We start from the raw sequence: 248480 nt of genomic DNA on the forward strand, positions 1-248480 counted from the left end.
TTAGAAGCATGCTATCGAAAAACAATGTATGGATGAATTTAACCTTGTAGTTTTATCTGAAAGTTTGCCGAACAACGTTGGGGTCGCAAACGTATACCAAAGTCGTGAGCGAGCTGTGAAGGCAACTCTCCACGCGGTGAATATAAATTTCATTCACGCTGTGGAAAGTTGCCTTCACTGCTCGCTCACGACTTTGGAATGCGTGTGCGACCCCAATGTTATGCGGCAAACTTTCAGATAAAACAACAAGGTTAAATTCATCCATACATTGTTTTTCAATAGCATGCTTCTGAACTGAGATAATAGCAAATGAATGTAAATTTTTGCAAATGAATGGTTGCAACCTTGCTGGAATTCTTTCAGGAACCCCTTCAGGGATATTCCTTCAGGAACTGATACAAAGATTCCTCCAAGAGTTCCCCTGAGTAATCTTTTAAGGATTCAAGAATTTCAACGATTTCTTCAATACTTTCTCCTGGAATGTCTTCTGAAACTCCTTCTGGAATTCCCTCAGAAATTGATCGCTGGATTTCTTCCTGGGATTCCTCCAGGAATTTCTTCAGAAATTGTTCCAGGATTCCTCTGTGAATTTCTTCAGGAATTTGTATAAAAAAATCCTACAGGAATTCGTCCAGGAATTCCTCAAAAAACTCCGCTAGAAGTTCCTCTAGGAATTTCTCCAGAGATTCCTCCATGTATTCTTCTGGAGATAGAGCAAGGGATTCTACTAGAGATTCAGCCATGGATCCCTCCAGGAGTTCCTCCAGGGATTCAACCTGAAAGTTCTCTAGTGATTCTTCAAGCACATCCTCTGGAAATTCTTCCAGGGATTTCTCTCCAGGAATTCTAACAGGCATATCTCCAGGAGTTCCTCCAGGTGTTTCTCCAGCCGTTTCTTCAGGAGTTCTTCAAGGGAATCCTCTAGGGATTGCTCTAAGAATTCCTCCAGGAACTATTTTAGGAATATCTCTAAACATTCCTCCAGGACTTATTCCAGGGAATTCTATAGGAATTCCTCCAGGAATTCATCCAGGCATTTCTACAGGATTTAAATCAGGGACTCCTCCAAGAAGATTTTTATTACCCCAGGAATTCCTGCAGAAATTCTTCTTGGAATTGATCCTGGAATTCCTCCAGGGATTCCTGCAGGAATTCCTTCAGGAATTACTACGGCAATTTCTCTAGGAATTCCTCCTTCCTTAGTGTATACAGGCATTACTCCAAGGATTCCTCCAGGGGTTCCTGCATGAATTCCTCCTGAGATTTTTTTTTTTTTTTTTATCTGTATTAACGAGATTTTTAGCCCTAGGCTAGTTCATCTCGGGACCCACGCTTTACTTCCCTTCCGAAGGAAGAACTCACAATTTGCGAGTTTGTCGGGAGTGGGATTCGATCCCAGGTCCTCGGCGTGATAGTCAAGTGTTCTAACCATCACACCAGGTCCGCTCCTCCTCCTGAGATTCTTCTAGGCATTCCTTCAAGAATTTCTTCAGAAATCCTCCAGAAAGCTCTCCAGGGATTTCGGAAAACTCTTCAGAAATTCCCCCAGGAATTTCTCCCGGATGTTATCCAGGTATTATTTCAGGTATTCCTTTAGGCATTTCTCCAGGATTTCATTCAGGTATTTCCCCAGAGACTCCTCCAGGAATTCCACCAAGAATATCTCCAAGAATCACCCCAAAAATTTCTCAAGGAATTGATCCAGGAACTCCTCCAAGGATGTCTTCGGAAATTCCAACAGAAATTTCTCCCGGAATTTCCCCAGGAAATCCTCCATGGATTCCATTCAGAAATTCTTTGAAGAATTTCTTTAGTGATTCTTCCAGGAATTTTTCCAGAGATTCCTCCGGGAATTCTCAGGATTCCTTCAGGAGTTCCTCTAGGGGAACCTCTAGGGATTGCTACATTTTCATGGAACCTCCATGAACTGGGATTCCTCCAGGAACTATTTTAAGAATACCTCTAGGCATTCCTCCAGGACCTATTCCAGGGATTTCTATAGGGATTCCTCCAGGGATGCATCCAGGCATTCCTCCAGGATTTAAATCAGGGACTCCTCCAAAAATATTGTTAGGAAATCCACAACGAATTACCCCAGGAATCCCTGCAGAAATTCCTCGTGGAATTGATCCAGGAATTCCTCCAGAAATTGATCCAGGGATTCCTGCAGGAAATCCTTCAGGAATTACTACGGGATTTTCTCTAGGAATTCCTCTTTCCTTAGTGTGTCTCTTAAATAAATACAAATCAATCAATCAATCCTTCCTTAGTGTATACAGGTATTATTCCAAGGATTCCTCCAGGGGTTCCTGCATGAATTCTTCATGAGATTCCTCTAAGCATTCCTTCAAAAATTTCTTCAGTAATCCTCCAGAAAACTCTCCAGGGATTCGAAAAAACTCTTCAGAAATTCCCCCAGGAATTTCTCCCGGAAATTATCCAGATATTATTCCAGGTATTCCTCCAGGAATTGATCCAGGGATTCCTGCAGGAATTCTTTCAGGAATTACTACGGCAATTTCCCTAGGAATTCCTCCTTCCTTAGTGTACACAGGCATTATTCCAAGAATTCCTCCAGGGATTCCTTAATGAATTCTTCCTGAGATTCCTCTAGGCATTCCTTAAAAAATTTCTTCAGAAATCCTCCAGAAAACTCTCCAGGAATTCCAGAAAACTCTTCAGAAATTCCCCCAGGATTTTCTCCCGAAAATTATTCAGATATTATTCCAGGTATTCCTCTAGGCATTCCTCCAGGATTTTATCCAGGTATTTCCCCAGGGTCTCCTCCAGGAATTCCACCAAGAATATCTCCAAGAATCATTCCAAGAATTTCTCAAGGAATTGATCCAGGAACTCCTCCAAGAATTCCTTCGGGAATTCCAACAGAAATTTCTCCCAGAATTTCCCCAGAAAATCCTACACGGATTCCATTCCGAAATTCCTTCAAGAATTTCTTTAGTAATTCCTGCAGGATTTTTTCCAGAGATTCCTCCGGAAATTCTTCCAGGGTTTCTTCCAATAATTTATCCAGGAATTTCTTTTCCAGAGATTTCTCCGAAGATTTCTCCAGAGCTTCCTCCATTTAACGAATTCCTCCAGAAATTCCTGCAGGATTTCGTCCGATGGTTCCTCCCGTAATTCATCCAGATATTTCTTCAAGAATTCCTCCTGAAGTTGCTCTGGGAATCCCTCCAGGATTTTCTCTAGGAATATCTTCATAAATTTCTTCTGGAACCCTCTTAGAACTCCTCTAGATGTTTATTCCGAATTTCATTCAGAGATTCCTCCAGGAATTCTTCCAGGGAAAATACGTTGGAAATACCCCAACAATTCCTCTAGGGATTTCTCCAGGAACTCCTCCTGGAATTTCGCCAGGAGTTTGTGCAGAAGTTCATCCAGGCATTTCTCCTGATGTTCCTCCAGAAATTCCTCCAGGGATTATTCCAATAATTCCCCAGGGATTCTTCCAAGAATTTCTCCAGAAGTTTCTCTAAGGATTCCTCCCGGAATTTCTCAAGAGGTTTCTTCAGAAATTTCTCCCAGAATTACTCTAGGTTATAGGTTCCCAATCTTTTAGGTCGCGCGACCCCCTTTTGCCAGCAGCCAGATGGAATGGCATTTGTACACACAATCAAACGATCCGGGCGCCCAATGAATAGAAGCTAAACATTTAATGTCATTAGACCGTATATCCCCCCTCCCTCCGACAGCAGCGCCCTCTAGACCGATTCTGCTCCGGTGGAGATTGGATTGTGGTGGAGGTCGGTTGGCACCATCATCGCGAAGGAGAAAGTTGTTTTCATCCAAGCTGCGCCTGCGTCTGCGTTTCGGTCTAGGTGAGGAGGGTGTGTGTGTATCTCTCTCTTCCAAGGGGAATCCAAACATGGTCAAAGAAAGCAGTCCCCCTATTCCCCCCATTTGATGGTGGGTCTCTAACGTCTACCCGGTCCGACTGAACCGGGCAAGGCAAGGTGACGAGGACCACGAGTGACGACGACTTTGCGTTTCTACAATATCATCAGAATCATTAGACTGAGTGATGATGATGTTTATTGCTGTTGATATGTTTGGTTTTAACCAGTTTTCCGTGCTCATCAAGTGGTGTCATCAAGATTTAGCTTCTGTGAGCACACTGAGTCTATTTAGAATACATGAGAAATTATGTGATTAATATACAAGACATTGCATTGGATTGTAAAACATTTACCCGAAAACCGATTCCCCGAAAAAAAAATGAAAAGTTCGGAAATGCAATGTTTTAAAATGTAAGTAGTTTCTCAAAATTTTCTCTGAATCAACAATAAGGCTTCAAGGACATTTTCGGGGGGTTTCGAAGGCACTTCAGGAAGCTTCAGATGTTTTTTGTGTGTTTCAGAGGCGTTACACAGGCGTTACGTAGGCGTATACGAGGGATTATGACAGGTGCGTTACATGGGTCCAATGAGGTTTTAGGGGGATTTCAAAAGCATTTTAGGAAGCTTCAGAGGATTTTTGACGGGTTTCAGAGGCGTTACGTAGGCGTTTTCGAGGGTTTCAGAGGTTCTTAGGTGTGTTACATGGGGTCTGAAGGAGTGTTAGGGGGATTTCGAAGGCATTTCAGGAAGCTTCCGAGGATTTTTATCAGATTTCAGAGGCGTTACTCAGGCGTTACGTAGGCGTTTTCTGGTTTCTGAGGGTCTCAGGTGCGTAAGTTACATGGGGGCTTCAGGGGCGTTTTCGGGGGGTTTCGAAGGTATTTCAGGAAGCTTCAGAGGATTTTGACGGGTTTCAGAGGCGTTACGCAGGTGTTTTCGGGGGTTTCGGATGATTTCAGGTGCGCCCTTCATCATCGCTCCCCACTGAGCAAGCCCTAAATTCCCCTTAACTCCACTCGCTACTTATTTCCGGTAAACCAACCTTATCTCTGATCTAAAACACTCCAACTGCTCTGAATACAATCAGATTCCATTTATAGGTAACGTTACCCGAATGGAGGTAACGTTACCGTAATGGATTCTACCTAAATGCAGGTTTGGGTGTATCATACTTTTATAATGAATCCATGTCCAATTGTTTGGCATAATGCAAACTGTTAGCATGACTGCCCGGTTTTTTTTTCACTTAACCTAATCGTGCATTTCAAGGGGTTTCAGGGACGTACCTTAGATGTTCTAGGGGTATTTCAGAGGGCTTCAGGTGCGTTTTAGGCGTTTTCAAGGGGCTTCAAGGGCATTCCTGGGATGTTCCAGAGGGTTTCAGAGGGCTAAGGACAGACCTATTAGAGTCCCAAAATGACCGCCACCAGAGATGGCATTTCACCGTAGCGATTCAGTGCGGCGTCAGTTTATCGACCACACTGGGGATAGGAACATTTTTCACCACACCAAGAAGCCAGTTTCTCTTGTTTTGGGTGGTGGGTAGACCAAGCGCTAGTGCGTGCTCTTGCTCGTTCGCCTTGGATCGAGTGTGGCTCACTCTTTCGCGCGCATCGCTCTCCGGCGCTCTCCCGTGTTTTCACCCAGCAGTCACCGAATCATCACACGCTAAGGTCAGTTTACCTATAAATAGGTAATCGATTTACCCATATTTGGGTTTTGCATTCAAAACCCATAATTTGGGTAAAGTATACCAAGAAAAAACGGTAAAATTTACTTATAATAGCAGTAAAGCTAATTTACCCAAATATGGGTAACCGAGCTTTACCCATATTTGGCTGAAAAATGAAAGTGTTCGTCAAATCGATGTCAAATCAGAATGATCATCTATTCGGCGAGCATTTCGGAGCATAAACTTCACAAAAAATTGGAATTCGTTTAATATTGAAAGGTAAGCAAATTAAATAAATAATAATGAATTACTGTTCAATTAATTCCTCTAACTGATTTATCATTTCAGGTGACAATGATGTAAAAGACTCCGCCGAGGCCGATTCCGGCGCCAGATCTCCTGACTAGCGCACACAGTCAAAAGCTCGGGTTCGCTATGCTGGATTTCCGGGGCAGCCTTCCCTGTCCCCCGTGTGTGATCCACGAAGAACGAGAAATCCATCTGGTCAATTGATTCATTGTGGTTGCCATCCGGTGCTGAGGAGCGTGAAAAGTAAAAGTGTTAATCAAAACCCGAGTGATCAGCTAACTGAATCACTTAATCAGAAAGGGTTTGAGTGAAATTCGATTCCAGTTGATTTGCAAAGGTAAATAAGGCCGATGCAAATATTTAATTTGTTTTATGTCACCCCCCCCTTCAAAAATCTCAAAATATTGAAGGGGCGAAAAAAAAACATGGCGTCTCATGACTCCATTTTCAATAGACAATTTTTTTACAAGCAACTATTTTTCAATAGTTGAAAAATATTTTTTCAATAGTTGGTAAAAATTCCAATTTTTCAATAGTTTTTTTTCCCTTTGTTCCTTATTTATTTTTGTCCCCCCCCTCGTACCTGATGAGAGGTCTCGGACATAAAAGAAAAATAATATTTGCATCGGCCTAATACAAAGAAAAAATAATGAATTGCTCGATGGATAAATTCCTTATTTACAATTTCAGGTCCCAATCATCATGGAAAACGTTGTACGAGGTCGTAATTCGCCTATGGAATTGCCACATCGAAGGTGCCCCTTAATAGTTCTTCCAGTCATCCAAGGATCCGCTGAGTCAATGGCCCAGGTTTACCTCGATGCAACCTCCTCTTCAAAGCACCACTTGTGTTTTCGACTTCTCCCCCAGATTGAGGATCTCTCACCGGAACCAACCTCAGACCGCCTGGGAAGCACCCAAGGGAGCACCCAAGGGAGCACCGATGTGCAAACAACTTCCGGGAGTAAATAGATTCTAAGTAAACTAGATGTAGCTATCAAATAAAGTTTTTTCATGAAATATACATTATTAAAATCAATTAACTTTCATCCTGGGTTCCATCTATTTTTGCGATTAAGTTTTTTGAAAAATAAAACAAAATTTCATTACGCAAATGTGGGTAAAATTTACCCATATTTTTACCCTGCACAAGTACCCATATTTGGGTACTGCCCGTTTATCCATAAATGGGTAAAGCCACTTTACCCATAAAATGAGGTTGTGCACTTTTCGGCGATTATGAGTATACTTTACTCACATTTAGGTAAACTGACCTTAGCGTGCACCATATGGTGTCGCCTGGGCGAGAACTCTCCGGTGTTTCACCGCAGCGCGCACTCTGGCGCAAAAACCTCACTCACGCTAAAACTGCTCAGCACTAAAATGTGTAAGACATACTCATAAGTGCATAATTTCCAGACCACACAAAAATGTGTAGCAGTTACACATTCTCAAAAAACAGCTCGTGCACTCTTCTAGATGCGAAATGTTGATTTTTTTTGTTTTCCAAGGTCACTAGTAATCCTACCTAGAATGGCGTACACAAATATTTGTGATTGTAAATGTGCAAGGGTTACACATTTTTGGTGTAGTCTGGAAATTATGCACTTTAGTGCTGAGCGGCGTTAGCGTGGCTGGAGCGCGCGCCCGGGTGATTTTTTACACTTTCACCGGAGAGAATTTTTAATCGCTCTCGCCGCACTGTTGTGTGGCCTAGTGCTCAGGGAGCTAAGAGATTTATTTCTACCCACCAAGCTTGCGCGCATCCGAATCGCAGTGGTGGATCCACATATAAGAGACGGGCTGCTGTTGAGATACACAGCGTGAGTGGTGTATTTTCTATTTCTCTTGGACATCTCTGGCCGCCACAATGGCCGACTTTGACACCTACTCACGATTTCGAGAGCACAAATCTCTTCGTAAACAGAACCAGCGCACAAGATATTTTTATGTTAAGCTTATTACAAGTGAGCAAGAACAGAATAATAAAATGCACTGTTGTTTGAAACTTGCTTCTTGAGATTTGTGCGTCTGAAGTTCTGATGCAATGTTGAAGCGGGATTTCATGACGTTTGTCCTTAAGGGGGCTTCAGGGGTATTTCAGGGCGTTCCAGGGATTTTCATAGGATTTGAGAGGCATTCCAGGGGTGTTCCAGGGGGTTAAGAGGGTCCCATTTTTGTTCACGAGTGCAGCAGGAGCCTTCAAAAGCATTCCAAGATGTTTCAGGGGTTCCAAAGGCATTCCATGATGTTTTAGAAGCGTTGCAAGGGGATCCGAAGGGGTTTTAGGGGCGTTCCCGGGAGTTTTAGGTGGTTTTCGGGGGTTCAAGTGTATTTATCCCTGATATCATATGTTTTAATAGAATGAGAAATGTGCTGATCAGATACACAAGAGGTGGCTTCTCGGATGGGTTTCAACCCACTAAAAACTCATTCTCTCGCTTCCTTACCTTCTCGGTACGCCCGTTTGGGATGATTACAAGATGGGGGGAGGGGTCCTTATATGAGTACTCTCTATTGGTTAGCGTTCCACCAGCTACCGCCTTAAGTTATCCTCTCTCCCCTAGAAGATTTGGTCCTGGCTAGCACTATAGACCACCCGTTGGACTGCAGCTCCCGGATGGGATGAGGAACCAACTCATCTTCCTGTTGATCGGCCGTCATTTTCTCTGTAGTTCAAGTACGATTTAGGAGACCCCACAGTAACAGAATCCCACTTGGCCGCTTCCGTACACATTCTTTCAACATTGTTGTCTGGAGTGATACCACATATCTCCTGCATACTCAACCATTGCACAGTGTACAAATTCGAGCAAAAAAACGGACGCAATTCAGTTCCGGCCGCTAAGCAAACGACAGATACCCATTCCTAAGCAAAAAAATCCAGGGAATCAAATGGTGCCAACCCCGTTCCTGAAAAACATCGCCAAGTGTAAATTTGTTAGAAATATTTGAATATATCAAACTTAAATCCAAAAAAGTTGGGAGGAACCCTGAATATTTCAAAAAACTTCATGTAGCAATGTTAGAAAACTTGGTTTAGTAAATGTTTTTCACTTATGATCACAATAAGTGTCTCATTTTGGCCAATATCCCCTATTAAATGAGAATAGGATGAATTTGAACAAAAAAACATGCAAAGTCGTTAAAAAATCATGCTACTGCATGGAGAAACGCCAAACGGATTGTGTCTTGTCCATCACATTCAGAGATGGTGTCCCATTATGTCCAATATCCCCTATAAATAAGGAATATTTGAGAATTTCGTATGAATTTCAACAAAAAACATGCAAAGCCATTCAAAAGTCGTGATACTGAATGGAGAAACCCTAAAGGGCCTAAACAGATCATCTCTTGACCATCGCATTCAGTGATGTTGCCTCATTTTGTCCAATATCCCCTAATAATTGAGAATTCTCAAGAATGTCAGATGAATTTCGATGAAAAACCATGCAAAGTCGTTCAAAAGTCTGATATTTTTTGTCTTTGAATATTTTTATGTATTTTTTATTTTGTGGGGGAAAAAGGACAGAATGAGACATCATTTCTGAATATAATAAGCAAGAGATGATCTGTTTGGGGTTTTTCCATTAAGTAGCACGACTTTTGAACGACTTTGCACAGCTTAATGATGAAATTCATCTGAAATTCTCAACTATTCTAAATTTATAGGGGATATTAGATAAAATGAGACAACATCATTGAATGTGATGGACAAGAGACGATCTGTTTGGGGTTTCTCCATTCAGTATCACGACTTTTGAACGACTTTGCATGCTTTTTTTTATTGTAATTCATCTGAAATTCTTAAGTGCTCTTTATTTATAGGGGATATTGGACCAAATGGGACATCATCTCTGAATGTGATGGACAAGACACGATTCGTTTGGAGTTTTACCATGACTTTTGAACGACTTTGCATGGTTTTTATTGAAATTCATCCGAAATTCTCAAATATTCTTAATTTATAGGGGATATTAGATAAAATGAGACAACATCATTAAATGTGATGAACAAGAGACGATCTGTTTGGGGTTTCTCCATTCAGTATCACGACTTTTGAACGACTTTGCATGGTTTTTTTATTGTAATTAATGTGAAATTCTCAAATATTCTTTATTTATAGGGGATATTGGACAAAATGAGACATCATCTCTGAATGTGATGGACAAAACACGATTCGTTTGGGATTTTACCATTAAGTAGCATGACTTTTGAACGAGTTTGCATGGTTTTTATTGAAATTCATCCGAAATTCTCAAATATACTTTAATTATAGGGGATATTGGACAAAATGGAACACCATCTCTGAATGTGATTGACAAGACACTACCCGTTTGGCGTTTCCTAATGCAGTAGCATGACTTTTGAACGATTTTTCGTGATTTTTTGTTCAAAATCAACCGAACTTTTCAAATATTCTCATTTTAAAGGGGATATTGGACAAAATGAGACACTTATTGTGTTTAAAAGTAAAAAACATTTGCTAACCCAAGTTGTCTGTCATTGGTACATGAAGTTTTTTGAAATATCAAGGTTTTCGCCCACCTTTTTTGGATTTCAGTTTGATATGTTCAAGTATTTTTGACAAATTTAGGGGAAAACTACCAAAATGAGACACTTGGCGACGTTTTTCTGGAAAGGGGTTGGCACCATTCGACTCACCGGAGTTTTTTACTTAGGAATGGGTATCTGTCGATTGCTTAGCGACGGGAACTGAATTGCGTCCGTTTTTTTGCTCGAATTTGTACACTGTGCATTGCTCCACGAACCGTGGGTATTCAAAGAGCACATGATCCGAGGTCTCGTCGTAGTCTGCGCATTCCAGACATGCGGGGGAGCCTGCTTGTCCAAGTTCACCTCGCTATGGGGCCTGCTCATCCATTTAGACACGCTCGGTATGAGCCATGGTGTGTCCATCTACCGTTACTGAAGAAATTCCGTTCCCTATGCTACATCAACATAGACGATGTTCTTGCGATCAGTCTAGTTCCTCTTATGCCGCGTCGCTTGAAGCACTCTTCGTGCTCCGCCACAACTAGTGCTGTGGGCATCATGCTCACTAGCATGCATACCGCATACTTTGAGATTGTGCGGTATGCGCTAAGGCACATCAGCCTGTGGGTACTGTAGAGTCGCTTCACGTTTCGGTTGACCACTAGCGACATACCTTAGTATGGAGACCGCTACTGTCGTGAACAGCTTACGCTTACTGGAGACTATTGCCAAGCTATTTGACATTATCTTTGACAATACCATTATCGCCGTGCTTGCCATTTTGTAGGTATTTTCCACGTGGCCATTCCAAACGTCAGCTTATCGTCGATCATGACCAGTGAGCTCTTAGAGTTGATCGTCTATTCGCCTGTGATGACCACTGCCTGTTGTTCAGACTTCCATAGTACCGAGCCCCTGAAGTACCCTTGCGGTGATGTTGTAGCTCCTCTCGCCTTTCTCGGTGTCATTGATTAGCACCCTATTCTGGAAATAGCTCTCCAGTATCCAGCATAGGCTAACCGGGACTCCTAGATGGTGTACACCACACTCGATGGTGTCCCAGCTTTCTTTTGCAGTATGACGACTGCGCAATACCGGATTCCCGTTCCCCTCTTTTGGGGCCCTAATAGCATCCACCCTTCCGGAAGCCAAACTTTTTATCCGAGAGGCCAGAATCAACGGGTTTCTTGGTATAGACCATCGACAGGATGATCTTTTCCAACAGTTTTCCGGCGGTTTCTAGAAGGCAGAAAGGTCTGTATGCTGACGGGTCGCCAGGTGGCTTCCCGGATTTGGGCAGTAGAATCAGTCTTTACCATCTGGCACATCTGCATAGTCATTCTGAACATGTCAGGGCTAGGCTCTGTGGCCGTCTTGGTGGCTACTGTCGGGATACCGACCGGACTCGGCGCCTTGTTTACCTTAAGCGACTATGCTATTGCGATGAGTTTGTCGTACGTTACCGGGGCGAACTCCCTTTGGCCGGTTTGGCCATAGGGGACGGGAGCCCATGGTCGTGTATCGTAGCGTAGAAACAACGTTTCCACGATCTCTTTTGCAGCATCTCGGGGGAGCATTCTGGGGGTGCTGACGCGTCCTTCGTTTTGGTCATGACTACTCTGTAGGCATCACCCCACGGGGTCGTGTTGGCTGCCTGACAGAGATTTTCGAAACATGCCCGCTTACGCGTCTTAATCTCTTTGTTCAGTGCCAATTTAGTCGCCATGTAGGCCTCACTTCGCTCCATTCTACCCTCGTCGGTGCAGGCTCTTTGCATCTTCCTTCTAACACTAACTCTTAGTCAGGGCAGGATGCGCGGAATTCTGGATCCCCGATGACAGTCAATGGCCATCGTCTGTGACAGTCTTCCTTCGTGTTCCACCCTTATTGAATGGCCAGATGGTCACTATGCGTGTATCCATCGTCGACCCTCCAGTCTGAGCCAGGGTTTAGACCCGGACTCCAGAAGGTCACATCAATGATGGACTCTGCACCTACTGTACGTTCGCGACATCGAAGTTTAGTCTAACCATAGCTTCGAGTAGACAGCAGCCTTTCACGTTAGTAGAGCGGCTACTCAACTCAATCGTCCAGGCGTTGAAGTCTCCACCGATGACCACGGAAGTCAATCCTGTATATGCACTAGTGCGCCTGATAGCGATACCAGCAAACTTAGCATGGACCGGAAAACGACCGATTGTACAGATCGCTACTAGCTTGGCCTTATCCGCTACCTAGTTTCCGTTATCGGGAGGGATGCGTTATGGGTCCGATAGTAGGGCGATGTCTGTACTTGGGTCCGAGACTTACTGCCACAGCAACTGTTTTTTTTTTATTCTTAATCTTAATCACTTAACCTAATTTACAGCTCTATTGTCCACTGGGGCACTACGTGAGCAATTTCAATTGACAGCTGCACTTACATTTTGTACAGCGCCTAGATTCTATTCTGCTTTATCGAATTGGTTGCCTTTCTGCTGCTTTCACTTTTTCTACTTTATACCTAGTAGAATGATGAGCACAAGGATGATGATGGGTGACCGTTGTTCCTTTCCAGTCCGATTGGGGGTCCATTATAAGTAGCAGTCCGCCGATGTCCAGGTATCCAGGTCCGTTTGAGCCAAGGGGCTCAGAAGAGGGTCAGTGTCAGTTGCTCTCGGGGAAAAGCAACTGACGAAAAATTGCAAGTGCCGGGGCTGGGAATCAAACCCATGACCATCCGCATATGAAGCGAACGTGTGACCAACTACGCCACGGGCCCCGGCCACAGCAATTGTTGTGCGGCTTCACAGTGGTTCATGCTTAGCTGTGTAACCTGCGTTAGCGTCGGTTGGTTCGACCTCCTTGCGTGCCTGGACATTTAGGCCCGCCTGTCGTGTGACCCTTGTTAGCCGTGAAAATCAGGCATTTTGGTGCCGAGTTGCTCTCCCTGGCGATGTGGTTTTCCACTTCGCATTTCTTGTAGAGTTTGTACATGCTGCACTTATCGAACGTCTACTATATATTTGGTATGGAAAAATGCACATCATAATTGGTATACAACGAAGAGCGGTTACACTTTTCGAGGAAATCCTCATTCGGGTAAATAATCTTCGAAAAATTGGGTGCAACCCAAATTTCCCCAAGAACATTTTGTAAGCAAATTAATTAATTTTCAGCGCCTCTTTTCTTCTCTTCCATTTCCAAGAAAGTTCAAAAACCCGAAACAAAATGAAAAGTGATCCTCAATTTGCTCTTGTTTTGCTCCATCATCGTGCCTCCCATCCACACGAAGAAGATTCCCGCAACCGCGCGCGCCCTTCCCCCAACTCCCCCCGGTTTGCCCCCTTTATGTAAATTCAGATTACGTTGTAATTGCTTTTCTTCCCGGGTAGTTTCTCTAAGCATCGCGCATTCTCCCTTTCAGCAGCTTTTCGCCTAATTTCCCTGAAATTGAAATCCGGTGCTCCCCCGGCCCAATCCAACTCTCGCCCGCTGGTTGCTTGAATGGATCGTTGGGGAGGGGAGCATAGAATTTTATGGGCTGGACGGCGACGACCTTGGGTGAGTGGTCCGGCCCGTTCTGAGCTTGAACAGCAGCGCGGTGAAATCGAGAGTGTGTTGAACCTGGTCAGGGTTTTTTTTTTCTGCTGCGCGTTTCCGATGCGCGGCAAAGTCGATGAAAGCGAGTTTGCTTGCGCCACTGAACTAGTCACAGAAGAGGTGATGGTGGCTGGTCATCGACTGACTCTGGCTGGTCAGAGATTGAACGATTGCTGATTGCGCGGTTTGCAGTAATATCAGTTGACGATAATGAGTTTACTACTAGCCTTGGAAATTAGTGAATAAGGGGATCGGTGGAAGAGTAATTAGTTTGTCACATCTCAACACCTACTTAAGAAAATATGAGCATTGTGCACGCCAGTTGATGTTTACGGCAACTAATCATGAACGAAAGCGTTAGTACCTTAATTGATGTGACACTACCAGTCATGCATACAGGCAGGGATGGAAAACATCACAAAAATGATGATGATTAACCTGGGCTTGTTAGGGGAATATCTGTAAATAAAAAGAAAATCGCGTTAAGTACTGTTCCTTTGAATTCCACTAAGAGTCGAGTCAAGTACAAGACACTGAAGACGACCTTACAGTTGAGGTCGAAATACGTATCTGTCAAAGGATGCAAATTCTTAGTAAAATTCAAAGGAACAGTACTTAACGCGATTTTCTTTTTATTTATAATCACAAAAATGTCATTTCGTTATTTTCTAATTTAACTGCATCTAGTAGAAAAAGTAAATCGACGACATTATTTATTATGCATATCTAGTCAGCATTATACAGGGGGTGGCCAAAATGTTTGGGATAGGCAACTTTTTTTTCTCTCTTAAAACAGTTCAACATGCTATAACTTTTCATAGAATGCATAAAAAAATCTCAAATTTTAACTCTTTGTCAACCTATTATATGTGCATCATTGGTACAAATTTGGGCTCAATTGATTAATGTTTCGCAAAGTTGGAACCGTTAGGGTAAAACACTATTTTTTAGACAACTCATTTTTGAGCTGACATATCTCGGAAACCAGTGAACCGAATTGAATGAAATTTTGAACGTACACTAACAATATACAAATGCTTCACAAACTATTAAAACATAGGTACTTTTTAAACGTTGAAAAAAGTTATCATGGATTGACAATTTTTGGATTTTTCTAGAAAAAATTTAATTTTTCTACATAAATATCAATAAATTTTAGTGTTGATATCCAAAGATTTTCCGCTTCTGTTCTCAAGTTATCTTTAATCAGATATATTAAAGCCTATTTAGTTTGAAGGAAGAACACATTTAGTAATTTTTGTGTGGTATTGTAAATTTGACTTATTTTCCTCTATATGGGTAAAAATTTCAACCCTGTTTAACTTAATTCGCCTTGAGAAAATATTACATTTTATAACGTCGTATTAAGTATCAATATGTTATTGATAAACGTTAAAAGCATCATTCAATTCGGTTCACTGGTCTCCGAGATATGACAGCTCAAAAATGAGTTGTCCAAAAAATAGTGTTTTACCCGAACGGTACTTTGCGAAACATTAATCAATTGAGCCCAAATATGTGCCAATAATGCTTGTTGCCAATAAGGTTGATAACAGTCAAAATTTGAGATTTTTTGATGCACTCTATGAAAAGTTACAGCATGTTGTATTTTTTTGTGGCAGAAAAAAAAGTTGCCTATCCCAAACATTTTGGCCATCCCCTGTAGATCGTTGATGCTTACGAACGGAAATTTACACCGAAAGTGAACTAAATAGAAAAATGTCATGACATTTTTTGTTTCATGAAATTCCGCGTTATTTTCCATCCCTGCATGCAGGGCTGTTAAATATCACGACCCCCAAAAATGACAATGTGAAAAAATATATTTCACTATCACAAAACGTATAACTTTAATATTTGTAGAGTAATTCGCTAATTGTTGAACACTACCCAAATGTTGAACAGTTTCTGAATATTTTATTATAAATCTTACTTAAGTAATTTTCATCCAACGCAAACCTATGATGTAGATGCATATACATGTGGGTCACGATATTGCTCTAATAAAGTTACAAAATTATACATTTTTTTTTATCAAAAAAATTGATTGAAAATTTTGTACCGCTGATGACACAAAAACTGCACAATTCTTAAGATTAATTTTAAGAAATTGCTGTTACGAACTAAGCTTTGCGGGCAAATCGACCACAAATATCAAAGGCACACCATAGTTACAAGAACTGGAGGGATGTCATTAACAGTTTAACATTGTTTAAAATAACATTTTCATTGTAATTTAATTTGAAAAAATATTTTTTTTTTATCACACCATAATTATGCATCCATGATCCAATTGTTGAACACTGGCCTAACCTACGATGTTAGCATGACTGCTAGATTTTTTTTTCAGTTTACCTAACCGTACATTTCGTTAGGTTTCAATGGCGTTCCAGGGATATTCTAGGGGTGTTGCAGTGGGCTTCAGAAAGATTCCAGTGGTTTTCAATGGGTTTCAAGGGCGTTTCAGAGGTGTTCAAGAGGAATTCAGAGTGTTAGGGGGTCCCAGGAGTATTTCAAGGCGGTCCAGGAGGCTCAGGAGCAATCCAAGGGGTTTTAAGGGATTTCAGGGTCGTTCCATGAGTGTTCTTGGGGGTTGAGTGGGTCCCATGGGTTTCCAGAAGAGTTTCAGAGGCTTTAAAAGGCGTACTTTTCTTCTGTCGTTTTTGCTTGTAATCATATCTTTTCAGCCATTTTTGCATCTAGTCATCTTTAAACCGATTTCAGTCCACTAGAGCTCTCTTCAAATGTGCGATTCTTTGTCATTTAAATGAATTGTCACTAGCTCGGACTAGCTGGGCACAAAACACAAAAAACCCGGAAAAAATCCGCCAGGGTGAAAAAATATCGGATGTCGGGTCAATTTTTATCAAATGTTGGACCACTGTTGGACCCACATCGGGTAACTGTCGTGTCTATGTTGGGTTTGGTGGCCAAAATAAAAACAAGTGAATGATAGGTTGATGTCGGGTTTTACGTCATCAATTACGAACAAAGCTTCAACCGTTCAACAATTGGCGAGAACCGTCCAACATTAGGATGAGCCAGCTTAAGGAAGCGTTCAACATTTGGGTTACAGACTTCCCATACAAATGTTCTATTTTCTCTTAGAAAATGGAATTTAAAGGAATACAAATTCAATGGGCAGTATAAAGGATAAGTAGATCTAGACGTTCACTGGATATTTTTCAACTAAAGTGGAATTATACACGGAAAAACAAACGAAAACCAAAATGCCGGTACTAACCGTTCAACAATTGGCGAATTACCCTAATCATTTCCTTTTTATTTATTTTTCACATCTGAATGCCAAGTAGTTCACATAATAATATACTCGATGATCATTACCTGTGTGCTTAATAAGTACTGCTTTGCTTATATTCCTGTACTGGTAATTTCATATATTTTTGAGGAACACTAATCTCTTTATTATCAAACATGAGCCACCAAGCATCTTATCTTTACTGACGAACTCGGTAGCTCAAATTTCACGCGTTCTTCCAGAGTGCCTTCGATGTTAACCCCAGGGGTTCTTATGCTTCGGGTCAGGGTTAATCTTGACCAGCCCATAACCATTTTAGTTGATTTATTGACCTTCCAAAAGGGCATTAATTACACTCCCTATCAGTAACCACTCATAAACTTCTCTCGTGCCTCATAATGACCGGTTGGAGTTTTTATTGAGTACCAATATACGCCATGTAGGATCACTATCTATCATCGCTAAATCGAATCTCAAACGTCGCCCATCCGAGAGGGGAGACCCACTAATGACCTACACGTTTACGTTTCCCATCGGATTAGGCTCTGGGGCGCCCATTACACGATCCTAATTGAAAACATTCCAAAGTGTCGAAGAAAGAGAAAGTGAAGTATCGAAAAAAGAGAACTGTCTCGTTTCTCAATTATTCATTCAAGAGTTTGACGAGGTTAGGAGCAGTGTGAAACCCTCTCATAACGACGACCCTAGAGGACCGTCAATGGGGGGCGGTTTGGTGCCCTTAGTCCATGACAGGGAGATCGTCACCGTTGATAAACAGCAGCCGACGGCGTGCCGATTCAGGGTTACTTTTTCCGCTCTGCCATCAGGGTGCCACTTGAACCTTTCCGCTTGTGATTTGAAAAATGAAGGGCTTCTTATGCAGTTTGGGCCCTCCGGTCGGCAGACAACAATAAATAAATGATCTGCTGCCAACTACATAGGTATGTATGTGAAGGCGAGCGTATGACAAACGGCTCCAATCGGTGGCCCCCTATCAAGTATGCATCGCAGATATTGAACTTCGACGCACTGGCAAGGCACGAACCCGGTTTGAGTAGAGGACCTTTGGGTGTTCCTTCCATGCCCGGCGGGCCATTTTTCAGATGCGTGAGATTATTCCATGTTTTCCATGCCAAAGCGGAATTATAGAAAAAGTAAAAGTGATCAACATGCGAGAGCAGTGCAAGGTGTAGCATGGTGTGGCTCCAGCTGTGAATCTGTCGGATGACTGTCGGAGTTTGTTAAAACTAATTGGAAATATTTATTAGTTTTCTAAACGAAAATTCAGGTCGGAATTGTCATTTCAATGAAGCGTGAGTAGAAATATTCACTCTCTATATTTCGTTTTCCATCAAACTAAGGTTACAAAGGCCTTGAAATTTGTGAAACAGGTTCTAAATTGTCACCCCAAGTTAATCGAACTGCTAGGTTTATGAATTTTACTGCGGAGAATAAAACACCTATTGCTCTTAAAGATTCTTCATCAACCATAACAAAAATGCCAAGAAAGGAAACCCCAATCAATCAAGCAATAAAAAACAAATTTCCCAAAACTCAATTTAAGAGAGATTAGAATAGCCACACTACATCGTTCGACCATAGACCATCTTCGGCCAGAACTACACACCCAGTAAAGCCAATCTAAACATAGAGAATCGAAACTTTCGCTTTTATTTCCACCCAATGTTTACGACCCAATGTTTACCCACCCGGAAACGACCTTACATTCGTTCTTAGCTTTTCAATCGTATGAAAAGGAAGATTTTTAGAAGAAAGATCAGAGCCAAGTTTTATTGCCTTGAGTCTTATTTGGTTTTATTTTTATCACACAGATTTGTTATTTATCAAATGCTGTAGCCTTGCGTACTGTTAGAAAACAAGGCACATTTTATGTGACCCGCAAAATGATTTCTTTGACTTATTCTACTTGTGTCGATTGAATGTATTCTCCTTATAGGGTTCACTGCGGATTTCTTCAAGAGTTTCATCATAAATCCCTCTAGGAATGCCGACTGGGATATCTGCAGAGGCGTCTAATGTGATTTCTACAGGCATTTTTCAAAAGAATGCTGCACAAAATCCGCTTGGAAACTACCCAAGAATGCCTTCTGAGTTTCTTCCAAACAATCCTCATGTGGTACTTCCAGAGATTTTCCCAATGATTATTCCAGAAATTTCTCTTGGAGTATATCCAAAAATTTCTCTAGAATTACCTCGCTAGAAATTCTTGCTTGGGTTCATCCAATTATTTTTGATGAGATTCATGCAGCAGTTCTTGCTGTCACTTCTCTATGAATTCTACTAGAAATAAACCTTAAGTTTTTTTTAGAGATTCCTTCTGAATTTCTCAAAAGATTCTCTTGGAAATTGAAATGCTTTGAAAATACTGCTAAAATTTTTCAAGGCATTCGTGGTGGGAATCCTCCAAGAAGTCTTGCTGTGATTCTTCAAGCAATTCCTCCTGGATAGGTTAGAGGATTTGGCTTATCAGTCCTTGATTCTCTAAAACGAAAACGATTAAGACTCATCCCTCCGGATGGTAACAACCGTTTCCGAAACGTAAGGACAAATCTTAACGGTTTCATTGTAGAGAATCAAGGACTGATAAGCCGAATTGCCTAACCTAGAACATAGATCCAACAGTCAACCCAAGTAACACACTTTTTTTTTTATTCTTAATCACTTAACCTAATTTTACAGCTCTTTTGTCCACTTGGGCACTACGTGAGCGATTCCAATTGGACGCTGCACTTACACTTTTTGTACAGCGCCTACATGTATTCTATTCTAATTCAACTGTATCGAACTGGTGCCTTGTGCTGCTTCAACTTTTCTACCCTGTCCACGGTAGAATGATGAGCACGATGATGCTGGTGGTTGGCTGCTGTTCCTTTTCCAGTCCAATTGGGGGTCGTCCATTATGAGTTGCGGTTCGCCGATATCCAAATTCCGGGTCCGTTAGAGCTATATGCTCCGAAGAGGGTCAGGTGCCAGCTGCTCTCGGGGGGAAGAGCAACTGACGAAAAATCGCAAGTGCCGGGGCTGGGTTCGAACCCATGACCATCCGCTTATGAAGCGAACGTGTGGACCACTGCGCCACGGGCCCCGACAAGTAACACACTTGTCACCGAGGAGTCACGGCGGCGCAGATTTTTGTTGCGCAGAAGTCACTGTGACTTACTTCTAACAAATAAATACTTACTTGCTAGAAGTAAGTCACAGCGACTTTTGCGCAGCAAAAACCTGCGCCGCCGTGACTCTTCGGTGACAAGTTTGTTACTTGGGAAGTTCATCCAGGGTCATCTGCTATGATTCCTCCAGTTTTTTTCACGGATTCCTTCTGCTCTTAGTAATCCAATAATTACTGCAAGGATTCCTTCAGGAAACCCTACTTTGGGGTGTGAACAAATATTAATGGCATTCCCCTGGCGTGTCCTTCCCCTAGAAAGTATCGGTGACAGCAAGCATCATGACGTGGCGGTCAGTGTGATGCTTCCTCATTGAGGAATGCAACTTTGGCGGAGGAAGTCACCTGCTTCGTGAGATCCCGTATCATGCCAAGTTTGCTAACATGGCTGGGGACAGATTGTTCCAGTGAGCTACGCAATATTCACACCTACTAGAATTTCTTCGCAATTTCATGCTGTTATTTCTCAAAGATTCTCAGCAGGAACATCTTACTGGAGGATTCCCTGCATGTATTGTATGGGTAACCCCTTGAAAATCATGGAGAATTCCTGCAAAATAACTCAAGAGAATTCCCAGCTGGAATACTACATTTCTAGAGAATCCATGAATGAATTACAGCAGGAATTGCTGGAGGAAACTCAGCAAGAGTTTATAATGGTAATGCCATAAGAATCCAGGGCCCATATAGCCGAGGCGGTAAACGCACGGGTATTCAGCATGACCATGCTGAGGGTGACGGGTTCGATTCCCGGTCGGTTCAGGATCTTTTCGTAAAGGAAATTTCCTTGACTTCCTTGGGCATAGAGTATCTTCGTGCCTGCCACACGATATACACATGCAAAATGGTCATTGGCAGAGGAAGCTCTCAGTTAATAACTGTGGAAGTGCTCATAGAACACTAAGCTGAGAAGCAGGCTTTGTCCCAGTGAGGACGTTACGCCAAGAAGAGGAGAGAGAGAGGAGAGAGGAGCCATAAGAATCCTTGCAGAAATTAGGCAAAACATAGGCAAACAGTTTCAAATAATAAACTTAATATTCTCGTTGGGATTGCTTCACAGATTTCTGTAAGGATTCCTTTCCATATCCTTCCTGTGATTCCTCCAAGGATTCTTGCAGAGACTTCTCTTAGGATTCCTAGAATTTCCTGTTGCAATTCATTCAGAGTATTTTTTTTTTTTCAAGTGTTCCTTTAGGAATTTCTTTTAGGGTATCAGCAGGTATTCCTACTAAGGACTGTTCATTAAAGAAAGTGGACATCTGTTTACCAATAGTTTAGAGTTAAAACTAAACAAAACATTGTGAATTTTTGCTCAGTGTGTAAAAACATTGTTCACTTCGGCAACACACTCAAAGAAAACGGAAAAAGTAAGAAATTTCGAGCGATAGGTCGTATTAGCTTTGCGACTAGCAGATTAATTCTGCACAAATGGTGTTCCAAAAAGTTGTCGTTTCGAGAATTGGCTTACTAATACACTTCCGGGACCGCAATTTTTTAGCGCTAAGCAGGGGACAGTTGTGCCGGATGATGTAGGGTACATCAGAACTGAAAAATTTGGGAAAAAGTTTTTGGTGTGGCAAGCCAATTGCTCATGTGGCTTAAAGAGTTCTTCGTATTTCACAACGGGAACAATCAACGGTGAAAATAACAGAAAGGAATGCATCAAAAAACGACTTCTACTTATCTACCGAAAACATACGGATCCTCTTTTGTTTTAGGTGGATCTGGCATCCGCTTATTACGCTTCTTCTATACAAGAGATGCTCAATACGGAAAAGTCGATTTTGTCGAAAAATTGCAAAATCCACAAAACTTCTCTGAACAGCGTCCTATGGAAATATACTGGACAATAATAAAGCGGCATCTTAAGAAAGATGGAAGAGAAGCAAGCTCTGTTGATTGGTTCAAAAAATTTGGCCTGCGGCACAACGAAAAGTTACGGAGAAAGTTGTGCAGAATCTAATGGGAGGTGTCAAGAAGAAAGTCCGAGCGTTCTTCCGAAAAGCGAAGTAAATGTTCAAACTCACGTGAATTTGGCCACATGTATGTTGATTGTCATTTATAAAAAATAAAATTATGAATTTGTTCGAAAATACACATTTTCTATTGAAAAACAGGTGTCCACTTTCTTTAATGAACAGGCCAGAACACAGGGTTTCTCTAGAAATTCTTGCTAGAGCTTCTCAACCATTTTCAGCTAAGATTTCTTCAGTAATTACTGTTGGGAGTCCTCCAGGAAGATTCCCAGCACAAAATTGCCAGAGGTATCCCAGCAAAACTTCCTGGTACAGTCTGTCAGGAAATATCTAAAAAAAAAATCCCAGCAGTATTCCTAGAGTAACACTAGCAAGAATTACTAAAGGTAGCTCAAGACAATTTCCAACAGGAATTACTGGGAAGGTTCTAAGAAAATTTCTGTACTAATCCTCGTAGAAACCCCTGAAAGAATCATAGCAGATTTTTTTTGGAAAAATTTCAGCTGTAATTACTAGCATTGTGAGAATTTCAGAGCGATCAGTATTTTGAATGCTGCCTGCTATCCCAGATCATCTTCCATCGTCTGTCCTGTCCGTCCGTCCTGAAACGAATTAGTTTGTGGGAAGTTATCGGCTTCATCGACGGTCGGTCGACAACTGACCAGATCTTCACCGCACGACAAATCCTCCAGAAATACCAGGTGAATATCAGGTCCCAACGCGTCACGTGTTCATCGACTTCAAAGTGGTATACGACCGCGCAGAGCTATGGAAAATCATGGACAAAAACAGCTTTCCTGGGAAGCTGGCTAGACTGATCAAAGCAACGATGGACGGTGTGCAAAACTGCGTAAGTGTTTCGAGAAAAGGGAAGGAGCGCAGAGAGCGCGATGGGCGGACCAGGTGGAGCGTGGCCTGGCAAGCATTGGGTGTGACCGAGGATGGAGAGCAGCAGCCACAAACCGAGTATTGTGGCGTACTATAGTTGATTATGTCTTGTCTTAAATGTGATGTTGAGCAAATACATGAATGTAATGTATGTTAACATCCCTTACAAATGGTTTGGAGATCCAGGGCCGCAATTGAAAACCCCATGAACGCACTCAAATGAATCTATGACATTTGGTGGAATGACATTAGGACGAATGACATTTGCAAATAGTCATGGTCAAAAGTACATTTGGTCGAACAGTCATTTGGTTGAACCAATATTTCGCCGTGAACCATTATATGTAAAACGATATATAACATTAGGACGATAGAACATTTGGTCGAAAGGCATTCGCTAATAAAAGAGCATTCGAAAGTATTGTTATGGATTTTGGTATTACATGGAGGAAAGAAGGAAAATCTGACGAAAAGTCCATATGTCCTTTCGACTTAATGTACGTTCGACCAAATGACTTAGCCAAACATTATTCGATCAAATGTCCTAGAGCCCACTCAAATGCATCTAAAAACTTTTTTGAAACGCCCTGAAGCCTTCATAGAACCCATGAACCCATTCTAAAGAGCCGTTGGAAACCCTACTCCCTCTGTAGCCTTCAAGGACCAACTTAAACCTTTTGAGAACTCATGAGACTACCTGAGACTCTCTGAGATCCACTAAGCCTCCTGAGTCCTCCTGAAACTCAAGATGAACAAGCCTTGGCCTAAAGATCTCGCAAATAAGAATTAGTTAAAATCCCCCTGAAACGCCTTTGGATAGCTCCAGAAACCCCGTGAGACCTTCCTCAACCCAGAGTCCCAGCACCCAGAGTCCCCCTTGAACGCCCTGATGCCCTTTGAAAACTCCCTTAATTCCCACTAAACTTTCCACTAAACTCCTGAAATGACCCCAATACCTTTTGACAACCAACCCACCCCCCCCCCCCCCCTAATACTCCTCTGGGGCATCCCTGGGATCCTCTGTTACCTCCTGAAATCCCCCCGAAACACAGCCCCCCCTCCCCCTCCCCCGGACTTACGAAACGTACCTGAGATTCTCTGATACCCCCTGAGACCTTCTGGAATCCCCTGAGGCTCCCTGAAAAGCCCATGAAACAACCTTGAAACTCTCTGAAACCTCCTGTTGACTCCTGAAACTCGTTTTGAGAATTCATGCAATTCCCCTTTTGAAACGCCCCTGAAATGCCTATAAAACCCTCTGAAGTACTCTGACAATCCCTGAGTCCCCTGAAACACTCCTGAAATATCTAAAGAGCCCCTGAATCGCCTCTAAAACCTTCTTGGAATTGTTGGAACCCCTGAAGCTTCTTCAAACTTGTTTGAAGCCTTTTGAAACCCACAAAAAAAACCCTATGAACCCATTTAAAATCATCCCTCAGACCCCCTGTTACCCCATCGTTAAGGTACCATAGTTCTTCTATTCGTACCTCCCTCCCTTATAGCTTCTTCAGGTATACAACTTTGTAGGGTAACTTTCAGAGAATATATTTCAGTGTATGAACACTATGATCAACTTAACATAGTGTTAATAATGAATATATCGCCCGTCCCTCGAGACGCCCTTTCTTCAGAAGATCTTTTCGGTGAACACGATCGATGGCTCGTGAACAGTTAAACTAAACTAAAAAATCAGTATAACTATTGTAGCAAAAAGCATTTTACTAGTACTGAATGATTAATTTTCCAATGGAAAGAATTATTAGAAGTATTAATTGACGAATTATCATATATGTAGTATAGACACATGTTTTCCCACTTACTATATGTACAAAAATTCAGGCAAGAAATATGTTCTCCTGTTTGTTTTTTTCTTCTTGAGATAATAAATAGAGTTCACGCGAATCTCCATAGCACTCATCGTTAAAACCTGGTTAAATCCAAATATGCGACATTGTGTCGTCCGTCATCGCCTGACTACTATGAGTACCTACAACAACTTCTATGTGATGGATGGAGGAGACGCTTCCCTCATTTTCACTTTCTTCGTATTCTCACCTTTCACGATTGTGAACGCAAAATGCTCCACGGGCTTTACCGAGCCACTACGCCGGCCGTCGTCACTTGATTGGATGACATCCGCTAATTATAGGGTGAATTTTAAGGCGAAAGCCACAATGACTTTGTTTGCGGTGCCTAAAACGCAAAGCTGGCAGATTCAGTTCAATGAGAAACTGGAAGTCGAAACAGAGTGGATAATGTTGGGTAATCTGTTTGCTCTGGGTTAGTTGAAATGACTCTTTGTTGTACAGTGTTTGAAGAATGTTTTTGGAGAATGGTTTGTTTGAGTTTCAAACTAGAACATTTTTATGTGATGATTTGAGACTAGGAATTTTATCAACGAGTTCATCTCAAAACCCACGCTTTACTTCCCTTCGGAAGGAAGAACTCACATTTTGTGAGTTTGTCGCTAGTGGGATTCGATCCCGGGTCGTCGGCGAGATAGTTACATATCACATTAAGTCCGCTTCACGATTAAGATTCTAGTTTGATTAGCAATTGTTAGTCATGAGATAATGAAAAAAAAAACGGAATAAAACCTTTCTTTATTTTTAGAAAACTCTCAGTTAGACAAATTCACATGTTTGCATTTCGTAGCCCGCAAAATAAAATACATAATTATGGAGTACAGAAGAAGGATTTGTGCCATAAAATAAACTAATGCTAATAAAACCGAATGCACTGTACGAAGCCACGAGCCAAATTGAAAGCCCTTTGAGATTCAGCTGCACATCTGGGAAATTTCATTGATATTTTCCACTGCATGCACCACTGCCACTGTGTCCATTGATCAGCCCTCGCATAAGTTCCTTCACCAGTTATCGATCAAAAAAGGTTCATTTCTGTTTCTTTTCTCTTTGATTACACCGTATGTTCACCGCCGTCACTCCTGACAGACCACCACCCGCTCCATCATTGCATTCGCGTACATTTCCCCTAAACGTATAGAGAGCAATGCAAGCGCATCTCAACTCAACTCAACGACCACAGACGACGACGACGACGACGGATGTGAGGGAAAAACCTAATCCATCGGGTAATTAATACAAATAGTCGTCGCGGTCTGAAAATCAATCAGCGTAAATGTGAGAAAGTGGAAAATTGCTCTGACGCGAGTTAATGAAGGTGGGCGTTTAATGTTTCGATATGGAGCTTTTGGTTCTGTTTTTCTTTTTTTATTTTGTTCGGGAAATGGATATCGACTGTCATGCACTGGGGAGTCTAAGAGCATACATTATCTTTGAAAAACGTGCAGAAGGAAAGTCTTATTTTATCATTTCGATCCCTTCATTTGTTTCCTGATATTGCATTCATCTGTTCAATTTGGCAGAAGATTTAAACACAACTCAATGCAAACACTATCCACAGCAGCGAAACAATAATGTATGAATTTGAAACAAATATAAGTAAAATTATACATTGTAATTGGTTTTGGCGGACAACATCCACGTTTGGTCACGCCCAACGCTGACCATTTAACGTTTCACTGTGCATCACGTTTTCTTGTACAAACCGAATCTGATTAAATTACTAGCTTTGCAGATTTGTTGTCTGGCATTCTCACAGCATGACTTACCCTATCTAAGTTAAAAATGTTACTGTTTTCTCAAAGCATACAAACCAATTGTTAAAAGTAATTTTACAGTGTGATAATCTGCATCTTCTTCTTATTCTTCTTTGTGGCTCAACGTTCCCACTGGAACTTGGCCTGCCTCACTTCAACTTAGTGTTCTTTGCAGTTATTAATTATTTATTTATTTATTTATTTATTTATTTCTACGTCTTCGGCTAAACTGCCGTACAGACTGATAAAACAGAAAAACAAAAATTAACTTATATTTCTAATACACGTTTTGAATTGTGTTCTACTAATATTAAAATCAAACCAAGGCAAATCGTTGACGAGGGCGAGGCATCTTTCCAGGGGATGATTATGGCCAAATACTGTCGTGTGCCTAGTAGCGTGGAACAGTTGACGCTGGCGGAGACGGCGAGCAGGAACATAAAAATTGACGCATTGCAGGAGCGGTGCACAGTCTAGATGTCCACTCACTATGTCGAAAGCAAACATTCTTTGATGGTACTCACGACGCTGGCGTAGAGATTCTAATCTAATTAGCTGGCGGCGGTGGTCGTATGGTGGCAATCTGTGCGGATCATTCCATGGCAGTCTCCTCAACGCAAAACGAACAAAACTACGCTGAACTCTTTCGATCCGCGCCATATGAAGTTCTTGGTACGGAGCCCAGACTGGAACGGCGTATTCTAATATGCTTCGCACAAGACTACTGTATAACGTTTTCAAGACGTAGACGTCGTCAAAGTCCGCAGCGTTGCGGCGTATGAATCCTAGAACCGCAAAGGCTTTAGCAGTTGTCGTCGAGATATGCTCACTGAAGTTCAGTTTACAGTCTATCGTAACACCTAGGTCTTTGATAGAGGACACACGATCTACACTGTTGCCATTTATGCTGTAGTCGAAACTCGTAAGTGGCGTCGTTCTACAAAAACTGATCGTTTTGCACTTTTTGATATTCAACTCCATGCCATTTGAGGAACACCAATCTGCTACGGCGTCGAGATCCAGTTGTAGCGCAGCACAGTCGATTAAGGATGAGATTATTCTGTATATTTTAAGGTCGTCGGCATACATAAGGCAGTGAGAACGGATTCGGTGGCATAGGTCGTTAGCAAAAAGGATAAAAATTAACGGACCAAGGTGGCTACCCTGCGGCACGCCGGTTGGCGTTGTGTAGATGTCGGATTTTACGTTTTTCAACTTTACAAAGGCAGATCTACCAACCAAATAGGAACGTAACCAGCTGATGATCCAATCCGGAAATCCTAAGCGCTCCAACTTGGTCAGGGTAAGGCCGTGCGGGACTTTATCGAAGGCTTTCGAGAAGTCAAAATAGATGCTGTCCACTTGGCATCGCTTTTCCAGGCAGGCATGAAGTGTGCTAGTGTAGCACATCAGATTTGTTACGGTGGATCTGTTTTTAACAAACCCATGCTGGTACTCCGATATTATAGGCTTAGCAGCAGAATACATCCTATCATGAATCAAAAGCTCCAGTACTTTTGCGAGACAGCACAATATTGATATAGGGCGGTAATTCTCCACATTGTGAATGCTACCAGTCTTATGTACGGGAGTGACTGCTGATAGTTTCCATACGTCTGGAAATACGCCTTGCCCAAGCGACATATTGAAAAGTAGGCATACAGGTGGCCCTAGCGCACTGGCACATTTTTTAATGAATGCAGGAGGCAACTTATCAGGTCCTGGACCCTTTGATGGATCGAGTGAGCTGAGAGCACCGGAAACTTCTTCTATTGAAAAAGTAGGGCGTGGAAAATTGATATTGTACGATGGCAGGGAGTTCACAACCTCCGGCGAAACAGGAGGAGTATTGGCGCTGTATACAGATTTGAAAAAAATGGCAAACATTTCAGCAGCAGCAGCATCATCTTGTGATGTTTCGTTTCCAAGTTGCATTTCTGATGGAATCGAATTTGAGTTTTTCCTGCTTTTGATAAAGCGCCAGAAAGAGGAAGGGTTTGTTCTAACTTCGTCCTGCATTCGGAAAACGTATTCACGAAAAGTGGAGGTTACGCTTTCAGCATACTCTGCCTCGACATTTTGAAGAAGAGTACGGTTTTGAGCAGATCGAACTCGGAAAAATCTACGCCGAACTTTACGAAGGGTGTTGCGTCGATGTTGCAACTCTGCATTCCACCAAGGTAGCTTGTACGATCGTCTGACGAACGTTCTACGCAGAGGAGTATGCCTACTCACCGAGTCAAAAACTGTATTGTAGAAATTCGCTAGCGTTGAGTTGATGTCAGGTGCAGCAAGAGTCTGGTGCCAATCGAGAGAATTGAGCTCGTTTATAACTGCATCGTAGTCACAACGGCCAAAGTCGAAATCTTGTTCTACGTTTGTGTGATGATGCTGATCCAGTACGGGGCGTATATCTAAACGTACAACGAACGGTGTGTGGTGGCGGTCTGGGCTTAAAATTGTCGATGGTGCTTCAATAAGCTCAGCTTCACTACTGTTACTCACGAAGGCCAAGTCAAGTAGACGACGGTTAAAATTTGATACATCACAGATTTGTTGTAGTCCGCTCGAAATCATGTTTTCGGTGAGGATCAACTCTTGTTCTGAAGAAGCATTCGACGGCAGATAACCTTCAACGTCATCGTCATACGACCATGAGAGGCGAGAAAGGTTGTAGTCACCGAGAATAACGATCGAGTCGTTGCTAGCAGCATTTTGCACAATCTGGTGTACACAATCGGAGTGCGCAACAAATTTTCCCGTGTCGCTATTGGGCCTCAAGTAGATGCTACATACATATACAGATTTATGCGCTAGCGAGATTTTCACTACAACCTGTTCTAGTGATTCACTGCCTGCAAGGTGGACAGGTGCACTAAACAGTGAGCTTTTGACTGCAATGAGAGTTCCACCACCACGCTGCAGATCTGAGGTGGCACTGCTACGGTCACAGCGATAGATAGTATAATTTGTAGCCAGTTCAGAGTTCGCCACGTCACTCTTAAGCCAGGTTTCGGTTATTACAATGACGTCGTAATCGCAGGATGCAGTGGAGAGATGAAAGCTGTTGGTCTTCGTACGCATCCCACCCACATTTTGATAATAAACTGTGAGAGGGACGTACTCACCTACCGATGATGCTAACGCATGTTGTTGTAGCGGTATTGACGAAGGAAACGGAAGTGATGGATACTCATGAGCGGATACAGTACGGTTGAGATTTATTGGGTGGAGGTTGTCCTCGGTGTCTCTGTTACTTGCGACGGGATGATTACTACTGGTGTTGACGGCTTCCAAAAAACCTGGTTCCTGCTGCTCATATTTTCGAACTCTCGAAACCTGATCCCTCGAGGCCATGTATCGGTTGCCAGTGCTAACGACTTTAAATCGTGGGCCATTCCAATTTTGTATGAAACGAACGACAGTGTGCTAGTATCTCTTCCGCGCGCTACGAGTTTCACAACGCGCAAGTCCGTGGTTCCTAGCTTGGACTGCACCAATTCAGTAACCATTTCCTCTGGAACATCCGGTAAGATGCCAGACAGATACAGCCAGAATTTGTCGTGATCGTTGGCTGTCGGTGCGGTAGCAACAAGGTTTGTATCAGTGCTTCCAGTTCCGATACCACACATAGCTTTAGCTGGACGACGAGCACCTATGTCCTCATCACCATCGTTTTCACGGAGCCGCTTGTTCCTGACGAAACCTGAGGGTCTATTACGACCGATGGGTAGACTAGGCGTGACAGAGGTTGGAGTTTTAGGAACAATTTCGATAAGCTTTTTGAAATGAGTGCGAATTTCATGTCTAATCTCGTCCAACACGCTGCAACGAATCTCGTTCTTCAAGGCTTCGAAGTTTTGGTCGGCTACGGCGTTTGTGGATACCATTGCGTTTTTGAAACGAGCATTTTCCATGATAATGCCGCAAGCATCGCACATCCAATACAAATTCGAAATTCCGGCGACACTTTCGCTAATAGTGTTGTCCATCTTAGAGCATTTCAGACAAACACAAGCCGAGCAAAAACCGCGGCATTTAACTACGGCATGCTCAACCAGTTCGTTAGCACAGGTATCACACGTTCCAAGCATGATGAGATGTTTTTAGCGTTGTGTGAAATGCGGCAGTACCAATAGTGAGAACTAGATGGCGCTTGACGGATGATTGTTGTGACGTGAAAAGCGATGATGAATGATTTCGATGATCGAGATACGATGTGGTCGAGCTGTTTGTGGTTTTTCGGTGTTTCGGATTGCGAAATAAGAAGACCAGCAGAGAAACGATGCTTGTATTGGCTTTCAATCAACTTTACAGGTTCGCACAGCAGATATTTCGGTGATATTTTGATAACGGAAGTCTGACTTGATTGGATGGCAGGCGGTGGCGGAGCGGTGAAAATGGTTCAGCGGGGAGGTGAAGTGTTTGTTTACTGTCCAGCAGGACAGGAGCTGTCGAGCACACAGGCGGAGAGTGGCGAGGTGGAAACGGGCGGGCAATGGCGGCACAGAATTCTTGTTTCGACACACTCGAGCCAACTCAGAATTAATGTATAATTCGACTATCCTACCTGTGGCGACGGATCTGGAAAACAGCAGATATGATGCAGCGGGCGGAAAGCAAGCGAAAAATGTGGCAAGCGACGATTGTAGGCGGTATTGCAGCAGGAAATTTTGTTGTTGAAATTAGCACGACGAAAACACGACACACAACAGGAGCAGTGATGCCAGTTTGTTAATTGAAGGGCTTTCTTTGACTGCCATTGCATGGATTTGTATATTGTAAGCATTGGCGTGAATACGAGGGGTCTAGGAAGGGCTTAGACCTCCCTAGAATTCGAATAGCCCACCCTAGAAAATCTTTAAATTACATTCACGCAGAAAAATGGCGTTCGTTTAAAACAATAAAACGCATGGTTAATTTGCAAACAGAGAATTTACTTACTCCAAAGTTATATTTAATTGTTTGCATTTAGAGTTTATCGATAAAAACAACCGATTACCATCATTTCATATAATGTCAAAAATTTCATTTGTTTTAAAAAAATAAAAACCATAAATATAGTCCGAAAGCACTCACACATCTATGAAATGCTTACCCCAACATCGCCACAACGAAGAAGGTGTAGCAAATCCATCACGCCAACTTCCAAAATACGAAATGTGTTCTTCCTTCAATCTAAATAGGCTCCAATATATCTGGTTAGAGATAGCTTGAGAACAGTAGTGGAAAATGTTTGGATATCAACAATAAAATTTATTGACATTGATGTAAAAAAAATACATTTTTTCGAGGAAAATCCAAAAATTGTCAATCCATGATAACTTTTTTCAACGTTTAAAAAGTATTTATGTTTGAATAGTTTGTGAAGCATTTGCATATCGTTAGTATACGTTCAAAATTTCATTCAATTCGGTTCACTGGTTTCCGAGATATGACAGCTCAAAAATAAGTTGTCTAAAAAATAGTGTTTTACCCGAACGGTTCTAACTTTGCGAAACATTAATCAATCGAGCCCAAATTTGTACCAATGATGCACATATAATAGGTTGACAAGCAGTCAAATTTTGAGATTGTTTGATGCACTCTATGAAAAGTTATAGCATGTTGAACTTTTTTGTGAGAGAAAAATAAGTTGCCTATCCCAAACATTTTGGCCAGATTGAAACGCTTACCAAAGTGAATCCTGATTTATGTAACTATTAATCCCTCCCAGCTAACAAAAACTCCTTCCCGTGACAACTGTGGAGGGAACAGTAGTATATACAACCTCTAGTAGCAACGGTTGTCCAACTAACATTCCTTCCCTTCCCCGGTTGACCGTAAGGACGTGGCCGGCGCCGTTATTGAGCTATTAAAATTCGAGTTCTCGGAACGTACACATTGAAGAAGGTGTGCTAATCCCAAGCCCCATCTATTGGTTCTCTGTGCAATTCCGCTAGCTCTAGTCAATCACGGAGTAGCAAATACGAAGTGTAAGGTCAAAAATGAATATGCACATGCTCTCCTCCCCATCCGCTTACCGACGCTCTAAAAATAGATTTCTGAAGTGCTGCAGTTGCTGCCGTCACCAACACAATCACATTCCGGGTTTGTTAGTGGCAAAACTGCAGTCGTTTGAATCAATCCATTATTTCATGTCGAAAAACCCATATCTCTGTTTGTTTTGACAAACTGTCAAAAATTTCGCGTAGGGTTTTCCTCCGATTCCCATCCGGGATTGAACCTTGAGACTCCTAGGTCCAAAATAGGTCTTAGAAAATATGTCTTGTTTTGTACATAAAACAATGCCTAAAATATAAAATAAAAAATTAAAAATGAAAATTAAAAAAAAAACAATATTGCGGTGGTATTTTTGATCACTTGACAGCTAATTCCTCTTTTTTGGCTTCAAAGATTGCTGAGATTTTGTTTCATAATTTCAGTTCAGGCTGGGCACAACTGTCAGCATTTTTCATAGCACCTCAGCGCCCCAGCACACTAGGGCGCACGCACGGGCACACCAGGGCACATTGGTAGACAAATTTAAAAAAAAGTTGGAACAAATGAAGTGTGTAGAGTGACTACCCCTTGATCTCTGTTTGTTTTAACAAATTGTCAAAAATTTCGACAATTTAAAATATTTGTATTATCAAACAATAGAACAGTTCAGTTTAAACTAGAAATCAGTTTGTCGCTATAGTAAACTAAAAAATCGGTTGATTTGAACTAGAATTTAATTGTGTTTACAATCTATTTTTCTGTGTGCGACAGCATCCACAAAAAGTTTATCGGTTTCGCCTTTTTTGTCTTTTTCTTAGTCGTTCTTCTCCCCATTCGCTTACCGACGGTCTAAAAATAGATTTGCGAGCTGCCGCAGTTGCTGCCGTCACCAAAAAAATAACATTAAGGGTTTGTTAGTGGCAAAAGTGCAGTCGTTTAAATCAATCCATTATTTCATGTTGAAAATACCATATCTCTGTTTGTTTTGACAAACTGTCAAAAATTTCGACAATCAAACAATCGCTATAGCAAACTGAAAAATCGGTTGATTTGAACTAGAATTTAATTGTGTTTACAATTTATTTTTCTGCGTGTTGCGAAGCCTCCCTAGATATTGAAATTGGCTCTTAAGCCCCCCTAGGCATTTCAACTAATAATGCCAATGATTGTAAGGCAAAGACAATGATACACTCTGCCCAGGGAAGTCGAGAAAAGTTCCCGACCGGAACAGGAATCGAACCCGCCGTCTCCGGATTGGCGATCCATAGCCTCAACTACCTGGCTAACTGGAGACCCCTAGTGTTATAATCTTAACAGCTTTAACACTGCTTATACCGAAAGGGTTTTTGTAACGTAAAGTACCGACAGGCAAAAAAACGTGGAACTATTTTTTTGCACATCCATATCTCAACAGTTAGTCAACCAAATTTCAATCTTTTTGCGTTAAGGCTTTACGGGGCGTCATCAGAATCATCAATCAGTGTCCTCAAACTTTGACAATGCAAATCTCGAGCTCTGCTACATGAAATGGGCTGAAAATTTGATCGTTTGTATTCTTACATGTGATGAACAATCGATTAATTTTTCAGTTAGATCAGTCCACTGGAACTGGAGATTTGCATCGTCGAAGTTTCCAGAGTAATGATGATGAAAGAGATGGAAAATAGCAAAACCGTTTTAGTCCAGTATCAACTTAACGGAATCCTACACTATCTTAGAGAGGTGTAGTGAAAACCGATTGGAATTTCATGCAGCTTCCGGTGAGAAACAGGCGAAAACATTAGTTCCACATTTTTACATTCTTCCGGCTCCGTTTTGTTCCCAGATTGGTTATGAGTATGTACCATGTACCATGTCTTTGTAGCGAGTTCACCCGGCACCTCGACAAGATAGCAACATTCTGTCTTCGGCAAAGTTGTTCAGTACAACAACCACTTTCTGGTGATGGATTTAATAGTACCGAATTTCCCCACCACGTTGCGTTAGTGTGCATAGTTACTTCCGGTACAACTTTGGTGGGATATAGTACGAGATTGAAGCCAGATAGGAAGGTACGATCTTCGGCAAAGTTGTTCAGGACTACTAGTACATCTAGCCATGACGAGCATAGTTCAAAATTTCACCACAACGTGGCGCTAGTGTATATAGTTACTTCCGGTACGACTTTAGTGTGATATATCACACGATTGAAGCCAGATAGGAATGTACGATCTTCGGCAAAGTTGTTCAGGACTACGAGTACTTCTAGACCATGAAGAGCATAGTTCAAAATTTCACCACCATCCCGAGCAGGAATGAATAACTGACACATAACTGGGGCATACCAAAGTTAGGTATCATACCAAGACAAGGTATTGGTCGGTTATCCAGGTATGGCAAATAACTTATATTGGTATTTTGCAAGCATTGTTTTTACCTCAACGAGTTATTGGTTTGGTGTTTAGGACTGCTTGAGGTATTATTCAATTATGGAAAAATTACTACACTGGAACCTCTTTTTATGCACATGGCTTGGACTGCATAAATTAAAAATGTGCATAAATTAAAAAAAGGCATAAAAAGAGGAAAAATTATTCATAAATTAAGTTTGGGCTTTAATTAGAAAATCTAGTTTGCGAGAACAGCCCTTGCTCCTGGGCAGATGAGGTGGGGTTAAGGGGGTTTCCAGAATGTTCCTAGCGAGCCCAAAAAGGGGGTTCCAAGGGGCTTCAGGGGCGTTTTAAGGGGTTGTTTCGGGGGGTTTGAGGAGCCTTACAAGGGTGTTCAGCCAAGATTTTTTTGGTGTTTTCATGGGTTTACGGAGAATTCTGGGGTATTTCAATAGTATTAAGGGGGTGTCAGGGGCGTTCCAAGGGGCTTTAGGAGCAATTCAAGGGATCTCAGGAGACTTTAACCTTTTGGAGCCGATGTTTTTCGCCGTGGTCGACGCAACCTCGCTGGTGTCGAACACGTTCGTTATGCTCGGTTTCATCGCCGGGGTCATATATGACCCCTCCGGCTCCAAAGGGTTAAAGGGCGTTGCATGAGGTTTGAGGGGCGATTTAAGGTATTTCAGAGTCTGCTCTGAAACTTCCTGAAATGCCTCAAAAATCCCCCCTTGAACCCCCCGGGAACCCCATGTAACGCACCTGAGAGGCTTCGAAACCCCTGAGAACTTCTCCATAACGCTACTGTAACGCCTCTGAATCCCCGAAAATGCTCTGAAACGTCTAGAAATGCCTCCAAAACCCCTTTTAAATCCCCTCGGACCCCATGTAACGTACATGAGAGGCTCCGAACCCCACGAAAACTCCTCGTAACGCTTAAGTCACGCCTCTGCATTCCGTCGAAAATGTTCTGCAAAGTCTTGAAATGCCTCCAAAATCCCCCTTAAACCCCCTCGGACCCCATGTAACGCACCTGAGAGGCTCCGAACACCCCGAAAACTCCTCCGTAACGCATAAGTAACGCCTCTGCATCTCGCCGAAAATGCTCTGAAACGTCTTGAAATGCCTCCAAAATCCCCCTTAAACCCCCTCGGACCCCATGTAACGCACCTGAGAAGCTCCGAACACCCCGAAAACTCCTCCGTAACGCATAAGTAACGCCTCTGCATCCCGCCGAAAATGCTCTGAAACGTCTTGAAATGCCTCCAAAATCCCCCTTAAACCCCCTCGGACCCCATGTAACGCACCTGAGAGGCTCCGAATACCCCGAAAACTCCTCCGTAACGCTTCCGCAACGCCTCTGAATCACGCCGAAAATGATCTGAAACATCTTGAAATGTCTAAAAAAACTTCCTAAACCAAAACCCCTTAAAACGCATCCGTAACGGCTTTGAAACCAGCCTTTATACCCTCTGAGACTCTTGAAATGACTCCGAAATCCTCTTAAGACCCACTCGGAGCCCATGTAACTCACATGAGACCTTCGGAAACACCCAAAAACGAACCTGTAACCTTCCTTTGTTCTCATCTGTAAACACCCCCCCGGTCGTCGTTGCAATAGTTCCTGTCATTATTAAATATTCTTATGCACAATATTGGTTCTGAGTAGCTTTCCCTCTTTTTATGCAGGGCATAAAAAAAGGTGCATAAATTAAAAGTGCATAAAAAAACATGAATTAAAAGAGGTTTTAGTGTATTTGTATGGAAAAATCGTCGATTATTATTGAGGTATTGCAATACCTGATGTCATTATTCACGCGTTATGCACAGAATACACACCAGTTATTATTTTAGTTATTTTACCTTTTATGTAGGGCTTCTTAATACCGCATTCAGGTTGTAGGTATTCGGTTTTTCATACCTGTGTTAGGTATTCTTCAGCTATTTTCTCCTGCTCGGGATGTGGCGCTAGTGCGCATAGTGACTTCCGGTACGACTTTGGTGAAATATAGCACGAGATTGAAGCCAGATAGGAAAGTACGATCTTCGGCAAAGTTGTTCAGGACTACGATGACTTCTAAATTAGTTCACATTTCAAAATTGCACCACCACGTGGCGCTAGTGTACATATTTACTTCCGGTACGACTTTGGTGGGATATAGCATGAGATTGAAGCCAGATAGGAAGGTACGATCTTCGGAAAAGTTGTTCAGGACAACGAGAACTTCCAGGTCATGAAGAGCATAGTTCAGAATTTCACTATAACGAGGCGCTAGTGTACATAGTTACTTCCGGTAGTGAGATATATCACAAGATTGAAGCCAGATAGGAAGGTACCATCTTCGGCAAAGTTGTTCAGGACTACGAGTACTTCCAGGTCATCAAGGTAATAGTTCCAAATATCACCACCGCGTTGCGCTACTATACATAGGGACTTCCGGTACGACTTTGGTGAGATATGGCACGAGATTGAAGCCAGATAGGAAGATACGATCTTCGGCAATGTTGTTCAAAACTACGAGTACTGTTAGGCTATGACGAGCATTGTTCAAAGTTTCACCACCACGTGGCGCTAGTGTCCATAGTTACTTCCGGTACGGCTTTGGTGGGATATAGCATGAAAATTTGATCAACTCAAACAAGATGTTTAAGCATTAATTTCTTTTTGGACAAATATTTGACCCTGTGTACTCACGGCGATGTTTACTTTTGATATCTAGATTTTTAGATTTCTATTTATTATTTCGATATCTCTTAACTTTGTTTATGTCATTGTCAGTTACCCAGTTCAATGTATCTACACTTTATATGTATACATTGGAAAGACCCGCATGGTCAAGTCCATTGACGCTTTTCTATGGGCGATGGTGGTGGTGGTGGTTAATGGTCATCGTGCGGTACCACGCCTCGGGCAGCTCCAAATTAAATTTAAATATCAACCGTCGAAAAAAGCTATGCTCGCAAATGCATTAAACTTTACCCACTCCGTATCTCTCGTGAGGATTGCCCCCGCGGCGATAAGTTTCACTTTCCTCTCGTTTGGTAACGGTACGGTGCGGTGCTTCGCCGCACGAATTACTTAACGAGCTAAAACTAATGATATTTGCTAGTTGTCTCTTATTAATGGCCTTTGTGCGGTGGCCGCTGTTGGTGGGCATCGTTGGCCATCCATTGCTGTCTCCCCGGTGTCCTCCCCGGTAAGTAGGTATAGTCAAGAAGTGTGAACGGTTTTATTGACTGAACTCGTGGGTTCACGTACCACCGCGTGCGTACGATTGCTGAGGGGTATCGGGGGATCGATAACCTGAGGCGGGGCCATCGGTGCGGAGAAGAAAGTGAACTCATCGCACAGGAACTGAATCTTTTGGCTATCGTCTGTTGGGGCCGCCGCCATCTCTCTTTATCAGGCTCGATGACTTGTTGAAATCGTTTTGTTCAAGATAATGGATCAATTAAATGCGCTGATACAGTGAATTTCGATCACGGCAAGTCAGGTGTTTTATGGGGGTATGTAAGGCCATCAAATGAGGTCTAGACAAATTTGAAGAATAGCAACGTCTTGTTCGACGTGATGTTACAATTGGTGTAAGCCTGCTACATATTAGCGTAGTTTGAAGGGGGAGGAGGCTAGAATGCCAAACCATCCCCCCAGAATCCACCAGCCTTTTCCCCTGATTTTTTTCATAATTTAATATGATCCACGGTTACTATTTGATTTATTATTATCGTTTTGTCCCTCGTGGCATGTACGCTAATTGAAATCATTCTTTTCAATACTAGAGTAACACCTTCCGACAAAATCCAGCAACGAAAGGGAAATTTTCAGTTTCGCTTTCATTTCTCGCACCCGTATGCTAATGAGTTACTCAGTACCGTAGTCCTATATAGAGCACGAAGTGCGGCTCTCCAGTGCCAGTGGTATGTAGGTACGTTAGTAGCGCCTCACACAACAACAACGGTTGCAAATATCCATAAGACCATAGGTAGGTGTTTATGCAACCGGCCTCATTTTCGTTCGATGGTCGGTGGTTTCCTTCGAAGATTGTCACCGTGTCGCGTTCGTTGCCCCAGAGAGAAGTACTTCACTATCATCGTAACCCGCATTGTCGTGCCCGCTGACAATAGAACAATGGCCCCTGCCTGCCTGCGCGACGACGATGCGATGTTACCGTCAATATCTGCGAGGGTCTGGTTATTGAAATTTGGCCCAGCTGAGTGTAACGACGGAACAAGGAACGAATTTGTTGACGAAAGCTAACTTTGCCAGTGAACACGCCAAATACGCAACCAAATAATGGGCCACAATCATAAACGGCAAACTGTGTCTTGTGCAGCGATTAGATTTAATGAGTTAGCGGACACGATTCGTGGTATACTTTCGTACTGTTCAAGGGACACGTTTGTTTGGTTTACGTCACAGCAAATTGTGCCATGCTATTGTCTTTTGCAAAACGCATCCATAAGTTGGTGCCAATTTTGTGTTACGTAACTCTTTGTATTTGGTGATTTCGATAAAAGCTGTTACACAAAGTCTTCGGCTTAAACCACGTTTATGCAATGAAAGTTTCCGTGATAAAACAATTGCTCCGTAATTGATATTATTCTTTCTTTAAACGTTTGCAAATGCCTTTACAGCTCAGCCCAGTTAAAGCTTGATTATGAATTTCAGAGATTGCTTGACGAATGAATGAGCTGAAGATTAGGTACACTCAGCGTTGATGTTAGATCTTTATCGCCAATCAGCGAACGATTAGTTGCGCTTGCACCTCGCTTGCGCAGTTACGATATTCAGTGAAATCAAAATGGTCTGAGTGCTTCGGCAAAGGTTACACATAATGAATCAAAAAAAAAATAGTAATCGTGTATTACGCAGCCGTCGAAAGATTGTGAAATAAAATTGCAAAACGATGAGTCGATAAGGAGAGCGTTCAACAAAGATCTGGTCCTCAAAAGTTCCTCTTACACTAGGTCATTACTAAGATTTGGGAGGACCAAAGGAATGAATGGAAGGTATCGTGTGTCCCATCTACAAAAAAGGTGACAAGTGGTATTTCGGAAACTATCGCGCGATCGCACTACTGAGCGCTGCCAATAAGATACTCTCCCAAATTTTATGTCGCCGTTTATCACCGATTTCAAGAGAGAAGAGAGTTCGTGGGGCAATATCAGGCTGGATTTATGGGTGAACGCGCTACAACGCACCAGATGTTCGCCATCCGCCAGGTGTTGCAGAAATGCCGTGAATACAACGTGCCCACACATCACTTGTTCATAGATTTCAAATCGGCGTATTATACAATCGATCTAGACCAGCTATGGCAGATTATGCACGAATACGGATTCCCGGATAAATTGACACGATTGATCAGGACGACGATGGATCGAGTGATGTGCGTAGTTCAAGTATTAGGAGCACTCTCGAGTCCCTTCGAATCTCGCAGAGGGTTACGGCAAGGTGATGATCTTTCGTGCTTGCTGTTCAAAATTGCGTTAGAGGGTGTAATAAGGAGAGCGGGGATAAACACGAGTGGTACGATTTTCACAAAGTTCGTTCAGCTGCTTGGTTTCGCTGATGATATTGATATTATAGCTCGCGAAATTGAGACGATGGCGCAAACGTACATCCGACTAAGGAATGAAGCCAGGCGAATCGGATTAGGCAGGAAATCGAGCTTACTTTGGACTCCGCAGAACTCTACGATCAAATTAAGTTCGCCGTCACACGAAGTTAACTATCTACAAAACGCTGATTGGACCTGTAGCCCTCTATGGGCACGAAGCATGGACTCTTCGTGCAGAGGACCAACGCGCCCTTGGAGTTTCCAAACGGAAGGTGCTGCGTACCGTTTACGGCGGAGTGCAGATGGAAGATGGGACTTGGAGAAGGCGAATGAACCACGAACTGCATCAGCAGCTGAGAGAACCAACCATCGTCCATACCACGAAAATCAAGAGGCTACGGTGGGCGCGTCACGCCATCAGAATGTGGGCAGCAACCCGATTAAATTGGTTCGCGAGAGCAATCTCGCCGATACAAGACACGTGGTGCGCAGCGAGCTAGGTGGGTCGACCAAGTTTCTACATTGTCCCTCAGCCTGGAATGCCACCAAGGTGTTCCTCTTGTGGTCTTCACAGAACACAGAGGCAAAAATTCCATGATGAAAGACGTGCCTCAGTCAGAACCAAGTGCACCACAATTAAACGTGATAAATTTTACACTTCTTCTCTAGCAGATACCATTGAAACAATGCATTGTTGTTCAGTAATCCAAAATCTGTAGTTTTCCATCAGCTATACTAACGCTTTGCACCCTCTCTCCTTTTGCTAGTAGCCGAAAATGCGTGGCTTTTTTATAAATTCTATATGTTTTTGTTCAGATTTCATCGTTTTACCTAGCACATGGCTTATCATCAATATTTTTGAATGATCCTTGACATGCAATGTATCAATACGCATCATAGTCTGTTGAAGTTCTCCTCCCAGAACTATTCTAAGGCCTCTAAAGTACTCCGAAGTTTGTGTCACAAATCCAACATTGTGGAGCGGACCTGGTGTGATGGTTAGAACACTTGACTATTACGCCGAGGACCTGGGATCGAATCCCACTCCCGACAAACTCGCAAAATGTGAGTTCTTCCTTCGGAAGGGAAGTAAAGCGTGGGTCCCGAGATGAACTAGCCTAGGGCTAAAAATCTCGTTAATACAGATAAAAAAAAAAAAAAATCCAACATTCTAACCCAAATTTGATACACGATGAATGATTACAGAACATATTCTACGGTACTCAAAAAGTCTAAAAGCACCCCTAGAAAAAGCATGGTACAATAATTGGGTAGTCTAGGCCATCCGAACTACTCTGGAATTTATTTTCTTAAGATATAGGATCATTTATGTTAACTCTGTTCAAGAAATTTAGTCACGTTGATGTCCATTAGACATCGTAATGCTACGAGCAACTCGATATTGTGGTAGTTGGGAATTCCGTGAAATACAAATGGCCTCCAACATCAAAGTGTGTTTGGGATACGTGTTTTATTTGTAAAAAAATAAAATATACGTGGAATGTAGTCTATACTGCTGATGGAGCCTCAGTGCACAAGTATAATGCTTTCAATACATTCATGAGATATTCCAGGCTTTTCAAACTATTCTGGAATTATGACCTTCAAGGTCTACAGGCTCTACCATTATTTCTCTTCACTCTATCGGCATAATTCTTTCACGATTGTGTCTGTTGCACTTCATAATATTACGAGTACCTCTATCTATGTGCTCTATGTGTTGCTGGCATATAAATGGACCCCAATGTATTTTGAAGTATGGGTCGCAATATGTGTAAATCTTTGGATAACTTTATTGAAGCTGATAGTGGAAACGACCGACGGATTGACAGAGTTATCTTTCTATGGTTGGCTTTTCGGTACGGTTAAATTATAAGCGGGGTGATACTATTTCATCCGGCGTTTCGACCCTTGGTTTGGGTCTACTTCAGGGAGATTATAGGGATACCGCTATGTTTGTATCGCTCCGGTTGCTTGGCGTAGGGCATAGGCTTAAATTCACCAAACTCCCCTACGCCAAGTAACCGGCGCGGCGATACAAACGTAGCGGTATTCCTATAACCTCCCTGAAGAAGACCCAAACCAAGGGTCGAAACGTCGGATGAAATAATACCACCCCGCATATAGTTTAACCTCACCGAAAAGCCAACCATAGAAAGATAACTCTTTATAGTAGAGAAAGCTCGAGGAATATAATCTACGCTACTCTTAGAACCTTAGAGTGCAATTCTGATAACTTGGCAACATTCACTTAGTGATCCAAACTATTCTGGAATTAAGACCTCCAAGCTCTGCATGTTCTACTCCTGTATCTCTTAACTTTATCGATGTATCTTTCACGATTATTTCTGTTGTATCTCATAATATTACGAGAATCTTTTTGTGTTGTTAATTATACGTCCACTGGCATACAAATGATCTTCATAGTATTTTGAAGAATGAATCGTAGAATCTGTACATTACATTGCAAACATCCGTAAATAAAATTATATAAGATAATGATAAAACCAAGGCTAAATGGCATGTTTAGGACATTTTTGTGTTTTACAATTTGTTTGGAGCTTAAATATGACTAAACCTGTAACTAGATTGCATTTATACTTCTCATGGTTCACTTGGCAACATACAACATGGTAAAATATGTGCAACAATGTTGTACTAATTCACAAAAAACAGTAAACTTTGAACGCTATTTAAAAAAAAATCATCAAATATCATGTCGGTGAAAAAAATTTACATGAAAGCTTATGTATTTTTTAGGTGATCGCCGATGAAAAACTTGCCCGAACTTGCCCGAACTTGCCCGACTGCAAGAACGTCCTATATACATTTTGCGTGATTTTCAGGAACTTTCTATGAAAAATCAATGCATATTTTGTTTTTTCCAACTAATTTATTTTACATATGTTTTATTTTAGTATTTTTCATTATTATAACTCGAAAACGGACATTAAATTTGTTTACAAAACTAATTTAATTAAAAAACTCGATTTTAGGTAGGTATTTTATAAAACGACTAATATCTCAAGAACAGTAGGCTTTGGAAATTTGACGTCTTCGGCAAACTTTTTTAGCATAAATAGCCGAACAACTTTGCCGAAGACACCATACCGCTAAAATGAAAGATGGCGGCTGTTCGAGTCCGTATGAAGTTGATCATCAATATTAACTTCTTTTCTCGATCAGCCTAGATAGCTGTGAAGTGTCGGTAGCGATTGTCTCAATTGGCTAAGAATAACACTACGGACCGCCTGTTCCGGTGGTAAGAATCCACCAACAGGTGACCCCTAATTCATGGTGTTATGCGGCTTTACGCTTACCGTGCCTAGGAATGAATGGCTAGGGGGGTCTAATAAAAACCTAACCGCAAACGGAGCCTGTGGAGTACCAGGGCACCCTCCACAGTATTTGCCCTTACTGTGCTAACCGGAGCAATAGCGCGGTGGACCTTGTGTTTCTCCGAGACAATCAGCTGCCCTTCTTCAATCTCATACTTGAGGCTGAATAAGGGCGGGATTATGAAGATGTTATTAATTAGTTTAAATTTTCACCTATATGGTTTCGCATTATGCGTTTTACACAGTGTATTCTGTGCATCCTCGCCTTTGGCGCACTCAAATCGATACCGATCTGGCTTTATTGTTGCTGTTCTTTTTTGTGCTGTGATTGTTAAGAGTTTAATCTTGCCTAGTTTGGGTAGTGGCTACGGTTAGGATAGCTCAGATCAATCTTCAGCACAAAAGAACAGCAACGATCAACCTTTGTAGACTTATGCAAAATGGTACAGCCCAAGTGGCGTTAGTCCAAGAACCTTACTTTCGTAAGGGGAATTTCTATTTAGGAAACCTTGTGAATCCGGTGTTTACTACTTTCAGTAAAAATGAAATGGCAAACTCACGTGTCATGCCTCGAGCATGTGTGCTTGTCAACAACGCAATCGTTGCTACACTCATCTCTGAACTAACTACCAGAGATGTATGTGCTATCACAATAGATGTATCTGTTGGAAACCTCAACAGGAAATACGTTTATTGTTCGGTTTATTTACCGCATGATGAACCATCCCCTACGGATGCTTTCAAGCAAGTCATTGCATACTGCACTTCAAAAGGCCTTCCGCTAATTGTTGGTAGTGATGCTAATGCTCACCATATAATCTGGGGCAGCTCAGACATCAATTTGAGAGGCTCCAGTTTGATGGAATACTTGAGTAGTACAGATCTTGGATTACTTAACATAGGCAACCGCCCAACCTTTATGGTATCTGGTAGAGAGGAAGTGTTAGACATAACGCTTTGCTCTAGCAGAATTAGTCATGAGCTGACCAATTGGCATGTGTCAGATGAAGAATCTTTATCTGACCATCGTTACATCTTGTTTGAACATGTGAATGTTACTTCGCAAACTTTGCGTTTCAGGAATCCCCGGTCAACCAACTGGGATCTCTTTACCGATTTGGTTGCAGCCAAATTTCATGGATACTCACCATCAATTGACACTCCAAGTGATTTAGATGATGCCGTTGATACTACAACGGCCTTCATCATGGAAGCTTTTGAAGAAGCCTGCCCTCTGCGGTCTGTGAAGACTACAAGAGGAACCCCTTGGTGGAACTCCGATCTGGCGAAGCTCAGGAAACAATGTAGAAAGAGTTGGAACAGACGACGTTCGGCTGGATCGGAGGCTTTCAGGTCGGCTCGCAAGGCCTACCAGAAAGCTCTTCGGTCTGCTGAACGATCCGGCTGGAAAAACCTTTGTACAAATGTTTCCAGTCTGAGTGAAGCCAGTCGATTGAACAAAATCCTTGCAAAATCTAAGGATTTTCAAGTGAACGAACTTCGTTTGCCAAATGGTGATTTCACTTCCTCTGATGAGGAAGTTTTAGAATGTTTATTCAGTACACACTTCCCCGGATGTGTGGAAATTACATCTTCGGATGAACCTGATGTCTTTTCTTGTAGTTATGATTCTTTAGCTTCGGCTCGGAGTATCATAACTTTAGAATCGATTGAATGGGCACTTAATAGCTTTGCTCCTTTCAAATCTCCGGGGGCAGATGGGATTTATCCTATTTTGCTTCAGAAGGGATTTGATCATTTCAAACATGTTTTGAAACAACTACTTGTTTGCAGTTTTGCTACAGGGTATATTCCCAAATCCTGGCGGGATATTACTGTGAAGTTTATTCCGAAAGTGGGTCGCGCGTCGTATGAAGAAGCAAAGAGCTTCAGACCTATCAGTTTGACCTCTTTTCTTCTGAAATGCTTAGAACGCATAGTCGATCATCACATCCGTGATGTTCATCTGGCCAATGTGCCTCTTCATGTGAACCAACATGCTTACCAATCTGGAAAGTCCACTGTGACTCTTTTACACAAAGTTGTTTACGATATCGAGAAGGCATTCGCTCAAAAGCAATCTTGTTTGGGTGTTTTCTTAGATATCGAGGGTGCCTTTGACAACGTGCCTTTCGATGCCATATTGGAAGCCGCACGGGGTCAAGGTATATCTCCAATGATTTCCAATTGGATTCACCAAATGCTCAAAAACCGACATCTCTTCTCGACATTGCGTCAAGCGGCGATTAGGAAATTGAGTGTTTGTGGATGCCCCCAAGGGGGAGTCTTATCACCACTTTTATGGAATCTCGTAGCAGATACGCTATTGAGGCAACTCAATAATAGCGGTTTTCCTACTTATGGTTTTGCCGACGACTACCTAACATTGTTAGTCGGTATGTGCATCAGCACCCTTTTCGACCTGATGCAAAACGCTCTTCAGGTAGTTGAGGGTTGGTGTCGCCAATATGGTCTTTCGGTAAATCCGAGTAAAACATCTATTGTTCTTTTCACGGAAAAGCGAAACCGTAATGTTAATAGGTTTCGACTGGATGGTTGTTGATTTTCATGGAAAATTTCGGCTTGCAGTCTAACAATTTGCGTTGATTAATTACTGATCATCGCCTCCGTAATGGTGTTCGAACTTTACGTCTCTTTGATTCTGAAATCAATGTGACTGAACAGGTAAAGTACGTTGGAGTCATTCTTGATTCCAAGCTTCCCTGGACACCTCATGTTGAGTTCAGAATCAAGAAAGCTTGTATGGCCTTCGGGCAATGCCGGCGAACCTTTGGTACAACTTGGGGTCTAAAACCCAAGTATATCAAATGGATCTACACAACTGTTGTTCGGCCAATATTGGCCTATGGATGTCTTGTGTGGTGGCAAAAGGGCGAAGTGGGAACGGTCCAATCAAAGTTAGGCCATCTCCAAAGGATGTGCTTAATGGCGATGTCTGGAGCGTTCTCTTCAACTCCCACGGCAGCGCTCGAAGTTCTCTTTGACGTTGCCCCACTACACATTCATCTCAAACAAGAAGCATTTTCTTGCACTTACCGCCTATGGGTACTCGGTTTACTAGAGGAAACTCCTGTGAACCGCAGTTCAACACACACCTCGTTGTTTCCACTTTTGGTGAATTGGGACAAAGTTGTCCTTGCTCCAAGTGATCTTACAATTGCTTGTAATTTTCCATATAGGACATTTTCCACGAAATTCCCTTTCCGGGAAGAGTGGACATCTGGTTATCTGGAGAGAAGTATTTCAGACGGCATCGTATGTTACACTGATGGCTCCCTTCTCGAAGGTCGAGCAGGTGCTGGTGTTTATTCTCGTGAGCTAAGGCTGTATCAGTCTTATTCACTTGGCAGACACTGCACCGTTTTTCAGGCCGAAATCTTTGCTCTTATGTGCGGAGTGCAATCAGCACCTCAGCAGCACGTAATGGGCAAAGTAATATACTTCTGTTCAGATAGCCAGGCTGCTATTAAAGCACTTTCTTCGGCCAACTCCAGGTCGAAGATAGTTATCGCTTGTCGAACTCAAATTGAGGAGCTGAATTCAGCAAACGCTGTTCACCTTGTATGGGTACCTGGCCATTCTTCCATCGCTGGAAATGAATTGGCTGATGAGTTAGCTCGCACTGGAGCATCACATGACTTCATTGGCCCTGAGCCAGCTATTCCGGTATCCAAAAGTTGAGTGAAGCTTCAGATTGACACCTGGGCTGCCACTCAGCACAAACAATACTGGAATAGTTTGGAGTCATGTCGTCAAACAAAATTGTATTGTACTGAGCCATCTCTAGGGGTGGCAAAGTATCTAACAAATCTGTCAAAGCAGAATTGCAGCATGCTGGTCAAAGCATTGACTGGCCACTGCCGACTCAGTTATCACATGGCGAATATTCAGCAAGCTGATTCATTTGCATGTGATAGCTGTGAATCCGATTATGGAACTTCGAATCATTTAATATGTAACTGTCCAGCTTTTGCGCAATTGCGTTTCCGAGTACTCGGGAAACACTTATTAAGTAAAACTGACTTCAGAAACCTGAATCTTCAGGATGTTCTGTTGTTCTTGACCCGCTGTGGTAAAGAGCTATAGGCTCTCTTTACGCTTTATGCATTATCACAGTGCCCTTCTCAGGGCGCTGTTCGAACCCATTGTGGCACGCTTATGCGTTATTACAGTGTCCTTTTCAGGACGCTATGTGAACCCATTGTGGTACGCTTTTGCGAGTATGACGATCCTATTCCCTTACCTGTCCTTTCCCATGTCCTATCCTTTTTCCTTCCCTTCTCCGTCAGGTAAATGATGAATAGGCTCGTGTTCATGGCGATGGCACAAATTTCCCGAATGGAGGAGAACGTGCCTCTAGAGCCGACCTACTGATACCTGATACCTGATACCGCTAAAATGAAAGATGGCCAAAATGGCTTATAGGACTTTTATGCGAATAACGTAAGAAAAATATGCTACCGTTCAGAATATCGACCTTGTTCATAGAAATATTTTCTCTGAAGACACCAAGTGCGTATCTCGACATCTCGACGAGCTAGAGGTTTTTTCCGAGTATTTTCAATCCTGCCCCAGTGTGTGGCGGCCAGAATATCCAAGATGGTGCACACTTAAAACAGAATGCCGAGATCGGCTGTGCGGATCTCGGTTAAAGCTCATTTGCTGAAATCTCGGCTAAACGCTTGACGTTTAATGTTTGATGGTAGCGGTACCCATGGGTGCTGCTATGAATAAACTTGATTTTTTGCTGATATCTCAGTTAAATTTCGACTGCCGAGCGCTCGGCTGTGCGAATCTCGGCAAAAGAATGGAAATTAGCCGAGCTCGACTGAGTGTGTGGTACAAAATCCAAGATGGCAGTTCCAAATTCAAAATGGCGTCTGTTTAATGGAGCTTTAGACTCTAAAACCATACAATATGGGTATTTTTGGAATGAGGAAGATGGCCGGAGTCCAAAAATGGCGACCAGGATATCCAAGATGGCGGTCTAAAATCTAAGATGGCGGCTTCAAATTCAAAATGGCGTCTGTTTAATGGAGCTTTAGGCTCTTAAACCATGCAATATGGGTATATTTGATATGGGGAAGATATCCGGAGTCCAAAAATGGCGACCATAAAATCCAATATAGCGGTCTAAGAACCAATATGGTGGCTTCAAATTCAAAATGGAATCTGTTTAATGGGGCTTCAAGCTCTAAAACCATGCAATATGGGTATGTTTGATACGGAAAAGATATCCGGAGTCCTAAAATGGGGACCATAAAATCCAAGATGGCGGCTCTTAATTCAAGATGGCGGCTTTATAATAGTTTTAGGCTAGTTTGGTGACCAGAATATACAAGATGGTAGTCTTAAATCCAAAATGGCAGCTCAAAATTCAAGCTGGTGTCTGGTTAATAGAATTTTAGGCTCTAAAACCATGCAATGTGAGGCATATTTGGTACGTGAAAGAAGTCTGAACTTAAAAATGGCGACCGGAATATCCAATATGGCGGACTTAAAACCAAATGGCAGCTCAAAATTTGAAATTGCGGCTTTTTTAAGAGTTCAAGGCCCAAACATTAAAAGCCAGATAAACTATATGTTTTCTGGTCCTATGAAATGGGTTTATGTTGAACGTATAAAAGTGCAATATTCATCAACATGTCACTTGAGTTTTGTTGAAATGGGTATTCGAAGGCACGAGAAAGGTGCCATCACCGCTAGGTGGGTTGATTAAAGTTTTTAATTTATGCCATGTGTATAAAAAGATGTTCCAGTGTGTAATGCTCTGGCAGTTTTTAAGCACCTCGATCAACGTATTTTCTGTTAAATATCTACATTTGAAACCTTGTTCTTTCGCAGTTTCGAAGGAAAAGAAGAAATAGAAACAGGTTAATTTACCTAAAGACAACAATTTGACAAATCGATTATTGATTTTTCCTACTCTCTCTCGATCTATCATAATTACACTTGTTTCAGTTGTATCTAATTCGTTACCATTATTTTCGACAGTTGTTCGATTCTAAAATTGTAGATTCATGGCTAACCTACCCAACCCATGCTTACTGACTAGAAGCCTTATTCCAGGCATATTTCCCAATCCGTGCGTTGTGCGTGGCGGCGGCGTCGGCGGTGGATGATGTCGAACTGTGCCGCGCTCAGTCGGTGATTAAATGCTCCTCGCTCCAGGAAAGTAAATAAATGATTCCATAAAACTGGTTCGTGGGCCATCTCTCGGCAGGCTCGGGACTGTAAAATAAAAGGAGAACAGGTTCACATATTCTAGATAAAAAGCCGTCCGGGATGGGGGAATTTCGGCTCGGACCAACTGTTGGTTGGTATCTGGGCCTGATTGCGCCATAAGCCGATCATAAAAACGAGTCAGCCAGTGCGTGTGTCGGCCGGTTCGGAAGAATTCAAATTTATTACACACGATTTAAAGGTCAGTGGAGCCTTTAACCTAGGGCATGGTCAGAGGTGATTCTGTGTTGTTTCGTTGCCGTTGTTCAGTTCTGGGGAATTCATTCCGAAAGTAGGTAATTGCTGCACGAGAAGCTTCATCATAATAACGGAAGCATCAAAATTGACATGTCTTCTCTCTACCGAGGAATGATGATTGCTCAAAGCTAATGTTTCTTTCTTTTTTTCAGAAGTTGAAGCATAATTTCACCTGTATCCCACGTCGTCATCGCAGAGGACCTTTCCTGCGTCAGGATGTGGTAATCGAGAGTCATCGTCCCATCAGCATTGCCACATCAGTGAGAATTCATCTTAATAACGCTTCTTCGATAGACCATCAAATGGGGAAAAGAATGTTAATTCTGAACAATCAAACATCATCAGGCATAGGCTTAGGTGCATTCGTGCCCAAACAAAAAAAAAACTCGAAATTTGGTCCTCTCTCCTTGATTGGTGTGCAGTGATGGCACCACTCCTGCTGGCATGTCTGGTCTGTGCGCAGGATTACCTTCACATCTAGCTATCATTAGTTTTATCATTCTCTTCTGTCCGGATCTCCGTACCTTCCCGTCCCTTGCTCGCTTTTGACTGCGCGTTGCTCCATCCACCAGCAACCTGACCTTTTAATAAGTTCGGTCGGCCGGCTTCTTTACATCATTTGACGGTGGATGCATCGGAGCCCACGAAACAAATCCATTTCTAATTGCATTTTCGGGGGACCCATGAACTGGCCCATGCCGCACGTAACTGCCAAAGAGGTAAGCTTACGGAACGAGAAAAAAGTCGAAATTGATTCTAATGAACTTTGGTGCTGTGCATGATTATTGATTACTGAAGCAAGAGACTTACGTTTAAGGAAACAGGCATCAACCACACTGACTGGCAGTAGGTATGTTGAATTGATTTAGCTGTAGATATCCTTTCGTGGGATGGTTGAGTTCAGTGTACCTACAACACCAGACGAAATCGATCAATCACACATTTGGGTGGGTTGGTTCTAGTAGCGTGCCCCTTGGTATCTGGTTCACTTTCGTGGGAGAACGACAGTGGATAAAAGGTTGATGAGTGATGTTGAGTTATGGATTTTTGATTGGACCGCAATGGGTGGTATGCAGTAGTTAGGAAATATTTTGTTAGAATTGTGAGTGAAAAAGTCATTTACTTTTGCTTGTTAGTGCCATATCTCCATTCAGTAGAGTGATGCTTTCCCCTGAATATATAGAAATAAATGTTGACATCATAGAATTTTACCAAATTGTAAGCTTTGTTGGATGACTTAATTTTGTGATGTTTATTAACGGAATACAAAAACAACATGCCAAATTTTCCAAATATGCCGGAACCGGATCCGTTAGTCTTCCGTAACTCGCGCGGTTGGCCGCCACCGTCAGCACCAGGCTAATAATGAGTACAAAAAAAGAGATTTTTTCAACTCGTTATCGAGCTCGAGGGTTAGAGAAAAAGTAGGACTTTGTAGAATCATATGCATGCCGCTGTAGAGTGTAGTAGCACATAATTCACAAATTATCACTAATATTCAATTCAAACAAACGATATGCTAAGAGAAAAATACCATAGATTTCTTTAGGAATTCTTTTAAGGATACCTTCAGAAATTCCTTCAGGTATTTCTGCAGGAACTCTCTAGGGATACTTTCAGAAATTCCTTGGCGACTTGCAAGGTTCCGATAGTGATTGTTTTAGGGTTTGTTCCAAGAAATGCTTCAGGAATTCCTCCCACGATTCCTCCTTCAGACATTTTTACAGACACTTCTACAAGGATGCATCGACGAATTCCTCCTGGAATTTTTCCAAAGCTTCCTTCAGTGATTTCACCATGAATTGCTCGAGAGATTTTTTCAAGAATTCCTCTAGGGATTTCACCAAACCTCCGGGAATTTATCCTGGGATATCTTTGGAGGTTTCTACAGTGATTGCTCCAGTGATTTTTTTGAGGATTCCTCCAGGAATTCCCAAAGGAATGTCAACAGAAATCCTTTTAGGTATTTCTGCAAGTGTTCCTTCAGAGATTTCTTCAGGGATTTCTCCACATATTCCTTCAAGAATTCCACTTCAGATTGCTCCAAAAATTAAATCTGGAATAATTCGAGTATTCCAGCAGGAATATCTTCCAGTCCAGGAATCCTTTCAGAAAATTTGCCCAGAGATTACTAAAAACTAATCCAGGAATTCCTCGAAAAAATTGTACAAAAAAAATCTTCTGGCAGTCCATCCAAAGATTCCTACAATAATTCGTCCAAAAATTATTGCTGACATGGATTCAGATTTTTTTCTAGTAATTCCTATAGAAATTCTTCCAGGGATTAGTTAAGTAAGCTTCCTGGGATTTCCTAAATCCGTTTCTTCAGGAATTCCCCCAGGTTTTCCTCCAAGAATTCCCTTAGGAATGCTTCTTGGAATTGCTTCCGGGATTCCTCCTGGAATTTCTTCAGGAACTGCTACAGGGATTCCTCAAAGAGTTCCTCTACGAACTTTCTTAGGATTCCTTCAGGATTTCTCGAAGAATTCCATCAGCAATTTCTTCAAGAATTCTTCCTGGGATTCCTTCAGGGATTTTCATAGGGATTCCTCCATGAATCCTTGCAGGGATTCCTCTGGGAATAGCTGCAGGGCTTCCTCTGAAAATTCTTCCAGAAATGCTTCTAGAGATTCCTCCAGAAATCTTCTAGATATTTCTCCAGGAGTTTCTCTAGAGATTCCTGCGGAAATCCTTACAGGCATTCCTCTGGGATATCCTCTAGGGATTTCTCCGGGGATTTCTCCCAAAATTTTCTCCAGAACTTTACTCGGGAATTCCTTCTTTGATTCTTTCAGTAACAACTTATTTTAAAAATTCCTCCAAAGATTCAGGCGCTCTTCTTAGGATTTCTTCAGGAATTTCTTCTTGTATTCTTTAGGAACTCCTCCAGGAATAACTTCCTCCAGGAACTGTTTAGGAATTCCCTTAGGAATTTATTTTGGAATTGATTCCAGAATTCCTTCAGGGGTTTCTTCAGGAATTCCTCTAGGAATTCTCTCTGTTTCTTCAGGAGCTGACAACAGGGATTCCTCCAACATCTCTTATAGAGGTTCCTTTAGAATTTCTCCAAGAATTTCATCTACGATATCTTGAGCAATTATTCCTGGTATTCCTTCACGAATTCTTTAAGATATTCCTCCAGAAGTTTCTGCAGGCCCAGGGATTCCTTAGAAAACTCCTCCAGGATTTTATCCAGAGGTTCCTCTAGAAATTCCGCCAGAAATTCCTCTAGGAAATCCTCTGAAGATTTCTCCAATAGTTCCTCTAGAGATTCCTTCAGGAATTCCTACAAGCATTCTTGTAGGATATCCTCTAGGGATTCTTCCAAGAATTCCTCCAGGGTTTCCTCCATGCATTCTTTCAGAACTACCTCCAGGAATTCCTCCAGAAATTCCACCAGGAAAATCTTCAGGTACTCCTCCAAGAATTACACCAGGAATACCCCTAGGATTCCTTCAAGGAATTTCCAGGGACTTCTACAGGAATATCTTCAGGGATACCTTTGGAAATTCTTCCATGAATCGCTCAAAAGATTTCTTCAGGAATTACTTCAGGGATTCCACCAGGTATTCTGCTAGGCATTCTTCCAGGAACTTATCCAGGCATACTTCCAGGGATTCCTCCTTGTATTCTTCCAGCGATTTCTCCTACAGAAATTGCTTCACGGACTTCTCCAGAAATTCCCCAGGAGTACTTCTAGAGGAGTTTTTCCTGGAATTCTTTCAGGGATTAATTCTGTCAGCAATTCACCCAGGAATTTCTCCAGGAAATCCTTCGGGGATTCCTTCAGAAATTTTTCCAGGATTTTCACTAGGAATACATTCTGGATTTTTCCAGGGATTCCTCCAGGAATTCTTCCAGATTTTCCTCAAAGAATTCCTCTAGGAACTACTTCAGGAACTTTTCCAGGGATTTCTCCAATGAATTCCCCAGGAATTCCGTCAAGGATTTCTCCAGTTATTTCTTCAGAAATTCCTCTAGAAATTCCTCCAAGAATTTCTAAATGGATTTTTTTTTCAGAAATTTCTCCCAGAACTCCTCTAGAGATTCCTCCAGATATTCATCCAGTAATTCTATCAAAAATACCGCTACAGATTCCTCCAGAAATTCCTTCAGGGACTCCTCCAGAAATTCGCACAGGAATACCTCCAGGTATCCCTGCAGGGTTTAATCCAGAAAATCCTCTTGGAGACCTCTTAGGATTTCTTCTGAAATAGTTCTTTGGGAAACCCTCCAGGAATATCTTCAGGATTTATCTGGGATTCCTCCGATCATTCCTCCAAAGATTCTTCCACGAATTGCTTCAGGGATGCCTTCAGGGACTTTTTTCGAATTTCTTCAGGGATTTTCCCAGGGATTCCTTCAGGGAATCCATCGAAGATTCTTCCAAAACGTCCTCCAGAAATTCTCCTTCCAGGAATTTCTCAAGGGTTTTTTTAAAGAAATTTCTCCAGAAATTCCTCCCAGAATTCCTCTGGAGATTTCTCCAGAAATTTCTCCAAGTATTCTTCCAGGGGTTTCTCCAAGAATTCATCCAGAAATTTCTCCAGGAACTCCTGGTCTTATTCAAGAGTTGCTCCAGGGATTACGCCAGGAACTTGTCCAGAAGATTCCTCCAGGAATTTCTCAAAAATTCCTTCCAAAATTCCTCTAAGAATTTTTCTAGGATTTCTTCTAGCAATTCCTCAAGAGATTTCTTCAAAAAATATTAGGGAGTTCCTCCCAGAATTCATCCAGGAATTCCTCCAGGTAAACTTTCAGATATTCCTCCAGCCACTTTTGTAGGAATCCCTCCAGGGTTTAGTCAGGTATTTCTTCAGGGATTTATCTATGAAGTCTTCCAGGGATTGCTAAGGACTGTTCAATTTATAAAACGGACAACTGGCTTGTGCGATATCTTTTTTATTTTTCAATAAAATCATTATCAGTTTTTTGCATAACTTTCTATAGCTATTTTCAAATGTAGGAAAAATATGACATTGAGTAAAATGTTCCTTATTGTGGAACTGAAGCGGTTTTCGTAAAACATCAATAAAAACCCATTTCTCAAAATTCGACATAACTTTCCACATATTTAACATGCACATTTTCATGAAGTTTTCAATGTACTGTAATCTCATACTATTCTACTGAAGGTAACGCTCAATAGTTGGTCAGTAATAATGCACAAGGCAGCCTCCAGCTTGATATAGTGAGTTGTCTTGTTTTCATGGTAATTATAAAAAAAATATTTATTTAAGTCCTGTGTTGCTAAAGCACAACGGATTCGGCTGAAAATTTATGCAGAGTAGAAGAATATTGCTTTCTGAATGATACAGAAGAAAAATTTTCTTCAAATTGCATTCTTCATCAAAAATTTAATTCATAAAGATGGTCATAGTAAAAAACTGCATACTTTTTGCTCCATTGATGCAGCTTTTCGATTCTAGCGAATCTTGTTATTATTTATTTTCAACAAAGTTGGTCCTATGCTATTGTACACCTTATTTAATAATAATTAGATGTAGAGTTTTCATTTCCAACATCATTGTTATGCTAAATTTTGCATAAGGTTGCATTGTTATTTGGAAGAACCTTCAAAGAACGAAACTGTTCTGATTACTGTACCTGCAATGGCGCACAGTATCCAAACCAGCAATGCTATCAAAAAGCGGTTTTCTGCATTTGAAACCACATTATTCCTACTTTCGACTGAATGCATAAAATAATTGTTTATTTAATATTTTCATGCCCTTTTTGCTTAACAATTGAATTTTATTCAAAAAATTGAATCTGACTTGAGACTTTGATATCTCAACAACTAATTTTCGAATTGAGTTTAAATTTCGCCAGAATGTTTATTACTTATGCTGCTGCAGCATGGCACTAAGTTTTCTGATATTAAAAACGATATACCACATGTGAACAGTATTTTTATTTATGTTTCAAATTATCAGCAATCAAAAATTTCACCTCATTTTACATCTGGCCGATTTTCTATAAAATAAAACTATTTTTATTCGATTCAAAAATGATTTCCATAATGATAGATGATGTACTGAAAAAAGAAGCAAGGGTGGTTAAATTTGAACTAGGCGTCTTATTTTTATAGCCTTGAAAAGTTGTCCGTTTTATAAATTGAACAGTCCTTAGTGATTTCATCAGAAATTTCTCTCAGATTCTCTTTAAAAAAAAAACATTCAAGAGTTCGTTCAGAATAAGAAATCTTTCAATGATGTTTTCTAGAACTGCAGTGTGCAACATAGTTGTCCCATGTTATTTTTTGACGATTTCGACATTTTTGCGTATACTTTCAGAAACCAGTGTCGGCTAACTGCCCATAATCGCATAGTTGACGTAACCACCATTGATCAACAATTGTCGACAATGACAGCACTCACAAGCTAATATCTATCAAATGTACATAATTGTGACTAGTTTTATTTAATAAAGCACAAGATCTAATTACTAGCTAGATATCAACGTGAAAAAAATCATAAACTTTTCATTATTCATTGTTAAAATTTCAAAAGTGTGTTGAAAACTACAGTGGCGCTTACGTAAACTATGCGATTATGGGCAGTAGTAGACTTTGTTCAGAAACTCTATGAAAACAATATTCAAGCCAATTTGACCAATGTTATTTTTTTTTAACCTAAGCTGTCCCATGTTGGATGTTTTTCCTCAAAGGCTAAATCAATCCAAAAACGGATCTTTTTACGCCGCTGGTTTCGGTACGTGAAGTTGACCATTTCTGACGTAAAAAAGTACGAGGAACCGATTGGTGCTAAATTCATTCACCGCACGGCACGGGAAGTGGTCCATTTTGCCCTTTTTTTATACAAGAAGAGAATCAAAATGTACTTTCAAACAACAAACAAGTCTGTAGATCGTTGAAAATAGCTGCAGGTGTAATTCGAGGTTAATAGCAATCATAAAAATGCATGAAATATCATTTAAATTGCTTATTTTGCCCCATATGCCCCAACAACTGCTGGAAATTCACACTTTTACCTAATTATGAACGGATTTTTAAAGTTACTGATTTGAAGTTGATTTTTTGGCATAAACAAAAAACGCTAAATCTATTATCACCAGAAGCTTCTTCGGCAGTTGTCCAATTTATCCAACTTTGTCCTATTTTTTACAGAAAATGAGATGTAAAATCTATTTACAAGAAACAGATACTGCTGAGGAACAGTTAAATTAGCTTTAAGTGCAATTGGAAGCTTAAGGTAATCATGCGCATATATGAAAGATCTTTTCTCTATTTTACCCTACATGCCACAAAAACTGCTGGATGATAATATTTTTATATTGTTTTGTAATATCACTGGTTGCAAAACATGAAGTCATAATTTTTTTATATATACCAATACGGTTTATCGATAAGCTTTAAAATCATTCACGAGAGAGTACAAACAGCTGTTTATTTACCTCAATTTGGCCTGATTTTTTGTCGTCTCATGTATAATTTGATTTCCAGTAGTTGCTTATGTCCGAATCTATCAACTTCTGGTACTGAAACCAATGTAATCGAAAGGATAGTTAAAACCTATGACTTTTTTCTAATTCCAGCTTTTGGTGGGGAATTAGGGGCATATAAGCATTAATTTTAATCTTATTATGTGTCAAATATGCACAAAACTGATTAAATGAGGCATCATATATTTGATTGTCTTTTCGATCACATTGGTTTCAGTACCAATGAAAATAAGGAAATTTATATTCTTAACATGGCAAAAAAATCAGGGCAAGTTGGGGTAAAATTGACAGTTATTTGTTCCATTTCGAGAATGATTCTAGTATTAATCGATAAACCGCATTTGAGTATGTAAAAAATGATCAAACTTCATGTTTTGCAACCAGTGATATTACAAAACCATACATAATATGTTATTACCCAGCAGTTTTTGGTAATCGTAGGTTAAAATATGAATTAGATCTTTCATGTATGCGCATGATTACTGTTAGCTTCCAATTGCACCTAAAGCTAATTTAACTGTTCCTCAGCAGTATCTGTTTCTTGTAAATATATTTTACATCTCATTTTCTATAAAAAAAAAAATAGGGCAAAATTGGGTAAATTGGACAATTGCCGAAGAAGATAATCCAAACATGTCTAAAGGTCCTATCTTCAGAAGAGAGGCTCTCTTTGGTTTCCCTCTCTTTCATTAATATCGCAGCTGTTTATTTGTGTTATTATTGTCTCATTGCATTGAACGATGGTCAAAACAATCGTCTTTTGATTTGAACTGCAAAAAGAGTTGAAAAGTGTATCATTACATTGCAATAATTGAAAGAGAAAGTGAACAAAGAGAGCCTCTCAAATGCAGATAGGACCTATTGAAATGTTTGACCTGGATTCTGGTGATAATAGATTTAGCGTTTTTTGTTTATGCCAAAAAATCAACTTCAAATCAGTAACTTTAGAAATCCATTGATAATTGGGTAAAAATGTGAATTTCCAGCAGTTGTTGGGGCATATGGGGCAAAATAAGCAATTTAAAGGATCTTTCATGTATTCTTATGATTACTATTAACCTCCAATTACACCTGCAACTATTTTCAACGATCTACAGACGTGTTTGTTGTTTGAAAGTACATTTTGATTCTCTTCTTGTATGAAAAAAGGGCAAAATGAACCACTTCCCGTGACGTGCGGTGAATGAATTTAGCACCAATCAATTTCTCGTGCTTTTTACGTCAGAAATGGTCAACTTCACGTACCGAAACCAGCGGCGTAAAAAGATTCGTTTTTTGGGTTGATTTTTCCCACTGTGCGTTGGTTTGCGTACAACAGGCGTGCTTTTTTCAACGAATTGTATTGTACTAAATACAACAGCGTGACTGCTGAAGGGTTAAATAATGCTTTTCGAATATAATGTTATTTTATTCAATTTCATTGTGTTTCGTTTAGTTATAAAAGCAAGTAGGTATAAATTTACTATGGCTGCTTACCAGAAGAAGTACAATTGCTCTTGGAAATTTGATTAAAATAAAAATGCAAAAAATATCGAGAAAAACGCAGAGTGGCTCCAAACAATACTTTGAATATATTCGGCACAAGTATTGAAGTTTTTTTATGATAATGTATCCATTGGCATGCCTTAAACTTATAGAAAACTGCGTCATGTAATCCCAAATTTATTTGTTATGCAAAATATCTGTGTCAAAGAAAGTGCCAACAACGTGGGAGCAAACAATATCCGTTTGGCAGTCAAAACAAGATTTTGCACAGTTTTCTCTTTTTATTACATTAATAAATACCGTCATCATCTTTTACACAAATATCGGATCCTGCTTTTTTCGGATAAAAGCAAACAAAACAGTCTGACTCATTCAATCGGTTTCACTTTCATATGACGGCATCATCATCGGCGGCGCGACTCGATTGAATAATCATCACACGGATCAACATCGTGCCATTGCCACCGCGTTTGACCCATAATTCTGTCGCGACGCGACTACGCTATGATGCGAACAGCAAAAATTCCGCTTTCGCAACCACCCACTAAGTGGCAGAGGCTGTCACCACCATCTTTTCTGCGGTGGTGGCACATGACAGCCGCGGCTGAAGCAAAGGCGTGTTCCAATTATTGTCACCATCATCATCGGCGCGGCGGCCCACTTCATCAGTCGTAAGTAATAGTCAACATTCCCCGCGTTTTGTCATAAGGTAATGCGCCGTTTGGTCACGGATGTACGGTAGGGACCGTAAACTGGATGAATTGTGAATTCACAAATATTAAAGGATCTGTTAATACACCATGTAGACCAAATTTTGGGAAACTCACAGATTTGTTTGCTTTTGAGACAATGTATACGAATATTATATAATGATAAGTAATACATATTTAAAAAAACATAAAATATTACAAAGACCTCAATGAAATATTTATTAGCAAGAAATTAAATTGATTTATTCACTAAATTCAGTACCTCAGAATATAAATTACTCACATGTTAAACGTCTTCGACGAACATTTCTGAGCTATCTATGAAATCACATTAAAAAATTAAAAATCATATTTTAAAAATATGCAAAAAGGAATATTGATAACATAATGAAACATTCCCAAAATAACTGGGCTTCCGAGTTCCAGTTAAACAGTTCACTTTACTGTTCAACTTATCCCCATTTAACAGTAAGTTTATAGTAACAATTTATGCTCACTTACCAAGGGCCAAGCCCGAACGAGGACTCATATATCTCATACGTCATTGGGATTGCGATTTGTACAGCTGGTCCGAAAGCAGCACGCATTACTCATGCGAGCGCGCGCGTAAGCTGCTGGACAGCAAATTATGCAAGAGCCCTCGTTTCACTAAGCCAGCCAACAGTCTGTGGTGCGGTGTGGTGTGGTGGCTGAACGTCGAAGATCCGCAATGAACGATTCAAGGGCGCAAACGCATGGAAGCATCCGGTTTCAAGATGAGCCATATTCATCTCGTGTATGTTCAGTTGATGGCCAGAGGTGTAACCAGGATGTGGGATTTACAGCTTCTGCTGAGGGATGGACCATCCTGCAGAGGGGGACTGTTTCGAAATGCTAAGTCTTAAAAGTTCGTCAGGAAATTTCCAAATTTTTTTCTTAACTCTAGAAGACATGCAAAGTTTTGGATGAATCAAACTCCGGCCTTTTACAACTAGTAGTAGATCGTTTCCAGTATGCATTCTTAATATTGGGTTTCTGTCACGAATTCTCCCGGAGTTTGTTCTCATCTCTGACCAGGGCGCAAAATTTTCGAGCAGACGAGTTGAAGTTCACCGTGCGGCAATTTTCATTCACTTGCCTGCATATTCATATTCAGCTGCTCGATACTCGTTTGTCAACTGAATGAAAGTCAATGAATATTTGTAAACATCTTAAAAAGTGTTAAATTGCTGATAAAATATTAACGTTTCGATGCTTTACACAGATCTTTTCCCATTTGATTGTTGTGGAGTGTTTTTGGATGGAATCGTAACCATAAACGTAGGTAATTATGAAGATGTTTTTCGATCGGCTTCATATTCAATGACTACGAATTGACTGACTGTGTGAAGAGGGAGAGTGAAAATGAATTTGTTTGTTTTGAATATTCAGTGCAGAATCATTCAAATTCGTGCGGTTTTCAGTCAATGATTATGAACATTTTGCACCCTGCCTCTGACCTTCACTGGACCATGGTTTTCATCGGCACCTCTGGAAAATCTCTACATATAGGGAAACAGTAGTGAACTTCGATCCTGCTCACGGGATCATAATCTGCAGGAATATTTCTTTTATGTCTGCTGATATTGTAACATTGCGCACCCGATAATGGAATGCCATGGACAGTAACGGAGTTAGTAGTTCCGGACCCTTGTGCAGCATGGAATTGAAATATACGCCGTCAAATATCGACGTTGTAACCCAAATTGATTGCACCTTTCATTTCTTGTGATGAACAACGACTCCATTAGTGGTACCAGAGATATTCAGCAGGTACCAGGAGGTCTAAGGGGCGATTAGGGGGGTTACAGAGAGTTCTAGGGCTTCAAGGTTTCTTAGGGAGTTCCAATTGTGCTCCAGTTAGTCTCAGGGGCGCTTCAGGGGGTTTCAGGGGATTTAGGAGGTACCAGGAGATCGAAGGAGTCTTAGTGGGTCTCAGGGACGTTTCAGGGACATCCGGAGGCTCAAGGACGATTCCAGGGAATTCCTGGAAGTCATAGGGACGTCCCAGAGAGTCTCAGGGGATTTTAAGAGAGCCTTAAAGGGTTTCAGGGGATACCTGAAGGTCTCACGAGTGGTTCAGGGGATATCAGGGGGTACCTGGAGGTCTCAAGGGCGTTTCAAGGGTCTCGAGGAGCTTCAGGGTGTTTCAGGAAATTTCAAGGGCTTCCAGGGGATCTCTTCTGGGGAGCTACAAAGGGTCTGAAGCCATTTTAGAGGGTTTCAGGTAGTACCATGATCTCAGGGGCGTCTTGGGGAGTCTCAGGAGGTTTCAGAGGATACCAGGAGCATTTCAGAAGGGTGCATGGAGGTCTCAGAAGCAGCTTAGGGGGTCGGTACAGTCACTATATATACAGTATGGTGGATAGAGCTATCGGATCCAATTAAACATATCAGTTCGAGATAGCTCGAATATGATGAGTATTGTAACCGTAAAGATAATATTTTTTTTTCAGATTTTCGTCATGGACTTCATATTGCATGGTTGAGATTATAAATATTAATTGATCTTATTTATTAATTACACTAGTTTACAGCATTTTTGAACTCGGTAAGCTGATGATCATTTTTGGTGTAGAATCATGCCCTGAGTTCGAAAACGGGAAGGAAAAAAAATACAGTAGAGCGGAAATATTTTCGACTTTCCATACAAGGTTGATGATTTGAAATCGATTTTTGTTCTACAGTAAAACCTCCATGAGTCGATATTGAAGGGACCATCGACTCATGGAAATATCGAGTAGTGGAACAGAAATCCTTTTGGAGGCATTTTGAAGGGACCATCATAGTAACCCAGAAATTATTTTTCAGTATTCAAAAATTTACCTCCATAAGTCGATATCGAATCAAGGAACATCGACTCATGGAGGTTCGACTATTTTTAAACAATGTCGCTCACTTCACACATCTCATACTTCGTAATCAATGCTCCGATTGAGCTGATTTTTTTACTGTAACTCGCCTACATATGATATGTCAAATAAACGTAGAGAACGTATTTTTAAATTGTTTTTTTTTTCTTGTTGATAAAAATACATTTCATCATATAATTTTTGAAATTTAGCTAAAATTTAAGGAGATCGTCCCTAAAACTTGACAATATCTTGAATTTCATCAATCTGACGCAAAACCTGCATTCAGATGATTAAATGGTATTATATTCAGCTTTTAATTTATGGAAAAAGTTTTAAAATTGGTTGAACTAAACGCAAAATATTTAAATTTCAGTAAAATCCATATTTTAAAAAGTTGTTAAACTCGATATTGAACTTAAACTCAAAAACTGTTCTACTTAAAAAATTTTGAAGCACGGTCTCGGAATCAGCGCAAAATTGTGCTTCAAAAATTTTGGTCGTTGACAGAAGTTCACGACTTCGATTTATTTTGTAAACTAGTGTTATTCACTATCAAATTTTCGTGATTTGTGCCAACGTAAGAACAGTAACGACATTCACAATACGTTATTATTGTTATTATTGTTGATTTATTACTACAAACATATAAGAAAAATTATCATATTTGATGATGCGAAAAAAATGTTCATCTACGTTGTGAAAACACTTCCGAAAGCTTGAACTTCTTCTAGACTTTCCAGTATATTTGATTACATATTCCAGTTGTCGATTTTCAGGATTTTTCATTCACCAGGTTGTATATATAACGACTGTATTTTAATAGAGTCTACCATTATGAGTTGCTTGGAGATGTCTCGTTTCAGAAGTTTCTCAAATATTTTTTCTGGGATTGCATCATAAACATCTCTTGGAATTCATTGAGATTCTTTCAGAAATTTTTCCAGGTACCCATCAGAGATTTCTTTTGAAATCACTTCCGGGTGCCTTCCGGTTTCAGAAATCATTGCGTTTCTCCAGGAATATATCAACAACTTCTTCATGGAATAACTGTAGAGCGATCTTCATGTATCCAGGCATTCCTTTAGATAGTTTGGCATAGTTTAGTGATTTCTTCAAGAATTCTTCCAGATTTGTTTCAAATTTCTGTTGGGATTCCTCTGAAAATTTATAGCTAGAGAATTTTTTTAAGAGATGTTCATCCACTTATACATTCAGACATTTTGCATGCAATTCTTTTAAGAACTCCTCCAGACATATCTCCAGGAGATCTTACTGGGTTTGCTTTAGAAAATCCTCCAAGAATCCCTTCAGAAATTCATATGTGGCTTTATTCAAGGACTCCTCCAAACCTTTGTATGCAGTTTCTACTCGGATTTCTGCTCAGATTATTTTAAGGAATCTCTTCAGGGAATTTTCAAAAACAAAATCTCGGAATCTCCAAGAAATTCACCAGAAATTCCTTCGGGGAATCATTGAAATATTTCTCCAGTAGTTTATGTAATATCACGAAGTACTTCTGTAAACAGTTCCGCTGGCATTTCCGAGGAAGAGGATGCAGGAGACCGCCGCTGCTGCATTAGAGTGAATGTTTTCGTTTCGCCGGATCGTGTTTCCGCGTGTGTTGGAGTTTAGTTTCGCTTACATTTCCGAGGAAGAGGATGGAGGAGACCGCCGCTTCTGCATCCGAGTGATTGTTTTCGTTTATTCGGATCGTGTTTTCGCGTGTGTTGGAGATCAGTACCGCTGACATTTTCGGGGAAAAAGATTCATCCGAGCTAATGCATCCGAGTTGTTTTTCGATTCGTTTTTACGGTGTATTCGTCTTTAGACGACCAGAGACGCAGTGAGTGGTGTGAACGAGTGAACATGCAATATGGTTTGGTGGGCATTCTAAACCAATACTGACACCGAAAACAAACACAGAAAACCAGCTGAATAGGATTATCCGGTGAGTTCATTCCTTGTTATTCCCTTTTATATTTGAATATGACATATACATGGGGATTTCGGGGGGGTAGCCTAAGAAAGCTAAATGATCTGGTTTCCGGACAAATGTTCGTGGGGTGGCCAGACTTTGTCACGAGAAAACAACCATTATGTTGTATTCCGAAGGTCTCCAGTGAATTTAGCTTACCCTGCTACAACAAACCATCAGGTAGATCATTCCGTTCCGTTATGACTCTGCAGCCATAGGTAATCCTTGCGCTGATGGTGGGTCATCATCATCATCACGAAGTACTTCTGTAAAATCTGTGAAGGAATATCTGAAAGAGTATCAAAAAGAATCCTTCTAGAAATTTCTAGAAACTCCTGGCAAATTTTTACAAGGAATTCCTGGCCCTTGAAAAAATTTCAGAAAGAATCGCTGATTTTTTTTTTTTGGAAAAACTCTTGATGAATTTGTAAAAAAAATCGATGGAAGAATTTCTTATGAAATGCCTTGCTGGCATTCACGGAAAAAAATCTAAAACTACTGAAGTCTCTGGAAATATTTCTGGAAGGAATCCTGAAGAAGTTTCAGAAAAAAAATCGTGGAATAACTTCTGAAAGAATCCTTGAATCTTCTGTCTTATATCTGTAGAAATCTTTGAAAAATTCCTGGAGTATAATAAAGTAATTCTCGAAGAAATCCTAGAAGGTGTAGCTGAAGAAATTCCTGGAAAAACTGCTTAAGGAACCCTTGGTGGAATTCTTTTACGATTTTTTAAAGAAATAGTCAGAAGAATTCTTGAAGAAATATCTTTGATTCCTGGAGAAATAATTTTGATACATGAATTTTCTAAAAGAATACCCGGTGGAGGTCGTGAAATTTTTTTCAATGATTTACTCGAAGAATGTTTAGAGAACCACTTTAACTTCTGTAAAGTATAATAGAAAAATCTCATCAGATATTTCCCAAGGAATTTCTGCAGTATTTTCAAGGGAACATTTCTGGAGAAATTTCTAAAGTCAGCTTTGTAACAAATTCATGAAAAAAAATCCAAGAAAATACATGGAGGAATACCTGGACGAACTCCAAAAGAAATCTCCGTATGAGTTCTTGAAAGAATCCTACTCCATACTTTATATAAAGCTTTGAGGAGAGAAGGAAGATCGGCTAAGTGTGACGACCCATATATGGAAGATTTCGTGGAGGAATCCCTAGAGAAATTTTTGTAAGAATTCTGACTCTTAATATTCTAAAAAATGCAAATGTCAGGAACCCGTGAATAGTTTTCTGAAAGAATTCCCAGAGAAATTTCTGAAATAATCCATGGAGGAACTTCTTAACACTAGTAAGATTTTAAGGTCAATATGACCCACACAGGAACGCTGAACGTGTTGTACGCCAGCGTGGTGCGCCAATCCTAACATCCTAGGAGGGTTAAGTATAGAAGATTCTCCAGAAAAATTCTTGGTGAAATTCCCGGAAGTTTCACTAGAGGAAAGATTTTCTTTAGAAATTCATGTTAAAGTTTCTAAAGGAATCCAGAGAAATTTTCAAAAAGGAATCTATGGTGGAATCTCTTAAAGAATTCTTGAAAAAATCCCCGGCGGCGTGGAAAAATATGAACAGCGGCGCGCCGGATCAACTGAACTGGCGGCGGCGGCGTGGAAAAAACACGAAAAGCGCGGCGTGGCGGCGCACACGTCTACTTGAAACGCCCCTGAAGCTCCATGTAATGCCCTTTAAAGGCTCCTACCTGAAACTCCCTCTGAATCGCCCTTAAACCCCCTTGAATCGTCTCCGAAGCCCCCATAATGCTATTGAAACTCCCCTGAAATTCACGTAATCCTATTAAAACGCCAACGACATCTGTCGGAACGCCTTGAAAATCCTTCTGAAATCTCCTAAAACAACCCTCTGAAGCCTCATTGAGGCCAAGGATCCCCTTGGAATCTTTTTTGTTGGGCTCTCTGGGAACTTCCTTGAAACTACCTCGGCCTAATCTCAAATGCTCTGCATGGAGTAAGACTTGTTCTCGCGAACTAAGTTTCCTCATTAATGCCCTGACATAATTTATGCACAAAATTCCCTCTTCTTGGGCGTATTTTATTTCATTCACATTTTTTATTTTTGCATCTCCTGCTCATGAAAAGAGGTTCCAGTGCATAATTTTACAAAAAAAAATCAGGTCAAATAGAAACGCCAATATTTTGTTTTCCATCAAACTATGCACAACCCGACTAGAAAATTGTAACATAAATATAACGTAATCCTTACAAACTATGATATTTATAACTTATTGTGATATAATCATGTTCAACATCCTAGGTGTTTTCAAAATACTTAAACTAAATTATATCACATTATGTTACAAATGTTGTTTTATAATTCATTATATTATAATTAAGTTTTGAGTCTACGACATTTGAAAAGTACTGTTACAAAATTGTATCAACTTTTGATAGAAACTAGTAATTCTGAGGCTTAAATTCATATCACATTTTGTTATAATTTTGATATGGTTATAACAAAATAGGTCGTAATCTTAGTTAGACTGGTGTACTTTTTGTTACAAATTTAGTTATTTTAACATCATCCTTCATCTAGATTGTAACACAATAAGTTATAGAAAAATAATATCACATCATAACACAATAAGATATAAACTTGATATAGTTTTCTAGTCACGTTCTGATTGATGGACGGCACTTCTCCGACATTATCGACGTCAGGACCTATCGTGGCGCTAATATCGACTCTGATAACTACCTGGTGATGGTTAAACTGCGCCCAAAACTCTCCGTTATTAGGCTGAGTGTACCAGTTATCGCCATAGTGGTTCCCTATTTGGCCATAGTGGTTATTTGAGATAATTGCATATTTTGCTTCATTTCAAGAGTTTCAATGGCAAGATACATTCGAGTTCTTGCTATTGATACTTTCATAATAGATCAAAGCTTGAAAACTTTCTAAATTTCCAGTATGGCCAAATAGGGAACCACTATAGCCATAACTGGTACACTTACCCTAACAATGTACAGTACCGGCGGCCGCCCCGGTACGATCTAGAGCGACTGAAGCAACCGGATGTCGCCACCGCATACGGGCAGAATCTCGAGGCAGCGTTGCCGGACGAAGGTGTGTTCGATATGGCCCCTCTAGAGGACTGCTGGAGTACAGTCAAAGCAGCCATCAACAACGCAGCCGAGAGCACTATCGGGTACGTAGAACGGTTCGACGAGGAGTGCAGAGCGGTTCTGGAGGAGAAGGATGCAGCGCGGGCGGTAATGCTGCAGCATGGAACCCGACAGAATGTGGAGCGATACAGACGGAAGCGGAAGCAGCAGACCCGTCTCTTCCGGGAGAAAAAGCGCCGCCTGGAAGAAGCGGAGTTCGAGGATATGGAACTGCTGTACCGTTCACAGGAAACACGCAAGTTCTACCAGAAGCTCAACGCATCCCGCAAAGGCTACGTGCCGCAAGCCGAAATCTGCAGGGATAAGGACGGGAGCCTCCTGACGGACAAACGTAAAGTGATCGAAAGGTGGAAGCAGCACTTCGACGAGCACCTGAATGGCGAAGAGAATGTAGGCACGGAGGACCAAGGCAGCGGAGGAAATGACTATATTGGTGCAACAGAGGACGGGAACGAATCAACTCCCACGCTGAGGGAAGTTAAGGATGCCATCCACCAGCTCAAAAACAACAAAGCGGCTTTTAAGGACGGTATCGCAGCAGAACTCATCAAGATGGGCCCGGAAAAGTTGGCCACCTGTCTGCATCAGTTAGTAGTCAAGATCTGGGAAACCGAACAGCTACCGGAGGAGTGGAAGGAAGGGATAATCTGTCCCATCCACAAGAAAGGCGACAAGTTAATGTGTGAGAACTTTCGAGCGATCACCATTTTGAATGCCGCCTACAAAGTGCTATCCCAGATCATCTTCCGTCGTCTTTCACCTAAAGTAAATGAGTTCGTGGGAAGTTACCAAGCCGGTTTCATCGACGGCCGGTCGACAACGGACCAGATCTTCACCGTACGGCAAATCCTCCAGAAATGCCGTGAATTCCAGGTCCCAACGCATCACCTGTTCATCGACTTCAAAGTGGCATACGACAGTATCGACCGCACAGAGCTATGGAAAATTATGGACGAGAACGGGAAGCTGACTAGACTGATAAGAGCAACGATGGACGGTATGCAGAACAGCGTAAGGATTTTGGGTCAACTATCCAGTTCATTTGAATCTCGACGGGGACTACGACAAGGTGATGGACTTTCCTGCGTACTATTCAACATCGCCCTGGAAGGTGTTATGCGACGAGCCGGGCTCAACAGCCGGGGTACGATCTTCACGAAATCCAGCCAATTTGTCTGTTTTGCGGATGACATGGATATTATTGCTAGAACATTTGGAACGGTGGCAGAACAGTATACCTGCCTGAAACGTGAAGCAGCAAAGGTCGGACTAGTGGTGAATGCGGCTAAGACAAAGTACATGCTGGTAGGTGGGACTGAGCGAGACAGGACAAGCCTTGGCAGCAATGTTACGATAGACGGGGATACTTTCGAGGTGGTAGAAGAAATTGTCTAACTCGGTTCCTTGCTAACGGCTGACAATAACGTGAGCCGTGAAATACGAAGGCGCATCATCAGTGGAAGTCGTGCCTACTATGGGCCCCAGAAGAAGCTGCGGTCAAAAAAGATTCACCCCCGCACCAAATGTACCATGTACAAGACGTTAATAAGACCGGTGGTTCTCTACGGACTCGAGACATGGACGATGCTCGTGGAGGACCTGCAAGCACTCGGAGTTTTCGAGCGACGGGTGCTAAGGACGATCTTCGGCGGCGTGCAGGAGTACGGTGTGTGGCGGAGAAGGATGAACCACGAGCTCGCTGCACTCTACGGCGAACCCAGCATCCAGAAAGTGGCCGAAGCCGGAAGGATACGATGGGCAAGGCATGTTGCAAGAATGCCGGACAACAACCCTGCAAAGTTGGTGTTTGCTAACCATCCGGTTGGTACAAGAAGGCGTGGAGCGCAGAGAGCACAATGGGCGGACCAGGTGGAGCGTGATCTGGCGAGTGTTGGGCGTGACCGACGTTGGAGAGCTGCAGCTGCAAATCGAGTACTATGGCGGCAAATTGTTGTTTCAGTATTATCATGAATTTGATGTTAACTAAATAAATGAAATAGTTTTCTAGTCGGCTAGCCTTTCAAATCTGAAGGCTGAAGAAAGTCAAGTACTCTAACTCTTCCCTAATTACGCCTCTCGACTCCACGGTTATAAGGGAAATTCGTACCTAAACCTTGACATGGTTGGTAGACGACGATGTGAAAGCATCCGGTTGCGTCTCGCTACTACGCAATCCAATTAACACCCACGAGTACCTTGCACTGCACTCCCTTCATAGTGGTGTATTGACGAATGGAAAAGTGCAATCGGAACAGTTTGCACACCTTCTATGTACATTCAATTTGAACATCCTTAAACAGTTGATGATCGATCGAAATTCATCATCTAATTGAAAAGTGTGCGGTCCTTGTGCCATGGTTGTGTCGTGGTACGCGGTAGCGTTCGAAAAAAAAATACTTTTCGCGATGTGCGATGGATGTTTTGCTCATCTTATGAGCCCGCGGGAATTCAAATGGAATCACACCGGGGGAAATTGCTACTCGCTTTGTAATGAGCAAAATTAACCGTGCATAGGACATAATAGCCAAAACGCACAACAGGAGGCGGTTCGTTGCTTTTTGGAGGGAAAGGTCGTTGAAATCACTCGTTTTTTTTTCTTCGCGGTTCGGTTGGGCTGGCTGTGTGTGGCGAATGAATTTCGGTAGATGTAATGATTCAACAGCGCTAAAAGTAATTATGCAATCGATGATGGGTTGGTTCGATGCAGTGGAAATTTTGGATTGCGCAATAGTAAATTGAACGTTTAGGGGTTTCAATTAGGTAAGATGAATAAATTGTGGTTAATTTGTGCATGACCGACCCTATATGTATGAATTTATGGGCACTATAAGCGAAATGCATTTATACTTGCAATGAGATAAGAGCTTTATTGAATATTGAAGCGAGATGTATTTTCTTTAAAATTAAGCGATCATAATAAACTGTAGCGGACCAACTTACCTCTATTTTATTTTCTATCAAATCATACATTTCTTTTCTTTTTAAGGGATTATATATGTTCAGATCGTGAGAAAAAAAAATCGTTTTGTTTTTTATTTTTAAGTATGAGTTCTTAATAATGCTCTATCAAGTTTACACAGAGATCAAAGCAGAAGTAGCATAGATAAAGCGTTTTGCGTCTCGCTTTCTTATGAGCGCGTAGTGTATGTTTCAAACTTTAAACGCTATTATCTCGGAATCGCGATTTCCCGAAAACGTCGATGTGGTGACTAAGTTTGCGGAATCAGTTCTCAACCGTTTTTTGGTCACTATTTTTTGTAAAAAAAAAATGTTATAATTTTAATAATCTTTTTTTTTTTGGCTAATAAAAGTGATTTTTTTTTAGAAAAATCGTTCCCGTTTACAATATAAAACCTTTTTTTGTTATTCCGATCGTTCAAGGACGCCACAAGGTCCTACAAAGCCGTTGGACTGTAATCATAGTTACGGCAAGCCTCTTTAAAGAAAAACACGTTTTACAGAAATTGTTATAACTTTGGTAATTAGTACCATTTTTTATGTTCTCAAGCTAATTTTACACATTGAATATCGTTATATGCATGATGTAGAAAGAAAATTTTTAGAACTATGTCTACATAGTTCAAGAAAAAATCAATTAAATTTTCCTTATTTTGACGCACTTTAACATATCTTAATCTAAACACAGAGATACATGTTTTCCTCCATTAAACCGCTCTTTTTTTCGGCGTTATATTCTAATTATGACAAATTATTTAAATTTACAGCAATAGTGCGCGTAGGCTGCACTGATTTTGCCGAATTTCGTCAAATTACGAAAAGTTACGAAACTTTCGTTACGTTACACAAGTTTAGTAACTTTTACTATTGGCCTCCATCATTCATTATGAATACACCTATTTTAGGTGGTATTTCATATTCAAATTCTGTTCTGTTGATAAAATGCGTTAAGTTCTGAGCACCACTACGCATTACACTACTATTTCAGCGGAGGACATATTGACTATTATTCTGTAAATGAAGCTGCTTCTCCCCTACTTCATTTACGTTGATACAAAGAGCAAGATGCTGTTGTTACTTATCAGTTAATCCGAAGTCCATTTGGTATTACCGCCGGTCATTAGCCATCCATTTTGTTAGAGGAGCTGCTCAGAGAAAGTATTTTTAGTAGATAGAAGAGTTTTAGAATGCTTTCCAGACAAATTGCTGGAGATTCTAAAGAAATTTCTTGATGAATTTTTGAAGGAATTTTTGAAAGAATTGATCGATAACCGAGTGTCAATAGGATCTTTTGATGGAATTACTTGAATATCAGAAGAAAATTTGGGAACAGTTCCCTATGGAATTACTGGATAAATTATTGGAGAAGTACTTGTGGACATTTCTCAAGAAGAATTATTGGAATCAAAAGTAGACATAACTATGAGTGAAATGCTGAAGGAATTAGTAAAGAAATAACTGATAAACGGTAATGAGTTTTTGAAAAAAGCCCCATAGGAGTTCATGGACACATTCCTATGGATTTTTCTAAATTAATCGTTGGAGGAATTATGGAAACAATGGGTCGTTAGATGTATTCAGGATTTTTTGAAAGAATTACTACCTGAAGAAATTATTGAAACAGATCTCAATAGAATCACTGGATGAACTCTTGGAGTAATTCCTGACAAAAAAACATAGAAGACCATTTGGATTATAAACTGAAGGAACCCTTGCAAAAACGGTAGTACGAATAAATCTGTTGCAGAAATACCTGGTGGATTTTAAAAAACACTTTTTGAGGAAGTTTCTTGCTGAAGGGTTCAGCAAAGAAGCATATGATTCATTTGCATGACTAACATAGTAACATTTTAAATTTATGACGGTCATAAAGATGGAAATCTGGATTTTGAGCTGATTAAGATTCGGAGTAATCCAAGATTGTTACCTGGTTATACCCTTCTTATCAAACAATAACGACATTTATTGGAATAATTTCTTAAACAATTTTTCTTACAATATTTCTTAAGTAAACCCCTGAAGTGTTCCTGTAATATTGAAACAAACTATTAAAAAATAAAATCTAAAAAAAATACTGATGGAAAACCGGGAAGAAATATTTCAGCATCTTTCTGAAATTCTCAGCTTGGTGTCAGAATTTTCCTCTATTTCGGCTCATGTTTGTCAAAAACCATTAACTTCTTTCCAAAGTCTCTAATGCCAAAATCATAGATTTGTTTTACATGAATCACCTGTTTAGTTCAAACATCGGTCCCAGCATTCTCAGATTGTCCAATAATGGCGCTTGTATTTGGAATCAACAAAATTCTGACATACCTGGATACTAATTCAGTTTTCTTCTATAATCTCCAGAACTATTCCGTGTTCTGTAAACCGGGGTCAAATTGATCTTTGGGTAGAAATTGATCTTTGGGTAGAAATTGATCAACCGTTTTTTCGTTAAATTAACCTTCGAGGACGCGAGCCTGTTTGATCCTAAAACTACAACACGCTCGCGCTGTATACGACGAGCGAAGTGTTTAAGTAGTGTTTAGGGGCTGTCCATTTATTACGTAAGTGAATTTTTACGATGTTTCGACACCCCCACCCCCCCTTGTAAGATTTTTTATATGAGAACCCAAATATTTTTGTATGACGCGTAAGATTTCTCAAACCCCCTCTCCCCCCATAAAACCTTACGTAATTAATGGACTGCCCATGTAGTTGCCGGCTTAGAATAGCACTACGGACCCCCTGTTCCGGGGGTAAAAGTCCACCAAACAGGGAACCCCAATCCAAGGTGTCAGGCGACCCGTGCTGAGGGATGAATGGTTGAGGGGGTTTAAAACATGCTCGATCTTTAACGGAGCCCGTAACGTAGGTAGATCTCCCTTTTGGGTTGCGTTACGGAGCAAGATCTACCAAACTGAACCCTGGTGACATCCAGTTTGTTAAGCTAGGGTAATGCGTTTTGGTAATAAGGATTCATGGTACAAAGCCCTTGTTACTAGTGACAGTTTCTAAAATTGCATTTATTCTGCCTTACGGATAGTTAACGACTCGGTTTGTCCTCGCCGAGACTACACTTGATGTAAGGAAAACAAACATGCTTTGCGTATCTAATTGCGTAATAACCTGCTAAGGACTGATAAATACTGGTGATACAAGGACTCACGTGAATTCTTATTACCGAACACATTCTCAAATTTGACAGCGTTTTGCAACTAGCCTAAAGCCCCGGGTTTTTTAATGTTGTCCTGGGACTAAACTAGGAGCAAGACACGGATGAAGCCAGAGTTCCGATGCATGGACAAATATCAGTTCTACCGTTTTGTTTTTCTCACAAATAGAATCGATTATGTGTGATTAAGGGCGCACTTTCGCTGGTTTTTTTTTCCTGTGAAAACGGTACTCCTTCATCACATTCGATTTCGCGAACCTCCGAGGAAAAAAAACAAGATCTGTACAGAAATCGATGCTTCATTGCCTCTCAATGACAATGGAGTAGTACGACATGCACTAAATACTAAGGATACGGGTATTGCCACAAAAGATCTAAATACTGGTCGCAGTGGCTCATCCAAACAGAAAAAAAAATTAATGGACAGCCCCTTAGTAGCGTATTGTATTTTTAAGGGAATTATTATGCTCATTTATTTAGTTAACATCAAATTCATGATAATACTGAATCAACAATTTGCCGCCATAATACTCGATTTGCAGCTGCAGCTCTCCAACGTCGGTCACGCCCAACACTCGCCAGATCACGCTCCACCTGGTCCGTCCATCGTGCTCTCTGCGCTCCACGCCTTCTTGTACCAACCGGATGGTTAGCAAACACCAGCTTTGCAGGGTTGTTATCCGGCATTCTTGCAACATGCCCTGCCCATCGTATCCTTCCGGCTTTGGCCACTTTCTGGATGCTGGGTTCGCCGTAAAGTGCAGCGAGCTCGTGGTTCATCCTTCTCCGCCACACACCGTTCTCCTGTACGCCGCCGAAGATCGTCCTTAGCACCCGTCGCTCGAAAACTCCGAGTGCTTGCAGGTCCTCCTCGAGCATCGTCCATGTCTCGTGTCCGTAGAGAACCACCGGTCTTATTAACGTCTTGTACATGGTACATTTGGTGCGGGGGTGAATCTTTTTTGACCGCAGTTTCTTCTGGAGCCCATAGTAGGCACGACTTCCACTGATGATGCGCCTTCGTATTTCACGGCTTACGTTATTGTCAGCCGTTAGCAAGGAACCGAGGTAGACGAATTCTTCTACCACCTCGAAAGTATCCCCGTCTATCGTAACATTGCTGCCAAGGCTTGTCCTGTCTCGCTCAGTCCCACCTACCAGCATGTACTTTGTCTTAGCCTCATTCACCACCAGTCCGACCTTTGCTGCTTCGCGTTTCAGGCGGGTGTACAGTTCTGCCACCGTTCCAAATGTTCTGGCAATTATATCCATGTCATCCGCAAAACAGACAAATTGGCCGGATTTCGTGAAGATCGTTCCCCGGCTGTTGAGCCCGGCTCGTCGCATAACACCTTCCAGGGCGATGTTGAATAATAGGCAGGAAAGTCCATCACCTTGTCGTAGTCCCCGTCGAGATTCAAATGAACTGGATAGTTCACCCGAAATCCTTACGCTGTTCTGCACACCGTCCATCGTTGCTCTTATCAGTCTGGTAAGCTTCCCGGGAAAGCTGTTCTCGTCCATAATTTTCCATAGCTCTGTGCGGTCGATACTGTCGTAAGCCGCTTTGAAGTCGATGAACAGGTGGTGCGTTGGGACCTGGTATTCACGGCATTTCTGGAGGATTTGCCGTACGGTGAAGATCTGGTCTGTTGTCGACCGGCCGTCGATGAAACCGGCTTGGTAACTTCCCACGAACTCATTTACTTTAGGTGAAAGACGACGGAAGATGATCTGGGATAGCACTTTGTAGGCGGCGTTCAAAATGGTGATCGCTCGAAAGTTCTCACACATTAATTTGTCGCCTTTCTTGTGGATGGGACAGATTATCCCTTCCTTCCACTCCTCCGGTAGCTGTTCGATTTCCCAGATCTTGACTACTAACTGGTGCAGACAGGTGGCCAACTTTTCCGGGCCCATCTTGATGAGTTCTGCTGCGATACCGTCCTTACCAGCCGCTTTGTTGTTTTTGAGCTGATGGATGGCATCCTTAACTTCCCTCAGCGTGGGAGTTGGTTCGTTCCCGTCCTCTGCTGCACCAACATAGTCATTTCCTCCGCTGCCTTGGTCCTCCGTGGCTACATTCTCTTCGCCATTCAGGTGCTCGTCGAAGTGCTGCTTCCACCTTTCGATCACCTCACGTTTGTCCGTCAGGAGGCTCCCGTCCTTATCCCTGCAGATTTCGGCTTGCGGCACGTAGCCTTTGCGGGATGCGTTGAGCTTCTGGTAGAACTTACGTGTTTCTTGTGAACGGCACAGCAGTTCCATTTCCTCGCACTCCGCTTCTTCCAGGCGGCGCTTTTTCTTCCGGAAGAGACGGGTCTGCTGCTTCCGCTTCTGTCTGTATCGCTCCACATTCTGTCGGGTTCCATGCTGCAACTTTACCGCCCGCGCTGCATCCTTCTCCTCCAGAACCGCTCTGCACTCCTCATCGAACCAATCGTTTCGTCGACTCCGTTCTACGTACCCGATAGTGCTCTCGGCTGCGTTGTTAATGGCTGCTTTGACAGTACTCCAGCAGTCCTCTAGAGGGGCCACATCGAGCACACCCTCGTCCGGCAACGCTGCCTCGAGATTCTGCGCGTATGCGGTGGCGACTTCCGGTTGCTTCAGTCGCTCTAGATCGTACCGGGGCGGCCGCCGGTACTGTACATTGTTAATAACGAGAGTTTTGGGCGCAGTTTAACCATCACCAGGTAGTGATCAGAGTCGATATTAGCGCCACGATAGGTCCTGACGTCGATAATGTCGGAGAAGTGCCGTCCATCAATCAGAACGTGGTCGATTTGCGATTCCGTTTGTTGTGGTGATCTCCAGGTGTAACGATATGGGAGGCTGTGCTGTAAAAAGGTGCTACGAATGGCCATGTTCTTGGAGGCGGCGAAATCGATGAGGCGTAGGCCGTTTTCGTTCGTCAGCTGGTGGGCTGACGTCGGTCTGAATTCCTCCTCCTGGCCTACCTGAGCGTTTAGATCCCCTATGATGATTTTGACGTCGTGGTTTGGGCAGCGGTCGAACTCGCGTTCGAGCTGCGCGTAAAATGCGTCTTTGTCATCATCAGTGCTTCCGGAGTGAGGGCTGTGCACGTTTATTATGCTGATGTTGAAGAATCGGCCCTTGATCCTCAACCTGCACATTCTTTCGTCGATCGGCCACCAACCCATCACGCGCCTCTGCATGTCGTCCATCACTATAAAAGCTGTTCCCAGCTCACGTGTGTTGCCGCAACTCTGGTAGATGGTATGATTACCTCTAAACGTTCGCACCATAGATCCTGTCCAACACACCTCCTGCAGCGCTACGATTCCGAACCCGCGGTCCTTCAGTATATCGGCGAGTATGCGGGTGCTCCCGATGAAGTTTATTTTACCTGAGCTTCCACCCCCGGAATTATTATGCTCTATCTAGTGAAAAAATATCTGATCAATATCGACCCGAAGATCAATTTGTCGCCGGTTTACGGTTCTTAAGTTTCTTCTTTAGCTTTTCCTTAAATCATCAGATTCAAATTTACGGATTTTTACAGCTCTCAAGGTTAATACAGAAGAGAGCTGCATTGCCCATTTAGATAAAGATAATAAGCACTCTGATTAGCGGATGTTTCCGTCAAAATTTGATTTAACCCTTCAGGACGCGCGCTGTTGTAAAAAGTACAACACTCCCAAAATACTTCGCTCGTCGTGTACAGCGCGAGCGCGGTGCAGTTTCGGTTGCTTGATGACGCGCGTCCTGGAAGGTTAAAGATGCTGATTCCAGATGGATATAGAAGATCATGATGAACCCAAGAAAATTTCTGAGATTCAGCGATGTAATTCTAAATTCCAAGAGTAAGCTTGCAGATTTCCCCCAAAAACTCTTTTAAAATCAACCAAAATTTGGTCGCTACTTAATTAAGTTATGTATTCAATATGTTATGTAAGGTACCCCGGGGCAAGTGGGACCTAAAAAAACGCTAGTTTGATTTTGTCAAGCCAAAAAACTCTTAACATAAATAATTTTATAATTCCAATGGTTTTAAAAGACATCGTTGGTATATTTCTTCTTATTAATGGGCATTAAAACTGTATCAAATTTTTTATATTCTGTATATTAAGCATATAATAAAAAGTGGAACAGATTTTAATTTACACCGTATCATGGGGTAAGTGGGACCTATTCGAATTTTTTGTACAAATGGCTTAATATAGTTGCTGCATACATGTAAGGAAGCAAAAAATATAAATATCTTTTGCGAATAACTATGTCTAGCGATTTATGCTGGAAAAGTTTTGTAGTATCGTGCAAAAATTACGTAACACATATAATAACGAACTACTGAGAAAAAATTTTAACTCTAGCAGCTCGTGCAAAATAAATTGATTTTATTTATTCAAAAAGCGCCCTAAGGTGCCGAAAGATTTCCAAACTTGCTTTTCATATTACGTAGTTGATGAATCTCGCCAAAAGATTTTTCAAGATTTTCAGAAGTTATGTTTTTCCTTACACAATTTTACGATCATTGAATAAAGATTTTTAATCGTGAACTTTGAATAAGTCGTTTTCCATTTTTTTTTTCATACTTCATGGCCGGTTCCTTAACATTCAGAAAAACTCATTATGCAGCGAAAAACGAAAAAATAATAGAATTTGCTTGAACGAAAATATGAAAAATAGATGATTTCGAAAAAAGTATGATCCACCAAAGACTTTATCATTTTAAACAATAGCTTCATCATCAGAATAGAAGTAAGTAAGTATAATTCAACGATTGATTAGTTAAGGCGCCGATTTTACTTCACTTTTGTGTAAATTTCGACTTAGGCTGAAGAAAGCGAGATCAAACTATGAAACTGTGTTTGTTTACTCTCACAGGTCTCACTTGCCCCAGATGCTGAAATGCACTAGGACAAGTGAGAGCACCTAACTAAAGGTAATAAATGAAAATAAATTACAGCTTTTTCGCTTGAAACAATTTGCAAGCACTCCAAATATTATCCTAAAACCGAAAAAGTTTTATTTTATTTGTTATTCTATTTTTAAACGACGAATGTAGTAGAGTAAGTTAATCTCTCTTAGTGAATTAAAAATTGCATGTGAACAACAATCACATATATGGTCTCTTTATGGTGAGAACCATAACAATTTTTGAATTCAAAGTATCCGTTGGTATGATACCTATGTTTTCTATGAAGAATGTTTACCTTTAAACTAAAAAATTAAAAAGAAATTAGCTGTAGGTCTCACTTGCCCCGGATTCTCACTTGCCCCGGGGTACCTTATTCAATATTTTTAGATTTTTCAGGATTACTGCGGAAATTTCTGACTACCTTCCAAGATTTCTCCCTGGAATTATTTCTCATATTATAAATATACTATAGCTTTTTCCCCGGATAACTGCAAGAGATAGTCCAGGGGCCTGTAGCATAATGAAAATTTTACTAATAATATTAGTCTTGTAGCTTGTAACTTTTAATTTTCTGTTGCATAAATATACTACAAGTACAAGTTACAAGTCCAATACTACAAGTCGGATGGACTAATATTATTAGTAGAATTTACAAGTGTATGTTGCATAAACAAACTACAAGTATAAAATATTAGCTATGACTTGTACTTTTGATTACAAGTCTCAAAGGTCTTGTAAAATAATTTACAAATTAGATTTAAAGTATTGCAGAAGTCATATTTAGTTTTGAATATATCGATTGACCATTTTGATGAACTCAAAAGATATTATTTATCTAACATGTCAACCTTAATTCCAGTTTTCGACGATTAAATTTGGCAGTATGTATTCGAAACTCATTGAAGAGAAAATTGTGTTGATGTACACTTTGTATCCAAAATATAATTTCTGCTGAGTCTCTCAAGTTCTCCAAAGTTTCTACAATACCCATCTTTGATTGGAGGTTCTTGGTAAAGTTATGGTTATTATGGTCACTGCATAAGCACAGGTAAAGTTGCAGATGCGAAATAAATTTGAATAAATTGCTTGTATTGCGCATCATTAAGCTAATCAAGAGTTACAATATACATACACTAACTCGAATCGAGTTGCGACATATAAAAGTAGGTAAAAGCTCAATTTTTGCATCCCAGATCACTTGGGATTTTAACAAGAAGCATAATACATGTTGCTAAATCTTTATATATTGTTTTTCAACCATTACTATTAAATCTTTGGGACATTTTACTAAAAATCTAGGTACTTGCAGTGCCATACTTTGTAAAAAAAATATTTCGTCAGAGCGGCCGAAAATTATCCAAACAGCATATGCTTTTCTTCATCTATCGTATAAAGAATGCAAAACTTCGGAATAAATGAAGTTATTTCCGGATGTTACGCGGAAAATGCAGAATATAAACAAACATCAACTGCCATTTCAAATTAATAGTGAACTGTCGGATGAATTTTGACAGGTAAATGAACCAAAACAACTTGTATTTTCATGGTCACTAATATTACAAGTGCTAATAATATTAGTGGAAAATTGAGCCTTTATGCAACACAAATTATTAGCACTTGTAATATTAGTACTTGTAACTTGTAACTTGTAGCTAATATTATTAGCCCGATTATGCTACAGGGTCCAGGACGTTCATTTGGAGTTCTACCGAAAGCAGAAAACAACTCAAAGAAAAACCCGCTAGAAATTTAGTGGAAAACTCAGAATTAAATCTCACGAGGAACTCCTGGCGAAATACAGAGAGAAGTAACTGTTTAATTAATCATTCAATCAATTTGGAAGCATGAGAATGCATGTGCATACAATTCGTAGTTGCTAATCCTTTACAAAGTCATCTGCGGAGATCTGTCAAAACACACGTTTTTTTTAATAATTTCAGTATTACTACTCCATCATTAGCAATTTCTGGAGATACCTACTACAGAATTAGTAAATATTACGTTTATTTATACCGAATACGCTCTTTGTATTACAATTAAAAGTTTTTTATTCATACCAATATGTCCCACAAGTAGTTTTACTATCACCACTACTGTTGGGTGCAGCATAGTTGTCCAATGTTACTTTTTGACGATTTTGTATATGTAAAAATAGGCCAAATGGCCGATTTTTACATATAGGTACTTTCAGCAGCAACTTTTGGTTAGAATAAGCGCTGAGGAGTGGTGAATTAAAAATAATGAACTAGGAGTGTTGATGAGTAATGAGTTTGAAGGAGTGACCTGGGAAAAGAAAGAAAAGATGGGTGAGTGAGGAGGGAAAAGTGAGAAATTAGGAATGAACAGAGAAATATAAAAAGTGATCAGGGAGGACTGTGCAGTGGAGAGTGTGCAGTAAGCAATGGGAAAAAAATGTAGAGTAGTGATAAGTGGGCAGTAAAATGTGATAAGCATAGAGTGAGAAAGGAGAAGTGTAACGAGCAAAAGTGGAAAGTGACAAGGAGGAGTGAGTGTTGAAAAGTTAGGAGTGAGGAGTTAGACATATTTTGCAGTCAACCGTAACAGATCAATAAAAAAGCTCACAAGATATAGTATTGACATGATGTATAATCTCTCAGCATTCAAATAACATATCGGTGGTGGACACATCAGCTACTTTGGAGCATCTCTGCATTTACTTCTCAATAATATAAAAAAGATCGTTTATCTGGATATGAAATAGTTTATTAGAAGTACACTACCCACCAATAATATGAAATCGTTGCAATACTCAGTATTGCAGCACCCAAAAAGTTTGGCATCACCCAAAATAAGGAGGAAAAATAGAGTAAACCTAGAACCAATTAGGTTGTGAGTACGAGTTGCATTTTAAAAGAGAATCAGGGGGGTCATCAATGATTTATGCCTCAGAGACCTAAAATAATCACATTTTAGGGTGATGCAAAACTTTTTTGGGTGCTGCAATATTCGGTATGAGTGTTGCAATATGCGATTCCATATTTATGGCGGGTAGTGTATATGCATCGTTTCAGTTTTTTTATATTTATGTGTATTGCATGAGTATTCTCCTGAAATCCTATGATTTATTCATGTACTTCAAAAAATCCATGATTCCAAGAATGTCTTGGAGAATCTTTGAGAATCTTAGACGTTCTCCGGGAATCATAATAGCATCCGTAAAATTTAACATTGCACAGTTTGTTATGAAAAAAATGACATGCAGATCAGCTTATGATGTAAACTGAACAGTGCTGAAAATGTCATTTCAGTGAATATCAATCGTCATTTTTCGAAGGTAGTCCGTGACATTTATCTTAGATATTCGAAAAAAACGATTTTTCCGTGACTTTTTGTAGAACTGGTCTAGCGGCACAAGTTTCTCTTATACCATATGTATTCTCAGGTTCAGTTTCTAAAATGAGCTGCAGGGGGTTGAATTTAGATACGTCGAAATGACATTTTCAGCACAAAAACTGAAACATAGGACAGCTTATGCTGAAAACTCTACATAGGACAATGTGATCTGTGTGACATAGGACGGGACAGCTTACGCTGATAAAATCATGAAAATCACTAAATTTATCGGCATTACAGTCCCACTACAGTTTTTCTTTAAGGAGTTATAGCAAATGCAATGTTTATGATATTTTTTCCATACTTTAATGATGACTAATAGGACACAATCGGTGAAGTACTAGATTTGAATGATGAGATGTATAATTCTCCATTTCAATAACAAAGGTATCCGAGCATTAAGTTAAAAAACACAAAAAATATAAACCAAAAAAAAAACAAAGCTATTCAAAGTTTAGCTCAAAACGCAGTTCCACACTGAGTCCCATTTTTCAAGTTTGCTTTAAAACCAATCGTAGGCTGATCTTGCACACTTAATTTGGAATACCGTATTCGGTAAATGTTTAACGAAAATAGAACAGCTGTATACAGCTATACTGCATTGTTTACCTTTTGCACCAGGTTTTGACAGTTGGTGTACTGAGCATCAGTAAAATCGATTACCGAAGCTACCGAAATAGTTCTGCTGTTCTGTTTTCGTCAAAAAAGTGCTGAACAGGCAATTCAGGATTGAGTGTGTGGTTAAATCACAGACAAACAGACAAGTTACTTGGAACAAATGACGATTATAATCATTGTTACGGAAACATTCCCGTGTAGAGGAAAAGAGCTCAATAATAGCATATATTGATATTGAGATCAAAATGTGATATTGGTTTGATTGATATAAGAGATAAAAGATCTGAAAATAAAATCTAAAATTTACTCCTGGAATATCAACATTAGATCAGAATTAGATCTTGTAAGATCTAACCAATAGCAGCAAGCTATTCGTTTGATCTTGAAATATCAAATTTTGATATTGTTCAGATGTTCCAGGAACATTTTTCAGATATTATTTTCAGATCTTTTATCTCTTATATCAATCAAACCAATATCACATTTTGATCGTCAGTATTTCACCTCTACCCGGGTTATCATCCATTGCTGGTGCTGCGACGGTATTTTGGTGAAACTGGCAATTGTATTGTCTAAGAGGAATTAAATGTAAGTACTAAGATTGTTAAATAATTTAGTGTTAAGTTGTGCGTTGAGTTGGAGAGTTCGTTAGAGGTTAATAAACTATCATGTAAGTTAATTTTAGGTAGAACCAATGTAAATTATTCAAATAAATTGTGTTCTTTAGTGAATAAAATATTCCTTTTTTCTATAGCCTAATCGAAAGAGCTGAATATAATGTGATATTGTTGCATTCCAATGCCTTTATTTTGTGGTTAAAATAACAAAACCGTTTTAATTTTCGTGGATAGAATGACAGTTCAATCGATAAAATGACAGTTCAACCAGAACAAAAAAAAATTCGCCATACAAATTTAAAATGCATTTTAAAAATAGTTCCCGGACTCCAAAAAATATGAAATATTGGATTTTGACTAATTTTTGGGCAGAGATTCCGATTATGAAATAACCCGGATACCTCTAAAGAACCCAATTATACTTAATTGTGAACTTTTAGGGGCTACGCAGTCTTTATTTTCAAAATGGGTTTATTATTTACCGTATGCGTGATAATGTTTGCACCATCGTTAAATAAAATTCCAGTTTTACTTGTGAAGACAATGTATTGGTTTCATTTGCAGGCATTTAAGCTATAACTCATATCATAGTAGGCTGTGAATAAAAAGTGTTGATTTTCTTAGTTTAACACTTGCATAATGACTAAGTGGCAACCAAGCTCGTGATTTGTCCACGCGCAAATGTCGAAAAGTATTCGTGGTAGTGTCAAAGTCAAGATTAACAATATATGAATTTATTTTTTTATTTTGACATTGCCTATGGTGTAGACATTGACACACAAACAAAAGTTATAATAACTATTGATTCTGGAATTTGGTACGAATCGATAGTTTTTCGGAAATCGGAAAAAACGGAGTTTGCGTTCGGGCAAATTCAAGACTTTCTTATATGGCGCTACTCGTAGCTCCTGGATGCCATTGGTAATAATGTAATTTTTTTTTTCTATGGTCGAAGGATCATAAAGGCCACCGTAATTTTCCTTTTCGATATGCCATGCCGTTAAGCCGCTGATTTCGCGTTTCTTTGCCATTTTTCTCCTTGAGCGCATATAATTCACCCAAATCTTATTTTTGGTGGCAGCGATAGCTTTCTTAATCCATGTTAACCTTGGACGACCGGTGGACACCTTCAGGAATAGTTGCCCTTGCTTTTTTTCGGTCTAAGACTGTTTTACGGTTCTCCTGAACACTCCTGAAATGATGATTAACCTGGGCTTGTTAGGGGAATATCTGTAAATAAAAAGAAAATCGGGTTAAGTACGGTTCCTTTGAATTCCACTAAGAATTTGCATCCTTTGACAGATACGTATTTCGACCTCAACTGTAAGGTCGTCTTCAGTGTCTTGTACTTGACTCGACTCTTTTTTAACATTTGCGCGTGGACAAGTCCCGACTACCGCTGCTACCCCTTCATGGTGCAAATTTTAAACTTAAGAAATCGGATTTTTTTACCCGCAACCTACTGTGATATGAGTTAGAGGTTACGTGCATGCAATAAAAACCAAGACATTGTGTGTACAGGTGATATGAGTACCTTATTTGTACGATGGTGCAAACATTATCACGCATACGGTACCCAACGTTTTGGCACTTAGGGATGGTGCCTTCATCAGGGGGAACTGGAATTGATTTTATTGATTAAGTGTATCTTAACTAATTGTGTTTGACTAACAATAATTATTGTTATAATGTTCTCGATTTGTCTCTAGTGTTTTGGCTTACTATTACTGTCTTGACTATAATTGTTTGGTACATGCTGGGGGGTAGATTTGTCTGGTTAGTTATTATGAAATTTTGCATGTCCGTTTTTTGTTGGTAAACAATTCTTACACTTAATAACACTACGGTAAACTTTGGTGGACTATTTGCAAATGGCGTAGTTCTTCTTATGTACATATTATGATTCAGTCTATTTTTAAAAAGACTGCGCAGACACTAATAGTTCACATTTAAAATTTTTAGTCGATCCACACAAGCAATTACACTTAATATAGCGTTGTGACTGCCGTGAAATACGCTGCTTTCAGTATGAGTTTCATTGATCCAGAAGAAACTCGCACCAACAGCTGTGATTTGCAAACCGCTGAATAGATGGCGGTAGTGAGCAAACGTCAAATAGAGGCAAAAACGATAAGAGTACCGTCAGCGAGCGATTGACAACTACATAATATTTAGCTGGCCGTAAACAGGGGAACGATGAGGAGTAAGTAGAGTGAGACGTCTTTTTGTCTGTGGTTAAATCTATCATATGCAAATAAAAATGTGCTAAAATCCTGAAAGATTAATCAATGAACAGTCATCAAAAGAAATATTTCAATTGCCCAATATCTGCGAAATTAGTAATTCAACGCCGCAGCCCACTCATCGAAATTATGAAACTGCGCCCAAATTTGCGATTCGCTCATCGCGATCGCTCGCTTGCCTACGCATCAATTGTTGAGCAATCCGGCGCGAAAATACCCCACACACCGAAATTGCAAAATACAACTCCTCTAACGTAACACCTCTCTCTCTTGAGATCGGTAGTGCGGTGCCGGATGACCAGCCAGCATCCGCGGCGAAATGTCGCACAATATCCGAGTACCCCCCATGCCCCCGCACCTCACCGCAACCAACCCATCCAACGATCGAGTTCCAGCACTGCAGAGGAAAGTTACTCCACCGCTCGATCACCGACCGACCAACCGACCACCTTCCAGAAAACTTTCTCGGCGCAACATTACACGATTTATCAGTGCACAAACATCGCCGTCCGTGGTGGTGGCGGCGATCATCATCATCATCATCATCGGCGTCCTCGTCGTCGTCATCGATCGCCGCCGAAGTCGGTTGAGTCACTCACCCGAACGGGGGGATCTTCGGGCCGTCCCGAAGCAAAGCCGAACGGTGGAATGAAAGTGATAACGCCACCCCCCTCGTACCCAAGGACCCGGGTGGAATTTCCGAGTGACCTTCGCTTCGGCACGTCGATGTGAGTGCGTGAGTCACTCGGACCCGGAGCCGGAGCTCGATCGCGTGAGTTCGAAGATCCGTTTACGCAACCGCGGCGAGCCTCGTGAGAGCACACGGTTGGGCCCGGATGTTACGGCGCTCGCTGCTCCGCAGCAGCGCAAAAGCCTTCTTCGATCTCCTCGATCGCTCAGTGGGTTGCGCTTGGCATGGTGCGGTGCCGAGGCGGATCACGATCCACGATCAGCGTCGTTGCGCGGCGCGCGCGCGCGCGAGAGTGTGAAAGAAAAGAAAGTGGGAGAGCAACCTGAAGGCCAACCGCGCCGAGGTACGGACCAAATCGCCGTACACATCGTTTAGTTTGGAAGTATTTTTTAACACTGACGGTTGAGCTCTCGCAGAGCGCAGGCATAATTTCCTTTAGGCGCGTTTGGAGCCCCAAGACGTGTGCGGGTTTTAGTCATTTCGCCACGAGCAGCAGCGATCGGTTGTAGTTTTTCGGGGGAAAACGGTTCACGGCGGCACGGAGACAGTGTGCGCGAAACATTTTCGAGTCTGCTAGTTCAGTAATCGAACAGATTGTGCCGCATTCGGGTGGATTTTGAATTGGTCTCGAATTATTATAACGTGTCGCAGTTTATTGGCCGGTCGGTCGTACATAGTGAACGAGTGCGTTGATTGCAAGTGATACTACTGTGTAAGTTTCTTCTGAAGTTCTTTAGGGTTTTTTGGAGAAGTTGTGTTTTCAAATAAAATAATCATGATTTGTTGAAATTAGTTGGTAATATTTTAAGATAGTTTGGAATCGTGAGGTCCTGCGCCAGGAAATCACTTTACCAATTGGTAAAATGTTACAACAATTTCCATTGAAGTTGTGTCAATACTTCGGAATATCCGGAACTGGCTTCGTCGACCATCCCGTAGGAACTCGATCATGTGGCAAAGCTGTAGATCGTTACGAATATGCAACCACGTGAAGCATTAGGAAACCAACTAAATGTAGCGATTTCTCCGCATAAATTGGAGTGAAACATTTCTCTGGAAAAGGTGTGAATATCTAACTCACGGGGAAGACGCCCGGAAGTAGGCTAATCAAGCTATTCTTCCCAAATGTTTCCTTCTCTACTACGGAATGCAGGGGAATGCATCGTAATGGATACCCAAAAAAAAATGTAGATCGTTCTCCAAATAGACGTGTGAAGTGCTCTAATAGGAAGATAATTACAAATCAAACAACAATTTTCGGATTCGAAACATGAAATCGAAGAATATAAACCGCGGATACGTTAACACAGGTGGAATTAAGAAGTACAAAAAACAACCCGCGAGAAGAACACGCGAAAATCAAAGTGAAGCGTAAGGTGAAAAACGGCAAATTTCGGGTTTTACGGTTTTCTACTCGTCGTCTTTAATCGCCGCTGCTAGCCAGCAGCCCCAGTGTGAGGAACCTGAATTATTTATAAGAGATTATCGAGAGCCGTGGCTCCCCCTTGGGGAGAGCTTACGATTATCCGGTGTTGTTGGCCAGTACTGGCCGTAGTGACCCATATACGTCCATCGGGAAGGAAGACGATGCAAGTGCACAAGAAGAAACCGACCTGTACATAGTTGTTGTGCCTAGCGATGCGTAACTACTCGATCCAAGTGTGCCGGAGAAACTTACGTCGGACCACGTGGTGTTGCCGCGAATTAGGACACCAGAAGAAACCCACGTGCAAAACAGTTTTTAACCCCACTGGATAACTTTAATGTGAACAAGGATTTCAGCTGATGAACAAGTGACACGTTAACCGCAAGCTGAAGCGGTGAAAGTGATCGTCGACGACCGCCGTGGTGATCCAGTCCAACCGTAGTGTAGTGACAAATGAGCTTGCTTGCTCGTTTGCTTGGGAGATCCGTGAGTGTGTGTGGCCCGCAAAGATTTCCTTCGGGGCGCGCTAGTGAAAGTGAAAACGGCGCAAACGAGAAAGACTGGATCGCTGTGTCAGTCGACCATGGGTGCAAGTCGACGGACAGGTTGAAGGAACAATGTGAAGACTCTCCCATCTCGGCGGAAGAGCGAACTTTGTGTGCCCATAGCGTAGTGAAGCGGCCCAGGCGGCGCACACAGTCATTGGCATGCAAATTGCGGATACAAGCCACAAGTGGATGAGTACCATTACTGGGAGATGCGATATTCGGGGAAAAAATGGAGATAATTCTGGGGGAGTTTGTGGTTTGAGCGCTTTCTGATTGATGTTTGGCAAACAAGTTGCTATTGTGGTGTGAGGTGGGTTTTTGTGATGCTGAGTGTTCTCCAGTTTACTATTGTTTGGAGAAATGTTCGAACACAAGGTTGTATGTGGATAACATGGAAAAGTGATGAAAGGCTGTTTGGTGGGTTGTTGTTTGGCTGAAAAGATTTCGGAAGGCCATTTGACAGATGCCGTATAAAACATAAATCATTCAGTGCCCGACTGTTGAATGTAAAATCATCCGCTTTCTCGCAGTCTCACACTCCACGGAAAGTTTATTGTTTTGAAAGTGTTGATGCATACCGGTAATCGTCAGTGAAATTCTGTAATATGGAAAATCCTGATCTCATTATACTGAACTAAAGGAATTTCTTATATTAGACAGATAAGATAGAAAAACTCATGTCGTTTGAGGGCTTTCAGTGGAATTTTTGTTGATATGCATGAGGAATCCTAAACGAAAGCTTTCAAAAATTCTTTTGGAATACGTCTACAAATATTAAAACAAAACTCAACATTTAAACACAAAATATGTGTCAAAAGCATGTGGGATTGCCCGCACAGGTTGACAATTTGCCACTAGGTGGATGTGGGAAATAAGTGATCAATGGACAGATTCAAAGCAGATACAAAAGTGTCATCTCTGGAAACATTCTTCTAGTAATCAAAAATAATTTGGCAGCGCACAAATTAGTAGGAAATTTTACCGCAAGATGACACTAGCTGTCAAATAACCTTTTTGAATAGCACCTCTATCCCGGGATGGACATGAGATAGAAAATTTTCGTCTTCGATGAAGTTTTTCAGAAACTCAAAAGCAATCTGGTAATGCACCAATAATTTGAATAATTCGTCACTAGGTGTGGCTGGTTACCAATTAAAATGTTTAATTGCTCTATCTCAAAATTCCAAGCAAATACAAAAGAGCCATCTCCGGCAAAGTTCTTCTGGAAGTCAGAAGCAATTTGGTGGTGCAACAATTTGTTGGAAAATTGACCGCCAGATAGTGCTAGTTTCCAAGAAAGTTTTGAACTGCTCTATCCTGTGGATACAAAGCAAATAGCAAAATATCGTCGACGACAAATTTTCTTAGCAGGTAAAGATCAGTACAGTTCGATTGATGTGCTGTAATAAATTAACATACCGATACTACGAACGTACACAGACTTCTTGAGTAGAATCGTATCATTTACTAAACAAACATATGTAATTGTTTCGTGAGCCAACACACAAAACTGCAAGTCAGAAAGAAATTACCGCTGTAGAAAAAAGTAAATAAGATGACGCGCAGCAAATGTCAGAATCATTCGGTACATCACATCATGGTATGGAGAAGACAAGAGGCCTTTAGACTTTGTATTCAAAGACCATCGAAGTTTTCCACGATTTTAAAATTTAAAAACTATTATTATAATTATTTTTATTTGCGAGATTTTCAGCCCAAGGCAGGCTCATCTCAGCGAATTTAAAAAAAAAGATTTAATGGAAAACTGCATCGTATTTTCAATGTAATTTATAGCAGTTTTATTTTGAAATCATGAAACGAATGCATGTAAAAATATCAAAGAAAAACTAAATGAATTTATTGTGGGCAGAAAACATGCTAGATTTGCCCAAATAAAAATGTAATATCGCAATATTAAACTAGGGTAACTTTGGGTATTATCGGCCGGCTTGTTTTTTTTCGTAGTTCGGCTAAATTTCATGAAACTTGGACATATAATTCAGTTTGGTTGGGAAGGATTTGCAGCCTACAAGTATCAAAACAAAAATGACAAAGAGAGAAAAACTGCCGAAAATACATAAGTTTCCTCAAATGCTTAGCGAAAGTATTCAAAAATGTTGTTCCAAAAACGTTGTTTTGTTTTGGAAAACTTGTGTGAAAAATTCTTGAGATAATTTAAAATTAATTTACAACAACTTTTTGCAAAAACTCACGCAATTATAAACTATTAGAATTTATTAGGAATTGTCTGGAATCTGTCTCCATCAAACTGATGAGGTGAATTCAGATGGGGTTATTGCATCTAGGATAGAAAGCAAACGCATCAGGGAATCTTGCTGAAATTCTTTGAAAATTTTCTGAAAATTTCACAAAGTATACATCCAAATTTATCGAGAAACTAATTGAGTGATTTTTGGCAAAATAATGAAACTTTTCCTGTGGAAACATGTTCCGGTGTTTCTGAAGCAGTTTATCTCTCTAGAAAAAGTTCTGCAGATATATTAGCGTGGTTCAAAAAATCGGTTTTGCTCCACACCGCTTATTCGATTCCTAACCAGATTATATGACTTCTCCCAAAATTTGAGCTCATTTGGTTGAAAATTGAGACTGCACAAGCCCATCAAAGTTTGTATGGGAATTACTATGCTGCCCATATTCGCATAGGTGACGTAAACGCCATATAGGTCAAAATTCACTTTTTTAGCTTAACATATCCTACACCATGTATAGCATATGCTCCAATCATTATAAAAATGTGTTTGTTCTAAAACATGTGAGTATATTGAAAAGAACGTTTTGACGTAACCACCATGTGGTCGCAATACTGACGTCTGTGAACAAGAAAACTAAAATCTCTCCATAAAACGTGATTGAACATAATTTATTGAAATAATTTATTGACATAAACATAATTTATATTTGAGATATCTAATTATTTGATTTCAGATGCCTGAAAATCATTTTCAATATCAACAACTTTCATAGTGAATATTATCAATTATGTTTAATACTTATTATGGATGCAATGTAGATACTGAAACATTTATGATGCTTTGACAACAACATGCGAATAATTTAACAAATTGATACTTGATAGCCTACAACTCGTAATGGTGAGTTTATGCCGATTGAAGTAATCGTTTCCACTGGTCTTAGTCCTGGATCAATCGCTTCCAGTTGCCCTGAGATTTTGGAGCCCCTTAGGGCCGCAAAATGCAGTTGAGGAAGACCTAAAAGGCCAACGTGCGCGCCCTACCACGAAGCCAACGGCTCCTTCCTGGTTCTCTGCTAATATGGTATAAGTTTGTCATTTCTCTGGCATACGAGCTACGTACCCAGCCCACCGCAGCCTGCCGTGTTTTATCCGCTTCATTATACACCGTGTCCAATAAGTTCTCATACAAAATCAAATTGAATTCCTTTCACATCTGTAATTAGGATTATCAAAGTAAATGTATCAATTGAAAGGCAAACTAACACTGACCGAATGCAGCATACGTTTTTAAATTAACTGTCCTTTATCCTTCTCTGCTGATCGCTTATGTGTCGTAAGTCAGTTTCAGCTGGCACGCACGCCATTTCTTTGGTATTTCGTCAATTTTCAACGATTAATGGTTTAAAGTTGAAACAAATTAGGTTCCTGTTCTCACCATTGCTAATAGTAACTATGACCAAAAGAGAAGAAATATGAGACTTTGTATTGGTGGAGTACGAAGCCATTTTATTTTGAGCAAAATAATACGTAAATCAAACAAAAATGTCCATTTTCCTATTTGAATGAGATTTGTTGTGTTAAAGAAGCATGGCTGTGTCTTATCTGGTTGATTCACAACATTCTCACTTATAAAACGTACTTGTATCCCTTTTGTGGTAAATTTTATCCAAAATTTACGTTTTATGATGTTTATCTTCAATATAACGATCATTTTCAAGGAAATCAGCTCAAGTGAAGCTAACTTGCAAATTTCTTACCATATCATCACCTAAATTGTATTGGTTCATCTTTAGTATATCCACTTCGTACAATACTTGGGATATAAACTCAAAATTTAACCTTATGGACTCTATTTAGCTACCGAATGAACAACTTTTAGGACATTTTTCTTGCGTGCCGGTGCAAACGGATTTCAGAAAACGGTAATGTACTGTTAGGCTTATAAAAACAAATAGAAAATAATGTTATTCTAAACCGTATGCTTTATTTAATCAGTATTATGTGGCCCTTCAATACATGCATTCATTTTGAAAATATGAAACACAGATGTAAAATAAAATTATATTTTCTAAATTTGTATTTTGTATGAGAACTTATTGGACACGGTGTACATCAGTTAACCGATTTTGTCAGCCTGTTTCGGGGACACATTTTTTGTTCTCCCTTAATATCTAAATAGATTTTCAAGCAGTAGTTTAGTTGAATTAGTTGAAGTTTGACCGTTAGTTAATGAGAGCAAAAAGTTTGTGGGGCTGACAAAATTGGGTTCATACTGTATCGATTTATTTACATACTTGGTTCAATTCGTAGTTTATGCAACGCCGCCATATGCCGTGATCCTGGTTAGCGGCGAGTATTGTTCGCAGTTAACGTGCTTACTTTAAATTACTCTAAAATGTGTGTTTGTCAAATTTCCTAAGTATAGAATCCAAATACCTCATGTATGAACATTTATATTTTTTGTATTGATGGTTGTGGTAGATCTCTATCGCTTCCTCTGAATTACGACGTAAACTCCTCAAACCCCCTTCAGCTACTTACTAAGTGCTTGAAGCAAACTCATTGAAATAGTAAACTCATGGTTAGCCTCGAGTAAAATTATTCCACAGCAAAACTATTATAAGTTTTACGTTTTGTTTCAAAGCCATCATTGAAACAATACTACTGAACTGTTGTGGTTTTTCAGTCTAACAAAAGTGAAACGGTCAGGAGTTTGGCATAGCCGTTTTAATCTTGTTAGACTGAGAAAGCCACAACAGTTCAACATTTCTTCCCAGTCGTAAATATCCTCCAAAACTTAGATAAATTAAATCCATATCTATCTCATTAGGCGTTGGGTGTATGAGCTTTTGTTGTTTACTAATTTAATTGTAAAAACTTAGTGTAGAGGAATAGTACAAGGTTATTAAAATGAAATTAGTTTCGTAACATTTCGTAATTTGTCGAATATGAGAAAAAATAAATGAGGCCCGCGGGTGACACTTAATGCTTTAGTTTATCAAGTAAATCTCAAAAAAATGTAAATATTACTAAGGTATTTCTTAATAAATAGTTACATACAACAGCATTTTTTGAATAAGGCATAAAATAACCTATTCAAAATAAACTGCTTTAATTGCAAGGTGCATTGGTAGAAGCCGTTAGGATCCATCGCAGAGCCTGGAGATTAATGTTAATTCCGGTATTTTGCACACATTCAACGAAATAAGAAAACTGGTCGGCGTAAAGTCAAATTGGACTAGGCGATTTTTTGGACAGGTAAAGATAAGCCAAGGAATCATAGTATTTCAAGAAACAATGCACATGTTTTGATATCCCAATTTCTTGCAGGACATTTCCCCATAATCATTGAAAAACAGAATCTTACTACGATGCCCACGCTTTATGGTACGCTCGACCGCACTATCAGATAGTTCATATTTTCAAAATGTGACGTGTTAACTTTTTTTCTGAAACCACGGTTAGTACATCTTCTTTCGAGTCGGGACTGCTGCTTATCAACAAAGAATGTATTTAACGCATGAATACGGACATTCATCCGGAGACCCGGGTTCGATTCCCGTTCCGGTCGGGAAATTTTTTTTCGACTCCCTGGGCATGGTGTATTATTGCACTTGCCTCACAATATACAAATGCATGCAATGGCAGGCAAAGGAAGCCCTGTGGAAGTGCTCAAAGAACACAAAGTTAAAGCGATGCAGGCCAAGTCTCAGTGGGGACGTAAAGCCATATAGAAGAAGAAGAAGAATACGGACATTCCGGAAAAAATCTAACACGTGCTCAGAAAACGGGTACCGTATAAGCTAACATAACGGTCATATCAATCTGGTTGTTACGTCAACTTATCCGTGTAATCATTCATCAAAACGACTGAATGGTCGCATAAACTGACGTACACGTTTTAAATATGGAAAAATTACATGAAACATCTTAAAATCATTGCGGCTCACTTTTTGTAGCTGTAATCCACGAAACTGACAGATTATTTCATTCAAATAGTCGGTGCATATGTAAATCCGGAAAAAATCTATAAAATCGTGTTTTCCCATCAGAGCAGACGTTGGTGGTTACATCGACTATGCGAATATGGGCAGTATGGGAAAATGATGTTTTTCATTCAATCCACCGTAACATTTTCCTAAGTACCCTAGTGGGTTAGTTGACCCTTGGTAAACCTAGGCTACTCTATCAGCTACAACTTTGCCGAAGACCGCATTCAAATCGGACGCCTCATTAATTAGTTATCGATTTGTATCCAACTGGACAAACTTTAACAGTGATCCTCCAGCTTCCCAGCAGGCAACATTGCTGCATATAGCGCCAAAGATAGCACACAGAAATCATGGCTACTATGTTCCACTGCAAAATGCAGTGATGCCCACCGATTAGTTTAAACATCATGAGTAAAGATTTCGATTCCGGATAAAAATCGGTAACTAATTAATGAGGCGTCCGATTCGAATGCGGTCTTCTGCAAAGTTGTAGCTGATAGAGTATCCTAGGTTTACCAAGGGTCAACTAACCCACTAGGGCACTTAGGAAAATGTTACGGTGGATTGAATGAAAAACATCGTTTTCCCATAGTAATCCCCATACAAACTTTAAATGGCTTGTGCAGTCTCAATTTTCAACCAAATGAGCTCAAATTTTGGGAGGAGGCATATAATCTGGTTAGAAATCGAATAAGCGGTGTGGAGCAAAAACGATTTTTTGAACCACACTAAGATATATGCATAACACATTGAAGATGCAAATTTTAAGAAATTATTAGCTTAGGTTTTGGGATATTTTTTTTTGCAAAATTTATTCCTGATGAAAAATACTTTAGTATGGCAGTCACTCCGGAAGTCTTGAAATCACGAGTCACAGATTTCCAGGGGAAATGTAATACGAGAACTTTTGCAAATCATTTCCGAGAGTTGATAGTTGTTATTAACGTTGATGTAACTACGTAAGCTCAAGAGATTGATAATTTATATAATTTATTTCAGCTGCTAAAACAATTTAAAAGAAAACCTGTCAGACCAAGTAATCTTATCGTTTTTCACAGTAAACATTACAGGATGTTGTTGCTCCGACTGAACAAAAAAATTTCAGGATTTTTATTTTCATATTCTGGAAATTTTGTAAAACCGAAAAAAAAATTAAAAAAACCAAAACTGTTGAAAAATAAAAATTTTACGAATTATCTTTATTAAATATCGATCGAACACTCCCAGCTAGCTCCTTTGTTAACAGATTTATTCACAATGTGAACCAAATAAATGTATCAAATCTTTTGAACTAAATGTGCAGCCTTTTTCTGAAAATAAAAAAAAAGTTGAAAAAATAAAATTCAGTGCAATTTCTAAATGCGCTTCTCAAATCCGATAATATTTTAGGATTCATTCAAATATGATATCCATCGTTTACGCGGAAGAGGGGTCTTAGAAAGTGTGACACTCAATATATTAACCCTCGAGCAGTCGCGTCTTCGGCCACCCTCAGCGACACAGCGCACTCGCTGTGTACCACAAGCGAGCTTTTTTCATGGTGCGTGTACTCAGTACATGACGCGACCGCTCCCGGGTTAAGTAAGCGAAACAGCGTGACCTCTCTGTCAAGGAGAAGGGGTCTGAAATCCCTGGGAAATGATGGACATCATATTTCAATCGTCCCTTAGCAAATCAGTTATTTTTCTACAAAATGTTGGTAAAAAAAGTTTATTCTCCAATAATTAGCAAATGAAAATGTTTCAAACTATTTGTCAATTAATGCTTATCGAAAATTTTAGAAAAAATAAAAGATTTGTAATGCAGATGATATTTTTCATTAAAGTTACAGCAACTTTCTGTAAAAACCGATAAGCGATTTCATGGAGGGCTAAATGGTAAAAAAAACTTCAACTCCCCATACAAGCACAGCTTTTGGCAGAACTTCTCAAAAAAGCCTTCGTTGAAACTTTGTTCGCTGAATTTGTAAGCTGTTAGAACTAGTCAGATAGAATCTCATAAAAAATCTTACAGCATTCTTTCCCAGTTTTTACAGAAATTCGAAGAAAATTGGAAAAATTCGAAAAAAAGATTAGTAAATGGCACACTTCCTAGGAAAAAAAATCGTAGATACACTTGGAATCAGTATTTAGGGAACGTCCATAAATTAGGTCACGTGAAAATTATTCATTTTCGATGAGGCCTCTGATTTTTGTATGGGTTTTCACACTTTGCTGAAACACTCTCCTGATTCAAAACGTAACGTAATTAATCGACTTTCCTTTCTAGGTTTTTTGGGCAGGGAATTTTTGAAAACTGTTATGTAATAATTTTCAAAAAATATCAAAAGATAGAATGTTTCTACTAGACATACTCCGTAAACGAGCAAACATCAAAAAAAAAAATCTTGATCAGTTTCATACAATAAATTGATATCACATTTTGATATTGATATCAGTATGTCTTGAGCAAATTTGATTTAAAACTTTATTTTCGTTTTTCAGTCATTATCATAATTTTTTAACTTTTCAAACCATATATTCTAGAGCCCGTGGCCCAGTGATGCCATGCTCGCTTCATAGGTTTGATGGGTTTGATTCCCAACCACGACACTTACAATGAGTGCGGCTAGAGTAGTGAAAGTATTCTATTGCTGTACAATGACAAAAGTTAATATTCATAGACTGATTTTTCATACAAAATGCTAAAGTTTAAGTCGTGGTATCTCAGCTTCCAGTAATCCGATTTAGCTAATATTTTCCCAAGAACTACATATAGCGTGAATTTTAGTTTGCCAGAATTTCATTGCGTTCTAGTTTGCAGACAGTTTCAGGCGGTTTTTCAAAGGCTTTCCAATTTAATTCGAAACCGAGAGATTGTAGCTGGTTAACTTGTTCGACCTCGTTATTTATTTCTATGAGATGGAGAAGTTTGTCAGACAAAGCCACATGTTTGAAAATTTCGTCTTCGAATTATATATGCAATCAAGCTTAGATTACTTACTTTTGCCTTGGAACAACCCATTGGAACTTTCTGACTACATGCTGGACCGCAGTGAAATCCTGGAAAACTAGAATGCAAGATATTTGTAGATCGTTATTAAAATTACAGCAACATCGGACAACTGGAAGCCAAGATACAAGATCTTCAAATATGCAATTTTGCAATTGTTTTATTTGATTTTCAGTACTTTTGCCTCTTACATATCAATCAAACCAATAAATATCAGTACTTGACCTCTTCCCGGGAATATCCAAACAACTTCAATAAACATTTCGTACACTCCATTCAAAACATACACACGCTAACGCCGCTCAGCACTAAAGTGCATAATTTCCAGACTACACCAAAAATGTGTAACCCTTGCACATTTACAAAATCAGCTCCAGTGTCCGTAAAATCGTTAAATTCGCAAAAAAAATTGTACGCTAATCTAGCTAGGTTTACTAGTGACCTTGGAAAACAAAAAAAAAACAACACTTCGCATCTAGACGAGTGTACGAACTGTTTTTTGAGAATGTGTAACTGTTACACATTTTTGTGTGGTCTGGAAATTATGCACTTATGAGTAGGTCTTACACAGTTTTAGCGTGCAAACACAATTCGGTTGCCCTAACCATTCAACAGGCTACCTTCCTCGGCCGCCTCCCCTCAAAACAGGGCATCCAAATTGGATCATCGCTGTAGAATGGAGCCAATTTACTTACGCCGCACCGCGGCCGCACCGTATCGAATACAAACAACATAATTACCCCTCCATATCAAAGCTATCCATCCACAGACAGTATAGATTCCACACGGGAACCACTTCATGGCAAAACATTGCGTGCCCGCGCGTGCGCTTTTCTGATGTTTGGGGCTTGCCCGGGCATCGTCGTTTGATGATGATCCGATTATGGTGGTGTTCGACTTTCCGGAAGGCTATTATTTCGGTTCTTTACCGCCGCCGCCGTCCAAACAATTGGACTGACTATGCCCGTCCTGGATTATTGGCTTCCTGATCGGTTCCGAATCAACAACAAACCGAAGATGTTCAATGTGAACCATGCACACAAATCAGACACTTTTTGTCTCAGTTTTAGTCCAGCTCATTGCTGCTGGGATGTCTGGTTGGAAATGGAAGTGGCACTTGAGGCTCCAAGCTGACGGTCCAAAATTGTTGGAATGATAGTGACTCATGTACGCAACTGTAAAAGTGGTATGTCACGGCCGAGTCGTGCCATTACTTACAGTGGAAGTATATAGTCAGTCAGTCTCATTGCGCAAGTAGCTACAATAATGGAAGTGGTGTAATTTTGGCTCTTACGAAAATGTTTTTTGTTTGTCGCTGCTACTGCTACCGGATACCGGCGGACCCGCGAACATGTCTGTTGGTGATGTTCGGTCAGTTTGGGGCACTTTGACACTCCTCTAGTAAGCTTCTGTTATAGCTCTTTGGGGAGAAAGAAGCAAAATAGGGAGTTTTAATTTAACGGCTTCTGATTTTTCGTTGATGTGGAAGGTGTATGTGAGCAATGTTACATTTTGTCTGATGTTCAGAGAAAATGGAATGGTAAACCTATAACTGCCTGTTTCAATTGAATATTAGAAATTGGGTTTATCCATTAGATGCATTGAAACAGAATAAATGTTTTTGCTAACAAACACACGCATGGATGCAAATGTTAATATAGGGGAACTTACGTATTTTCGGAAGTTTTGTTCTCTTCGTCATGGGGAGTTTTTTGAAACCTGTTGATCTCAAAGTTGACCTCAAATCCTTCCTAAACAAGCTGAGTTATGTGCCCAAATTTCTGGCAATTTTGCCCACAAAAACCCCCCTTGACGAAGAGAACAAACCTGCCGATAATACCCTTTGTCACTCTACATAAATGCATCATGCTTTTCAAAACGACTAAACTATAAATGGAGACGCGTGGTGTTTAACTCGTACTAAAAAGTCGTTACTGTTGAATCAGTTCGTCATGTAAGCTGTACTACCAGCTAAGCACACAATTCTTAGCTGGCGATCTTTGTCATCAATTGGCGCGTGGAATCATGAAAGATAATATAAATTAGATTATGCACTATTAATTAGATTCACTTGTAATCTATTAGCGGATCGACTACTTGGTTGGATCTTGGATTCACTTGGTAAATTGGAAATGAGGTCTATTACTTGCACTTGTTTCAATACTGGATAGTGTCTTCATCAGGGACAACTAGCTTGTCATTTTGCTCTTATGTTTCGTTTGTTTACTAACGAAATTAGTTATCCCTGAAGAAGACACTAACCTTAACTCAAACCTTGCACAAAAAATAAACCTTATTTTCCCATTCATCAAGACTGTGTAGCCGTTCAAATCCAAGATTCTCTTCCAGATATTTCAAGATGTGATGTTCATGGGGTAAGTGAACATAAACAATATCTCAGATTGCTCATAGAATTTGTAGGAATCTATTAATAAACAAACCTGTTCAAGATGATACTATTAATAACATTATTGAACAGTGTTGGTGATCAGTAAATTTGGAAGAATTTCTTAAGGAATTCCAGGAGAAATTTAGAGAGGAATTCCCAGAATAATTCCTGGAGAAATTCCTGGAGGAACATCAGGGTGTCTACTACCTGGAAAAAACCTGGAAAACCGGGAATCCTCAAGGATTTGATTTAACAGGAATAAACCTGGAATACTTAGGGAATTTCGTGAATACTCGGGAAATTTTGCATCGACAAAAAATAAATAAAACATTGGATCATATGAATAAAAAAAGCGAATTTTATTACTTGTAGATCTACTCAGAAATAGAGTCCACAGAGTTTACTGCATTGTGGGTATGAACACAGATAACAGACGTTTTGCTAACATGGGAAATGTGTGTAAACCCTTTCAATCCTCATTTCAATAAGAAAACCTTAAACTGGCAACAATTTAGAAATGACGCAACGATCGCATTCATAACGCTTGAGTGCAAATGACAAACGCAAATAATCCCTGTCAGATAGCAATTACTGTAGCAATTCGTTGTATATACTGAAGCAGTGAACAACGTACAACGTGGTTTTTACAGTTTTTGAGTTAAATTTTGTTCTAGGATAAACATCTGTTATCTGTGGTATGGATAAAACAAACATGTCGATTATGCAGTGGTAGTGTATCCATCTTGAAAATCGGCTACCGCGATTTCCGAGAAATTCCGTCAGGGTTTCTTTCTGGAAGTTCTTTGGAAATACCTCTTGAAATTCCTCCCAGGGTTTTTTTACAAGTTTCCTTCAGTATTTTTTCACGCCATTTGTTTTGTGTTGTTTTTTTTTTTCAAAATTTCAACATTTTTTTCCATGATTCTTCCTTGAGAATCTTCATATCTTCATACGGAATTTCTCTAGAGGATTTCCCAGTATTGCTCCCAGAGCCTCTGTGGGTTTCTACCAGGATTCATTCCGTGATCTTCACAAGAGTTTCTCTCAGTATATACCGCAGATGTTGACGCGAAATTCCCGTTAGAGTTTCTTTTGAGATTCCTCTTGAAGGAGTTATTTCTGGGATTTCTACTAAAGCTCCTCCAATGGTTTTAAGGAGTATTGCACTATTTTTTGCCAGGTGTTCCTTCCGGGAATTCTTCCGAAGTTTCTCCTGTGATTTTTTCAAAAAAAAAAATCCGATAGCTTTCTTCTAGAGTTTCTCCCTGGATTTCTGCAGAAGTTTCCACTTTTTATATTTCCCAAAAGTTCTCGAGGGATTTCTTTTGATATTTCTGTCGATATTTTCCCTGGGACATCTCTCAGAAGATTCCTTCCGGTTTTAACCTGGGATGTCACTCAAAGTTTTTACAGAATTTATCCTGAACTTTCTCTTGAGATTTTCCGGAGAGTCTTCTTGTATTTCTGCAGGAGCTACTGCTGGTATTTCTCATAGAATTCGTCCCGTGTTTTTGTTCGGATATTTTCTAAGCTTTTCGTTGTAGTTGATTATCTTATTTCTTACAGTGATCAACCTGAAATTATTTTCTTACAGATTTTCTCGGGATTATTCCTAGAACTCTTCCCAAAATCTTCACCAGAAAAGCTCCTTTTAAGATTTCTTTAAAAATTTCTCCCGTATTTCTTGCACGATTTTTTCAAAGAGTTTTTCTCGTAATATCTCCTACGATAACTTACGAGATTTCTTGTAAGAAATTCTCGGAGAATCTCGGAAAAAAGTTCTGGGACTAATCGCAGGAAGAAATATAAGGATATTTAAAGAGGAACTCTGAAATCCTCAAAGAGAAATTCCGGGAGAAACCACGTACAAAATCCACGAGAAATATCTGAAATTTGTCTCTGGAAGAATTTCTGCTAACATCCCGAGAAAAACTGTTGGAAAACTACCCTGAACCCACTAAGAGAAATTTCTGAAAGAACTTTAGAAAAGTTTTGGAAAGATCTCCGGGAGGAATCCAGTGCGAAACTCTGGAAGAAAGTCGGGGGTGGGGACATATTCTAGTATAGACCCCGTGAAAAATCTCGAAAAACCTGGAATCCTGAAAAATCTCGGAAAGAGCTACTTACGTAAAAACCTCTGGATATATTAGAGCAGTACTTCCCAAACTGTGTGCCACGGCGCCCTGGTGCGCCGTGAACATTTCTCAGGTGCGCCGTAGGGTCTTGAGCAAGAACAAACATTAAACGCTTATTATTGAAGGTGGAACATCTTTTTTGATGTTTTAGTTTCGTTAAGTAAAACTAGTGTCGCCTCACACCAAAGTTTTGCTTTTCTGAGGAAGACTCCGGAAGAAAGTCAACCAAATGAGTTTCCCATTTTCCAAATTTTCTATTAAGAAGTGGATATTCCAAAGTCTTCGAATGTTTTCCGAAAATTCTGACATCCTCATGAAAGTTTTAGATTTTTACCAAATTTTTGTTTTTTTTTCATTTGCAGAGTTATGAAAATTCAGTGGAGATGAACCAGCCTCGGGCTGAAAATCTCCCTAATAAAGCAAATAATAAAAATAATATGCTTAGTTTTCGATTTTATCGATTTGTAGTTCATAGTAAATATTTCAAGGAACTTTTTGGAAGTTCATTTCAGAAAAAATACTGCCTATCTACCAGTCTTCGTGCTGTCTCAAACGTTTTCGAACTACATTTTTACTTGCATCACTATCGCATGTTTTGTCATGATTATTGACATTTTCAGCCCTAGATTGGCTTATCTCCAGGGATGGCATTCACCATTTGCAAAGAGTTACATTCACTTGCTAATATCTCAGTTCATAAGCAATAAGCATGCTATCAAAAAACAATGTATGGGTGACTTTTACCTTGTAATTTTATCTGAAAGTTTGCCGAATATCATAAGGGTCGTACACGCATGCTTAACTCGTGAGCGAGCTGTGAAAGCAACTCTCCACGCCGTGAATGTAATTTACATTCACGGCGTGGAGAGTTGCTTTCACAGCTCGCTCACGAGTTAAGCATGCGTGTGCGACCATTATGATATTCGGCAAACTTTCAGATAGGACTACAAGGTGAAGGTCATCCATACATTGTTTTTTGATAGCATGCTTATGAACTGAGATAGTAGCAAGTGAATGTAACTCTTTGCAAATGGTGAATGCCATCCCTGCTTATCTCCTTATCTTAAAAAAGTGCGGCAATTTATGTGTCGATTTCGTGCATGGTTCTGAAAACCCCATTTTTAGAGCAGTGTACCTCTTGCACGAATACGAAATAATGACCCCTCGCCGTAACTGTCAGCCGTCCTGAGGGTTCTAAACAATCCATTTTTCCTCAAATTGAGTGCACTACATACTTTATTCAACCAATTTTATAAAACTGCATTGCAATCCTTCAGAAATTTAAAATGTTTGTAAAGTTGTAAAGTTAAATTTTGAAGCAATTTTCTTTTAAAAATCATTTTGGGAACCTGTTTTTTTTTGGATTGTGGAAAAACGTGACATTTGTGTTGAAATTTTGAACTGAAAGTGTTGAAATCATTTAAGTTCTTTGTAAAAAGTTGTTAGTGCGCCGCGATATTATTGAAAATTTCAAAAGGCGCCGCGGTTACTAAAAGTTTGGGAACCTCTGTATTAGGGAAAACTGGAGAAAGTCAGAAAAGAAAAACCTTCTATTATTTCATGGAAAAACTCTGCAAGACACTGGAACTTAATTAAAAGAAGAAATTCTGAAACGATTTAAAGGAAGAATCAAGGGTAGAATTTCGAAATCTCTACGTAGTTATGTACCACCAGCACAGAGTACAAACATCATATATATTGAAAACTGTGTAGGTATGGAATTTAACGGTCATATAGTCTGTGGAATTACTGATTGAACTCCTGAATGTTTTTTTATTTCTGATTTTTTGGAGTAGGTATTTGGATGCCATTGTAGGTGAGAATGTCAAAGCAATTTCTTTCGAATAACCCAAAAGAACTTTGACGAAAAGTTTGAAATATTTCTTAACCGATTTTTGTGTTATATTCAAAAGAGTTTTTCTTGAAAGAACTAAGCTATTTGGTAGAAGCTCTTAGATAATACATCTTGCGCATTTTTTCCTTAAATTTTTAACTTGAGTTTTGAGGATATTTCTATATAGTTCTTGAGAAGAAGAAATAGAAATGAAAATTTCATAAAATTTGGGCTAATTTTCTGCATTTTTAATATTTAACAGTAGAGCGGAGCTGGTGTGATGGTTAGAACACTTGACTATCACGCCGAGGACCTGGGATCGAATCCCACTCCCGACATACTCACAAAATGTGAGTTCTTCCTTCGGAAGGGAAGTAAAGCGTGGGTCCCGAGATGAACTAGCCTAGGGCTAAAAATCTCGTTAACCGTTATGTGTCCGACAAATTTTTCGCTTTTTTTCTACACCGTGCTTTTCAAATGGGCGCTGGGTACCCGGGTTCCCTGTCGGCCACGTAAGGGTTAATACAGATAAAAAAAATATTTAACATTCCCCTGGAAAAACTTGGAAAACTCATGGAATTTTATTTTGTCTTATGAGTACCCTCAACATCCAATTTCCGGATTGTATTCTGGAGGAATTCCTGGAGATATTTCTAGAGGAATTCCCGGAGCAATTCCCGAATGAATTCTCGGAAAAAGTTCTGTAGGCATTCCCAGAAGAATTTCTGAATGAATTTCCATGAAATTTCTGGCGGAATTAGTTCCCCAAAAAACTTCTGGAGGAATCCCCAGAGAAATTTCTCGCACGATTCCCTAGGAAATTCCCGACGGAACTTCTGGAGGGATTGTCGGAAAAAAAATCAGGAGGATTTTTACGACGAACTCCTGGATGCATTCTCTGAAGCAAGGATCGGTATATTCGCCTCACTCCATTCATATTCACTCCTCTTTGCTGAAGCGAATCGAGAAAGATGCAGCAAACGGATTGTCGTGATCAAACACGCAACCCCATCACCAGTGGGAAGCGATGAGCCAGCTGCTTGACATGAATATTCGTTGCCATTCGTCGCAGTTTGGATCGCAAGCGAATGAATGAATGGCTAATGGTGAAGAATGCTGGTGAGCGATCGAAGCGGCTATTATCATAAGTAGAAGGGAATTTCTGCATGTAATGCATACATTTTTACTGTATTCTTGTTGAAATGCTAGATTAGCAAAGAAAATAATTCGAAAACATCAAAAATTCGTATGCACAATGTCAATCGCATCACTCACGAATCGCATTCGCTTGCGATGCGAATGTGGACAAATGAGTAATTTCCAAGTGTGGCTTCCCACTGTTCGCCGGAGTTTGCTGTCGTCGCTGACAAGCGTACACACGAACTAAAGCGACAACCGTTCGCTGCTGACTGTCTTCGAATGTGGAGGAAGATAAAAAGGGGAAATCAGGATCCCTGCAAGAGTTAAGGAGTTCTCAGAGGAATTTGTTGTGAAATTTACGGAAGAATGTACAACGGAAGTCTCGGAAGGATTTCTAGAGGAGATCTCGGAAAAATTTTTGGAGGAATCGCTGGATAAACTCCCGAAGGTTTCCCGAAGAAATTTGGTGAGAAATTCCTGGAGGAATTTCTGGACGAATTCGCGCAAGAATTTCTGGAGGAAATTCTGGATAAATAGGGTATTGGTTCCCTTATTAAGCATGTGGCTCCCATTTTCATCCTACGAAAAACAAGGGATTGGAGCGCTGTTTGTTTTGTTTCTTATTTTTGTATTTTTTGTTAGAAGTGAGCACCCATGTAAACACAAAGAACGAAATCAATCGGTGCCGTATTCGCTTGTTTTCGAATAGGATGAATATGGGAGCGTGAGATTACTGATGGCACACATACCCTATCCGCAAGACTTTCTTAAGAATGTAACGGATAAATTTATGAGGTAATTCCCGGAAATTTCCATTTCATTTCATTTGCTTGAATGAATTCTGAAGGGATTTCGAGAGCAATTTCTGGAGGAATATCCGGAGGAATTTCTGAATGAATTCTTGGAACAAGTTCTGTAGACATTCCCGGAAGAACTTCTGAAGGATTCATTGGGAAATATCTGGAGAGATTCCCGAAGGAACTCTTGGATGATTTTTTAAATAAATTCCCGGAAGAATTTCTTAATTTCTCGGAGAAATGCTTTTGCGAATTCCAGGAGAAACTCTTTGTTGAAGCTCCGCACGAATGCAATTAGTAATTTCTTAACAATTTTTTGGAGGAATTTCTAGCCACAGAAGGAATTTCAGCTAAAGAAATCTCACAGGAAATGTGTTTTAAAGGAATCCCTGAACCTATAAGAGAAAAAATCTAGAAGTACGAGCGTCTTTTCCAGAAATGTTTGTAGAAATTTCTCCAGAATTAATTAGGAGCTAGTTTTCTTATCTCTAGGATGAATCTCGAAGAATCTCGGAAGAATGGTAAGAAAGAATTTCTTTTAATTTTGTAGAGATTTCAGTCATGAATAACCATAAAACTAAAACAAGAATATGATCTACGGAAGCAATAAAAAAAATCTGGGAAAGATCCTTTCGAGGAACCCCAGGAAGAATTCCGGTTGAAATGTGTTGCACACACTACTCATGAATGAGGCTACGCGATTGCTGATGATCTTTCAGTTGGCTATCAATTCTTCATACTGGTGGAAACTCGTGTATGCGATAAGAAATTGAAGGAGCAGATTTTTGCAGCAGAATGTTCGTGATAATGTTTTATTTTATTATTTATTTTATCATGCAACAGGAATAAAAAAAGTATATAAACACCGGCTTAGAGTAACTAGAAAGGAGAGTAGCGTGAATGTCAGAATTGGAACAGCGATCATCTGTCAATTCCAAACAAATTCCCATTCGAACGAGCAAGAGGCCTGTCAAAATTGGAACATGACGCCATCCTCCCTTCCAGTCACCTTACTCCAGCTGATTGGAATTGGCACTAGACGCGAGCAGCACACTCACACGCACTCAAAAACTATTACGGGAGAGATGATGGCTGTGTGCTACCTTTGTTTAATCCTCTGTTGGAACTCTTTGGTGTTTACCGAATGAAATTTTAAAATTTAATCTAGATTTTTTTTTGTAAAACTGGATTAAATCTCGTATTGACTGTGTTGGTGCTTATGACCATTATTGTAAAATTCATAAAAAATCGGGTGGCCGGAGATGAAAACCGAAACCATAATCATCCGCTTATGAAGCGAACATGTGATCATTTTGCCATGGGCCTCGGTATTCACAGTGAAATTTCAAGAGATATTTGCATTCCTTGGTTGTGTTGTTGGAAATATTTTATAAAAATGTTATGTATTTTTTGCGAAATTTCCTAAGGAGTTTTGGTCAAACTAAAATTTGTATGAAGTGTTTTGGGATACGAAGACATCTGGGATAAAATCTGCCTTGGGCCAAAAGTCATAACAGCTGCTGTAGTGAATTTGATTGATTGATGAAGAAACCTCAACATATTTATTGAGAGAAAAGACAACAGTTGCTTAAACTATCGTTATATACTAACTTTTACCCGTTGAAATTCATATACCTACCTTAACTGCCCTGTATTTGGCTCGTGCTTATTATCTCATTAAACCATCACTCCACCTTTAACGGTACGGAAGCAAAACATAACCAGTCGCTTTCATCCCGCCAATATAAATTTCTCCTCTTCGTTCGTCACGAGATGCTGGCCATCCGACAAGGGTATCTGAACTCTGACAGCGCCTTAACCCAAAGCATGTATGCAGTAAGAAAAACGTAACCTCTTAAAGCAACACCCAAAAAAATGATGTAGCCGCAAATTTGGAAGTGATAATACATTATGTTCAAGGTGAAAGAAAAAGTTTCACTTCAAAATATGCAACCACACTTGGGGTACCTAGTGAGGTGGGATCGAAACACAAACATCGCATCGCGTATTTGCGTGTGGTTCGCACGACTCACGATTCCGTAATTAAAACTTTCTTATTATCTTTGTGCGCGGTGCGGTGGCTGCATCACACCGATCCGGAGTCAGGCATGTTTTGCAACCACATCGCCACCGGTTGAAGTGTTGGTAATCTTAGCGGCAGCGGTTTCGAACAAATTGTCCAAACATTGAAATAATCGAAGATTACTATTCGTTGCTAGAATCCCAAAACTCTGGTATGGTACTTTGTCAAAACTTGCCGTAGTCGATGATCATAATTTGATTTCGCTGATTTCTAGTTTAAGTAATGAATTTTAACAAGTTTACTACAGAAATTTGGAGAAAAGAATATTTCAAGCCTAGCTTTACCAAACACCGTATGTAACATATGTGAACAAAAAAGAGATTTTCACATAAGGCGCTGCGTTTCGCTAAAGGCTACTTGTATCACTCACCTATGGGAATGAATTCAGTAACAAATTTTGAAAACGACGTATAATCAATGCTACACCATTGATTATACGTCGTTAAGTTTTTTACTGAATTGTGAAAAAACACCCGGATTTTTCACGTTTCTGAAATGCTCAATATAAGAGTTGCTATGGAAACAGCGAACTTCCCCTTCGGTTTTCTCCGTTCGTTGTTTTTGTTAGATACGGTGTTTGGTAAAGTTAGGCTTGATTTAAAAAGTTTGAAATCTTGAAGATTTAAGTCATTATACCCACAACACAACATTAAGAAAACTATAATAACTTCATCACACATCGTAAAACAAAGCATCAATAGAATTTCAAAATTCTTTCATATCAATCAAAAAAAAACATTCACTTGACCGTTGAGCGCGATGCTAGAAATCATCTAAGGGGGAGTGCATGCTGTCCCGGGTTGAAAACCACTGTTGGCTCAACTGATCTCCGATCAGTGGAGGTCCCAGCAGCCCCCATCTGGCTCTGCCGGCAATTCGGCGAAAGTTGTTTTTTTATCCACAAACATACACAGTACGATAATGTGTTTAGGTATTACCATCCGGGTCGTAAGCGCAGGCAAAGTGTTGGGTTGGTTTGATGAAAATAAAATCAGGCCAAACATTTCAATAGGTCCTATCTGCATTTGAGAGGCTCTCTTTGTTCACTTTCTTTTTCAATTATTGCAATATAATGATACACTTTTCAACTACTTTTGCAGTACAAATCAAAAGACGATTATTTTGACCATCGTTCTATGCAAGGAGACAATCATTATTCAAATAAACAGCTGAGATATTACCGAAAGAGAGGGAAACCAAAGAGAGCCTCTCTTCTGCAGATTGGACCTTTAGACATGTTTGGCCTGAAATAACAAGAGAAAATATTCGCTGCTGCATGCTTTTCACATAGTCGATCATAAAGCTGTCCATTCCAGCTGATGAATGCAGTAAGCACGAATTTTGAGTATCACAAAAAATAAAACAAAACATGCAAGAGAAAGAGCCGGGCGATGCGTTGTTGTGTGCAGATTTTCTCCTCAGCGAAATGCATATGAATTGAGTCATTATTTGCCGTGAGTGCGGTTTTAATGCCAGTTACGGTTGAGAAGCTTGTCGAGGAGCTTCATCTGCTCGTAATGCGGCTGAAAGCAGCTTACGTCAAGTTCGTTGAGCTTAGATAAACGAACAAATTTGCTCGGTGTTCATGATTGCTGCTAGCAATTATGATCGAATAATTTTCTTGCATTGTTTTTTTATATATAACGAATCTTTCAGTCATTTGATTTGATTTGATAGTTACCGTACAAGAGTACCAAAGGCTTTATTAATTGAACGCTTACAGCGCCACCTAGTAGTAAATAACAAAAACTTGTGATTTATGCATACATTTGGCCAAGTTTTTCCATATTACCCAGGTAACCAATAAGCAGTTAAAATGGCATTGATTCGGCACTATATCCGCCTTTACAGCAGGTCATTAAATGCTGATTTGCCGTATATGCGCCATAAGTACTAATTAAATGCAGGTTTTGGCCCAATATACGCTGATTAAACGCTTAAATTTCCTATCCCCCAGATTGTCAACAATAAAAACAAAATATTTCCCCCTGCACATTTTACGGCTTCCCTTTCGCTTCTATTTTTATCCTCACTCTCCTGTGCAGCTTTTGAGGCTTGGGGACACGTTTTTAAATACTGTTTCTGTTTTTTTTTTGCTGATTCCGGCGATATTGGGATTTGATCCCTCGATCCTGGGGTTGACTATGGTGCTGAACCGCGCTACGCTGTAAGCTATTGATGATTAGATAATGTGCGTTGATTTCTTTTAAAGCTTGTATATTACACCGGCAGTGTCTTCGTCAGATATGCTATGTGAATGTGAACGTTGGTGATGCATGCACAGTAGCGTGGGTCATCGGAACCGTTTTCTCAGATCAAAGCTTTTTTGATTCCGTTTTGGGTCCTGAGCATCTGTGCAAAATTTGAGCACGATCGGTTGCGTCTACACTTTGCGCATTGCAATTGAAATTTGTATGGGATTTTGTATGGGAAAACATACCTTTTTGCATTTTTGTAATAAGTTGAAAAAGTTTGTCTGAAACTTTTTAACCGATATTGTAAAATGATAGCCTAGGATGTCCTGAAAAACTTTGTTGAAGACCGCAAAGCGATCCGATGCTTATAAAAATAGTTATAACCTACGAACCGCATGCATGTGTTTATGCTTTAACACGCAAAGGAATAACAATAGCAACAAAATCATGCTGTTTCGCCAAGCAATGCCAACGCTATAACTTTTTTCATGAGCATCAGATCACTTCGCGGTCTTCGACAAAGTTTTTCAGGACACCCTAGGCTATGCTTTTATTGGTTACATGGTTTTAGAAAAAATTGAGCTTGTTATGAGAGAAATGCAAAAAAGTGTGTTTTCCTATGTAAAACTCCATACAAACTTCAAACGCGATGCGCAAAACGTAGACATAACCGATCGTGCCCAAATTTTGCACACTTATTTGGGTCCTGAAATGGGAGCAAAAAAGCTTTGATCAGATGGGATACCATTGAATTTTTCATTTTTCCATATAAACGATGACCCACTCTAATGCACAGATAATGAAAATATATTTGGAGTTCGCCAATTTTCCTTTGAATTGCACGTATATGAAAAAGAGGGTCCGAATTGGTTCCGCATTGACAGCATGGCACGTTAACAAACTTCTGTTCAAGGTTGGTACTACTAGTAAGGGGCCGTCCATTTACCACGTGGACAGAAAATTCATGGTTTTTGACCCCCTCCCACCTCCCCGTGGACAAGCGTGGATTTTTCATTGACTCCTACCCTCCCCCCCCCCCCATTGTCCACATGGACATCAGAAAAAAAGTTTTTTTTCACATTTCTAAAAAAATAGAAAAAGTGATCTTGAAAAGTTTTTTTCAAATTTTTTTTTTTTTTCGTAAATCATGTCTTACATATAATTGAAAACTTTATAAAAAGCTAATATTCTATAGCTTTACATAGAATACAAACAAGTAGCACAAAATAGGTACCTACAAGTTTTCAACATTGTTTTTAATTCAGCTTAATGTTTGTGAGAGTGTGGGTTCGATTCTTGCTCCAGTTGGTGAAAAATTTTCGTCAAACGGAAATTCTTCATTGGGTGTTTTTCGTGTAATGTCTATCGCCTAATGTTAGTGATTGTTCAATGTCTAGTCTGTACAGCCTCTGGTTGAAGACGGTGTTTTTTAGAATATTTATTCAATCTATGATTGTCTTATTGTTTTGTTGAGATAAGGTAATTCTAAATCTTAGATTTTTGTTGAGATAAGATTATATTTCTTAGATTCTTACAAAAACCAAAATTTACAGCAACTAAATTGTATTGGTGAGGCTTAGACTTCAATATCCATTAGAAACATCTTAAATCTTAAAGGAACCTACAAAAAAAGTTTTTGAGATAAGTCTGCAAATTCCTACATGTATTTTGAAACTTTGAAGTAGCTTAAAAAATTGATATGAAACTTATAAAAATTCATACAGAGCTTCAAAGAAAACTTTCTGACTGAAACACCAACATTTGCCTACACTCCATTTTAAATCTCCAGTATATTCCTCGATGAAGAAAACTAAGTAATTAGTAATTCTGATAATTTAAAACAAATTAGTCTGTGAATCAGTACCAAATTTTTTTTTTGTATAATAAAATAAAATGTATGAAAGAACTGTTGAAGAGAATCTCATCAATAATGCGACATATTTTGTTTCGTTTGTTGATTCTTGTTTCCTAATTTATATGTTAATGTTGTCCACGTGGACATTTGACGAACCCCCACCCCCCTCTCCGTGGACAAGCGTGGATTTTTCGCTAACCCCCTCCCCCCTCCAAGCTGTCCACGTGATATATGGACGGCCCCTAACCAATACTATATTATATGATAAATATGAGTTTGAGATTCTAAGAAGTATCAATCCACCTAAAAGTGTGACGTTTCATCGAGCTTTAAATATGGCTTTTTGAAAAAGCCTTATTTTCAAGGTTTTTTTCGATGATTTATCAAAATTTAGCTAATTGCTCTAGAAACCTCATTTTTTACAGGAACTGCTGATAACTACGAGGATTACACCATAAAATTTTTGATTCGATATTAGCATTTTTTTTTATTCTCCATCACTTAACCTATTTTACAGCTCTATTGTCCACTAGGGCACAACGTGAGCGATTTTAATTGACAGCTGTACTTACGCTTTGTACAGCGTCTAGAAGTATTCCATTTTACTATATCGAATTGATTGCCTTCGTGCTGCTTTCATTTTTCTACTCTTTTCTCGGTAAAATGATGAGCACGAGGATGTCGATGGGTGCTTGCTGTTCATTTTCCAGTCCGATTGGGGGTCTTTTATGAGTTGCATTTCGCCGATGTGCAGGTACCCGGGTCCGTTTGAGCCATGGGCTCAGAAGAGGGTCAATGTCAGCCACTCTCGGGGAGAAGAGTAACTGACGAAAAATTGCAAGTGCCGGGGCTGGGAATCAAACCCATGACCATTCGCATATGAAGCGAACGTGTGACCAACTACGCCGCGGGCCCCGGTATTAGCAATTTTTGATGAGATATTTCAGATAATGTGTTGACCCATACTTGCCCCACTGACCCATTATTATCACCCCCAACGACGGTATACTATAGAATAAAAATTGCCTTAACTGCGAATAACGCCTGAAGGTGGGCAATTTATTCAGGAATTTAAGCTTATTGAAAAGAAGCACTTTTGTAGAAGTTTGGTTTATGAAATTCAATTTTGGGATGCCATCGTCGAGTTAATACAGTGATTTCATATTGTATTCATACCAATAATGAATGTTTAAGAATGTATCTAATTGTGATCTAACTGAGACGAAACACAGTTAACCGTTCAGGACGCGCGCCGTTGTAAAAAGTAAAACTCTACCAAAAAAAACCTCGCTAGTCGTACACGGTGCAAGCGCGGTGCTGTTTCAGCATCAAGTAACCGCGCGTCCTGAAAGGTTGAGAAAAAATCGAATTTTAAATGTCTTTAAAACTCAATTTTCATGAACTTCGTGTCATTTAGTAACTAAACAACAACAAGATTTATCTCCTTCTATATACAACTCCATTTGTGCCAAAAAAGGGCTTACTTCCAATGTTCAATACGTGATGGATTGGACGTCGCAGCCGCTGGCCGCAGCCCCAACTGACCGACCATTTATCGCTGATTAGACTTTCCACCCAAATTCATCACCTGCTGCTACTCGTTCATCGAGCATCGGCTTCACATTGTTGGTAGCTATATTTAGCCAACGCGCGAGCGGCACGCCAGGCTGTCGTAACCTAATTTTCCTCACGTATATGGGGATTGCTATCTTCTTCACTCACGTAGATCGTTTCGTGCAACGCTTGCGCACCACGCGGGGCTGGCTAGTGTTGCCGATCTACGACAACAAGTGGCTGAATGCCACCACCACGCGCTTACATTGCCTTGCTTCAAGTTATGGAAGCTCTGCCAGGTGTGCCACTTGGGGTATGAGGGTTTGGGGAGGTTTGCTTCAGTAAGGGATAGCCGGGCAAAATGCGGCAATGTTTGCTATGGATACCGATTTTCGGACCCAATACTAACTCAGGCGATAAATGCAATATTATGCTGTGATCGTCTGGTTTTGTTTAACGGTGTGGTCCATGAGCCTTCCATAGCTAATAGTAGTTTTCTTTGAGCACGCTCCACAACATTACGTAGTTAGTTCACAACTGCAGAAAGGACTAATTGAAAAAAATGAATAGAGTGCCCAACCATTTGGACAGTAAATGCTTTTTTGGACACTTTTTCGCCACATCTAAGTCTGTATCAAACCAATTGATTTTTGTACGCGTCTGAATACTATACATATCTCACCGCGTACCAGAAAAAGTCAATCCATTCAAAATTGGCCGGTCCCAAAATAGAAGCTCTGCCGAGTCCCACTTTCCTAGTCGTGCTTTTATTCCCCCGAAAGAAGCAGATGCTCTTCTTTCGTTTTGGCATCATGACAATCTTGTGACATTCCTTAAAAAATGGCTACTGGTTTTTTTTTATCAAATGTTCCTTTTGATACCTTTCAAGAAGTTCATCCGGGAATTCTCTAGGAGTTTTTTTTTTTTTATATTTCTATTATAAGTTCCACCAGGAACTGCTCTCAATTTTTTTTTTTCTGGGATTTCCCGGGGCTCGTTTACATCTTATGGGATTTTTCTATGTATGCTCTCGAAATTTCACCATAGACTTCTAGATTTTCCCAAAAATCACATCACCTTGGATGATTGCATGCAGTTCTAAATAATTTCTGAATTCAAATAAGTGAGAGAAATATTGGAGAAAATTAGAGAAGTGGAGTTGAGGTATTTAAAACGGTACATCGAAGTTGTTTGTTTGTTTATTTCTGGGTATTTCAACTTTTTTCTCTCGTGTATATTGAAGTCATTATGTAAATGCAAGTATGAATTTGCCTTTAATATTTCGAAGAAAATATTAATTAAATGAAGAAGACGAGATTAAAAACTCCCTGGACTAGAGGGGACCTAAACTACTTATACCATCATTATAACCATTATAACCAAATATGGTGAGATTGTACCATGATCAGGCACGTGCACAGAAAAGGCGACAAGGGAGGGGTTTTACCCAATTTTAGCAAAGGGCGGAGGGCGTCTTGTGTATAGAGTATCGGAAATGGGAGGGCTTTAACCTCCAAAACCCCTCCCTTGTGCGTGGGCTTGACCAAGATACTCTATTACCACATTGCTATTAATAATAACTACAGTACGGGACATAATAAAGTACGCATTGATCGATTTTTATACAAAATGCTCAAGTTTGATCCTCTAAATTTGAGCTTTTAGAGTACAGTTTGACTTCAAATTCAATCAATTGGATTCTCTTAATAGCTTGAAATTTAACTTGTTCTGTTACATGCAAGATTTTAAAAGTCATCGCTAATATTTCATTTAAAAAAAAAGATCAAACAATTTTGATTTTGGAATGATTCCGAAATTTCAATATTAAGAGCAATATGTTTTTCTACAAAGTTGAGACTTATCAACTTTTCTGAATAAACTGTTTGCTCAAAATATTTCTTTTAAAAAATAATAAAAAAAAAACGCAGTTAGATATTTTTTTTAGGAAATTTTGCGATATTTTAACAAGTTTTGCTCAGAAATATTTTTTTTACAGTTCATATTTCAAGTTACTATGAACGTCCAGACAAAATTTGAAATCGAGGGGTGCATTAGAAGCTTAGATTCATACCACGAAAAAAGGTGGAACCCCCTCTTTTATTCTACTATCTTAAAATATTTCACTAGAGCTGTAAGCTTAAAAAATAGTGTCAAAAATATGCTATTTTTTGAGTTAACAATCTTGTCCCATTGCCTTGCAGTTTGAAAATAACACTAGTTTACGAAATAAAACGAAAGTCGTGAACTTCTGTCAACGGCCAAAATTTTTGAAGCATAGTTTAGCGCTGATTTCGAAACCGTACTTCAAAAAATTTTAAGTTAGAACAGTTTTTGAGTTTTAAGGAGTGTATCGGAAAGTAGTTGAAAATGTTCAGGATGCTCTATCTCGAAGCTGGATTGATCTTTTCATGTCGATTCTTCTATGATATTTTCGCAATATAGATAAGTTTAGAACAGCTTGGAAAAATTTGGAAAATGTTTAGTATTATTGAAAATATGGTTTAATGAATACACCTCACAAAATAAAAATCTGCACAAAATGCAATTTTGTTAAGATTTTTAAACATTTCAAAAATCTGTAGCGAGTAAAATTTGTACGATAAAAAATCTGGAAAATATTTATGCTTGTTAACAGTTATGTACACATAACATATCATTCAACGCCGACTTTCAAAATTCATATTTTCGATAGAAGAATCTCCTATATCTACAAAACGGTTCACTCCAAAAAACGTCTATTTTTGTCAAACTTTGAAGTTCTGCTTTTAATATCTTAAAAGGTTATAAAATTCTATTTTTTGCCCTAACTTACTCGTCCATAAATTAAAAAACATACCCTTTTTAAGAAAATGCGAATTTTTCATTAATTGTATTTTTTATTTGCGTAAACATGATTTGGAGAAGCATAGAAAAAAGGGGTTCCTCAAAAATGGCCTTTTTTTCATTTCTAAGAATTGCGCTTAAATGCAGTGGAGATTTTTCTTGAAAAAAATAATTTGCCTATATCATGAGGATTCTAGAGCTTATTATATTTTCACAAAAAAGTTAATAATTTTCGAACTTTATAGAACTTTCTTCGCAATTTCATTTTTTAAGAAGGTGTGCAAAAATTTAAAAACATGCGTTCAGTATTCTAGGTTGAAAACCCAGTTAAAAGCACATTTTTAGAAAATCATTAAAGCCACTTCTTTTTTCAAGGATTTGTACAGTATCTCCAAAAATAAAATTACTTAAAAGTTGTATTAAACTATTTTTGAAACTATTTTAAACATTTTCAACTACTTTACGATACACTCCTTAGCTCAATATCGAGTTTGACAACTTTGTAAAATATGAAATTTACTTAAATTCAAATATCTCGCGTTTCGTTCAGCCAATTTTAAATCTTTTTTCCATGAATAAAAAGCTAAATATAATACCATTTGATCATCTGAATGCAGGTTTTGCTTTCAGATTGATGATATTCAAGATATTGGCAAGATTTGTGGACGATCTCCTTAAATTTTAGCAAAATTTCCAAAAATATATGAAGAAATGTGTTTTTTTTTTTCAATGAGCAAAAAAAAAAACAATTTAAAAATTCTTTCTCAATGTTTATTTGACATGTCATATGTAGGCGAGTTACAGTAAAAAATTCAGCTCAATCGGAGCATTGGTTACAGAGAATGAGATGTATGAAGTGAGCGACTTTCCTTAAAAATAGAACAAAAACCAATTTCAAATCATCAACCTTGTATGGAAAGTCGAAAAAATTTCCGCTCTACTGTATTTTTTTTTCCTTCGCGTTTTCGAACTCAGGGCATGATTCTACACCAAAAACGATCATCAGCTTACCGATTTCAAAAATCCTGTGAACTAGTGTAAACGAGGGGGTGCAAAATTCTTTTCGTATACAATCCTGTAATATGGCAGCTCTGCTCCGAAGCCACATCATGAACACTCGTTTTTCACAAACCCATCTCTCTTTCGGCTTAGACGCCAATCCACAACACACTCGTGTTTATGCCCACTATCTAGGGTATCTGTGTAGATGGGGCAAATGAATCCTTTGGTAGCTAAGGTATGTGCCAACAGTGATCTCACGCTCCGATATTCATCTTATTCGAAAACAAGCGGTTGCCGCACCGATTCATTCCGTTCTTTTTGTGTTTAAACAAAAAATACAAAAATGTGAAACAAGCCAAACAACGATCCAATTCTTTGTTTTTCGTAGGATGAAAATGTGAGCCAAAAAGTGTGAGTTTAAAACCGAATTAGCGACACTTTTTTTTTTTGCTTCCGCTGCTTTTGTCTTGCGTTAAACACAGTGTCGGAAGTGACGCGCTTTACAGCGCACCACTTCCGACATTGTGTTTAACGCAAGGCAAAAGCAACGGAAGTAAAAGAAAAAATGTCGCCAATTCGGTTTTGAACTGAACACATAATAGTATACGTCGAGAGCTAGGCACGGACGCAGCTGGTCTCGATCGTTTGTATGATACGTCGAATTAAAATCGATGATCAAGTGATGTGTGGACACTAGCGTGGCTCAAAATACCACTTAACAGAAATTTTGATGGGCACCCTTCTCATTTCATTCTATATGTTGCAACGAAGCTCTGGTCCAATTTTCAGCCAAATCCGTCAACATTTGGGCGGTGCTATTCATCTGTGAAGTTTGTATGGGAGAATTGATCGAAATACATGGGGAAGCTGCATGTTCTTTTCCAGGTGGTTTTAAAATATGTTCCCCAACTTCAACAGTCCTCTAATTCAACTCGTTTATAGAAAAATATGTTCTGATGAACCTGCCGAAAACCAGAAGTCAGTCGAAAGCGGTCCGGTGAAGTTATAACGGTTTTAACCTGCATATGTCTGATCGTGTTTCCTACGGGGCCTAATGGTTTCATTGTTTCAACCTGACCAAAGCCATATCTATGATGAGTAGGCGGCCCAGAATGTTGATATTCAAAGTGTCATAATCATTCATATCATATCTTAAATTAAGGAGGTGCTTCAATTCAGTATAAGTGTAAGAAAAATTATCGTATAAAGTAAGTAATTCATTGAAATTCATCATTAGGAAACTTAAGAATCTTTCGACTGCTTTCTAGGTATTGATCAACTCTAATTATGGAGTGCATAAGTTGTTCGAGAAGGACGGAGGAAATGATATCAATGGCATTTTTTTTTGCACTGAAATGCACGCGTCCAAGATGGAAAACATCTGCAGAAGAACGGCACCTTCAGCCAGAGTATTCCGATGCCCAGGGGATTGTGACCGCAATTGAAACAGTAAACTGATCCTGACTTGTGAATTATTTTTTAATAAACTATTTTTTTTAATAATGTAAGGTTGTTTGAATTTAAAATCTGTAACGTATGGTTTTTCAGTCATCGATGTTTTCTTTGATAAACGTTTATATTTCACTTCATTTTTCTTCGCCTTAGAGATGACCTAATGAGCTACGCACTTACACCGTTTACACACATTTTAATTCTACGTGTACCTAAAACTTAGAACTGCAACCAATTAGTGTGGAATAAGTAACTACGTATAATAAAAAATCTGAGGCAGATTGCAATGTTTGAACGCGAAAAGAAACTCATTATGTTGACTGGAAATTGCAAATTTTTAAATTATTTCTTAATACCTATTGAAGTCCGAAATGCAAAACCCTTGAATACACTATTTTCTGCTCGAAATAGCAACACAAAGATAATTAAAATCTGAATATTGGGACACGATAACTCTTAGGTATCGGTTTTTATACTTGTCGGGAAGAATTCTATCTAAACGAAGGGAAAGACATGTTATGTTTAACCTTGATTGATTCTCATCTTTGTTTTGAGATTTGGCCAAGGACTTTCCTTACATCAATACACACAGTAATCTGTCAGATAGTACATGATTCGGTTGGATTATTGCCAGGTGATCTCGATGCCTATCAAATCAAATTCCCAGGTTAAAAAAAGGGGCTTCAATTTGACCCTCATTACTAAACTGCAATGAGGCACAGAAGACAGCTGTCATCCTTGTCGTAGAACATATTATAAACAAAGAATATGCCGCCTACTCGTCATGGGTTTGGCTTTGGTCAAGTTTAAAAAATGTAAGCATGTTAGGCCCCGTAGGAAACAAGACCAGACATATGCAGATTTAAACCGTAATAACTTCATCGGACCGTTTTCGATTGATTTCTGGTTTTCGGCAGGTTCATCAGGACTTATTTTTCTATAAATGAGTTGAATTAGAAAACATTCGGAGTTTGGGAACATATTTTAAAATCGCCTGGAAAATAACCTGCAGTTTTCCCATGTATTTCGATCAATTCTCCCATACAAACTTCAAACATGAATAGCCCCGCCCAAATGTTGACGGATTTGGCTGAAAATTGGACCGGAGCTTCGTTGCATCATATAGAATGAAATGGGAATGGGGCCTATCAAAATTTTTGCTAAGTGGTTTTCTCCATATAATCTTGAACCACCCTAGTGGACACGTTGTATACGCGGCATTTCTGCAACACCTGGTAGATGCTGAACATCTTGTCCGTTGTAGCGCGTTCACCCATGAATCTAGCCTGATATTGCCCCACGAACCCTCTTGCAATCGGTGATAAATAGCGGCATAAAATTTGAGTATCGTAATCCAACTTATCACCTTTTTTGTAGATGGGACACACAATACCTTCCAACCATTCCTCCGGTAATACTTCCTCCTCCCAAATCTTGGTAATGACCCATTGTAGTGCTCTCACCAGTGCTCCTCCGCCATATGTTAGTAGCTCGCTTGGTAGTTGATCTGCTCTAGCGGCTTTGTTATTTTTCAACCGGCTAACCTCCTCCTCAATCTCTTGGAAGTTAGAGGCTGGAAATCTTACGTCCCGCGCACGTACTCATAGATCTTTTACCACGCCACCTTCGGTGCTTACAACGTCGCCATTGAGATGATCATCGTAATGATGCCACCAACTCTTGTTCTTGAATACATCAAAGAGCTTCTGCTGCATTCCCCGCTTGTCTTTAGAAACATTCTTTAGAAATACTCCAGGATTTCCTACTGGGTGTTGTCCAAGAGTTCCCTCAGGAAATCCTCCAGGTATTCTTTCTGGGAATCATCTAAAAGTTTTTTTTTTCTTAAACAAAAAACACCAAAAGTTATTTGTGGAAAATCTTCAATCAAAAAGTTTTTTAGGAGATATTTCTGGAAGTTCTCCAGAAGTTCCTACTGGGAAACACCAAGATTCCCCCGATCTAACTCCTGGATCAATCCCCAGAAGGAATTCTCTGAGGAATCCCAGACTAAGCTCGTGTAGGAATCTCTAAAGGAGCTTTTGAAAGAATTCCAGGAAAAATTCTCATGAGGGATCCATATAGGAATATTGAGGAATCCACAAACGACATTCGTGAAGGAATTCCCAAGAAGAGTTCTTGGAGGAAACCTCAGAAGGAATTCCTATAGTAATGTCCAGTTGGAAATTGTGAATATTGCGTAACTCACTGGGTCAATCCGTGCCCCGCCATCTTAACAGACTACAGTAGAATCACTTGGCCTAATCCAGAACCACACGATGAAGGAAACTTGCTTCGTCAAAGCTCCTTTCTCAATGAGGCGGCTTACACACTGACCACGTCGTCATGGTGGTGGCTGTCACTGATGCCTGCTAAGGGACGGACACGCTAGGGGAATAACAGTAAACTATATTCACACCCCACATAAATCATGAAGGATGATGGTGTATGATAAAGGTCTACCATTCATTGCAGCACGGTAACATAGTCCTGTAGGCGGCCAACCCAATGTGATTCGTTTAGTAAAACATTGTAAATATATTCAACATGACTTTGTGTGAGAGGCCAAATTGGAATGAATGGACCCGTAAGCTGAAAACTTATGCTCCATCCACAACAGGGACAATCTTCTTCCAAAGCTAAGATCATACAATTTTATATAGTGCAAGCCATTACACCGGAAGTTGCCTAAATGAATGTGAAGAAGACTCCGCCGTTCTTTACAGAATGTTTCATCAGGAAGCTGGCATTTGTACTCTTCTTTATATCGATTTTTTTTTCTATATTTTTTGTACTCAACTTTGATAAATGCCAGATGAAGTTCCTGAAGGAATTCTCAGAAGGACTTCTTGGAGGTATCTCTCTCTCTTCTTGGCGTAACGTCCTCATTGGGACAAAGCCTGCTTCTCAGTGCCAGTTCTCTTAGTGTTCTATGAGCACTTCCACAGTTATTAACTGAGAGCTTCCTCTGCCAATGACCATTTTGCATGCGTATATCGTGTGGCAGGCACGAATATACTCTATGCCCAAGGAAGTCAAGGAAATTTCCATTACAAAAAGATCCTGGACCGACCGGGAATCGAACCCGTCACCCTCAGCATAGTCATGCTGAATACCCGAGCGTTTACCGCCTCGGTTATATGGGCCCTCTTGGAGGTACCTCTAGAAGGAATTTCCAGTGGAATACTTTGGAATTTTACCAGATAGGTCTGGAGTCAATTTTCAACATGAAGCAAACTTGATGTATGCCATTTACGACGAAGATCTGGGATCGACTCCCACTCCTGACAAATTTACAAAATGTGATATTTTCATTCGTAAAGGAAACAACTTTGGGTCCTGTGGTAACCTATTCTTGAACTAAGAAGTGCGTAAATATAGTAGATAAAAACAAAACAAAAGATTCTCCAAAATAACATTTTTTTTTAATAAATGTTTACCTCTCACCACCACTAAAATATTATTAAAGGTCCGCCGGACATTTTTCTTGGAAGCTTATACAAGATTCTGTCAAAAATATACTACAAAAAAAACTGAAATTAATAATTTTCATCAGTATACCTCATGCGTCAAAAGCATAGCTAATCATCGAGATCTTACGTTGGGATTGTAGACCATACTAAGGAATACAGTAGACTCGAGATATTTTAGTAACACATAAGCAGGGTTCCTGATTACCACTTTGCATTTTCATTCACATTCGAAGTCAGACAGGAGCGTGCGGTTGCCGCTTTTGTTTGTGTGTCTGCTTGTCAGTGATGATAGCAAACTCCGGCGAACGGTTGGAAGCCACGATCGCAGGTGATCGATCGACGATGCGATTCGTGATTGATACAAGTGATATGGTGAATATGATTTTTCACGTTTTCGAAAAATATCGATTATTTTCATTGCTAATCTAGCATTTCTACAACAATAAATAAAAAATGTAGGCATTGCATGCAGAAATTCGCTCCTAATCATGATAATAGCCGATTCGATCGCTCTTTGTCATTTTTCATCATTCATTATTCATTCATTCGCTTCCTATCCGAACTGCGAACGAACAGCTACAAGTAACAATGTGAAGCGACTTACGTATCACATCCCACTGGTGATGGGGTTACGTGTTTGATCATGACAACATCTTACTCGATTCGTTCCAACAAAGAGGAGTGAATATGATTAGAATAAGAATATACGGGTCCTCAAAGTAACTTTAGATGAACAAGATTTTTAAGCAACGGAAACTTATTTCCGAAATTTATCAGTAATTTTGTGGTTTCCGTTTACCTTTGTCAAAATTTATTTATTTTTTTCATTAAAGGCGAAGTATTTAGAGTTTGATGAAACGAAATTAAAATAAATAAGAAATTTCGCCTAGTTAAATCCGTAGAGTTTCGCTTCAAGATGTAATTGGCGAAATAATTCGGAATACCGCATTCCCTTACTGATAAGGTAACATTGTTTTATGTACATACAAATTCAACAGTTTAATCATCAGTATTTCGAAATCAGGAAAAAAATTAAAAAAAGCAATATGAAATGCACTATGGATTGTTTACAAACTTGAGAACCACTCAGTATAATTCACTGTTAAAATGTTTTTATCTGTTTTGAATGTTTGTCATTTTGCTATTGCTTAGATTTATTTCTTCTATTTTATTGATGGCATTTTTTATTATTACGCTTAAATCTGAATAATAAATGTATGTTTAAACGATGTTGCAACGATGTATACGATTACTGCCACGTTATGCAAATTCTTATGTTTTACTATTATCCTTCCGTAACTCGCGTGGTTGGGCTTCGACCACCAGCACCACGCTAATGCTGAATACAAAAAGCGAGATTTTCTCAACGTGTTGTGCGAAATACAAACTCGCGATCGCTTGAGGGTTAAAACTGTATGGTATTCTTAGTGTTTGAGGTCTAACTTTTTACATAAAAATGTGTCATGTAGTAGTGCATTGTTATACCAGGAGTAAACTTCGAAACAGGTTAAGAACAAGCCATCATTTCTCCTATAACCGTGCAGGTGGATCGTTTAGCTCCCAACGCCGCATATTACACCGATTCCCCCATAGGTAGCGCCGAACCCCCCGCCGGAAAATGACTGGTTATTAGGCTACCAAACACCATGGATGGCCCCATGATGGTCGGTCAATGCCGGGAAATGCCGTTACTGAAGCTCTTGCCTGCCTCTCCGTCTGTCTGTGGTGGATTTCTTCTTATCACGTGCAGTTCCATTCGCGTCCATCCAAAACCCGAAAACGAAAACCAAAACATTCAACCTCGATTGCGCGCGCGAGATTAGGAAACGAAGAAGCACCCGCCGAAATAAGGTTGAGCCGTTAGCGCTGCTGGCTGGCTGGTGGTGAACAAGATATCATGGTCTCGATCGGGAGGTTTTTTTTTATTGTGGTTTTGTGTGTTAAATGGCCGCCGCACATTACGACGCACATACGCGAGTAAAAGAGGCTTGCGCGTTAATGGTCCATTTATTGGCACTAATTTGCCGCGGCCAAGAAGATTCTGGTGAGGTAGATCCAGATCTGATGAAAGCGGTCGATCATTATTTGGGGCGGGGTTCGGATTCAGGTGATTGCGCAGAAGCAGGTGTGTGTGTGCCGAGCTCAATTGGTGAAGGCCAACAATTTACGATTGAAAGCGAGTTATGGTAATTAAGGTTTACAAAGACAGCCGATTCCCACCAGAATGAGTATATGGACGATGAAAAAGCCATTGTTTACTTAATAAATTACTTGGAATTGAGAGAAGCAAAATAAAACAGATATTAATAAAATAAAGCAAACGAAATGTTTTGTGGAATCATAAATCATTTTACAATGTGATACAATTAATATGGTAAAACTAAAAACCTATGCATTCATGATAAAATAATATATTTTTGAATCACAGGTTGGCGTCAAAATGTAATCAAAACAAAATCATATGAAAACACACTTCCTCAAAATATATAAAACAGCAGTCAGATAACAAACAATAAAATCATATGTATAATCAATGACTAACCTAAATCTTCACCTTCTTCATTTAATTACAGAACATCCCGCGCGAATCCGGCACAACCCGGTTGGATTGATCGTTGTCCTCCCCTTCCCCCTGGTACCTGAAGCCGACCACAAGATCGGCTTCCCGTCCTTATCCTTTCCCATATAGAAAGCCCTTTACATAGTTGCCGAAAGTGTTAAGACTCTAACCCACCACCCCTCCTCCCGCACCAGCCAGTTCTAATCTAAGTCAACAGCACGATCTTCTCCGTGCTGGAAAGTGAGCATACATAACTCACGGCAAAAGGAGTAAACACACACACAACAGTCACCATGGGCAGAGGATCGCGATCTTTGGTCGCGACGTTTGTGCTTTTCTTCACAGTATTAAAGGTGAGTGATCGGGGTGGGATACTTACTTCGGCAATTCCACTGGCAATTTCATCAGAAATTCCTACAAGAAGTCGTTCACGACTTCTCCTCAAATTTCTTCAGGAAGTTCTCCAAAAATTCCTTCAAGTAGGCCTCCGATTTACGTGAAAAGCACCAAACATTTCATGGGCAACACCTTCAAGCATTTTTCCAGGAATTTCTCTGGCGATTCTTACAGATTCTTCGGGAATTCCTGTAAGGGTTGCATCATGAATTTTTGAAGAAACATTTCTTCATAAACTCTTCCACGAGCTTTTCCAGAGAAACCATTTAGAAAATCCTTGATAAGTTGCTTCACGAATTTGTCCGGAAATTCATACAGAGGTTCCTCCACCATTTTTTCCAAGATTTCTACAGATTTTTTTCGAGAAATTTCGAGAATGCCCCACGATTTGTTCACAAATTATCCTAAGTATTCTTTTATTGAATCTTCCAATGATTCATTCTGAATTCCTTGAAGGATTTCTCAGAGGTATTCAACGGAAACCCCAGAGATTTTATAAGCTTTGATCGCTGAAATTTTTGGAATGCAATATTTTCAAGGATTTCAAGGATTTCTTCAAAAATCGAGTATTGTAATCTGGGGTGTAGTTAATCATCAGGGTGAAGTTGATTATTGTCAGGCCCACATTCATTATTCGTCATGGATAGTTCAAATTTGTTTCAATAGTAAAACTGTCAACTGAACCCAATTATGTTAAGTTAGTTGGCAATTTGCGGATGATTCGTTTGCAAATTATTCCAATTTTTGAAATTTTTTCGTTTAAATAAAAATTTTAATAAGATGCAGGCTCTCATACAACCGGCTCCAATCGAAGCCGATTGTGCGACATTTCTCCGAAAACCAGTTCCAATAGAATGCAGTTTCCCCTATTTTTTCCCCCGAACGTACAATTTTTCTGAAAATTAGGACACTTAAGCCGAAATAAGTCGAATAGAAGGGGGCAAAGTACGTCAACCCTTTGGAGACGGATGGGTCACATTAGCCCAGCCAATAAAATCGACCTTTACAAACGTGATTTGGACCAGCAAGGTTGCATCCATAAAGCCGAAAATACCGTCTCCAAAGAGTTAAGCCGAATAGGTCTTCATAAATGATGTTAAAATACGTATTCGAAGTCCATGAAGATGTTTTGAGTCCCTTTGACTTTTGCACAGTCCTCGAGTCTGGTCTATCATGTAATTTCATGAAGCATGGATTCTGGGAAAACCTTTCATGATTTTATTTTACTCGTTGATGCATTTTCCATTTGGGGTTTTTTTTTTATTATCGTACGGGTTTGGGCCGAAGGGTCTCAGATTTTCATGAAACTTTTTCCACAGGCAGGGTTCATAGATATATGATCAAAAAAAAATAAGAAAAATTTTCCCGGAAAACTCAGGTGGAATGAAGGTAATTTTATAAGCTTTTTTTTCACATTTCATTTTTTACAAAATTGGCCGTAACTCAAAAACTAAAAAATCTTATGAAAAATCCTTCTCAATATTTTTTTTTTTTGAAAATTTTCCTCGAGTTCGGACATAGTTTTTCCGGCTTTTCTTTACGCATTTTCTCAACTGTGAAAAAATTTTATGGAAAAATTTGTCCAGTTCATATTTTTTTTTATTTCTGAGAAAATTTGCTTTTATTTCTCAAAAAAAAACTGTTTCTACAATGCTTCGTTCTTGAGAAGTTTTCCGGGAAAACAGGCGTCCCTGATTTTTTTTATTCATTTATCCCTGAGCCCTGCCTGTGGAAAAAGTTTCATGAAAATCTAAGACCCTTCGGCCCAATTTGTACGATAATTAAAAAAATGCCCATTTCTCACATGGATGATTTTTCGGATTTGATGTAATAGTATACGGAAATATTGATGGTCAATTTGCTGAGATTTTCCCTCCAATACGCAGTGGTTTCGAGTTGTACTATTGCATATTTCATTGAGAGTAATAATTTATTGAACTACTGACTGATCCATGATAAATTTACATTCCATAGAGAAGAGGCTTTTCTTTTGAATGTCAAACTGCCTTTTCTTATTCACCCTCTTCTCATAATAGCTGGGTATTTCAAGTTGTACTATTAGATATTTTATTGGTGGCCATCTCTTCCATCACAGATGTTTCCGTCTTTCAAAAATAGGCTGTTCTTCCGAGGTACATGCATATAACAGTAACAAATTCAAACCATTTACCTAGTCTGCCCGTTTTTGGTTTTAAACTTTTTCGGCCTGATGACCCATTTTGGTCTAATGACCTAACTCCGTTTTATTTGCCTGATTGATAATCTTTCTTACCATACAATTTCCCTTCTTTCAAACACAGGCTGTTCTTTCAAGTTAGCTTTCAAGTTAAACTGTCCAATTAATCATCAGTATTTTGACGGCTAAAATATTTATTATTAAGGGGATTCGCTAAATAGTGTAAATAGCTGGGTAAGGCTTGATTTTTTTGCTTTTTGAAATGTTTTAAAGATTGCCTTGGTGATTGCGACGTTTACGCAGGAAAAAAAATTAACGCAGAGGTTTAAGTTGTTTAGAGAATCCCCTGATTGTTCATAGGCGTTATAGCAGAAATCTTCATTAGAGTTTCTATTTTCATCCAACATCTACTGTTCTGTCAAAATATTTAGTCAAAATATTGTCGACAATCTGACTACTGATATTTTCTGCAGAAATTATACAGTGGTTTTTCGATTTTGTCACGATTCTATTTAATCACGCTCCATTATATCACACTCGATTCTAGCGCGCTATTTTTTTCGATTATTTCACGCTATGATAGTCAATACCAATATCGCCCAGCACATATTCCAAACTATATAGGATACATGCATCGTCATAAGGTTTTCGATCGCCAATTCAGAGACGGCGGGTTGGATTTCCCATTCCGGTCGGGAACTTTTCTAGACTTTCCTATGCAAAGTGTATAATTGTACTTGCCCCACAATATACAAATTCATACAATGGCAGGCAAAGAAAGCCCTTCAAATAATAACTGTGGTAGTACTCAAAGAACACTAAGCTGAAGAGAGGCAGCCCTAGTTCCATTGGGAACGTAAAGCCACAAAGAAGAAGTAGAAGAAAAAAGCGTTTTCCGTTAGAAACATGCTTTGATTTCATTTTTATTTTTGTAATTTAATTATTATTACAAACTTTACAATCCGGGGCTCGTTCATGCCAGGACCTACGGTTTCACTTCACTTCCGAAGGGATAACTAACATTTTAAAAATTTATCGGATTTTTTAAGTTGATATGCTGTTCAATTAATGCCAACAAGCATATCGAACGATCAGAAATTAAAGACAGAACCTTTAAACTTCGAGACAATTGTACAACAAAGCGTAACGCGACAACATCGCAAAAATGTCAAATTTTGATTTTTCAACCAGAAATTCCAAACCTTCTGGAAACACTTTTGAAAATGTTAAGTACTCGACGATAAATTTAAGCAATTATCTTTATTTTGCTGTGTAAAGATTGAAAATCGACAACATATGGAAGCATGAAGTTCAAAAACTATGGTGTAGAAGTGCAAATAATACCTCCATTATTTTCAGAGACATTAAAAAATAATTACATACAAGAATATTAGACTTCCATTACCGGGTTTGATATTTTGTTCGTTTTTTTGTTTGATTTTTTTGTGTGCAAGTGTATTTTGATTAATAAACGCCTTTGGAAAAAGATGTTTCAATTATATCACGCTCCAATATATCACGCAAAAAAAATTTTCATTCGTGATATAATCGAAAAAGTACTGTAATGCTAAATGTTACTTCCGTCATGATTGGCTTTGATACATTGTTTTACAAAAGCTCTGAAGATTGCCTAGTTTCAAATCTATTTGTCAAACATATTGAATTTCATTGACTTTTCATTTCAAAACTGTCTATTCGGGGAAACGGTTTGTTCAGGGGATAAACTTTCGAGGAACTGGTTTTCGAGGAAATGTCGTACAATGATCAAAGCCATTTATCTTCGATGACTCATCACACTGTTTCAATCATTCACTGTAGGTTTTCCGCAATCCAAAAAGCTTTTTTCCTAAAATTTTGGGGTTGTTTTCAAAGAAAGTTGCCCACCTTCAGGCCACCATTTGACCAAAATCGAGGGATCTGCAGAAATTGTTGTGGCTCTAACTAACGGGGGGTCAATCCGTTTGAGTAACCAATTGCATTTTCCTTACTTTTTTAGCGAGGACTTCAGAAAATCGGGACCTTAAACATTTTTGATGACAAGGTGTAAATAGTGGGCCGGTCTCAACAAGATTTACCCAGCTGTTACATACAAATGATTCAGCTTGCTACACTGTGGTGCATAATTGATCGGACAAACGCCCATTTTTACACAAAATTGCCAAGTTTGAGATGCCAAGTTTGAGATGCTATAACTATGCTTTGGTGGATTGAGCTGAAATCTTGGCACGGACCTACAAATATGTTGGATTTTCCGCGTACAAAGTACACGTCTGGGAGTGGCAAGGTGTTGAAAATAGTGCAAAAGAGATCGGACAGCGGCACGCACGTAAATCACGCCAAGACCTGTGTACGAAAACAATTTGTACTCCATATACGTTAAATTTAGCATATTTTCAGTTTAGTGTCAAAAATGATCTCATTCCATAAAAAAAACCATAGCTATAGCATCTCAAACTTGGCCAATATAGCCAAGGCGGTAAACGCACGGGTATTCAGCATGACCATACTGAGGGTGACGGGTTCGAATCCCGGTTGGTCCAGGATCTTTTCGTAAAGGAAATTTCCTTGACTTCCTTGGGCATACAGTATCTTCGTGCCTGCCACACGATATACGCATGCAAAATGGTCATTGGCAGAGGAAGCTCTCAGTTAATAACTGTGGAAGTGCTCATAGAACACTAAGCTGAGAAGCAGGCTTTGTCCCAGTGAGGACGTTACGCCAAGAAGAGAGAGAGAGAGACTTGGCCAATTTGTATGAAAACCGCCGTGTGTCCGTTCAATTATGCACCACAGTGTACAATGTACAATAGATTGCGGTCTTCGGCAACATTCATCATTGAGATCTGAAAAATTCAATTTGACTTTGAGCCTATAACTTCATCCATGTGTAATTGCTTTACAACGTGGAGAACCTTTTTTGAAAGTTCTCTATAGTAATTTCCGTATAAAACTATTTTACTTTTGGGCCACCATTAAATCACCACCGAAATGGCTGACAATTTGACAGGACTCTAGTTTTGTACCAAGGATTATAATGAAAATATGGGTCTCCAGTTAGCCTAGTGGTTAAGGCTATGGATCACCAATCCGGAGACGGCGGGTTCGATTCCCGTTACGGTCGGGAAAATTTTCTCGACTCCCTGGGCATAGTGTATCATTGTACTTGCCTCACAATATACAAATTCATGCAATGGCAGGCAAAGAATGCCCTTCAATTAATAACTGTGGAAGTGCTCCAAGAACACTAAGTTGACTTGGAATGTTTAACATGTTTGACGTCTAAACTGGCTGTACATAGGTACTCTCTATTGGTAAGCGTTCCACCAACTACCGCCTTAAGTTGTCCTCTGTCCCCTGGAAACGTCTCAAGTAGACTATACGTGGGATTCAAGCCTCCGGATGGTAGGGGAGGGTGGTGATGAGTACTGAACTTGCTGTTGGTTGGCCCGCCATTTTCTCTGTAGTTCAAGTACGATTCGGGAGACCGTGGAAGTAACGAAATCCCACTTGTCCTGCATAATCGACCTATTGCTTCACGAAGCGTGGGTATTCAAAGGGCGTATGCTCCATGGTCTCGTCGCAGTCTGCGCATTCCGGACATGCGGGGTAGCTAGCATGTCCGAAACTGCATGCATTTAAGCACCCATGGCTAAAGGGTTTCTAGAGCCCTTGGTAATTTGGCGAAGTAATCCCAACAGGGTAATAAACTTCATAAAACGAGTTGTGCCTAGTTGGGATCAGGTGTTACATCAACCACTGTCCATCACAGCTCAATTGTGACAGGATATTTGACTAGCACCAAATTAAATATGGGTCATACCACAATATTCCTAAATAATGGACGCAGTGGTTAAAAGGCTCTACAGATGAGGAAAAAAAAAAAAAAAAAAAAAAGCACCCATGGCCTGAAGGAATTTGTGTCAAGTAGTGAAGTGAATTGTCATACAAAAGAGGCATAAAACAAGCAATAAAGAAGGTACGGTGATTACTCTTTATCCCAACTGGTAACAGATAATGATATGATCTCGAAAACTTGTGTTGCAGACAAAACGGAAGCTGAATTTGTTGCGTGCTTTTCAACTTGTGAATAATCAATTATTACTAACCCAAAATCGAAACTGTTAGATGATAGATCTTCAGCAGCGTTGCAGTGTTTACCGACTCGAAGTTACCGCTCGAAAATCACAATGCAAGGCTTAAAAATGTCTAAACTCGTGGTGCACGATCATTACCCTATTCTATTCAAATTGGGACAAACTTATGTCGCATTGCGTGGATTGTCGCAATAAATGCAGGTTGCGACGTTGTCATTATTGTATTTTCATTTTCATTCATTTTCATTTATTTCATGAGGCTTTGATATTAGTCTGATTTACACGAATCCTAATGAACTGATGTTCATTGAAAGGGTCGTTTTTAGCAGTTGGTTGAACTAGCTATTGCTATCTATCTATTAGTGTATAATAAAGTTATGGATATTGGTTTTAATGTAATTCCTTTTTTTAAACACATTAATCGAAGCAGAATTCTTAATGCTATCCGGTATCTGATTATAAATACTTGGACCCACATTCACAAATCTTCTCATTTATACTTCAGTTCTAAACCCACTACGCTGTAGCAGATGAGCTTGTCTAGTTTGATGCTGATGGTGAGCTGCATTAAAATGTCAATTGCTGCGCGATGGTTGAATTTTGATTCAGTGGATCCGCCCCTAACCTAAGAACAGACATTCAAGCTTACTGAAGTAAACTTCCTCTTCTCTGTCAACCTACGCCTCTATGGGCAATTGAAAACTTTTTCTTTCTACCGAATAAAAAACTACAATATTGCAAACCGCGATAATATCGAGCATACATGCACTCACAACCCTCAAACAATTATATACACATATTCATACTAATGAACATTAACTTCTTCAAACTTGATATAAACCGCAATTAAGTCCAACCACAGATAGAGGAAAGTGCGATCCTTCGCTAAGCACCGCGAAAATAATCGCAGCTTTGCACTCGTAAACGTTGTTCATTAACTGTGTGATTGTTTACCGTTCGTTAACGACGACGCTCTGACGACGAACGATCCACAGAATGCGAGGAAATTAAAACCTGATGGGCAAAAAATGCAACACTTGCGCTCCATCCCTACTGCGAGTCACTTTCTTCAGCGCAGTGGAAAACTGGAGGCGAAATCAACGCCGCAGAAACATGCTAAAAGACTAATAAATAGTCGAATTTTTTGTGCGGTTTTCGGAAGCCGCCTGCTGCGCACCGTAAAGCAACCATGATGCATTAATAAATATTTATTGAACCATCGCGACGTAATTGTGCCAACGATCAACGACCGTTAGATGGCGATGATACGCGCGCACGCGGGATACCTACCACCTAATGGATGGAGGAGCAAGAGTGTGCAAAATTAAAATTCGCACATTTTTAGCGCGATCGTCGGGACTCCCGACTTGGGAGATTTTTGCAAGTAGAGATCGATACTCGTATGGCTTTGATAGGAGATTGAGCAGATTCTGCTCAGCAGTGTGCGGTGTTGGAATTTTTCACAGAGCGATTAGAGTGGAAGAGCTTGAACATGCTGATTGACGTAACGAGTTATGGATATTTTTGGAGATTGGTTTCTTTTGAAGTATGCGTTAAGTTTGTATCTAATTAGACATTCTTGTTTAACTTTTTGATTTGGGTCATTGAAAGCAGTTCTTGTTTCCAGTTGGAACTGAGTCAGCTTCTCAGCTTAGCAACAATTATAAACTGGGTAATATCTTTAACAAATCCACCATATCTGCATTCGTACATCGGTATTGAGATATTCTATGTCCAGAGACATGAAGAAAACTACCATAAGATTCTATATGGATCGCGAGTTGAACCAAGATATTTACAGTGTGGTGTTCCTGAATACCCATTTGGGTGCGGCCTAGGGTGCGGCTTATTTTTGAAAAAAAAAGGTTGAAACCTGGAATTCCTATGCTCTTCTGTTCAATTCGCAGAAAAAGATAAACCTCCTAGCTTAAGCCAAAAATATTCACAGCTTAACTGATTTGAAATCTTTGAACGTGCTTTTTCAGATATTTTTTTTTTACTAACCACTTAGACTAATTGACAGCTCTTTTGTCCACTAAGGCACTACGTGAGCGATTCTAATTGGCAGCTGCACTCACACTTTGTACAGCGCCTAAATGTATTCTATTCTATTCTACTATATCGAGCTGGTTTGCCATTGTGCTGCTTTCACTTTTCTAGCCTGTCCTTGGTAGAATGATGAGCATGATGATGTTGATGCGTGGCTGTTGTTACTTTCCAGTCCAATTGGGGAACGTCCATAAATTACGTCACGCTTTTAGGGGGGAGGGGGGGTTCAGTAAAGTGTGACAATCCATACAAAATTTTCAGAGCTCCCATACAAAAAGTGTGACATAGGGGGGAGGAGGGGTTGAAACTGGGCAATTTTTGCGTGACGTAATTTATGGACGCTCCCTTGGGGGTCGCCTATTGAGTTGCCGTTCACCGATATCCAAGTATCCGGGTGCGTTAGAATTATGAGAGCTCAGAAGAGGGTCAAATGCCGGGGCTGGAATCGAACTTCAGATAGTTTTGCTGTCAAAATTTTTTTGTTAATTAACTGTACCCTTAGAAACTAGTTACCACTCTGGTTATACTAATACAGTTTGTCATATTCTTAAAAATCAAACCTTTATAAGTATCTTTGTATTGTATTTCGACTACCACTTGTAATCTTCCTCAGTGTCACTTATCCAAGTGGATAACTGACACTAACGAAGATTACAAGTGGTAGTTGAAATACGCGTATCTATCATAGGATAAGCAAAATAGAGCGGAATTAAAAGGTACGAAACCGTTATAAGTATGCCAAATAGCCGGGGCCCGTGGCGCAGAGGTTACACGTTCACTTCATGAGCGGATAGCTGAGTCGATTCCTAGCCCAGATACATTGTCAGTTATTCTTCTCCTCGGCTGGCACTGGCTCTCTTCTGAACCCATGGCTCTAACGAACCTAAATTCTTGCATATTAGTGATGGTGAACAACAACTCTTAATGGACCCTTAACCGGACTAGAAATGAAACAACATCAACATACCTGCTCACTATTCTACCATGGAAAGCTTTAAAAAGTGAAAAATGCACCAAGTAACCATTTCGATTGTAGAATAGAATAGATGTGGGCGCTGTAGAAAGTGTAAATGCTGCTGTCGTATTAGTGGACAAGAGTGCTGTAAAATAGGTTAAGCGGTAATAGTAGTTTACACAACAAGATGCAGAATGAAGATTTTTACAGTACGTGTTGTACTGTATCCAACGAGGCTTGCCGAGTTGGATAATTACGAGTGCTGTAAAAATCGAGTTCTGCACCGAGTTGCGTACAACGTTTTTTGCAATTTCATAAATTACCGCATGAGAATTGTTTTTAACAAAACTTTTTCATCAAACTGCACACTGATGTTCATAGCCTTGTTTAAGAAAGTTTGATCATAGCAGGTTATACTGTACAGTTGTCACAATTTTTCAAAACTGCGTCCAGAAAGCATCAAGAAGTTGATCAAAACTGAAAACAGTGCTGTTATGGTTCATTACGCAACGCACGCAAATCAGTGACGTAATGAACCATTACCACACTGCTAGTTTGGTGTGGGAAAGTAGGCCTTTCCTGGCAGATTTGCGTGAGGTACATCAACCTATTAGAAATTGCAAAAAAGAATATAGGGTCGCACTACCTAAGGAAAACTAGTTCTACAAAAATAAGAAGAAGACCGACGAATGACATCGATATGTCAAATGATTGATTAGTTTTCATACATTCAGGAGAAATATAGAAATGGAGCCAAAACTACTTTAAGTATGAATTACGGCGTGTGCCAATGATAGGAATCATGTACCGGTTATGGACAGACTTGTTCATTTGGGTCACACTTCGCACTATTTACATGCATCCCATATGGGATTAGCCATAACTGATACACTATGGCGAAATAGGGTGCAAGGAAGCCGAAAAGTTAAGGAAAATAATTATTTCTATCTTAATTTAAGCATATTGTAAAGTTTGAATGATTGCAACCATCTTTTGTGGACGTGATCTGTTGATCACGAAATTTTTTGATTGATTTGCATCATTATATCTCTTATATCTCTTCAACTTAGTGTTCTAAGAGCACTTCCACAGTTATTAAATGAAGGGCTTTCTTTGCCTGTCATTGCATGAATTTGTACATTGTGTGGCAAGTTCAATGATACACTATGCCCAGGTAGTCGAGAAAATTTTCCCGACCGGAACGGGAATCGAACCCGCCGTCTCCGGATTGGCGATCCATAGCCCTAACCCTTAGCCTACAAAACTTGCTGGTCCGGCAAACGTAGAACTGCCTGCCTTTGGAATACAATCCGTTAGTTCACGCAAATTTATTTGTATGGGAAGAGTTTTTAAGGTGTACAATAATTGGAGATTTACCCTTACTGTTTCTTTTTTCGCCATGATCGCACAGTGTAAAATGAACAAATAATCGAATAGCGGGGTCTCACTTTGTGCAGACCAAGATTCCTTCACGCTCTGAATCCCTTTATAAGGCAGTGGCAACTATATTGCCACCTTATACATATATTTTTTTCTGTTTGTTAAGAAATTTTTTACAATTTCTGTTTTAACTGATGGACACATTAGGCCTTTGTGAGCACTCATGATTTTTTTTTGAGTCATTACAAAAATGAATTTTCTTTTTTAGAACAAAATGTCTCCTTAAAAACTGCCATTTTTGAGTGCATAACGGTTTATAAGCTCGAACTTCTGTTGTGGTGAGCGAATTGAAAATCGAATGAAGGGGAATAAAAGGCCTATGTTCCTTTTACTTGTGGACAAAAATATCAAGTTGAATTTTCATTACTTTTAGATAATCATCCTTTTGAAAAAAAAGTACTATAATAAATGGGCATGTACTAAAATTGCCATATCTTCCAAAATAATTATCCAATCGAGTTCAAATCCACACAAGTAAGTCATGAATATTAGGGCAATAACCGGTCTAAAAATCAGCATGATTGATAAACGCATCACAAAATAACAACATTTTAAACTTTGTTGACAAAAAGTTGAAATTTAGACCTTTTTTTCATACAAAATCGACCATCGAATTTTTTGAGAATAAAAACGTTTTTGTTCATTACACCACATGTACTTTATATTCCAATGTTGAACAAGTGGATTCCGTGCCTGGTTCTCTCGGGCTTATAAAGGGATACAGCACTATGATTATACGGTTCCCAGCCATTTGGCTGATGCCGTTTGGCCGAATGTCGTTTGGCCGAACGCCATTTGGCCGAATGGGTCATTTTGCCAACAGGGTGGCCACCGAACCGGGAAAAGCGGGAAAAAGACTGGAATTCGGAACGACCGGGAAAAAAGCGGGAAAAAGCCGGGAATTTCAGATAGTTACCGGGAAAACCGCTGAAGTCTTGCTTTCATTTCTCATTTTTTGATATTGTTAATCTACATTAGCCAAAGAATCAAAGTTATATAATGTTATAGAGCTACACTACAGCTACACTGGCAGATTATATGATCCCTTCATTACACTAAATTCTTGGTTTCACACGATTTTCTCGAAGTTACGCGACTTTTTTACGCGATTTCGGTTATTTGCGTTAGCCAGATATTATGTCGACTTGTTTCAAATTGCTGTTGTTCAGTTTAATCAAAGCAGGCAGATTTCAAATATATTCGTACAGGGAGGCCCAGGATGCGGTTATGCATTTAATAACGAGCCTGAATACAACAAAGAGGAGAAACGTCAAAATTGGAACAATCAGTTTGCTGTCATCCCCATAGTTCCAATCGAGCAGGAGATCTGTCAAAACGACAAGGATTCGCCACTTTGGTATACTCGAGACACTTTAGCATTTAATAGTTCTACATAGTAGTAGTTTTGTAAACTGTACCAAGTGAAAAATTACCATAGTATGATGAGAATGAATTTAGCATAGCATAGGCGATTGTACACATCGTGGGTGGCTATACAATGCTCAGCTTCATATGTTTTGAAAAATCTAGCACGTAATATCGCGAAAATAAAGTTTAGGATTAACGCCTTTCTTTACGTGTTAGAGTTGGTATCACATTGTATACCTGGCCACGTCCTTACAATCGCAACTAAAGGGTAGGAATGTTAGTTTAACGTCTACTTGAAAATACAGGGTACCCAAACTATCTCCATAGACGTTAAGGATAAGGAATTTGTGTTAGTAGGGTGGGATTATTATGAGGAGCTCTATTCGACAATCTAGAGCGCAGTTGACATTATTGATAGATGGTTTACAGATCTGTTAAATGAACTTACCTTTCTATTCCTGAAAGAAAGTATATTAGTATATAAAAACAAAAATATAAATAACACATCTGCATATCAATACTGAAGTTATTGAATGGGGCCGAAGGATTGAGGCAACCAATCAATGATTGACAAACACAAGATTGAAGAGGAAACTTGAGAGGAAACAATAAATAAATAAATAAAAACAGAAATCGTTCGCAGTAACAGTCTCTTGATGGTCAGTAAAATGTAAAACGCAAAGTTTAACAGAGGAACGAATTTATTTTACAACTAGCTTGATGGAGAGCTTGAACAGGAATGGAAAAACTAGCTCCGTTGTTTATTAAAGAAAACTTAGGTTGCTAAGGAAACCTTCGGTTTCCAAGGAGGTAGTCAGTACACTGCGATACCGATTTACTCCAACACCCCCCCTGAATCGGTTAGTCCTAGGAGGGTCCTCAGTTCGCGAAAACGTCCAGGTTCCAGGGGTTTGGTGAACGTGTCCGCAATCTGGTTTGCTGTGCCGATTGCTTCGATTTGAAGTCGCCCTTGTGCCACATGGTCGCGAAGGAAATGGTGCTTCACATCGATGTGCTTCACACGCTTGATTTCGGTGTTTGTGGCCATCGCTATGCACCCACGGTTGTCTTCGAACAATGTGAATGCCGTGCCTGGACGAACTTGCTTCAGGTCCTCGAAAATGCTATTTACTTCACCATAGTCCGGCATCTGAAGCTTTTGATCGTCCTCACCAGATCCATCCGGTGCAAGTTTGATCGCCCTTACCAGATCCATCCGGTCGCCAATGATGAGCAAACTGTCAACGTATTTGATGATGTACACCCCCCCTCGATCGGTGATCCTGGTGTACAAGTCGTAGTCGTGTTGAGAACGGGTGAAGCCCAGCTTTAGAAGCAGGTCCTGCAGCTGATTATTCCAACGATGAGAGCTACGCTTGAGTCCGTAAAGTGACCGTTCCAGCTTGCAGAAGAAGTACCGCTCCGGCATGCGCTGCGGGTCGCCATCGACACACTTCGATTTTGGTGGAACCACGTCGTTCAGGTGCTCTACCAGCTGCCAAACGTGATTGCCATCTAGTGGCTTCAGCTCTTCGTCGATCGGTTTCTCCCAGAGGATTTCATCGGCTCGTCCAGTAATGTCCTTATGTGCCTCCGGAACATCGAAAATGGTTCGTTCCTCCTGTCCTCGTCCCACAGGGTCTCTTGGAACTTCGCGTGGTGGATGGACAGCATCTGTAGAATTGGACTGCGCGGCAGTGAAAATTTTTCCAATGAAACAATTTTTCAACTTACCGGGGATCACGCGCTCCCGTTCGCTGCGCCTCGGGGTTACCATTTCGAGGTTTGAACCACGGTCTATTTGCGAAGGGAGCGCTCCGGCTTCTCCGACTTCGGTGTCTTCATCGTCAGCAATAATGTCTTCTACATCAGGCAAGGCTTCGTTTTGAACAAACTGTTCAGGGACTCCCATGTCGTCTTGAGCTTCGTAGTCCTCTATCAACGGAGATTCCTCACGGACCTCGGTGATGAATGGAAAGCTGCACTCATCGAACTTTACATCTTTGGCTGGCTCCTCTTGAATGCCTGATACAATTCCTTGTTTGATTTGGGCTTGTAGGTTCTTTTCTCCCAAATGGTCCAGCTGACGGTGCCACAGGTTACCGTTGGCAGCTCCACACATGTTGGCCGCCACGGTATCGATTGACAAGTTGAGCTCGTAGAAATCTCCCCGCATTGGACATTTTCCGATCAGCTCACCGCCGAACTTCATGACAGCTTCCTTCTTCATGAAAGTGACATCCACGTTCGCTTTTGCCATTTTCTTCACGGATAGGACATTTCCTCGCAGCCCAGGTACGAAGAGCACATTCTTCAGGGTAACGCTCGTACCTTCCTCGTTGACGCCCTTTATCGTGCCTCGATGCCACGACGTCAAGGATTGACCATCCTTAGCCACGTTGATGACTACTGGCTGCTTTAGCTTCGTGAGGTCGACGAAACAGTTTTTCACGTTGACAAGATGATCCGAGGCACCAGAATCCAGCTTGAAGGACATCTTTCCCTCACTCTCGGCAGAACATCTTCCAGTCATGAACACCACCGCCTTACCTCCAGATACAGCATTTGCTTCGCATCGTCCATCCGACTCGTGATCCGACTCCATTTTCACGCGACAGTCCTTGGCTTTGTGTCCCTTCTTTTGACAACGGTTGCATTTGCCAGCAAACTTCGACATCTGCTTCGAACCATGAAATGCGGTAGGGGTTTCTTGAGAGGAATCGAACAGCCGGTCGGTTTTCTTGAGTTCTTCAGCAAGAAGGCGCTCTCGAACAACATCCAGCTTCAGGTTTTCTTCTCCTAGATTCTCCAGTGCAGTAACCAAGGGATCGAACGATTCAGGTAGGGTGGCAAAAAGCTGCGAAACGACGTCGTTTTCTTCGAGCTTCGCGCCTGCCAGTTTCAGCTGTCGAATCAGGTCTTCGAAGATCTTGAGATGATTTTTCACCGATGATCCTTCCGCCATTTTAAGCTTCGCTAGCTGCTTCCTGACGAAGGTTTGCGACGAGATGGATTTCTTGGCGTACACGGTCTCCAGGCTTCTCCATATTTCCATTGCCGTCGCCTTGTCCCGGACGAGGTCCAGCAGGTCGTCGTGGATGAACGAGATCAAAAGGTACGCCGCTTTTCCGTCTTGCTCGTGGAACTTCGCCAGCTCGGCCGCTGCTACCGGAGGATCGTTTTCAATCACCTCCAGCAGATTCACTGACTTCAAGTACTTCTCCACTCTGAAGCGCCAGTTATCAAATCCGGTGCCCGAGAACTGCGGGATCCCGTGGACCAAATCCTTGCGTGTGTCGCCCATAACCTCTTGATGGTCAGTAAAATGTAAAACGCAAAGTTTAACAGAGGAACGAATTTATTTTACAACTAGCTTGATGGAGAGCTTGAACAGGAATGGAAAAACTAGCTCCGTTGTTTATTAAAGAAAACTTAGGTTGCTAAGGAAACCTTCGGTTTCCAAGGAGGTAGTCAGTACACTGCGATACCGATTTACTCCAACACAGTCAAAACATAAAAAAACAGAAACATCACAAAAGCACATCAAGTTTCAACCCATGCTCCCACTTTCGGCAGGAAAATAGCAAACTTGATGTGGTATATCTTACGCCGTAATGCACCATTCCAAGGTGATCTACCCACGTTACGGGTTTAGTATGATGAGAATGAATTTGAATAGAAAAGTTTGTGGCATTACTTTAACTCAATTGCTTTAAATAGAGTATTAGTATCTGCTCTAATATCCGATAGTGAAATACGTGCTTTCAGAATAAACGCTTATTTGAGAATGGTCTGTATTTAGTCAGATGTCAAAGCCTTGGCTTATTCCAGGCTTACTAAAAGAGTGGCTTAGTATCCGACTTTGTGTTTCATACTAAATATCCATTCATTCCTACCGAAAATGAAACATAAAATACCTTTAAGAAAACGGTCATCACAGAACTGTGGAAGCATCAGCCATAAACATTTATGTACTTGGATAAGCGTATGGTAGAACTGAAAGATCATGTTTACGCCTTAAGCATGAAATTATGTTCTAGGTTTGTGTGATTAGATGCGATAACTGCAGTAGGACCTGATTCATTTCGATTCATTTGAAGACTTTATTTTCATTTCTAGTTTATTTTATCAAGTAAATTTAAGGATGTCGGAGACAGCGTGCCAGTCTGCTTTTTCTTTTGAGTTTATTTAATCGAAAATAAATTAATAGATTTATGGAGGAATTTGGCGGGGCTTACTTTGAAAAATATCTCTCTGGGATATGAATTCTCAAGTGGAAAGTGAGTCCCACCTTATTTCTCCATGAACCTATTACCTTATTTTCGTTCAAATACTTTTCAACTACAGGGGATACTCAAAATAACTGGGACCGGTAAAATTTTCACTTTTCGAAAAATGTTCAATTAGCAGTAACTTTTCGAAAAGGGTATCAAATATTTTCAAATTTTCACTGTGAGTTCATTACCTAGTTGTGTATCAGTGGTCCAATTTTGGAAAAAATCGAGCTTTTCTACATGAAGTTAGAAAGAAAGATTCTAGAAAAAGGTCGGGCTTTTTAATATGAAGTTAGAAAGATTCTAGAAAAGGGTATAATTATCCGATAGCCAACTTTGAGCTGTTATATCTCCGGAATCAATGAACCGAATGCAATGAAATTTTGATCACTTATGACTAATATAATGAGCTTTGAAAAACATTTGGCTTAATTTGAAATTATATATAAAAAAAAGTTATAGCGATTTCATTTATTCTATGTTTTTTTTAGTAAATTTATCTATTTTTCATATGCATCCCTTTACTTTTTCAATTGAATGCCTTCAGTTTGATTGCTTTCCTTCGAAACATAAATATATTCAGGTTAATTAGAGGGAATTTAAATGAACTATAATTGCTATCCATAATTTTGAAGCGATGATGAAGTTTCGGATAAATTGGTGTTATATTAGAAAAATAATCTAATCGTTTTAATTTTCTTTCATGTAAAGATTTTTTAGTTTAGTCAAAAGTTTTTAATAGCTCATTATATTATTCATAAATGATCAAATTTTTTTTGCATTCGGTTGGTTGAATCCGGAGATATAACATCTCAAAGTTGGCTATCGGATAATTATACCTTTTTCTAGAATCTTTCTAACTTCATATTAAAAAGCCCGATCTTTTCCAAAGTTGGACCACTAATACACAACTAGTTGATGAACTCACAGTAAAAAATTGAGAATATTCGATGCCCTTTTCGCAAAGTTACAGCAAGTTGAACATTTTTTGAAAAGTGAAAATTTTACCTGTCCCAGTTATTTTGAGTATCCCCTGTAGAATATAAGAAGAAAATTATTGTTACTTATATTAATGGAGCACGTGTAACGCAAAAAAAAAATCGAGATGCCTCTGAGTAGACGTGAGTCGCGATCAAATTGAAAACCTTTGATAAACTGGAAGCTGTTCTCTTTTATGTCAATATGCCTGCACTCCAAAACCCTTCCGGAAACAATCATATTATCTGTGGGTACTCCATGGTGTATTAAACGTGGTCCGTGACTACCTCATTAGTAATTACTAAGCGTACTTCCTATGAGCTTTGTCCAAACGCTCATACATAATCACCATAGCTTGGGACCCATTCACATAGCTTGATTCCGGGAAATGAGAAAGCGGACTCTTTGGTTAAGGTGGGCGCTAGCGAAGGTGATATTTACGAGCGTCAAATCGCCTTCGACATTTTTTTTGCATTTACCCGTCCGGAGACCTTGATCAGTTGGCACCACAAATGAAAAGATGGAGAGGTGAGTAGATGGTTGAACTCTATCATCCCACAGGTGTCGAAGAAGCCATGGTTTAAAGGGTTGGATTTAGGCCGCGATTGCGGCTCCCCAAACTTACATAGTATTGAAGTCAGGGATGGGTACACTCACTTGCAAAGAGTTACATTCACTTGCTATTTTCTCAGCTCTGAAGCGTGCAATCGAAAAACGATGTATGGACGATTTTTGTCTTGTGGTTTAGTCTAAAACTGTGCCGAATAGAGTAGCGGTCGCACACGCATACCAAAGTCGCGAGAGAGCTGCAAAGGCAACTCTCCACGAGGTGAGTGTAAATTACACTCACCTCGTAAAGAGTTGTTTTAACGGTGCTGCTACGACTTTGGTATGCATGTATGACCCCTACTCTATTCAGAAAAGTTTTAGACCAAACCACAAGACAAAAAACGTCCATACATCGTTTCTTGATTGCACGTTTCTGAGCAGAGAAAATAGCAAGTGAGTGTAACTTTTTGCAAGTGAGTGTTCCCATCCTTGATTGAAGTAATAAAAATTACAAAAATGTAGAAACAAGGTAAGCAAATGTACAAAAGATTTTGGCTCTGTTATGCCCATTCGGCGCCCGAATAAAAGAATAAGTTTTAAAAAAAAACAAAAGGATCAGAAGAGCTGAAGTATTCTATCTTTTCTCCGATTGAGCTGGAATTTTCGACTTTCTATTTGGCGCGAGAGTTCGGATGATCAAAAGATTTAATAGGACATTTTTATCAGAAAACTGTTTATTCTTACTAAAAGATTTTATACCCATTCACCACAACGCAAGATACAGGTTGTGGCTAAAATGTTTGGGATAGGCGACTTTTTTCTTCTCTTATAAAAAAAGTTCAACATGCTGGAACTTTTCATAGATTGCATCGAAGTATATCAAATTTTGACTGTTTGTCAACCTATTATATGTGCATCATTTGTACAAATTTGAGCTCGATTGGCTAATCTTTCGCGAAGCTAGAACCGTTCTCGTAAAACATCGTTTTTAACACAAATTTTTTTAGCTGCCATAACTCGGAAACCAGTGAACCAAATTGAATGATTTTTTTTAACGTTTATTTACAATATATTAATGAATGCTACACAAGTTATTACAACATAGATATTTTTTGAACGTTGGAAAAAATCTGTTCATCAGCTTAGCCTTCGTTGTATCTGATGTAAACTGTTTCAATCATTCAGCCATTACTTATACTTGTATGTGTGCAAACAAACTTTTGTTTATGTTGCCTCTGAGATTTACCATAACAAGTCAAATTAAAATTTGACAAAAACCGTAGACCATGAAAAAGTTTTATCTGTCACATATTTTTCCGTTTAGGTAGTCGATGCTAGAAATCGAAAGACAAAAAGTAGTTCTTTCTAATGAGGAAAAATAATTGTTATTTTGTTGGAAAGTCTAAGAGTTCTGGAGAGCCAAATTTGAGCTATTTGTATGGAGATTGCACTTTTTTTCGCTCCGTCCCGACAGGGATATGGTTGAAAGTGTCAAACAGTTGTGAGAAAATATTATGTTTTATAACGTCGTATCAAGTATCTAAATATTTTTGATAGTGTTTTACCAGAACAGTTCGAGCTCGAATTTGTGGCAATGTTGCACATGTAAAAAGTTGACAATCAGTAAAAAGTGATATTTTTTATGCACTCTATAAAAAGTTACAGCATGTTAATCTTTTTCAACATAATGTAAGAGAAAAAAAAGTTGCCTACCCCAAACATCAAATATCTATAACAGAGTGCCTACTACCTGGAAAAAGCTGGAAAATCGGGAATCCTCAGGGAATCTTATTTAACAGGGAAAACCCTGGGAAATTTTACACCGATAAAACACATTAAACATTGGGTCATATGCATAACAAGTAGCGGTCTACTTTGATCTACTCAGAAATAGTGTCCAAAGAGTTTACTACCGTCGATGGGGGTGACAATGGGTCTGGGGGGTGAGATTGGGTCAAAACGGAGAAACATAAAATTTGAAATTGCTCAATAACTATCGCTAATTTATATTGAAAACTTTATATTATTTCAAAGGGGAGATGTTTTTACACGTCATGATGTAGAATAATATGTTTTACAATAATCGTCTTTGTGTTGAATTTGTGGCTAAACTTATATGATGAAACTACTAGTAAATCACTCTGAAAAAATTTCTCCTTCGTAATGTTTAACACAAGTACCTAATCATAAATTTTCTTATAAGTGGTTAGCTGTAGGTATGACCTGGTTGATGTATTGAAAAAAGTGGGCTGTCTTTGCTCTTTTTATTTAAAAACTTAATATTTTCGACCCTATGTCTAAATATTAAGAATGGGGGTGAGATTGGGTCAAGCAAGTTATCGAGTGCACATAACCTTAACTAAAAATTCAACTTGTTATCCAGTCCCCATTTCACGATAGAGTGGTGCCATGTTTACCGTATTTTCACTAAAGCACGCTATCTTTCAAAAATATGTCGAGAAGCGTCAAACGAGTGTGTTAATACGTTTAGTGCCTAAAATCAGTTATAACAATACACCCATGCGTGTGGACAGCTCCTCTAATCATCAGCTAATCTTTAGTGTACTGCAATATCGTAAGCTCACATAATAGACTTAACATAATATTTGAACGACCCCCTATCTTGAGATGGAGTGATTTGCTTTAGCAATATAGAGGCCAATGATCATGTACATAAGAGTTTATAACGGAGGGTTTGTTTAAACATTTCTTATGCAGTATACAAAAACTAGCATGTTTTTTTACAATCAATTTTTCATTCTTTCTTCGCCCCTCCTTTCATGGAGGCTGAAACTCTTAATGAGGATGATTTTGATGGCTTAAAATGGTGATACAGTATACAAACGTTATTTTATCATATTTCAACCATTTTTTCGGTTGTATTAGCCCTTTTAAGTGGATTAATCATCTTTTAAAATTACCTAAGCTTTTATTCATCATGATAACATTGTGTTTTAAGTAGGTTTACTATATATGATCAATAAAATTAATTTATATTCTTAGATAGGTGATTTCGAATACTTTGACCCATTCTCACCCCCTCTAAGGGGTGAGATTGGGTCAATATACAATCATTTGTAGTTTACTAAGCAATTCATATAACGTGATACATACCAAATAAAAAGTTATTCCGACTTCAATTTCATTTGTTATTTAACAAACAATCTTTGAGTATCCTTTTTTGACCCATTCTCACCCCCAACGACGGTACATCGTGTATAAAGAAAATAGTTTTTACTACATCGGTATAAAGAAAAAGTTTTCGATTATGTAGTGTTAATGTATCCAGATAATTGGCTACAACATTTTTATCAGAAATTCCGTCAAGGTTTCTTTCTTGAATTTCTTTGGAAACACCTCTTGCAACGTCTTCCAAGTTTTTTTATAAGATTATTTCTGTATTTTTCCATGCCATTTGCCTTGGTATTCCTTCTTGATTTTTTTCTGGATATTCTTCCGGAATGCTATCAGCATTTGTCCACAAGATTTTAACATTTATTTCTGCGATTCTTCCTTGAGAATCTTTCAGAAGGAGTTTTTCTCTTATTGTCTGCAGGAATTCCTTTTGGGATTTCTTCCGATGTTTCCTGTGATTTCTTCAAATAATTTCCTAGAGCGTTCTTTTAGAGTTTCTTCTTGGATTTCTACAGAAGTTTCAGATGGTATATTTCCCAAAGATTCTCGCGGGGTTTCTTTTGAGATTTCTCTCGGAGTTTCTCCCGGGACTTCTCTCAGAGGGTTCCTTCCGGTGTTGATCTTGGGATGTCTCCCAGAGTGTTTCATAATTTATCCTGGAATTTCTCCTAAGATTTGTTGGCGAGCCTTCTGGGAGTTCTGCTACTTTTGCTGGATTTTTTCAAAGAGTTTTTCTCAGAATGTCTCCTGAGATAACTCTCGAGATTTCTTATAAGAGATTCCTGGAAAAATATCTTAAACAATCCCGGCCAATTTCGCGAAAATCTTCGCAAATATTCATTGGGAAATCTGGATAGCAAATTGTAAAGAAATTCTCAAAGAAACTGGGACATCTAGGTAAAAAAAAAGTTCTGAGACTAATCCCAGGACGAAATATTAAGGGCATATAAAGAGTTTTTGAATACCTTTAAAAGAAATCCCGGGAAAACCTGTCTCTGGAAGAACTTTGGAAGCATTTTGGAAAGATCTCCGAGAACAATCCAGCGAAAAACTATGGAAGAAAGTCCGCCATGCGATTTGAATGCAGTCTTCGGCAAAGTTGTAGCTGATAGAGTAGCCATACAAACTTTGAAGAGCTTGTGCAGTCTCAATTTTCCCCCAAATTAGCGCAAATTTTGGGAGAGACCACAGAATCTGGTTATGAATCGAATAACCGGTGTGGGGAAAACGATTTTTTGTACCACGCTAGTAAATACTCTAGCAGAGACCCCTTAAAAAACTTCGAAAAACCTGAAATCTTGAAAAATCTCGGAAGGAGCTATTTATGGAAGAAAATACGTAAAAACTTCTTCATATACTTGGGAAACTGGAGGAAGCCAGAAAAGGAAAACCTTTGATTTCAAGGGAAAGCTCTGCGAGGAACTGGAAATGAATTATACGAGGAATTCTGGAAGGATTTGAAGGAAGAATCATGGGTAGAATAGCGAGATCTCAACATTACTGCACCACCAGCACAGAATGCAAACGTCTAAGTTCATGTTCAAAATTGTGTATAGAATTTAACGCTCATATACTGTCGTGGGCCGCATATCTGTTCCATTTGCAATGGAAATCCACCAAACAAGGGACTGATATACGATGCTGTGGAATTACTGATTGAACTCCTGAATGTTTTTTCCTGATTTTCTTAGAGTCTTCGGATGTCATTGTAGGTGGGAAGGTCAAAGCAATTTCTTGCAGTTAACCCAAAGGAATTTTGTGACGAATTTAAATTTAAAAAAAAAATAAATAATAAATCTTGCGCAGCTTTCCTTAAAATTTTTAACTTTAGTTTTGAGGATGTTTCTGTATAGTTTTTGAGAAGTATACAAATTTTATAAAATTTGGGATAATTTTGGAATTAATAACATTTTAAAACTCTCCCTAGATAAACCTGGAAAACTCAGGGAATTTTATTTAATCTTATGAGTAGACACCCTGTATTACTAAAAAACTGTTCTACTACCGGAAACATCATATAAAACATTTTGATGGTTGATAGAAGTTTATGTCTTACGATTTATTTTCTAAACTAACGAACACTCACTGAACATATCGCGAGTGGATGCTTAAGATTTCGGAGTTTCTCGAATTGGTTGTCCCGCAAAACTCCTTTCAATCCACAAAATTGTGAAAGCATTCGCTACAACAATGTATACACATGCCTCACAACCTTTTACCTTTTCTATTTTCCTGCAATTATCCGACACGCTCCGCTTCATATGATCAGCCAACAATTTTCCCATTAATCAATCTCCTCTCATGCTGGAATTCCACAGCTTTTAAAACAACACCATCCGCAAAAAAAAAAGTGGAAATGGAAAAGACGTTCCTATGGCCCCCATGTATGTATACAAATCAAAGCTCATATTTCTTTCTCCCATTTCACCGATGCGGAAAGTAGCAAAACGAAGTGAATGGAAACGATGATGGGAAACGATTTCTGCGCACATGTTTCCCAGAGGAAAGTGGCGGTGGCGGTTGTGTTAGAAATGTTTCATTTATCTCGGCTTCTGTTTTTGTGCTCGTTGCTTTGCTCCTGCATCTGGATGAATGTGGAACAAAATTACACGCGGGGATACCCCTGATCCAATCGGATCAAATCGAATCATGCCAGGGTGCCGGTTGCCATGTTAGCATTAGCATTAGCATTAGCATTAGCATTAAGCGAGTCGCACAAATTCGTAGGTGGTACAGTCCTAGACCGCTGTTATGAGGGTTGCCTCCTTCCCGTCCGAACCAAAGCACAAAGATTTGGGACTAATCTCTGACTCTTAGGCCAAGGTGCCGGTTGCCATGTTGATCTAAAATTATTTACACGATTGTATCAAACGCCCAATGACATATTATTATGCAAGGTTTTCCGGAAGAGAGAATTATTCGTATCATTTTTTAAAAATATACAAATCTGAAAAAAAAACAAGTACTTCATCGATAATAGCTGGTTAACCGTTTCAAGCGGAGATCATGGTAGGCGCAGTGCCGGATTTAGGTCTCGGGGGGCCCGGGGCAAACCCTAAAAAGTGGGCCCCCAGAATCAAGATTTCGAAAAAAAAAATGAATTATACAATTACGTTTTTTTCTTATTCTTATGTATTATTTTAGACCTAATATTGAAAGCTTTTGATATCTGAACTTCTCCAAAACTCCGACAAATAGAAAATTATTCGAATATTTAATTTGATATTTGACTAAAATGTCAAAATGCTAGCGTAAATGACATCTCGGTCAGATAGTACATATATTTTAAACTTTCATCCAAATTGAAAACATTTATACAAGTTTAAGAACTTAGCGTTCAGTTAAAAATCTACTAAAACATGCAGCAACTTTATTTGAGATTGCACGGGATCGGCAAGTATTCCAAAATTCAGATTATATAAAGATTAGTCTCTTGGGAGCAACTGTAGCAATAAATCTTAATATCTTCAGTAAAACCAAACATAAAGATATGGAAAGTTACAGTTTCCAGGACACTCGGTTTTCAAGACTAGCCTCAACTCCCAAACATCTCCAGAATTCATCATCTTTTCTTTTTCATGATAGCAGCGAACTGATGCAAATAAGTATAAGACATTTGTTTCCAAAATATAATCATAATCAACAAACGTATGTATAATTGTATAATCATTGTGAAATAATAGATAAATTTGTGAAACTATTGAAATTAATATTGATGTACAATTACTCAAAAGCTTAATCTTTCTTGCACTCTGCTTAGAGACACTTTTTGTAGCAACTTGAAGTCACGGAAAGTGTTTCCACTCGATAAGAACTTTCAAGGGTTTTTAGAGAAAATCGCATATTTTCAAATACTGCACCAAAAATTATGAAACTTTTGATTTCGAATTATTCTTAAGAGAAAATCCAGATAAATGGCCAAACATAGTTTAGATACCTTTAGGATCCCTATTATAAGTTCTTTTTTTAGTGTGACGTCCTCACTGGGACACTGCTTCTTACCTTAGTGTTTTATGAGCACTTCCACAGTAACTATGGAACTGTTATTAACAAAGAGTTTCCTTTGTCAATGACCATTTCGTATGTGCATACCGTGTGGCAGACACGAAGACACTCTTTTCCTAAGGAAGTCAAGGATTTTCCTTTACGAAAAGTTCTTGGAACGACCGGGAATTGAACGCGTCACCCTTAGTATGGTCATGCTGAATATCCACACCTTAACAGCTGTGGCTATAGGGGCTTTGTATAAAATATGAACGCTCATTCACGTGAATTTCATATTGTTTCGTTGAAAAATATAAATTGTATTTCGGATTCTTGGGGGGCCCCCTTCATCGGGGGGCCCGGGGCACTTGCCCCCTTTGCCCCCCCTTAAATCCGGGCCTGGGTAGGCGGTTGACCTGAGGTGACGTGCAGGATTTTCAGTCTTCGAAAAGTGCAAATTTTAATATTGAAAAAATGAAGTGATTTTCGCCTTGATAAAGGAAGTGCCGGAAGGAAGTATCTGTTCGACGGAAGGTTCTATAATCGGTGTGGTCTGAGAGTTTTTGACTACCCGATCCATTCGACTGGATAATGGAAGCTGGAGGAGTTAGAAGACAATGGTGCAGACAGAGGTGCGAAAGATTGAATCGAGGGGTAGAGGAGCAGTGTTGAATATGTGGGGGTTAATTTTTCGAGAAGCGGATTACGGATTGCGGTGCTGCGGTGGATTTCAAACGAAGTGTGCGGCCCGGCGCCGGCGGCTCCCTTGGGAGAGCTGTGGTACGAAAAATCAGAGGATTTTGGATATTCGCCAAGATTTAGGAATATCCTCTTGACTAGAAAATCATACAGCTAAGTATAGTTTTTATTGTTATTTTTCCGTTTATTTTCTCCAGTGTATTGCCTTTTTTGTAATCGTTCTGTGACGGATTGTTCAACCTAGAGGGAGTGAAGGATTTTCTCTTTATTGCCGTCGAGCAGATACAGAATTACTAGGGTTCGTAATTTTCGTTTCAGCGATACGAAATATGGCTATTCTCACGGCGGCGGGAGAGCTTATTTTCACTATTTTACTTGAGGAACACTTTTCCCCTCCAGCACTTCTTTCGAGAGTAGCGATTCATGATAACTGAAAATCGCTTCAACCTGCAGATAATTTCTATTCGTTCTGTTAAATTTTCGCTCACCCAATTTTCACGAAAATCTTTTCAAAGCAGATTAACAAAAATTGTGCCCGCGACGGGATTCGAACCTGGAACATTACTAAAAACATACGCGACACGCGCACTCTATCCACACCACCACGCCAACCACACAGAGGGTATAGAAAATAATAATAGAAAGTATATTATACTGCATAAAACCAATCACCGTCGGCGTCATATTAGTCAAGGAAAGACAACATAATCGGCCGACAAAGGGCAAACGAAATTTTCGCGCCTTTGGGAGTAAGTGAAAAAATGTTTTCGCTCTGCTCTTTGTGCGGGAGATTTCTCAAGCCAGATTTTCGCTAAAAATTGGCGTGAGGAAGAATTCTATTTTCGTGAGAATGAGCGAAAATTCCGACCGCTGAGAATTACCGTATACCAAAAACTCTCACGGCAATTACCAACCATCAGTGGCCTCCTCTAAAAGGGACTGGCTGCCCGAAATGATACACTGATTGTTCCCTGAGAGGTAATCGATCGAGATTCTAACTTGCATACATATAGTCTTGCTATAATAAATTTCGTCCTATGAATTAGCAATGAGAATTTATGAATAGATGTACGCAGCATCGATGTTTTGAATCGACGTTCAAGCTTCTCAAAATTGATTTTTCTTATTCGATTTATTTTATTCGATTTCTAATCGATTTTTTTTTATTCGATTTCTAATTGATTGAGTTAGTGTTTTGATTGCTTATTCGCTTTTGCAACAAGTAGTGAACGTTAAAGTTTTCCAAGTAAGTTTACAATCATGTTTTACAACTATTGCATCATATTCATCTATTCTCGTTTGTTTCGAGTTCGAAGAAACTCTATGGTGCTGTAGAGCACACTTCGGAAGTAGGGAGCTTGGTAGGGAGTTAAAGGGCCACAAATACGTCATAAAAATGACATGGTTGAAAATTTATTCTTAATACTTTCTATTTCAGCGGTTAAGGGTAAATTATTTTTATTGACGTATTTAAAACTTCATTGTTCGCTTATTACGTTCCATCCAAATTCCAACATAACCCAATTCCAGACCACTCCCTTACCAAAATTCTATCTCCTTTCTATTTACGAGGGCGTCGGTGAGTCGCTGGCACCTCGATAAATAGATATTATCCCTACCCTTCTATCTCTTCCCATCCACATAACGTGTTTCTTGTCGTTTCAGAGAGCGAGCAATGGCGCTTAAACCTAGGCTTGTTAGCCAGGACACAGTGTAAATGCCTGTGCCCCCATCCCTGGAAGCAAAAAGGCCCATGGAGTGACAAAATTTCTTAGCTACGTCACTCCCAACGTTGGTGTTACAATATACTAAATCACTTACACTCCCATCAACACATCTACATGATCAACTCAAATACACTTACACAATCTGAATCTTATCGCTCGCTTATAGTGATTTCCAAATCAACCCATTCCAAATATCCAACTCCTTGACACCTATGGGGGCGCCGGTGAGTCGCTGGCCTTTCATAAAGTAGGTGTCATATCATCACATCCTTTCCTATCCTCGTAACGGAGAAGATGGGCGTGGCCGGCAATGGAAGTTTTCATGTTTTTTTTACTTCAACCTCTGGTTGGATAGCTGTTCCTTCCCAAATAGCATTCCATAAGCAATCGGAATAGGAGTATTAAAGCTTTAGCATGACAACTTTCAGTATGCAATCTACGAATTACTCCGTTACCACGCAACGCAACGCAACGCAATAGCTGGTTAACCGTTTCAAGCGTAACAATGGATTTTTTTAGAACAATACAAGTGCCACACGAAATATCTTCGCATGATCTTATTTGTTGATAAATTCCAAAGTAGGTAAGCCACCTGCTGCTTGTTCAGATTAATATACGAACAGACACCCTACTTTTTGCGCTGAAAGGTGCTGCGCCACCTAGATGAGCACCGAACGATCGATCAACCGATCTATCGATCGACCGATCGATGGTGATGGACCAAAATTACCCCCCGTCCATCATTGCCCCTAACGTGATTGTAGTTATTAAAGTTTTTGCTAATAGTTTAATTGCCGATTGGGTTTAAATTTTCAGATGAAGTTGGAAAACACCGCAGATCACCAGGCACAGATCACGGGCGGCGTAATTTCAATTTTTAGGCCGGCTGTGGTGTGGTTATTAACGAAATGGATCTTTTAGTTTCCCCAACCGTGAGACAGCGATTTCTGTTTGAACTAATTTGATCCGATGGTATAACTGAAGTGGGGCGGGTCATATGCAATACATCGAGTCCATCTATTAATGCAAACCGGTAATTTTTATTTAAATACATCAGTTTATCGCCGTTTTACTTGCCTCTTTTTCCATTTGTTAGAATAATTACAGCACTAATTAAGTATATTTTTCTCTTTTATTTTCAGGTACGTCGATGAAACTTTATTAAACCATGGATCAGTTAAAAGTATGTTATCTTAGAATGTATAAAAAAATACAACAATTCGCAACAAAACTATTTGAGCAGGGGTATAATTGTGAGCTCTTTCCGCCTATAACTTTATCAATTTTATACCATTTGGCTTGTGTTTTTTACATGGCTAGATAATGTACGTATCTTAGATCTGAACCTTTTGCCAGCTCTGTGATTGAATCTACTTCTGCAGATATTTTACTGATGTATCAATGATCTTGAATGATTCGAGATTTTGCTATTAATGAATAGCCACATTATTCTGCGGTCAAAATTTTTAGTTTTGTTGCGGATGGATGGCTTTTGATTAAGTAGAAAGAAAGGAATGAATAATCTCTCCGAATCGTTGGTTTATACGTCATCCCATTCGGAGGGATCAAGCGATTTATGGCTGGATCAACCACGTACAACAATTATAATTTATTGTGATTGTAAATTTGATGAATTCGTTCCAAATAAATATTATTACAGTTTCATACTCCGTATAAAGCCTGTATCGGGACACGCAATAATCGGGACAAAAAGAACTCTTTAATGAATAGGTATAACTGGCCAAAAATGGACTGAATACTCTTTGATATGGTTTTATTAATTGTGCCAAATTTCATAAAAATCGGTGCATTGTACTGAATTTTGTATAATTATGACCAATTTTGATCTGCATCACAGATGGTTTTTTTCTCGCAACAGATCAAAGTACTGTAAGCATAACTAATAACTATTTAAGTTCGTTAGCAGTTAGCAGTTTAAGCAGATACTTAAAAAGACACTTTCTTGCAAAATTTCATCAAGTTTGATCAATTGGTTTGAAAGCTACCACTGTTGATGTGGATGAGTATTAGGGAAAATGGTTCGTATTTTTTATACGATGTTTGTGTTTTTATAACTTTTGAATGTCTCTACAAATTTCCATGAAATTTTCACAGAAGGTACTTGGTTATGTGTATATTATGTATATCATGATTATTGGAATAATACTTTTAACAGTACAATCGGAAGCTTAAGGGGTGCTCACTCATAACTGTCCAAAGGGCTAAATCACGGTATGTTCCAATACATGTTTTCCCTATAAAATTGTTGATAGTTCGTTGATTTGTCTGAAATTTTGCCTATGTCAGAAATGTGTATTGGTAGGTTTGTGTTCAAAATTTCAGCCATTTCCTTTGCCAAATTCAAAAGTTACAGCTCTGAAAAGCTTAATTGGATACTGTACAAAATTAATTCGCGCAAGTCCTACTGTTTCTATGCTACAACAAAAAGTATTTAACAGATTTACATGAAATTTTACAGGTGAAATAGACACGTCTTGAAATGTTCCCTGGCTAAATTAAAGAAGTTTTAATATGTTTATTGCAGAGCTACAGCCGTATGTTTGTGACCCGATTATTGCGGATACAGGCTTTAACCCTCTAATACCATGTTTTTTTTATTATTTTGATCTAAATATCTTTTTTCGTCATCTATAATCGATTTAAAAATGTTTTGGAAGATAATTCTTTTTAATTCTCGATTTTTTGAATTTTGGTTTTTGATTTTTCTCATTTTTACTTTTGAACATCCCTACACTTTTCTATCTTTCCAGGAAGCCTATTTGACACATCAAAAATATTTTGAGATTTTATGATAATTGTTAAAATATGTTTTATTTTTTTTCATGGAAAATTTTATTTTCCTTGTAATTTCTAGGAAAATAATTTCAGTGTGAACTCTTTCACTAAATACAATAGAATGATTGAGGAAAAATCAATATACGTTAATTGGTGAACAAAACATAAATTTTTCAATGATTTTTTAAAATGTAAATACGCTTTAAAAGACACCAAAAACTAATTTGAGATATACAGAACAGTCCTAAATATCAGCCAAAAATTTAAAAGTTTTGATTGCCCAGGCTAGAAACACAAATAATACATAAATGCTCAAACTATACCCCGCGTAAAGGCGGGGTTGGGTATTAGAGAGTTAAGAATGATTACAAGTGGCCGCGTAAATGAAAACTTCATATATTTTTTTTTGTCATCATCTTATCTTTGCAAAATTCGTCGAGAAAATATTATTATTTGGCGCGGTACGTATCTCTCGCATAAAAAAACCTGACTGTAATATTTTCATTTGTAAATTCACTTTTTTGACTTTTGTTTCTAAAGAACCTGAAATCTTCCAAATTCAAATAAATTTCAACTGAAATTTATCTTAAAACACCTGTAACCTGTAAATTTTTGTAGGAGTTCCAACTCTTGTTCTGTTTCATATAACTCATATAACTTTTTAAGAATTCCACCCAGTTTCTTAAGAGTTTTTTTTTTGTAAATCTTCTACAAATTTCATTTGTACAAATGTACAATTTCTACAAATTTCATTTGAAATTTTCCTATATAGAGTCGTTGTAGTCGTTTCGTTGGGTGTTGAGTGTGTGGAGTGACGGCTCGGCAGCTGGAGGTTGGATTTCCGCGCACGTTGCCTTCGGTGTTTTGATTTATTTTTTTTCCATGGGCTTTTTGGGCTTTTTAGGCTTTTTGGTTCAGTTGATGGCAGAGGAAGAAGACCCGGCCACCCGGCTTCAGTTCAGTCAGTGTGTGTAGTGACGGCTCGGCAGCTGGAGGCCGGGCCTAGACCTGTGCGCCGCCGCCGACACTTTTTGCCCCACGCCGACGCCGATCGCGGTATCGGCGGCGCGCCATACGCCGATGTTTGTCACGCCGCCGGTTTTCATTTTTCACGCCGGTGATCAGTGCACGAACAAAATTTTATTTAAATAAAGTTGAGATAAAATACTAATTTTCTTTCGAAGATTGCTCTAAAATTCATCTAAGAATTCTTCAGAATTTCCTTTAGAGATCTCTTCAGCAGTTTCTTCAAAGATGTCTCCAGTAGTTCCTTCAGAGATTCAGGGATGCCTCTAGGAGTTTCAACATGCATTTTTTTTTTCAGAAGACCTCTCAGGAAGATCTCGAAAAAAGTACCCTCAGATTTTTTTCAGGAGGATTCAAGGATGCCTCCTAGAAATACATCCGAGATTCATCCAGAAGATTCATCAGGTGTTCCCATAGGAGGTCGTTCAGAGATAAGTTAGAGAGTTTCTCCAGGGATTTTTTTTCTGAAATTCCTTCAGGAATTCATTCAGGAGTTCCTTCAGGAAATAGTCTAGGAGTTTCTTCAGAGATTCATCTAGGAGATCTCTCAGGAATTCCTCTAGAATTCCAACAACGGGCTCCTCCTGCCGTTCTGTGTTCTTCAGAAATCACTCCAAAAGTTCCATCAAGGGTACCTTCAGGAAATCCCAGGAGTTCCTTCAGGTAGTCCTACAGAAGTTCCTTACAAGGAATGATCCAGAAGTTCCTTCGGTAACCTCTCAGGAGTTCCTTTAGGAGTTCATTAGGTATTCCTTCAGAGGTTCTCTGAGCTATTTCAACAGGAGTTCGCTTGGGTATTCTTTCAGAAGCCCCTTCAGAGATTCTTTCAGGAGGATTCATAGATGCCTCCTGGAGATCCATCAAGAGTTCCGTTAGAAGTTCTTTCAGGAATTCTAACAAACGGTCCTAGAAATTAGTATAGGAGTTCCTGCAGGGATTTCATCTGAAGTTCATTTGACTTTGTAATGGCTTTTCCAGTCTTGACAAATTTCAAATTCAGCTATTTAATCTTGTCCGACGTTTCGGTTACATTTGGTATCTTCCTCAGGGACTCAATTATTGCCGATTTTTCGTTCATTGTTGTTCTGTCGAACAATGGTTGTCGAACGGATTGAGTTTTCTCTCACAACAGTTAACGATTTTTGGATTCGACTGCGATAGAATTTAACTTTGAAATGGCTTTTCTAGTCTTGACAAAATTCGAATACAGCTATTTTATAACGTTCTTTCAGAAATTCATACAGGAGTTCTTACAGAAATAAGACCAAGAGTTCCTTCATAGATTCCTCTAGGAGTTACCGGGATTCATGCAGATGTTTTTTCAGAGGTTCCTCCTGCATTTCTTCAGGGATTCCTTCAGAAGTTCAGAAATTTCTCCAGGAGTTCCTTCCGAGAGATCCAGGAGTTCTTTCTGAGGAGGATCTAAGGATTCCACTAGAAATTTGTTCATGGATTCCTACAGAAATCCATTCAAAAATTAGTATAAGAGTTCCTTTTAAGAATTCTCCATTCTATCCAAAGGGTTTTCTTGTAGAAGTTCATTTAGGGATTCATCCATGAGTTCTTCAAGGTATCGCTCTTGGGGTTCTTTCTGAGATTTTCCAGGAGGACTCACGGATGCTCCAGGAGTAAAATCAGAGATTTCCTACAGGAGTTCTTTAGGAGAATCTTGTTAAAGTTCCTTCGGAAATTTCCTTAGGAATATAATCAGGCATATCTCCAGGATATTATTGTGGGATCTCTTATGGAGTTTCAACAAGAATTCCTCAAGCATTTCCTTCTGGAATTCCTCCAGGAATTCTTTTGGGGACTCCTCCTGACAATCTGTCGGGGTCCTCCTGGAAATCTTGCAGGGATCTCTCTACCCAGAAAGATTCCCTCGAAAGATTCCGCTGAAAATTCTTAAAGAATTCCAGCTGGAAATCGTTCGGAGATTGCTACCGGAATTCTTTCGGGGATTCCCCCTGGCATTCCTGCAGCGATTTCTCCTGTAATTTCTTTGGGGATTCCTCTTGGACTTCCTTCAGAGGTTCCTCATGGGATTCCTTCGAGCATTCCTCCTGGAATTTATTAGGAGATTCTTCAAAGAAATCATACGGAAATTTCTCCTGGAATTATTTCGAGGATTCCTCTTGGAATTCCTACGGGGATTCTTCCTAGATTTCCTTCAGGGTTTCCTCCTAGACTTCCTTGAAGAATTCCTCTTGAATTTTTTTCAAGGATTCCTCCTGATATTCCGTCGTAGATTCTTCCTGGACTTCCTTTAGGGATTCCTCCTGGAATTCCTTCGAAGATACAACTTAAACTTCCTTCTTGGAATTCTTCCGGGGATTCCTCGTACAATTTCTTCGGGGGTCTCTGCTAGAGTTCCTTCCTTTGGAGATCTTTTCTGGAATTCCGTCGAGGATTCGTCCTAGACTTACTTCATGGATTCCTCCAGAAATTCTTTCAGAGATTTCATTTGATACTCGGTCGTGGATTTCTCCTGGAATTTCTTTGATGATTCCTCTCAGAACTCCTTTGGATTTACTCATGGAAATCCTTCGATAATTGCTCCTAAAATTCATTTGAGATTCCTCCTGGAATTAATTTGGAAGTAAAAAGAAAATCGTGTTAAGTACTGTTTCTTCGAATTCCACTATCGAGGATTTCGGTTTGAAATCCATTGGAGATTCCTTCTGGAGTTCTTCGGGGATTCCTCATAGAATTCCTCCAGAGATTCCTCCAGGAGTTCCTTCGGAAATTCCTCCTGGACTTTTTTCAGGGATTTCTCGTTGAATTCCTCAGGGGATTTCTCCTGGAGTTCCTTCGGAGATTCCTTCTAGAGTTGTTTCTGGGATTTCTCCTCTTCGGCGTTTCCTCTTGGAAATCCTTTGGAGCTTTCTCTTCCAATTTCTCCGGAGATTCCTCATGGAATTCCTCCTAGAATTTCTTGGGGGTTTCCTTTTGGAATTCTTTCGGTGAGTCCTCCTAGAACTCCTTCGGGGATTCCTCCTTCCGGGAATTCCTTACAGAGTTCTTTCGGAGATTTCTTCAGGGATTCCTCCTCTTGAAACTCGTTCGAGGATTCCTTTGGAGATTCCTCCCGGAATTCCTTAAGAGGGCTCCCCCTGGAATTTCTGCAGGGATTTCTTCTGGAATTTCGTCGGGTATATCTCCTGGACTTCGTTCGAGGATTTCTTCTGGCATTCCTTCTGGAAATCCTTCGGGGATTTCTCCTGAATTTCCTTCGAGTATTCCTCCTAAAATTCCATCGTGGATTCCTCCTGGATTTTTTTCAGGGATTCCTCCTGAACTTCAACGAGGATTCCTCCTGATTTTTTCCACAGATTTCTTCTGGAATTCTTTTGAGGTTTCCTCCTGGAATTCCTTTTGGGGTTACACTTCAAATTTCTTCGAGGATTCATCCTAGAATTCCTTCTAGGATTCCTCTTGGAATTTTTTCGGTAATTCCTCCTAGAAATCCCTCAGGGATTTCTCCTGGAATTCCTTCCGAGATTCCTCGTTTATTCCTCCTAGAAATCCTTAGGGGGTTCTTTCTCGAATTCACTTTGAAATTCCCACTGTGATACTTTCGAGGATTCTTTCTGAAATTCCTGTTGGGATTTCTTTGGAGATTATTGCTGGAATTTGCTTGGAACCCGTGCTGGAATTCTTTTGGGATTTCCTTGTGCAAGTTCTGCGGAAATTTCATTTGGACTTCTTTCAGGGCTCCCCCGTGGAATTCCTACGATCATTCCTCTTGGAACTCCTTCCGGGATTACTCCTAAAATTTCATTGAGGATTCCTTCTGGAATTCCTCCGGGGATTCCTGTTGGAATTCTCTTGAGGAGTCCTCTAGGAATTCCTTAAGGAATTCTTCATAAGTTTTTCCAGGGATCTCTCTAAGAAAAATTCTTGATCTACATATGAGTGATTCCAGCAGAAGTTCCTTAAGGGTTTCATACAGCAGTTCTTGCAGGGATTATTCCAGAAGTTTCTTCTTGGATTCCTCCAGGCTCCTTCTGGAATTCTTTTGGAGATTATTCCTGGATATCCAAGTTTCTAAGAAAATAAAACGAAAACTGTAGCAAAACTATATTTTTGCCCTTAATTTGCAATGGAGTAATGCAACATGCACTAATACGGATACGGGTATAGGTCTAATTACTGGCCACAGTGACGGACCCGAACAGGAATAAAAAGGTGTTCATTCAAACGTAAGTACACAGGCTCAAATATCTGACAAATGAACTGAAGAAAAAACAACTGTTTGAAACTAATGAAAATTAGATCGAGTCGAACAAGATGTTTGAGCATTGGTTTCTTTTTGGTCAAATACTTCATCCTGTGTACTGACATAATAATAATTCATGTCATCAATGGTTATGAAAAAGCAAAGACTGGACTACAAATTCTACAGCGTAAAGACAACTTCTTCGTTTCGCCAATGCAATGTTGACATTACGGTCAAATTTTGGTCACGCTGATTCACGCCGCCGCCGCCACCGCCGAAAGCTGCCACCGGCGTGACGCCGATGACGCCGCCGCCGCCGGCCATAAATGGCCCTTACGCCGCCGCCGAGCAAAATAAAGTCGGCGCACAGGTCTAATTCGCGCGCGCTTTGCCTTCGGTGCTCCGATTTATTTTTTCCTTTCGCCTTTTTAGTTCGATAGGTGGCAGGCGATTATCCGGTGAGTTTGTTCCTTGTTATTCTCTTTCTATGGACTTTATATCAATTTTTATATTAATTAAATTTTATACCATAGGTGATAGTTTGTATTCATATGTTTGTAATGTCCTCTTTTCAAATATTTTTTCATTGACTTATTATAGTTCGTTACCATGAGTGTCGACTTGGATTTTTGTTCCATTTTTTCACTGTTCGGGATGGCATCTTACAAATTATTTCTTCTTTTTATTGATTTTTTTGTGCAATCTCCTAACGACATACTGTTTTTCTATGTATCTGTCTATACATATTTGTTGTATGTATTTTTATGAATAAATATTGAGCGTTTACCTTACGTGGGTGGTCGATTGTTTGCTTTCCGCGTGAAGCGAGCAATAGCGCATCGGAATGCATGTTTTGTCACGTCCTTTGTTGTAAATCTTGAGTGACGCGGATGGCTGATTGTTTGTTTTCCGCGCGGAGTGAGCAATAGCGCTTAAGTTTGTACATGTTGTAGCGACTTCAATTGTAAATATTATACGTTCACCTGACGTGGGTGGTCGATTGTTTGCTTTCCGCGTGATGCGAACAATAGCACTTCCGTCTGCATATTTCGTTGCTTCTTTTGTAGTAAATATTGAGCGACCACCTGACGGGGGTGGTTGGTTGTTTGCTGAACAACAACACTGAACGGCATGCTTCAACTTCAAAAGGTCATATTACTTATCAAAGTGAATCCTGACCCAACGATACCTCCCCTACTAACAATCACTCCTTCCTGCAGCCTTTGGTGGAGACGTGCGGTAAACGCCAACTTTCACATTACAAAGGTTGCTATTAACATTCCTTCCCTCTTCCAACCTGACTGCAAGGACGTGGCCGGCACCGTTATTGTACTGTTAAAGAGAGCCTCTGAAGCGTGCACAGTGAGAATGTTGACCACTCCCAGTCAATTATTCAGTTGATTCATTGTGCAACTGTCATTGGTTCGGGTCAATCACGGAGTAGCAACCATAGATATGTGCAGTCAGTCTAAGCTCTAAGCTAAGAAAGCTACAAATTTCATTTGAAATTTTCCTATATATTTCATCCAAAATATCGCAGGACTTATAACCAGAATAAGATCTACAATAAATGCCTTACAGCTGTAAGAATTACAAATTTCTCAAATAAAATTTTCAACCCATATTTTGGTGGTAAAGCAGCAAAGATACACATCGTAGTTGCTACTCCGTGATTGACAAGAACAATCGAAGATGCACAGCTAACCAATGAATGGTGCTTTGGACTAGCTACACACTCTCAATGTGCACAATTTGAGAGTTCAATAAGTCGATAACGGCGCCGGCCACGTCCTTACGGTCATCGGGAAAGGGAAGGAATGTTAGCTCGACAACCGTTGTTACTAGAAACCGTGGAATCCACAGCATCCCCACAGTTTTCTCGGGAAGGAGTATTTGTTAGAAGGGTACGGCAAGGTGTGGATCTTATTTGGTTGCGATAATTCACATACGTCAACGATCGTTCAATATTCGTCACCACATTGATCGTTTACTTGGAGGAGCTTTCGACTGACACCTGGGATGATTTTCGGCGTGGCAGTCGCAATTGCAATGCAATCAAACGATCAGATGTTCACCTTCATCCGACTTTTCGATGTATATTCTTTTCATCTTCTTCAGGAAATTAGAAGTGCTAATCGCTTTCGTTTTGAAAGGCTTTGTAAAAGCATAATCCGTCCCAAAAACTATTTAAAAAAAAAACGTTTGAATCGACTTCTTGAACACTGCGACTGCCGCGCCGAAAATCACCTGGTTTGATCGTTTACTTAAACGTGAAAACCGACTCTCTCACCAAGACTTCCTTCGCAACTGCCCCAAACACGCGACACTTTTCACTTTTTCCTTCGAACAATGCAACCCGATCAAGATCCGCATCGCAACCCCACGGGGCTACGAGGGCCATATTTTGGGAACAATAATTTATGTTATTCTTATGTGTGAAAAATTTCTTTAAAACCTGTTAAAAAAGTTTCGAGAATTTAATTATAAGAGAAGTCTTTTCAGATAACTAAAATTAATTCTGAAAAAAATTTCGAAAATTTGACCCTAATCCAATCTCTAAAAAACAATCTGCGGTTATATTTAGAAAAATTCCTTAACGAACGTTCTAAAGATTTTTTGAAAGCTTCCCTGGAAATATTCATGTAGATTAAATGTTAGTTATCTTAAACCATATCAAATCCTCTCGCAACCTTTCATTCATGCATTACCATGATAATGACTTTATTAAGGAAATATTCTTTATACATAGATGAAAAAACAAAAGAAATTATTGTTAAAGATATTTGTACAGCAAATCTCGAGGGAAATTAAAAGAAATAACAAATTAAGCATACATGACGCGCGCCTGTTTGATACTAGAACTACACCGCGCTCGCGCTGTATACGATGAGCGAGGTTGTTTGGTGGTGTTGTACTTCTTACAACAGCGCGCGTCCTGAAGGGTTTATTATACACGGCTGTAGACATTAGTATGGGACAAACATCAAATTCTCGCTCCAGTTGACTTTTTCGATTCCATTTAGGTCTCATATGAACTGTGCAAAATTTCATCGCAATCGGTAAAACTATAATTTAGCGCAAGCGGTTCAAAATTTTCATGGGATTTGCTATGGGAAAAGTTACACTTTCAGATAAAAAATTCCCAGAGGTCGCCCCTTGTCTCGTTAATTCAAATCGATCAATGCTTCTTGTAGCAAAAACATTTATGAAACTTTCCTTCGTCTTTCCAAAAAGTACCTATGTTTTAATAGTTTGTGAAGCATTTACATATTGCTAGTGTACGTTCAAAATTTCATTCAATTCGATTCACTGGTTTCCGAGATATGACACCTCAAAAATGAGTTGTCTGAAAAATAGTGTTTTACCCGAACAGTTCTAACTTTGCGAAATATTAATCAATCGAGCCCAAATTTTTGCCAATCATGCACACATAATAGGTTGATAAATAGTCAAAATTTGAGATTTTTTGATGCGCTCTATGAGAAGTTATAGCTTGTTGAACTTTTTGTGAGAGAAAAAAAAGTTGCCTACGTATACCAAACATTTTGGCCATCCCCTGTATGTTGTTTATGTTGCAAGAAATGGAGAAAACAACAACACTGTTGCTCAAAGTTTTGCTCAAACAGCTTCAAATTAGGCAAGAAATCATAATACCCACGCTTTTTGCACCATTTCATTGCAGAACCGGAGAATTGACCTTCTCACCATACTAAAATTCAGCTCATTACTACAAATCTAGTACATCACCGATGTGTCCTATTGAACTGGAAAAGGAACAGCAGCACAAAGGCACCAGATCGATATGGTAGAATTAGAATAGAATACATTTAGGCGCTGTACAGAGTGCAAGTGCAGCTGCCAATTGGAATCCCTCACGTAATGCCCTAGTGGACAGAAGAGCTGTAAATTAGGTTAAGTGATTAAGAATAAAGTCATGCACCACTGTAGAAAACTTCTATTCGGCAGGGTTCACCCGTAATAGTAGTTTAGGCAACAAGGTGCAGAATGAAGATTTTTACAGCACGAGTCGTACATTTATCCAACGAGGCTTGTCGAGTTGGATAATTACGACGAGTGCTGGAAAAATCGAGTTCTGCACCGAGTTGCGTACAACGTTTTTTGCAATTTCATAAATTACCCTTGAGGATAGTTTTTAACAAAACTTTTTCATCAAACTGCACGCTGATGTTCATAGCCATGTTTAAGAAAATCTGAACATAACAGGTTATACTGTGCAGTTGTCACAATTTTTCAAAACTGCGTCCAGAAAGCATAAAGAAGTTGACCAAAACTAAAAATAGTGCTGTAATGGTTCATTACGCAACGCAAATTAGTGCTGTAATGAACCATTACAGCACTGTTAATTTGGTGTGGGAAAGTAGGCCTTTTCCTGTCAGATTTGCGTAAGGTAAAACAGCTTATTACGATGAGAAATTGCAAGAAAGTTCTAGTGGCACTTACGCACACTTCTCTTCTGACTCAAAGAAAACGCACAATTTATACACATTTTCAAACTTTTCTAAGGACAAAGGCCTACGGTGATATATAGTGGTCTAAATGACTCAGATTTTAGTCTACATGGTTTATAGACAAACTTCCAGCAACTCACTAATCAAACCCCACTTTCATATAGATGTCAACTTGTTGCCATGCTATTCATTCGCTATTAAACAAATCACGACGTGTGATCGTCGTGACGATCGTAAACACTAAGCTTGATCATCCGGTAAGCAGGTAGAATGTTGTCAAAACCCGCAGGCACCGGAATCAACAACAAACACCACCGGCAGCCCCAACAGCTGATTCCACTTGGCTCTCTATCGTGTGGATCTCGGAATAAACACCCTGAGTTGTAAAACGCTGTGCTCTGCTCCGGGTGGGTGAATGAAGAAATTGTAGTACATAATCCATTCAGCGGACAGAGGAAAAACAACCTCTGCGCTGCAAGTAAATGCAAGTGAAAGTTTCCACCTGGGCCACCGGTGTGAGTGGTGGGTGGAACGTCGATTACCATCACGCGATGTGCAGAGCAAACGAGCGAGCGTGCAGCAGCCAGCGCACATTGGTCGGGCTCCATACAAAGGGGCGGCCAAAACTCTCAAAAAACGAAATTGATATTTTCAAACTTTATTTCACCTTATAACAAAGTTAATGTATTGTACTTTTATGGTTCTTAATTAAAAACAAACCAGCTTTTGTATTTCAATGACATTTTCACTGCCAAAGTGGCCTAAGTCATAAAATTGAAAAATGAATTATTCGAAAAAAGTAAAATAATAATATTTTGAGAATGGAATATATGTTTGAAGTTATCCAGCATATGAAAGCTTGTTATTGGACTGTTTGAATGCACGTATGGTGCAAAATTAATATGTCACAAAACTTTTAAAATTTTCATATATTGTACCTTAGAAATTTTGGTAATTTTTAGGTTAAAAAACGGTTCGTGTCGTCACGTGTCGCCGTAATTTCGAATAGTACATCTGAAACATCATGCTTAGAGCTGCCTAAAAACGTTTAAATATTTTGCAGAAATTTGCTGTTTTTCAAATTAGAGCTTTTTAAAAAATTCATGTTTTTTCATATATTTTACGTTATTTTTCCATTTTTTACTGAAATAAAATTTATCTTTCCACATTTTTCACACGTTTTGAACAAACTTGATTGGGTTTGATCGAAAGATGATCATTTATTTAAATTCGAATTGATTTTCTAACAAAAAACGCAAAAAATATGGGGTTTACTGATTTTTACCGTTTTTGAAATTATTGAAATTACGTAATTTTTGAATACCCCTTTTTAAACACTTAAAATACTATATAACATATCTAGGCAACCTATAACTTCCATTAAACACATAAAAAGAGTTTTGGCCGAACTTTATCTTTTTCCGACCATTGTGCAGCGGTTGAAGAAGACGTGCGCGCTTTGCACCTAGTTGCTTCACTTTGTGTTTATGCTTATTTTATTAGTTATTTTCTTCGGGTTGTGTTTCACTGTCTTCATTTGTTTCACGCGAATCGTGTGATTCAAAACAGTGAGAAATAGAGACATTGCCCACACGGTGCCGGTGAAAGGTCGATGAACCGGCCTTTCTAGTGCGGGGATTAAAATTGAGTGTGATGTTTGGAATTGGCGAAATTAACGATAAAGAGCTACGAAAGATCAATCTATGGCTTACAAAGATTAGAGTTTATCCAAGCGTACTGTATATTAATTATACTGAATTGAATTAAATACTTGGCATATTTCGCAACTTTGGCTGAATTTTGTACGGACACGATGGAATACGAATGGGCTGCCCATTGCAACATAGGGTCAAAACATTCTCTGAAATTACGGTAATGTTGACAAATGCATATTCGTGGGATTCATAAAACGCTCTGTGATTTGAAAATCTTGCGTAGGTACCTTTACTAAAATACCTTACATCTGTTTTTTTTTGGGACTGTTGCGGTGCCCCAGATATTGCAGAAGAAATTATGCAACCGCTGATACTAAGCATGTAAGCTAAAAAAACTGCGTTTCGATAAAAGGTTCGGAATTGTTGGCATATATGAGTAATTATCGCTCAATAACGAATAAATCACCATCTCGCTAGCTTTGTACGATCAAAATCTTTGTCTCTAAAAATATGAATCTTTGATTCAAAAACCAATGTCCCAATAAAAATCAAAAAATGACCTTCAGCATTCCGGGTTTTTTTTTTTCAAATGTCTCCGAGGATTTACCCTGGAAAAAAGAAATTCTTCAAAATTTTCCTTCAAGAATGGCTTCAGAAATTTCTCAAGGGGTTTCGAAAATTTGTCCGAGTATTCAGTCAAAAATTCCTTCACGGATTCTTTCAAAAAATCTTTTATGGATTCATTCGGAAATTTTCTTCAGGGATTTGAGTAATTCCTCCCATTCTACAAATTCCACAGAATCTTTCAAAGCATCGTGCATGATTTACTTCTGATATTCCTTCATTTTTTCGAAAAAAAATATTCATGAATTTGAAAAGAAATTCCTTCAGTGATTCATTTATAATTTCGTTCAGAGATTCCTTTAGAAATGTCTTTAGGCATTTATTTAGAAATAACTCTAAAGATTCCTTTGATAGAAATTTCAGCGATGCCTTCAGAAACTATTCCAGAGTTTTCCTGAAAATGTTATAAAAGTTCCTTCAAAAATTTGTACTGGGGTTACTTTGAAAATTCCTTCAAAGATTTCACCAGAAATTGCCACAGCAACTTCCAATTTCTCCAGATATTCATAAAAACTTGTGCAAGAAAGTTGTGTACGAAATTCTGAAGAAATTTCTCAAGGAATTTCTTTAGAAAATCCTTCAGAAATTTAGTATACTTTTTCGGGACTTTCCTAGATTTTTTCCAAAAAAATCCTTGGAAATTCCTTTAACCTTTGAGGATGCGCTTCATCAAGCAGCTGAAACTGCACCGCACTTGCGCTGCATACGACGAGCGAGGTTTTTTGGTAGTGTTGTACTTTTTACAACGGCACGCGTCCTGAAGGGTTAAGCCTTCTCTCAAACGATTTTCCAAGGATTTATTCCGAAACTTTCTCCAGTGTTTGCTTTAGAAATTACTCCAAAGATTTATTATTTGAAAATTTGAATTTGTGTCTTCCTTTCTTTAGAAATTCCTGCAGCGACTCTTAATAAAAATATGAGATCGTTTCGGGAGTTTTCTGAAGGGATTCCTGAAGCGGTTGTAGGAGAAAAGGTCGAAGGTCAAAAGATCGAAGGTCAAAAGGTCGACGGTCAAAAGAACGAAAGATCAAAAGGTCGAAATGAAAAATGTAGGAAAAAAGGTCGAAACGACAAGTGGTCAATAGGTCGAAAGGTAGAAAAGAAAAAAACGATCTAAAATGATCTTAAATCCTTTAAATCGTTTTCTTTCTTAGTTAACGTTATCATTGCAACTTGACCTGCATCTATCCAACACAGTGTTCTTTTAGTACTTCCACAATTATTAAATGAATGGCGTTATTTGCCTGCCATTGCGTTAACTTGTATATTGTATGTTGCACAATGTTACACTAAACCCAGGAAATCGACAACATTTTCCGCCCAGAACGGGAATCTATTGTTTAATTTGGACTTATTACATAATTTGTGTAATAACTGGTACTAGTTTATTGTAGAACATATATCATCCTCTTGAACAACAGCAGTTCTTCGGAGTAACATATTTACAGCTCTATGCGTGATTATCATTACTATATAGCTTTGCCATCCTTGAAAAATAAGCTGTTCTTCTAGTAATGCCTTTTGACATTTTTTTTTGCGTACTTACTAATAATATAATTGCTCATAATATTTTGCCTTCTTTTAAAATAGGTCGTTCTTTCGAGTTATACTATCACAGCGGTTATTTTGAATTTATTAAATATCTAAATTTTTAAATAGTACACCCTCAATGATCTACTAAAGTGGATGGCCATGGCGTCGATCCCAGCCCCGAAACTTGTAATTTTCCGTCAGTTGCTCAAGCTGAAATCCGCTTCTCGATCCTAACGAATCCTGGCTCTTTCTGTTGTATTACTAACTACAGCCTTTGAGCTTTTGTCGTTTCAACCGTCTTCATTTCGACGTTTTGTCCTAGTTATTTTTTTCGACCTTTTGAACCTTACGACCTTTTGTCCTAGTTATATTTACATTTCGACCTTTCGATCTTATGACCACTTGCATTTTCGACCATTTGACCCTTCGACTTTTTGACCTTCGACCTTTTGACCTTCGACCTTTTGACCTTCGACCTTTTTATCTTCGACCTTTTGACCTTCGACCTTTTGTCATAGAACCATAAATTCGACTAATAAATTCTTCAGAAATATCTCCAGATTTTCTTCCACAGATTTCTTCACAAATTTCCTTAAGGTATATTTTGAAACAACTTCCACAGATTTTTCAAAAAATCTTTCACGAGTTCTTGAAAAAACTCCAAGGGATTCTTAAAGATTTTTTTTCAGGAACTTCTTTGGAACCTCCTTGCACACTTAGAATAAATTACAGTATTCGGTGAAAAAAATCACCGAAACTAGTCTGTAAACAAGCAAACTACAGTATTACGGCGAAATCGATGAAATTGCAGGAGAAAATCGGTGAAATCTAAGAAATCACCGAAGAACCGGTGAAATCAGACAAATTTACAGGAGACCTGTGAATATATTACCGAACAGATCGGTGATGGGACTATTTTACCGTACTACTGTAAAATGCGTTTGACAGCCACGCCGGCAGCTTCGAGCATCTGTTCTATTAGAATTTGCGCATCATCTCCAAGCAAGACTCTCTTGTACAGTGGCAGCAAGTGTGGTTCCTGATCAGAAGGTCATGTATTCAATCCCATCATCGAAGTTTTTTATGAAAATATTGTTTTTGTGCTCGCATAAAATCGCCGTAAATTTGTAAAATTTACCGTACGTTCAGTGATATTGAGGATTCATTTGTAAACAAACATACCGAACGTTCTGCGATTTTAACGGTAAATTTGTAAAAAGTACCGAACGTTCCGGTAATTTTGACAGATGCATTTTCCTGAGATTCGCAGTACGTTCGGTGGTTTAAAAAATCACCGAACTTTTTACCGTACGTTCAGCTGTTGAGATTACGGTAAAATTTTACCGTAATCCGTCATTTTTTCTAAGTGTGTGTAGATTTACTTTGAAACATAATCCAAGAAATCCTAAACAAATTCAGTCAGAAATCTTGTCACAAATCATCTATGCATTTCTTTAGACTTTAGAATATCCTCCAGAAATTTCTCAAAGAACTCTTTAAAAACGTCTTTCATGAATAGCTTCCAAAAATGTGACATGGATTTCTTTAGAAAATACATCTAGGATTCCTTTAAAAAAAAACTTGCATACATTTCATCAACGAATTCCTACATTTTTTTTCCATTGAGATTCCTCCAAAAAAAGTTTCAAAGCATTTATCTAGAAAACCTTCCATGAACTTTCCCAAAATTACTCCTTGTTTTTTTTAGAAATTGATTCACGGATATATTAAGAATCAGAAATTTAGAACTACTTCAAAATTTTCTCACATGCTTTCTAAAGTATTTTCTTCAAGGATTGCTGTAGAAATTCTACAAGAGATTATTAAGGACAAGATATTTGGAATACATAGCTCATATGCTCTAGACCACCGTTTTTTTTTTTTTTTTTTTTTTTTTTTTTTTTTTTTTTTTTTTTTTATTTATTTATTTATTTAATAACTCATCTGACGCTACATTGGTCTTAATGAATATAGAAACTACTACAAATATAACTAACTATACCACGATACACACAACACAATTTAAAATTAACAGTTAACAATTGTATCATTTTAACGTCTCTGCGACAACAGAAATTTAAAACTACTTGAAGACAAATTAAAATCAAAGAGATCAAACACTGCATTAAAAGAAGAACACATATATCGAATTGGGTCATGTTCACCGTATTGTACATTCCGTGTATCAAGCTGGAGGAATTCACGCTGTCGAAGTACTCTCTCAGGAGCGTACAGATTAATTTGTTCAAGAATCGTTGGAGAATCTATTTCGCCTTTCAATATCTTCGCAACAAAAACAGCTTGGGCATTGAAGCGCCTCCGTTCTAATGTATTTAGACCAAGAAGGCGACAGCGGTCTTCATAAGGAGGGAGATTCGAAGGATCGCGCCACGGAAGATTCCGGAGTGCATGTTTCACGAATTTCTTTTGAACTGCCTCAATACGTGCTATCCAATTAGCGTGATACGGGCACCATACGACAAGGCCAAACTCCAGAATAGAGCGAACAAGTGAACAAAACAGTGAACGTAAGCATGTTGGGTCATGAAAATCACTGGAAATTTTGAGCGTAAACCCAAGCTGTTTGTTGGCTTTGGTGATAATTTCGGTATAGTGGGCTTTGAACGTGAGTGCACTGTCTAAAGTAACGCCTAGGTCTCGAACTTGTTCAACTCGTTGCAGCAGTACTCCATCCAGTTGGTAGTTGAATATCACCGGTCTGAGCTTCCGATGAAAGGAAATGACGAAACATTTCTCTACGCTAAGTGTTAGAAAGTTCCGAGAGCACCATGCTTGAAAAACGCTAATTTGATTTTGGAGTTCCAAACACTCGACAAACGATTTGATCACCATGAAGATTTTAACGTCGTCGGCATAAAATACGCGGCATCCCGGTGGCAGAAGTTCAGCAATTTCGTTGATAAAAATAACGAAGAGCAGAGGACCGAGATTGCTCCCCTGAGGAACTCCAGAAGTATTGCTGAATATCTCCGATTTTTCTGAGCCAATTTTTACACACACCGTCCGTTCCGTAAGGTAGGATCTGAACCAGCAGACCAAAGGAGTCGACATTCCAATTCTTTCGAGTCTTCTAAGTAGGATGCCATGGTCAACCCGATCAAACGCAGCCTTCAGATCGGTGTAAACAGCATCTATTTGATATCCGGAGTCTATGCTTTTAAAGAACCGTTCAACGGATACGGATGAAAATACATCAACCATCAGTCATTGCCAACATCAGTGCACAGTGGTCCACGAACCAGATTTACGAGGAAAGATGCATTCAACGCCTCGAAATGAGTTTTTAGGCAAATATGGTCTGTACGAAATGAAACTCGATTGGCTCGGTATCTGATTTGAAAGGGGTACGTTTATTAGGCGAAAAGATACAAATGATCTTGGTTGGTCGGCGGTCTACATAGAACTGGCAGGCCTGGCTATCCTATACTAGCTATACAATACGCATAGAGCATAGTTGGGAAACGAAATAACGAGAACTATTTGCTTTCGCTCACCTATCGGAAGGATAGATGATGTTGAGAGAGACCTAGGTCGTTATTGAGAGAATCTGAGACTTAAATACCGTTAGGGTGATTCAAAAGTAATCCTATTCTTAACATAGCCGGCCTCCGTTGAAAAGTGTGATTTTCAAAACCTTATCTACTATTTTACAATCTTTATCTTAGCCTAAGACACTTCACTTGTTTGTTAATTTCTAAGCAACGATGATCTACTAGTTCTGAACCTCGGTTCTCGATGTCGTCGGCTGGGAGCATGGCGGCCTCCGCCACGTTGGTGTTCCCACGGTTGACTAGGGAACGTGGGGCCAGCTTATCGACACCCTCGTTGGCGGTTCGCAGGTACGCCTAGGGGGGTCGGTTGACCACCATAGCAGCGCGGAGAATCTCGACGGAACGGAGCGGTTGAGCAACATGGAACGGAAGAAAGCATTAGGTTTGCAATTGACAAAGTGACGAGACAAACGAAAAAGCGTCCAAACGCTGTTGGATTCGAGCAAGTTACATGTTGGCGAGAACTACGTCTTCATCAGCGCTGGCTGATTGCTGGATAGGCAGAACGCAAACCTTGCTGATTGCCCGGTTGAATTCTCCATCCTTTGTCTTCACGGTAACGACGCGAACATTCCCGTCGTCGCCATAGAAAAGTCGAGTAACACGGCCGAGACACCACCGGAGCGGTGGCAGTTTTTCGTCCTTCAGGAGTACTAAGGTTCCGACAGCAAGATTATCCCGCTGGCGGGTCCATTTGGTGCGCGGGTGTAGTCCGGAAAGGTAATCCGTGCTCCAACGCTTCCAAATTCGGCGAACAAATTCCTGCGTCATCTGGTAACGGTTTAGGCGATTCTGTGGAATTTCTTCATACGATGGTTCGGCGGCAGCGACCAAGGGACGGTGGACCAAAAAGTGGCCGGGTGTAAGGACCTCCAGGTCCTCGGGGTCAGTAGACAACTGGGTAAGCGGCCTGGAGTTCAGGCAGCTCTCAATCTGGACGAGCAGCGTCTCGAGGTCGTCCTTGTACAGAATGGTTGTTCCGATAGTCGATTTCAGGTGCTTTTTAAACGACTTTACGGCGGCCTCCCAGAGGCCACCGAAGTTGGGTGATCGAGGCGGTATAAACTTGAACTCGATCCCTTCTTCTACGCAGAAGGAACCGACGGAATGCTGGTGCTGCTGCGACCGGAATTGCGCTAGAAGCTCGGCTAGCGCACGTGATGCTCCTTGGAAGTTTTTCGCATTGTCGCATTCGATGACTGCTGGTTTGGAGCGGCGGATTTGGAAGCGTTGGAGCACGGATTACCTTTCCGGACTACACCCGCGCACCAAATGGACCCGCCAGCGGGATAATCTTGCTGTCGGAACCTTAGTACTCCTGAAGGACGAAAAACTGCCACCGCTCCGGTGGTGTCTCGGCCGTGTTACTCGACTTTTCTATGGCGACGACGGGAATGTTCGCGTCGTTACCGTGAAGACAAAGGATGGAGAATTCAACCGGGCAATCAGCAAGGTTTGCGTTCTGCCTATCCAGCAATCAGCCAGCGCTGATGAAGACGTAGTTCTCGCCAACATGTAACTTGCTCGAATCCAACAGCGTTTGGACGCTTTTTCGTTTGTCTCGTCACTTTGTCAATTGCAAACCTAATGCTTTCTTCCGTTCCATGTTGCTCAACCGCTCCGTTCCGTCGAGATTCTCCGCGCTGCTATGGTGGTCAACCGACCCCCCTAGGCGTACCTGCGAACCGCCAACGAGGGTGTCGATAAGCTGGCCCCACGTTCCCTAGTCAACCGTGGGAACACCAACGTGGCGGAGGCCGCCATGCTCCCAGCCGACGACATCGAGAACCGAGGTTCAGAACTAGTAGATCATCGTTGCTTAGAAATTAACAAACAAGTGAAGTGTCTTAGGCTAAGATAAAGATTGTAAAATAGTAGATAAGGTTTTGAAAATCACACTTTTCAACGGAGGCCGGCTATGTTAAGAATAGGATTACTTTTGAATCACCCTAACGGTATTTAATTTTATTTCTCCTAAAGACATCTTGCCTATTCGGAGGATGGAGTAGCAACTAAAAGGCGATAATAAATATCATAGTATGTATTTACAAATAGTTCTATGGATAAAGCAAAACAAAAGACAAGATTGTCGATGTATAGTGTAAGAGTGTGAGTACAAAATTGGTCAGTGTGGTGTGGAACATGATTGTCGGTGGTATTTACTGATCTATGTTGATGATTCTTATTGGATAGAGTTCTGAACCGACGACGAGATCAAACATCCCGCCCCGCAAAAACGAATGTTTTTCAATTAATTCGCATACCTTCACGACTTATGGAACTTTTGTAATCGATTAATTTTACACTGGTTTGATAGTTACTTCAGAGAAAAATCTAAATAATTGACGATTCTGAAATTATCTGGAACAATTCACTGTTTGATTAAGTATATAGCACTTGATTAATCACTTATTGGAGAGCCTCAGGTTCGGAGTAGGATACACTTTTCCAGGAGGAATTGACCGACTTGGAGTACATTGGAGGAATTTGACCTCTTCGGTCAGCGACTCTTGTTGGGCTAAACGAACCAAACGCATGAGCGCGTCCTTGTACTCAGTAGTCTTCAGAAATCCGGTTCTTCGGTTTGAGGGATTTCGTTGCTTGCAATTGTGGCAAAATCTCAGGAGATATGCCACCACCGAGACTAGGCCGGTATACGAAGACCGAAGACTGAAGATAGGGTTTGGCTCGTGGACTTGGATTGGTAGGACAATTGCTCTTTCCTCCAGTTGTTCTGCTTCGAAGTTCTCGAATGCTGGACGGACAAGAGCAGGCCAGAATCTGTTTGGTTGACTGAGCCACGGTGGGCCATTCCACCATGCTGCGCAATCTCTGAGTTCCGCCGGCAGCATTCCGCGGGAGATGATGTCTGCCGGATTCTCGATTCCAGGCACATGATTCCACAGTCCGCCTTCCGTCAGGTGTTGGATTTCGGACACTCGGTTTGCCACAAACGTTTTCCAGCGGGATGGGGCAGCTGAAATCCACTGGAGGACGATCATCGAATCAGTCCAGAAAAAACACTTCATTGGGAGATTCAGTGCTTCCTGGACCTTCTGAACTAAGTGGCTCAATAATAGCGCCGAAGAAAGTTCGAGGCGAGGCAGACAGACTCTTTTTTGTTTCTTGCTGTTTCCTAGAGGTGCCAGTTTCGACTTCGAGGTTAGAAGACGAACGGATGTGTCGCCGTTGGAGGACACGGCGCGGAGGTAGATGCATGCCCCATAAGCCTTTTCGGAGGCATCACAAAAACCATGTAATTCGATGGAAGTTGGATCGACGATTGGGACGGCCCAACGAGGAACGATAATTGTCTCGATTGCCGCAAGTTCGGACCGAAATTGCAGCCAGCTTTGTTGGAGTTCGTCTTCTAGCGGCTCGTCCCAGGAACGCTTGCTTCGCCAGAGGTCCTGCACGAACAACTTGGCAACTACGATGACTGGGCCTATGAAGCCGAGCGGATCAAAAAGGCTCGAAGAATCGGAAACCACTTGCCGCTTGGAAACGCAAATGTCTTGCTTCCATTTTGGAACGTGGAAGCCGAAGCAATCGGAAGCTGGCTCCCACCTAAGCCCGAGAGTTTTGATGGAAGCTCCTGGATCGAGGCCCAATACGGTTCGTTCATCACGTAGTGCCTCAGGAATATGCGAGAGAATCTCCGGAGAATTGGACGACCATTTGCGCAGTGGAAATCCAGCGGAATGCAGAAGCTGAAGAAGCTGCGTGCACAATACCCTTCCAGATCGAATGGTCTTGCTTCCGGTAAAGAGATCGTCCATATAAAAGTCTTCACCTACGACTTCGGCAGCGAGAGGATGAGACTGACGGCCTATCACGGAGAGTTCTTTCAGACAGCGGGTGGCTAGATACGGCGCTGAAGAAGTGCCATACGTTACCGTGGAGAGCTCGAAAATGCGAATCGGCTCCGACGGATCATCTCTCCAAAGAATCCGCTGCAGACACTGGTCTGAAGGATGCACCTGGATCTGGCAATACATTTTTTCGATGTCCGCAATAATCACGTATCGATGGGTTCGCCACCGCAGGATCAACGAGAAGAGGTCATCTTGGACGGTGGGTCCCACCATCAGCGCGTTGTTCAGAGAAACGTTGGTGTCCGTGGCGCAAGACGCGTCGAAAACGACACGAAGCTTCGTGGTGACGCTGTCGGGACGTTCGATGCAGTGATGTGGAAGGTAATACGGGCGATACGGTGTGGGCTGACTAACATCTGCTACTTCCTGCATGTGTCCCAGGATTCGGTATTCCTCGATGAAAGCGGAGTAAGCTGTCTTCAGTTGGGGTTTGGCTTGTAATCGGCGTTCCACGGATAGGAACCGACGTTTGGCGATTTCATACGAGTCTCCCATCTGCGATAGAATGGTGGGTTTCTTCGGAAGTTGGACAACGAATCTACCGGACTCAGCTCTCGTGGTAGTGGCGACGAAGTGAGCCTCACAAGTCGATTCTTCTACGGACAAGGTGCTGGAGGACTGACAGGATTCAAGTTCCCAAAATCTGGACAACTGTTGTTCGAGACCGTCCGTGCTGCAAACGTGGACGATACTAACAATTTCGGGATCTGGTCGGCTATTACCAGCCCGACCGGAGACGACCCAACCCAGCAACGTATTCTGCAACACAGGTCGGCCGGGGCCTAGGCGAATCAGTCCATCGAGAAGCAAATCATAATACGCATCCACTCCGATAATCATATCCACTGCTGCTGGTTTGTTGAATTGGGGATCTGCCAGAATTACTCCGGTAGGCCAATTCCATTCGGCTACGTCGATGCTATTCGAAGGAAGTTCACGTGTCACAGCAGACAGCACGTGGAACTTAAGCTGGGTACGAAAACGGCAACAATGCGACTGGATGTGGACTACGACGGAGTGTGTGGACGTGGTAGAGGATTGTCCGATTCCCCCGACGATGTGGTGTTCCTTGACACGTTGCACTTGCAATCGTTGGGCCAAGCTTTCGGAAATTATGTTCAGCTGCGAGGCGGGATCGAGCAACGCTCTAGCCCACAGAGTGTTTTTCGAAGAATCGATGACCTTCACGAGCGCAGTCTGCAGCAACACGGTTGATGGGATTCGGCGGACGTTGGCAACCGAGGAGGTAGAGCAATGACTGAGGGCACTCGTGGATGGTGTCTGTTCGTCAGGGACGATAGATGGCGAGGAAGACTTATTTGCGTTGGACGACGTAGTTGGAGCGATTTGAGGTTGAGATTGAGTCTGATTTGTGGAGGGCTGGCTTGAGTTTGATTTGGGACCCTGTGGTTGGGGAGGATTGCGAATGGGAGCTTGTTGGTGGAGCATCGTGTGATGCTTTTGACTGCAGACACGGCAGGCACCGGATGAGCAGTTCCTAACCTGGTGATCAGCGGACAGGCAGTTGATGCAGAGACTCCTTTTCTTCACCAAATCATACCGTTCGGAAACGGCCAGCTTGCGGAACACATCACATTTGAACGGCGAGTGGGCAGACTGGTCACAGAAACAGCATGGCTTTTGAGATGAATTGACGACGGAATGCACGCTGCTAACCTTGATCTTCGGCACATGCGCTGGATCAGATCGGGGAGGATCAGAGGCCCGCGCTTTCCCAGGCGCGATTGACTGGAGAACGATGCAATGGGAACGTAGGAAATCGATGAGCACCTCGTACCGGGGAACGTCTGTTGATTTGTGATGGTTTTCCCACTGCTTGAGCGTTGCAGTGTCGAGACGAGAGCACACGATGTGAGCTAGCAACACACTCCAACCCTTGGTGTCGATGTTCATTTTCTCAATCATCTGCAGATTTCGTTCGAAGTCGTCAATTAGTCGAGAAAGGGATTCGTAACTTTCCCGCTTCAGGGGTTCGACGGAAAGAAGCGCATCTAAGTACGTTTTAACAACTAGCTTTTTATTATCGAAGCGCTTCGTCAGAGACTGCCAAGCAATGGCATAGTTGGCATCAGTAATGTCGATAGGCTCGACAACCCGCTTTGCTTCCCCTGTTAGTGATGCGACAAGGTAGGAAAACTTGTCCACATCCGAAAGATTTGGATTGGAATCGATGAGACTCTTAAACGTGTCTCGAAAAGTCAGCCACTCAGTAACTGATCCGCTGAAGGAAGGAAGCTTGACTTCGGGAAGCTTTATCCGAGCCATTGGAGTGGCGCGATTAGCGTTTGAACCACTAAAACCCCCACCTGCACTGGTGGAGGGCACCGCATTTGCCATGCGTTCAGCATTGACAAGAAAACCTTTCACCTGCACGTAGATCTTCTCAAACCGATCACGTGAGGCGCGGCTAAGCTGTTCGTCTTCATCTGCAGTAGGCGATTCATCATCCTGCAGCAAATCAATTTGCAACCGCACCTTCAAAAAAATCTCAAAAAGCCCCTCCAAACGATCCATCCAACCCGCGATCTGTCCTTTATCCCGCGCTTCATCGTATTGATTAATAAATTTGACCACGTTGTTCAAGGTGTCGAAGCAAAACTGCTCTTGCTTGGTCAATGCTCGCAAATCAGGGGCCATTGTTACCCTTCAGCACTGCAAAACCCAAAAAAGCTCAACAATCGTTCGAACAACAGTTCTGTTTCGCTCTCAAACCACCCACAGCTTTATTTGCTCACGAAAAAGCTAAATCCACCACCTCGTGTTAGTCCGGTTCACTATCAGCTCGACCACTCCGCTCAACTCTCAACTCTCAAAAAATGCGCTCAAATTCTCTCTGCGATTGCTTCGTTTTGCGCAAGGGGTTAGTCGTATGCTTCTACTCGCTTACCTCATCTATCTGCAACAATGACGGGCAGCGCCGCGGTACGGCGCGCGACGGTGTGGCGCGCGGCGGTGAAGCGCGCGGTGATGAGGCGATGAGGCGCGCGGCGGTGGGCCGACGAGGCTCGGCCTTTGTGCTGGCGGCTATTCTTTCCGATCCAGTTGTATGGACCGACGCCACGCTATCTGCTGACCACGCGGTCAGCTCGAGTCACGCTTTGGTGCTATGTACACTCTTTTTATCACACTTAATGCACTTTCACTGATTTTCTGATCAATGCGGTTACACTTTTGGATGTGATTTGTTCTTTTTTTCGTTCAATTTCTAATATTCACTATTTGCCACTGTGAGTTGGATTTGTTCTTCACACATAACCTCAACTTCACACTCACGCACACGTGGTAGGGTAATTTCGACAGACGCGAAACTGAGTTTACCGCGGCACCGGAATTAGAGACACACACGATCTGCTTTTTTCACGATAAGCACTTGCTCACACGCGAACCGAAACTACGATTATACCGAGGCCAATCAATCCGGTTCGAAGGACCAATTTTTTATGTACGAAATGAAACTCGATTGGCTCGGTATCTGATTTGAAAGGGGTACGTTTATTAGGCGAAAAGATACAAATGATCTTGGTTGGTCGGCGGTCTACATAGAACTGGCAGGCCTGGCTATCCTATACTAGCTATACAATACGCATAGAGCATAGTTGGGAAACGAAATAACGAGAACTATTTGCTTTCGCTCACCTATCGGAAGGATAGATGATGTTGAGAGAGACCTAGGTCGTTATTGAGAGAATCTGAGACTTAAATACCGTTAGGGTGATTCAAAAGTAATCCTATTCTTAACATGGTCTTCTACAAAGTTGTCCCTAATAATAAGGCCCACTTTAAAATGTGCATGAAAATTAGGGTGGTCCATATTTTCAAAGAAATTTTTGATAAAACTTTTTTATTTGCAAGAATAACTGTGTACATTATTCGGGAAAGTTGTAGATCTATCAATTTTGAGCAACTTTGCTGAAGACACTTTTTATGTAGCTTTAAAATTGACCGATCTAGAGGTATTTTTCTGAATAAGCTTAGGGTGGTTCAAGAAAAACCGGTTTTCTGGCGTTAACTTTTTCAGTTTCGATTTTTCATCAAAGTCGCCCAAGAAACACTTGTAGAGCATTTGAAGACGCGTCGTTTCGTGCGCTGAGATGGTCGTTATCTCTTTTGGTTCAAAAGTTACAAGCGTTTTCCTTTAAAAATCATAGTTTTTTAAAATGGGTTTATGATGAGTTGGGGCAAACATAAAAAATATCTCTTGCCCGCATTCAAAAGAAGACATGCTGTTAAGAAACATATCAAAAAATTAGAGGGGAGTTATTTTTGTAACTCAAGTGAAAAATACTTGAAAAGTGCCTATTTTTTCTAGAAAATCATCAATATCTTTTGAACGGAATGACGTAGCAACATTCTCAGCGCACGAAAATGCGCGTTTTTGAAAGCTCTAAAATTGGTTCTTAGGCGACTTTGACGAGAAATTTGAAACAAAAAAGATAAAGCAATAAAACGATTTGTTCTAGCGTCACCCTATGAAAACTATGGGAAAATGCTCCAAATTTGGTCAAAACAGTTTAACCGCTTTATCTTTTTTGTTTCAAATTTTTCATCAAAGTTGTCTAAGAACCATTTATAGAGCTTTAAAAAACACACATTTTTGTGCGCTGAGAATGTTGCTACGTCATTCCGATCAAAAGATATTGATGATTTTCTAGAAAAAATAGGCACTTTTCAAGTATTTTTCACTTGAGTAATAAAAATAACACCCCTCTAATTTTTTGGTATGTTTTATAACAACATTTCTTCTTTTGAATGCGGGCAAAAGATATTTTTTATGTTTGCCCCAACCCGTTATAGCACCTTTTTTAAAAACTATTATTTTTTAAGAAAAATGCCTGTAACTTTTGAACCAAAAGAGATAACGACCATCTCACCGCACGAAACGACGCGTCTTTAAATGCTCTACAAGTGTTTCTTGGGCGACTTTGATGAAAAATCGAAACTGAAAAAGTTAACGCCAGAAAACCGGTTTTTCTTGAACCACCCTAAGCTTAATCAGAAAAATACCTCTAGATCGGTCAATTTTAAAGCTACATAAAAAGTGTCTTCAGCAAAGTTGCTCAAAATTGATAGATCTACAACTTTCCTGAAGAATGTATATAGTTATTCTTCCAAATAAAAAAGTTTGGTTCCAAATTTCTTTGAAAATATGGATCACCCTAATTTTCATGTATATTGAAAAGAGGGCCTTATTTTTAGGAACAACTTTGTAGAAGACCATATTAATGTAGAAAATCATTTGAAGGCGCTGAATGCATCTTTCCTCGTAAATCTGGTTCGTGGACCATTGTGCAGTGTGCATTTTCAGACAAATTTGTTTAACTCTTCTTAATAACGGTGCTCGAGAAAAACTGGACCATGTACTCCAAATACCTTGTCTTTAAGGCGAAACTGGATCCATTTCCTCACTTTTTGGTTTTTGATTTTTAATAAAATAACTAAGCAATATTTTCAAAATCGGTTTTCGTACACATGTAGAGTATGGATCAAGGTATCTCCTGAATTTTTCCCTGGTGGAAAATGTTTTTCGTTTTTTCAGAAACCATGTTTAAACAAAATTGCACAAAAAAATGGTTTCTGCAAAAACGAAAAACTTTTTCCACCAGGGAAAAATTCAGGAGATACCTTGATCCATACTCTACATGTGCACGAAAACCGATTTTGAAAATATTGCTTCGTTATTTTATTAAAAATTAAAAACTAAAAAAATGAGAAAATGCTTCCAGTTTCGCCTTAAGGAAATTTCTTCACAGTTCTTTAGATATTCCTTCAAGACATTTCTCCTCCAGAAATTGCTCTAAGGATTTCTTAAGAAAGTCTTAGAAAATCCTTCAAGGATTCCTTCAGATTTTTTTCTACAAATTTTTAGAAGGATTCAAACGGAAAGGCTAGAAAATATTCTTGCAGAGATTCCTGCAGAAATTTACACAGAGTTTTCATCAGAAATACCACCGGGTATTCCTCTATGTATTTTCTCAGAAATTTCTCCAGAATTTCGTCTAAGCGGAATTCATTAAAACAATAGGAAGCAATCAGTGAAGTACTAGATTGAAAGTAGTGAGCTGGATTTTTGTATGGTGAGATGATCAATTCTCCGTTTCTGCAAAGAAATGCTGCAAACAGCGTGGGTTATATGATTTCTTGCCTAATTTGATGCTGTTTGAGCAAAACTTTGGGTAACTGTGTTGTTGAAGTTGCAAGAAATAAATAATACAACAACACATTTATTATTTTTTGCCGACGACTCAATACCTATATAATACCAAAACAGGATATTTCCGCGACCAGGATAACCGACCAATACGTTGTCTTGGTATGATACCTGACTTTGGTATGTGTTTTGAAGGAAGGTAACAACATAACCACCAATAAATTGAAAAAGGAATAGAATGCATATTAAAAATAGACCAATTTTACTAAAAAATCGTGAAAAAAATTAAAATCGCTATAATTTTGTCTCTTGTTAAAAATTTCAAGTTAAGTCAAATATTTTCCAGAGTTTATTATGTAAGTCATAAATGGTCAAAATTTCATTTCAATCGGTTCATTGAATCCGAAGATATAACAGCTCAAAGTTGGCTATCGGTTAATTTTACCTTTTTCAAGAATCTTTATAACTTTGTGGAGAATGGCCCGATCTTTTCTAAATTTGGACCACTGATACACAACTAGTTGATGAACTTACAGTAAAAATTTGAGAATATTTGATGCACTTTTCGAAAAGTTACAGCTAGTTAAACATTTTTTGAAAAGTGAAAATTTTGCCTGTCCCGAACATTTTGTCTATCCCCTGTACTTGCCGTATCAATACCACAACGGCCTACTTTAATGCACTATTCCAAAGAGTTGCAAAATGGATCATAATGCAACTCAGTTTGGTTGCTTTATGAATCCATTAATACAATTGTTTGAACGACAACCTGAGCTTCCACGGTAAGAGCTTGGAAAACTGTGTCAGTTATACAGGGGATAGACAAAATGATCGGGATATTTCCGCGACCAGGATAACCGACCAATACGTTGTCTTGGTATGATACCTGACTTTGGTATGCTGCAGTTATGGGTCAGTTATTCATTCCTGCTCGGCTAGGGTCCATACAAATTTCGATAATGTTGTATGGACGAAAGTCTACAAGATGGGAGGGGGTGGTTCTGACATTGTCAAAATTGAGTCTACTTAGTTTATGGATAGCGCCCAAAACATTTCTCCTCCAGAAATTGCTCTAAGGATTTTTTAAGAAAGTCTTAGAAAATCCTGCAAGGATTCCTTCAGAAATTTTTCTACAGATTCTTATAAGGATTCGTACGAAAAGGCTATAAGATATTCTTGCAGAGATTCCTGCAGAAATTCCACCGGGCATCACCTCTATGTATTTTCTCAGTAATTTCTCCAGGGTTTCGTCTAAGCGTACCTTTAGGAATTTCTCTACGGATTTCTCCAGGAATTCATTTAAACAATTGTTAAGGATTTTTATTAGGGAATTTTTCTAGGATTTCTTTTCCAAAAATATCTCAAGAGGACTCGTTAGGAATTCCATCAGGGGTTTCCAGGTGTTCCTTCATGTATTCCTCCTGCAGTTCCTTCAGAAAATCCATCAATGGATTCTTATAATATTTCGTTTTTCAGAAATTCTTTCAGGAATTCATTTAAAATACAGCCAAAAACCGTTAAACAGCTATTATCTTAGATTTAAGCTGCCATCTTGAATTGTGGACCGCCATCTTGGATATTCTGGTTGCCATTTTTGGACTCCAGACATCTTCCCCATATTAAATGTTATTCCTTTGTTGTTCAATACTTTTTGGATAACAATTACAGCACTTCAAATTTTAGGCATGTATTCATTATTTGAATAACGAAACTAGTGATTTTCCTGGTGTTATCTGAACAAAATGATGGTGTTCGAATTGTTATTTTTCCTCATAATAACAACTAATGAAGGGCATATCGAAGTATGATAGTATTTAAAATCAATACCTACTTGGGTTGGAGGAATTCCCAGAGCCCTGGAAAAACTTTTGAAAAAGTTCTTTGTGAAATTCTCGTATGATTTTTTTAGAAATTTCTGTAAAAAATGATAAAATCTGAAGGTTCTTGGAGATTTTTCCTAATGAACGCCTAACAAAATTCTCGAAGGAACTTCCGGAGAAAATCTGAAATGAATTCTTGGAAAACCCTCAAAGATACTCCTAAATAAGTTCCCGTAGAAGCTTCTTGGGCAATTCACGAAGAATTGCCTGAAACATGGTTTCCCAAACTGTGGGTCGCGACCTCTTCATCCAGGGGGTCGCGAGTGATAGTAAAATTTTCCTCTATAACAGACAACACACGGAGAAAAATTTCGTTCGTTTGAAACAAAAATATTCATGTTTAGTCTAGTCTAGTCTAGTCTAGTCTAGTCTAGTCTACACATACACAGCCATTCATTGAAAGAATCCTGGAAAATGATGGAATCGACTAATTCCATCATTTTTCTTGTCATTATTAATCCTTGCAGCACATCTGAGATGTATTACAAACATTAAAGCGGCCAGGCCTACTGTGCAGCGTTGTTATTGTTATTGAAATCAAAGAACGGGGACATCTCGTACCAACCGTTCCGTATACGAAGCATGAATATGAAATATTAACGGTGGGAGTGACTTTGCTAAGAAGGTTAATGTCCCTCCTTGGTCCTTTGAATCCTGGGATGGGACACAGGTATTTACCCCTTGTGCCCTGGCCCTTATGCCTAGGCTTAAGCGCCTTTACTCGCTCTCTGAAACGAAAAGAAAATTCTAATCCCTCCCACTATTACAGGAATACATATTTCAAAATTATCAAAAATTAGAACAATAGAATTACAGTACCAAATCGAGTTATCCAAATATTACCATCATGCAGTTACTTTCCGTATGTTTTCGTTACCATTCCGGATGTATTCGCAGGAAATGTCGTTTCATAACAGAACTTCATAGATAAAAAGAACAGCAAGTTTACCAATACCGGTATACTATCCTGGTTAGCGAAATGTCGATTCTCCTTGTGAGTTAACTGAATGATCAGAAATTTAGCCCAAATTTGCTTCCGGAATTGACAGCATTCAATGGTTTTTCAAATAGATACAAGAATGTACAGAAAATTCACTTCACTTTTTTTCTTTCCCTTTTTGGTCTTACTGACTTCACTGCTTGACCACACACAGAAGGCATACAAGGCACCAAGATACAAAACACCGCGATACGTCCAAAATACATGTGCCTCGTTCACCTGCAAGCAGCAGCTGAAGGCTCGAAGGTGTAGCCCTAACCGTACCGCAACTAAATTCAAAATACGACCGCCGAAATAAAAGATCCGCGAATACACGACAGGAAAAACATAATTTTCATTTCCTAAACACTTTTTGTAAAACTAACCGAATAGCATAGTAAATACCAAGCCATTTTCCTCCAGCCGAAAATCACACGGAAACGAGAAAACGCGTGACAGAAACTTTGAATCAACCGTTCGCACGCACGGCTTGCTGCGATCTAATCTGAAACAAAAATATTCATGTTTATTCGGTAAACTGAGAAAATATTTTAAACTAAAATATTAATTTTTAAAACTAACTCAATTACATATTGATTTCTACAGTACCCATTGAAGAGCCCCCCGTTCCGCCGTCGAGAACATAAACAAAACTCTCAAGTTCCAGCTGCAGCACCAAACAAGATTTCCTCTTGCAAAAAAGGCAAGTTTGTTAGCGTATGTTATCTACATGATGTTGGCATTGAAAGTGCCACGCGGGAAGTGGGTTTTCCTAGAGAAAGAAATGATTTTGTAAATTTAATTGGAAAACAAATATTTCCGTAGGGCCGACCTGCCACAAAAAACATTTTTTTGTTTACATTTGTTTCTAACATAACCTGTCAGAAGATGCATGTTTGTTTCAAAAATGGATTGAATTTGCTTCAAATGTGACGTTCGATTTGCTCCAAAAGGTTTTATTTCTGTTGCCAGAACAAATTGACAATCTATTTGCGTTTACCTGAAATATTTTAGATTTTACCATGCTTTTGTCTGCGTGCAAATGAGGGAATTTCTATGGGGGATCGCGAAAACTACGTCTGCTGGCAAAAGGGGGTCGCGCGACCTGAAATTTTGGGAACCTATGGCCTAAAAGAATTTTAGAATATACCCGGGCGATCTCCCGAGAGAACTCCTGGAGGCATACTTGAAAAAACTCTTGAATCAATTTCCGAAGGAACTATTAATTCAATTCCCAAACATACAAAAGTACTTCAGAGAGAATTCCCGAATGAATTCTGGGAGGCAGCACTTTTTGATGCAACTGGAAACATTAATTTTTGGAGGATTAACGAATATACTCTTGGACGACCTCTCTAAGAAACTCCTGGAAGGGTTCATCATGGAAATCATAACAAAGCAACTCATGGAGCGATTGCCGAAGCCCAAGCAACACACATGTTATATAAAAGTTACGACAGCGCAAGTTTTAGTTGTATAAAAGTTTATTTGACGTTATTCTAACAAAATGTTAGAATTACGTAGAATTAACTTCTATACAACCAAAACTTACGCTGTCGTAACTCTTATATAACATGTGTGTTGCTTGGGAGGAATTCTTGGATAAACTCTCATTAAACAAAATTGGAAATTTCTCTCAAAAAATCTCAATGGATTTCCTGAAATAATTCACATAGAAATTCTCAAAAAAAACTATTGAAGGATTTCTCAAATTAATTCCTGAAAGAGTTAACGAAAGAGCTGCCAGGTAATACTAAAAGTAACTCCTGAAGCAAGTTTTGTACTAACTTCTTTAGTTATTCCCAAATGGACCACAGGAAGATTACCCACGCGAGCTCGACGGAACTACTGGAGAACTTTTCAAAATAACTCATTCAGAAATTTCCGAAATAAGTACTGGAGAAATTGCAGATGGAAAGTTCTGAAATCTCCTGAAACTTCACGTCAAATTTACAGTTCTGCTATTCAGTTCTAATTTTACGCTTTTTTGTCTATTTGAGCTATATGAGTGGGAGATATTTAGACTGTTGTGCTAAATTCACAGAGTCTGTGGATCACTTTCTTATTTGATCGATTTTTCAGGGACTCCAAAATAACAGATTCTGAGTGTAAGAATTAGCTTTTTTTAGTTTTGTTTTCCATAAAGTGTAGGTCGTTAAAAAAAAGGACGAAATTAATATATTACTAAGCTGGAGAGGGGAATATCAAACACACCTTCCAAGAACTCAACTACTAAGTCACGCCAGCACCTTCTTTTCTGCTCTCGTAAAAAAAAAACACACAACAAAACAGAACGCTTTCGCTTTTATTTCACTTTCCGCAAGACGAAGCACCAAAGCAAAAAAAAAAACTGAAGTTAGCATGCCATCCAGCTGCTGCCATCGCATCCGCCTTCTCGGAATGGAAACTGGGTCATGATGTAACCGTATACCGCGTCGCGTCGTCGACTACGCCATCGCATCGTCGTGACCGGGCGGTAGTTGTAGGGCTTCCCCACAAGCACAAGCACAGGCAGGGGTCCGTCCATCCTTCCGTGACCGCATCCAGACCAGTTGAGCAGAATATGAACGGCGGCGTTGTCGGGAAGATCATGGTCTATCGTAATGGAAGTGGGGACTCGTGGGGAGCATCAGGTTCTCTCTTTGTGCAGCGCCGGTCTCGTGACGGTCGTCGATCGGACGGTTACGTATTCACCATGGTGGGGCTTTTGCAAATTCCCTTTCACTGACAGTTTCTCCTTCTGGAGAGAATATTATGGGCACGCTATACATTATGCGCGGGACGGAGTCGCTGCCTACACAAGGTGGTACTTGCGAACAGAAGACGATGGTTGTTGTAAATAACTTTCGTTTGGTTTTTCTTTTTTTTTTTTTTTGGAAGCAATAGAGTTAGAGTTGTTTATATAGCTTTGTATTATATTACCAGGAAACATCAAAAAGGTTACAATATTTTTAGTATACGGCATATAAAAAAATGCATGATTTTTTACCTTAAGCTTATACTAATGTTTTATTTATTCTCTTCTATTTCCAGGTATGATGACGCCCCACTTGAATTAATAATTATGGACCATTATTTCGTATGTAACTATTTTGATGCACACGAGTATCATAACAACTTTTTTATATAACTCATATTAGTAGCGTAAGTAACGCCGTATACCATGGTTATTTGAATATTTGAAATGTTTCAGGAAATTGCCAATGAAATAATCAAAGATTGCCTTGGTAATCGCGATCAGGATTAGTTATTTATGTAACGAGTTGCAAAAAGTTGATTTTTTTTTCAGCACCAGTCGTACATTCATCCAACGAGACTTGCCGAGTGCTGAAAAAAATCGAGTATTGCAACGAGTTCCCTACAAAATTCTATGCTATGATGTTTCCACTATACAACTCATTTAAGTTGTGTGATGTTCATAATGCGACTCAAATAAAGAGCATAATGAACATTATGCAACTCATTTCAGTTGCATAATGTACCGGTTCCGGTTCGGAAAAATAGGTCATTATGATACTGAAATTAGTTGCAAAAAAATAGGAAATTTTGATGCTGCATTGCATAAAATTTTGTATGCAATTCAGTATCATAATTTATAGTTTATAAAACTCATTTTGGTATCGTAATAGCAAATTTTCTCAATTTTCTAGTTCTTTTATGCAACTGAAATGATTTTCATAATGAAAAAATAGTTGCATAATGTTCATGATGCATTTCATTTGAGTTGTGCGGGTTGACCATTACCGTCAGCACTGCGCTTATGTTGTTTTCAACAAGCGAGCTTTTTTACAGCGTGTTGTATGGTACCACACAATTTAACTTCACCAAAAAAAATTGAACAAAGAAAAAAGAAGTGCAATACACCTCTTCATTTGATTTTATCATAAGAACTTCAAATTACTGTCTACTGGCAAGCTGTATGTAATATGTAACGATTCTTTTGAGAAATACTGCAATTATTTATTTAGTTCAGCTATGAAATTTTGAATTGTTCCTCCAAAACTTCTTAACATTTTTTTGGTACAATTTCTCAAGAAAAATTACCGGAAGTCCTGAAGAAAATCTTTGACTGAATTGAGCATGAGCATGATTGACCGCCCGCGGTTGCTCCTCTGTTATTGCAAGGACAACTGCATTTACACAAAGAACCAACAGATGATGCTTGGGATTAGCTTTCTCTTCATTGTGTAAATGCTGGAATCCCAATACTTTTCAATAAGCAATACCAGCGCCGGCCGCGTCCGAATGCAGGTCAATTGAGGATAGGGAAGGAAGTGATGACGTGATTCTCGCTTAGGCCAATAACCGAGGAATTCTCTGCGTTACTACGAGAAATCACTAGGAGTTTGGACAGGGGAAATGGAGATGTGTTGAGGATTTTGTCGTGGTAAACGAATGTAATGTTTTGATTCGCGATTAATAATGCGCTCGCAAAGAAATACCCTTCTAAACCTTGGACGACGAACGCGATCTTTTGTGCCTCAAAACTCACCCTACATAAGTTATTCATTCGCAACTAAGGAGAACACAATGCTAAACACCGACGCATCTGTAGTTTGCGCTTCCGCGCGAGACAATGCTGAACGCGATCGATTCACAAGTATTAACAAAATAACACGTGATAAATAAATCAGAAAGATCTTACCGCATGGTTCGCCGTCTATCTTTTACCGACCCTCTCTTTTTTCCAGAAATTCATGCAACGTTTATTTGAGTCAAAACATTCATTCATTTGGGCTAAAATATTACAAATGTCGACACCGAAGATGACGAACCATTCAAATTTTTGTGTACATGCAAAAAATGAAAGGAAATTATTTATTATCAACTAAATGTGCATTTGGAACTAGCGCCGACACATGACGTGACGAACTTTTCAATATTTGTTAGATAAATACACAAAAACCAGAGCTGCAGCATCTTCCACTAACTGGCCTGGAAATTACACTGAACTGCTACAACAACACACGGGTACGACGATGTGCACATTCAAAGTGTCGACGACAACGCGCCCGATCCGAATGAAAAAAGCGGAACTTCTTTTGCCTCCAAAAACACACTAAACCGCCTCGTACGAAGATGAGTACGCACACAAGACGACGACGCGATGCAAATCTTTGACTGAATTCTAGAGGAACTTCAAAACTTTATAAACCGCAGAGTCAAAAAGTTCCTGCTAAATTTGTATGTTTTTTTTTTCTAGAGTTTTTGAAAACATTTTGAGGAATTATCTATAGAGTTCTTGGAACATTTAAAGGATTTTGTTAGACCAACTTTTCCAAAGATTACAGCATGGATCCACTAGAAATTCTCTTTAGATTTCGAAAACCGACACCATCCATTGAACTACAAATTTTAAATACTAGAAATTTCTTGAAAATTTTAGCTGTCCTTTTTCAGTTTCAGGTAGCATAAATTTCTACTAAATCTGGAATCTTGCAAAACACTCTTTAAAAATATTTTTAACTTTATATGAAATTCGTTTATCATTGTTTTCATCCAAGAATTTCAGAGTATCTGTTATGAATAAAATTGATGGATATTAAAAATTTTCTTAGATTCAAACTCTTCAACAACATTAATACCTTCATTATTATATTTGTAAGAATGATTAATATTCTTTTAGTTTTTCCATTTTATATTGACAAAATTATATCCTCTATTTGAAGGGCCCCCACACAATTGTGGCCCGGGGGCCAACATTAGTAAATCCGGCCCTGCTTGGAGGTGTTCTTGCAAGAATCCCTGAAGGAATCACGGAAGGGTATCACAGAAGAATACCTGAAGTGATTCTTGAGTTCCTCCAGAAATTATTGCTAGAAATTCTCAAATAAAGTACACAGGAGTCTTTCTGGAATTTCTCAGGCAAATCCCTGCTGAAATTGTTTGAGTAAACAAGCAAGAATTCTTGAAAAAAACTGAGAGATAACATCTAAAGGAATGCTAGCAGGAATTTTTGCGGGTATTGCTTCAGAGAAATTCCTTAATGAATCCTTGGAGAAATCAATAGAGAAATTTTTATGCGAATCCTTGGACAAATTACAGGTGAGATTTGTATGAAAATCTTCGGTGAAGCCTAAGGAGCAATCTCAGCAACAATTTCTAGAGAAATTCCAAGAAGATTTATCCACAGATTTCTTCATAGATTCCTTCAAGAGTTCCTCTTTGCATTTCTCCGTGGATTTCTGTAAGTGTTCTTTCATTGATTCGTCAAGGAAATTCTCTGGAAATGCGGTTCCTGCAGGGATTTTTCAAAGGATTCCATAAATTTCCTCAAGAATACTTGCTGAGTTTCCTCCAGGGATTTTCCTCCTGAATTCCTCCTCCAGAAATTTTCCCCAGAATTCCTCTAGGAATTCTCTTGGGAATCACCCAAGATTCTGGGAACACCTGGCCGGGATTCTGCTAAACCGAAATAAGCACCAAAAAGTTTATTCCGAGATAATTAGAGAGAAGCCCTCCAAGCTCAGCCTGTCAAACCCATACCTTTTTCCATAAGCTGTTAATGTGCAGGCATTCTTGCTCTAAGCAAGAATGTAGAGTGATCATACCAAATGAAATTCTTGCTTGTCCTGCAATGCTAAAATGAAGCAATTTGCGTACCTAAACTTCTTGCTGGTCGAAGAAATTTATGGAAATGTTTTGTCAAAGTGAACCAAGAAAAAGGAAGTTTCCAAAAATATGAATGAAATTAAAACTTGCATCATTTGAGTGGTAACCAATCGTTACATTTAGAACATTTTACCCAGTTGGAGTTTGGTAGTTAAGTTTGAATCAAGTTCTGAACATTATTCTCAACCAGGAAAACCGAACCTAGTGCTATATTTTTATTCAAGCTTTATTATTCTGATCTGCCTTGTTGATCAATCACGGCTCTTGTGCAAAATTATTAGCATGAGGTATATCGACATAATGGAGGTATTCAAAACCAGTTGATTTTTGTATTGCTGCAAACAAATTGATTCTGAAATAGAGTCTGGCAGAATGTGATTTGGAAAAATGATGATCAGCGCCATCATAACAGAATTGGATCCTCCAACAACCGTATTTCTAATAACGTATTCAATTCTGTGACAGATTGTTACTATGAGTTTGTAAGAAGCTAGAAATCTAACGGCGATGAGCAGAACCTGAAGTGTTCATCATTTAGACAAAAATTAAAATATTTCGCTACACTCTAATAATTATATGAGCCTATTTTACCAGACACTATACATAAATTGTATTACTAGTCTGGCACGTTCATTTCAAATAAATCCTTATACGCATCATACCACAAACAGTTCCAGTTGTATAGTCTTCTAATAAATCTCAATGATACTTGTGCATGGCGAAGTTATATGCACATAACAGACGAATACATTAGTGTGCATATAACTTTGAGCGATTGGAAAAACAACATTGCCAGATAAAGTAGAATACGTTTTGCAGAATTCCGCAATTTCAATATATGGGATTCGTGGCCGTTCGGCCAGCGGTGTCGAGCATTTGGGCCTACTAAGAGTCGTGAAGTAAGTTCGATTCCCGCTCCAGCCGGAAGAATCTTTTTGACAACATTTGGAGGATATTATTGGAGCTCCATATACATTGGCACACCCAGTGCTGAAAAATTCATTTCGTCATATCTAAATTCAATCACCTACAGCTCATTTTAGAAGCTGAACCTGAGAATATGGTATATGAAAAACTTGTGCGGCTAGACCAGTTCTGCAAGAAAGTCACGGAAAAACCGCTATTTTTCGAATATTTAAGGCAGAGGTTCCCAAACTTTTTGCTATCGCGGTGCCCTTTGAACTTTTCGAAAATGTCGCGGCGCACCAACATTTTTTACAGGGAATTTTCATTATTTCAAAGCAATCTTTACTTCAAAAATTGAAATGCAAAATTGTGAAGAACTTTCAAACATGGTTTTTCTTAAAAAAAAATAAAAACTATCTTTTCAACTATTTTTAGGTTTTTCAAGAAAAATTGCTAAAGGATTTCATAAATATTTGTTACATTTTAAATGTCATATTAATTTATCATACAAATTATATATTTGCTTAAAAACTCAAAAGCAAACTTTTGAGAAAAACTGTTACAATACTTCGATAACTCCGGATGAATTGAAATGGTTAAACAGAATTTTCTGGAAATATTAAATTTCTGCGGGAAGAACAAAACTTTCTAAGATGTTGAGTTAAGGCGAAACTGGATCCATTTCCTCCCTTTTTGGTTTTTGATTTTTATAAAATAACGTAGCAATATTTTCGTACACATGTAGAGTATGGGTCAAGGTATCTCTTGATTTTTTTTCGTGGTGGAAAATGTTTTTCGTTTTTGCAGAAACCATTTTTGAATAAAATTTCACAAAAAATGGTTTTTGCAAAAATGGAAAACTTTTTCCATAAAAAAAAAATAAGAAGATACCTTGGTCCATGCTCTACATGTGCACGAAAACCGATTTTGAAAATATTGCTTCGTTATTTAATAAAAAATCAAAAAAACAAAAAAAATGAGGAAATGCTTCCAGTTTCGCCTTAAGCATGTAGTGTGGAAAATATCAGCAAATTTAGAAAAAATACAATGATCAGGCTGATTAGAGATCATTCATTATCATGGGTTTGTTAAATAAGTCTTAAGAAAGGCTTGAAAGGCTGTCTTTTACATAGGTTTTGGATGACTATATTCCAACGACCATTGAAAAAGTTGATAAACTTTGAGAGAAGTGATGAACAGTATTTATTAAAAATCAAAAGTTACATAGTTTTCCCTCATTTTCTATCAAGATCTAAAACCTACAATTTTGAGATGTGACATACTTGCACGAAATAGACAACCCGAATGTTCTGTGATAGTCACATTAGTAGAAAGTATTGTCCCGAAAAGTAGGACACAGCATAAAGATCTGAGAAGTCTGACGGACATTACTCTGGAACTGGAGGAGCGACACTAGTTTTGCCAAGACGCACTGGCGTAGCCACGGGGGGGAGGGGGGTTTTAGGGTTAACCCCACCCCCAGAGCCAAAATTTGTGGAACAAATTTTCAGTATATGAACAGAACCCATGTGCAAACGTGTAGCCACTACGCCACGGGCCCCGGCACTGTGATAGTGTTATACAAGGGATGAAATTTTGACCATTTATGACTTCTATAATAAGCTTTAAAAAACGTTTGAAATAACTTCAAATTATTATTTTAAAAAAAAGTTTAAAAAGTTTTATTTTATGTTTTTTACCCTTCTTACACCCATAAGAAGGGTATAAATATCGCTCGAAAAACCGACTTTCGATCCGAGGCCCGGAGGGCCGAGTCTCATATACCAATGAACTCAGCTCGACGAACTGAGCAAATGTCTGTATGTGTGTGTGTGTATGTGTGTATGTGTGTATGTGTGTGCGTGTGTGTGTGTGTGTGTATGTGCGTTACAAAAAAAAGTCACGCACGTTTCTCAGCCGTCTGTCAACCGATTTGAGTTCTCTTGGAAGCAAATGATAGCTACTACATCCTAGTAGAACGCTATTGAATTTTTTTCGATTGGACGTTTGGTTACCGAGATATCTCTCGAAGAGTATTTATGAGTCATACATCTAAACTTTTTAAGATTCTTGACCAAGTGTATCATAATAAATATTTCGGCCGTTTGTCAATCGATTTGAGTTCTCTTGGCACCAAATGAAAGCTACAGCATCCTAGTAGATCGCCCAGAAATTTTATTTCGATTGGACATTTGGTTACAGAGATATCTTTCGAAGATTACTTAGGATTTATACAACTAAACCTTTTGAGATTTTTGACCAAGTGTATAATAATAAATATCTTAGCCGTCTGTCGTCTCCTGGCACCAAATGAAAGCTACAACATTCTAGTAGAACTTTATACAATTTCATTAGGATTGGACATTTGGTTACCGAGATATCTTTCAAAGAGTACTTGGGAGTCATACAGGTTAACTTTTTGAGAGATTTTTGACCAAGGGTTCCATAATAAATATCTCAGCCGTCTGTCAACCGATTTGGGTTCTCTAAGCACCAAATGAAAGCTACAATATCCTTGTAAAAGGCCCTGATATTTTATTTTGATTCGACATTTGATTACTGAGATATCTTACGAAGAGTATTTCAATAAATTCTTTTTTTATAATTATATTCACTTGTTATCTTGCATTAGTTTTTGACCAGTCTATGGGAAATTATTTTTCAACAAATAATGCTGACCTCATACAAAGTGTATACTAGCAGGTTATTGTTTTCAACAAAATTATAAATAACAAATTACAAATACACTGGAATTCTATGAAAACTAACAATATGTTAAATGAAAGCTTTGAATTTATATATTGTTGGAAAAATGCAAGAACCGGACAGCCAAAATAACTAGCTAATGACAAAACTGATTAACTTAGTATATATATCATTTTTGTCCTTTCTACACAATAACCATGAATACCAAGTACTTCGGAGCTAATTTAATCGACTGATTAAGAGATATTAGACAAAGTGTATCTCGCTGATTTTCTTACCCATTTGTTAATCGATTTAAGATCTTTTGGCAGTTAACAAAAGATACAATATTCCAGAATACGTAAGCTATTTTTCAAACATTCCATACAAGATTCTAGGAGGTGTCTGGCGTTTCTAGTAGTTTAGTCCATGGTACATGATGCTATTTTGGAAACCAATCCACTAGATGCCAAATCCACAATATTTTCTAGAACTTTTGGTCAATTACACAAAATAAATATGTTAAATACAAATAATACAACAATAATTTTAATAAGTGTAAGAAGGGTTCTGTTCACCATAGGTGGATTCAATCGGGTTTTTAGTAAAATGGTCAATTTTTAATATGCATCTCATTACTTTTGTTCAATTAACTGTCGACTATGTTGTTACATTCCTTCAAAACATGTTTATATTCGAGTCAAATAGGGGGAATTGAAATCAACTATAATTAGCATCTTGAATTTAGAAACAATGTTGAAGTTTTGGATAATTTGGTGTTATATTAGTAAAATAATCTAATCGTTATAATTTTCATCCGTATTAACAATTTTGAATTTAGTCAAAAGTTTGTCATAGCTCATTATATAAGTCATAAATGATCAAAATTCAATTACATTTGGTTCATTGAATCCAGAGATATAACAGCTCAAAGTTAGCTTTCGAATAATTATACCTTGTCTAGAATCTTTAAAACTACGTGCAGAATAGCCAGATCTTTTTCCAAATTTGGACCACTGATACAAATGATACAATGAACTGGTTGGTTCACCCGAATACCTTACGCAATTTTGCACACCGTCCATCGTTGCTTTGGTTAATCTGGTCAGCATCCCAGGAAAGCTGTTTTCGCCCAAGGTTATGTAGCGCTGTGTGGTCGATACTGTCGTACGCCACCTTCAAATCGATCAACCGGTGTTGCATTGTTAGCAGTATTTCTTGACGCGTTTTATGACTCCTGAATCATGTAAATAGTGCAAAAATATCGCAACCGCCCTGTAATAACTCAATATGGGTCTTCTAAAAGAGGAAGAATAACGAAAGGCATGGCTCAATTCTTTGCTTTATTATAGAGATTTTCAGCCTTGGGCTGGTTCATCTCTTTGAAAGGCATTATTATAAAAGCGTAATTTCACCATATTTCACTTGAACTTTGTTCAAATTGTATTTTAACTCATTTGAATAATTAGGACAAAAGTATGTAAGGGGCCGTTCATAAACCACGTAGACTTTTTGGGGGGAGGGGGTCTAGCCAAAGTCTACGCTCCATACAATTTTTAAATTTTTGGTATGGACAAAAGTCTACGTGGGGGATGGGGGTCTGAGATGGCCAAATTTTGGTCTACGTGGTTTATGAACAGCCCTTAAGGGAGAGTGAAGTTTGAAATGGCCAAAAATAATTCTACGTAATTATAGATAGGGCCTAATTAGATATTTCAAAACTCGATTGAAGCCCCCATCATTCCAATTCCGAACATAACTTACGTTGGAACATTTATGTTCATTCATTAGACATAAAAAATGAAACTATTTAGATATAAATCGAGCGATAATTTACTCAATATGGGTCCACCAGCCGTCCAATAATCGCAAAGTCACTTACCGTCCGAAAAAAAAAACGCAACCTCATGGACGAAAGCTGAATGATCTTGTGGATAGCTGGTCGGACGCGGCGGAACGGGACCAATTTCACGTTTTAATGAAGTGGAACGAAGATTGTGCTTTCTGTAATCACTATACACCGCGGCCCGCGCCGTCATGCAGTAGGTACACTTTACGTATACTTTTTTTGGGGCAACGCAACACAACGAATTGGTGGGTGTGCGGTAATAGCATACACTGCTGTGTTGAGCAACATTGGAACCCCTCTTCGTTCGGGAAGAAAAGGCTTATTAACGTCGTCGGGTCAGCTGTCTGTCCGTCTGTCTGGGACCGATCAAGCTGAACTCTTCAGTACGTGCCTATAGAGCTGATCACGGTGTGGTCTTTTCTTTTGCGCGGTGTTATTGGCTTCGTCACACACAACCGCACCGAGAAGGCAGGCATCGTGAATCGTAATATCCGGTTGTTCGTAAATTGCTTTCTTTTCAAAGCCACTATACGGGGGTTATTACGAAAAGGAACGCAGAATCACCTCCGGGTGACTGAATAAATGGTTTGTTTATGTGGGAAGCATTTGGATGAAATCGAAAGTTTGCCTTCGCGTGGTTGGGTTGCGTCACAGAGTTGTGCTGAGAATTTGTTTGATACACCCTCAAATGGGGTAAATTGTGACAGAGTATTTTTTTATTAAACAAAATAAAACAAATTTAACTAATCGTTATAGCTAGGCTTGAGACTGGCTGATTCAACACATTATTAGGCGATGTTAGTATTTCCAAAGTATTTTAACTTGAATTCTTAGCCATCCTCTTGAAATAACTTTGTTCAAACTTAGATGTCTGATCTCAGTAGTTACATTCTGTCGGATTCCATGCTGCAGCATTACAGTCCATTTGCTGTGATAATCTCTAGGTGTAACTATAATGGGAGCTAAGCTGTATTGAAAGTGCCACGAATGAATACGTTTCTGCAGGTGGCAAAACTTATAAAGTAATGGGGTTTTCATCTAATTCCCTTCTATGTAAGCACCGATCAATAATGATCGATTTTATTGTTGCACCTGGCCTAACGCCTTATATCCAATTTGGTAGCAATTACTAATTCCCAAATGAGCTTCGATATCACAAAATATTGTAAAAGAATTACGATTTCTTTAAAATAACAAGATTAAACAATTGGCATAAATAAAAAAGGCATAAACAGAGGGAAAATTGTGCATAAATTATGTTTGGGCTATAGCAAAGAATAAAAATAGAAAGAATGCCCTCTCTTGTCTTTTTCTATTTAAACGTCAAGCGGCAAGACAAGTGGCGCTCTGTAAGCGTTTCAAGGTGGAAGCTCTATGTAACAGTGTTCGTGATTTGTCATAAGAGAAGGTGGTGTGCGTATGTTTTGGTATCCGCATACAATCAGTAACGCACACTACCCCGAGCAGAAAAGAATAACAAGTGAATAACAAATCAAGGTATTTAGTCTTTAATACTAGCATACCTTGATAAGCCCTTCACTAGGTGGTAATAAGAGGCAAAATAACAAAAACGAATACCATATATTTGTATGAATAACACCTGCAAAATACCAAGTCTTGTTATTCCAATAATGAATGCATACCAAAAATTTGAAACACAAGCAGCTAGAAGGTCAAGTGCTGTATTTGTTATTTAAAAGGTATTGAATAACAAACTAATAACAAGTATTATTCTTAAATTGTACATTTTACCGATAGCTCAATTTGTTATTGAGCAGCTATTCAATAACAAATAAATAACAACTACTACTATACCGCATTTAGTTCACTACTGGACTGCGAACTGCGACATTATAAGTGCGAAAACGTAAATAAAAGTGCGCGATTGAATCAAATCAGGTTGATGTCTTCGGCGCACTATTTCTTCAATCTATGGAGAACAAGTGCTCTGAAGACACCAAGTTGATTTGATGCAATCGCGCACTTTTATTAGCGTTTTCGCACTCGTGAAAACTAGTGCGATAGTCCAGTGGTGAACTAAATGCGCTATATTAAATGAAACATTTTATCGATACCTCAATTTGTTATCGAGCAGGTATTTACTAACTAAGAAATAAAAATTAGGGTGCGGGGCCATTTGACCAGGGGGTCCTGTTTTGGGCACGTTTCGCATACAACTCAGTCAATTTTTTATCAATTGTTTTGAGTGTTTGTACACAGCTAGATACTGTAAATACATACCTCACCGTGTAAAAAAATTAAGTCATTTGGTATAAAACCGACTGAGTTATAAGCAAAAACGTGTCCAAAATAGTGCCCCCTGCCCAAGTGGTCCCGAACACTATTGCTATAAATAGTACATTTTTTGAAAGTTCAAAGGAATTTCCACAGAAATCGACGAAATAATTTCTAAAGGAATTACCGAAACAATTTTCAAAGAAATTCCCCCAGAAATTTACCAAAGGATTTCCCTAAAGAATTATTGAATGAATTTTCAAATGAATTGCCGTGGGAATCCCCGAATAAACTGCCGAAGGAATTCCTAAAGGAATTGCTGAAACAATTTCAAAAATATTGCAGAAGGAATTTTTTTTTTTTTTTTTTTTGCTAGGTTTCTAGCTGCACTCTGAATAGAGTTGAAACCTCTACACTAGACCCGAAGATAGGAAAGAGTACATAATCTTTCAGAAGCAGTTTGCCAGCCGTACGCGGAAAATGATATCCATTAAGACACTGTTGCAACTGACTCAGAAAGATACGGTAGAAGATTGGAAAGTTTTCAATTGGTCAGTCAGTCAGGATTTGCCTATGTAGTGTTATGGTCACACGGTTTGTGTTTGTCTCCTTGTTTGATTTTGTGGTATGGTTAAATATGTTTTTCTTCTCGTTAAGTCAGTTGTCGTATGTTGTTTTTCATCGAATCAATCAAACCCTGTATGTTAAAATATAGTCGATCCTGTGTCAAATTGTTTTCTTGATTTCGTTAATCGTTTTCTACTTGTGTTCATCTCTTGTGTCCTTAAATTGTCATCGGTCCAAAATCCACAGAAACATGTAACTGAACTTCTGAACATCTAAGAGATAATCAAAAATACGCCAAGTTGGTCAGTTGATTGCAATAAAATTTTAAAATAATAAAGATTTCATGTCAACCTTTATCCCGCTACAAATACTATTAAAAATATTCAAATTCGTTCAATTGTCCTATCGGTCCTACCTAGATAAACCATGTCATTTTCTCAAGCGTAGCCTAGAAATGTCAACCTAGTCATACACAAGTAACGTTGTTCAGTTAATATAAAGCAGTCACTTTTTGTCCAAAATGTCACGTCGAACGCATTGACGTCAACAATGCGTTTAAGTGTTCGCACGTTAGCTTTGAATCTATCAGCACAATTAAGTGCTGCAAATCTCCTTCCCACTATTGATTCTTCGGTCGATTTTTATTGCTTTATTGAAAGAAAATATAACCAACTAACATTGTAAAAATTCGAAAAAGCGACTATGACATTAATAAATTACTATGTAATAAAAATCAACCGAGAAACGTGGGAAATAGAGCCCAAACAACATTTTGAAGTCAGATGACTGTAAAAAGTTCCAAAACCTGTCACAAATCCTATAATACTTTTATTAGGATTTGTAACGAACATCAAAACCTTCTCAAATCCAACCGACTTGGAACTATTGCTTGGGAATAGACTCTACTGAGCCCCGGCGGTTCCTCCGTGTTTATCGAGCATGTCTGATGCATATGATCAGCCATACTCCATCTGCAGCAGCCGGTTCGTGATGAACCGTTGGAGGCGCATTAAAGTGTTAAAAAGATGATATGTTTGTAGATATTTTTGTTGCCAAAATATGTCGTGAATCAACTATTCGTTGAAGTATTCATTTTTATGATACCAAAAACTGCAAAAACATGCCTTAAAACTTTTTTTCATGTAAAATTGAAGTTTAGGACGATTATTTTGGTAGTTTTTACTCAAAACAAGATACAAAACAAATTTGGGGATATGGAACACAGTGCAGAAATTTTTCGAAATTTGTTTTTACATGAAAATGTTTTTTAATTCATAACACTCCAAACATTGAAATTTAGGGCTTCCATATGATTATTTAAAAGCCATCTTTCGTTTTAAGCCCGCAACTTAGCATGAAAACGGGATGAATGACCCATAAAAGGTTAACATCCCTGGTAATAAACAAACTACAACAACTTAGCACGAAAACAGTCAAAAGATGGCCTAAATTCTCATTCTTCTTGTAAAACTGCATGAAGGTTGAACTTTCATCCGCAGATAGCGCTGCGGTAGTGTCTCCCGAGCATCAGCGAAGTGGGCTTTCTTGATATTCTTATTCTTTGGCTATAGTGAGGGGATTGGCCGTGTAGCTGCCAGCGTAGAATAGCACTACGGACCCCCCGTTCCGGGGGGATTAAAACCCCAATCTAAGGTGTCAGGCAACCCGTGTTAATGGATGAATGGTTGAGGGGGTTTAAAATATGTTCGATCGTTAACGGAGCCCGTAACGTGGGTACATCACCCTTTTAGGTTGCGTTACGGAGTAAGATTTACCAAACTGAAATCTATTGTCGTCTTTTTTTTCAATTTTAGAATATGCTTTGAAAAAGACAATTACCCCATCTTCGGCCAAAGGCCGCACATACAGAACATTACTAACATTAAACAACGGACGACACATATAGCACCCAGTGGCCCAGTGGACAATTTTTCGTTTGAAGAAAAGTTTTTCCCGACTGGAGCGGGAATCGAAGCCACACTTCGAGGCTTACGAGACACCTAAACGACGCCGCTAACCGTCCGGTCACGAAGCCCGCAGTTCTGGTAATTAAAGGAAATATAATATTAGGAATTCAAGGAACTATAGTTCCTGTTACTAGTGTTTGGTGACTTCCAGTTTTTGAATAAAACTAAGTTTACCATGCACAGACCTTGAAGAAAGTTCAAAACAAATATCAAAATTAATTTTGGATGAATTTAATAAAAGTTACACTGCTAAAGAACGCTCCACGAACAGAAATGTTCCATGGTTCAATAACCGATTAGCCAAACTTCGGGAAAACCCGGAAAATGTTTAACTGGGTTAAACGAACTCAACAGTGTAACCCATATGAGGAATCCCTTACTAATTACAATAAAGAAATTAGAAGATGAAAAATGATAAACTGGAGGCATACATGTTTAAACATTGAAAATACTCTAGAAAGCGCCGAGTTGCAAAAAAATCTTGCAAAGGATCATTCTAACGGGTTGGGAACACTGAAAAAAGCAATTGAACTTTTACAAATTCTACACAGGAAACGCTAGAGTTGATGATGCGAACACATTGCCCCTATTCAGTAATCAACTCAACTGAAGACCAAAGTTCAATTGTATCAAAAACTGGCGTTATTGAAACCATGACGTATGATCATGAAATACTGAACGAAACGACTGGATTAAATAGAGACAGGATCGATGGTTGCGCTTTGGTCAAACAAATATTTACTGAGAAGAAAGTTGAATGGGCGATTGACTCCCTTGCACCCTTCAAATTACCTGGTAGGGATGGAATTCTTCCTGTACTACTGCAGAAGGGAAAGGCGATTTTAACACCTATCAACTTTTCCAAGCCGCTTATCTTTAAGTTACATTCCAGTACGGGTGATTTTTACCCCAAGGCTAATGAAAAGGATAAAACACTTCCAAAATCCTTTAGGCCAATAAGCTTATCGTCTATGCTACTAAAAACTATGGAAAAAATAACCGATGAGCACATAAAATCATCATATCTTATCGAGAATCCTCCCAGCAAGCACCAGTTTGCTTACCAAGAGGGTAAATCATCAGTAACAGCACTGCATAAGCTTGTTACAAAATTTGAAAATTATTTCAATCCCAAAGAAATTGCTCTTTCTGCTTTTTCTTGACATTGAGGGAGTTTTTGATAATTCATCTCATAATTCAGCAGTAACGCCCATGTTGAAACGAGGTTTTAGTAAATGTGTTGTTGGTTGGATTAATGAAATGTTAGCCAAAAGGGAGATATCAGCAAACCTTGGAAACTCCTCTATATCTGTTAGAGCAGCGAAAGGGTGCCCACAAGGAGGCGTGTTATCACCTCTTCTGTGGTCTTTGATAATTGACGATCTTCTGAATTGGTTTTGCAGATGATATAGTCATAATAGTGCGTGAGAAATTGGACCAAATCATCGCAAACAGAATACAACCTGCTCTAAATTGTATCTCATGGTGGTGTGATAAAGAAGGATGATTTAACGCAAATCCTTCAAAAACTACTATTGTACCATTTACAAAGAGGGGAAAATGTAATATAAATAAGCTAAAACTGAAAAGTATAAGTATACCCAAGTAACCACGGCGTTGAAGCCTTATTGCATGCAGATATACGGTGAATTTAGAACAATCATTACTTATCATGCAATTTTAAGGTTGATTTAAAGTGGAAATGGGCAATAATAGAATCAAATTAAGATTATACTGGTATAATCTTAGAACAGTCGCATAATTGCCAATTCTACTTTAAATCAACCTTAAGTGTTCATGTAAAGTAATGATTGCTCTATATACACCGTATATCTGCATGCAATAAGGCTTCAGCGCCGTGGTTACTTGGGTAGATCTTTGAAATACAGTCGAGTTCCTCTGAGTACTTGTAGACAGCAAACTGAATTGGAATTTAAGCTTGGACCAGAACATCACAAAAGCAACAAATGCTCCTTGGACAAGCAAAAAAAACATTTGGTAAACAGTGGGAATTGGAACCGAAAATGATTTTTTTGGACTTTTTCGGCAATCGTGAGACCCAGGATTACCTATGCCTCATTTGGTCAGAAAACCACGGAGTCCGTTGCTCAGAGAAAACTAAGAAGATTGAAAAGCCTAGTGACTCTCTCAATTACTGGAGCATTGAGAAGAACTCCTGCTTTGGCATTGGATGATTTATTACACATGCTTCCATTACATCAATTTGTACAAGGATTAAAAGATCTACGAACCTTTTGGAAGGTGACCTTAATGGGCTACTATAGTATTCTAATAACTTTTAATATAAACTCCATTGTTATGAACAATGAAGACTGGATGGAGAAAAAGTACAATTTTGACCGTCTGTTTCTAGTTTTTGACCCTGATCGATGTTTGTAGCGAGACGGTGGTCCAGAATTTCGACCGGAATCGATCATCTTTTATACAGACGGCTCAAAATTGAGCAACAATGTGGGAGTAGGAGTTACTGGCCCAGGATTAGAATTGTCGATTCCCATGGGAAAGTATCCAACTGTATTCCAGGCAGAGATTTAAGCAGTTTTGGAATGCTTTAATATATGCTTGCAAAGAAACTATAAATATAGGCATTCAAATATATGCATATTGTCTGACAGCCAAGCAGCACTAAATGCTTTGAAGTCAGCGACATGTACATCAAAATATGTTTGGGAGTGCATTACATCACTTCAAAAACTGTCCTGCCGTAATCAGGTCAACTTGTATTGGGTTCCTGGCCATTTTGGAATTGATGGAAATTAAAGAGCCGATGAGTTAGCAAAGCTTGGATCATCTCTTCAGTTCATAGGGCCTGAACCTTCTTGTGGGATATCTGCATGTAATCTACGAATGGAGCTCAAAGTAAGTGAATCATCAAAAGTAGCGTATAATTGAAAAAAAAACACTCGTATAGCTAGGCAAGCAAAGCGATTCATCGTCCCAAATGTTTCTATGACTCGCAAAATACTGGATCTTTCCAAAAAAGAGCTTAGCGTATATACTTTTTTTCTCTTACTATATTTTATAGGCTCAAGCGCACTAGGCATAACGGAGCCGAATATTCATAATCGTTTATACTTATAGGACTTATAACAGGTCATTGTCCGAGCCGATATCACTTGAAGCTTATGGGAAAACTTCAAGATGATATGTGTCGCCCTTGCGGCACAGATAAAGAAGACTCAGAACATCTACTGTGCCACTGTCCGGCACGTTTTACTATCAGACGTAAGTTCTTCGTTAAAGGGCTGATAGAACTCTCTGACATTTGGAGAACAAATCCCAGTGCGGTAGTGCAGTTCATTCGAAATGTCGAATCGTGCTGGGTTAATGTTATTAATCAAACGATGGTGATCACTCACAATAGTGGTACGTCATCATGATATATATAGCTATAATAAAACTTATCAGAGGCATATATCACAATAGATCAAAGAAAGGGTCCCAGTGATGGAAATACCCGACACGGAATAAAGAAAAAGTTTACCAACTTTACTTTGCATCTAGTTGAAAACCTCACCATCCGAGGCTAAACTCAATGCAAAGGAAATCAAATTGGGTTAGGGATCCATGTAGGGTATGTGTGCAATCAGTAATCTCACGCTCCCATATTCATCCTATTCGGAAACAAGCGATTAGGGCACCGATTATTTCCGTTCTTTTTGTTTTCATGTATGCTCACTTCTAACAAAAAATATAAAAATGAGGCAATCAATGCTTCAATCCTTTGTTTTTCGTAGGATGAAAATGGGAGCCACATGCTTAATAAGGGATGTACTAATGTACTCTTCGAAGACTGGAAAGGGCCTGTCCATAAACTACGTAGACTCGGAAGGAGGACGGGGGAGGAGGGGGTTAAACAAGTAAGGGGATCTGGTTCGCGAAAACAACCTTGCTCCTGGGCATTTGAGGTGAGGCTATGGGCACCAAAGGGGGTTTGCAGAAAGTTCCCAGAGAGCACAAAAAAGGGGCTTTAGGGGCTGTTCCAGGGATTTCATGAGCCTTTTAAGAGCGTTCTGCCAGGTTTTTTTGGCGTTTTGATGAGATTACGGAGATTTCAGGGGCATTTCAATAGTGTTAAGGGGGTTTCATGAATGTTTGAAAGGACTTTTCAAAGACAATTCAAAGGTTCTTAGGAGCCATTAAAGGGCGTTACAAGGGGTTTGAGGGACGTTTCAAGGCATTCCAGGCTCATTTCAGAAAGTTTCTGAAGATTTCAGGAGCATTTTAAGGCCGGTCCTAGAGGTATTTCAAATTGATTATGTTGATTTCAAGGGCGATGTTTGGAGTTTCAGGGGCGTGTCGAGGTATTTCAGGTCAGAATCGTATAAGGGGTTTCAAGAACGCCGTTAAATCAAAGGGCATTCCAGGGGACTTTTAAAAGATTGTGATGGGATTTTTAAAAATCCTCTGAAACTTCCTGCATGCCTTCGAAATATCCCTGACACCCACATGAACCCCATGTAACACACCAGAGACACTCCGTAACGCCTCTGAATCCCACCAAAAATGATCTGAAACTTCTTGAAATGCCTCAGAAATCCCCCTGAAACCTCCTCAGACCCCATGTAAAACACCTAAGAACCTCTGAAACCCACAAAAACGCGCGCGTAACGCCTCTGAATCGCGCCGAAAATACCCTGAAACTTCCTGAAATGACTCAAGGATCCCTCTAAAACCTCTCGGACCCCATGTGACGCACCTGAGACGCTCAGAAATTCCCAAATTCCCCGTAACGTCTCTGAATCCCGCCGAAAAAACTCTGAAACTTCCAGAAATGCCTCCGAAATCAACCTAAAAACCTCTCGGACCCCATGTAACGTACCTGAGACTCTCCGGAACCCCCGAAAACGCCTGCCTACCGCCTCTAAATCCCGCCGAAAATGCTCTAAAACCTTTTGAAATGCCTCTGGAATCCCTCTAAATCCTCCTCGGACCCTATGTAACGCACCTGAGACCCTCCGAAACCCCCAAACAACGCCTCCGCAATGCCTCTGAAAACAGCCTGAAATGCTCTGAGGCTTTCCGAAACTCTTGGAACTCATTGATTTTCTCCAGGATGATACGGAGCGTGACAATATGGCCCCCATCCGGCACGGCATCCTACTTGCTGCCGTCGTCGGAGTGTTGCGTAATCTCGCTTTCATAGGTTAAGGAGTCCAGTCACACTCTTTTGTTCCGCCTACGTGGAAGTTCCACTTTCATCTTGAGAGCCGATTAGCACTGACAAGCTACGACTTTGACTCCTCGTGTTTTCGCTCGCTCTATCGCGGCTTTGGCGTTCCTTCGCTATTCTATCTTCTTCGAGATATCATCTATGATCTATTGCTTTCGAAGGATCTTTTCACCGCAGCGTCTTCCGGTTGGCGTGTGTCGAACCGCCGCCCTCCTGACGATGGATCCGAGCAATGCGCAGCCGGATTTCGCCGATTAGTAGTAGATGATGATCGGACGCAATGTCAGCGCTACGTTTGTTCCGCACATCAAGTAGGGTCCGCCTCCATTTTCGGCTGAAGCAGAGGGGTTCAGTATTGGAAAGATTGTCCCTTACCAAAGACAGTAGTGGACCCCCTTAGATTTAACCAATAGTGGTTCCCAGGATTTGTTTACATTTACAAATTTGTTCAAAAATCGAAATATTGCCGTCCAGCGCAATTACTATGAACAACTGGCAAGGAAATTTTCGTAGCTAGCTTTTTCTTTTTTCTCACTCATTCTCTTTCTCGTTTCTGGAGTGAGTAAGAACAAAGAAGAAGCTAGCTACGCCAATGGCTAGGAACATAGGCTTCGTCTCCAGGCTGAAGTTCGCTGGTAAAAGAGATATGAGCAGAAAATTTAAGAAAAATATAAGAGAGTCCACTATTGGTTAGGGATCCACTTTTGGAATGCATGGTAAAGTGTACGATGAAATTCTACTAGGATATTGAAACAAATATTGAAAAATTCGCTATAGAAATTTATAGAGGTTCTGCTAGTCATATTGGGTGAGTTCCTGAGAAGAACGGAACTCCCTTAGGGAGCGTCCATAAATTACGTAGCATTTTTTGGCCGATTTTTATCCCTCCCCTCTCCCCTCGTAGCATATTTAACCGTACCTAATAAGGCCGGAACAAATCTCATTTTCTTCTTTTGTCACTTCGCTCGTTGACTCGTCAAGGGGGCGGATAATAAATAATAATTGTACTTGCTGAAAAATTGCCCAAACAATTAGGCAACACTGTACAACTTATCGGATTTGTTAAGAAATTTTCTCGACAACTCTAATTTCAGGTCAAAAATGTTAAATTTTTGTATAATTTATTTGTGTCCCCCCTCAAAATGTCGAATTCCGACAAAAATTTTCCGAGGGGTGGGGGTGACATTAGAGGAAATCGAAATTTGTGTCAGCCTAAATGGCTCGTCACACAATCCCAGACTCCCCCCTCCCCCCTAAAAAGCTACGTCATTTATGGATGCTCTCTTATTTCCTTAAGGAAGCTCAGAAAAAATGTATGCAAACAAAACGGTTGTTATTGAGCAGTTTGTTGTGGAAAATTGTGAAAGGAACTGAAATTAAGCATACCATATGACCATATGACCATCCATATGGCTTTCTTATTGTAAAGAATATAAAAAGCTATCCAAAATAAACCAACGTTGCCATTGTATTCCTAAAAATAATGAGCTTTAAAAAGCGTGTTATAACGAACTTATCACTACTATCAATTCAATACGTTGAAACCCGTGAAAATAGTGTTGTGTGACAAGACAATGCGGCTCTCAGCTGTCACCACCAATTACCTACTTACCAGCTCCGTGTTGTTCCCACCACACGGGCAGATCGTGAGGCTACTCTCGTTTCAGATGGCGCGTGTCCCCAAACTCTCACACACGACCGGCACGGCTCCATAAAGGGGATCTTGATAAGGGCTATTAAAGCTTCCCGAAAAAAAAAACCGCTTATAGTTTTGTTTCATTCACAAACGAGTCGCGCGAGTTTGTCGGTTGGCACTTTCCTCCAGAAAAAAAAAGATTACGCTTTATTTTCGGAAAGGTTGGCAATCCCCCCGTAGATCGATCTCGAACGCAGGAAATCCAACTTTGGGGCGATGATCGGGTCGTCCGGTATTCCACACCGAACCAACGGGGCAACGATATCGCGCAGCATATGGGAGGAATTTGACTTGGGACATTCCTCTTTCGGAGTTTCAATTTCACCGCGCCGAAAAAAAGAATGTCGGTCTACCTTACTTCTCGCCGGTATCTTTCGATCTTGCCGTCAAACTTGAATCGGCCCCGAATGGGAAGGCTTGCGTCGTAGAAGAAAGTGGTAAAACAATGCGCCCTCAGGGCGAATGCGGGACCTTTTTAAAGTTGGATCACTTTCGTTTTTTTTTTTTTGTTTTTCTGTGGAGTTTAGTTTCGGTAAGGTTAGTCAGGTTAAGCAGCTTTTTGGCAGGAAAGCATTTAGGTATAAACGGTAAAGATAAAAGGCAGCCTAGAAAATAATTAATATTAAAAAATGTCTGCCAAATAAAACCCAACTGTATTGACGTAGAACCTTGAATGCCTTCGACATAAATAGCTTCGAAGATATGAATTTGAATATTAAGAAGACCTAAATGGCCACTAATTCTTCTAAAACAGAATGATATGTATCCATGCTTTAATAGAAGTGAAAACAATCTCTCTCACTCTTTAACAACAAGAAGATTAAATCCGTTCCCCAGGGACATCAACTTTTTTAACAAGTTAGTTGCTTTCGTCAAATGGGGTAACATGACGAAATGACATGAACTAATAGAAATATAAATCAAAATATTTTAAATAAACTGTATATGATCTTAAACGTTAATTGCCACCTGTTTCACCAAAATATGTTACATTCTAGGTAGGAGGGACGAAGCACATGATTTTTTAAGATCCTGGGGTAATTTATTGCATGAATTAATGCTATACATAGTTAAGCTACACTTGCATCTTAGAGTTTGGTAATGTTTCAGGCTTCTAATAAATTAGTGGTAGTGGAATTGTTCTAGTTTAAAAAAAGGCTCAGTTCAAACATCTGTGCTACCTTTTGAAATAATAAAATCTTATTGTTTTGGCAATCTGATCAAAGTTTCAAACTGATACAGCAAAGAAACTACCTAAGTTATTTTTTTTTCAAAGAAAATATATTTGAGAAATTACAGTTCTTTGGCACGAACTATGAAAACTTATTCATTTGTTTTTTATTACAAAAATAAATTGATAGAAAAAACCTGATTTCATTTGTGTGTTTTTCACGAAAAAATTAGTTACAATATCCGTTTCACTGCTTTTGACACATATCTTTAATGTAATGTCTTCTTTATATTTCCAGGTATGCTCATGAATTACCAGACCAGGCAACTGCTCCATGTTATATCACTGTATGTATAAAAAATGCAAAGAAAACCACGACATATGAGATTTGTGTTGCATTGGATAACTCATATAAATAAGCTAACACCAACGCATAGAGTCTTCGCCAAGTTAATGGGGCCATAATAGTGTTTCCTTTAGTGGTACAACTGGATTTTTAAGTTTTATTATCTGTGCATTTTAATAATCGAATACATTGGATTTTTCACTCTTTGTACACGTGCGTTTTTAAAGCATTCAATACAAAGTCTATTTTTCTCCAGACATTAAGTATACACAAACCTTTTCTTTCGCACATCATTATTAGTATCATGATTTTCAAAAGTCATGGAGTTCTAAAAAAATCTGTTGGACAATTGAATGATATTTTTTGTGAAGGGATATTTCTTTGAAGAATAAACGGTGGGTGACCCGATTTGGTCAGCCCCCCCATTTTGTCTACACCTGATTTTGTCAGCTTTTTGGCCTGATTTTGTCAACCTGTTTTCAATATAGAAAATAAAAGTGTGTTTCACTTAGAATTGCCGTTCTATAGTCTATATTATTTCAGTTGATGTCCTTTGGCGTTATATATCTTTCGTTATTATACATAACAAAGAAATGTTGCGTAACTATTGTAAATCGTATCTGAAGAATGCGCACAGCAAAAAACAGTCATCGTAAAAGCAGTATGTAAAGCAATATTGAAAGGAAAAAATGAATAAATCAACAGTGAAAGTTTTTTATAGCCTGTCAACTTATAGAAATGTAGCATTTCAAATTCAGTCAATGCGATGTCAATGTCTAATGTCAGTGTCAATGCGAAGTCATGCGACACTAATTTTGCTGCATTTTGTCTATTGCGCCTGAAGTTTTACCCATAAGACGGTGCTATTCGTTTTTCGAGGATTTCCTTTAAGCTGAGCCAATTTATTTCGATTGGATGTGGTGTAATAAATTCCGAATCATCGAATCAAAAACTTGTGGATTTGGCACTCCTTTCGGGACAAATTTACTTTTTTAGCAGTGTAACAGTTCTGAACCAAGTCATGCCAGAACACCACTAAACCATTATGTGACCAAATGAAGTACAACAGACTTTGTGCAAAGACCTAAATATTCCCACGCCTTCCGATATTCAAAGTCAATTTAACTGAAACAAAAATGCATTTTTCACCCCACATTCCCAACAGCTGCCCGGGGGATTTTAGATTCAATTTTCATCGTAGGGTCTACCTACCTCACGCGCGGCATATTGGAAGCAACGAAAATCGCACCATTCGTTACTGACTTTGTTTTTATGACCCATCATCGTCCGGTGGTGGCCGGGTGCGATCGTGTTCGAACACGTTGGGCCTGGAGCGGTGTGGTGCAAATTGTTACTACGCTTGGTGGGCCGACGACAAAGATGGGCAATAAACCCGAAAGAATGTTCTATTAATCGCGGTTGAACAAAGGTGACATTGGCTTGGGTTGAACCTAGGTGAACCTAAAAGGAACGTTTCGAAATCGAGGCACCGAATTGGCCGTCTATGGTCTCAGGTAGCCTGGATTGTTTTGCACCTGATTCGTTTTGAACTCAGGTAAACTTTAGCTGGAATGTTGCGAAATCAAGGCGCCGTATTGGCCGCCTATGGTTTCAGATAGCCTAGATTGTTTTTTTTGTCACAAGATTGAGGCGCCGAATTGGCCGCATGTGGTTTCGGGTAACCGCAATTGTTTTTGTTTGTCTCGAAAATCGATGCGCCGAATTGGCCGCGTAGCCGTGGTTGTTTTTTTTTTGTTTTCACTGGGTTCGCTTTGAACTCAGGTAAACCCTTGCTGGAATGTTCTGAAATCGACACCGTATTGGCCGCATAGGGCGCCTGGCTTGTTTGCACTGGATTTGTTTTGTCTTCAAGTAAACCGAATGAAAAGAATGTTGGAGTACAATTTCAACCAACATCCGTGGCCGGGACCCGGCTAGGGGTCATTGTGCACAAGCAAGGGTACATTTGAATAACAAGGCGGTTGCTTTGTTTTGAAGAATTGGGTGCCAAGTCCGAAAGATGATGGGGCTAAGAATGATGATGATGATGATGATGATAATGATGATGATAATGACGATGATGTTGACGAAGATGACAATGATGGGGGTCGACTTTGGATACGCCCAAGTCAGGCGTGGTTTCGGTGTTAAGATTTTCATAGCGGTTTGCTCAAACAAAAAAAAAAAACGCCCAAGTCAGGCGTGGCTAGGAGATTTGGACTTGGGGTTAAGATTTTCATAGCGGTTTGCTAAAAAAAAAAAAAAAAACGCCCAAGTCAGGCGTGGCTAGGAGATTTGGACTTGGGGATAAGATTTAAATAGGTTTTGCTCAAACACGCCAAAGTCAGGCGTGGCTAGGAGATTTAGACTTGGGGATAAGATTTTCACAGGTTCTGTTCAAACACGCCCAAGTCCGGCGGGGATGGTAATCATGACGAGAACGAGTAGGATAGATAGAGTTTTTAACTTTTAGCTTTTACATTTTTGGCATCGATGGTTTTTGGACACGCCCAAGATAGAAGAGTCGTGATGTTTTCAAGAAGAGAAGGATTTTAATCACGATGAGGACAAGTAGGATAGGTAGAGGTCTAGGTTTTGGACTTATTAGTATTTTCATTTGGTAGGGTTTTGGATACGCCCAAGTTGGTTCGGGCATTGTTAGGATTTATCATGACATCTTCGGCAAGACGAGAATGATCGTAGGAATTTTAGACACGCCCAAGCTGGTTCGGGTATTGCTAGGAAATTTAGGCTATAAATACGGAGGCTTTGGCTTCAGTCGGGGTCAGTAGTCGGGGAGTTCGGTGACAACGTTAACGCAGGCAGCACATCGGATAAGTCTTGAGCTCCCATGTGGGACACCTCTAGATACTGTCCAAATAAAGGCTGTAGTTAGTACGAAAGCAAGGACTTAGGTGATACGAATTAAGTGAAAAGTGTAATGTAATTCGTTGAAAAGTTTTTAGGAAAGACTAGAACAATACTAAGGAGATACATCCTGGCAATATCGCTGTGTGTCATTTTTGGATTTTCACTCTTTTGTGCAAAATTATTTCGCACACGTGTTTTTTTTTTATTCGACGCCAATTTCACTAGTTTACAAAATAAAACGAAAGTCGTGAACTGCTGTCAATGACCAACATTTTTGAAGCATTATTTAGCGCAGATTTCGAAACCGTGCTTCAAAAAATTTAAAGTAGAACAGTTTTTGAGTTTTAGCTCAATATCGAGTTTAAAAACTTTTTAAAAAATTGAATAAAATTCAAATATCTTGCGTTATGTTCAACCAATTTTGAATCTTTTTCCATAAATTAAAAGCTGAATACAATACCATTCGATCATCTGAATACAGGTTTTGCGTTAGATTGATGAAATTCAAGATATTGGCGAGTTTTGGGGACGATCTCCTTAAATTTTAGGAAAATTTTCAAAATTATATGAAGAAATGTATTTTTTTTTCAATAGGAAAAAAATAACTTAAAAATTCTTCCTCAACGTTTATTTGACATATCATATGTAGGCGAGTTACAGTAAAAAAATCAGCTCAATCGGAGAATCGATTACGGAGAATGAGATGTGTAAAGTGAGCGACTTTGCTTAAAAATAGAACAAAAATTGATTTCAAATCATCAACCTTGTATGGAAAGTTGAAAAAAAAATCCGCTCTACTGTATTTTTTTTTCCTTCGCGTTTTCGAACTCAGGGCATGATTCTACAACAAAAACAATCATCAGCTTACCGAGTTCAAAAATGCTGTAAACTAGTGTTTCCAGAATGAAAGGCGATGTGGTCAAACGATGTATTTATCAATGCGCACGTACATTAACTTTCATACAATGGTGCTCGTATTAGCAATGTGTACAATCATAGACTGCAGTAGGACATTTCCTGTGACTACTTTTTGCTGTGTACCTAATCGTATCCAACCCTTTTAACCAATAGCATTTCAAATTCCTGAACGACTCTAGAGCCCCGAAGAAGCTTCTTCTTAGGCATCGATTACACGGGGTCAAATATTTTACAAGGAATGAACTAAAGAGCAAAAACAGTTTGACACTAATGAAAATTTGGACAAGTCAAGCTAGATGTTTGAGCAATGGTTTATTTATTCTCAAATATTAGTTACCCCTAGTCTAGTCTAGACTAGTCTACACATAAACAGCCATCTCTTGGAAGAATCTTGAAAATAATATAATCTGCTACTTTTATCATTTTTCTTGTCATTATCAATCATTGCAGTGCGTCGGAGATGCATTACAAGAATTGAAGCTGTCAGGCCTATTGTGCAGCGTCATTGATTACATTTGTAATAAAACATGGAAGGGTGACATCTCATCAGCCGATCCGTATAGTAAGTAGTATGAATACGAAGCAAATACGTTGGGAGTGACGTAGCTAAGAAAGTTAATGTCACTCCGTAGAAGCGCTTCCTCCTGGGATGAGACATGGGAATTTAAGCCTGATGTCCAGGCTAAAAAGCCTATGCTTAAGGACGAACGGGACGGTTGAGGAAATATCCGCCATTGCTCTGTTGCTACTAAGATGGTAATCTCAGATTCTATTTTATATTTTGCAACAAAAACCTATCATTGTGTATGCTCACTTGCATTGCATATCCTGATTGTTTTTCAGCATCTGTAGTGCGGTAGAAATCGAGATTACCATCTTTAAAATCGCGAGGCAAATTGTTAGAAAGAGAGGGAAGATAGGAAAAATAACACGGCGTCCCGTATCACCTTAAGTACCATTACTCGCTCTCTGAAACGAGGAAAGATGTGATGACCCCTCCCCCAATTGTACAGAATAAAATATCCCATATCAATTAAAAGAAAAACTCTGGTAAGCTCTACGGAAAAGTCAGAAAAAAGTAAAAAAAAAGTTGTAAAGTTGTAAAAAATCACTATGGTTTTGGGGCCCCGATGCAAAGGGGTGTAAGTGACCATTTTGTCGATTTAAAAAAAAAATACACTAGACACCGTCTTCAGCCAGAGGCTGTAAAGACTGAACATAACTTACACTAGACAACGGACAACATATACGACACCCTGTGGCCCAATGAAGAATTTTCCGTTCGACGAAAAGTTTTCTCCGACTGGCGTGGGAATCGAAACCACACCCCGTGGCTTACAATACGTCTAGACGTCTGCCGCCGCTAACCGCACGGTTATCTGGGCTTTTTTAAGATTTGATTGATTGATTTGTCTTTATTAAAGAGACTTTTTTAAGATTGTTTCTACGATGATTGGAAAAATTACAATACATCGGAGAAAATTGGATTGGTTTTGATACTCCATACATTTTGTATGGCATGAAAAATTGGTCAAAAATATTAAACCTCATTTACTCAAATATTAGTTACCTCTGGAGCAAAACAAATGTCACAAGTTGCCTAACCATATGTGACGCGAAAAAGCAAAATTTTCTTCTTCTTTTCAGAGTAGCCTCCAGAGAGTCTTTCAGGAAAGCTTGCTGGAACTGCTCCAGGATGTTATGTATGTTGAGATTCATACTAAAAGTTTCCTGCTTGAATTACTTCCAATTGGAAACCCTTCAGGAATTTGTTTTGGGATTCCTCCAGAAACACTTGCTGCGATTCCTCAAGGAATTCCTCTGGAACTTACTTCACTTACTTATATGGATTTTCCAAGCTTTACTCTTGGGATCCCTCTAGAGTTTTCATTTGGTAATACTACAGAAATATCTCTTGGTATTGCTTTAGGAATTTGTTTAGAGATTTCTTCCGGAATTTTTGCAGTGATTCTTCTAGAAATTCTAGCCAAGAATTCTCCTGCAATACATGCTACAATTGCTCAAGCCATTTCTACTGCAATTCCTCCAGAAATTGTTCCAGAGATTTTTTTTTTCAGGAATTCTTCCGTGGATTTCTTCAGGATTTTTTTTCTGGAATCGTAAAAGGGATATCTACGCAGATTTCAATATGAATTCCTCCAATGGTTCTTCCAGGAATTACTCTAGGGGTTTGCGCAAGAATCCCTTTACGGTTTTCTTCAGAGATTGCGTTTAGTCGTGATGCTTTCAGAAATCACTCAAGGTACTCCTGGATATCCTGACGAGATTTCTTAAGTAATTCTTGTAGGGTTTTATGTTTCATACTAAACTTCCTCGGATAATTTCTCCAGGAAATCCTCCAAAAATTCCACCAAGTATTTTTGCAGTGATTCCTCTTGGGAGCTTTAGAGAATTACATGTATTTCTCTAGGGATGTTTCCTCAATAATTCCGCCAAAGTTTTTCGGAGGAATTCCTCTATGAATTTCTATTGGGAAATCTTTAGGAATTGTACTGGCATTGCACACGTCAGGGGATGTTTTCGGCTTAGAACACTTTGGAAATTAAAGCACAAAGGCAGTAGAAACGGTGCCAGTTCGGTGGCAGATTGAGCTATATCATACTTGTCAATCAGATGTTGGTCTGTTTTCATTAGTTGACGTTTGAGAAGTAGCCACAAAGATGATTACAAAACTTTTGTAAGCAAGAATTAAATCAGTATATTTTATTCAAATGTGGAAAATCTAAGTATTTACTAAACAATTTAATGGAGATCTTAAGTTTCAGTCTATAAACATTAAATCTCATCTAGGGAGCGATAATGTTTTTTCTGAAGCTCTAAAAGGGCTTCAGTATGACGCCGATTCAATACTGTAGTTTTGGCAACAAATTATGATTTTTTTAGTAATCTATGTGCACCAAAAAAGAATTCAACATTGATATTTCATAGGCTAGAACCTAGAAAGTACAAATAAATTATGTTAATCACTATGTTTTTTTTTACATAAGCGGACTCTGAACATTCTGATGCTTTCTGAAATCCAACTTTACTTTCAGTCCTGAGTACCCACGGTGGTGCAGAGGGCCGAATTGAAAGATCTTCATTCTGGCCGATTGTCCGTCATCGCCTTGACCTGTGGCCAGGTCAAATATCTGTCGACTAGTCGACTTGCTTGACTTCGATGTTCAGGCTGCGCCGCCAAGAGCCTCTGGGTCTGCCGCTGCTGCTATTCCAATCTAACGCTTGCTTGCAGATTTCGTTTGCACCCCTGCGTACAGTGAGGCCGACCCGCCTCCACTTTCGCTCCACTTCCACTTCCGCTTTAGCTTTTTTGGCAACATTCTCCACTGCTTGCCCAGCTACCGTAAAGCTAGAAAGGTTGAACGCGTTTACATCCTACGATTTGATCTTGTTGACGTTGATGGTAAGACCTGCTGCTGAGGAGCGATTGGCAAGATCATCGAGCTTGCTCTCAATATCAGAGCGCCGTTGAGCTAGCAGAGCAACGCCATCAGCCAATTCGAAGTCATTTAGCAGCTCCATGTTAATGGGCTGCCACAGCAATCCACAATTTGGTTCACGGTCAATCGGGCCTACCAGGATACAATCCTTGCCTCACTCCAGCAACGATCCGGATGGGATCGGACAAAACACTGTTGTGCAGTACTCTGCACGAAAATGCCTTGTTCTGTGCCTCAATGAGGCCGATGATTTTCTCAGGGAGACTCTTGCACCTGAGGGCTCCCCACATATTTTCGTGAATTTTATGGGCGAAAGCTTTTTCATAATCAATGAACACCTGGTAGAAAGTCTCTTGGAATTCATTTGTTCCAAGATGATACGGAGAGTGAAAATATGATCCACACAGGTTCCGGCACAGAATCCTGATTACTGCCGTCGGAGAGATGCGTCAACATGCTCCTGTATCCGGTTAAGGATTACTTTGCAGAGGACTTTGAAGATGATACTCATGATACATGATGCCCTGCCAATTATCGCATACAGTCAGATTACCCTTTTTAAGACACTTTGCATCCAGTCTATCGTAATTTCCCGTATGTTGTAGATCAATTGATGCAGCAGTTGAGCAGATGATACGGAGTCAGCTTTGAGCATCTCGCAGTCAGCTTTGAGAATGCGATCGACCCCCGAGGCTTTTTTATAGAATGAGAAAATCTGCAACAGATACCCAAGATGGAGCTTCTGTATTGACAAGGGGACGGCTTCGAACTCTTGGCGGATCATGATGAGATTTTGGTGGCGGTGCCGGTTAAAGAGTTTCCAAAGTGTTGCAGTTTTCTTACAATCATCGACAAGGGAAGCCATCCACGCTCTTTTGCCCCTACTACAAGAACATTTTACTTCCTTCTCGATAGCCGAATAGACGGGCTGACGGGCTTTGGCTCCTCGCAGGGTTCCTGATTTCCAGTTTTCATCTTCTTCCACATTCGAATACAGTCAGCAGCGAACAGTTGTCGCTTTAGTTTGTGTGTTTGCTTGTCAGCGACGACAGTAAACACCGGCGAACGGTGGGAAGCTACACATGGAATTTGAACATTCGTCCACATTCGCATCGCAAGCGATCGAGCGGTGATGCGACTCGTGAGTGATATTGCGCGTACGAATATTTGAAGTTTTCAAAATAGGTTTAATAATTTCTTTGCCAATCTAGCATTTCAAAAACAATACACTAAAAATGTATGCATTACATGCAGAAATTCTCTTCTAGTTATGATAATAGCCGCTTCGATCGCTCACCAGCATTTGTCACCATTCGCCATTCATTCATTCGCTTGCGATCCAAACTGCGACGATCACCAACGAATATCCATGCCAAGCAGCTTGCCTTTCGCTTCCCACTGATGATGGGGTTGCATGTTTGATCACGACAATCCGTTTGCTGCATCTTTCTCGATTCGCTTCAGTAAAGAGGAGTGAATATGAATGAAGTGAGGCGAATATACCGATCCTTGGCTCCTCGTGTTTTCGTTCGCTCTGTTGCGGCTTAGACGTTCCTCTATCTTCCTCTAGGTGTCATCATAGATCCACTGTTTTTCTGGGTGCGTAGCTCAGCAAAATAGTTCTTGCCAGTGGTGATGAAGACGTCTTTGACGACGTTCCATTGATCTTCTAAGCTTCAACCTTCCGGAATATTTGCATCATTGCTTAATTCTCAACATCAGTGGTATCACAATACAACTTTGGCAAAACTTTCTTCTCAGTGATTCTACAAGTCTTTTTATAATCAGTAGGGTAATTCATGTATTTTGGACAGGCTGAGGACAACGTTGGATAAATCGTCCCCTAGCTTCCTTAAAAAGCAATTGAATATTTTGCAAAGTTACTAATACGCTTATAATATGATTGTACTTTGCGTTCCAGGTGACAAAAACCTTAACGAAAGCATTTTAAGCTGAGAAAATCACAATTTCCAATCGCCTGTTAGAATGGCATTTTGGACACCGAATATATGTTTTGGACACCCTCAGGTACATATAATTTGGACAGGGCAATTATCTCAATGTTTAGCCATGAATACTGCTAAATCATGGAAGTAGCATAAATTTACAAATATTATCTTACAAATAATCAAATTTATCCGCTTAACAGGCATCTATTTTGATAACTATTACAGTTTTTGTTAAAATCGAGAAAATATCGCCAGACCCACAGAATACGCCTCCAAGTATGCAATCGCACAGCATCCCCATGTAGTTCGTCAGATGACCAAAATATATTTACAGTAGAAAACTTGTAATGTATTTTGGACACCACCTATTTTAAGCGTTCTAGATGAATGTTAAGAGATTGGCTGCTTATTGCTTCTTTATTTAACATTTTTAATTGCAATAAGGCTTTTAAAATTCCTACAATTATTAATTCAACGATTTTCGGGTGAATATTGTATGTGACTGTGAAGTGTATGTCGTCTTGCATACCTGTGCATTTGAGGGGTTATAGTGAAAAATTTTACATTTTCGATAATTTTGAAATAAATTCTTTATTGTTAAGCGTATTTTCAACGTAAGTCATCAGAATAAGGTTTATTTGATCCAATAATCGATAATAAGAAGTATCTAGTTTTATTAACTCTCCGGAACAAGACATACATCACCGTGCATGTCCAAATTACATACATGTCCAAATTATATTTTTTACCCTAACTCTTCAATTGATATACTATTGTATGTTGCGCACGTTATACACAGCACCAGCGCAGTGACGAAGTGTGGAAGATTATCTGAAATCTTATTTTCTAAATGCTTTTTAAGGGATATTGAACTAGATTATTAATTACTGTGTGGAGTGGATAAAAACCTGACAAACTGCAAGAAACTGAAACAGGGGTGTTTTGTTTTCTTTTCAGAAGTACAAATTATCCAACCGCACAGTAGGTTTCTGCATATTCAATATTATCATAATTGTATCGGATAAAATCGACTTATATTTGTAAAAAGTAGATTCAAAAAGAAAGTTGGATGCCCATGCTAATAGATTGACGTGCAATAACACGCAACAGTTAATTTTCTTGCCATTTCCAGCCTGTCTAATCATTTTATCGAAGAAACATTTCCATTCTGGGAAAAATATAATTATTCTCCAGTGGCCAATACAAGTAGACCCATTAGCAAAGTGCCAATACTGATCGCAAAAACAATCGTTGACTGCTGTCAAAGCAAACTCGCTCCAGATAGCAAATCAATTGAGTGGAAAATTGTTCCTCCAATCACGATACGATGGCGATGAGACAATGTCAGCACTACTCACATGCTACCAATCAACAACGTCTACATCCAATCAATGAAAATCTCTACAACTCAATGCAAGTGCATATCCATCCAGCTGCCGCTTCATGCACCGATAATGATGACTGCGCAGAAGGAAGAAATGCACACATGTTTCGCTTTCCTAATGTTACCGACAGATATGTACTGTGCAGCTTTCGATTCGAATGGGTCTTGGAAAAAAACGTAAAATGCAACTATCGTCAGGAGGGAAAACTGGTTGACGAGCGTCCAGGGCTGTCATTTTCTTCGCTTGGCGGCGGTGCACTCACCAGTCAAAAGAAGGGAAAAGTGTAACATACAACAACTTTCCAGGCCAATAATTACGGCAGACGTACGATGCCGTGCCGGTGTTTTTTGTGATCTTCTGAGTTTTAGATGGTGTTTCAAAAACCACGTTTAATTAAGTTTATCTTGATCTAACTGTATATTTAAGCCTTATTTAATTATTTTTTTATCTAACAGATTTATGATAAAATACATACGAATGATAACACAGTGTAACAAAAAATAACTTTTTGACTGTCTCAAGAGCAAACTTATGTGTCTCTGCCAGATTTTGGGCCGCTGAATCCGAATTCGGGCTCAGATTTGCTCCAACACGTCACAATTTTGAGCTCTACCTCAATTTATACGGCAAAATATGTGATTTTGGGCTTTTTTGACTGCAAGTTATTAAGCATGGAAATATTTTTTTTAATTAATCAAAAGGTTAATTGGTCAATTAACATCTAAATTAACGACTCATGTAAAATATTTCGTTTTACCAAATCGAATTTGATAGTTTTAAGCGATTTATGCTAGGTACGATATTTCCCATACAAGTCACCCTCCAAAAGTTGCACACACTTATTTCTGAATTGCCTGTTCGGTACTTTTTTGACGAGATTATAACAGCAGTACGATCTCGGTGTAGTTTCGGTAATCGATTTTACTGAGGCTCAGTAAAACAACTGTCAAAATCGTATGGAAAAGGTAAACAATGCATTTTTGCTGAACGAGTTCGGTGCTCAGCAGTTTTAATCTCGTCAAAAAATTACCGAACTCGGTAATCAAAATTAAGTGTGCATGCAAGTTTTCATACTAACATAAAATGCTTAAATCTATCAAATTTGATTAGGTAAAACGAAATATTTTGCTTGAGTCGTTAATTTAGATGTTAATTGACCAATTAACCTTTTGATTGATTGAAAAAAATATTTCCATGCCTAATAACTTGCAGTCAAAAAAGCCCAAAATCGCATATTTTGCCCTATAAATTGAGGTATAGCTCAAAATTGTGACGTGTTGGAGCAAATCTGAGCCCGGATTCGGATTCAGCGGCCCAAAATCCTTCGGAGACACATAAGTTTGCTCTTGAGACAAAAAAATGTTGCGCTGTGTAATATTGCACAATAATATTTATCTAATAAACAATAAGCAGTTAAAATGCGCTTTACCGCAGGCCATTATATGAAAATTGGCCGTATATGCACGCTGTGCTGTACAAATGCAGGTTTTAACTTACAAGGCAAACTATGATGAAAGAGAATGAAGATAGTAAAAACAACACGATGTCCTGTATCATTTTGCTCATGCAGTGTTTGTTGGTAGTTGCAGTGCTTGAACATCATCAACTTTTTCAACCGTGTTCCTGAATACACCTGCATTATTTTTACATATGTTTGAAATTTACCAGAAATTTGGTTAAGTACAGTTCCTTTTAATTCTTAGTGGAATTAATAGAAGCAAATATAGTTGATTTGCTGTTACCATTTTAAATGCCTACCAAATGAGGCTATTTATCATTAAAAACTAAGTTTGAAAAATGGCATCTTACACCATTTTACTCAAGTCTCATTTGTTAGACATCCATAGTGGTATGTAACAGCAACTTAACAATATTTTCTTGATACTTCAGCAGAAATATTCAAGAAACTATTACATTTTCTTCGATTCTTAAAAGTTTGTTCGTAAAACGGAAGTGGGGCAAAAAGGCCATCTGCCGTGGGATTAAATTTCACCTAATCTTCGCCTCTTCCATGTCGTTTCTGATGCGAACCATATTTTTGTCACTCACGAGTTCATTAAAAACAAATTTGATACCTTTCCCGCCTCATTTCACAGCTCAATATGTCACGAAAAGGCTATACATGAAGGGAATACATTTTTTTATAATGATTCGAGTTATAGTACAAAAGGTAGGCGCTTTGAAAAACAACATGGAATTGACATGCGAAGGGGGGCAGTAATGACGACGCTCGAATATGACGTCCATCATTTTTCGGGCATTTCAGACCTCCTATCAAACCTCTGTCACGCTATTACAGACCCCCTCCACCTCAATGGTCGCAATATTTGAATGACCCTTTTACATGGATTGGATAGCGTAGGCATCAGCAACCATGCGCCATCATGTGATTTGCAATCTCCTTGGAAATATATGACTGTTAATAAAATCATCACATAACCTTAATTACAAGCACGAAAGCTCGAAAGTTGTCACTGTGCATTGCGAATTCAAAAGATTTTCCGTGATTTGCCTGTCCAGCTTCTAGAAGAATGTTTTATGCAAACCATTTAGCTATAGTAATATCTACTTAATCAAATCACATTGAAGAATGATGTTATGAGTTGGGCCATTTTACCCCACCTTGGCGTTTTGGACTTCGTTTCCCTATACAGTAAGGACCCGATTTTGTCAGCCCCTGGTAGCATTTTGGGCTGACAAAATCGGGTACCGTAAACTGGGGTGTAGTTGATCAGTGGGGTGAACCTGATCACTGAATTACCCAACTTTCAAGAAAGTTACCATTCCATTTTAATGTTACGTCATTGGATTGCGAATGGTTAAAATAGAATTGTTGCTTCCTTGAAAGTGTATATCCGCGGGTAATTGAGTGCTCAGGTTCACCCCACTGATCAACTACACCCCAGTTTACGGTACCTGACAAAATCGGGACATTTTTTAAAATCATTTTTAAAATGTGCTCAGAAGGAAGAGAGAAGCAAAAATTTGAAATGGTTTTTGCGGCCTTTTCAAATGTTAGTCTATCTGGATCAATCAAAACAGCTATGACGCCTAAAGACATCAACTGCATTAATAATGAAAATAAAATTGAAATTCTGAATGAAATACAAATTTATTTTTTACCTCATAAAAGGCTGACAAAATCGGGCCAAAAAGCTGACAAAATCGGGGGCTGACAAAATCGGGTCCCCACTGTAATTGGAAAATTTTTCCATCTTGTATTTCAGCCAAATAAGCCACGATAACGTTGTGCATACATTTCACATTTTACATACATATCAACATGTTTTTTTACAATCCGTTGATGGAATAATAATACTAATACACCTTTTTATTCTCGTATTTTGCAGGTAGCATCTATTGAAGGGTACACCATCGCTTTTGAAATGTCAACTTAGGATAAGTACCTTTTCCTTTCTGGCGTTAGATCCCATCTGGAACATAGTTTGTTCTCAGGAAACACGTCATCTTCAGCATAGTATTGCGGAATATCGGTCCGTTCACCGCGTCGATTATTAGAGCTTTCTAGCTTTCCATTTATTTATTTTTTCTTTCCAAACAGCTACAGACCGACTGTCCTATAAAACGCTGTTAACCTACCCACCACAATTTACAAGTTGTCCTCCAATCAAATGAGATATGTTTTGATATTAATCCAAAATATCGCTCAAAACCTCAGCTCCATTGGATGCAAAACAGCTGAAAACCCAGACAACCAGTAATCGTATACGATGTTGCATAAGATGATGAAGTGGAGGCCTCCATTTAGGCGCATGCAAAATGTACGCATATCGCCTCCACTTTAACATCTTATGCAACGTCTTATACGATCACTGGTTGACTGGGAATATCTGTTCGCTTAAAGTAGATGGCATCTCACTTTTCTTGTCCCTCCCAGTTGTGTTTCATTTTATTTATACAAATCTATCCCGGTATCAGATAGAGAGGAGTCAGCTTTATCTGCTAGTGGTAAAAATTTTCATGAATTATTGGGAATATGCTTAGGAGGAACGAAGAAGCAGAAAATCACAATGATTGCCTTTTTCAAATATTGGCCAAGAACTGTTCTCCTGCGCGCACATCGCCAAAAATTGTTCTAGTACTCAAAGTGCTTGCAGTTCAGGTTCTCCTGAATTCTCCAGGCCCAAGTCTTATGTCCATATAGTGGTTGGGTCACGAAACGTTGAAAGGCAAAACTTCGAATCTCGAATGCCAAAACCCAAAGATGTTTTCAATCACCTGGCAATCGTTTGACTCAATGAATCCGATCGTTTTGTAGCAGTAAGTACTTCACGCCGTAAGTACTAGAGTTATAATATGGCGACCTTGGTGATAATTGTAGGTAAACCACTATTCTACAAGTTTGCCGAGAATCACGTTTTATTATTAGGCTTCTGAACTGAGTTATAGACCAAGGAACCATTCATAAACCACGTGGACTTTATGAGGAAAGGGGGGAGGTTTAGCCAAAGTCTACGTTCCATACAATCTTCAATTTTTTTGTATGGACGAAAATTTTCGAGGGGGAGATGGGTTCTGAGATGGCCATAATTTGGTCTACGTGGTTTATGAACGATTACCAAGTGATCGAAAACTTCCTTGGTCAAAATGTCGAAAAGGTAAAATTGGGATGCTTCAATCGAAATTGCAAGAAAACGATGAGAGTCACGAAAAAAATTGAAATCACAAAAATGTCATTTAATTTGCAATGATAGGGATCTGAAGTGTCGGTCAGTTGTTGCCTGTCATTGTTGTCCTGATATTGATCGGCCTGCAGTGATAGTGACGGTGGTGTTATATCATTAGTCAACTGACAAAACTTTATGCGCAGCTCTGCTCGGTCCATTGCTGTGTGTCTCCAGTTCCGCACTCTGCAAAGGGTCCGCAGATCGTCCTGCACTTTATCGACCCACCTAGCTCGCTGCGCACCACGTCTTCTTGTACCGGGCGGATGACTCTCGAGCAGGGACGAGAAATGTACTGGAAAAAACGGTAACCGGCTGTACATTTGACATTTTTCCACACGAACATCACAAGCCCAGCCAAACTCAAACTGTTCGAAAAATAAATGTCATAACATTTTTTTTCCTGCAGCCTTCTTCCTCGAAACGGTTTCCAAGCGCGAGAGCGCCAGTACTCGAGCACAACGACGACAAAAATTTCTGTCTCTCTCATTTTCGCATTTTTCTGCGTTTCAAACCGCTTCTAGACAAACTTCTTTACATGCATCACAAAGCTAGGAGTGTGCTCTAGCTATTTGTGCAAATCGATTTAAATTATCTATCAAAACAAGTGAGTTATTAGCAGTTGAAAATATTTGACATTTTTCGCAATCACCCGCCTCAGCTTGACTGCTCATAAATATTTTCGTGGGGAAGCGAAAACCATCAAGCGTCTGCGTGACTGCCGTCGGCGCGGCGTCTGATGGTATTGGTGCTGCCGTTGTTTTGTTTTTATTTTACTGCTAGTATCGATGAACGGTAAATAGAAAAAAGTCTCATTCTCATGCCTGCTCTCGAGAACTATTTTAGTCGGGTTGCTATCCGACATCCTGATGACGTGACCCGTCCGCACCGTAGCCTGCCGATTTTCGAGGTAAGGACGATGGTTGGTTTTCTTAGCAGTTGATACAGTTCGTGGTTCAATCGCCTTCTCCAATTCTCTTTATCCATCTGCACTCTGCCGTAGATGGTACGCAGCACCTTCCGTTCGAAAACTCCAAGGGCGCGATGGTCCTCTGCACGTAGAGTCCATGCTTCGTGCCCATAGAGGACTACCGGTTTAATCAGTGGTTTGTAGATGGGTGACTTCGTGTGACGGTGAACTTTATTCAATCGTAGAGTTCTGCGGAGTTCAAAGTAAGCTCAGTTTTCTGCCACAATGCGTCACTGAATTTCTCTGCGGGTGTCGTTGTCAGAGGTCACCGGGCTCACTCAGTACACGAATTCTTCAACCGCCTCGATTTCATCACCGTCGATAGAAATTCGGGGAGGCGGGCGCGGTGATTCTTCCCTGGAGCCCTTTGCCATCATGTGCTTTGTCTTCGATATATTAATAACACAGCGCAACATTTTTTTGTCTCAAGAGCAAAATTATGTGTCTCCGAAGGATTTTGGGCCGCTGAATCCGAATCCGGGCTCAAATTTACTCCAACACGTCACAATTTTGAGCTATACCTCAATTTATAGGGCAAAATATGCGATTTTGGGCTTTTTTGACTGCAATTAATGGCTTGCATGGAAATATTTTTTTTAAGCAATCAAAAGTTTATTTGGTCAATTAACAAATAAATTAACGACTCATGCAAAATATTTCGTTTTACATAATCAAATTTGATAGATTTAAGCATTTTATGTAAGTATGAAAACTTGCATGCAACTTTTGGAGGGTGACTTGTATGGGAAATATCGTACCTAACATAAATCGCTTAAAACTAGCAAATTCGATTTGGTTAAACGAAATATTTAGCATGAGTCGTTAATTTAGATGTTAATTGACCAGTTAACCTTTAGGTTGATTAAAAAAATATTTCCATGCCTAATAACTTGCAGTCAAAAAAGCCCAAAATCGCATATTTTGCCCTATAAATTGAGGTATAGCTCAAAATTGTGACGTGTTGGAGCAAATCTGAGCCCGGATTCGGATTCAGCGGCCCAAAATCTGTCAGAGACACATAAGTTTGCTCTTGAGACAGACCAAAAGTTAATTTTTGTTACGCTGTGTAATTAGTCCGATTCGCCTGGCTTCATTCTTTAGTCCGAGCTATAATATCTGTATCATCAGCGAAACCAAGAAGCTGAACGGACTTCGTGAAAATCGTTCCACTCGTGTTTATCCCCGATCTCCTAATTACATCCTCTAACCTAGAAGCAACGGTTTAACATTCCTTCCCTTCCCCGGTTGACCATAAGGACGTGACCGGCGCTATTATTGACCCATAAAAAATTGAGTTATCGGAACGTGTACATAGAGGAAGGTGTGCTAATCCCAAGCCCCATCCGTTGGTTCTCTGTGCAATTCCGCCAGCTCTAGTCAATTACAGAGTAGCAACTACGAAGTGTACGGTCACCAATGCTCAATGCTCAAGCTTTCTTCTAATTACACCCTCTAAAGCAATGTTGAACAGCAAGCACGAAATACCATCACCTTGCCGTAACCCTCTGCGAGATTCGAAGGCACTCGAGAGTGTCCCTGATACTCAAACTACGCACATCACTCGATCCATCGTCGCCTTGACCAATCGTATCAGTTCATACGGGAATCCGTATTATTGCATAATCTGCTATAGCTATTCTCGATCGATTGTATCATACGCCGATTCGAAATCGATGAACAAGTGATGTGTGGGCACGTTGTATTCGCGGTATTTCTGCAACACTTGGCGGATGGCCCGTTGTAGCGCGTTCACCCATGCATCCAGTCTGATATTGCCCCACGAACTCTCTTGCAACCGGTGATAGACGACGGCATAAAGTATAAAATTTGAGAGAGTACCTTGTAGGCAGCGCTCAGTAGTGTGATCGCGCGATAGTTCCCGGAATCCAACTTATCGCCCTTTTTGTAGATGGGACACACGATACTTTCCACATTAGTCCGGTAAAACTTCCTCCTCCCAAATCTTGGTAATGACCCAGTGTAGTGCTCTAACCAGCGCTTCTCCACCCTGTTTTAGTAACTCGCTTGGTAGTTGATCTGCTCCAGTGGCTTTATTGGTTTTCAACCGGCGGCCCTCCTCCTCACTCAATCTCTTGGAGGTCAGGGGCCGGAAGTCTTTCGTCCTGTGCACATACTCCAAGATCTGTACCACGCCACCTTCGGTACTTGCAACGTCGCCCTGAGGTGCTCATCGTAATGCGGCCGCCATCTCTCGACCACCTCACGCTCGCTCGTGAGAATATTCCCCATCAAGACATTCGAGTACATAGACTCTTCAGTCTTGATGACGAGCGCGTCACCCTTCTTGGGCGCCGTACACAAATTACGTAACGCTCTAAGGGGAGGGTCTGGCGGAGCGTTATGTCCCATACAAAAAAAATGGGGTTTTCATACAAAAAAGCGTTACGGAGGGGGGAAGGGGGGTTAAAAAATGCCGATTTTAGCGTTATGTAATAAATGGATGCTGCCTTGCGCTTGGCACCCGCCCTCCTACGTTTCTACACACACTGAGAATAAACTTTGGTGCACTTAGGCTGATACAAATTTCATTTTGATTTTTGTCTACCAAAGCACCCCCCCCCCCCCCTTAGGCTGGATTTTGCATTTTTAAGGGTATAGATTTTATCGATGAGTTTTTAGTTTCTTTTGAAATTTCTCATCGTAGGGTAGGTAATCAAAAGTTGAACCAAATTGCGGCTTTCCGAAGTAGCGCAAATTTTGAATGATTTTTTCTCCTACATGGAAATAATTTACTATGGCGAAATCTTATGTGCATGAAAGCCACGGGTATAAGCTTTCTGTTAAGTGGTAAAGAGTTTGTATATGCACCGCATTTCTTTGATAAATTCGATTATTCGTCAACAATGATTTTAATCTTAATTTGAACCATCGTAATCATAATTTGAACCAATTTTAATCTTAAGTAGTTCAACTGGCGACAGCAGCTCGAGCATCTCCCACAACAGCTAATTTCGCGCTGAACAATAGAAAAACACATGGATCTGCTAATTCCCATAACTATTATTCATTAGGCAGTGGAATTTCAACTAAGAATGTTCTAAACTCTTCAGGAACTTGGAAACTAAATTTTGATTTTTTCATCCCCCAAGAGTAAACAAAACAACCACAAGCGCAGTCTGCAGGCCAACACTGGAAGCTCGCCCCCGTTTACTAGTTCAAATTTAGATTACGAATGGTTCCACTTAAGGACAGACTTGTTGGAATCCCAAAATGGCCGCCACAATGGCCGACTTTGACACCTACTCACGATTTCGAGCGCACAAATCTCTTTGTAAACAAAACCAGCGTACCTGAGCTTCTTATTTTAAGCTTATTACAAGTGAGCAAGAACAGAATAATGAAATACACTGTTGTTTGAAGCTTGCTTCTTAAGATTTGTGCGTTTGAAGTTCCGATGCACTATTGAAGCGGGATTTCAAGACGCTTGTCCTTAAGATAACATTCTCCAAGTAAGAATTACTCAAATTTGATAGTTTTATGACAAATAATGCGGAATATTATTCGGTTGGTCGGTTCTACGATAAATAAGCTTTCATTTGACGCGACGTGTTCACATATTGCGTTTGATACAATGCATGGGCTGCACGAGTGCACCGAAAATGTGCTTTCTCTGGCGGGAAATGGGTGAAATCACAGTGATTTTTCAATTGCCTGTTTTCCATGACAAAAACGCTTTTTTCAATGCTTTCAAAGTCCATGTTATCAGATTATATTACGGAAAGCTGTTTAACATCTTTATCGGGACAACATTTGCCTAAAAAGTACGTCATTTAATGAATTTCGAAATGGTTCAAATTAAGATTACATTTTGACTAGTTCAAAGTTTGATTTCTTACCCTTATAGGTTGTTTTACCTAACGCAAATCTGCCAGTAAAAGGTCTATTTTTCCACATCTAAGTAGCAGTGCTGTAATTGTTCATTACAGCACTGATTTGCGTTACATAATGAACCATTCAGGGCCGGATCTAAGGGGGGGGCAGGGGGGCCCGGGCCCCGGGCCCCCACATTTTAGGGGCCCCCACAAAAACATTTTTTGGTTGCTAACATTAACTTTATTTTTCATATTGCTCAAGTACTGTTCGAAAATAAAGAAAAACATTTTTGGTCATCTCTCCTAGGGGCCTCCACATCCGCTCGGGCCCCGGGCCCCTACAATCCTTAATCCGGGCCTGGAACCATTACAGCACTGTTTTCAGTTTTGATCATCTGCCTGGTGCTTTCTGTACGCTTTTTTAATTGACAAGGATTCGTTTTTGATTTGATTGGGGCTCTGATTGAATAAAATCGTTACAAACATGACTAGAAGGAAAAATTACTGATCAGATTTGTTGCTTAGTGCTCAAATGAATTAAATGAATTTTTGCAACTCTGGTGGGGGGTGCCCAGGTATAGCACAGACTCCGTTAACGATCGAGCATCTTTTTCACCCCCGATCACTTATTCCTCGGCACGGATCGCCTGACACCTTGAATTAGGGTTTGTAGTACATACTATGCTTAGCCGGCAACTATGCAGCTGCCTCGCAGAATAGGAAGGGTCGTCAAGCCCCTGGGCTACCGTTCCTGCCCCGAAGAAGCATGCTGTCTATCGTTTCCGAAAGTAACAGCCGCACGTAAAGAAACGCTGCAATGTTATTTCCCATTAGGATTAGGACGCATCAAACATATTGTGTCTCCGCAGAACTACGTGTCTACGGTAAACCGTATGTTACGACTTGCCCAAAAATGTCTCATGAGTATGAAAAAACTAAATAACTGTACTGTTCATTGCAGTTACACAACCATTAATACGCAAAATCTAACATCCTACACATTAACCTTCAACCTTACGCAACACACAAGCCGAGTCGATCTAAAAAAATCCATCGCTTTCCTTCGTGAGCTGAAAAGACTTCAATGCAGTTCAAACGACGAACCCGATTTTTTACAAGCGTTTCCATTCCACTCCTACTATCGGGTACTTCATAGAACATAAAGTTGTGCAATTTCGGTAGGCCAACATAGCTTTTGCTCGGCATCTGTCGTTCAGTGTGCGGTATAAGTAACCGAAGAATGTCGCGCATTGCGTAATAAAACGTGAGCATCTTTTGTCGCACTTTTTTGTCCATTTCGCCGCCTAATGTAGACCAATAAAAAAGCTCTATGTACGGTGTTTTGTTTTACGAGAAGCTTCAATTGAGTGGAACAATTCCTCATTAATGTGTTAATAGAGGTACTTGGTTTGAGGTTTGGCCATTCACACGCATTACCGGTTGCTCTTGAGACTGTAGTGAGAGCCCCAGATACGAACGAATAAAAAAAAATACCACATTTGGCAGCTACCTGGTATAATTACGCTCTTGCGATGCTATTAATTCGTGTGCGTTCATGCTGGAACGTAAATTATCTTCTTAATCGCATATTTGGAATATGTTTATGAAATTTGATAAACTTTGTATGCTTTCGAACTTATTTCAAACAATTTACAAATATTTTATTAGTTGAAATTTGAAAACTGATCATTCAGAATGTCTGCATTCATATGCAGGGTCGGATCTAAGGGGGGGGGGCGGTGGGGCCCGGGCCCCGGGCCCTCACATTTTAGGGGCCCCCACAAAAACCTTTTTTGGTTGCTAACACTAGCTTTATTTTTCATATTACTCAAGTACTGTACTGAAAATAAGGAAAAACATTTTTGGTCATCTCTCCGAGGGGCCTCCACATCCCCTCGGGCCCCGGGCCCCCACAATCCTTAATCCGGGCCTGTTCATATATCGTATGGCAAATTTGAAGATCTGGACAACTTCAAGGAAATTATCATACGAAGGGATCCTAAAGTGGACCAGGATTCGAAGCCAGACATCATCCGCATGGCCTGACACTTCCAAATATATTCGATTCTGGCATATTCTTAACACAATCCTAACTTCCCAGTCTCCTCTAAACGTCTCTTCCTTTCTTGTCTCCATCCCCCAGAATGTCGACTGTGACGCCCCTCTCGTGGATTCGGCCGCACTGCCTCTGGAGCACAGAGCCGTCTATGGGCCGCCAGCACCATCACCAGTATACGGAACGCCTGGTTTGTTGAGTGGCGGCGGCGGTGGTAGCGGCAGCAGTAGCAGCAGCAGCGGTGGTGGAGACGACCCGTGGCCCCTGTCGGCCGCGAACGATAGCCCCCAGATCAAGCACCTGCAGGTGCAGTGCGAAAAGACGCATATGCGCGTCAACATCGAATTCGATCGACCCTTCTACGGAATGATCTTCTCGAAGGGATTCTACAGCGATCCGCACTGTGTGCATCTGAAGCCCGGTACCGGTCACCTTAGTGCAACCTTCGAGATCTTCCTGAACAGCTGCGGTATGAGCAGCTCGGCTAACCACAATGCTGCCAACTTCGGTGCACCAACCCCGTCCGGAAGCTATGTCGAGAACACCATCATCATCCAGTACGACCCCTACGTGCAGGAAGTCTGGGATCAGGTAAGTGTCGTTAACATGTTTCAATTGGTTTGTCAGATAATGATCGACTCCTTTTCAGGCTCGTAAGTTGCGTTGTACGTGGTACGATTTCTACGAGAAGGCCGTCACGTTCCGTCCGTTCCAAGTCGACATGCTCCATGCTGTGACTGCGAACTTCCTGGGTGACAATCTCCAATGCTGGATGCAGATTCAGGTCGGTAAGGGTCCATGGGCTTCGGAAGTTTCGGGTATCGTGAAAATCGGTCAAACCATGACTATGGTGCTGGCCATCAAGGATGACGAGAACAAGTTCGATATGCTGGTCCGTAACTGCGTTGCTCACGATGGTAAGCGTGCGCCAATTCAGCTGGTTGATCAACACGGATGCGTCGTGCGGCCGAAGATTATGAGCAAATTCCAGAAGATCAAGAACTTTGGACCATCCGCATCGGTCGTGTCATTCGCGTACTTCCAGGCTTTCAAGTTCCCCGATTCGATGAACGTCCACTTCCAGTGTGTGATCCAGGTTTGCCGATACAACTGCCCAGAGCCCAAGTGCGGAGGAGGGGATTACGGTTTGCCAGCGCTGACAGGTAATGGAATTTCAGGAGAGTACGGTGCTCCAGGTGCATTGAGCGGAGAGTACGGACCACCATCGGAATACGGAGTGCCACCAGCATACCCAGATCCACGACACCCATCGGACTCATCTGGAGCATACTCGGAAAACCAGGACAATGTTGTACCACCACCACAGGCACAAACCTCGGCCAACTCTGCAGAGAACAAGGAAGGCTCCAGTCAATCGGATGCTCCACAGCAAAACCCAAGCCAAAACCAACTGCAAAATGAAATTCACGACAACATCAACATGCCGCCACCACCGCCGCCTGGACAGTCAGGATATGTAACCGTCACCAAGCGAAAGGACGATATGGCCAATGATGGTAACCTTGTGAGTCTTGGAGGCCGCCCGCGATCGGTTGAAGGTTTGGACGATCTGAGAGGAGTTCGCCGACGACGTGACACCATGGTAGTGGTCATGAAACCTCGCATCTACAAACGGGACGCTCAGGAGATGACCGACGTGAACACAGAACGAATCATCCAGGTCGTAGCCCCGGGTGATGTGAACTTCGCCCTGAACAGCGCTGCCAACAACGAAACCGTTGTCATCCAATCACAGCGTACGGTGGATCCGGAAACCATCTGTATGTCAGTGCCAAGCTTCGTCGGTGGGCTGGTAATGCTGCTATTGGTCCTGGCTGTGGCCTCGCTAGTCGCCGCATTCCTCTTCGTACGGGTGAGACACTTCGATCGCAAAGGTACGGCCCCCACCTTCGTGTCGCAGTTTCTCAAGGTGAACTAATACGTGTAACCAAATCACATTCTGGTCTCGTTTTTTTGGTTTCTTTTCTTCTCTTTTTTCTTTTTATATTTTGTAGCTAACCACATGCCACTGTCCAGGTAAAACTAGGGTTCCGGTACTGACATTCAACACTCATCCCAAACCATCCATATCTTTCCCTCCCAGCAGCTCACACGTGTTCCTGGTGTCAAAGTAAAACGCTTCAACGGATCCCTCCGCGGCGCCGCGGTTGTGCACGACGAATTGCATGTGGAGCTTCGCTGTTCGAATGGTTAACGATTTGTTAGATGCTTTTGTTTTATTGGTTAGGTACGCAGTGGCATTCTGGGGACCTGGCCTGCGCAAACGTTGGCCACGCGTAGGTTAGGCGATCAGTTACTTGGTGAAGTTCAACGGATTGTACTAGCCTCGTTAGGAGCGATTCAGCATTCGTGAACAGATGATCTTCGTTTGGTTTCCTGCAAATTAGGGACGCCATAGCCATTCAACGAAGGTTTCCACGCCCAGTGACTATATCTGTAGACGAATGTTGAAACTATTCTAAACCAACAAACGCTCCCTTGAATGAATCCAATTTCCTGGCTTCTATCTAATCTATTGAGACACTCAATCAACCCCACATCCACCACACCCAAGAGGAGCTTTCCCCAAGCACTAATCACTCATCTTTTCATCTAAATCTCTACCTTAGAAGAAAATGAGAACCAACTCGCTTCTATAATCCTGAGCTCCCCTTCATCCTCACACTAATCTATTTATGTTCACGCTTAACTTATTGAATCTACAATCCTCACACCTCCCATTGGTCATCCTTCTTTTTTCTAAACATCCTCTGCAAAAAGTAAAAAAAGAGAGAGAAAGAAAACTAAAAGAGTAGAATTAGCGACAACAAAAAATCGATGATTTTCAGTCCCGCGTCACTATGTTGTAGATTTTGTCGTGTAGTAGCTTATATCTAGATCCGAGGATGAGGAAGAAAAGCGGTAGCCTGTTGCCAAATCCCGGAAAGCCGGATATATTACGAGTATCTTTGAATCTAAAGAACACTTATTTATTTGCTTAAATTATAATTCCCTATCCCTTCCGCCCTTCTACCTATAGTAGTGAACACGTTTTCACCCAAAGCAATTTAACCTACTCCTCACCCACTTTGACCACCTACCAGCTCGATGACCTCGAGAACGCTAACGAACCAATTTAAGTTATACACAACCTGTAGCTAGAAACGACCTTATACATAGTTCAGACTTCCCCCACCATTCAGTCTCCGACCTCCCATGGTACTTTTAGTGTGGCAAACGATATGGCGCCCCAACACTAGTCTAGTCGCCAGATTTGTTCCGATCACTAAATCGACGTTCACCCGCCCTAATCGAACACCCCCTACTTCTCCATATCGAATTATTACAGCAGTATTTACACAACGGTTTAGCAAGTAGTGAAGCATTTCGGGTTAAAAAAATCAGCACCAATTACAGAGACACGCGTAGTAAGAGAATCTGTTTTGACCAAACTGGCGCACCAAACAGGAAAAGGAACTCTATTTCTAGCCCAAATTTAGATCGATTAGAATACAACACATACACACCGATACAGAGACGAAAACTTAGCGGACACACACAAACACAAACACACACACCATAACGTTAGGGATTACAATTAGAAAAGAAAAAAACGAGAAAACAAAACTTAGCTGTTAGCCAACAAAGAACGAAAGATAGGGAAAAAAATGACGCAGTACGTGTATGAACAAAGGAGAAAACGAAGTAAAATGTGAAAATTAGAAAAGGGAAAAATAAATGATCGAAAATTGTTCGTTTGTGTACGTGAATCAGTAGACGTGACATGCAAATAATGCAACTAGTAGCAAACAACGGAACAAGTAACTTTGTAAATATTTATTTAATACGATAGTTAACTAATAAAGACAAATTGAAGTGTAACGAATGAGTGGTCCACCAGATGATTGATACAGTGATGACATCCTTACACTATGGGGCGATGATTTTGAGGGCTGCAATGTGAAAGTACCTACTACCGAGATTAGATTCATGAGTCAAATATTTTACTTGCGATTCGTGATAATTGCATGATAATTCTCTGTGATTCCTAAAAAAAATACCTAAAACATTACTCCATTAATCCGGAGATCTTTGAAAAAACGCCAGAAATTCCACGTCTTTTCCACAAGTTCTCTCAAAGATTGTTTGGATTTCTTCCAGGAAGTTCTCGAGAGATCTCCATGAAAATTCCTTCAAGAATTCACCCATAGATTTCTGTACAGCTTAGACTATTTTTTCCAGAGATTGAACTATTAGGAGATTCACTAAACGGCGTGAACCGATTTAACTGATTTAACCAAGGCAATCTTTGATTACTTAATTTACAATTTCAAGTAACATTTCAATAATCAGGGAATCGTGGCTTATATAGTTATTTAATCTGTTTAGTGAGTACCCTTAAAGAGTTCCAACGGGTCTATCTAGAATTTCCTAGACTTTTCCTGGGATTCCGACGGCGAAAACTTCAGGAATTCCTTCACTGATTCCACAAAATTTACCATAATAATTGAGTTTTCTCCAGAGATTTGTCGCGATATATTTTTCACTTCAATCATTCTCTTCTCTGTTTTTATTACTACAAGAATGTTACAGGCATTTCTACAGTACATATTGGATATCTTGCAGATATTTCACCAAGAATGGTTAAAGCGATAATCCTAGGAATTCTTCCAAAGGTTTCCCCAGAAATTCATCCAGATATTTCTTTAGAGATTGTTCCAATAAATCCTTCAAAAATGCTACTAAAAATCCCCTAAGAGATCCTTCGGAGTTTCCTCCAATAGTTGCTCCAGAGATTGTTCAAGGAATTCCCCCAGAAATTTCTAAAGCGATTCTTCTGGAAAATATTCCAGAGATTCCCTCAGGAATTCTTAATGAGATTCTTCCTAAAATTCCACCTAAGATTACTTTAGAAAACCTATAACGAATTCCCCCATGAATACTTCCAACGTATCCTTCATGAATTCCTCCAGGAGTGCCTCCACAGATGCGTCAGGAATTCCTCCATAAATTCTACTAGGAATTCATCCAGGGATTTCTCCAGTCAATTTTTCAAGAAATTGCTCCAGGATTTTCTCCAGGAATTCCTGCAGTGATTTATCTAGGAATTCCTCAAAGGATTCCCCCAGAAATGTCTCCAAGGTGTCTCCCAGGAATTCTGCCGGTTATTCCTGCATGAATTCCTAGTGGTATTCATCCAGAAATTCCTCCAGCAATTCCTCATGCGATTTCCCCGGGATTTCTCTACGGATTCCTCCAGAGATTTCTCCAGGGTTTCGTCCAGGAATTCCTTCAGTGATTCCTCCATAAATTCCTCCAGCAACCCCTCCAAGAAATTCTCTCGAGATTCCTCCAAGGATTCTTTCCAGAATTTCCCCCAGGAAATCATCAATAAATTCCCCCAAAATTTTCATTACATCCTTCGAAAATCCCTCCAGAAAATACTCCAGGCACTCCTCCAAGCATAACTTCAGGATTTCCTCCAGAAATTACTTCAGGAATTCTATCAGAAATTACTTCAGGAACTACTCTAGGAATTCTTCCAGGAGTTCATCCAGGAATTTCTAGGGGAATTCCTCCAGGAATACCTCCAGAAATTTCATCAGGAATTCTTCCAGGAAGTCATCCAGGAATTACTCCAGGATGTCCTAAAGAAATTCTTCCAGGAATTCCTCCAGAAATTCCTCCTGTACTAAGAATTCTTTTAGGAAATTCTCAAGAAATTCAGGAATTGCTCCAGGAATTACTTCAGGAATCCCTCTAAGTATTTCTTTCGGGATTGCTCCGAAAATTCCTCCAGGGGTTTCTTCAGAAATTTCTCAAAACATTCAGACAATTCTCCAGAAATTCCTGCTGGAATCCATCCATTCCATTCCCCTTGGAATCCCTCCAGGAGTTCCTCCAAAAATTCCTCTAGGTGTATTCCCTAAGACTTCGGCCAAAAAAATCCAAGAATTCTTTCAGAAACTTCTCCAAGGATACGTAAAGAACATCTCTAGGATTTTTTTTTTCCAAGAATTTCTCCTGGAATTCCTTAAAGACTTTTGCCTAGAGTTCCTCCAAAACATGCTTCAGGAATTCCTCCAACAAATCCTACAAGAATTTTCCCTAGAATTTCTCCAAGAACCCCTACAAGACATTTCCCAAGAATTCCTCCGAGCCTCCCTGCAGAAATTTCGCCATGATTTCTTCAAAAAAATCTTAGAGGTATTCCTCGAAAAGTTCCTCCAAAAGTTTCTCCAAGAATTCCTTCAGGAATTCCTCTAAGACCTTCTACAATAATTCCCCCAACAATCCCTCCAGGAATTTTTGGCATTACTCCAAGGATTCCTCCAAGAATTCCTCCAGGTATTTCTGCATCAAGGAGTTTTCAAGACTTTTTTTTTATTCCTCAAGAAATTCATCCATAAATACCTCCGATCCTTCAGGAAACTTCCAGAAATTCTTTTAAAAATCTCCTGAGATAATTACAGGGATTCCTCCGAGAATTGCTTCAGGGATTTCTCCTGGAACTCCTCCAGTAATTTGTCGAGGAATATCGCCAAAAAACCTTCCAGAAACGAATCCATTAATTTATTTATAAATTCCTCCAGAAATTACTCAAGAAATTCCGACCGGTAACCCTCCAAAAATTCCTTCAATAATATCTTCATTCCACGAAGGACTTTTTTCAGAAATTCCTCCAAGAATTCCTACAGAAATTCTCACAAGTATTTTTCAAGGACCCACTCCAAGGCTTCTGCCAAGAATTCCTCCAAGAATCCCTCCAAGAATTTCACCAGAAATTCCTCGAAGAATACTTACAGAATTCCTCCAGGCGTTCTTTCAATAATTCCTGCAGGAAATCCTCCCAGACTTCTTCCAAGAATTTTTACAGGAATTTCTCCAGTTATTCTTCGAAGAATTCTTCCAGGAAATCTTTCAGAAACTTTTCAAGAAATTTGTTCAGCAATCCTTCAAAGAATTCCCACAGAAATTACTCCAGGAACTCCATCAGGAAATTTTCCAGGAAGTCCTCCGGAAATTACTCCTGAAATTCCTGCAGGAAGCTCTCCGGGAATTACTCCAGGAATTACTCTTAAAACTCCAAGATTTCCACGAAGATTTTCTCCAAAAAATCCTAAAAGAATTCCCCCAAGCATTACTCCAGGCACTTGATTGGACCTGAACTTTTTTTTTTCAAGATTGCGCTATGGTTCACTGCCGTGTGAGCCTTCAGTTATAAGATATTATTGTAATGTTTTGAGAAAAGATAAAGAGGTTTTGTGCCTTTTTGAGAAAAATTCCAAAATTGAGGATATCACTCAAAGGGGCTTTTCCCTCTTTCAAAATTATTTTTTAAAAATAAATAACAATAATAATAATTACTCCAGGCACTGCCCAAGGACTTTTTCCAAGAATTTCTAATGGAATCACTCCAGGAATATCGCCATGAATTTGTCGAAGAATTCTTCAAAGATTTATGCAGAAACTTTCTAAGGCTTTCTTCAGAAATGTCTCCACGTGTGCTCCAGAGATTGCTTTCGAGAGCAGAGTATTTTGCATGAATTATTCCAGAGATTACTTTATAATTTTATTCGGTAGTTCTCCAAATAGTCCTCCAAAAAATCCAGCTATTGTAATTCCCTTAGGAATTACTCGAGGACTTCATTCAGACTTCTCCAGATTCTCAGGATGAATTCCTGAGAACTTCATCGAGCAAATATAGCAATCCCTGGATGAATCTCTGAAGAAATTGTAAAGGCAACCCTAGATGCCTTCCTGAAAGAACTTTGAAAAAAAACTGCAGAATTGTCTGGATGCATTACTGGAGTAATTCCAGGAGAAATCTTTGTAGGAATGTCTGATGATTACTACTTACAGTATGCGGCAGGAAAAAATGCGAAAGTGTTTTTCAACTTCAAACCTCATTTTCGTCCATTTGACATTAACCAATCTATGTTTCAACGTTCCATGATCTATAATAGGCTAGTTTTCTGAAAAGTTAATTAAAAAAATTCCCATTTTGGTCACTAACCTTTACAGGGCGGCGCCTGAAGATGAAGACAACCAGAATTTTCAAACCGCAGAAAATCGCACAGGTCGCTAAATTTCGCATCTGATAAAACAAAATTTTTGATTTTCTCTACAATATCATCAAATATATGTACTTATTTCATCTGGTATTGGAAACTACATGGCTCTGGATCAGTGTGGTCTGGTTGTTCATCGAATTTGAGCTAATTTTGTTACTGTTATAGTCATTTTGTTTAATGACCATTGGGCGCGCAGTTTATTGATATCCGTTTATTAGGCCTACATTATCACATGTTAAACATCAAATGTGTTCATTTTTATTTTTCAGTGCTAGAATATAGACATTGACTGATACACTGTCATGAAAAAATAGTCATATATATCCCACATTTAGCGTGTAATAGTGCCTTGAACTTTTCGCATTTTTTCCTGCCGCACCCTGTACTACTCTCAGTACTGAGCACCCATGGTAGTTCAGATGGCCGAATTGAAAGATTTCCATCCTGGGCTATTGCTCGCCCGCTTGTTGAGGCTACGCCACCATGAGTTTCTGACTCTGCCTCTACTGCGATGATCTACAGCACCTCCATTTCCGCACCCGAATTTTTGTCACTATTGGCCTTACATGACATCGACTATGAAGCTCCACGTTGGAGATCCAATCATGAGGCCACCATGCACGAACTACGTATATTCCGTAGCCGTTGAGTGTTCTCCACTGATACACACCAGGTTTCACTAGCATACAGTAGTACAGATTCTACGTTTGAGTAAAAATTTGGTGTGTTGACTAATGTTTTTCTATACAAATCCTCAACTCGCTAAAGGAGGCCTTTCCTTCTAGATCTGTGCACCTATGTCGATCTTGGTCTAGGCATCGGCCGCCATTTGACTACCAAGATATTTATTGGTAGCTTTCAACATTCTCCACTGATTGCCCAGTTACCGTAAAGCTGGAAGGGTTGACCGTGTTTACATTCAACGATTTGGTCTTGTTAACGTTGATGGTAAGACCCACCGCCGAGGAGCGATTGGCTAGATCATCGAGCTTACTCTGCATATCAGAGCGTCGTCGTTGAGCTAGAAGAGCAACGTCAACAGCCAATACGAAATCATTTAGGTGCTCCATGGTAATGGGCTGCGACAGAAACCCGCGATTTGGTTCACGATCAATCGCACCTACCTGGATCTCATAGATTACGATGAAGAACAGTAGCGGTGGTAGTATCTATACATCCTTGCCTCACTCCAACAACGACCCGGATGGGATCGGACCGTTGGGCAGTACTCTGCACGAAAATGCCCTGTACTGTGCTTCAATGAGGCCGATGATTTTCTCAGCGACACCCTTGCGCCTGAGGGCTTCCCACATGTTTTCGTGATTTAGACGTGGTCGAAAGCTGTTGACGTCAGAACTATGGTCCAGCTATTATCTTCGTTCATGGTTACTAGCACTCAATGTCTAAATTTTCACTATTCTACCGCTGCTTCGTATCAATCAGTCTGAAAACAGCGTGATCCGGTGTCGCCTTTCCACTTTTCAGCGCGCTGCTGGAGCTCGATAAGCCTCCAAATATTGGCAGCAGTATTTCCTCTCTGGAGCCACCATAAGGAGTGTATCGGAAATTAACTATAAACATTCAGGATGCTCTATCTCGAAGCATGTTTGGTCTTATCAATTCGGTTCTTCTATCAAATCTTCACAATACAGTCAAGTTTAGAACAGCCTGAAAAAATTGAAAAATGTTTAGCATTATTGAAAATATTGTAGAATGAATACATCTCACAAATTAAAGTTTTGGACAAATTGTTGTTTTTTAAAGATTTTTCAGCGTTTCAATAACCTGTAGCGAATAAAACTTGTACGGCGAAAAATCCAAAAAATATTAATTATTGTTAGCAGTTATGTACACATAACATATCACCGAACACCAACTTAAAAACAAATATTTATGATCGAAAAACCCTCAACATTTAAAAAATGACCTATCCTAAAAAAACATTAATTTTTTGTCGAACTTTGACAGTCTGTTTTAAATATCTTCAAAGGTTATACAATTCCGTTCTCTACTAAAGCTACCTCGTCGTTAAGTTTAAAAACATTTCCAATTAAAAAAAAATTGAATCATCAATTTGATGTATTTTTTATTTGCGTAATCGTGCTTTGAATGAGCATCAAAAAATAGGGTCCCTGAAAAATGACCTTTTTTCATTTTTAAGAATTGCGCTAAAATGGAATCGAATTTTTTCTTGAAAAAAAAAATTTACCTATATTATGAGCAACTAGCTGTCCCGGCAAACGTCGTTCTGCCTGCCTACTGTGTTTTTTGACATGCAGCTCCATAGGGACGTCCCGGCGAAGTCATTTGTATGGGAGCCCCCCGTTCCAGAGACCGGAGAGGTCTCGCACCAAGCTAAGAACCTTCCCCGGCCCCGACAGCACCCACATACAAAATTTCACACCGATCGGTCCAGTAGTTTTCGAATCCATAGCGGTCAGACAGACAGACAGACAGACAGACAGACAGAGAGACAGACAGACAGACAGACAGACAGACAGACAGACGGAAATCCATTTTTATATATATAGATCTGGGAAAGAATATATATGCGCTAATATATTTAAAAAAATCAAAAAAATTTCCATTTTTTCCGCAATTTCAAATTTTTAAGAGATGTCCAAAATGTCAAGATCATGCGTTTAAACTTTGAGATTGATGAACATGTAAAATAATTATTTTTACAAAAGCAAAAGTGCCATTCCTTTTTCTGAGGATTTATATAGTACCTCCAAAAATAAAATTATTTATAACTTGAATAAATTATTTTTTAGGATGTTTTGAACATATATAGTTAATTTCCGATACAGTCCTTTTGTTGACGTCAGCACTAACATTTTGTGGTGTTTTTATCAGCTGCCGCGACGATCAATCGACGTCGATGATGATGTCCACCAAATAAGTTTTATAATGAAAAAATAGTTGCACAAAATTTTGTATGCAACACGTAGCAAAATTTGATTTTTTCAGCACTCTTCGTATTTATCAAACTCGGCAAGCCACGTTGGATAAATGTACGACTCGGGCTGAAAAAATCTACTTTCTGCAATCAGTTTGACACTAATGAAAATTCGATCGAGTCAAACAAGATGTTTGAGCATTGGTTTCTTTTTGGACAAATATTTGACCCTGTGTACTAACAGATTGATTGATTGATTTGTCTTTATTTAAGAGACTTTCAGGTGTACCAACAGCTTAAATCACGTCTTCGAATGCAAAAAATTTTGACCGGATCTAGAAATCGCTCCCACATTCGATTTGGACCAATCGGTTATAACTATCTACCACTCAATCCTCTGAGTATCAGTTCCGCACGCTAAAACTGCTTAGCACTAAAATGTGTAAGACCTACTCATAAATGCATAATTTTCATACCACTCATAAAATGTGTAAGAGTTACACATTCACAAAATCTGCTTGTACACTATTCTAGATGCGAAATGGCTAAATTTTTGGTTCGCCAAGGTCACTAGTAAACCTAGCTAGATTGCCATACAAAAAATGCAACTTTAACGATTTTGTGGACGCAGGAGCAGATTTTCATCAAGTTAAACCTGCAATCATCTCAAATTCCATGGATATCTGTTTTACGCAGACCCTCTAATTAGACGACGAACGATAGCATGAGAAATAGACTTGTAAACTCATAACAATAAATAACAAGTGCCTTCCGCACTTGCTGTCCCAGAAAAACTGCCACACTTGAAATTATTATCACCACATGTTTCTTTTCCGGTGGTCTTGAATGCACGACTCAAACGCAGCATCAACCTTGGCATCAACAGTCATAGCATTACCTAGATTTCTTGCATACTTCTTTTGGTAACCTTCATCACCAACACATACGAAAAACGTGCTTGATTGGTCGACTACATTTTTGAACCATATTGTGTAGACCAGCTTAAGTACCGCCTCCTAGAATTAGACGTGTAGAATTAAACTTCGTAGGATTATTAGCTAATGAATAAAGATCATTCGATTTCACCACGCGTACTCAGTACTTTTTTTTCGAGGCATTCACCACCAGTTCAAACTTCGCTGCTTCGCGTTTCAGGCGGGTGTACAGCTCTGCCACCGTTGCAAATGTTCTGGCGATAATGTCCATGTCGTCCGCAAACCCGTGAGCTCCGTACTCTGAAATCCGATAGGAAAGCTGCTTTGAGGCTCTACTCTAAGTACCGTACTTTTCCAGCACGTGAATATTACTTGAGGGTCAACGTAGCTTATAAGATAATTAGTCGACGTTGCTACAGCCACTATAAACAACGAATTCAACGCAGTCTCCAATCGGAACCAAAGTCTTTTTGGAGGTACGTGAACGAGCAGAGAAAGGAGTCTGGACTACCTTCAACGATGATTTTGAATGGAAAAACCGCTTCGGAACCTCAACAGATTTGTCAATTCTTCGCTCAGAAGTTTGCTAGTACGTTTTGCGATGAGACGATTTCTTAACAGATTTGTCAATTCTTCGCTCAGAAGTTTGCTAGTACGTTTTGCGATGAGACGATTTCTGAAACCCTCGTGAATCAGGTCATTCCGCTGGTTAACGATTCCTGGGCTACGCTCGTCGTTGAGGATGTAATGATTTCCAGCGCCGCTTCGGGATTAAAATCTTCAAGGACCAGATGGTATTCCATCAACTTCCCGAAGGGAAACCAGATTTTTTGTAGCAGCCGACTTGTTTTCAGCGATGCTCAACTGCAAATTTTATTAACAATTAATAACAAATTCCATCATATTCTTAATATTAGTAACTTACAAGAAAGTGGTTTCCTTCCCACAATTTACTTCTGCGCCATTCACAAATGTTCCTTGTGTGACGTGTTTGGGAACCTCTGCCCTATTCAAGGAAAGCCTACAAGTGCGCGTATCATGCAATCATACAATCAAACTAACTATTTTCTCACAGATTTCCTACTTACTATCAAGCATTAAGCCGATGGGCATTTCACTCGTTTTGAGAACCGATTCACCGCAGGGATTAATATCACAATATACACTATAAGATACACTAGATATTGCCTTCCTACTTTGCACAATTAAAGGTATTTTCTGAAGGTGATAAACTCTTCACAAATCTGTTTCTACCGTTTCTACCACTGCACTTCTCATTTGTTGTTGTTTTTCTTTTACTTCCCACAGCCGATCTGCGTTCGATGTGTCATGTTGCAGTTATGCTTTTCACCAGGGGTGTCCAAGCGCTATCCCATCGCAACAGGAATATTGAAACTCTGCTCGTTCCTATTCGCTACGTGTTCAATTTATCCAAACACTCTTGAATGAAGAGTATTTGATTTATCTCTGTCAGTTGGAGTGTTCCCGTCTATTTGGAAAAATGCCAACATGGTGCATAAGAAGGGGCAACGGAAGGACGTTGGAAATTATCGAGGAATTTCGTCTCTGTGTGCCATTTCCAAATTGTTCGAGCTTGTAGTAATGGAACCTTTGTCGTCTCACTGCAAAAGTCATCTAAGCAGCGATCAACATGGATTCGTTCCAGGCAAATCTACAGCCACCAATCTTCTGTGTCTTACGTCATTCATTGGCGATAGCTTCGCACAAAACGTACAAACGGACGCCATATATACAGATCTATCTGCAGCATTTGATAAGATCAATCACGCAATAGCAATAGCCAAATTAGAAAGATTTGGCATTAGCGGAAATATCCTGCGCTGGCTTAGTCCATACTTAACTGCTAGGAAATTGACTGTCTCGATCGGAGGATTCCAATCTGCCGAGTTTCATGCCACGTCCGGAATTCCTCAAGGCAGCCATTTGGAGCTGTTGATTTTCTTAATTTATTTCAATGATAAAAACAGATATCAATTACACGTTGAAAGGACCCCGTCTGACTTTCGCAGATGATCTGAAAATCTACCGGATTATTCGCTCTATCGAAGACGCAATTTGCGTCCAGCAGGATCTGGATGCATTTATGAACTGGTGCATATTAAACCGAATGGTGGTTAATCTCGTCAAGTGCTCCGTGATTTCGTTCGCTCGAATTCGTAAACTTATAATTTTCCTGTACAAGCTCTTCGACACCGTGATTCAGCGTGCACATGATGTGAAGGACCTGGGGGTGATTCTGGATTTACAACTAAGCTTCAGACAACATGTTTCGTTCGTCGTTGAAAAAGCGTCTAGAACGTTGGGCTTCATATTTCGGATCGCCAAGGACTTCACCAGCGTGTATTTATTGTTTGAAATCTCTGTATTGTTCGCTAGTTCGATCGACGCTCGAGTATTGTAACGTGGTTTGGAGTCCTCATCATCTAAAGAGGAATAGAGAGGATAGAATCTGTTCAGCGCCGTTTTATCCGCTTTGCTCTCCGCCGACTCCCATGGCGCGATCCGTTGCGACTGCCTAGTTACAGAAGTCGATGCCAATTGATTGACCTAGAGAGTCTACAGCTGCGCAGGACCGTTGCACGAGCAATGGTCATTGCGGACTTGTTGCAGGGAAGGATGAACTGCCCCGCACTGTTGCAGTCCGTCGATTTGTATGTTCGTCCAAGAGCACTGCGGAATAACGTGATGTTGCGACCTTGGCTACGGCCTCCTTTGCGTAGGACTACGGGCAGCGGAGTGCCATTACTGGTTTGAAACGGGCGTTTAGCAATGTAGCCTCTGTGTTCGACTTTAACCTTTCCAGGGAAACGATCAAGCGAAAGCTTAAGGCTGTACCGTGCGAGCACCATATTATAGACAGCTCCATATTCTGAACAGTCGGCTAACGCAAAATAGGTTTTCCTTTTATGTAGCATATATTGAATCGAGAGTTGAGGTGTTAATTTTATTAAGCCCCTCTATTATCCAATCGTTACAAAACATATCGTTTTTGACTGAACTGCGAACGTAGAGAATGTGTTTGTGCATTGTAAGTAACACTATGTGTTCAGAATTAGGACCACGGCTTCTTATGGTGTCCATAATTAGGAACACGTCGTCCACAAACAAAAATATGTCTAGATCAGAGACTGGAAGTTATTATGAGATTTAATTTATTTTATACATTTAGCTAGACAACTAACACACTTGATGGTAATATGAAGCATTATCTCTAGCAACAAGAACTTCCATCTATTTTAGTGTTTGTTGTGAGATTCCCTTAACCGTTCAGATTATGGGTACTGCACGGTATTTAGTTTTTCTTCATGACAAATAATTATATTTTTAGTGCGTGTTTTT

General features: G+C 39.7%; 2 protein-coding genes and 1 long non-coding RNA gene across 3 annotated transcripts in view; 2 read left to right on the top strand and 1 right to left on the bottom strand.

The window, feature by feature from the left end:
• Nucleotides 1–5522: 5522 nt before the first annotated feature.
• Nucleotides 5523–6740, top strand: LOC134291850 (uncharacterized). Its single transcript, XR_009999315.1, has 3 exons — nucleotides 5523–5805; nucleotides 5875–6172; nucleotides 6526–6740. It is a non-coding gene; the product is annotated as an uncharacterized LOC134291850 (long non-coding RNA).
• An 80381-nt stretch (nucleotides 6741–87121) lies between these two features.
• On the top strand, nucleotides 87122–237097 carry LOC109413662 (cuticlin-4). Its single transcript, XM_019687363.3, has 6 exons — nucleotides 87122–87488; nucleotides 125251–125590; nucleotides 233299–233802; nucleotides 233861–235106; nucleotides 235227–235248; nucleotides 235319–237097. The coding sequence occupies exons 2-6, from the start codon at nucleotides 125531–125533 to the stop codon at nucleotides 235344–235346; spliced, it is 1860 nt and encodes a 619-aa protein (XP_019542908.1). The 5' UTR covers nucleotides 87122–87488; nucleotides 125251–125530; the 3' UTR covers nucleotides 235347–237097.
• A 10142-nt stretch (nucleotides 237098–247239) lies between these two features.
• The window catches only part of LOC134290216 (uncharacterized), a 19378-nt gene continuing 18137 nt past the window's right edge, over nucleotides 247240–248480 (bottom strand). The window contains exon 6 of the mRNA XM_062857286.1: nucleotides 247240–247365. Within this exon, the coding sequence (XP_062713270.1) occupies nucleotides 247240–247365 (126 nt within the window). The remainder of the gene's footprint in view (nucleotides 247366–248480) is intronic.

This window comes from Aedes albopictus, chromosome 3, assembly GCF_035046485.1.
Source record: "Aedes albopictus strain Foshan chromosome 3, AalbF5, whole genome shotgun sequence".
Taxonomy (NCBI): Eukaryota; Metazoa; Arthropoda; class Insecta; order Diptera; family Culicidae; genus Aedes; species Aedes albopictus.

Bases quoted from the DNA above. Each gene is read 5' to 3' on its own strand.
- LOC109413662 (XM_019687363.3), top strand. From the start codon at position 125,531: ATGGGCAGAGGATCGCGATCTTTGGTCGCGACGTTTGTGCTTTTCTTC. The intron at 233,803-233,860 runs GTAAGTGTCGTT...ACTCCTTTTCAG, and splicing joins TGCAGGAAGTCTGGGATCAG to GCTCGTAAGTTGCGTTGTAC. The intron at 235,249-235,318 runs GTAAAACTAGGG...CCCTCCCAGCAG, and splicing joins AACCACATGCCACTGTCCAG to CTCACACGTGTTCCTGGTGT.